Genomic DNA, 288358 nt, shown 5'->3' with positions numbered 1-288358 from the left:
ACACATGCAAAACGTCTCCTCAACAGTTTAATTATAAAGCAAGAACATGTGCTGTCAACAGGTGGAACACATATTTCCAAGAATCATCTCAATAAATTAGCATTTATAAATGGAGATGGGAATAGAGTTCAGAGAGAGAAGGGGGAAGGATGAATTTCACGTGGGCAGACTAACTGCTATGGACACAAACTGCCTAATAGTTACTTCTTGAGTTTATTTTTCTAAGGACATATATATTGGGATACTTAATTGATTCACTCATTTCCACCTTTTCAATGATGCAAGACACACAAATAAATTTATGAGAAAGATATTTTAAAAATTTGCTTATATCTGAGTCTGTCTATTCTCACTGACCATTGTTTACAGTCTGACCACACTTTACTCTCATCCCTTGTTAGTCTTCACAGTTTTTAGGGGCAATAATTTAGAGGGGAATACTAATCACTTTTTCAAATTTTTTATGTAACTAAATGGTTAAGATGTGAACAGGAGAGACAGATAGAGAAACTTACTGAGTCAGAATTGTTCTCAGTGGTGGTGATGGGAATCAGATATCTGAAGAGTTAAATGCCTCTAAAAGCTCCCTCACAGAAAGTTATTATATACCCTGCTTATAGATACATTGCCTGACGCATGAGAAATTGTTTTAAAATTTTGAGATGGCAGATTGAGGTGTCTGAACTAAATTATATATTTTAAAAATAAGCAAGGCATTATAAAATGAAGTAGCATCCAAAGAAAGTGTAATTTTGCAGATGTTCTTCTATGTTACTATAATAACCATTACATATAAAAACTCAGAAGGATAGTAAATAAAATGGCTATATTTGGGTTGTGCACATCAAGACCCCTGGTTCCTATCATTGTCATTGTAAAGAAATCCAAATAAATGTTTCTTTACAAGGTATGCAGTGATTTTCATCAAAACACCCTGGATGACTTTGTTTATATCCCAGCCATTGAAATATGCCAAACTTCTGAAAAATCATTTGAATTCCACTTTAATATTCAAAGCGTTTATGGCAGAAATCAGTCATCAATGTATCAATCAGCTCAAACTGTACTTGTCTTACTTGATTCAAATGTATTTGAAAAATAAATTTGATAAATATATATCTTAGCTAAGTCCTCTGTTGTATTTGCCTAAATATAAACAGATGTGTTAAATGCAAATAAAGAAAGTCTTATTGCAAATGAAGTCTTACTATAGTTACATGTAATTCCTAACAGCTTTTACAGAGACATACTGAGCTGATATCATGTGTTGTACATGCTTTGTAGATGGTTAGTTGTTTTTTTTAATAACATATATTCAAGTAAATGTCTGTTGTCTATTACCATAAAGTTTCCCTAATCCTAAAGCTAATCCTGTAAATCAGCTGTTTCATCAGATAGAACCTTTTTGAAAAGGGTTATATAGCACCAAAAAAGGGTCTGCTATTTTTATGATGTCAAGCTTGTAACAATAGAAGTGTAATGTAAATGTAAATGTAAATTTTAATTGTGAAAAAAAATCTGTCACTGTGAGTTTTTTGCAAATTTAATACTTACAATGCTCTTTTTCTTCAAACGCTGAAATGGACTAATGTCAAATATCTAACTATCTATCTTCTGCATCGAGTCATTACAGGTGAGACATAAATGAACCATAAATACGTTCCATTCCTGCTGTCAGAATATGCTTTTGCTTCGATGATTAGGTTAAGGTTTTAAGGCCTGCTGTGTTATATTTCCTCATTTTGGCACATTTTAGCTGTCTGATTTTAACGGTCAAGTCTTATTTACACTATATTGCGAAAAGTATTCGCCCGTCTGCCCATCACGCGTATGAACTTTAGTGACATCCCATTCTTAATCCATAAGGTTTAATATGATGTTGGCCCACCCTTTGCAGCTATAACAGCTTCAACTCTTCTGGCTTACCACAAGGTTTAGGAGTGTGTTTATGGGAATTTTTGACCATTCTTCCAGAAGTGCATTTGTGAGGTCAGACACTGATGTTGGATGAGAAGGTCTGGCTCGCAGTCTCCGCTTTAATTCATCCCAATCAGGTTGAGGTCAGGACTCTGTGCAGGCCAGTCAAGTTCTTCCACACCAAACTCGCTCATCCATGTCTTTATGGACCTCGCTTTGTGCACTGGTGCGCAGTCATGTTGGAACAGGAAGGGGCCGTCCCCAAACTGTTCCCACAAAGTTGGGAGCATGAAATTCTCCAAAATCTCTTGGTCTGCTGAAGCATTAGGAATTCCTTTCACTGGAACTAAGGGGCCGAGCCCAACTCCTGAAAAACAACCCCACACCATAATCCCCCCTCCACCAAACTTTACACTTGGCACAATGGAGTCAGACAAGTACCGTTCTCCTGGCAACTGCCAAACCCAGACTCGTCCATCGGATTGCCAGACAGAGAAGTGTGACTCGTCACTCCAGAGAACATGTCTCCACTGCTCTAGAGTGCAGTGGCGGCGCTTTACACCATTGCATTCAACGCTTTGCATTGCGCTTGGTGATATAAGGTTTGGATGCAGCTGCTCGGCCATGGAAACCCATTCCATAAAGCTCTCTATGTACTGTTCTTGAGCTAATCTGAAGGCCACATGAAGTTTGGAGGTCTGCAGCGATTGACTCTGCAGAAAGTTGGTGACCTCTGCACACTATGCGCCTCAGCATCCGCTGACCCTGCTCTGTCATTTTACGTGGCCCACCACTTCGTGGCTGAGTTGCTGTCGTTCCCGATCACTTCCACTTTGTTATAATACCACTGACAGTTGACTGTGGAATACTTAGTAGCGAGGAAATTTCACGACTGGACTTGTTGCACAGGTGGCATCCTATCACGGTACCACACTGGAATTCACTGAGCTCCTGAGAGCGACACATTCTTTAACAACTGTTTGTAGAAGCAGTCTGCAGGCCTAGGTGCTTGGTTTTATACACCTGTGGCCATGGAAGTGATTGGAACACCTGAATTCAATAATTTGGATGGGTGAGTGAAAACTTTTGGCAATATGGTGTATGTGCGCCCGCTGGGGCAGTAAACTGTTTTTGGCTTTGATGATTAGGTGTAGGTATTAAAGTTCATATTTTTTCTTGTCTTTGTACATCTCAGCTATACAGAGTCTGTCTCTGGGCATAAGTGTCTGTGGTGAGCAGACACATAATTTATAGTAAAGGGTGCTGCAGTGTTTGTTGGGTTTCTCTAACCCCAACCAGTAAGTACCTGGTAGTACGTCCATTTAATTTCTGCATATGACAGGTAGTTACTTTGTAATTACTATGTGCAAAGTTACACTTAATTTTACCATCCTATTACAGAGGAATTGCCGGCAAACTTTAGTACTATGGAACAATTATTATACTGGAATAAAGGTACTTAATCTATCTTACTCTGTACTTCTCTATCATATATGCGCGTATTTACTGAAATGCCAAATCATTCAAATCTAAAATATACCTGGAAATTCTCACATTAGTTACTCTGTACTTACATATTGTGCACTAAGTGCTGCTGTATATACTGATACTTTTATATTTAAGTTTGTACAAAGTACGTACCAGAAAATTACTTGTAAGCACTACAAATTTTCCTATTAGTACTACTTACTTATTGTAGGGTGAAAAAAGTGCTGCTGAAATTTCAGTTGATATGTGCCTTGTTATTGTCATGCCAACTGAGTGAGCCAGCCTTTCCTCCCATTTTGATTTTCAGCCTTGCATCATAAAAAATGGTCTGTATTCCAAACATGATGTGAGCGTACAGTGACAGTGAGGTGATTAAAGGGAAGTGACATGCTGCTTTGATGGCGGGGCATCCTGCCAGCGGTGAGGAGGGAATGGGGGCACGCAGAGCTGTGCTGAGAGCAGGTAGATCCCTCAGGGCATCATTTGTGTGCTTCAAAGTAAACACTGGAAGCACTATCTCTGGCAGGCCATGCGTCGTACACCGTTACGGGCGGCCATTGTTCCTCCAAAGCCTTAGCACCAATTATTCAAGTGTGTCACCGCCAATGAAATCACTCAGTCCTGTCTGGGACATGTGCTACGTAAATGTTCACAACACGGCCTGAATCTGACTAGCAATTTAGTGCATGTTTTATCACTTTGGCAGATCTGCTGCTTTTATTACAGTTCAAAAAAACTTAAAACACAAAGATCAGGACGTGCAGAATCTGAACTAAGGTGTTAGAGAGAAAAAGGTAAGTCTTTTGTGCTATTTTTGCGCTTTATCACAGTTCTCTTAAACCAGAGATGCCCAACTAGAACTCACAAAGAATTCATTAAGTTTATGTTTATTATTGACCTGTACTAAACTGAAAATGGTACAAGAACATGATGGACTTGTTTTTTTGTAAACATATGTGTAGCATGTTCCAAAAAATAGGACAGGACAGGAGCATGTTTACCACTGTTTTACATCACCTTTCTTATTAGCATCACTTAATAATCGTTTAGGGACTGAAGACACAAACTGATTAAATTTTTACATTTTTTTTTCTTTTGCCATTTTTCAGTTATATACAAGTATTCTGCTGAGCTGCCATATAGGGCCTTCGTTGTCATATTTCACATTTCATAATATGCTACATATTTTTAAAAGGAGACAGGCAGGCCTGTCTAGCACCCACACTCTCTGATTATGTAGCCCTGCTGTTATAACACATGCAGAATGCTTATTGGTGATGTCATGTTAAAATAAACATAGACAGCCCTGAAAAATACAGTGTCTAAAAGGCAGCATATGTTGCTCCAAAATTTGTTTATATATTTTTTATTATTTCATATTTTTCTATGTTGTTTATATATTTCAGCATTAATGATGTATTCACAGATGTGCAAGTCACCCACTAATACCCTATATACAATAATAGATCTTGGCTTTTGAACTTTATACTGGTAACAATCCAGATGGTCCTTTTATTCTTTGGCCCAGTAAATGAAACATCTAACATTCCTATAAACAGCCTAAAAGGCTGACTCATCATACCACTATACCAAACGTTTCCACTGTGTATCAGTCCATTTCATGAGCTTGAGCCCAGAGAAGTCGGCAGTGTTTCTAGAAATTGTTGACATATGGCTTCCACTGTGCAAAATACAGTCTTAACTTGCACTTGTGGATGCAGTGATGAACAGTGTTTACTGACAATGGTTTGTCAAAGTATTCCTGAGCCCATGTGGTGATATCCATCACAGAAGTATGCCAGTTTTTAATGCAGATTGCAATCTGAACTCCTACAAATCTGTGTGTGATGTAATGCTTACAGCATCTCCAGTCATGGACAGCCACAGCACATTCATTAAGTCTGACATACAGGACCAACAGTTTAAGGAAAAGTTCAAGTTAAAGTTCAAGTTAAAGTTCAAGTTAAAGTATAAAGTAATTTATAATGTATGTCTACATCTGTTATTAAGGTCTTGCTACTTCTTATACAGTCAGATGCAAAAGTGTAATACCCCTTGTAAAATTAAGCACATTTCAAGGCACATTTACAGTTTATTTGCTAAATTAAACACAAAATGTAATCTGTGCAAAAGTTATGGGACATGTTTTTTTTCTTACAATATGTTAAACTCAGAAAATAAATAAACTGCACACTAAAATTTGCAAAAAAAAATCTCATATTCAAGTTTGTTCTCTGTAGAGGATGTTTTAACGTATTTTCACTTCGAGAATCAATATACCACATCATTTGTGACCAGGACTGTTCAAACTTTTGTATATGGAAATATGGCTTTTATAGTTACATGTTTTTATTGTTTTACATTGTTGTTCTTTCTATACAATTATAGATTAGAAATATAGTTATATTCTTTTTAATAGCAATATTTATCTGTATATCTACAACCCCAATTCCAAAAAAGTTGGGACACTGTGTAAAATGTAAATAAATGTGGAGGAGGAGACCAATTGCTGGAGTTTCGGGAGAGGACTGTTGTCCCATTCTTGTCTATTGTAGGATTCTAGCTGCTCAACAGTCCTGGGTCTTCTTTGCTGGATTTTTCATTTCATGATGCAGCAAATGTTTTCTATTGGTGAAAGGTCTGGACTGCAGGCAGACAAGTTCAGCACCTGGACTGTTCTTCTGTGAAGCCATGCTGTTGTGATGGATGCAGTATGTGGTTTAGCATTGTCTTGCTGAAATATGCAAGGCTTCCCTGAAAGAGATGTTGACTGGATGGGAGGATATGTTGTTCTAAAACCTCTATACACTGTTCAGCATTGATAGCGCCTTTGCAGATGTGTAAGCTGCCCACGCCACAGGCACTAATGCAACCCCATACCATTGGAGATGCAGGCTTTTGAACTGTGCACTGATAACAATCTAGATGGTCCCTCTCCTCTTGAGTCCGCAGGACATGGCATCCGTGGTTTCCAAAAAGAATTTTCAATTTTGATTCATCTGACCACAGAACAGTTTTACATTTTGCCTCAGTCCATTTTAAATGAGCTTTGGCCCAGAGAAGACGGTGGTGTTTTTGGATTGTGTTGACATATGGCTTCTTCTTTGCATGATACAGCTTTAACTTGCATTTCTGGATTGCACAGTGAACTGTGTTCACAGCCAATGATTTCTGGAAGTGTTCCTGAGCCCATGCAGTGATTTCCAGTACAGAATCATGCCTGTTTTCAATGCAGTGCCACCTGAGGGCCCGAAGATCACAAGCATCCAATATTGACCGTCGGCCTTGTCCTTTGCGTACAGGAATTTCTCCAGATTCTCAGAATCTTTTGATGATATTATGTACTATAGATGGTGGGATATCCAAGGTCTTCGCAATTTTACATTGAGGAACATTTTTCGGAAGGTAACAATGTGCTTTAAATGAGGAGATTAAACAGTGTAATATCTGCAGCTCCAGTGTTTCACTGTGTTTAAACTAGCCGCCTGTTGTCAAAAAAATGGCCACGTAAAATGTGTGCATGTGGCCAGAGATGGTTTTCTCCCACTTGCTGTAAGTGACATGCTGCCAAAAGCATGTATTAAATATACTTCTGCAACGAAAACATTTTGCTTTACCATCCATGTGCGCTATTTCTGCAACAGAAGCACTAGCATGTTCAAAGGTGAGAGAAAGGGGCAGCGACTGTGAGTGCATTAGAGCAAAATAACATTGAAGCATATTCACCACCTTAGAAGGTGGTTATTTCACATAAGTAGTTCAAATGACGCAGTTCAGAGTGTAAAATACTATTCATATAATGAAAAATGAAGTGATTTAAAGTAACTGTTGGTCAAATCATCAGATTGGTCAATCAGATTTGCTTATAAGCCAGTACCAAACACACTATAAAATGGTCATGTTGAAAAAGAAGGTTGTCACATTATGCTTGCGCTAAAATAAACTGAATTCACTGTAGTATTAACTAGACTTGGTATCGGCTCATATGGCTTGTTTTAACAACAAAATGAATCAGAACATCCCTAATTAAGTAGCAAAATGAAGCCTAAAGTTGAAAATGTGTAAAATGTTTTGAAAACTGAGTCATCTTGTGTTTTAAACTAACCCAGGACAGTCCACCTCCAAAAATATGCAACTGACAGTGGCCCTGGTGTCAAAACTGACCACAGACAAAGGACTAGAGGACAGTAGAACTGATAAAGTCAAGCACACTGAAAAGACCATATAAGGATTCTGCAGTCTAAAAGCATATATCTGCGTTTTTTCAATCAGTGGGTTCAAGTAAAAGAGATACTTAATACAAGAAATGGATAATAGGACAGATCATTTAAAATAACTGAATAAGTGTGTGAAAAGGATCACACAGAACAAAAACTGAATAGCAAGATTGATTGTAATGATTTTAATGACCATTTCCACTGATGAGCTTCTCCCACCGTCGCTGCAGCCGTTTGAAGCTTGTTGATGTCAAGAGAAAAAGCGATGCTACCACTAAAAGCTGAATGTTGATCTTTTACACAGTTAAATCTATCTGCATACGCTTCCAGTGTGCCATCGCATCATCGCCAGCGCAATTTAAGAGGGAAGTTGCCGCCGCAGCCTGCGGCTGTTGTTGCTCATCGCAGTCTGCTTCACTTCATGAACAAACTTGGTCACGTAATGGCGTTCCGACTGCAAAACGACTTATCTTTGATACAGGAAACATGCGTTGCATCAGAGTAATGATAAAATACAAGCCAAGCGTGAAGTCTACGCCTGTGACTCACATTTTTGGGCTTGTCAGATCATGTTCTTTTCATATCACAATCAGCGCAATGATAACATTGTGCTACTTAGAGAGGAGTAGTTGAATAAAAAAAAAGAGACATTTTCTGTTTTCTGCATGCGGCCTCTAAAACTTGCTTTAAAATTTGGAGTTCATTGAACTTCTGATAGTAAATTAACAGGACAATAATTAGTGTTTTTATGTTCTGTTAACTTATTATTTGAAGCTTAATAAAATCTACATTTTATAGAAGCCAGTTAAAGCATCAGATCATTTTTTATAACGTAAAGCAGTTGGAAGTGCAAAAAAAAACGACCTCCCTCATCTCAGTAAATGATGACCTAATTTTAATACCTGTGTGAAACCTTCCCTGGTGGTGATGACAGAGGGGTATAAGGGTAAAATTACCAAGGCACCATTATCCAAGGTTAGGAGGACAGATTTATTTCAGTTCACCTTGTAGCTTGATAATTGATCGTATTCATAGAACAATCTTAGCATATAAGGAGTAAAATTAGAGATAAAGAAGATAGTTGAGAATGTCATCACTGAACAAAGTGATTGAGCATTTTCAGCCTTTAATTAGTGTTGGTTTTATATTGCAGTTGAACATAATAGTGTAATGTATGTGGTGGCATTAGAATAATGCACTCCTCTATGGCTCCTGTTGGCGAATAAAGGAGAGAAATGGAAGAAAGGGAGCGAGCAAATTGAATCGTAAAGTTCCAGCTCTGCTGGGAGAGTTTGGATTGTGAATCATCCATGAATATATAATGTGGATATCTCTAAATATAGATTTGACGGCGCTCCCCACAGAGCCTGTCTGACAGGGACAGCCAGTGATCCAACACTGCAGAAAAGAATTAAAGCGCACCAGGCTGTCAGCTCACTCCTCTCAGCAGCCAGGCTCCCTCTGAGCCAGAGGTGATATGACTGGCCAGAAGCCCCGTGTTCAGCGCTTAAAGCGCCAAAGCCCATTTCTATATGACTGAAGCATTTCAGCAGGTGCACTAGCTGGGGATTTGGGTCAAAGAAATCAGTATTTAATTCCCCCATGCATGTGGCACTATACATCACAGTACACCTCTTTGTTGTGTTTTGATGTTTTGATGTTTTGATGAATGTCTGCATCTGTTAGGTTCAGAACAGTGAATTTCAGTGGGATGAGAAAACAAGGCAAACACCCATATCCTTTACAACTTCTCAGTGTCCACCACTCACATACCCCGCTGCCTGTTTTACTGGCAGAACCACACACACACACACACATATACACACACACTTGTTTTTATACCCTGTCAGACCAGGATGATGGTTCATACATATGTCCCATATATATTATTATACTGTCACTGTCCAAAGAAAAACATGTGACTCCAAAATGGGAACTATACAGGAGAAGGTAAAGAGTAGCTGGTGTACTCAAATGATGTCGAAAATAAAAAAATCGAAGAAAAATGGAGATGGAGTATTTATTCTTCCTTGTTTTTTGTATGGCTACATTATTTATCTCTTTGTAATAATAGAAAAGATCTGTTGTGAAAGCGTACGTCCACATTGCAATACATCATGAATACAGGATTCATAGGACGTGTTACCCATTGATAATCCATTTTTACAGTTTTCAAATCGCTGTCTTAGAATTACTAAGGAACTTTCACCAAAATTTCTGCATAACTCAGTGGTTGAGATGTAAACAAAGTCATTCAGAGTGGTTTGATGTAAAAAGCTTCATTGTAGAGAAACTTGCCAATTTATTTACAGTGGTGGTGACAGAAACCAGGGGTTACGATGTCTACAGCACAAATAGAGCCATTTTATGTACTATCCAAAGCCACCAGTGAACCTACACATCTTCTGAGTTTTTATATCTAATGTAGATAATGATGAAATACTAATAAATCTGAAGATTTCTTTTTTTTCCACTGTAAGTTGAATAGGCAGTTATATGGAAATGTGTTGGTTTGGACTGGAGAGTGAATGGCATGTTTTTGTTTATATAATACATAAGACATACATAATTTAAAAAATGTAAGCAGTTTCAGTTTTTCATGATATGAACCCTTCAAGAATGAAACGTAACTTTTCTTAAAAAGCTCTTTAAAGTCAAACCCATTTTACCCTTTTTCTCTGGATTTTCTACAAAGGTGTGACATTTTTGTCCAGAACATGTACAAAAACAAATAGAAACACACACACACACTCTTACTCTGTTAATTATTGGATCCTGTCCAGTGACCACCGAAGCTCCCCCCCGGGCACTGTCACCTCTACTGGTTTCCCCTCCGCCCCGTATTGACCCTGCTCGGAGAGACAGGGCCTCCTGTGGGAGGTGGGCCAGAGACAGACTTCTCCTCCACCATAAATCATTCATTCCCCCCCAGAGTGTTTAAGTTAAGTGCTCGGGTGAGGTCTCTTGTGGTTTCTTCTGGCACAAAAATCCTGATGAATTGTCATTGCAGCTTCTTTGCCTAACGCCGATGAGCAAGAGGAGTGTATGAGAGCTGCCAGTGATATTAATTTGAAGCCTGAATTGATGCGCATGCAGCAGGCAGCAGTTATTGGCATGTTCACTGGTAGGAAAATAAGCAGAGGAAAGGCCGTGGGATCAGGGCGACTGAGATTTATGACAAAGTGCCAGAGCCAGACAGTCAGCGAGTTCTCTCGTTATCGGCCATCAGGATGCAGCCCAGTCAGGACGTGTTGGCCTATTAGTAACGAGGTCATTCATGATTGATCCACATCTATGGTGTTATCCATCCCTGGCTGGGTGGAAAAATGGGAGGATTTCTCTGATCCTTTTAGGGCATTCCTCCCCACTACACACAATTAAATATGGCCAGATTAAGCGTGAGGACAAAGCCACAAGCGGCCATCAGTGAATTAATCTCGTTCACTCTCCTGTTTCCACCTTTCACTCTCCGATACTCCTGATTCACTGCCTCTCCGTAGGACCCGAGTAATCAAAAACAATCCCACACTGATAGTCCTAATTAATCACCGCTGGCTGATTAAAGTGTAAGAGTGGGTGTCTGTGTGTGTGCGTGGGCTGGGGGGGAGGTCACTCTATGGGATATAATGGTGAATTCATCCTTCTGAAGTGTCCTATGCAAAACATGGAGGTCTATTTCAGACAAGATTAAACATCAGGCTCTCTAAGTGTAATTACAGTGCTTCAGTGTTCAGCCCCAGAGAACTGTGTTGCAGTGTGCAGGAACACCAAGAGACACAGCAAGGTCATTTCCATTAACCATGTTTTAAACCAATATGCAGAGATTAAGGAACAATTAAACACACAGAAGGAACTAGCTGTGCTATGTCTTATTACATATCTGCATCTTAAACGATTACTATGGACCTCTGGATCCTGTGGTCAGCAGCATGTGCAGATAAGAAAGTCTTGGTCTGATTTTTTTTTTCTATAGGGAAAATAAAAGGGCTCTCTGTGGTAAACAAAGATATTCCAAAGCCAATATATTTTGTCCTTTGTTTTTTTTTTCCCCTCAATGATACTGAGTTCTTTGAATTACAAGGTCATTAAGTGGTGGACATACAAATATTTATGCACACATGCTACAAGCAAGCTAGCACTAAAATGACATGGCATGAGGGTCAGTCTCCTCTGTTCTAAAACAACACCAGCTACCCAATGTATAAACTATTCCTGCCAGAACAACTTAACTATCGCATTTGGCCATTTGGCAAAGCTTGCTGGTTTACTTGCAGTGTTCTGGTGAGGAGTGCACAACAGGGTTAGCTTACATCCAAGGACAGAACATGACGTTGTGCAGCCCCTGGGCTGAAGAGTCTTTGGAGCCCCCCTACACTCCGATAGTAGCGCAAAAAAGCACAAAGATTTTTTTTAGCCTTATAGGGGGATAGCATGTTGTGCCTACTGTTTGTGGTTTTGTATTCAATTTGAAGTTTTTAATGTAAAATTTGAATCAGGATTTCTTCTCTTATTCATTTAAGCTAAACTGAGTCATGGGAGAGAAAACGCTATGGTCACCATGACATACCATCTACCATCCAACACATCCCATTTCAATGGCAACAACGAACTACCATGATTCAATAATAATATTAAACTTGAGAGGGCCAGAAGAACAGATAACATCATTCTTCATTTATTTAATTTCTTTCATCATTTGTGCATATTCAATAACATACTCTTTTTCTAATGTTTACATCTGCAGTGGATGGTCCCAGATATTTTGGCTGTCTGGAGCCTTGTGGTCTAAGGCCCCCCAGGGCCCTGGCCCCAGTGGCTGGGCAGTAATCCATATCTTGTTGCTTCTAGGAATGTTCATATATATTTCTACAGCTTTAAGCCTGTGGGGTCGAAAATGCACTGGTGTGTCAAACTAGATGTTTTTCTGTGTTTCTATCAATATCTTTGTGATAATATGATTCAAACAATACAGTTCCTTAATCTGTAGATTCTGCATATCGGAAGACATCCAGAGTTATGAGTCAATAAAGACAAGTTGAGGCACACACCTCCTGCCTCTCACTGTGTGTAACTGGTGGATGTGTGTGTCCTTCATCTGCCTTTCATATTCATATTTCTACATATTGTGACTGCAGTATGCCTTGCAATATGTTAAAAGTGCTTTGTTGAATCAATAATCTGACATGATTAAAAACTGGCCTGCATTATTTTGACCAAAATAATTTGCTCTGATTCTTCAGGAAACCAACAAAAACATTCATCTGAATTTGTGGCTGGTCAAGATGCTCATTTTTAGATATCACAAGTAACAGTCCTAGTTCATATAAGCTCATTGGCCACATTATTAGAAACACCTACCTTGTAACTCCACCTTGCTGGTGTACAGTTTGAGACTGGAGCCCATCTGTTCATTTATAATTTGTGTTAATCTTCCGCTATCCCCTTATCAATGGTCAGTTTCTGACCACAGACCCGCACTTAACTGAATATTTATGGCAGGTGGGCCACTTAACCTGATGTGTGTAAAAACTCCAACAACACCGTTGTGCCTGATACACTCGTACCAGCACCACACACACTATCATGTCAGTGTTACTGCTGTGCTGAGAATGATCCAGCACACAACCAGTCTGTTCAACAGTGGTTCCTGTGGTTAGAAACTGTCCAATGATGAATAGAGCATGCAGGAAAACAGAATGACTACAGTCTGGAATTGTATAGTGACCTATAAGTGATTGGAAGTACAAGGTAGGGGTTTTGAAAAAAGTGGCCAGTGTGTACATGTACAAAATATATGAAAGTGAGGGGAAACAAATAATCTATTGATCATCTTAATCTTTTGCACTTTGACAGTTCAGAGGCACAGTGCCTTTGAATGTTTTACAATGTGAATATTATTGGAAATATACTCTGAACACTGTCTGGTCATGGCCTTCAATACTGTGTTCAAAGGTCTGCCCAGTGAGTTTTCTTAATAATAATGAAGGCAACTTTTGAAAAGCTGACATTATAGAATGATAGGATGCATGGCGCAGAATGACAGTTCTATTAGGTGGACATATTTAAGTGAAGTGCTCCAAAAAAAGTATTGGTCCAGAATTACTATCTACTTGTGCTCAAGATTTCAGTATTGTTAATGGTCTTGAGGAAAAGTGGTATTGTTCCATGTCAAGCGGGCAGTACAGTCAGAATATAACAAGTGCAAATGTGACAACTGTTGCTAAATGGAATTCATATCTGTGATATATTATTACTAAACTCTCTACGGAGTGACCTATGGTAGAGTGTAGTAGTGCTCTTATGTGCTCTAAGAGTGAAAAAGCTACTGCAGTATGGTCCTTGCACTCTAAGGGACCACAGCACTCAACTCTACTGAGAGTGGCAGTGGAGGTGTCAAGGAGTTTAAGTGGTGGAGAAGGCCACAGGGGAGAATAGAGGAGTTCATATGGGTGCGATGACTTGGTAAATCGGAAAAAAGATGCATCCACATGCGACAGAAAATATCTGCTGACCTCTCCTGAACCTTCTGCAGAAACAGGCTGAGGCCTGCATATCAAAGTTTTAGGAAAGGTAATCCAGTCGAAACTCACTGGCTCTTTCTACTGCGGTATTTTCAATATCTTGTGACAGGGTCGATGAATGATCATTCTTCACACCTGCGTGTTCAATTTTTTTTTTCTTTTTTTCCTCCAAGATTTATCTGAGCAGGCATCATTAAGCTCATCTCTCTTTCAACTAATGGAATGAAGAAATGAGGAGATCTCCACAGAGGAAAAAAAAATGCTGGAAAAGAGACCATCAAATGACAGATGTAATATAACCATCCAGGGAATGCATTTGTCATTCTTTTTGAGACTTCAGAGAAATTTCCTGCTGCCTTTTTTGTCCTTTGTCACTGCTGAGAACCATTCATGGAACGTCTTTTGTGCCAAGTTCTTCTCGGAGGGATTGTATGGCGAGAGAATGGCATAAAAGCTCTTCAACTTTTCCCCGTTCTGAGAGCGAGAGAGCAGTTACAGAGGCAGATGCAAAGCAGAAGTCTGAAAGAATATGAAAATATGGGTGATTTTAGGTTTCAGAGAGAGCATGGTGTGGAATACGCTGCTATTGAAACCTGCTGACGTATGGCAGAATGTAGTCCTAACACTGCAATCATCACCGCCTAAGCAGAAGCTCATACTTACTTGCATCTACTTTATTGAGCTACAGTTACTGAAGTTGTTAGAGGCTCTTTCTTGCAGGTACAGCAAAGCAGCATACTTCAAAATATTTCTACTGGATGCACTTTTGTAGTTTTCATAGCATTATCAACAAACATTACGCCTGATGCTTTTGACTGTCTGATCTCTTATGCTCTGAGTCAGTGTTCTAATGTACATTCATTGTTTTGTTTTTTTTTCTTTTAAGTGAAAATAAGTTCTGTTCTACAGCAGTGGTCACCATTCCTGGTCCTGGAGAGTAGAAGTAGATCATCCTGCAACAGTCCAGTTCCAACCACACTCACATCACCACCACATCACAACCACACTCACATCATCACACAACCACCATCACATTAACTTCATCAGAAGTCCTGGGTTAGCTGGATTACATGCATTAGTGTTAGGTAAGGACTGGGAAGTGTGTTAGCCCCCTAGTTTGGAAAGCAGATCTCCAGGAGGGGGGTTGGTGACCACTGCTCTACAGGCAAGAAACTTAAACATTTTTCTGTTTATTTGTTGAGTTTAACATATTGGACAAATATGACAAAATATAAATTGTGCCATAACTTTTTCTAATATCCCAATATATATTTCAGGAAATATACAGTAGTTGTGCATTAAAATGTGCAGAAGTGTGTTCTCTGTGGAGGATGTCTTGGCTTATTTTCACTTAGAAAATCAACAGAGCATGTAATATGACCAGAAGGGCCCAAATTATTGCATTCAACTGTATAATGAGCAAATATGACAAGCCACGTCAACCTAATCAGAATTCTGACCTGCAGGCCATGAAAATATGCTGTCATTTAAGTGACATTAGATACTATTTTTTGTGTTTCCTACGTGGGAGCCAAATGCTTAGAATCAACCTTTTGCAACTCATGGCCGACACAACAGGCCACAGGAAAATGTACCTGACCTGATCATACAAAATCCAGACACATATATCACAATAGTCAATGCAGCCTATCGAATTTTGCTTGACTGCATAATCACACAACATAATAAACACCAGAAAAATCTATGAAAATTTTTGCACTCACGTAATGAGATGGCTGATGTAATTTGGCTGCTACTTAGTGCTGGATGTTAGGCTGAAGAAAGGAAAGTTGTAAACGGAGGTCTGGCTCAGTTCAATAGGTTTAGATACACACAATGTTTAGTCTAAAAGTGGTGCCATAATTTGCTCAGTTTATTAGCTTAGATTTGTCAAGACCTCTGAGCATATAACACAGAGCAGTAGTTGCATGTTAAAGATGAAGTCTAGTGCTCGGTACTCACAGATGTATTTTCTTTGTTTCAGTTTATGCTTGGTATTTTCAGTTTTCTCAGCATAAAGCCCTATTTAAGCTGGATCACCAGAGGAGGTAATGTAATTTGTGCGTGATCTGGCTTATTTGTGAGGGATAAAGGATCTGTGTAATTTCCCCAAATTACCCCAAATAACTAGGATCGAAACGTCATCATGCGGACATTTATGTTGGTGTAGCACAGGCTCAGGAAGGACGCTGGAGGCAGGAGCAACGTCTGCAAGAGCCATTTTATCTTTATTTTGAATGAAGCCAAAGCCAGTCACTTTTCAGTGGCTTCGAAGCCAGACTTTTCAGGCCTTCTCTTAAAGTTGAGCTTTTGAGCTCTTCAGTCTGCTGGTGATTTTCTTCCATTTCCTCTCTGTTCCCTCTCTGCTCTTTTTAAAGGCGCTCATGCTACGGATGCCAGATCAGCCTCAACTGGCTCTCATTAAGGGCAGAGTGAGCTCCTGAGCTGAGAGGTAAAGGAGGGCTCATTGCTGCGCCTCCCCCTCACCACCCCCCCTCCACAGCTCGGCCACCTGGATTGAACGTGAGGCAAAGTAAAGTGGCCTTGCAGCAGGAACAGAGGCAGTGCCTAGAAGGCGGGGCTCAGGACTCACGCGCTGTCCACCACTCCCTCTCAACTCTCATTCTCTCTCCGTGTCCAGCACGCACAGACCTCAGGGTCTTTCCCTTTGAAAGACCCTATTTGTAACTATCTATTAATGATAGATGAATTACAAATGATTGAAAAAAGAAAATATTGACTTGAACTAAAAATATACTTAGCGAACATTTTACCAGGTTAAATGTCTATATATTGCAACAAATATTTGTGGTTTAAAAAAAAACTGATGACCAGCAGCCTCTTAGCAGTAGCAGGCCACAGCCCACAGGCTCAAAACTACTGCTCTAAATATTAGACAGAATATGAAGAAAAGTTGCCATGCTCCACAGGACTACATGCAGAACCACTTATTCCAGTTTTAATTGTAATGTTCCCTGTAGCTATTTCAGACAATGAACTGTACAGAGGAGCCTGACCACGTCCAGATTAAATTAAATAAAACATCAGTGCAGAGCTAGAGGGCAGCTTGAAATCACCAAACAGACCTTAAAGGAAGCCTAAGTGGTGTAAACTGCATGTTACAATTTAATTACCTTCAGAGTGGGCTGTGTTTATTGATTGGCACAAATCCACAGTATCCACAATCAAGCCTGCATTCATTACAATTCAGATGGCATCTTTAGTCATGTGCAAAAATGAAGACTACTGTTGGTGTTTTTAATATTAGCAATTCAAAATGTCAAACATACAGTAGTATGCAGTAGTTTCAACACTGCTGGTCAAATTACATGTTTTGTTGATTTTCGAATGAAAACAAGATAAGACATCATCTACAAGGAGCACACTTGGCATTAGATATGGTGATTTAGTGCACAATTTCTATTTATTTCAGTTTAACATATTGGAAAAATAAAATATTAAATGTGCCATAAGTGTTACACATTTTATATTATGCTTTTTCCCCCAGTATGTTCAATTCAGCATATAAACAGTAATTCTCCACTAAAATGTGCAGGAGTGTGTTCTCTGAGGATGTGTTAACTTTCACCTAGACAATCAACAAAACGTGCAATTTAATCAGGAGTAACCAAACTTTTCATGAAAATCTGTTTTCAACATCTAAAAGTCCTTCTGGTCAGCCTAATAAAGTGTATCTTTTCACTTGCCACAGCAACATCTGGGAACGTACCACAAGTCCTTTAAATAGAGTTAAAGACAGAGAAAGAATAGCTATAGACAGGTGTCCTGCCTGGATACGCCACCACTTTAATCTGATCTTATTCACTGTGTAGTCCCACAGAAGCTGAATCAGACAGGGCTTCAGCTAGCATTGGGGCTGGTTACTGGAGTGGCCTGCACTGAGAGGACAGGTATCTCTGTTAATCCACAACTGCAGCACACAGCTGTCCACAAACGAGACAGCACAGTCACTCCACGTTCAAGTCCTATTCGTGTTCAATTTTCCATTACAAAGTACTTTTGTATCAAACTTTGCTTTGGCCATAGGGCTCTATTGTGGACGGCAGTGAAAGCAGTGCAGCCACCTGAACCCACCTGGTGACTCAGCATGACTTTGCCCGAGCTATCTGCTCACCTCACTGCTAGCAGTAACTGCTGGAGTGAGTATCCATCTGAAAGTGCCTGAAAGTCTAAAAACAGGACACAATTCACCTCACAGGACCTTGTGATTAGGCCTGGGTTTGCCTACTACATTGCTTCAGTTAGTTTTGTAACATTAATACTCTGTCCCAGCTCTAATTATCAGATATGGTCTGAATTTACTGTCAATGTCACCCACACCAATTATAAGACATTAATCCCTGATAACAGTGAGTGGGTTCAACACTCTTCTGAGTGTCTTCAGTTTCTCTAAGAGCCCAGGATCAGTGGACTGTTTGACCAATGATGCTGATAATTAATTTCATTCAATTATTTAAAAGCTCAAGGGTAAAGGTGATAGATAAAACTCTACCAGCACTCTAAGCAATGCAGCATAAAAGCTTTTAAACATTGTCACATGCTACTCATTTCTCATGTGGAGTTTACTTTGTTGAAGTAGTTTCCTAATAAAATCAACATAGTTACACACTGACACACTGACCTACCATGCAAGTCCACTTTGTTGTTGTCATGCACAATTTGTGTCAGCCGTCCCATTTTTTGTAAGCCAGCACCATGTATGATTTTTTAGTTAAAACTGAAAGAAGCAGGATTACTAAGTAAAGATGAAAACACGCTGAATTTTAGTGTGCGGGCTCTGCTGTGAGTTACCCTGTAAAGCCTGAAATAGTCATTTAAAAGTCAGAGATGTCATTTCAGATTTTGTGGGAGTTTTCCAGGCCGCTCAGTTGAACCGTTTTTATGAATTAAGGTCACACAGACTCAATGTTTGGGTCTCAACATTATACTGATGAAGATATTATAACAATAGTACATAATTCACTTACATCCTCGAAAGACACATTCCCAAAGTTCTCTTTGAATACTCTTTAAATGCACTCGCAATCCTCAGATTCATCCACTTGGGGAAGAGGTCTGAAGCACAACTGATGTTACAAAATGTTCTTCTGCACACATTTTCACCAGAGAGGTCTCCAAATGGCCAAAACACATTGCATAGCTTTAATCAGTGGTTAGTTTATGACCACAAAGCTGCTGGCTGATCATTTTCAACTTATCAGCTAATTAGCAAGGCCTTTGTGAGCTGAATTTAGATGGAAAACATTAATCTCTGCAAAGCTGTAGCTCAGAAAGACTCCAGGTGGCCATCCCTACTCTACCTAGTCCATCAATGGTCATCAAAGGCCACTTCCTGACCAGATATTGTCTGGATAGTCCATTCTGAACACAGAAATGACATTAGCATGGTAGTGGATGCAAGTGTATTATGCTCAACCTAGCAGTGCCACTGATGTGTGTAAAAACCTCAGGAACATTGCTGTACATGGTACACTTGTACCAGTGTCATATTAACATTCAAATTCCAAGTCAAGATAGGCAAGTCATGAACCTAGAGTCCTAATCAAGTCAGAATACATTACTGATTGACAAATTTAGTACAATTTCAATCTTTAACACCAACAAAATAATGCATGTTGCACCCCTCTGCTGATGCTCCTTCAGCTCCTGTTGCAGATTAGACTCTTAACTCAATTTTATGATGTTAACTATTAGTCGATTTTGTCCTCAAGATGTGGAAATATCCTGCAGTGAGTCATGCACTTGTGTGTTTATTAAAGATGTCTTCTTACAGAGATGTTAACAGGTCACAATTATCTCCCTTCTCCCTCCACAGAGCAGGAGTACACAGATTATAGTGCTATCACCCTCAGCTGGTCCAAACTGGCTCCCCCTCAATTATAAATCTATTTCAAGGTTACATACCAGTGATAGAAAGGCACAGAAAGGTGCAGATGATTTTAAGATGATCCAGGAGATTCAGGGCCTTAGAGACGTCTCATACACAGAATAAGCATATAAAAGACTCTAGAAATGAACTGCTTTCCAACAATGTTTTCTCTTTGCTCTAGTTTTGTTGCTGCCTGCATCTTTGGTGTTTTCCTTTAATTAAGACAAGTAATTTCATGCTTACCTCCACCTGCCTCCAGCCTCATCCCTGAGTGACAGGCTTATATTAAATTTACAGGTGCATATTAAATGTATTTAAATCATAAATGCTGTTTAGAATTTGAGTTTATTACTCTTCTAAATGATTAAATACATGGTTAAAAAAGCTGTATAACTAAACGGTAAGGTTGCTGGTTGATAGAAGATATGGATAAGCGGGGCTTTTGAGTCTTCCTTTCAAGTCCAAGTCCTGTTCCAAATTCATTGAAATAAAATAATTTTGTAAGAATTATACAATAATTGTTTTTAATAATTTGGGGAAAAGATTTTCGTCTTACTTTATTTGTGTCTTGTTAAACTTTTTTATTCTCAACAGTGTTGGGGGTTTGGATTTGTACTAGGGTTTAGGTTTGGGACCAGGGTTAGGTCTAGGTTTAGGTTGTAGGTTGAGGTTAATGTGAGCGTTAGGGGAAGGCTTAGGAAAAACTAAGTGACGTATAAAGGCAAGTTACATATCGACAATCTACACCTACACTCTTTCTTTGAGTGATGCCATCAAAGAACCACTCTGAGTTCCCTAAATGTCCAGGGCCCACCGGTGGGCCCAAAGTTTTAGTACACACTTCTATAACCTAAGAATACACACTTAAAACTTTTAGTTCTTCAAGGGTTCTTTAGCAAAGTAAATGTTTTATATAGAACTATGAACACTCAAAGAGCCATTTGCATGATTAAATTCTTCAGATTGATGGAGAATGTGCTGTAGACGTTTTTTGAAAAGGGTTCTATATAGCACCACAAAGCGTTCTGCTATTGTTACAATATCAAGCTTGTGACAAAAGAAGAACCCCTTTGGTGTTATATAGAACCATATACAACACATTCTCCATTAATCTGAAGAACGATTTCACCATGCAGAGACCCATTTAATCATGCAAATGGTTCTTTGAGTGTTCATAGTTCCTGTAGTTACTGAATAATAAGTAGTTTCTAATAAGCCTGGGATTTTAAGGGGTTAAAAAACATTATGTAAACAATCCATACCAACATAAAGGTTCTTCCTAAAACCGTTACATTACGTGGAGGTTCTTTATACTTTAAAAAAGGTTCTTCACACTTACACATCTCGGTACAAAAATAGCTCTTCGAAGAACCACCAGTTGAAAAGTTCTTTGAGGAACTAAACATGGCCTATCGTAAATAACCGTCTTCGGCACCTTTATTTTTCAGAATGAACAGTAGGCTAACAAACACGATGATCATAAGTGAACAATGATCTTAAAAGTGACAATGGCTTTTCATGGACTGCCAGCTCAATTCAATTCAAATTTATCTGTAGAGCTTTTTACAAAGGGTGTTTTACACAGCTTTACACAAATTCAGGTCAGGATCTCTGATGACCAAACCAAGGATGAGTGTCAGGAAATACAAGAAGAAACACTGAAAGAAACAAAGACTCAAAAAACCCATTTCACCCCGAATGACACCTGATATACACTCATTGAGCACTTGACCTGCTTTATATCTACAGTCATTGTCCATTTTATCAGCTTTATCAGATATCTGTATCTCTGCATACTTTGTTAGCCCACCTTAACCATATTCATCAATGGTCAGGACCACCACAGTGCAGGCATTATCTGGGTGGTGGATCAGTCTCAGCACTGTAGTGACACTGAGATTGTGGTGGTGCATTAGTGAATGTTGTGCTAATATGAGTAAATCAGACACAGCAGTGCTGCTGGAGTTTTTAAACACTGTGTCCACTCACTGTCCACTCTATTAGACACTCCTACCTTGTTGGTCCACCTTTGTAGATGTAAAGTCAGAGACAGTAGCTCATCTGTCACTACACAGTTTGCGTTGGTTATCCTCTCGTCCTTCATCAGTGGTCACAGGATGCTGTTGGCTGAATCAGATTACAGTTACTTTTTAAAGTGTGTGGATTAGAGATGGTAAGAAGCTAACATCAATAAATTAGTCTACTTATTCTTAATTTACTCAGTGTGTGTGTAAAATCCATAGTAACCATATCACCATGACTGATAATCATTTCTGCAGCTCATTTGGCACCAGCACCACCAAGATCATGGGGTTGATTTCCAGTGAGCACACATACTGAAAAAATGTCCCTGTACTGTATGTTGTTTTGGATCAAAGTGATTGGTAGTTAAATAAATGTAGTTAAGTGTAGTTTTGAGAGAAGGAAAGAAGAGGAAGGGGATATTAGGGCTTATTCTTTAGGTAAACAAATTATGAAACCTGATAAATCCAGTAAGATCAGAAATGGTCTAAAGATAATCCACATGTGATTTGATTTAACCTTTTAAAATAGTTTAAAAGTTGACTTTACTAATGACATTTTCAGCTGTCATTGTTATTTCATTTTTAAGTAGCCTGTCTGACACTGACAGCAAGACAGAATCATCTGACTGTACTCTCAAAGACTTAAGAGCTTTGGCTTTTGGCTGTTATTAACTTTGCTACAGTAGCAATAATGTACAGGTGTTAGCATATCTGAGCTACATGCTTGGTTTATAGCTGATGAACATATTTCTACTGAAATTAATTTTAGAAATTTGCCTTTGTTTGTATACAGACAGACTGAACTTCAGAAGTTCTTGTAAAATGAGGTAGTGTATTTGTCGTTAAATGCAAACCTGTGGTTAAAATAATACAGAGTTTATCAAATGTACTTTCCTTCCTGTCTTTATTGAGGCTGTTATTACTGAATGCAGTGAAGGGTGTAACATTGGCTGTAGGATCACAGAGAAAAGGTCTCTGATGTCATATGCATTTTTGACAATCTGGGGGCAAATTGCCCATCCCAGATGACTACAGTTAGAGGCCCATCAGAATAAATGAGAAATAAACCTATGAAAGCCAGTGACTACTGTTAAAGGCCTATCATGACAACATGTTAAATATCACATAACATACTTTCCTTTTAATGTATGTCAATGGAACCATTTTTCCAAGTCATTTTGGATCATTTCTTTTGGTCCATCATGAAATTTACACACAATGTGAAGAACAACAGAAATTATGTCAAAAACTGACAAACAAGAAAAATGGAGATAAGAGGTTTTCTTCCAACAGCAGCAATATGTGAACATACCACACAACATCCAGTACTTACACATGAAACATGAATAAGGCTTTAATGATTTTTAAGCTGTGATTACATCAAAGTTGGTAAAGACAAAAATAGGCTGCCATATCAGTAGCATATGGGCTAACCTTATGCAGTAAGCTTTAGCCCTGTCATTTATTTTATTTTAACTAGAACCAATTTCAAGTGTGACTTACTAAAGAACTAACGAACTGCTTAACCCTACCACAGTTTCTGATCAAGAACCTAAGCATGTTTATTAAGCTGGCTTCTCTTTGCTGTTACCACATTGCCTGCTATGCTGAAACAGTTATTGGTGAAAGGAGATCTGAATATGGATTATGGATAAATCAGAGTTAGGAGAAGACTCTCTTCCAATATTCTGGGTGCATTAAACTTTTGTACCTTTAATCTCAGACTGCTGACGGTCCATTAGGAAAAATAATAGTTACAAAGTCTACAAATGATGTTTGCTTGTGACAGGTCACACTGTGGTTGTAGTTTTTTGCCTGGTTATGTTCGCATGGTGGTAAATTCATTGTTGTTCCCAAATGGCCTAGTTTGGATTAACACAGTCCAGCTTCCTCAACATTTTAAGCTTTATGTAGTGACTCTAAACTCCAACCATAATTCATTAGTTTGAATGGGGTTTTCAACAATGTCATTGTTCTGTAAAGCTTGTCCAGCCTCTCAACAGCTCAACAGCTGCTCCAAATAAACGCATTTGTAGGGGGGACATGGACAGGTCAGTTGATGTTAAGTTCCAACTCATCATAAGAGCACTTCCTGCATTTAACTTTAAGCAGTGGAGTGACCGGCTTCATGGAAGGTCTGCACTGTGTAGAAACAGATTCTCAGGAGTTGTCATATCTCATCTTTCTAACTGGAAGGTGTGCTGCGCTGAGACGGGCACTTAAATATAGTTCTTCCAGCAGGTGATGGAGGAGTGAGGGGTGACGTGCTGCTCTGAGTTGTGTGTGTAACTGTTGAGAGGCACTGAAAGAGACAGATGTCCCACATACTGCATGCTGATTGGGTGGTGTTTGAATGATAATCAGAGCGAAGCACCTATCAAATGTTAACTGCATTGAAACAGCCATGTTGTAGAAAAGCAACTTTTCCTCGGAATTAATTTCACATAGTGTGTAAATACTTCAAGTTTTGAAATATACTATTCACTACCAGGTCTATACAGTACTGTGCAAAAGTCAAAGACTGTCAAACTGAGGTTCCATAGTAAAAAAAAAAATAATAATAATAATAAAAAAATAAAACAAAAATCTATTTAAAAAAACAATGATGGATTTTTTGATCTATTCAAACCCAAGATTGCAGATTACCCAAGATAGTAAAAAGCTAAATGTATACACAATCATTATTTATATAGTACTTTTTATTGGGAGGAGTCTGTTCCAAACCCTAACCCCAACATTTCAACTTGAAAATAGTACATCAATATTTTAAACTTAAATTTTATAAAGGGTTGTTTGTAAAAATATATTTTTGATCTTTTAAAGTCGAAAGATTTAATTTTTTTATGAGTTGAATTTTAGAATTAACCTTCATTACATGTTTTCACTACCGATACATGAGTTTTAGTATGTGGGTGGAGCCTTATTTTAGAGCAGGCAGTGAGACTGCATCATTGTCCCTTATGGCCACATGGTGAGCGGTTAGACCCCATTGTTTTGAAGAAAATGTGTCCCAAAATGTGTTTTTTTGTGTTTTAAAGAAGATATCATGACTTTAAGTGTGTACAACTGTTCAAAGCTGTGTTCTCTGGTAATGTAATGTCAAGAAAAAAAGCAGAAGACATAAATTTAACATTTATTAATATATTTACTCTGTTAAATATAAATGCCTCAGATCTGAGGCAAGAGTGGAGCTTGATTTTCTCCTCTCTCTCAAACATGAAAGCTTTAAGTACTGTTTATCTGATCTGGTCTACCAGCTCTTGCACAGTTTTGGAGTGTTTTTAATTACTTTTCTTTGACTTTTCCATTTGCTTATTCAAATGGATTATTTTGTATCTGATTTCCTCAGAAACATCTTAATTTTCTATTGTAGCAATTAGTGTTTCAGGTCAGCTTTTTAAATGAGACAATAAAGAACAATCAGAACAGAGGTAATTTACATATATCAAAACATCATATCTAACATCCTGTTCAGTTGTAAGGGTTAGGAAAGGTCAGGAAATGATCATGTAAACTAATTAAAGATGTTTCTGAGATAAAAACACACACAAACATCATATGTGGACCTCAGGGAAAAGCATTAAAAGAAAAAAAGTAGATTAAGGCTCCCTTTAGAAAAGTGCAGTTTTCACATACTGAAAAAAATGAAAAACTGCCGAAATGGAGATACAAGGTTTTGTTTCAACAGCAAAAAATGCTAAAGGCTTCTTTCGGTAGTTAAAAAATGGTTCCTCTTTGGCAGTGCACCAAAGAACTCTTTTGACACTTTTATTTTTAAGAGTGAATGCTAAAATAAAGGTACACAAATAGATACAAATCTGACATAGCTTGTTTTGGCGCAGTGGGAGCGCTGTTGCCTCACAGCAAGAAGGGCCTGGGTTCGATTCCCCGGCTGGGCGGCCAGGGTCCTTTCTGTGTGGAATTTTCATGTTCTCCCCGTGTCTGCTTCGGTTTCCTCTGGGTACTCCGGTTTCCTCCCACTGTCCAAAGAAATGCAGTCAGGCTAATTGGACATGCTAAATTGCCCCTAGGTGTGAGTGAGTGTGAATGTGTATGTCTGTCTGTCTGTCTGCCCTGAGATGGACTGGTGACCTGTCCAGGGTGTATCCTGCCTTCCACCCAATGACTGCTGGGATAGGTTCCAGCTCCCCCCCCAGCATACAGTGTTGTAACTAGACAGGAAAACAGATTTCCAGAAAGGAAAAGTAATATTTTTCTTTTAGTTTGTATATGTAGACTGCTCTTTCGAAATAGTCTGAAGCACAGAGCAAATGAGTTTTTGTTACCTATTGATACATTTAACACTAAGATAGTTTGTATTTACAGGTATAGAGGATATATCTCCCAGCACTAACCCCTGGGACCCCTGACTTTTCTTCCATTTCAGAGCTTTAGCAGTAGTAAATTTTTCTGGGTCCAGTGCTGCAGTGAGTGAAAACACACCACCATACACGCTCAAGTCTTTAGGGCACACAGATTTTCTTAATACACGCCTAATCTTGCCCTCATTCTTATGCACATTCTCTCGCCTCCCCTGTTGTGAGCGTGCCGTTCTATTGCTATTGGATTGTTCCATATGTGAAATTAATTGAATCTGTGAACAAAGAGCACGCAGCTTTGAGAGTCACACTGTGACTGAATTTGATGCTATTTTGTGGGATGATACTTTTATCCTCTTGACTCTGAAGAGTGCTTGAATCTTCCGTCGCTGCTTCTTTTCTCCAATTAACAGCTTTATAATTAACACTATACATTGCATGATTCATCTAATGAATTAAAAAAAAGATGTTATTCCAGGAGACACTGTGAGGAATCGTGTCAATGGAAAATTATGTAAAAAGTTGTAATTGTCTCAAAAGTTAAAGAAAAGACATTTAGTCAGTGCCAAAACTGAAAACGTCTTGGCTTTGCATGTGAGTTTCCATTGTATGTTGACATTTGCCATGCTTGCTTCCATGGAACCAAAACATTTACACACACAACGTACAGTAGTTCAGTAATTTGAACTTGCCAACTGCCATTTAAAAATTTCACGACTAATGGACCAATAGAAACAACCCAAAATAATTTCTTCCATCAACTTATGTTGCAAGTTAATGTTTCCTCCTGTTTCTTGGGCATATAATGTTTTGTTCTAACAGCAATATGAATATTTAGCAAATGAGATATGCAGGTGTGAAAAATATTTTCATAGTTGAAAGAATGTCGACATAATGTAAAGGTTTTTAACAGTTTTCCGTAGAATCGTATGTCCAAGCTGAGAACCATTTATGAACCTTTATTTTCATTTCAATTCCAAGAAAGTTAGGACAGTAGGCAAAAAGTAAATAAAAACGTAAAGCAGTGATTTATAAATCTACTTTGTAGTAACAGTAAAGTTTTACCTCATCAACTTTATTGTTTTGTTGTATGTGTATATATATATATATATATATATATATATATATATATATATATACATCTGTGAAAACACCATTAATCTCAAACACGTTTTGGAGCAACAAATGCTGCCTATTAGACGGCATCTTTTTCAGATACATTAATGTTTATTTCAACATGATAACGCCAAGAAACATTCTGCATGCTGCAACAGCATGGCTGTGTAATCAGAGTGTGGATGTTAGACTGGTCTTCATGCAGTCAAGATCTCCCATTCAAAAAACCTCAAAATACGACAACAAAGACCTTGTATGGTTGCACAGCTGGAGACTTGTACGATAGAAGAATAGTAAAAATTATGCTTTCATGTCTGGATCAGTTTGTGTCTTCAGTCCCCAAACAATTATTAAGTGCTGCTAAAAGGAAAAGTGATTAAAAGTAACACAGAGCTAAACATGCTCCTTTCCCAGCTTTTTTTAAAATGTATTGCAGGTGTCAAATTTATAATGTGCATATATTTACAGAAAAAATAATAATAACTTCATAAGGTGAAGCATACAAATATAGTGTTTTTGTACCATTTTCAATTTAATACAGCGCAAACAGAATTTACTAATTACTGCTTTCTGTCTTTATTAGCATTTTACCTACTGTCCTAACTTTTTTGAATTGGGGTTGTACAATAACTTCAACAAAGGGAACTTTTGCCTGTAACTAGAATTTGATATATTGTGTAATTTTCTGTATTGCATTGTTTTGACAGAATTAATGATTTTGTTTCTTTTTTGAGTTTCTGTCCATGAATGTGCTCAGATTACAATACCCAGGATGCATTATGCAAATATATCATATAACCATGGTGGATCCCCCTACATAAAAAAAAACAAAAAAAAAACATCCACTGATGTACCATTGGTATAGATGGTATAGAATAGTGGTCACATTTCTCCTGGAAATCTACTTTCATGCAGAGATTAGTTCTAACCTGCATCTAACATGCTGCCCCCTCCCCATACCTGACACTAATGCATTTGATGCAGCCAATCAGGGACTTCAGAAGGAGTTAATTAGCTAGAGCAGGTGTGACCACTGGTGTACCGGCTAATAAGTACAGACATGATAGTGAGCTTCCTAGCGGTAATGTTAGCTATTAGCCTTCCTTTCCCAAAATCTACCCCAAAGCAGTTGTAGCTTTTCAAAGGTTCCTTCCACCTTCAAGATACATCATCATATGGGGGGTTTCAACTAGAAAGTCTCTCCAGTAACTCCTGCAGCACCACTGTATGATTTATCAACACTGCCCACCACTACTGGTGATATAACTGCAGATTATGCATATTTTGCAGTGTTTGATTTGGTATTCCGTTCATTCTCATTCATCTCATTGCTGGCCCTTCCATCAAACTTCCAGCATTCACCACGATGCTTATTAAACCAAGCTTTGCTGCACAGCCTTTATCATATCATATGTAAAGGAGGCTATTTCAGCTTTATGTTTGTTTGGCTTCAGATTAAGCATGTTTACATAGAATGACAGCGAACTAGATAACGAACAATTTTCCATTTCCTGTGTTTGCAGGGACGCCACCTTTAGGCGGTCTAAACGCCGCTATAAGCGATGTTTAAACACGATTGTGGCACTCTTTAATGAGCCAGCCTAACTGCTGCTAGCTTGTAAATTTAAGCCGAGAGTGCGTGCCTCATAAAGGCTTATCTGCGGGGTGATACTAGATGGCATTTTCTTTGGGTAACCTTTGTGCACAGAGCAAGAGACTTTTCTGTGGAAATTGTGCAGAGCGCTGCAGTGCATGCAGGGTAATGCGGTTCTGTCAGCGCCCCTGTCTCTCATTATAAGGCCTGATTAGAAATTCATGGCCAATTTTAAATGTCACAGAAAGGGCAGGGAATTGTTATGCAAATGCTAAACGCTAAATATTTTCTCTCTCCCTTGCTATGTTTTCCTTTTCTCTAATTAGTAACCTGGAATCACGAGGATGTAGGAATTTTCGGTGTTCATTCAGCAGTACTGGGCGAAAAGAACTGCAGTAGCATTCCAACAAACATGCATTACCATCTCAGAAGATAAGACCTTAACTGTTAGTTTCCTCAGTGATTTTCCAGGCAGAAGTAGACAGTGATTTGTAATTGCGGGAGGCAGCGCGTGTGTTGTGTAATGGAGTTGTAGTGCTGTTAGGTGCTCTGTTGTGGCTGCAGTCTCATAGGAGGAACTCAAGCGCTAAGTCAACACACACACACGGCGTACAGTCTGACTGTTACGATTCAGTAACTACACTAACGAACCCTGGCCCCACTGCCAGTCACACGCTTTCTCCCAGGCTCCTCACGCACAGCCAGTCAGACCCTGCCAAACCTTTCCCTTAATATCCTCACACAAACAGGCTTGTGGAAGCACATTTTTACAAGAGCTCTTTGTTTATGTAGCACTTTTCATACATTTCAGTTGCGACTTAAAGTGCAGAGTAAATCAGAACAAACCTTTAACAAGCCATCTTCATTTAGTCAGCAAAACAATCAGATTAATTATGCCTAAGAATATAAACAGGCAGCATCTTGGGCTGCTTGTTAAAGCTGGTAAATGAAGGAAATATGTGTGAAGGTGCCTCCCTAATTTAAATTTTTTGGAATATTAAAAAGTTTGCACTACTGATTAGACACATAATATATATAATCTCAAAGACATTTTGATCTGAAGAAATAAGACTTTTGCATTACAACTTGTTGTACTAATGTTATTTGTATTTGTATTAATGATAATAAATGTTTTTTGGCACCCAAGGAAATCATTTAAAGGGCCTGTGTTTTATTTTTTGTCCTCTGGTTAGCACAAATGTTATAAATAAGTTGTCCACTTACAATGTTTGTATGGTCTTATGTACCAAATACAGCCACAATTATTTTACTGACCATTTTCTAGCCTCTTTTTATCCTTTACAATTCGACAGGCTGTTTTTGTAACTGTGCCTTTAAGACTGATTTATGTAAATGAGTTTTATTCTGATTGCAATGTATTGTGTCTCATTCAAAATTAAGTCCAGGCTGAAATACTCCTTATAACTTCTGCATGAATTAGTGGGACTAAACTGCTTCAGACTGAGTAGGCAGATAGATGTGAATGGGTTGGTTTTTGTCACATTACTTAACAGTTAACTCAAAACTGGTTGCTTTTTAGCATAATTTCTAGATTTAAACTGTATGGATTGAGGAGTGATTGGAATATTTTGAAACTTTAATAATGTTCACATAAAGCAACAAACTATTTTATTTTTTGTAAATTGAGGAAAATTTGATTTTCCATGATGTGCTCTTTAAAACTGTTTATCCTAGCAGTAAGAGTGTTTTCGTAAAAACATCATGTGTCTTCAGAAGGTTTGATTTTAGATGTCTCATTGAGCCAAACCAGGTATTACATGATAACTATGAATAATACTAATACTGAGAAGACGACAGTTTGATTTCTTGAACACTTTTTGGTCTCGACATAATTTAATAAGTGTTATTTCATAGTTTTGATGTCTTTACTAAAATGTGGCAAATTGTTGACTTTTTGATAAAAAACAATAAGCTGTTCCAAGAATAACAAAATAAGCTCTTTTGTTGAATATGCTATCTTAAAACCATTGCAAAACAATCTTTACCATGTGTTTAGTTCAAAGCCTGTTACTTTAGTCCTTTTCGAAGCCATACATTTTTTTCAAAGCAGCTGTAGCAGGTCACAGTGCAACACTACTGAGGGAATTTGGGGACAAGTGGCTTGATCAGCAGCATTGGTCAGAGCAAGGGCAGCTACATTATAACCAGCAGCCCTTTGGTACCACCTCAAAATCCCTGAGGGCCAGGACATTGAACGAGGAGCGCTACAGTTTCTGGTGTGCAGTCCTCTATCCTTTGAACCACAGCTGTCAAACATATCACCATAGGAAGACGTGCTGAGAAGTTAAACAATCCATTTAGGCATTGTGCAGTGCAGGAGGAAGAACATGTTAAACTGTAACAGTTAGTGTGAACCGTATGAATAAATAAAAGGAGAATGGAACTCTGGGGATTATAACATTGCTGCTTGGGGAACTGATATAGGCCTCTTCTTCCTTTTTCCCTCCATCAATATTTGCATTGGCATGCATTTTGTGCACACAGCATGCATTTGATATGCAATTATTCCATTATTAAATACCTGAACATTTTCACTTTTAATAAATTATAAGCCCATTGACCCAGTTTGATTGCACTATATGGAGTTTAGCCCAAAGTTGTTGTCACACAATAGAGAGCAGATGTAGAAATGCTTAGCCTAAATAGTTCAATAAAATATAAACAAGTCATGACACAATGGCTTAGCCTCTTTCTGCAGGCCCGCTAGTTGCCATTTGAACAGCAGAATGGAAATCGACTTGGATATTTTGAACTAACACACACAACTTCTGGGTCACTAGGGGTGCTGGAGCCTATCCCAGCGGTCACTGGGCGGAAGGCAGAAAACCAGTCCATCATGAAGCTTGAACTAACATGGTATAATATAATATAAAGTAAAATATTTTGTTAGCTGATTAACTAAAACGTTGTTAGCTCTCTATGTGTGAAATTCTGAAATACTCAATGTGTTGGGCCATTAGCAACCTATGAGTGGTGAGACCCCCCGATATGAAATCTATTCACATCTCTCCACAAAGATGGCCGTGCTGAGACTAAACAGGCAGCACAAATGTAGCTTTCTTCAGATCAAAAAATAATGTACAACTCAAGCGAGATCATTATTAAATACAATAAAAACACTTTTATAAATGTTTACTTGCTTCTTCACCTACAAAGATTAAATCCAATTCAGTTTAGTAAATCATACACATTTCCATCAATGTTATTGAAAAAAAAAATCAGCAGTTCAACTGATGTACCTCCGTCGAAACAGATGGAAAGTTGCATTTTATGGCTAAGGAGTTAACCTGGAATGGAAAGAAGCTAAAGTCTGGGCAGCAGCAATGCGGAACAGTAACTGTTGGGAATGGATGAGAATGGTGGTGGTGGGGAAGGTGTTGGAATTAGGTGGAGTGATGTGCAGGAGCTGCTTAAGACATGGCTGTGGCAGGAATCACAGCTATCACTAGCAAGTAAACACTAGCCAAAGTAGTTCCTCAGTAAAGACAATAAAAGGTGAACCTTACAAAGAAAAAAACATAGAAGATGTGTTTGCCTCCCATTTCTTTCATGTCTGTAGAATATGTTCTACCTGGCTTTGTGAGGGATGAGAGAAGCTGTTGTACTTGACACAAAAAGTACTGTGCTTTAGACTGTAATTGACATATTTCAGGCCATCTGTCCACCATTAGAATGATCAGAAAATTCCTCAAGAGCACATCATCACGTCTAACATAACCTCCAGTAATCACTGTTTTTCTAAGGGAAAGAGGAATAGGTCTTTAAAGCTTTTAGGAGATAATCTGATGATGGTTACAAGGTATATTTTATAGTGTGCTTAGAGGGAAATGTATTCATAGATTTGCCTTTTTGCATATATTACGGCATATACTGTCAGAGGCTGGTACAGCAGCCAACAGTATTGTTTTAAAGGTAGTCTCAAATAGAAGTAAAATTAGTGTTCTTAGTAGTTATAATGACAATTTTATTCATAATAATACAATAATAATTAATAATAATGTTTTGGAGGACCATCAGTTGTTGTCTGTTTTGCAAAATAAGTGAAATGATACATCTTCTTAGGTGAGCAAGCAAGTCAACATTTATAAAACTGTTTTATTGTGTTTAAATGCTATTTTTGTGGTAGTTGTACAAGTTTTTTGATATCTAGAAAGCTGCAGTTGTGCTGTCTGTTTCATCTCAGCCATCTTTGTGAACAGCTGTGAATACACTCTTTAAAAAGATGATTCTTTAAGGGTTCTTTAATAAAGAATATAGAACAAAACTGAACTACCCAATCAGAGTGCAGAAAGAAAAAATCAATTATGAATCAAAGTGAAAAAAAAAGTTATTTTACCATTAGTATGTTGTATGTATGTGACTTATATCTGAGATTGATGAAATAAAGTCATGTAAAAAGTGACCTTATTACAACTTGACAGAGATTTAGGGGTGTGGTTGGTGCTGTGGTTGATGCTGAATTCTCTGGAGAATTAAAATGAACATAATGTGCACTGAATAAAAACATTTTTTAAAAGGAAATGAGAAGAATGCAATTTTCGTCCTTTTTAAATGAAATCAACTGAGTGTGTGAGGCATCGACCATTAAAATGACTCTTACAAGAACATTTGATTTAAAAGGTTGTTCAAGTACCTGTAAAGGAGTAAATGTAGTGTGTTACTACCCACCTCCGCCAAGCACACAAGACACCATTAACTGATCCATTACATTTAGACTCTTAATATCACAGGAAAATAACTATTTTGCGAACAAGAAGCTCATTCTCTGTATCTAATGTTAAGCATTTGCTAATCTAACCCTCTGTCCAAGGCCACAAAGAGGATTACAGTGATGAGACAATAAGGCCTGCTCCCCTGGAACATCTGTAATTGTGCACGTCGCTTTTTCCGTGCCCTCCGTTAGTCATAAGCGCCGCTTTATTCTCCAATTATGAGGCCAGGCCTGTTCTCAGAGCACACGCTGGAACAAATCCTGCACTCAGAGAGAAGAGAGGAGCGAGGAGAAGGCGAGGGTTATGAGAGCAAAGTTGTGCTAACTGATCCCCCTGACATGCTGGTAATGAGGTGTGACATTTAGTACTGCTGATTGCTCTGGCAGTTTGATTAGCCTGTACTCAGAGCTGTTGCAGGTGCGAGGCCTATGGCTCCTTCAGCTGCCGGGGCATCAGAGAGAAGACCTCTATGCAGTTGTGATAATGAGTGTTGCAGCTTGTCGTGTGAGCATAAATCAGCAGGCCAGCCAAAAGACAGCAGGGTCATTTCTTAGGAGCACTGGTCAAGGGAATAGCACTAAGAAACTCATCTCATTTGCACATAGTATTAAAAAGGGAATGTGTAAGGGTCTAGTGTTATGCAGGACTCATGCCCAGACCTCAAGTAGTGTCACTATAAAGATGGATTTGCAGTAGTGTTACTATGAACATGGATTTATAGTAGTGTTACTATAAAGATCTGCAAGGCGTGAAAGCTGTGCTGGTGGTTCTAGCGCGAATTGTATGGTGTGCCATCTTGTCATAGCATTGTCTTTTTGTATTAGGGGCTGCAGGGCTATTCGTTTTTACTAGTCGGCTAGTCATTCAAAAAATAGTCATCTAGTCATCATTACCAAGTAATTTCTTAGCAGCTTGCTAGTAGAGGCTGTGGTGTGAGATGTGCACTACAGAAGAGTTTTTTGGTTGTGTTTCAGTAAGTTTCAGCCTCAGGCACTCCACCCACAGCAGTACACAGACTGTCTGATGTAAACTGCACACTAAAATCATCACAGCTTTCAGAATCTCGACTCTCGCAGAGAATTTCAAGTGGTCCGTGCACTGTCTGATGGGAAATAAACATTTGTTCTTTAAGTTAAACGCTAATAAACAGTTGCATCACTACTCACCAATAAGCCTTACAGAGTGAGATATAGTCACTATGGTATAAAACCAGGAAACATTCATGACATCCCATTTTAAGAAGTTATTCCTGAATTGTATTTGAAACCATTGGTAGCAAGTTAATGTGATATTCATGTGTGTTTGCAGACATATACTCCAAGTTTGCATGAGTACAATGATTATAGCTTAAGTATCTGGATACTGGATATATATAAGTCTGGGTAAACAGAGGAAATTGCTAGCCACCCTCATAAAATGAGCTAACCGTGGTTGTGTTTGTCAGGTTTTGTGAGGCTGAAGTCAGGAACCCTGTATATGTAGAACGCATTTCGTGATCCAGGCCCCAGGAGCAGCTATGGAAAACAAATAAACAAATTCATACATGAATACAGCATGTAAGGAGAATATGTCATGGCCCAGCACGCTCCATGGCTCATCATGAATGGCTCATGATTTCCAAATGTCCAAACATACAGTAATGCTAATAACGCAGAAGGCACGCTCATGCATCTCGAATGCCCTGCGCAGCAGTACTTGAGTCATACTTGAGGACAGTTTGAGTAATTTGTATTCACTTACTTATTTATTGACTTATTTACTTATTTATTTATTTTTAGCACTTTTATTTTCTTACTAAACACAGACAATAAGACAGCTTCATATAATCCAACTTTAAAGAATGTGGTGTTTAGATATTCAGTGGAAAGGCACATTAAAAAACATCTGTCATGTACAATACTGTACAAAAGTCAGAGATCACACTTCATTTTAATAATTTACAGTCAGAACGGCCATTAAGTAAGGGAGAAAATGCCCCCCTATGAGCTAAATCATATCTGTGAATGAGTTTAGCATGTACAGATGATGACACATAAACCTACACACAATTAAACTAGAACATCAGACAGTCTCGTTTTTATAACACAAAAAAAAACAAAAAAACTTTGAATCCATAATTTTGAAGCCATTCTTCCTGGAAAGTGCAGTAGTGCTTCTATTAAAAATGCTTCCTTGGCCATTTTTTGCACTTTTTCATTTTAATCAGATGCTGTAACTTGTAGTAGCTTCCTTTATGTTTGGCCACCGCATTAAAAAACTCTGATTTTACTAAATGACATAATTAGCTTTAAATTGTCAGTGGGAGGAGGAAAGTGGTGAGTGACAAACAAAATGACCAGCATGATTTTACTGCTTTTTTTTCCCCCAGATGATTTGGAAGAACAATGCCAAAACTGGACAGCTTACAGTCAAAACTGGACACCTGAATACACAGCCTAAAAACCTGTCTCTCCGTGTAAAAACTGGATGGGAAGCAAACCTTACTGAGCGTCAGACTGACACTACAGTATACTGCAAGTGCGTAAGCAAGTAAACAGTGTTAGTATACTGGAATATGCAGTGGTGCATGTAAGAGATTGTTTCCGTTTTGCCTGAGCTTGATGTGTCCTGGGTGTTATCTTCACAAAACCTTTGCCTCTAACGCTTTTGTTCAATGTGACAGTTTCATTGTGCTCTGAACAGCCCCAAAACACAGCACTGCAGACTGCAACATACAGTAAGAGGTAGCCTGCAGTCAACCAGTCATAACTGGGAGTCTTTTAATATTAATAACAGTACCCCTACAGAAGAGGAGTTAACGCCCAAAGTTCTTCAAGTCTTAATTTAGAACACAGCTTATACGATCACTAAAACAAAGACACATGTACATAATATCTCTCAATGCACCACAGGTCAAGAATATAGACTGCCAAAACATAATTTAGTTCACAAGGTTTATTAAATGAGCATGAAGAATGTGAGTGCTTTGGCTCGGAGATCTAGATGTTGCCTTGATGTAGCTTGCTAGCCAAAACCTTCTCGAGGCCCAAAAGTAAACAGAAAACAGGGAGGAAAAAGAATGACCAGTAGACAGATTTAAAAAAGTTAATGGCAAATGTGCATGTATGTAGTCTCATATACTTATATATTTACATCTGTATTATCTGAACATTTATACAAGTAACATATACAGTAAGAGTATTTCAAGCATTCGGGTGTCTCCTTTATTTAAATACCACAAACCCTCCACTTTCAATAAACAAAAGTGCATCATAAAATGCCTCATTGTTCCATCTACAAAGGTTACTTAAATTTCAGCCAAAAGCAATCAATGATTATCACAATTCACACTCAGGTCTCCAGCCTGCTCAGTCTTTGGAACAATACTAAGTCTTATAGGCTTGTTCATTCATAATCAGCCAAGTGTTCAAGACTAATAGTCTGTTAAAAAAATGTTATGGTCAGCCTCACTTCTTGTACAGCTGTTTTAAAACCTAAAACTGACCACCAACCATGCATATCCTAGCTAATTAATCTAAGCTTCCCTGCATATCATATCTCAATACAGTGACAACTAGCCTATCATGTGACCACTTTTCACTCCCTTCTTTGCTTTCAAGAGATTTGGGGGAAGATCACAAACACCTTTTTGGTGTTAAAAAGTGACTGTCGGGATTTATCCAGGATCAACTCATAACAGCTGAGAATGATCCACCGCCCAAATAATAGCAGCTCTGTGATGGTCCTGTGGGGGTCCTGACCTTTGAGGAACAGGGTCAGAAACAGATGGACTACAATCTGTACTTGTAAAACTACAAAGTGCTCCAGAGTGAATTAATGTCTAATTAACTTGAACTAAAAAAAATAAATAATGTCTAATTTTATCAAAGTACTTTCTTATGTTTAAATAAGCATGTACTTACTTGATGAACTAATTTAGTCTCTTTTTTAATTTACTAAATTAAAGCCCCAAGAAAATGTCATTCTTTTGACCTAATTAGTTCTTATAAAATCATGTCAGCAAAACGGGTAGTTATATTGCACAGGGCATATGTTAAAAAATAGTGCTTGTTCTCAGTACATCTCAGTGTCACTAGAGTAAGGGCAGGGACAGGCTCAGTTTACAGGTCAGCCCCAGATGGTAAGCTCTGCTGCTTACCTATTATACAGTGGGGTTCTGAGAGCTGGAAATGACAAGTGGAGTCTTGGTTCCAACATGTTCCGGTGTGCTGGCTGGAGACAATTCTGAACCTTCTGCTGTCTCAAGTTTGGTAAAGGATTACTGTTTGTGCACGTGTGTAATTCCCCAATTTCCTTAAAATAAATTGATCTGCTTGTCATACTGACCAAGCTGGCCAAAGGTCTACCTTTGTTTGCGACCTTTGCAGGTTAGCTGATAGCTCTCTTGATGGGCCAACATAGCTCAATGTACAGTGCACACACATATCTATTTTTGGTGTTTACTCACATAGATTAGGGTTATTGGTGAGGGCTAAGGTCTAAGTTTATTTACAGTGAGTCAGGTCATCCTACCTTTGGCGTCTTTACAATCAGAGTTTGAAATTGTTACACCGCCACACCACCTGCTTTAAAGACAAACATGTGATTAAGAGCAAGACTCAAGCCAAGAGTACAATTTCAGAGCTTAGTCTGTCAGTCAGTACATCTGGAGGTATCAAATATATTGAACATCCGACAACATATCATGAGAAAGAAGAAATTCTTGGTGGTCTACACTGTTTTGAATATGTAACCTTTTGATGTCACTGTCCAATACATATGCAGAACACATTAGTCAGACTTAATTTTTCAAATGTGTTCAGAGAAGAGGCCTGAAGAACACCAGAAACATAATAGAAATATGTGATTTTATAGAGTAATTATGTGCTCAAATGTATTATTTGACACTCTTATGCAGCTTTACAGAGGCCAGTATTGAGAGAACACTTCACAGATAATGTACTGTGCTGCGCTGCCGTGGCTGAGCTGCTTTATATGGATTTTTTGGGCAGAAGACGTTGATTGGCAGTACCTGTCAAATAAGAATCTCAGACAGTCTGAGAGCTGTAGATGTTGCATCATGAGAAATGTACTACTATGATGTGTTCTCAGTTCAACTTGGACAACTTGAACAGGGTACGGAGAGGAGAGAGTGACTTACACGAGTGTGAGCCTGAGCTTGAGTTTGGTAAGGACGTTCTGACTTCTGGAGTTTACAGTGAGGAAAAAAGTACATAAAAGTATGAAATACTAACATCAGAAATTTGTGAAGTCGTAAAACAAGTATGTCATTAAGTATGAAATACATGCCTGACCTTGCTGCTTTGAAGTGCTTAGGCTGATGGTGATGGTGGCCCTGTTGGGCAATCATTTTAATTTCCCTTTTTGAAAAGAAAAAAAATAAATTGTAGTAATACAACGATTTTTGTACTGTTGTATAATCCTTTATAATTACTATGTTTCCACCTCCTATCACATCCCTGTATAATTATGTGATTCCTGTAGTAATGTCTTATAATTATCTGTAATATTTGAGTGATACTGTTTTGTAACTTCAGTAATTTCAATTATAGCAAAGCTGTAGTGATTGTCTTGTCTAGATTCCTATAGGAATGCTATAAAAAATCTTGCAGCACAACTATAGATCTTTTTTATTATTGTCATAAAATGGACCAAAACACTTGATTTGCAATGCGAGATTTGTTTGTCCGCTTGATGTGAAACTCCACCCTCAACACTCAGCAAATATGACATAATGCATCTGTCCAAGTGCTGTGTTTTCCCCTTATTTTAGTCTGTTCCGTGAGCTTTATTGCATAACAATAACTGGAGCTTGATAGAATATGAAGTGAGAAACAGCAGCAGAATGTCTCACTGTGCTAAGAACTCCAGATTTCTCTGGGAAGGATGTGTGAAAATTAGCATGTATCTGCTGCAGTTCCTCCTGTGGGTGGCCAATTATGACACTGATTCTCCAACATCCTCTTCAACAAGAGTGCAAGTGTATGTCCTCACTGATCAGAATTCTGCATATGAAGAAGGGTTTGATGCCTATTACAACCATGATGTGATCTAAATCACACACTAATTATGGTAATGACAGTTCTGTGAGCAGTTTTGTAGCTGTTTTGGTCAGGTGTGGAATGATAGGCTCAAATATATATATATGAGAGAGAGAGAGAAAGAGAGATAGAACAAATTATGAAATTATGTACTGGTATATCCACTGCCTCATGTTAGAAACACATACTTTGCAAGGCACGAGGCCAAGGAGTAAGTAAGGGAGTATATGCAGGGGTGGTAATCAGTCTTAGGAATAAGTCATTGGTGTGTGTAATAATCAAGGGGTGGAGCCGGGGGGAGCCGGAGCTGGAATGAGGCAGACTGGGCAAGTCCATCTACACTCTCCCCTCAATAGTAAAACATTTGCACTCGAATGATTTTGCACTGAAGAGCTCAGTGACTTTCAGTTTGCCACTGCCATAAGTTGCCATTTTTCCAACAAGTCATCAACTTTCTGCCTTGCTAGAACTGCCCCAGTCTAGTGCCATTACTGTGAAATAGAAACGTCTAGAGGAAGCATCATCTGAGGCATGAAGCACAAAGAATGAAAAGCCTGAAGTGCGTAGAATGTGAAAGTCTTCTGCCCTCAGTTCCAACACTCACTACTGAGTTCCAAAGTGCCTGAAGCAACATCAGCACAAAAGCTGTTCCACAGGTTTAGGTTTCCATGGCTGAGCAGCCATGCACAAACCTGAGATCACCATGAACAGTTCCAAGTGGCTACTGGAGAGGTGTAAAGCATGCAGCCATTGGACTCTGGAGCAGTGGAAATGTGCTCTCTGGAGTGATGAATCAGGCTTCACCACTTGGCAGTCCAACAGGCAAATCTGGGTTAGGCCGCTACCTGCCTGAATATATAATACCAACTGTAAAGTTTGGTGGAGGAGGAATATTGGTCTGTTTTTATGGTTTGTGGTCTGTAGTTCCAGTGAAGGGAAATGTTAATGCCACAGCATTCTGTGATATTATACAGAATTTTGTGCTTCTAATTTTTTCTAATTCAGTATGGGAATAGTCTGGTTTAGCATGACTATGTACACATCCAAGTGACATTCATAAAGAAATGCTCACTAATGCTTTTACGACTGGAAGCAAATTAACGCAGTTTATATTTGGAAGTATAAAGATAACCAGTGCAAAATGTTCATTTCTTGTTTGTGCTCTATCAATTTGGAATAACTTTTTGTGTTGTGTCTGCCTTTTTAAAGGAGCACTACAACACACGAAGCTGTACCCAACATCAAAAATAAAATAATAAAAATAAATAAATAAATACAATTAAGTATCTCCAACATGGCAACTTCTATCTCTTTACATTAACTTTCCAAGCAGTTTTACACATTTCTATTGGTCTATTCATCATGAAATGTTCACATAATCAAATGATGCAGAAAAAAAGGACATACTTGGAAAATATATAAACACTTGGACAGCGAAGATGAGCTATGAAGTACTGAGGTGAATCTGTAAAACTCTCAACCAGACGAGGGAGGATGAAATGAAGATAAATCTGTAAAAATAAAAATCAAAGTTGTTGTGTACCCAAGCAGTAATAACTAAAAAGAAAAGACTAATATGAGGCAAAATAAACAATGCCACCTTTTATTATGGGCTTTTTCAGCCATGTGCATGTTATTGTTTTGGAACATTGGCACTTTTCATTTTCAAGCCCCTCACCATTTAAAGGGAGAAAGTATTGGGACAAATGAACTTAATATAAACACACACGCACACGCTCACACACACACAGTTAATGAGTTCAGTTGTATTAGCTTCAGCTTCTTCCCATTTCCCTGTGTGCCCGGGCTGGCCTGGTTTGGTCTGCTGCATGAATAATGCATATGGAGACAAGAGCCAGGACTGAGACACATTACAGCCAGCATCCAACACATTTTCCCTAAAATGGCAGTGTATTTTACTTTTCAACATGCAAAATTACATCTGAGGACATCTTTAATTGGCTTGTCCTAAAGCCTGATTTGGTAAACACTTTTCACTTGATATTTCTTTGGAGCTGTTTTACATATAACTACTTTTAAAGTACTTTTCAGAATGAACCCATGGCTTCCTTAGTTACTGTTATAAAGAAAGAAAAAATCCCTGCAAGGCTTAAATCTAGTGAATGTGGTGGAAAATATGAAAATGTTTACCCGTGCTAATGCTTTTTATAAATTTAATGAGATTTAAAGTTCCTCCACTGTTATTGGGTGTTGTAAGTGGAAAAAACTGGTGAGAATAGTTTGCCGGTTAGTATTTGAAAGTGCAGTAAAACATTTAAAAATGACCAGGCTTTTAAAGGTAAAAGTAAGTTAAGTAGTGAATTCATTTAATCTGTAGTTGAAACTATTCGTTGCTGGAGTATTCGTCTCTTTCCCTGTTTATATGAGCCAGCTACTGTGAATTAGGGAATTACTTGGCCATGTTAGAAACAAATGAAAACATACATGGGTATAGTAAATATATACTACAGTTGAACTGAAAATAGTTACATGTGACGGAAAATATGTGTGTATCTCCAGCTAATATACTAAGATTTGGATTATTAGCCCTACCGTTAATGCATAAACCTACTTCAAATGTATATACTAAAATAAACTGAAGACTTTGAGGACTAGCTGTCCAGATAACTTATTTGATGCTTTAATCAGGTTGTAAACATCTAAATTCATTTTGGAGATTCAGTAGTTTGGAAGATATTAATCTAAAGTAAAATGATTTACAAGCATTTCTTATTGTAGTATTGTAGAAACTATTTCTGGATTTGTTCAATTACTGTCTTATTAACTGTGATGCAATACCTGAATCTAAGGGTGTTTAGGCTCGTGATGGAATCTATAATCTATCTAACCCCTTAAAAGGTCGCGGCCCGCTGGCAGGCCCAACGTTTTATTGCACACTTCTGTAATCTAAGAATAGCTCATCCAGTTTGCAATGCAGTCCCTGCAGGTACTGAATCATAAGTCTTAGTATGTAATAAGCCTGGCATTTTAAGGGGTTAAGCTAAATATCTGATCCTGAAGCGTGGCTCACAGAGGGGCTGGGGGATGGTCACTTGAAAGTTTGTGCAAATAAAAGCTCTCCCCCACATACTCACAAAGCTATCACCATGGCAGTGTTCACATGGGTATATCGCTGGTCTGTTGGTCATCACCATCTAAACACAGCATCTTGCTCCACTGTTTCTCTTGAGAAATTAGCTGAGCTAATTTAGTTATTTATTATAGGTTGCTTGAAAGCCAGCCAGCGTGTGTGTCTTACTTAACTGTGGTAAAGAAAACAAATTCTCTGAAAAAATGATGAGAAAATTTTCAACTATTTGCCCTAAACATCTACTTCTACCACTGTAAAAGGTGGCACTCTGGTAAATTAGCCAATACCAGCCATTTTATTCTGTCAGTTAGCCAGTTAAATATAAGGAAAGCAACTGTGTGTTGTGATTAATGTTCAGAAAGCTTTTTATGGTAATTGGTAGGTAATTTTCTAATGATTTATGTATAATGAAGTTGGCTAGTTGGTTTCTTAGTGATGTTTCTGGAATATAATGCTTGATAGCCAGTCCCCTAAACCTATAACCCTGACCCCTGCCTACCCAAAATGAAGTATCACCTGTTTGCTTAGTGCATGAAAATGGTTGAATCTCCTTGCCTAGCTCCTCCAATTTCTTTGAACCACTCTGTGACCTTTCCAACCAATTAAATATATTTTGAGTGAACTATATGAGGTTGTGAAGAATATACAGAGCTCAAGCTCTTTTTGGAGGCTGACATTTAATGCCAGCTCTACTTAATAAGTGACATAAGTGGCTGCTTAGTGCTCTGTGGCCGCCAGGGGCCCCTAACGACTTTGGGGTTATTACTGAACCATTATGGTGTCTAAGATGCTTGAATGAAGGAAAAAAGAAACTGATTAATCATGTCTCAAAAAAGAAAACTTGAATCGGGATCTGAAAAATAGAAATGAGAAAGAGAGGATGAGGAGAAAAAGCTAAAGCAACAATAAAGCTAATGTTCTGCCATTTGTTTTGGCTTGTAGTTGGACAACAACACGTTGTGAATCTGAGATCTGTCTAACAAAGCAGGTTCTACTAATGCCTGGCCCACACTATAGGATAATTGGGCCAATTCTGAGGCAGATTCGCTCCTCCTGACAATCACAAAAGGTCTCCCAATATCAGGGTGAATTTAAACAATGATCTTCACAGATTATCCTGTGGTGTGGTGTGTCTCTAATCTAATCTATACTCCTCCAATCTAGTCCAGTTGAGGCCGCCCCGATTGTGAATAGTAAATAATGAACATTAATCCATGTTTAGATACTCAGGCTGTGAATAATCCAGGTTTGGATACTCAGGCTGTGATTAATCCAGGTTCAACATCTCAGTCTGTGATTAATCCAGGTTCAACATCTCAGTCTGTGATTAATCCAGGTTCAACATCTCAGGCTGTGATTTATCCAGGTTCAACAGGTTTAGATATTCATGCTGTGATAAATCCAGGTTTAGATACTCAGGCCATGATTAAACCAAGTTTAGATACTCAGGCTGTGATTAATCCAGGTTTAGATTTTCATGCTGTGGTTAATCCAAGTTTAGATACTCAGGCTATGAAAGGTTCAAATGCACAGAGACACTGATAGTTCTTAATATTTCCTTCTGCTTTCACATAATCAAGTGATGTAGAAAAAAAATGAGATATTCTAGGTTTTAACCAGATGAGGGAGGATGAAATGAAGATGAATCTACATTAATGAAAATCACATTTGTTGTGTACTAAGGTAGTTTAGAGCTAAAAATGAGAGAAAAATAGGTAAAATAAACAATGCCACTTTTTATTGTTGGCATTTTCAGCCGTGTGCGCAGTATTGTTTTGCAGACATAGGGTTTTTTGTAGTTTTTTTATCTGTCGCTTGGATTGATCTTCTTGAGTTAGCATTCTTCTACAAAGGCGGCGAGGCTGCTGGACTGTTGTCTTGCCCTATGACTGATCTGTTCAGACCACGTCAGGATGGCGCTTGTTACGTGCTGTATCTGAGCGGTGAGGCATAAAACCATGTAGTGCAGTCCATCCTGTTTACAGAGAGAGAGAGAAAGAGAGACAGAGAGAGAGAGAGAGAGAGTACATCCTGTACCTCTGGTTTTCCCTCTATTTTCTGTAAATACCTGCCTGTCTTTTATTGCTGTTCCAGGAAGTCTGAATAAATGTAAAATACAGGAGATAAAACACTCGCCCTATGTGATTACTTTGAGTACATTTCCGCCTTTATCACATTTCTTTAAAGGGAGAAAATAGAAAAAGCAAGTGTTTTTTGTCTGTTTGTTTTTTTCTCAGGCTAAATGAAATAGCAGAACGGCATCAGTGAACACAGCCAGAAGTGCTGTGCAGTCAGTTTTCCTGCAGAGCAACAGTGACATTTAGATTTGGGCTGCTGATGGTGCGGACATTAGCAAAGGCAATAATTAGGATCTGGCTCTGCACTTAAAGCGCAAGGCATTTCAACGTTAAATGTCAGTTATCATTGAAGCTCCATTCTATGGCTAACCTCCCATTATCATTAAAGTGGGATCTTTAAGAGTAAGCTCACTTTATCCATCTAACAGCGGTAAGCATTACCAACTGACAGCAGCGGAAAGTAATGGATTATATATACTTTAGCTACAGTATTTTCCCCCAGGATTTTCAACTTTTCAATGTATTGTAGGGTTCTGCTACTGGCTGGCACTGGTGCTTGGCAGATAACCACAGGCAAAGGCTCATGGTAGCGTACGCCCTCCAACAAAGGGACTTGTATATGTTGTTTAATCTTATTGTCTGAAAGTTTAAGTTATGTATACATTCTGTTTGTGTTATTTAGTGTCGAGGGTTGTGGGTTATGTGTGTGTGTTGTAGGGTAGTCATCGTCAGGGTGAGACCAGTGACTAGAGGTGACTTTCCCCTTGAGTTTGGTGTCTCATGCCAGTGTGTTTAATATAGAGTACATGTTATAGCACAATCATGGCTACCCCTGTGTTTCTTCTTCTGCAGGCACTGCAGTATTTTTAAATCTGCCTGTTTTACTAAACTACTTTTCTTCAAGTTTTATCCACTGACAAATGTTCATGGGGTGCTCTGTCTTGCACAACAATCTCAGTGACAGTGGAGACAATGCAAATGCAAAGACAAGACCTCACACCTAATCAACTCTCAAACCAGGGGTGGGTAGCTGAGGGCCAGAGTTCAGCACAGTTTGGTGATTTCCCTGCTTTAGCACACCAACTAAACCTGGTAATTAGCTGATGAGTTGAAACAGGTGCGCCTGAGTAGGAAAATCACCAAATTGTGTAGGAATCTGGGAGCTCCCCACCTCTGCCCTAAACCCTTCAACTACTGCCAAGTGTAGCTACTTGGCCGCTAATTAACTTTAACCCAGATACTGTTTCATCTGTAGAAAAAAAAAGTTTCTGTGCTCTTCCTCAACTTTGCCAAAAGGAAGCAGACCTTGAGGTTCAGCAACAAAGGGCCAGATATAAACAGTTTGTAATAGCTTTTATACCTAACTGTATAAGTTAGCATGTCCAGATCACTATTCCATTTATCGTTTGGGAGTTTGCATGGATCCAGACCGTCACTAAGGCTAGTTTTATCATTATAAAGTTGTTTGACATCCCTCTGGAGTTGGTTAAAATTCATTTACATTTAATATGAAGCATGGCAACCCTGACCAAACAGCAATTTCTCACAGTCTGAGCACATTTGCAGCATGTAAACAAAGAACGAACCCTGCCAATATGGTGGAACGATCTCATAAAGCAGCACAATGTTACATTCATTCCCAAGGCCTATATGACTGAGACTGTGTTCCATTTGTCAAGGCACCTTAAAAGTTCAATACATTATAGCATGTGACTTTTAAATCCTTGAGTGTCCTCTTGCCCTTTTTAACCTGCTATGGTTGGTAATATATACCTCCTGATTTAAATACCTCTGATTTAAGAGACCAAGCCTAGCTTTCATTATTTTATTAACTACTAAGTTTTGTTCTAGTACCTCCAGTTTCTCTTTAATCTGAGCCAGCAAAATATTTTGGTCATTTAACGCAGCAAGTTGGGTTAATCATTCATCCCATAATTTCATATCGACTAGAATGCTGGGTTAATTTTACCCCCTGAATGAGTTATGATTATCACACTGCTTCTTTACAGTACTACCTGTAAAAATGCTAATGAATTAATGCATGTTTAGGCTAATATATACTACTGTAAATCTTGAAATGTGCTTTAGTATGAAGAATTGACTGTGTGCTGTACATGCAAATGGACCTTTAACTCATTCTACAACTATTTGTTTGTTTGTTTATTTGTTGCTCATACATGATTCTATGTTTATCTGTAAGCTGATATAAACTTTGCTGTGTTGACAGCATCCACTGGAAAACTGAAATTATTCAAATTGAAATGAAAATCTTTTTTTCAGTATTTGTAGAATAGCACGGCTACATTTGTGACTGAATGAGTTCATTAATATCTAAAGGCACATTTCCACAAAAACGCTCTGTGCCAAAAATATGTGCCATCAAGATCATGTTCTGCTTTCCAATGTGGTGCTCCAAGATCTGTGACTGATGGTGCTGAGCCCCAGCCATTTGGCACAGAATTGCCCATTAGCTTATTAGAATTACCATATACATGCTAGTAACACTGAAACACATTTTATTGGAGGGTTTTCTTAGCTATCGCATTACAGTCTACTTCATTCACAGTGTAGCCTGATATATTTGGCTTGAAAACAAATGCTCGGCAGTACTCATGCAAAAGCATGTCAGACACAAGGTGTTTGTAGTATAGTATGCCATGTTAAACAAGACAACTAGAGAAACAGTTTCCCAAAATGGAGAATCAGACACTCACTAGAACATGAAATCATTTAAAACTAAGGGAAACAAAGCTACACCATAATGGAAAATGCTAGTAATACTTGGAAATGAAACACCTGCCATGCCCTGATAATAGATGGGGATCCATTTAAGCTTCATCTACTGTAAGGTGATAGTTTATGTATGCATGTATGTATTTCTCTATGTGTATGTGTGTGTTTGTGTGTGTGTGTGTGTGTGTGTGTGTGTGTGTGTGCGCTATTCTTAGGATACAGAAGTGTATAATAAAATGTTTGGCCTGCTGGCATGCCCACGGCTTGTTAAGGGGTTAATACATTTAAGCGCTTTCTTAGGGCATATTCATGATTCTTATGTCTCATTCTTTCATTAATGATGAAATTATTGCAGGGACAGTATAAAAACTGATCACTATTGAATTGATAAAGCTATAGGACAGATATAAGAATTTTTACTCACTTGCCCATCAGGAAGAACAGGTAGATCATGAGGAAAAATCTCAAATATCTCAATAACAAAACTGTAACACCAGTGACAGAAATGTCCAGCATAAACTGATGTGCAGATTAGTCAGTCTATCATGTGCATATTCATTAATGGAGTTAACCAAATGTTAATATCTGTGTAACCCCATGTCACTGGTGTTACAGACAGAGAGTGTGACACCAGTGACCATGACACTAATGTCATTTTGATTAATTTAAAATGGCTGACACATGCAGGAAAAGTGACCTTGCTCAAGAGTGTTAAATTAGTAGTCAGTTTTGTTTCTCTAATTATTTTGAATACATATTACATATTGAGGTTTTAGGAAACATAACACCAGTGACAAGCAGACGTTATTGCAGTAAATGTGTTCCTGCAAGTAAAGCTCTGTAAAAGTAATTTAGACTGCAAATGTCAACAGTTAATTCACTTCCATTTAAATTATGAGACTAAGCTAACTAGCTAATTCATAAGCTAACTAGCTAAGTTTTCCTAGATGCTTACATTGTTCTTCACAGTGAATGAGTGTGAAAGAATCAAGTTTCAGGCAGTTTAAACAGTATCAATAAATGCGATGGTGCACCATAAGGGTGTCTAAAACTTTTTACTAGTTTTACTGTTAAATTATTCAGGACATGGAATTTTTAAGAACCTCCTGAACTTTTGATTTTACTTCCTTTGTGGTGATTAAAGTCTTAATTAGGGGGGCAGACCCCCCTAAACTTAACTGTGAGTAGTGATAGCTGTAAGTACCCACATGTAATACTTTTGGAATTAAAAGAAAATGGACAATTTGCATATTTAAGTGCATACATTTCTTAATACTTCTCTTTCAACTAAATACAGCTGAATCCGACTCTCCTCTTTCCACCTGAAAAATGTCAGTACTGTTGAAAAGTTCATTGTGATATTTTTCTGATGTACTGTGAGGAAGCGGCTGGGAGTGTCACAGCCCACCCTCCAGCATCAATGCCATTCACAAGCATCATGCTTTTGTGCCCATGAGACACATACTGAGTAGGTTCTAAAGTCCTTCTGATGCTGGACATGCGGCATGATTTATAGAAACATGACCCGAGTGGGGCTGATGCAACACTGCGGCAATGCGAGTGTTATGACCATGAGGGCCACACTCAACTCGTCTTACCACTGATGGAGGCATCTGCCCCTCTGATGATAAAACCCCATTTCACACCTTCCCTTTATTGCACTTGTAAAATATTGAAATGATTGAAATAACAAAATCTGCCCCATAGTGTAAAATGACTCCCCGAGGAGCCAGTGATGTTGAAAAGAGAGAAATTCCACATTCGACACACGTTTGAATTCTCTTTCACAACTCATTGATTTGATTAGGACTATGAAGCCATTCAAATGAATCAAAGTCACAACCAGAGATTTGAAAAGCTGGTTTTGTTTACATCATATTCTTACAATGTTCCTACTGATTCTAAAAGATCAAATCTCTTAGAAGCCTTGTGTAACAAAAACAAGTATTCTACCCCACTGAGAACCAGAATAAGTTATTTAGACTGTTTTAAAATGGTTCTTTATGCCACTGACTTTTGACTCTGCAGAGCAGAGCTTTGTGTTAGACTGCAGAAGGTTGACCTAGTCTTGACCAGTTCCTTTGACTAAGGATTAGGTTGGTGGGGGGTGGGGGGGTTATACCACACACATGGTAACATCAGCGTGGGCACTTTAAAATAGACAGAAATTTCCAAAATGTGCAACCACCATCACATTATTGCTTAAATAATGAACTAGAAGACTAGAACTCTACTTAAAATAGATCTTCATCTTTCTTTTTTTAGTAAAGAAACTGGATCTATATAGAACAATGAAGACTCAAAGAACCATTTGCATGATTAATGGGTTCTTTACATCGTGATACATTGATGGAGAATGTGGTGTATGTGGTTCTACATACCACTTTTTTAAAAGGGTTTTTTATATAGAGCACCAAAAAGGGTTCTGCCGGTGTTTCGATGTCAAGCTCAAAACAATAGAAGAACCTTTTTTGGTGCTATATAGCAACCTTTTCAAAAAGGTTCTACATAAAACCATCTACAGCACATTCTTCATCAATCTGAAGAACGCTTTCATGATACAAAGAACATTTGAGTTTTTTTGAGTGTTCATGTTTCTGTAGACCGCCATTTTCTTTAATAAAGAACCTTTGAAGGACCATCTTTTTAAAGCATGTACTACATTTCACTGTAGCTTTAAGGCTACTATCTACAAAGTCATATTTTTCTCTCAGCAGATGGGTCTGGATTTTTACCGAGGTTGCTCCAGTTAGGAGTCATTTGGGGAAAAAGGAGCATTTAGCACTCATTGTGTTCTCCGTCTGAGAGGTAATTAATTTCAGCCGGATCACTCGTCTCGCTGGCTGACATTTTAAGCAGCGACAGTGATGCCAGACGCATATGGATTAACACGGAGCTGAAACTCCAACTATTTGTTGGTGCTGCCTTATTATCCAGTGAAAACACAGCAGCCTACCTGAATATCAGTGCCGCATTATTATTCCGCGCCTCAAATTTATCGGAGCAAAACAGGGCAGACCTGAATAATATTGCAGGCGTTTCATCTCATTAATCGAGCTTGCCTCATTGCGTGAGAGGTAATATCCAATATTTACCTGCTTCTCATAGGCAATGTCTCTGTAACCATCGTAGGCAATGCTAAACAGTAGATCACCGTATTTATATACGTGTGTGTGTGTGTGTATGTGTGTGTGTGTGTGTGTATTATATATTATATATATATATATATATATATATATATATATATATATATAACACTGTTTCATTGGCACAAACACTCTTCAAAAATAAAAAAAAAGATGAGTGATGCCATATAAGAACCACATTTGGCTCCATAAACACATTTTCAATGGTTGCATCTTCGAAGTAATACTCCAGTCATGTACAACATAATCTCTTTGCCTTGTGTCTATATTGTGCGGTTACCATGAACAATGATTTCAATGCTTTTCCTTGCAGTTAGGAAAGAGAAGAAAACCCATTGACTGAAAATGCACTTATAATAGAAGTCAATGGTGAGTTACTTCAATGCCTTTTCTGTTCTTTTAAAAAGGAAAGATCTAGGGAAACAGCTAAATTATTGTCTATGGTAGGATGATCGAAAGGAAGCTGCATCGATATGTTTCCCGTGAGTGCAGAGATAAAGAGCGTGTTTTATCTGAAGCAGGAGCTACTTTGTTCTTGCACCACTAAAGGTCACAAACGCTCTGATGCTGTATCATTGGTGTAGAGTCTTCTACAGGCCATGTGCAGCAAGAACAGTTAAGCACAAGTATAGTAATTGAATGTGGCGTTTAGAGTTTATGGTTTGTTTGCGTCCGCCATCAATTACATGCCACTAAAAGAATGTACAAATTACTCAAAATTCTCCTTTGCTGCTTTCCATGTTAGTTTTGGCATTATACAAGTTTGCTTTAGCTTAATTAATCAACAGTGATTAGATTACAGAGCTGGCTAGCCTCTTAAGCTATCTTACAGCATAGATGAGAACATGTAATATCCCATTAAATTTTAATTATGCATTAATGTATTGAATGGCCTATACCTAGATTTCCTACACTTTTTTATATCAAGGTGTTTGAAGTAATATGTTAACACTGTAAAATTTTCAAAGCATATTGTTCACTACTCACCTCGAGGAAAAAATAAATATCCTCCCTCAATTCATACTGAAGGTAAGAGCCCAATGGTTTGCATCAAAATACAGAACAAACAAGTGTTGTCCTTGCTTTATTATTTATTTGATCCTCGGTGACAGTAAGTAGGTAATAGTGTTTCATTTATTTATTTATTTATTTATCTATTTTTTAATGAGTAAAAGTGGGCTGAAAGCTTAAAGACCTTTTTTGGCGAGTTTATGTGTTATTTAACAAAACATTTGGTGGGTCGTGAGACATACAAGGCCTATTTGTGCCATAGTGGTGTTATATGTTAGCTTATATCATGTGTGCTGCATACCCGAACATCTCAAGAAGTTACTCTGGTACTCAGGGTCAGTGTAGCATCTCATACAGAGATAAACAGTTCAGTCTAGGGCCGAACCACAGCTGTTCTGAGGTCAGCTGAGAACCTCTCACTGTGTAGTTTCATTGCTTTTTCCACACGAAATCTCATAAAACCCTTCAGAAACTTATGAGGACTGCAGAGTTACTGAACAGAGTTACAGAGTAACCCACTGAAGCTATTGCAGATATTAACAGTTGCTAAGCAGTAATTAGAGGCTTTAGAAAATAATTGCAGATTTTAATTGGCCATAATACAGTGACAGTGCTCACAGAAAACAAATCAAATTTCATCATCCCAGAAATGTGCCATAATAAATATTCTGCCCCCATTTAATTGGGTGGCCTGTGATACTGTGGCTGCGCCCCTGAGTACACTGTGTTATCGTAATAGTGCTGTTTCTTCATTTAATCTCATGAATGGCGGAAAGTGAAAAAAAACCCTTCTAAACTACCAAGATCTGGACCTCGGTGTCCTCATAGCTAGTTACGGCCATGGAGACATACAATATCTGTATATGTTAGTCATGGTCTATAATAAGCGACTGTATTTTACTAATGCTGCATATGTACATTAGAGTGTTCCTTTACAGAACCATCCATTGCAAAGTTTAACAAAGTATATGACACTGCTCCAACTAACCTTTTTGACACCTTTATTTATAGGAGTGTGTGTGGGGAAATGAGTCTTAAGTGTCCTTCCAATGTTTAAAAGCGCTAAAAGAAATAGGACAGTATGAGAGCAAGGTTGAAGAGGGAAAAGAATGACGACGTGGAGGCCATGTCTTGCAGTCTTGGCTTGGGCGTATTGTGTTGTAGAGTCTCGGAGCAGAACGTGTTTATCCTTTCAGCAGCCAGCCCTTGTCGGACTGTCCAAGGTCTGCGGGCGTGAATAGAGATGCTCTTTTGGTATGTGGGCGAGCAGAGAGAGTGTGTGGGCCAAACTTTTTCATGTGCCCAAAGCCCTCTCAGCATGGAGAGCCTCTCTTACTACTGTCAAACAAAGCCTCCATCAGCCAGCAGCACTCTCCAAACAAAATATCACGCCACTCTGAGCATGATGCACCGTGCGTGCATTTATCTATGGCTTCATTGTGCTTGGTCTTCCACACAAAAAAGCCTCTGGCTCTCTAATCACAATATGATCAACAATAGGCAGTTTACTACCAAACATACATGCACTCCAAGCTCAGGCTTTGATACAGCATGTATAGCTGCTATTAAACCGCTGCTGACTATGGAATTCTAGGTAAAAATCATACGTTTCTCAGAAGATCAGAAGAGGCCCTGTGAATCCCTTTCATTTGAGGCACACCCTTCATTTGAGGCGCAGAGAAGCCTAGTGTGGCTTTCAGAGGAGCTTCTCTGTCACATATTATTATAATTTCGGCTGCACAGTCAGTGCGCTCTGGCACTCTGCTCCATTCTGGGGATTCAATCAGTATGTGGATGAAAAACATGCTCTCAAAGGAAACACAGCAGATCTCTCTTTCTGCCGGGGAGGGCAGCGGCATAAACAACATGTGCTGCAAGTGCATGCTATTGTGAACACAGTGTCTTGGAAATGTTAATGTGGACAGAGGTAATGAATAAGAACAGGGCTGGTGTGAATGAATCAGGCAGTGTTTCCCTAGGAGCTAAATGCTCTATTCCATTCCCAATAAATCATTCCAGAGCACTGTGTTGCTCACATAAATTAGTCTTGTCCTGTATTGTGAAATGTCAATCATTTTTCCACTTAGGCCTCCTCCTGGAAATATGCAATGTAGTGCAAAACTAACTGATTAGGCCTGTGCCACTATCACAAGCCTAAGGGGGGGGTTGGGAATGTCATGTCAAGTCAAAGTTTATTTATATAGTGCTTTTACAGGCATTGTCACAAAGCAGCTTTACAGAAAACTCTGTGGCCAAGCCCTCATGAGCAAGCCAATGGTAAAGATGGCAAAGAAAAACTGCCTAAGAGCAAGAGAACAAAACCTTCAGAGGGGAAGGGGGACCCATCCTCCTCTGGTTGACACCGGATAGCACAACAATAACACAAGCAATATGGTGTATTCTTCCTTTGCTTTATGTTTTATCTGAAGCTTCAACTCATCCACTATTACTGTACAAAGTTGTGTTCACTTCAGATTTAGGGACCATCTCAAAATTACAACAAGAAAAAGTATTGCTCTTATTACTATTTCTTTTATTGTTAATATCTCTGTTAGTATATCTGCTGATGCTTCCAGGAGCATCACTGATGAAGTGTCCAGGAGCATTAGCAGATGTACTAAGAGAGATATTACTACTACTGCTACTACTAGTGATAATAATAATGATAGCAGCATATGAGTTGCAGCTTAATGTTTGTCAAATAAAAGAACACAATAAAAGCACAATTCAGTAACAGCTGTGGTTCTGATATGAGGTCTTTAATTTGGCCATGACACTATAATAAATCTGTTAAGAGAAAACACAGTTGTGAATGTCAAACACTTTATAATAACAGTAGTTTAGAAGACATCTAATAACTCTTACTTCATAATAGCTAATACCATAATAACTAATGAGGTAGTAAGAGTAATTCATCATTAATATATTCACATTACTTTATAACTGACATATAAGCTGTTTTGCCACAATGAAGTAATGAGGTTCCACTTAATTTAAAAAAAAATCATATACTAATTATGAATTTTATAATTTTTACTTTATAAAATAACAAAAAGTCAGAAATTAAGTCAGAATTTAGATGATATCCACTGTTAGTGAATATATATTATGTGAGTGTTTACAAAAGACATAAAAAAATAATAATAATCCTGGACACTAATGCAATGTGTGTTTAGTAAACCCCAATAAAATGAATGTGAAAAACTTTAGCCTTGCAAATGATTGGGTAAACATTAGCAAACAGCAGTGGTTTTCTTGGTCATGTTGGTGCAGGTGGAGCCTGTAATTTAAAGTGAAAATAATTCAGTTTATATATATATAAGTCAATTACAAACTGTTTTACACTAGGAGACCAACTTCCTTGACACGTTTATTTGTGGCAGAAGACCACAACTACAATTAAGGATGTAGGTGTGAGTTGACAGGTTTTATTTAACTTAAGGCAAAAGCAAGCATTGCAAACAAATCATGATGACACCAGACACAGGCTGACTGAAATATGAAAGCTACTTCTACCAAAGACAAGAATAGAAACCACCTGGGAAGGGGGGGTAGCATGGTTGACATGTATAGCATGTCATCCCAATGATAAGGCGAGGCTACATTGGATGAAACAGGAGAGCCAGGAAGAGGACACTCTGACATCACTTTAGATAAAGGACAGCAAAAATAACTAAAGTCATAAGTAACTCATGATCAAGTAACAAAGTAACATTAATGTATTAATTAATGATGAATAACTCTAAATACCTGTTTAGTTCATGAATAGTCAGTTATAAGGTAACAGCTTATAGATGTCTTATAAATCGTTATCATTATAAAGTGTTATCAAAAATTCAGTTATGTTATGTATTAGTGTCTTGCTTTGGTTTGCATGAAAAAAAAATCCATAAATGCCACTGGGGGTCACTGGGGGTTGTTACTGCAGTACCTAGGTTAACCATCACTGTGCAAAGGCCTTCTTCTGACATGCTCACTTTTGAGGTGCTTTCATTGGTCAGTCAGGATATACAAATTTGAATATGAGTTCACTTTTTGCAAGGACTAAGAAAGATGTCATGCTGCAAGTGCAAATATGACTCATAGTAAAAGCTAGAGAAGTCCTAAAGGCAGATGAGGTTCCAGACAGTAATTAACATCTATCTCAGTTCATTTTCAACAGACTTTCACATTAGGCAAAAAAAACAACAAAACAAGACAAAAAAAAAACTGAAAAATGTGATGAACTTCATTACAGACCTAAAGGTATTATATGGTGTTTGTTGTTTGTAAGAATAATTATTGAGCAGCATTATTGCCTTTGAATCTGTTAAGTACAATTCAAGAAATTCAGCCTAAATGTATATTACTTTAACACATACACACATAACAAAAATGCTATATAATGCTATATAAATCACTGCTGCTTTAGGTGACATGTAAAATGCAGAAAGCTCTTTCCAAATGAAAGGACTTCAAAAGTACTATGAGAAAAAGGCACTCCCATTTGTGTTATGTGCTCATCACAGTGCTGTGCCAAAACTGCAGGATAATGGGCCCCCTGATAATGATTAGTGTGAGTGATGGCATAATGAGAGCAGTATAAATATGCGCAGGTCAGTGAAGAGAAGGCATATTGTGGATTATTAAAGCACAGGGGTATGAGGTCAGCTTAAAGAGGAGAGATGTGGGGGGTGGTGAAACTGATACATTAGTGACAGTCCATACAGTCACTGACTGATTCAGCCAGCAAACTCCACCAGACTAAACCAGAGACACAACATTGTTTACACAAGATATGATCTTACTAATTTTAGTCTAATCCTGCTGTTTTTAGGACTTTTTTTAGGGGAAGCCATAAGAGGACCACAATTCCTGTTCTCAATCAAGGCCATTCTAAACACATTGCTTATCATTTGTGTTCTATCTGCAAACCAGCCTATACTGACAGCATAAGGCGAGTAGTGCTTGGACCCCTATGATCGCAACTTGCATTGTAATTTGTAGACAATTGTCTGAGATGATGTCTCAGCAGCTATGACAGTCCACATAAATCAACATGTTCTACATCAGTTTCAGGCAAAAACAAAGTGGTAGCTGCATGTCTTGGTAAACAATCATAATGTAATGTTTTTGCATATGCTGTTTGAAAGCTATGAAACAAAGAAATGATATGTCACTGCTGTCCAAAGAAAAAAAAATAAAAGTGTTTGCTTTTTTTGTGTTTTTTCTACATCATTTGATCACAGCAGCTGCCCTTTACATTGACAAAAAAATGTTATGATAGAAATGCTCCAAAATTGCCTGGAATAAAATCTATTTACATTAACTTACATTAAAAGTAAAGAATGCTTTTGCCTTCTCCTGTAGCTCTACCATTTTGGAGATACTTGTTTTTTCTTTAAACAGCAATGAAAATCAAAATTAAACTAACTTCACTGTTGTCAAAGCTTTTTCATGTGTCTAAAAATACTATATACAATGCTGTGAAAAAGTATGTGGTGTCTTCCATTTTTGCTAATTTGTCACATTTAAATGTTTCAGATCATCAAACTAATTTTAATACAAGATAAAACAAAACAGTAAACAAAAAAATCAGTTTTTAAATGATCATTCCATTTATTGAAGATAAAGATTTATTTAAAACCTGCATCACGCATGTGAAAAAGTAATTGCCTCCTAAACCTAATAACAGGTTGTGACGCTCTTGGCAGAAACAACTGCAATCAAACATTTGCGATAACTTGCATTGAGTCTTTTACATCTCTGTGGAGGAATTTTGGCCCACTCTTCTTTGCAGAATTGTTTTAATTCAGTTACATTGGAGTGTTTTTGAGCATGAACTGCCCATTTAAAGTCTTGCCACAGCATCACAATGGGATTCAAATCAGGACTTTGACTCTCCACTCTAACACCTTAATCTAAACCTTTGGTTTGCATATCACTCAGTGATGTGCTTGGAGGGGGTGATTGCTGGCACAGGGGTACTTAAGGAGCAAATCAGATTTTGACTGGAGCCAGTGCCCCTGTGTCCCCTCTCCTGGATCCTTAATCCTTACCTGCCCACTAATTATAACTGTGACTGTTTTGAGTTTGTAAAGCTTTAAAATAGTTGTTAATGTGTTTCCTACTTAGTTTTTATATATATATATATATATATATATATATATATATATATATATATATATATATATATATAAATTAAATCATAGGTTGCCTTGATTTAATATGAATATTTTTATGTGGGTGGTGTAATTGACCATCTGAGAAAGGTTATGTCGGCATCAGAGCTCTACAAAAAGGAAGTTATAAAAAATATATTGTAATAAAGATGCAATTACCATGTTTATTTAAAGAGTCTATTATTTATTTTCTAACAAGATTGTCCTGCCACATTAATATCAGTAATTTTTTATTTACTGTGTATTTGAAGGCTTCCCACATAGAGACTTAAAATTGAACTGAATTGAAAAACATACTTGAGTATTTCTGAAAAGCTTAAGTCAGCATTCACAGAATGACATGAAATGTTTTATTAAGTTTACTGACATATGGGAAAATATGTATGGAAAGCCTGACTGTTTGATTTAATTGTGTTTTCATATGATTGATTACATTACATCAGAAGTTATATTATGACAAATGACAAACAGGAACTCAAATTTTCTGAAGCCAAAATTGCTTGGACCCCATAGATTGCCACTAGCAGATATGTCATATGACTTTGTGTTCTTGTTAAATTGTATGTTCATCTGTTTCATGGAAGAATTGGATAAAATAAAGTGTTATAAATGGAAAATGTGTTACCACTTCAGTTTGGGGCTGTCAGAAACATTCAGAGAGCAGACATATGTGGTTCTTAACAAGGTGTCTCATAAGCTACACATTACTCTGTAATTATGTTCACTGTGTTAGCATGAGAGCATCACACTTCATAAAACATCCCATTTTAAGAATACTGACATGAGTACTGCTTTTTTTCAATCAGTGCTTATGCATGTGTTATGTAATCCCTGTGTGTGAAAAGTAATGTATTGAAATGTATTATAGTATATTCTGTTTATGTTTTGGAATATTGTGACAACATAAACAATAACCAATGATTGAAATACATGTCTGTAATTTTAATTAATTTCTTTGAATCTTTCTTGTATTTAAGCATGCAAGTATTACAGTACTTGTTTCATTGTTAGGTTTTGGATGGAAGCAAAGGGGTTAAATTCATTATATGTAGCGGGAAAATTGGCTGATTGTTTTTCTTTGTGGTATTTAGGTAGATATAGTTAAGCACATTCTCCTATTGCATAGGAGCAGAAAAGAAGGCCTAACACATTAGGTTAACCATCAGCATTACTATAAAGTGACAGTGGAGGCCACCAATCATGTTTTGATTTCCAATTTGTGGGACCAATTTTGTGAGAAAAAGAGTCACTCTAGGCTGTCACTTACTGTGAATATGAGCGGCAGCCTAATCAGTGGTTTGTTAGAAATGGAAAACAGCAGCAGGTTTATACCAGGCCCTTTTATTGACAGCATCACTGTGAAACTGCCACAAGGTGAAATATGTGCTAATATGTTTGTCTCCAGTCAAAAAATGTTAATGCGAATTGCCATTAGCGTTGAGCTAACACACTACTAAAATCCCATAGATGTTAGCAGAAGTTAGCATTATCATAGATGTGGTTTTTTTCCTCATGTTTTGACCGGGTTTATACATTCATGGCCCTAAATGAAAGTCCAGCTCTAATAATCGCGGTTCACCACTGACTATAACAATATATTTTATCTTCATAGGGAGGTAGCTTTCAAATAAAGTAACATCGTTTTAATGGAAGTGCAGCTATCAAGCTGTGCTTGTTCTCATCTAACAGATAGCCATGCCTCACTGATGGTGTGGTAACAGCGGTGTAGTGTGTGTGAAGAAAGTGGTACATCTCTTCTCCAGGAGCTTGATGTGATGGCCTGGAGAGGATGTTTGGTGAGGGACTGATGTTTACTTTAAGACTAAAAGCTTCAGTTCCCCCGTGAGAGTTTGTTGCCTGTCCATCAGTTTGTGCTTTCAGAGCCCGCAGAGAGACAGATCACCAGAAAATAATTTCATCTACTTACATGCGCGCTATCTACAGAGGGGTTAGAGCAATTGAACGTCCAATTCGCATCCATTCGCGTCCATTTCGCGGCGTGTCCCAGACAAGCCAGCCAGGTGCATTTTGCAGCCTGGCCAGCGTCTCCTGGGAATCGTGTGAGAGAGAGAGAGCGCCGCAGCTTTCAGGGGTCACCGTGCTGAGTGTGGCAAACACACAACTCTACAGCCCTCTCACACACACTCTCGCCCATATTACCCAGGGAAACAAGCAGCAAATGCTAAATTAGGACACAGAAAGCCTCAATACCAATAAAGCCTGAGTCTCCTGAGTCGACGGACAAAAAGATCAGGGTTTGCTGGAGGTGGTGTTAAATTATTCATGGCTTTATACGATTTGCTCGGAGCGATTCTCTCTCTCTCGCTCTCTCTCTCTCTCCCTCTCTGTCTCTTTCTGCCGGCACCCAGAGCAGATGTTTTCTGTGGGAAAAGCAGCAGCATGTGTTTCCTTCCATCCAGATACACATCTCCTCTTTCACACCACACCAACCAAGCTCTTCATGCCAATAGACTGACATTCATGTAAAATATCAAAGTGAAATCGATAAAGTTACACGTTCTGCCAGCTGTGGCCTGTCATATCGCCGAGGAAAACAATGCCATAACATGCATGCCCAAGAGATTTAATCAATACGAATGTTAATCAGACACTTACTTTCAAGACAGGCACATTCATAACATCACAGCCCACAGACCTTCATCAAGGAGAAGACCATGATTGTGTGGAGGAATTGTATATGAACTACTGTTTCACATGCTGCTAAGTTTTGAAGCTTCTACTTTGATTACCTAACGATACTTCATAGAGGGAAGCTGATAACTGACCCAGTACTTTTGAGTTCTGGTCACTCATTTTAAAAAATCTCTCCCCCGAAATGCACATACCACTGACCTATAGACAGATGAAACCAATTAAAATCTCCATTTCAGCTGGACATATCCCAAAAGTGAAATCTGTAGTATCTAGTGTTTAGTGAGAGAACTGCCTCTAATCTGATACTGAGATTCACAATAATATTTGTGTATTTGTCAGTCACAGTTTATGTTACCTCAATGTGTGAAATGTACGACAGGTGCAGTAGTTCTAAGTGCTACCTCACTAAGCAAGAGAGATGTTAGCTAGCAATGTTAATTATGTGAGCAGATCCCTGTGAACCCCACAGTGTCAAAATAGCAAAGGTTTGTTGTGACATGTTATTACATTATAATAATGCTTTTTTTTTAGTTAGTTTTAGTTAGACAGGCCCAGTTCACACCTGGTATCAGCAGATGTCTGGAGTGATCTGATCATAAGTGGACAAAAACACATAAAGCTGCTTAGACCTGCCATTTCAAAAGTGTCTCAGGTGAGCACTTGTGATCATTTTTCATGACTAGAAGAAAGATACCATGCACATTTCCTACTTAAGGCTGTCCACATGTAATCAGAGTGAACCAGGTGTGAGGGGGACCCCTGCTGTGTATATATATTGTATACACAGTATACACATGTATTTGCAAATGTCAATCCATGGGGTCCAAGCACAATACAAATTTGTGTCCTTGTTTGTGTTTTGCTGTAATTTCCCTTTGAGATCAATAAAGTTCATCATTTGTCATTATATACCTTTTGATATAATGTAATCAATCAGGTGAAAACAATATTAAATCAAAGTCAAACAGCCTCTTTTCGTCCATATGTCAGTAAACATCTCGTCATCCTGTGAATGCTGACTTAAGCTTACAGAAATACTCAAGTATGATTTTTATGCAGTTTTTCAATTCAGTGCTTATATCTTTGAAGTCCCTATGTAGACTGCCTTCAAATACACAGTAAAAAAATAACTGATATTAATGTGGCAGTACAGTCTTGTTAAAATTAATTCATTTTAATGAATTGATTAGCCTAACTTAGCTATCTTGTTTCCTAGTGCAGTTACAGCCCATGCTCAAACAAACAAATATTACTCACCAGTGCCATCTAAAGGTGTCATAGCACCAGCCAGAACTTTTATTGTTTGCATAAAACGCCCTACATTTCTCATTGAACGAGTTTCTGCCTTCTTTTATTTGCATGAATTTGCATTAATCCAACTGATGAAACCACATCCATATTCACATTCTATTTGTTGTGGCATAAACATATAATTATGAAAGCTAACAATGGTGGAAAAAAAATAGTTGTGATCAGCTCAAGAAACTGCAGCCAGGTAATTATGTAATAATTGAAACAGGCCTAGGTATGACCCTACTGTATCAACATTGAATAAATAAATAAATAAATAAATAAATAAATAAACTTATAGGTGTTTTACTGATGTTCCAACTACTAATAAAAAGCAATTATTTTGAACATGCGAAAATAACCAGAGATAAACTTCACTGTTTTGATAGTCCTACATTATGTCAAAAATTGTTACATATTTTTTATACCTGCATATTTAATGACATCTAAGCATATGTTAATCCATGATGATTTGTTTATGCTTTACTTAGTTTAAAATGCAAGCAATCATTTTGCTGTTTATTCTGAATATCATGCAGTTAACGGTAACAGTGTAGCCTTCCAGTTCAACTTGAGCTCAGACTATTTAGATGTCACACAGTATGTTGAGACTGAGACTTGGCCATTGGAGCAGACATTCCAGTTGTCTCACACAGGCATGCTCTGATAGATTCCTAGCACTTCCACATAGATTTACTGAAATGTAAACAGACTTTTTGGACCCAGTCATAGTTTTCATGGAGAATGTGCACTTATTCTGTTACAATATACAAATTAGGATGCCACAGATCAGATGTAGCCGTGTCCTGTCTTACTCTATCTTGCTTATCCATTCATTAAGGTCTCTAGTTCTCTCTGTCTGGTGTTCATGCTCTGTTTCCTGTGCTATAACGCTGCATTTCTCTAGTCTTCTCTCAGTCTCAGTGTCCTATATCGCTCAGGCCATTAGGTCCAACTGCTCTCCTCTTACCTGTTTCTGCTGATGCTGAGATACGTTTTATTGACCTTGACAATTGTTTGCAGTGCAAGGACTTCCCCACTAGTTTTCATTCACTATTGTTTCCCATGCAAGGACATGCCTGTTAGGTTTAATGATGTTTTACATGATGTGTTTTTTTTTTGGTGTGTATCTGTGGGGGGTTGGCATGACATATGTAGCACAATTATGGGAAGAAAAAATCTTGCAAGCCATTTCTGTTCTGCTCGTTTCTTTCTTTCACATACTGATTTCTTCCTATAAGTAATATAAGCAGTCACTTCCAAAGACAGCCTGCAAGCATTTTTTACATGATTTAAAAATGTCAGCAGCCCTTAAATATTTCATGATGAATAGACCAATGGAAATAATTAAAAAATGACTCACTACATTGATTTACATTAAAGTTATGAATGTTTTCCTAATCCTATAAAGTTTCTTTCTGACAGTGACAGTGAGAACATGTGATACAGTACTACATTACAGTGCAATAATGGATAAGGAAAGAGATTGTCAAAAGAAAATTAAATTAAAAACTGTTTCAAAACATCAGACTCCTAACAACCATGTAAGATCTGGTAAACCAACAAAACTGTTACCATGAGATAAACAGCACTTAAAGCCTTCATCTCTGAGAGAGAGGAGAAAATCAAGCTCCACTCTTACTTCAGATCTGAAAAAATCCACAGGTGTTTCTGTCCATCTTTCTACTGTGAGAAGACACCTCAACACTATGAGTCTGAAAGGATGTGTAGCTGTCAAGAAGCCCTTACTGAGAAAAGAAAACAGACAGAAAAGAAGTAAAAATGCAGATCAAACAATGAAGCTGCTGATGTTCTCAGAACAATGGACTGACCACCCCGGAGTCCAGACCTCAACATCACTGAATGTGTTTGAGAAGCAGAAAATACAACCAACTTCTAAGACTGAACTTTGGAGGTGTGAAAAAAACAGCCCTGCAGATTTCTATGAAAAACTGAAAGTAAGTGAAAAGAATGGATGCTGTAATAAAGCAAAGAGTGGACAAACAATAAATACTGATTATATTGAGGCTTCTGTGTAATTGTTTCTTAAATATATGCTTTCTGCTTTTTTATTGTTAATAACTGATTTGACTGGAAATTATGTAAATGATGGGTGGTCTCTGATTTTAGCATAGTACTGTATATCATATATGATACAGTTAGACACATATTTTAAGAAGATATTATTGATCCGTTATAAATCCCTTTATACGGTTATTTTATTGGTCTGTTTACCTCATTACCTTATTTACTTTTTCACAGCTAGTTATTTTATTTTATTCTTGTATACAAAATAATAGTATTGAGGGAGGCGGGGGTCTCATGTAGGATGTGGCTCAAGGTCCCCAAATGGCCTTGCTGGCACCATCTGAACAGAGAACATTTGTTCTCAAGTCTTGCCAAACTCCTTTCAGAGGCAGAGCAAAAATATTTTCATTAAGCAAACCCTTCAAAACAAACACTTGCTGTTTTTATTTTTCATTTTTTTAATTCAATCAGATTGTTTTTAACGGATAATGTAGCAGCACTGGGGGCATCACAAGAGCTTCATCCACTGTTCAGTTCTTTGATTTCAGTGTCCTCTTTTTCAAATATTGCCAATTAAAGCGCCTCTCTAGCACTTCAGAACACTCTGTTTGGTCTGGCTAAAAACACGGCCGGAGAAAAGACTCACTGTTTGTTTGGTACTAGACTGAATGTGTGAAGGAGAAGGAGATGGAGAGGGAGAAAGAGCGAGAGAGCGAGAAAGAAGAGGAATGAAGATCAGAGGCTGGTTTGGGTTCTGTGTTCGGCTGCCAAAGCTTTTCCCTGCTGTGCTCTGGCTCTGATGAAAATGTGGGAATTGGATTTCGTTAGTTGCGATTTTTGTGTGTTAGTGCAGATCATGCTGCAGCTTTCTGCCTCTCTCTCTCACTCTCTCTCACTCTCTCTCTTTCTCTCTCTCTTCCTCTCTTCCTCTGTCATTCGCCCAGATACCCCCTCCCTTCTCTTTTACTCCCTCCCACCCTCTCCATCTCTTTCTGACTACAGCTCCTCCTTCCACCTTGCACTGTCCTGACACCCCCCTTCTCTCTCTCCCTCTCTCTCTCTCTCTCTCTCTCTCTCTCTCTCTCTCTCTCTCTGTACTGGCTGTTTGCTGTCTGTGTGCGTGTGTGTGTGTGTGTGAGCAGAGCCTGTCTGTACGGTCTATGCTCGCTCGCCCCAAATGGACGGCTTCCGAAGTGTGTGGACACGGATAACGGGCACATCACTTGACTTTCTCCCTTGATCTCTTTATCAACGATTTTGGCTGCTTTTTCATCTGCTGCGAGGGCTCTAGTGATGTCCTAGCAGTTTCTCTCTGATGGCATCTCCTGTCTCCTCACTGCGTGCTGGATTTAATAACTAGCCCTTCTGGATACACCACGTTAATGTAAACAACTCTACGTTAGTTACTGATCCGGTAAGACCCTTTTTCATATGATTCTCTTGAAAGCTGCTGGGTGGGAGCCTTTAGAAGCTTTTACTGATGCCAAAAGAAGGCTGATGTGCTTTAGCAAGGTAAGATGAGTCAGATGGGCAAAGCTGTGCAGTGAAACAGCATCACTGTATCACACTGATTAGAATTATGTATAATTAATCATGTAGAATTATGGTAATTGCCGTGTTCCTGTTTTCTAAGTGAACATCAGCTGTGTGTGTACACGGGAGCAGTAAGCAGTATATGATCTAGAACATATGAGTATGCATGTAGGGGGCTGGCAGAAGGTCTTGGGTTCTAAATCTTTGGCGCATGTTCTGAGCTGAAAGGTCCCTCTGAGACTCAGTAAGGACCAGATGTCCGGCACAGTCCTCGCCGTGCCAGACACAACTCTGGACAGGTGGAGGGAGCCTGATAGAGCTACTTTTATCACTGCTCGCGCACACACATGCAGGCTTGTATTCCTACCTTTGTTGGGTTTTGCCATTGACTCCCTCAATGAATTGCCATTGTGTTACTGTACAGGTGAATAGGGTCATTTTTTAAAATAACCCATATCACAATGAATCTTTGACAGTTGATTACTCGTATCTCATAACTATTTTTTGTATTGGAAGTTTTTCAAGAGATTACATTTAGATATGCAAATGAGACTGCTTAATGAGACTATCTACTTAAATGTGTATATATTTGCGTGTTTAAAAGCCTTTGGATAAAGTCAGAATTATTATTATTATTATCTTTTTTTGAAAACTCCAGAAAAATGGTTTTACAGAACAGGTTTTGAATTCTTATTATTTATTTATAAAACATTATTAGAAAACTTTTTCAATTCATTTTGTAGAACAAAATGCTCCAACTATTAGCAATATATTAAGAAATCCTTTTGTAACAGCCTTTAGAATAGTATTAAGAATTAGTGTTGCTGTTAGCATAAAGGAATCAGACTTTTTTTAGACATTTTATTTAGATTCTACAAGAAACAAACTTTTCTGTGATATATGGCACAACAAAGTTATGTGACAGAGCTAAGACTACATCTAATTTGCTAACCTTTGGAACATGCAGTTAAATGTGAGTGAACATACTGGTTTAACACACAGAATTAAGCAATGTTGTTGAATTTTGAATTTCTATGATTACAGCTTATGAGATGTCATGTTATAAATGCAGTTCATTCAGAAAAAAACTAAAAAAATAATTTCTGCCTTTGACACAAATGTTTCATTGACCGACCACTTTTGGTTCTCTAAAAGAACCATGTTTAAAAAAGAGATTTGTGAGTATAAAGAATCAGAACCTTCACGTTTTAAGCGTTCTTCCTGGATCCTTTACATTATATGGAAGTTCTGTAATCTTTGAAAAGGGAATTCACACTCATGTATCTTATTTGCAAAAAATGATACTATAAAGAACCACCCATCCAAAGGTTCTTTAAGTGGTTATTCTATGGCATTTTCTAGAACCCTTTTTGACACCTTCATTTTTAAAAAATGTAGCTAAATACTTACAATGAAACAATCATAAATATCATCTCAATAACCAAAAGAGTTCTTTGGATGCAAAAATGAATAAGTAAAAAGAATGTTCCTCAGGGGAATCTGCCAAATGTCATCACAATATCAAAAACACCAATGAATTCATGTTTTCTGTCATCCTGGGGACACTTGACATTTGGTCCCCACAAAGACCTGAACACACATACACACACTTGTGGAAGTATTTGGATCATTTTCGGGAGCTGCATGTTGTCATGCTGTGGCGCAGTTCTCTGGACTCATGCAAATAACATGATGCTGAACATAGCTAATGTAATATTTCAGAGCTGAAATCTTGAGATGTGTGCTATATTTAGTCCTGTGGCTAGCACAGCCGGAGAGAAAGCTAGAAGTCATCTCCACGTTCAGGTGCACGATTTCCTCCACTCGTTCCTCTAGATGGGTTGTTCACTTAAGCGAAGGCGGGTAGGGAACGAGAAAGAGAAAGAGACAAGCAATGTTAATGGCTTTTAGACGGGCAATTACATTATGGCTTTCGGAGGCGTTTGGAAAATATGGGTCAGCTAACATACATTTAGATGAAAAAAAAAGTGAATAAATAAATAAAAAGAAAAAAACTTTATTGATAGGGCACTATGCAGAGTGCAGTCTCACCTGCTATTACTGTAAGGAACATCAATATTTATCACATTTCCTCTTTCAGAGGGGAAAGCAGAATAAGACACTGTAGGCAGGGAAAAATAATAAAAGATAAATCAGATTAGTGGCCATGGGCAGAGTTTCCACCTCTCTTCCTCCACCCATTTTTCATCTCTACACCTTCGTAGTGGCTTACAAAGCAGAGCTGGGGGAGATTGGGAAAATAGCTGTTCATTTAAATAAAAATGATTTCAGATACCCAATTTTTTACAAGTGAAACCTGTCATTGATTTTTGCTTAAACTTGTCATTTCTTTGTATTCTGAATCCAGAGATCTAGCAGTTAGCAATGATATTTACATTCACTATGGGTTAATTTTACCAGGAATACACAGTCATTTTGGTCCCGGCTCAATAGCACTCTAAATTTATAATACTGGTAGGACTAGAGTCTACACTATATCCACTTTCTTTAGTAGTATCATGAGTCGTATCAGTTACCCAGTCCCGTCTCCTCCTCGAGGAACATGAAGCGATTATAATACAGCATGACCCCATTATCACTACTGCAGTCGTGGTCATGGGGCCATGTTTTCCTGGCAGACAGCACATGATCAGTCTCATAACAGCTCATAGGAAGATTTGGAAAGAAATTTGACTGCCAAAACTGCCAAACCTGCTCTGACTTTGTTTTGGATTGAGCTTTGCTGATAATCCTACCTTGACTTGTGCTTTGAAATGGAATTTTGCAGCAGCCTGTGTTGTGAATAAGGAATGGGTGGGAATTTGGTCCACTTGGGAACCTCCCCTGAGTGTACTCAGCTTAAAATATTGTGCTGTGAAGCTCCTAATGTGCAGTTCTGTTGCTGATGTTGCTTCCAGAGGCAATTTGGAACTCTTTAGTGAGTAATTCAACAGAGGATAGGCACTGTGCGCTTCAGCACTCGGTGGTCCCACTTTGTGGTCTACTGCTTTGTGGCTAAGCTGTTGTTGCTCCTAGGCGCTTCCATTTCACAATAATAGCATTTACGCTCGGCTGGGGCAGATCTAGCAGGACAGACATTTCACAACCTGACTTGTGGCAGAGCTGTCATCCTATGATAGTGCCATGTTTAAAGTCACTGAGCCCATCAGTATGACCCATTCTACTGCCAGTGTTTGTCTATTGAGACTACAAGGCTATGTGCTTAATTTGATCTTCCTGTTAGCAACGAGTGTGGCTGAAACACCTGAGCTCAATAATTAGGAGAGGTGTCCCAGTACTGTTGTCTATATAGTGCATATAGTTCCAATGCTAGATTGTTTTTTCAGCAAACTGAACTGCTGATTTGTGCTTGTTAACATCTGGTTAGTACTGTTAAATGTTAATTGATTGTTGAAATTAATTTTCCTCACTTTTCTGAAATATAATAGTTTGTTGTAGTATGTAAACACTGTTAAAGTTTCTAAACCTACCATTCAGGACCAGTTTATACAGTATATATATGAAGACTAAACTGCAAAACCTGTTTTGAATTCATTGTTTTTGTCACATCAAAACAACACATATCAGCCTACAGCAGTTAAACCAGTCATGTCGAAGTTATAAGTGTTTCAGCCCAGAGCAGAGTGTTTTTTGAGTGAACAGGGTGGCCAATCACAACAGAGTACATTTACTCATCACTCTTAAAGGCACAGGAATAAAACAGCCTGTTTAACTGTAAATGATAAAGAGTGGTTGAAAAATGCAAAAATTAATTTCAACTGTTTTTGATACATAAACTACACAGAAGTTATAAGTGGACTTAAAACTGCATTTAGTGCATTTTCTTGAATCAAATCAACAGTTATTTCTAAAAGTAATTGAACTGAAAGACAAAATTAAAGAAATGTATTTCATTCCTCTCTACATTTGGATGAAGTACATTTAATGCATTACATTTTAAGTGTAGTTATAATTTAACATTGGATAAAATAAATGAGACCAATGCAGTCCACCCCGAGAAGTCTCAAATATATACAGCAACAACATATAGTAGTGTATTTACATGAACAAGATCATTTTATTGACCATCAAAACCAAGTACTTGGTTGCTTATATATACAAATCAAGCAGGTAGCCTACATACACTACAACTGTATTCCTGTTTATATTCGCTTGCAAATAATTCCCCAGTGGCTCCTTCCATGAACGTCGTTGTTAGCTTGCTGTCTAGCTATGCAGCATGAATTAATAAATAACACCATAATACCCTGAAGTCTTATTCTGCTCTTTAAGAATGGGATTTCGTCCCACTTGAACACCGAGATAATAGAGATAATCAACAGTTCAGTGGCAGTTCAGACATATACAGCAGATCATGTGTGTGTATGCTGTATGTAAGTGACAGTACATTAAGTATAGCTTAAGATCTGCTGTATGCAAACGGAAACTGCTGTGCCAAATTGGCTTTCAGAAGGTGGAGAGTGGAAGCAGACTGTGAGAAAAACAATACAGCCGATATTGATCAGTCTGAGTGCTGCTGAGGAATGCCTCAATCCCTCTCGAGCGTCAGAGAAAGAACGTCAGCAGACTGCTGGAGTGTGACCGCCACTGAATGACCCTGTGTTTCACTCAGACAGTCCACACTTTTCTTTGCACAGGTTGGAGACATGCCATAAACAATATTAAATTGTAGTTAAATGAAGCCATAAAGCACACCACAGTGCTAAAGTCTGTCTAATACAAACTAATATACGCTGCCTGTCAAAAACTGGACACTTTGCCTTTTTTTAAAATTGGACTTTTCTCACTGATACTTTTCAATTTAGCAAGCATCTAACACAGCATATACAGCACGGTGCAAAGGTCTTAAGTACCCAAACAGATTGTTTAAGCAGTTTATCTGGACAGTGAGGCCCAGAAATGGTTTAAGCATAGTTTTAGACTGAACCAAAACATAGTGAATCACCACCGGAAACTCCAATAGTCGTAGGCTTAAGCTCAGTCTAGGTGTGGGACACTGACTACATATAAAAACACCATGTAGCAATAGATCAAATACAAATAAATATTAACGTTCCTGTTTTCAAAAAAGTAGTTCTTATCATTTGACCCAGACCTCACTTTCCATCAGCAACACACTTGATTAAATGTAATGAAGAATTGATTAACTGAAGTTGGTATTAAATGAGAGCTAATAAATACCCAATACCAGGCTGCCAATAGGAAAGGATTGAAAATGGTCAAACAAAAGCACTGACAAACATAAAATCATTACTTTTGTATCAATGTTATTTGTATTTATTCTAGTATTAGTGTTTCTTTGAGCAACAGTGAGGCCCAGTATTAATCATATTTATGATCCAGTTCTTGGTTTGGCTAATCAATATTTCATTAAATTGAAACAGGTGTGCTGCAGATGGAATTTAACAAATCTATGAGATGGCTTGGGGCATTGAGGAGAAATCCAGAACCAAATTTGTGTTCTTCTATCCAGCTTGTAAGACATCAACTGCTTTTTTGAAACTATATTATTCTTATTGTTTGTATTGCATTGTTTGGTTAAATTTTTTTCTCAGTGTTATTGCAAGCTATATACACTAACTGAGCACTTTATTAGGCCCCTACCTTGTATCTACACTCATTGTCCATTTTATCAGCTCCACTTACCATATAGGAGCACTTCGTAGTTCTACAGTTACAGACTGTAGTCAATCTGTCCGGATTTTGTTATACCACCTTTACCCCATTTATCATCAGTCAGGACCCCCACAGGACCACCACAGAGCAGATATTATTTGAGTGGTGCATCATTCTCAGCACCGCAGTGGTGGTGGTGTGTTAGTGTGTGTTGTGCTGGTATGAGTGCCTCAGACACAGCAGTGGATTAGACACCCCTACCTTGTTTGTATATCTTGTAGATAAAAAGTCAGAGACAGTAGCTCATCTGCTGCTCCACAGTTTGTGTTGGTCATCCTCTAGTCCATCAGTAGTCACAGGACGCTGCCCACTGGACTGGACCGTTGGCTGGATATTTTTGGTGGTCTATTTTCAGTCCATCAGGGACACTGAGGTGTTTAAAAACTCCAGCAGCAACACACACTAACATACCACCACCACGTCAGTGTCACTGCAGTGCTGAGAATGATCCACCATCCAATAGTACCTGCTCTGCGGGGGTCCTGATCATTGAAGAACAGGGTGAAAGGGGGCTAACAAAGTATGCAGAGAAACAGATGGACTACATCTGTAATTGTAGAACTACGAAGTGCACCTATGTAGTAAGCGGTTTTCTTAGGTAGGTCTTACAGTAAAGTGTTCAGTGAATGTGTATATATATATATATATATATATATATATATACAGGGTGATTCAAAAAGATCCATCCAATTTCAAAGCGCAATATTTTTTCAAGCGCGAGGTGCCTAGGAACCAATCACATACCAAACTGAAAAAGAGGGTCATAGAGTTTGTGACTGTCACCGGAAAATGGCTCCCTTCAGTTTGCGAGGAGATGGCAACTCCTGAGCAGAAAAGGTATTGTGTTCTCCACTTCAATAAGAGTGAGTCCGTCATAACAGTGCAACATGATTTTCATCAAAAATATTTACACATTTTATATTGTTTTCTTAAAAATACACCCGAAACTGACAAAAACATGTTCTTTTTTATTGAAAACACACACAAAAAAGTTCTCAAACTTTTTACAGGCAGTGTAATTCCTATTAATTTGTTGATTGAACAACACAAGCTGCTTCATTTTGACCTGATATTAGTGTGCTTTGATAGTAAGGGGTTCAATTTCAATCAGTTTGTAACACTGGGTTAGGCGTGTTTGAAAAGCAGATGAAAGCAGCTTTGACCCAGTGATATTGAGTGAGCTAATCAGTGCTAATGGAGCTAAAGGCACCTGCTGTTTGTAGCCCAGCAAAATGTAGACCACAGTACCTGCTTAAGTTATATATTCAGGCCTATCTGGCAGGTGAAATGCTTCACCTTTTTTATTAACTCCATTCATTACATCCATCAGAATTCATCCATCTACTCATTAGTTCATAATAATGACTGTTAGAGTGATGAATCAGACAAAACTAATGCAATGTGTGACATACTGCTTTCTATAAAAATGAATGAAAGAATGTATAGCTAAAAACACTAGTAGCAGCCATTTGAAGCCTGAATTTTGTCTGTGTTTGTCCATTTTGATAACAGTATGTCACACAGTGTCAGAAATGACATAAGTTTATTTGAGATTGCTGAACATCATGATATGAGGTAACTGTTTGGTGATTTAGGTGTGCAGTTTTCACAGTGCTAATTGGTGGCTATAAGCTTACTTATTTTACTTTTCAGCTACATTAACCTTGTAGCTCCACTGCAAAACTAAAAAGGTAAACTTCAGACATTAAACATGTTTTGGGTGATCACATCAGTTCAGGTGAGGAGAAAACTGATGAATTCAAAGATGACTGAATGGCTTTGAAAGGAGCCGTTCAACCAACATTGTATTCATATTCTGAACTAAATATGTGTAAAATATGTGTTAATTGAGTTGCTCAGAGACATTATATGACCTGTTGCCAGTCTGCTTGTGTTTCACATTCATCCAAATGGCTACCGTGCATTTTCCCCATTAAATTATCACTTCATTATACCAATCTGTGTATAGTAATGGTGAGATGAAATTGATCTATGCTTTGCCCAGAGGTTATGGATAGAAGATCATGCAAAATCATGCATGCAAAATAAGTAGCGTGTGTGGAAAAAGTACAACAGCAGTGGACTGAAATATGCTTGTACTTCTGATTTCCACTCATGAGATATGAGCAGAGATGTATTGCTGCTGCTTTACACGCTCGCTTGAGTGTTTGTTTTCAGTGTGTAAGATCCAAAATGAGCATGTCTGCTCCCGCTGCTTTAAACCATAAAATTCCCACTTCACTCACTTGACTTTTCTTTCAATTTTTGCAAAGGTCAGACAGGATTATCAGAAAGAAGAGAAAGAAAGTAAATGAGAGAGAGAGAGGAAGCAAAAGAGAGAGAGAGAGAGAGAGAGAGAGAGAGAGAGTGTGTGTGTTATAGTAGAGAAAGAGAAGGAAGCAGATTGAGGTGGCTATGGCCTAAGCCAAACTGGAAACGATTTAAAGGAAACCAAGTGGTGCTTGTTATCTGTGGGTTCAGGGATCAGAGAGAGAGAGAGAGAGAGAGAGAGAGAGAGGAAGAGAGAGAAAGAGAGAGAATGAAAGTAAAATGGTAACAAAAGGATCTGAATTTGAATGTATCTGCATTAATCATACTGATCATAACAAAAATATTCTGACCCAAGATTGCCAGAAAAGTTCATAGCAGTAAGTTCATATAGAGCAAGAATCTTTTGAGATGTGTCAGATTATACAGCCTTATTTAGTACACTGAAAAATAATGTTTTCTGACTTTATTGTGCCAAGTGGTTACACACAAAGTAAAACTGTTACATTAACACAATTGCTTTCTTAAAATTCACTTGTTTTGGCAATTATTGTGTTCTTGTAATACATTTTATTCATGTGCAAACACTTGACACTTTTCAATTAATTTTTTCAGCATAAGTGAAGAGGCAATTACACAGTAAGCGGATATTAATAACGCAAGTGAGCTTTATTTGTTTTTCATGAACACCATGAAAGCTTTACCTCTGGCCTAATTTCTGGGTGCTTTCATATTGGTACTCGAATTTGTGCTTGGGAAATTTTCACTTGACCATATCAAAAACATTGAATTTTCAAACAAGAGTTTGATGTGCTTTATAAAATCTACTGCAAAGTAAATACAACCCATTTACAGAAACTACGCTGTAAAAACAGCCTACAGCAATTTAGTCCAGCCCATTCACACTGTTGAACTGAGTGTTTCAGCCCGGACTGCTTTTTAATCGAGGCACAATACAGGGTAGCCAATCAGAACAGAGCTCATTCACATGTATCAGTCTTAAAGGCACAATAACAAATCTGCATGGTTAATAAGGAATAAAGATATGTTGGAAAATGTTCATTTAATAGGTAAGGGGACCTTCTCAGATGTCTGAAACACCTCTTTGGAATTCCAGCCCTTTTTAATTGTTATAAGATGACATCATCTTGTAACTCACTCCTTATTGCCTTTCTACTGGCAAGCTTGGTGCACCCTCAGCAACTACTGGAGGCCAGGAAGAGGTCTTCTCAATCTTTCTTAAATCAGATTGGACTCAAAACTGATACGGCAGAACCGGCACCATTATAAGAACAGCCACCGCAGTGTTTACAGCTGCTCAGGAGAGAAGGCTCTGTGTGCATTATATAGACTGCAAGACAGGGGCAGAACATCTAGTGGTGGATGCTGCTATCACTTCAGAACAAAGTGGGTGAGCTGACCAATCAGAGCACACTTGGCTCATTGGGAGGCAGGGCTTAAAGACACAGGAACTCTAACAGAGCGTTTCAGACAAAGGGTGAATAGAGATGTACAGTATGAGAAAAATAATGTGTTTTTGGAACACTGAAGCATGTAAATCTATTATAGTAGAGCCCAAAAATAAAATGATAAACATATGAGCATAAGAGATCCTCTTTGATTATGGTACATTAACCACACAAACATCATAATGAAAACATATGGAAATGTAGGATATGGATGCTTTAACATACTGAGAACCTGACCTGTAAAGCCTTTAAAACCTATAAAAAGCCTTTAAATTCTGTAACATTCTATGTTGGTTTTCTGGATTTTGTCATACATATTGTCACTGTCCAATGAAAAGCATGTATCTCCACTTTTGTCATTTTTTATTGTTCTCCATCATTTGAACTTGAGCAGTCCTTCAGGTTGATGGACCCACAGAAATGCTCCAAAATGGCTTGGCATAAAATCCCTTTACATTAACTTACTTTAAACATAAAGAACATATTTGCCCTCTCCTGTAAAGTTAGCATTGTGTAGATACGTGTTTTTCTTTGGACAGTGACTGTATGATTCACATGTAATTAACTGAAATGAACTTTTCCGGTCTCTCCATAGAAGTGAAACCTATTTTAAGTCCCACATATTTGCCAGCTTGGCCACCAATTGTATTTAGTATATTATTATTATTATTATTATTATTATTATTATTATTATTATTATTTTATGAATATGACTGTAATTCAATCAGCAGACCACATAGGATCTATGACAGAAGTAACATGATGTGAAGTTTGTTCCAGGCTGAATTCACCATTACTCTTTTTTGCCATATGATGTATCTGCACCTTGGAGAGACACTTTTAGTATCATCTTTAGTTTTATCACGTTTATATTTAGTTTCACCTTCAAGGAATGAAATTCATTATTTATATGCCTGTGCAATAATAGGTTCAGAAAAAAAACAAGCAATTTGGATGAAAGCCCAATTGATATCAAAGGAGTTTTACCTTGTCAGGATTTTAATCCAGCCTCTGACATTTAATTTGGAGGCAAATTGGGGTGAAGAGCGTGTGCTGGGTGACTCTGTGTCGGTGGTGAGGAAACAGCTCCATTCCAGATCCAGCAGACTCTGATTACGGCTTTCTCCTCTTTTCACTTGTACCACTTTTATACTCCTGCCGTTATTCAACAGGAATGACAATGCAAAAGCCTTCCGTCCACCTTCACACAAAAGCCTTAGAGAAATGATGAATGCTAAGGCACAGTGTGCTTTATGAAGGATGGACAGATGTGACTTAGAGGTGAATCTTTTAGTGCTCATGTATGAGTTCTGGGGTTTTTTTTTGTCTGAGTCTGGTGAAAGGCCTAATTGGATTCATTGTAACTGCATTTGGTCATGAACGATTGGATTTGAGAGCTAATAAAAGACTAATAAAAGGCATTGAGATTTAAACTTAACACAGCATAAAGACCGATGGTGTCTCCTTCTCTCTGCCTTGCTTTTCCACTAGCCCTCATTCACTATGTTTCCATGGAGTATTTTCCAAGTGTGCTGCCTACCATTCACGGTTCCATTAGAGCTCACGTATCTCCTCCGGTTGCTCCATAATTGTGAGGGCTCTTTTGCTTCTTTATTGTGGCATGCATTATTCAGAGCAGGAATTGCTCTATTCGTTCATTTACCCATTTCAGTAATCAGGATGCTTCCATTTTGTCCCTTAAGGACTGCTGCCTGTCTTATTGTTCTCTCATCTTCCTCAGCATTGACTCTCATCTTCATCTGCCAGTAACTGTTTTAGCTTCACCCTTTAGCACCGAATGAGACATGATGATAATCTGGACGTGTTGTTTGTTCTTTCTACGCCCACTTCGTCCTTCTACACCCACGTGTATAGCACCGAAAAAGGTGAGAAATAACACAGTGTGCCCTTTTTAATTTGAGAGAGTGTCTCCTCTCACCTCCAGCCATGTTCATTCAAGATTAGACATGGCTGCATTCTAGTCATTAATTCAAGCTGAGAGGAGCAGTGGGCCTCTAACATGCTATGAAAGGTCTTACATCGACACTTACATGCAAATCCTGCTTTCACCCTTATACCTCATATCAGTGATAGATATGCTCCATCTTATTCTACAGTGGGCTCCTGTCAGTGTTAACCATAAGTTATCCAGAGATGCAGACTTATTATACACTCAATTCACACTACTTATATATTTATTTATATGTAATTACATAATAATTACATTGTTCCAAACTGTATTACATTTTCATTGGATTTCCATACTGTATCGACTGTTTTGAGTCTGCATTTCTGACCTTTCTCTGTTTGTTTTCGTGTCAAAAATATCACAAAAACATTGCAAAAGTATTCATGCCACAATAACTTCTCATCACATTCTCATCATACTCATCTCTTCTCTATTGAGAAAGTGTAAAAGGCCTGAATTTACTTCATTCAAATGAAATGTGTACATGAATTCCACATTAATGGAGTAAGTCTCATTTTATTAAGATAGCCCCCAGTAGACATTGATGTTTAAATTATTGAGAAAATATCCATTGAAGTTAGGATTGGTACCAGGCATAAGGACCAGACTTAGGATTAACATTAGGTTTTGAGTTGAGGTTAAAGTTAGGGTTAGGGTTAGATTTAGGAAAAAATAAGGTTAATTTCATAGATATTAGTTGAATGTCAGTTAAATTTTATATAAGCATCTACAACACATCTCCAGTAGGCTGTGCAAATAAACTGTTACTTAAAATGTATTACATCAACACAGTTTTCTAAAAAAACATAGTGCTCTGATGTTATGTATGTGGAACATATGTACGCATTTAATCAGGTAAATTTATTGTATCACTTTCCCCACTGCACTTTTACTGCAACTTCTACTTATGTCAATCAAACAAAATAATCAAAATGGAAAAAGAGGGTACAAGGCATAAGACATAGCAGTTTAGGAAGGTTATTCCTATGTGTTATAATTAATGTTGTCAAAGTGGTAATGCCACAACAAACATTTATTTTTTTTGTTTTGTTTTATTTATTTATTTATTTATTTTACTCTGTTTACACATTTTCCTTGTTCCCTTCAAAACATCCATACTTGGTCAGGACATGAAGCCTGGCTGCATGCATGCTGCATGTGAGTCTGTGACTGTAGTCCTCCTAATCAAAACCTTTTAAATGCTGCAAAGTTATACTGATGGCTCTCCAAAGTTATTTCCGCTACTACAATACTGTGACTTTGTTTATTACCAAAGTACACCATGTCTGAAGCATCATTTACAAGCAAAATACACCAATGATGCTGAAAATATTGGTAATTCAGCAGACTATACTGGACAGAGCTCACAGAGGATCTATAAAAACAACCACAAGCAGCAAACTAGCTAAAGCAACAGCAAAGTGGAAATCTCTGGTTCACCTTCAAACAAGACATAATGTAACGATTTGAGCTTGAGAGACTAGAGTCGTGGAGAACCAATGACTGTAGATATTTTAGATATGTAATATATACACTCTTTGGTTGGAACATGCAACCATTTTGCTCCCACTGGACACCGATGAAAATTGGAAACAGAGTTCCCCCTGTGGAAATCACATGTAGCTGGATTTTACTTCCTGACCAACTATGGGTACTTTGAAGGGTCAAACCATGCATCTACATGATGAAGATGATGTTTACTGAAATATTGAAAGTAACATGTTACCTTCTGATTAAACTTATTTTATCTATTCTTATAGCTACAGTCATGTATAAACGTTTGAAAACCTCTGGTCAAATGACATGTTTTAGTCATTTTCTAAGTGAAAATAACATTCATTTATAACATGGCATTTTTCTACATATTTTAGTGTACAATCTTTAACACATTAGAAAAATATGTGCAATAACTTTTGCAGAGGCCACATTTTGGCTTGTTTTAAATTTCAGCAAATAAACAGTAATTGTATATGAAAATGTGCAGAAATATATACAAGATGTGTTAACTTATCAACAAATCAACAAAACATGTCATTTGACCAGGAGTGCTCAAACTTTAGCACATGACTGTATAACAATATGCACTGCTTTTTAAATGCTTTTAGCTTGAAATTTATGCCAGACAAATATGATTAATTGTGATTAGCTGCACAAAATAAAGTGATTAATCAATAAGTGTAATTGTTTGTTAATTATAATAATAGAATTCTAATTATAGAATAATAGAACACATTTTTGTAATGTGATTTTAACCAGTTATCTCCTAAATGTTGACTGTCACCAGTTTCTTATTATATCTCATATTTTTGACATGATGGAATAATGTATCTATTTTTCACAGACAGGATCCATCAGGGTTGCACTGTTGCTGAGATTATTTTGGCTTTTTACTGCCCTTTATTAGAGTTACATTATATTGTCTCATCTTTTGCCATTGTTCATTCACACATTGTCCAGAGTGTGAGACTCTCTCTGTGTGTGTGTGTGCGTTTTACCTCATGCTGCATTGTTGCTGCATGTCATCCTAACCCCTCTACCATAACTCATCACGTCCCTGTAGCGGATAAACTATTAGTATTCACCAGGCTACAACTCACACTCACACGTGTGTGTGTATGTGTGTGTGTGTGGGTGTGTGTGTGTGTGTGTGTCAGAGAGAGAGAAAGAGAGAGAGATAGAGAGAGAGAGAGAGAAGGCCGTTCCTGATTCTGCTGAGTGTGAGCTCTTCAGGGTTAGAGAGAAAATCAGCTCTCAGATCATATGATCTATGTCTCAACAAAGTCCTCTCCCTGAGAAAACAGCCTCCATCCTGCACTATTAATCAGCCCAGAGATTACAGCTCAAGAGCAATTTTCTAATTAGTGTCACTGTTCAATATTAATTAAAAACTGGTGAAATTAATCAAAACAGCACTTCACTAATGCTTCTATAAAATACTCATGTACCCCAGTGAGGCAGCCCGTCTCTATGTAAACTACCTTTTTTACATGTTAACTCGCTACCTTTGTAAGTTGTTTGTAAGTTGTTTGATGTTGTGATGTTTTCATGTACTTTGCCAGTTTTGTAACTTCTTGTGCTTCTTCAGTGTAAGGAAAATGCAACCATCTGGTTGAATACTGGGGCTTAAAATCGTAATTTTGGTGCCTACCACATCTCTCTTCAGGCCATGAGCTGGTATTTGAACATTTTCTTAAAAAGACAGTTTCTGCTGGGTCTTGAAATATTTAACCAGCCTCTCCATATTGAGTTTGGTTGACTTTAGATGTCTGTAAGAATGATAGCTGTTAGATGTCTGGTCACAGCTCACCAGCTCAGACATGACAGGGACTCAGACACTCCCCATACCTGAACTCTATCATTTGCAGCACCTCGGGTTTCTCTTCTGGAGCTCAAAGGTTCTGGTCCTCTCCCACGAGGACCAAAGACTGATGCTTGCTGCCAAACCTGGTTTCCTCTCTACTCTTGGCATGATTGTTTGCCTTGAGATGCTTTACCTGTCTAGAATGCTAAAATGAGGATAAAAAAAGGTCCATAAGTTTATCATTCTTGTATGCAATCTTCCATGATGTGTTAACTAATTTAGTTACATATACATTTCTTAGATTTCTCATAGTAACTAAGAAAAGGACTAAATATGAGTGATTAAATTTAGGGTTAACCATCAAGTGTACTTCATACAAAGACTATTTTGAACCCTACTTTTTAGACTTTATTATTATTTACAATAATTTCTAATTTCTGTTTTCTAACTTGGAATACATGAATAATTACTACTCCTACACTCCAATTCTTAAATATTTGCTAGGTTCAGATTTCAATTCAGATTTCTGATAGCCTGTCTCTCACCTTTTAAAAAAAAATTGGCCTCCATGTAACTACACCTTCTTGTATCTACACTCTTTGTCCACAGCACTGCTGTGTCTGATCACTCATACCAGCACAACACACTAACACACCACCACCACATCTGTGTCACTGCAGTGCTGAGGATGATCCACCACCCAAATAATACCTGCTCTGTAACAAGCTAACTGACCACTGAAGAACAAGGTAAAAGGGGGTAACAAAGTATACAGAGAAACAGATGGACTACAGTGCTCCTCTACGGTAACTTGAGCTGAGAAACCGGACAAACACTGTACATACAAAGAGGTGTTCCTAATAAAGTGCTTGGTGAGTGTATATAATCATAAGATCATTGTTGCTATAAGATCAGGGTCAGGTTCCAGATTACGTTCAGGTTCAGGTTCAGGTTTCAATCCAAAAAGGCTCAGACAGAATTTTCAGGTTAGGAGGAAATTAAAGGTCTAGTTTCAGCTGTTGAGAAAGTCAGAGTCACTGAGACTTCTAGTTGTTCTTTTCTGCAGGCCCCCCAGTGGCCATTCTGCTGGCAGAATGGAAATTGACTCAGATATTTTGAATTATTATAATCAAATAAAATATTTTCCTTGTAACTCTGTTATTAGATTAAATAGGACACTGTAGGCTCTGTGTGTGTGATATGACTGATGAGCTGCTAGTGAGCAATGAGGAGTGAAGGGGAGGGTGAGAACCCCCTATTGAGAAAACAATTGACACCTCTCCACAAAGACAGACATGCTGGGATAAAATAGACAGCATAACTGCAGCTTTCTTCATATACAAAAATCACGTACAGCTGCCGCAATGAAAGAAGCATTTCACCACAATAAAAAACACATTAATAAATGTTGACCTACTCATATGCAGAGACCTCCAAAACAGATGGAAATTGTATGGCTGCTGTGAAAAGGGGTTAGTTTCTCTAATGCAAAAACAGTACCAATCATGAATAACAACTATGGAGAATGTTCAGAAAAGCTCTTCTAGTTTCTGACATCATTGACTATCTTTGGCTGTCATGTAAAATATCAAATGTGCTATTGCTGTATTCTTCTAGCAATTTCATGGTAACAACTGTAAACACACATTTTCTTCCCAAACTGTACAGCTGCTATTCAAGCCTACAAAATAAGCGTGTGTGTGTTTGTGTAATATTGAGAGTTCTCAATGTACCTGTGTGCTCCTGATCGCAGGTCTACTTTCTTTGGGGAAAGCTAATTAGTCACGCTTCATTCTCTCTAACAGTCAAGGTTACTGTTATGCTTAGGTATGCCTGTTTATAGAAACACATGCACCCCAGTGTCGGGTTTTTTAGTAACGCACAAAGGTCTTTGTTTTCTTTTCCACACGCTAATGACACTAAGCATAGGAGTCTCACTAGGTAATGGGATAGAAACATAAACAATAAGCCAGACATAATTAACAAAAGTGGAAAAAGCCATTTCCGCAGGTCATTAGAGGCCATTGTGTGGAACAGCTGACACATAGGAAGCCAAACCTAATGTGCCAAACAATGCATAATTACGTTTCACATCTGAACAAAACAGAACGGTATCGTCTCCTACTATGTAGATATTACTGTGTACTTTCCTCTGTATTTTCAAATGATAATGGTTTTACTTCTGCTTAAGTATATTTGTGAGGAAGGCATCTACTCTATACTGCTTTGTGCTTGACTTTATTATTTTATTTTAGACCAGTACAGCAAAACATGGGAATTGCTTCTAACGAAGTCCATTTCCTGTGCTAGATGCTGGATGACGTTCCATTGCAGTTTTATAAGTTACACAGTACTGAAGTGGACCTGCTACTTTTGTACTTCTACTGATGTTGTTATGTGAAAAGGGACTTTTACTTGAGTCATTATTTCTCCAAAGTAATAGTAGTTTTACTTGAGAATGGGTTTAGCTAGTCCTGTAGGGTCAGATATGATCCCATAATGAGAACATTTGGGGACAACCATGAAAAAATTGGCTAAATATGGGTGGGAACATAGACTTATGAGGGTGAGTGACTGAGAGTGAAATTTCTAAACCAATCAAAGTAGGGGGCAATGCTGTGCTTGTCAACATTGTCCAATGGACAGCTAGCCTGTTTTTAGCCCAAGTATGTAAGTTAGCATGGATGAAAAGTCCCCCGAAAACCTCTTATGCTTATAGATTTGTAATATGTGTACAGAGAACATACTGCATGTAGTAAAAATAAACATTAACTCTTGCAAAGGAAAAACAGTTCCATTAGCTACTAATGGCTAGCTTGTTTTGCTTTTGTTATTGATTGTATTGATTGTAATAAGTAAACAGGTTTAAGGACTTCAGGGGCTGGTTTAAGAGGGAGCATATTTTTGTTAGCACCAAAAGTTTAACACATTGTCCCCAGACATGTACTCTCATTGGGAAAAACACATCTGGCCTTATGAGGCCCGGGTTTAGACTACTCTACCCACCTTCACTGATACTGTATGACGAGAAAATTTTAATCTCTTATGAACAGAGATGTGTCTCTCTTTGGAGAAAAGTGGCACTATATTGAATGAATATGATCCTCAAGGTGATCTTGTTTGTGTTGTTTGTATTGCCCTGTGTCAGTAATTAAAGCTTTATGTAAAAAAGCTTTATCTGTATGTGTGTGTATGTATGTGTGTGTGTGTGTGTGTGTGTGTGTGTGTGTGTGTGTGTGTGTTTATATGAAGGAGCGCAGCAGCCCTCAATACAGTCTCTCAGAGGTAATTAACACTTCTCTGATTATCAGACAAAAGAAGCTGAATGACTGAGCAGCTCTGCCAATGTCATTACAATGTCATCACAATTATTCCTCCAGAGAAACAGATCTGCCCTTTCTCCTGAAGCAGCCGCAGAGGAAGCTTTAGTAAACATTACAGCTCCTGGGAGCAACCCTGCTAATGCCACGACCCTGACCTGTGACCAATGAAATGCGGGAAGTTATTTATTTAGAAGTTATTCATCTACTTATTTATTCATTACTCACGGCCCTTGTGTGAAAAAATAAATGTGCCAAAACTTTCCTTGAAAATGATCACAAATTTACTGAATTCTCTGCTTATTTTGAATGTAATTGATCAGTCAAGACTTGTTTGGTGTCTGACGTTGGCTTCTTAAGTTTTGCACTGGAGCTATTAATGAAGCTAACATATCTAACGAGTAATAGAAGTCAGTGTTGTACAAACTGCATGCATGAATTATCACAAACCTCAAACTGCATCAATTTGAAGGAATTTTAAATAGACGTATGTGGTTTTTGACACTGACATAAAAACTGGCAAAAGTACATTACATAGCTGAAAACAGTGATAGCAGCTATGTTGAAGTCTGAATTTTGACACAGGCTAAACTGTGACATGGATGTTTGATGTAGTTAAGCAGATTCAAGTGCAACATGCTTTTAGTCATCTTTAGTCATATCCTCAAAGCAAACTCTGAAACATATAAACAACTCACGCTAGTCAGGCTAATGGCTAAACACAGTGCTACCACTAAGCCTCATAATGTTAGCCCCTTAGAATCCCAGGCTTATTATTAGCTAAGACTTGATTATTATTCAGTAACTACAGGGACTTCAATGCAAAATGGTTGAGCTGTTCATAGGTTATAGAAGTGTGTAATAAAACGTTGGGTCTGCCGATGGCCCTGGCTATTTAAGAGACTAATTTTTTGTACATTTTATACACATGTATCGAAAAGATATTTCACATGTCAGGTCATTAAAATCTATTTCAGTTCATCATGCTGATATTTGCTGTTTTACTTTGTGGTCAAAAATAAGCATGTCTGACACTCTCTTTTCAGATGCAGATATTTTTTATATGTATAGGTTGAAAGCTGGTCTGGTTCAAACAACATACAGCTGTATCAAATGAACTGTTTTGCATTGATTTATTTTTCTCAAATTTTAATTCTAAATTGTTTAGCAAAAACCAAAAGATGTTAGGTTGTGCCCCATTCTCCTCATCGTACAGAATCAGAAACCACATAAGCAAGACTATTTGAGACGACTTAACGATCCAAAACAGTTTGAGGCAAGTATAATGGATTAGCCATGCAGTGTCAGTGTACATAAGCTTCCATTAGTTACTAGCCACATTAGCCTCATAGCTCCAGTACAAAAGTGAAGAAGTAAACCTCAGATGCCAAACATGTCTCGCTTGATCAACTACATTAAAGATAAGGGGGGGGCATTCTGTAAATTTGATATTATGTCAAACTCTTTCTTTCATATGCAGCAGATCAGACACTATATTTGTTGCTGACCTTAACCAGAATGCCTCAATTAATCACTACACAGTAACCTTATTTAACTGGAACACAAGCTCAGCACATGAGTATAAGGCCAGCTATCCTCTTAGACTCCCTGTAATATCTGCCTCTTTCAGATGGTGGTATCTTTACTTTGCTAACACCTTTTGGACTGTTGTCTTTAATGTCTTCCCTGAGGATGACTTTGCACTTTTCTGTGGAGCATAAACACAGCTCCTCAGGCTCTTAATTAAAGACAAAGCCTGCAGAGAGGGACGGCCAACCAGTCCAAGCCATCAATTATTAATTTAGTCAGTCTATGCAAGGATCAGACCCACCACTCAGGGGCTTTCAGAGAGAGAGAGAGGTGGGGAAGGGGGGTGATTGTATGTGTGTGTGTGTGGGCGTACAGTGTAGTGTAGTACAGTGATGTCTTAGTCACGCTCTCCAGGGGGATCAGTGGGTGTCAAGACACATAGTGTGATGCAATAGAAAACATATTTGAGTTAGTCATTACTGGTGTCTTAGTAGAGCAGCTCACTCACTAGAGATGATAACAGGCACCTCTTAGCTTGTCTCTCACCACTTCATTAGTGAGCCTATTTCAGCATAGATTTGCAGTTTCAACTGGTGAAAATGCATATCTGCACTGCTCCCAACAGGGTAGTAAAAAGAGGATGAACCCGTTAACTCCAGCTCCATTGAAATATACAAATCATTTGCATTGACGTCAACCTCCAAAGACAGTAAACAGCTTTTAAACTGTATTAATTCACTGATGCCTGTGTTGTACATTTCAGCCATTTAAATCATTAGCAACGAAGGGTATAATGACACATTCGGCCCACGGCACTGGGTTCATGATGAAATATTCTCACAAAATGATTCTGTATCTGTGTTATGGCCTATTTTACTAATGAACATGCTTGAGTAAGTTCATGCTAGTTGTTTGAGAACTTTAGTGTCCAAACAGTACAACTGCACTCAATGGCATCAGTATCAGAATGTCCATTGTCATCAATGCACTGTCACATTTCCATGATGAACCCTGTCACATTTTGTGTTACATTATCAGAAGGTCACGATGCATGGTTACATGTGTTGGCAACGACAACAGTTTGTCCAGTTTTGATTTTGTAATTTGGTTATCATAAACTGTAAACTTAAATTAGGTAACTTAAAAAAATCACGCAAACTTGTTGCCTTGAAAAATAACATTATTTAAAAGCTTTAAAAATAAATAATGTTCTATATCAGTTGTAGTTACTTCCTGATTTTCAGTGATCCACACTGAAAGCAAGTAAGATTAACTCAAACAGCCCAATCATTTTAAATGGTTTCCATTCAGCAGGCAGAACTCTACTTTTTCAAGAACTGCTCACTCTTGAATTGGTTTGGTCAAGTTGAATCAAATACTCTTCCTTGTGTAATGTATTAGCATCAGTTATAACAACTCCAATACAATAAAGGGATTGTTTTGTACAGTAATGAATAAATGGCTTAGATTAGACTAGAATCACTCATTTCTGAGGACTCTAATAGCTGATAATAGGCTGAACACAAAACACCATCACAGTGAGAATAACGATACATGTAAAACAGATCCAAACTTCATATTTAACATTTAGAGTACACTATAGCACAAAAATAACATTTTGTAAAGAGAATTATATTTAGATTTTAACAGAAACCAACAAACTGTCAGGAAGCTTTTTGAACAAAAGACTCCAAATGAACTGATGAACAGGATTATACCAGAAATGGTACGTTTGTACTAGTAATTTTAACAAATACATAAAGTAAACAAATTAAAGTGCAATTGTTTTACTGTGTACTACTTTATCCATAATTAGATTTTTTTTTACTTTATTTGACTGGTAAACAGCAAAACAATCTCTCTTACACAGTTAAATATACAAACAAATGCAATAGAAGTCTGTAAAATGAGACTGAGGAGCAAATATGTCTTTGCTAATGCAATTTCTATGAGGGACACAGAAACTGTAATCTCTTTAAGGATGATCTGATTTATTCAGCATGACACTATTTTATATTCTTTTTAAAGTGTTGTTTCTAATGTGAGGTGATATGTTTTGTCTATTTTAGGCTGGTATGTCTAATTAAATAGAAATTGAAAAGCAAATCTGAGCACAACAGAATTATTGAATGGTATTTGGTCAGAGTTTGTGGGGAAAAATGTATTAGACTAGATTCCACGCATTTCAGCCTCATACAGTCAGGCATGGGGACACGGGAAGGTAAGAGTGCTGAAACTTTCACGAGCAGGCACTATCAGAAAAAAGCACTAAGCTCTCTCTAGGGTGGTACCCCTTTAGTCAGTGGGGTGGTACCCTCAAGGGTACATCTTCAGGACCTTTAGTCAGGGAATGTAATTGTGCCATATTCCACTGAATTTATACATTTTGAAGCTGTATTGACTCCAGCCACCCTATCCTGACTCCAGCCTTATTGTATTCTTCTGTTTTAAAACATTACATTATAAAAAGACACAAATATGTATCATTTCACATGGAAAAGCTTATTTAAGGTACACATGTGGACCTTAAAACCACTCTAGTACCTTTGTAGGTACATTTGCATTATTTGTACCTTAATGAATAAAAATTGTACCAGCTCAGTACCTTTTTCTGACAGTGTGTATCAAAATTTGTAGCAGCAAAATACTACTTTTTCATTTGAATTGTTTGGATAGTTTACATTAAAACAGAATGTATCATGTATCCATTCTCTTTCTGCAGGAACTTTATGCAAACTAAATGAGTGTCAACCAATCAGATTGTCAGTATGAAGCACAGACACCACTTGTATCACACCCATAGTCAGGCTATGTGCATGTGTCCTGGGAGATTACTTCTGTGGTTGAGGAAAAATGGATGAGACAGGGAGGTCATTATGTTGGCTGAAAATGTTACATTTTAAACAATATCAGGTCATGTCGGGCCTCATAAATAGCGTACAACTCCTGCTTGTGTTTCAGCAACATGCCCCCAAAGCAGCCAACTGGGACAGTTGGGAGGGAAGCAATTCACTTTTATTCACTTCACTGTAAAAGGCAGCATTAACTCAAAACACTAAACTTTTGAACATGTATAAATAAAACAAAATAAAATTGTATGTGTACATAAAAGCACATATTACTAGGCTCAACATATTTTCAAGTTCCAATTTTTATTTTTTTTTTTGCTATTTTTGTTTTTATTTTTAGAATTTGCAGTCAACAATCCTGAAATCCAGGGATGCTGCAGCCCCCTCAGTACCCCTATTTCCTGAATGCCTGACTGTATACCTCCAAAATTGCTAAAAAGCATAGACATATTTTACATAGGTAGATTGTATAGGTTGACACATATGAAGTAAGCGAATCATTGTGTCGAACTGCAGGTGGTTTTAAAATCATGAAATGTGTGCTGTGTCTTTAAGAGTGGGAGGTGAAATGGAAAAGGTAGGTGTGGATTTGTTAGCATGGTGATTAATGCAAATCAATCTTCAACATCTAAAAGAGAGGAATCCTAAAGAGAGTGGGCACTGTACTGACCCCAGGGCTTATCTCCACATTTCTCATAAGAACTTCTGTGAAGCAGGAGAGAGGCGACGGTTACGCTAGGCAATTTACAGCTACATTTTACGGTGTGCTACCATGAGTATATAGGGTCCTCATTCTCAACATTTCATCTCCAAATTGTCTAATCTCCTAAAATTAGCTGACCATAACTTTTCTCTTCATAAAGTCTATCAACAACCAACATTATTGGCTCCGACCAAAAGTATGAGCATTCATATCAGCATGGTTCAGTCATTAATGATGTCAGCAAGGAAATAATAATAAAAATATATATATATATATATATATATATATATATATATATATATATATATATATTAGTTAACATCAGCTAGCTAGAACCTATTGCAATGTCTGTCCAGTCAATTTGTCCAACTATGCCCACTAGCTCAATTGTAACCTGCATCTAGCTTACTTATGCAGTTTAAACTTCAGTATCAGTCCAGTCAGTAAATATTTGGCAAGAACATGCATGACAGTGAAGTGACTTCACAGCACAGATGGTAAGGTGACTTGATGACCCCAACACATTACATCTACAAGTACTTAGAGACACAAATTCCCCCAGAATTTCATTAGACCATGCTCCTGTGAAGGGTTCTCCAGGCCTCACTGTCCCATATGGCATCAGCTCTTCAGTTTTCTGTCCCCAACTGATAGTATGTGGTGAATTTATTCATGTTTTTCACTGTGTAGAAAGTGAGATTAGAGTGTTTAAGGAGGTTGTTTTAGAATTGTTTTAGAATTGCATTATCAATGCATTAAAATGGGATAATAATATTCTTCAGTGAGGATTCACTGCCATCAAAGACATTACATATAATTGCACTTCACTCTATCTGCTTCATCTATCACATTAGCCATTGCCGTAAATACAGCGGCTCTATTGGAAAAGAATAACTGGAGCAATCTTTGGAAAAACAATAGCATGTTTAAATACAGAATACTTTAAAGAGTGTAAAATAATGGTCGCTTAATTAAGATGGGCATCAGGCATTAAATTAACACCCATTATTTATCCTGGTGAGCTCATTTTTATTTTATTTTTGTTTTTTTTATTTTTTCACTTCATTTCAGTTCATTATTGTATTACGCTTTACAAATTGTATAGTCCAGTGGGGAAATTTAAACAAGCGATCATCATCTTATTGCAAAATGAGTGCAAACCTAAAGCCAGACCCAGCTTAGTCTCACTCAGCCAGACATTGTGCCTCTTGTTCCAAGCTTTCCGGTGACTGGGATTTTATGACCTCTATCTCAATCTGTTCTGCAGGATGCAGTCCAAACACATCTATGAAGCTTTCTACAAGCATGTTTTTTTAAAATTAATATTATTATTAATTATAAAAGTTTAAAAGCAGTGTTTTCAATAAAACAAAAGCAATTTTGTTGCAGAAAACATTTAAAATTATGATATAAAATGATTCTAGAATGTTGGTCCTGTGCAACTTCACGTGTCAGATGATTAGTAGGAAGGTACAACATTGCAATAAAAAATGTTTTAGAATAATAAACACACAAGTTCACAATGAAAGCTGTATTGCATCAATAATGAACTTATAATCAATTTCACACCTTTGTTTTTAAAAGCGGTGATCAAATCTTGAATATATTTGACCGAAATTATGGTAAGCCGAGAATTACAGTATGTGACTTATTATTTAATAAATTCTTGTTGTTGATCCTGAATTACTTCAAATATTGAATGCAGCATGTGAAAATACCTTTTGGTGTCTGGTTTATTATTTATAATATTAAAAGGACCCATATCCTACACTTTTCTTGTATTTTATCTTCTCCCCTGAGGTCCGCTTATTACATTTAAGGTTTTATTTATCAAAAACCTCAAATTTTTATTCGGCAGAAACAGTCCTAATTCATTTTTACGTGACCATTTTCCATGGTTTGGGTAGTGAACACTATAGTATGAAACTTTAACAATGTTTCCAAACCACATAAACTCTTTTATTTAAAAAAATGAGAAAGTCTGCATTATATAAGTTAATTATTCTATATAAAATAGAAACACTTGGCACACCAAGAGTATCCACTCTGCTGTAATGCAACTCCAAAAAATCGTTTCAATGCTCTCTATATCAGAGCACCACATAAAGCATGTTCAAGCAGGCTCAGCAGCAGAGTGCTGGAGAGGGTAAATGCACACTGAACACCCTTCGTTGTATTTCTGATGTCTATAGTGGTGTGTAGGTGTAAGGTGATGGAAGTAGGAGTGCTCTTAATTTAGATATCCTCTCGAGAAATCAACTCAAGATCATTACCCTGAGAAAATTATTTTGAGATTATTATCATGAGAATTTCTTGTTGAGATAATTAAGAAACCTCAAGATATTTTATCATGAGAAAAGATCTGGAAAAAAAACCAGCAAAGCAAAGCAAACAAAAATCAGATTTTTTGGAGTTTTTTAAAATTATTGTGCTTTTACATGCCCAACATTACCTCCCACAGCCTCTGTAGTATCACGAAAAAAAGAAATAAGTAAACAACAACAAAAAAACATGCCAGTTAGGCTTGATTATCAAATGTGATTATCACCATATGTAGAATTCTTTCTCCATGCCTGAATAATGAAATAAGCTCCTGCTTATTTTTCTTGTAACAGGCTTTGTCCAGGAGAGCTCTATTCCAATGAATAAACAAAGAATAATGAAATATTTATTGCAACACTCCACTTTACATCTTGGAAAGAAAGCATGCTATTTTTAACTTAACATTCTACACACATACGTTCTCGCCTGTCTCACATGGGTTTAAGGTAACAGATTTCCATTTCCATTTTTTCTGCTTTTGGCAGATTCTCTCATTAACAGCAGCTTACAGAAGTGCTTTAGTGTCAATGTTTGAGAACTAGTGCCAGAGTCTCCATAAAGCAGGCATCATATACAATGGCCCCAAATATATTTGGAAATTTTGTGCCATTCTTAAAAAATGTGTTGAAATGATTGTGTTAAGGAAGAAAATGTCCAAGTAAATGACATTTATTTAGAACAGACTATTGCACGACCTTTATAAATATCATTTCAAAAGAAAACTGTGCTTTCCCTTAGTGCAGTATGGTTGTAATTGTCCACACAGTGCCTACCATCAGTTTGATGCTATTTATGAACATCATTAAAGTTTAAGTTTGGTTAAAGGGTTAAATTGTCCAAAAACTTTTGGGACCACTATATGAATACGTGTGATACATGTTATTCTGTGACTGTTTAGTGCATTAATGTACATTTTTACTGAAGAGATGAGTCTGTAGTCCAGGTTTGAAGACATGAAGAGACTCAATTACTTGGACAGCCAGGGGACATTCATTTCAGATAACAGTCTCTGACTCACGGCATTAAATCACACAAAAAAATTCAATCTATTGTTTTTAATGACATTCGGCGTTGAGTTGCTCCTCCGCTGGGCCACTCCCAGCACTGTTTCATTTCTCACTCAGCATTTTATCCTGATTACATTAAATTAAAGCCAAATCAAGACTGCAGAAAACTATACTACACACCTAAAAAGATGCTTCTTCAAGGGTTCTTGAGTAAGGCAATGGTTATCTAGAACCATGAGTTCTATAGAGAACTATTTACATGCTTAAGTGGTTCTTCAGATTGATGCAGAATATGTTGTTCTATATGGAACCTTTCCATATGGTTTCTTCTATTGTTACAAGCTTGACATTGTAGCAATAGCAGAACTCTTTTTGGTTCTATATAGAACCATATACAACACATTCTTTATCAATCAGAAGAACCATTTCACCATGCAAAACCATTTAAACATAAAATGATTCTACATGGAACTCATGGTTCTAAAAAGGACTGCTGCCTTTACTAAAGAACCCTTGAAGAACCATCTTTTTTAAGTGTGTAGATGACATGAAGCTTTAAATTTAGAGAGAGAAAGGCACCCAGTCTCTTAGATCAGGGGTGGCAAGCTCCAGTCCTGGAGGCCCGGAGTCCTGCGCAGTTTGGTGGTTTTCCTGCAAACACACCTGATTCAACTCTCAGCTAATTGCCAGGTGTAGATGGTGTGTTAAGAGCAGGAAAATCACCAAATTGTGCTGGTCACAGGCCCGCCAGGACCACAGTTCACCACCCTGTTTTAGATAAACAGACACCTGCTATATAACCTGGAATGTTACCTTAGCTAACAGTACTGTTCTAGTGATTTTTTTCACCTCATCTTTTAGCTCAAGGTCATGAGCTGATGGCAAGTGTCATAAATTATGTTTTATTAAATCTATGCAGGTAGAGGGTAAAAATGAACTTGAACCTCAACCTTATTGGTGAACTCACTGCAGCACATTCTATGTAGTATAGCAACACTCAGCTATGTGATGTTTTGTGATGCTGCGCAGCATCTAGTGTTACAAGTGATGCTGCTGGATTAGTTTCACGGACCTAATGGTGTGCACAGGAAGACATCAGTTGCAGTAGAAAAGTCTCAAGTTGGCAAGGGACTCTTTGGAGAGATATGACTAAATTCTTCTGCTGTTGTACAATGAAAAACCTGCATGACTGAGTCTTCAACAACTGACTGTCCAACGCTGCACTGAGGCTCATTCATTTTTAGATGAAGTGATAAGGGACACAAACATGACAGCGACATTTCTCTGGATTTATAGCAACGTAGTCTTGCTGAGATTTAACTTTGGATGCCATTCTAGATGTTTGAATTGGAGTTGAAATTTGAGAATCTAGTGGTGGTAAGGAGAGCATGAGTCATCAGCATCATCATAACTAATGTAGACGAAGCAAGGAATGAAAATATTACATCAGCAAGAGAGAGGTGACTGAAAGAAAAGAGGCCAAAGCACTGAGCCTGGAGGAGCACCAATGGAGAGTCTGTGCAGAATGGGTTAATTAACAGTAGCACGTAACAGATAACATTCATAACTCATTAATATAGCATGCAAAATACTACTAGAATGTTCCTTGTTAAACGATAAATAGATGAGGGGAGCTGCACACAAACAAAGGATGGATGAGAAGGGATGTCTCAGGGCAGAGGCCATATGTTGATGTCTATCAGTGCACTGTGATAACAACTGTCCATTTTTGGTCAGGGTAGAGCAAGCTTTAGGGCAAGTATCTTACAGGCCATGAACTCACAGACCAGTTTTTAGAACACAATATTTGCAGTTAACAATTATCCTATTGCTTTCTGGAGAGCACAAAGGAAGCCTGTAGATGTGTTTCTCTGCTGCTAGAAATGAGAAAATTAGTCATTTGTAATGCATGTCTGACACATCTCATAAGCAGAGCCATATCAAGAAACAGTGAGTTCTGTGGGTGAAACAGAGAAATTACTTAGACATTCAGTCAGGGTTGATTTGTTCTGGATAAAATTATATTGTTTTAGAACTTCAATTTTGTCTGACATGGTTAATTTGGCTGGAAATCTCTCGTACATCCCCTCTAAACTTGTACTTATGTTCTTCATAGTTTCTTTATGGAGCTTCTTTCATTACATGACAGGCAATAATTAGTAAGATGATCTTAGTCCCTGCTCATATCTAGTATTAACACCTATCATGAGTGATGTGATCACAAGTGGACAGCGAGACATAAAGCTGTTTACACCTAGCATTTCCATGGGTCTCAAACGCGTCTCCATGGATCACTTACGATCAGATTTTGTGACTGCAGGAAGGATCCTGCACATATTTACTATGTCGGTCTCTTGCTGAATTTGTTGTCGGACAAATTTGTGCTGCTTGCCCTTGTTAACGTACATCATGTACAGGCTGTTACAGTTGTATAGACCACATGGATTGCTAACACAACTTGTAAACAAACAGGAGAGATGAGGAAGAAGAAAGCTGTGAAGCTGCTTTTGTTACTGCTGAGATAATGCAGTTAATTAGGCGGTGCTTCTTTGCTGCTCAGGGTGCCTTAGGACACTTCAGCATTCATGCTGCAAATGCTGTCATATACATCCGCGACCACCTCCAAGGTTTGAGTGATCAGATCACGATGCATCTTTGAGGGCCTCTTCCGCATGTATCTAGATATTTTTGAAAGCAGTTTTTCTTTCATCCACACCAATGGCATTTTTAAAAATCTATTTGTCCACCTAAGAATGTAAAAAAGACAAAGTGACAATGGTGTGTTAAAACCAAAATAGGCTTGTTCAACTTATTTATTTACTTAATATATATTGCTGTTATGGGGTATCTAACACAATTTAAATTATGAGGTTGTGATTTTTTCTTTGAATCTAACTGCTTAATGATCATAAAGCCACATCTTAAACATTTATTCGTATTTTTAATATTTGCAACTGAGTTGCTTTAAAAATTTAAAAGAAATGATCACAGTAGATTCTAATGCTTCTGCACTGCAGTGTAGTGAAAAAGTAAAGCCTAAATTCAGCATGTTGTCAACCACCAAGCACACAGACATCCAGTTGTCAGCTGTATCTCAGACAGAGTTCTGCATGCTCAATAAATGAAAACAGCAACAACCAAGATAACAGGGTGGTGTCAGTGCTTTCAAAAAGTTGTGTTTTACCTGTCAACACGACACAGCAAGAAGCGTATTTGAAAATCTCCTTCTTGGTCAGCATTTTCATAAACCTCCAATTTCAGTGGCCTAAAAAATGTTATTTTAGTGTGGACAGGAAGCCACAACACAAAGAAAAAGGCTACATTTTCAAAAATATCTGGATACTATTGGCCCTGTCATCAGGTGTTTGATCCCTGGCTACAGCCATCTATGGCTGGGAGTCCATGAGATCACAAAGGGCCTCGCTCTTCCTGGGTGGGCACAATGGACCTTCTTCTCTCCCATCATTCACTGCAATGCTAGCTAGCAAAGGTGTCTGTTAGTAACTGGCAGTTATTTTTCTCCTCCAAGCATGTCGAGCTGTCTAATGACATTACGTTAGCTGCAGTTCGAAGGCGTTTCACAGGGCTCAGAGGAAGCTTTTGCAAGCCTAGCACTAGAACTGGTAGTAGTATTGTGTGTCTGAGAGACTAAATTTGGGAGAAAATTGGGGGAAAAAACATATACACACATTTTGGATGTCTGGATATTTGGTCAGGGCCTGAGACACCTTGGACCCCATTCATACCTGTACTTAGTGCTGTCCACTTGTTATTGGATCATGCACGACTTATGTTAATGCCAGGTGTGAATGGGGCCTTACTTGCATTGTTGTGTATTTTGGATTCAAAGTATTTTGATATGACCACAGCTGTCCAAATGATGGCTGTGCTGCAGAACCCTGGAAAAACACCACATCTGTTTGGTGGTGTAAGTTATTGGTGTAAAGAGACACTAATTATTCACACTAACCCTGAAGGACCTCACTCTACACAAAGATGAGAAACCTGGCCTAGGTTGGTCTTACTCATCCAGGAAAGTATTGACGCCTCATGTCAGATCAATATCTCAAAGCAAGAGCTCTCAGAAACCCTCAGAAGGACTGTTGATGTTAATGTATCCATGGAGGCTTACAAAGGACTTCCAGAGGATATTCAGGTTCACAATACAACAGATTTAGCTTCAAAGAGGGCATTGTCAGCATGGGACAACACTTCAGCATCCTTTAAAACTGGTGGTACACTAGAAGATTATGCTTGCCACTTGCTTCTGAAACACCGCATCACGCTGCTTTTGAAACTTGATGGATTTTTCTCAGTCTGCAAGTTGACAGGTCATGTGATCTAATTTTGTGCTAGTTTTCCAGAGCCTATATTGTGTGACATCATGTTTTCCAGCTGACCTGCCATGCCCATTATTGCAATAGTTTAAGTTTGCTGTGATATTTGATACACTAAGAAGAGATCAGTCAGAGATCCTGAGGCTGGGAAATATAAAGTCCTTTCCCACATTCCCTTTCTGCTCCTGCCCTGTTTCCATGGCAACAAGAGAGGGAGATGAAGGACAGTCTGTTTGCTCTGAAGTCTCCAAATGCACTAATAAAAATGCTTCAGGAAGTGCACACACACACATACGAACTCAAAGTTGAGGATCTTGCTGAGAACAAGAAGAGCAGATCTTTAGAAACAATTTAGCAGACCTTCAGTCACACATATGGTCACTCATGAGAGGAGAGTTTGGTTTCTGTAATGATGACTGCTAGATTGAGAAGCTTTTGCTGAAAAAAGAGCAATTTTGTGCCTGGCAGTAAAGGAGATGTTTTGCTGACTCTTGTTCTGACTGTTCTTCTGGATTGCCTGAAAACAGAGAGCACAGATATTCCCTGATGGCCTGAGGAAACCCACAGACTTTCTAGGTTTAAATAGTTGAGTCCATAGAAGGAGAGCAGTGAAACACTGGGAGTAAACTAATACTAGATGAAACCATCTCCACAATGTAGAGCAGTGCAGATTGTCAAGCAATGTATGTCCTTTCCTGTACTCACCTAAACCTGATTATGCATTAGTAATTCAACCTCTTGGGCTGCTTTGTATGTCCACATCCTCAGGATTTTGATGTTACATGAGTGATAAATGGAAGTATGGATGAATCTGTAAACATTAAAGATTAAAACTACCATGTGTAGCATTTTTGTTCTTAGCTAGTATTTAGAGCTCATAAAAATAGAAATCAATATGTAGGAGTTATCAATCGGCATTTATTATCAAAGTATCTTCTGTCTCACTTTATTTGGATAGTGCTTAATAGGTTATCTATAGATGTACAAACTATTACCAAACTGTTGGATAAAACTTGCTTGATTGCAGGCCTGGACTGGGAGACAAATCCAGTCCTGGACTTTATTTAGACCAGCCTACTACAGTCACAAGTCCAAATGGCTCCCTAAGCCCTGCGATCCTCCTCAAAGTCCACATTTTGGTGATGTCCAGAAAGTGCAAGACATATAGAGCAGGAGACCTTGAGGGTGCTTGGTTTACACATGCACATGGGATAGACTCTGCATTTGCCATTTGTATTGTATTGTCTATTCTTTTTTAAAAATGAGGTAATTTGCTTATCTACATCTGAATTTAGATTATTGGTTCAATGCAGTTTAGTGACAAGTTGATTAATAAACAAATGCATTTTTACTCACATCTGAATCTCTTCCTCTCTGCCATCTTGGACAGGCGGCTGTAAACAAAACCATCCACCCTGACTGGTTCTTGCCTGTATTTCATTTTGGGCTGCTGCTGAGTCCACATGCTCTTTATCTTGTCCACACTAAAGACCACAGTAAGGGCACAAAAATGGTGCTCTCAGACACCTATTTGACCACCAAAATGAGAAATTGGACACCCTATGACCTTGCGGTCCTCATGTGCAAGCGCAGTTGTGGACTGCAGGGCTGTGAGTGTGCCATTTGGGACTGCACTACAGTGACTCCACTGCTACTAGTAGTTAGCAACAAGTAAACTCAATGAACTGGCTAACTAATATATCTCTTCTGCATTTTAAATCTGCGGTTCCTTACTCTGATATCCAAACAAATTGTGTAGGTTCACGCTTTTCTCTGTATCTTGTTCATATATTGTCCTTGAATACCCCTCCACCCTTTATGTTTTTGGCAGTTTGTCCATCACTGTCCCTAGCTGGCCTTTCCTGGTAGTTGTCATTACGGCAGCATTTGCATTCATGGTAGCAGTTTGCCATGCTTTGAGGAAACAATGGACCACTAACATTTCTAAATATGCACACTCCAGTATTTGCCCAGCACATGCCATTTTTCCCAGGTGGTCTCCATTCATTTCTAAGTGGCACTATGTTAGATGCAACAATACAGCTGGGCAAGTACTTTAATGCAGTTTCTTTTCTAGCTGTCTAAGTACCCCCTACACATCAGGCTCACCAGGAATTGTTCCAGTCCTTCTGATGACCTGTTCGACCACCCTTCATTTCTTTGATTAATCTGTCAAAATAGTCATTAAGTTATTCATTTTCAGGATAGTTACTGAGGAGATTAGATATGAAATAATCCACTTGGGTAAAGGAAAATTGGAGACACTGGAGAAAAAATGATTAAAATATATACAAAATGTGGGACACCTAACAACCATGCAAGGCCTGGTAGTCTATCAAAACTGTCCCCATAAGATACACAGTAATTACAACTGATCTTTGAGAGAGAGGAAAAAAATCCATCATTCAACTCAATGCTGAGAGCCTGAAAGAGTGAGAAAAGAAATTAGACAGAAAAGAAGAACATTTGTAAATCAAATAAAGAAGCTGCTGGTGTTCTCAACACAATGGACTGGCCATCCCAGAGTCCAGACCTCAACATCAGTGAATGTGTTTGGGATTACTTGGATCTTGAGAAGCAGAAAATGCAACAAACTTCTAAGACTGAACTTTGGAGTTGTGAAAAAATATCCCTGAAGGTTTCTTTGAAAAACTGAAAACAAGACTTCTGAAGAGAGTGGAAGCTGTAATAAATGCAAACAGTGGACACAACAAATACTGAAAAATGTAATATTAATTTTAGTTGTTAAAGCTTCTGTGGAATTGTCTGTTGAGTATGTTTTCTGCCTTTTTTTCTGATACCGAACAATGAATACTTGTACTTAATGGCCATTTTGAGTGGAAGTGAAATAAATAAAGGGTGGTCCCTGACTTTTGTACAGTACTGTAAATTTAGGTTTAGAGTGAACATTATGTTCAGAGTTAGGGAAAAATTATGGTGAATTAAGAAACATTTAATTGAATATAAGTTAAAGACAAGGTAAGTGTCTACAAAGCCTGTCCTCTCTTAATAAACTGTCACCAATTCAGTGGCACTACTGAACATGAAATGTCCCACACTTTCTGAACACTTTCCCATCACAACCTCACCCTGCAAAAATAGTATCAAAAGCAGCTCTGCCTCGTGTCTGCCTCAGGAGGATAACCTCGTCAACGCTATGCTTTTTTGTAGAAGTGATGAGATAATAAAACATTACAGTGCGAGTGAAAATATAAGTCAACCTGTGCAAATGTAATCTTTAAAAAATGACCAGAACTTGCATTTTGAAATACACATGTTAAACATTTGTTGTGTTCCTCTCCTCAGACTATCCCAGTCATATGACAGGCTAAAGCAGCACCAAAAATCAATACAGTCCTGGATAATTAATGCATTTAATCAGCATCAAGGTCATATTCCAGTCTTCATAATACATGGTCAGCACACAAATGCAGCCATACAGGACACACCCAGCCATATCGCCCATTAGATATTGTTCCTTTCAGTGGAACTTGTTTCTTTTTATAGAGATATAGGATTTCAGTGTAGCGGTAATCCTCATGCAACAAGCATGTCTATCTCAGCAGTAAATATGCCACTAAAAAACAGTAAATAACGTTAGATTAAATACAAATAATCTTAAACAAATTCAAAAGTAAGAAGACTGTGTTGGGTGGTAACTGTAAACACTGGACTTCCTCAGCTTTGGAAATGGTTAAGCTAACACATGTATATGAAATCATTATTGCTTATTTGTGTATATATATATATCCTAATGTTAGTGTTTTTCAAACAAATATATGCTCACTGCCCAGATACATGTATATATCATAATGTCAGATGACCAAATACAGTAGTTAGTAGATCCACTGCATACCATGCCCCTAAAGCCCCTTCTGATATTCAGAGCCTGTGGCAGATACCACAGTATTGTAGGTACCACTGTAAATGAGACTACTCTTATAAAAGGTTTATGTATGGTTTAAAATTAGTTTATAAATGGTTATTAATAAGGTCATAACTACTTTAAAAATCATCAATCAGTAGTTATAACAAAGAAATAAAAAGGGCAGCAGTGACCTTGACAAATAGTGAGCCCACATTCATCTAATAACCATTAACAAAATAGTTTTAAACCATTCATAACCATTCTTGTGGTGTACGTACATTCAAATACTGTTTAGTAAACAAGCAAACATCGATGTCTTCTGTTATTTAAAAAAAAATACAATGATTCAAAAGTAGCTTTAGTTTCCTCTCCATTCACCTTAGCCATGTTTAAAGGAAATTTTAATACAGTTGGAGACCAGACCATCTATTTCTGCATGTTAGATTTATGAAAATGGCCAGCATTCCAGGGGACTGGTGGCTGCTCCAGGAGGACACACATTAAGTTTGAAGTGTGTGTGGGTTTCCCTGCCTCGGGGCCTAATTTAGAGCCTCCTCCAGTTTTCCCACTTCATTCTGGGGTCCAGAGAATGAATGATAGATGAGGTTAGTTATTTCTGTCCAGGCTATTTTAAATAGAGAATTGAAGGGCAAATGAAGAAAACCCACAGTTCAGACACAGAGTGGTGCAATACATATTGCACTTGGTGGAAAACCATATTCTGCTGTTAATAATTGCTCTGAATGTAGCCAGTTACCTTGAATATTGCAATATGTGATTATCATGTAGGCTAAATATGCTGAAGGTTGTTTCATGGGTTCAACTAAATAGAAGCTATTAACATATGTGTTCAACAGTTGAACCAATATGCAGTGCACTGTCCAAATACTGGACAGTATAATCTGCCTATTTTTGGCAGAGCTAATTGTCTGTCCAACATATCTATAAAAAGTGAGTAGATAAGTTAAAATAATATGAAAGCATGATCAGTTCAGTATTCCTGAAGTGAGGAGTTGATCAGTTGCAGTGTAATTAAACCATAGCATCTAATTATGGATTATACCTATATATAATGTATGTATATTAGAGCTTCCTTTATGGTAGTATTGATACTCTGTTACACTAAATGTTTGCATTGACAAAGTTATTAAATGGCTTACAATAAATTATTTCACAAACCTTGCACAAATATATGAGATACATTGTATGCATAAAGGTATCAAGTGTATACTGTGTAGATACAGCTTGTTTGCTTTGGGTTCTATTTTGTCTTAGAGCACCCTGTTTGTAACTCTGCATCATAAATGGAATCTTAAAAATACATTTAGGCAAAAACACTGATGTAAAATAATCATCTCAAGCATCATGTAATGTATTAATAACCTTTTCATATAATATCTTTCTGTGAGGGACTTTAGAGGCATTAACCCCTTAAAATCCCAGGATTATTACATACTAAGGCTTATTATTCAGTAACTACAGAGACTTCAGTACAAACTATTTGAGCTATTCTTAGGTAATAGAAGTGTGTAATAAAACTTTGGGCCCACAAGTGGCCATTTAAGGGGTTAAACTTTTTAGATGTCTGGTTTCTATCACCACCACTGTGAACAACTCCAACTGTTTCTCTGGAATAGAGCATTTCACATCAAATATCAAGCCACTATGGATGACTTTGTTTACATCTTGAAGATTGAATTATGAAATTTTGAAAATCTGGTGGAATTCCCCTTTTATCAACAAGTACACTGAAAAAAGTACTGCAGAGATTTCTTTGACTTAAATCTTCAATCTTTTCCACATCAATGAAATACATCAACGCATTTTTTTTATTATTTTGCTTTTAATTACAGTGTTAATGTATTTTTGTGTTAATGATGTACTAATGTGAATCAAGTAATGAATCACTTTTTCCACTGTGTGAGTGAAATCAATGAAGAGAGTGATTAATATGCAGCAGGAGAGGTTAGTATCACTAAAGTAGCGCACACAAGCAGAAGGGCCCCCAGGTGACATAGACGACTTTGCCCCAGCTCTTCACAAACGCCGTCATCAGCTGTGTGTGTGTGCGTGCATGTGCGCGAGTGTGTAAGTGTGTGTGATCTCTGATCCTGCCAGAGATGGACTCTTACAGAAGAATGGTTTTGCATATAAAGAACCTAATTACTCAGAAGATGGTAAAATTATTCATTCCACGCTGTGTGAAGTTGATGAGCCTCTTGTAAGTCAATTTGAAACGTGTATCTCCTCTATTCACTGCTGCTCCATAATCCTTTCAAATAGGTTATTCCTTTGTGCTCACATGAGATGTGTGTTAAAGTAGCCTAAGAAAAGAAACATTCTATTATGAGACACCGACAGAAAAAGTTTGTATCTGCTGTGACCTTTCATGCTTTATATTGAAGACATTTTATTATTGATTTGTGATGTTCTGTTGCTCCTCTGCGGCTTTGTGCTGTGGGCGTGAAAGTGTTTTTTATGAGGGTGAGTGTGCACTGACGACAATGCGCGGAATGTGCTTAGTTTAAATGAATGAAATTATGAATTATGTATGAAATTACATCAGCATTTTTTTTTTGTTTGCAAAAGTAAGTAAACTGAAAGACAAATTTGTACTGATGTAACATATTTTATTGAGTGGGGAACCCTGAGGGCCTTCTAGACCTTCGGAGAAGGACTAATGATTTCTGGGAACTAAAAAATACATGTTTTTACTTTTTAGTTTATTTTTATTTAATAGAATCATGCTAGTTGTATTTAAACTCTGCAAGTACTACTCTCATTTCATTGTTGAATTTCAGGTGAAAGCAAAAGTTACGTTAAAGTCTTGAAATGCTCACAAGAAAATTGTTCAATCAGAGTTTTTTCCTCTGTGGTGCCTAGGTAGATACAAGCACTCGCACTGGTTTGGACATCAGGAGCTAAACAGAAGAACTAATGTGTTATATTAACTATGGAATCAACCAATCACATTGTGATTATCAATGAGTGGGAGTAATTTTGTGAAAGAAGATGATACACAGTCACACACTCACACCTAGGACTGTGGGAGGAAACCGGAGTACCCGGAGGAAACCCACGCAGACACGGGGAGAACATTAATATATGTATATATATTAATAACATATATATATATATATATATATATATATATATGTATATATATATATATGTATATATGTTTAATTTAAAGTGTTTTAGCTTAGTGCCAACATACTATTAGAAATCCACTAGGGAGGCTAGAAGAAATTAGCCTTGATTTTTCTCTTTTTTTGACATTGAAGCCTGAACTCATGCCTAGCTCTAATATTTATGGTTTTATTCATGTGGAAATGATGTATACATTTGAATAAAGTCAATTCAATTAACTATTTTTCTAGTAATTGTGTTGATGTAATATATTTTATTTATCAAACAAGTAAATCATCGTGAAAAACAAAGTTCAGTGGGGGGCCTTCAGGGCCTTCTAGGTCTTCAGAGAAGTCATTTTGATTTGGGAACATGTCTGTATATTAAACAGAATCATGTTTGAACTGCAAATACATTGTTGTATTACTGTTATTTCATTACTAAGATCTTGAAACACTCCAGTCAGGTTTTTTGTTTCTTCATGATATCTAGGTAGATACAGTCAAGCCTGCTCTCCCATTGGTTAGAACTTCAGAAGCTGAACTTAAGGCCTAAGGTTTAATCATCTTATTCCCACGTACCATGTTGGCCACAACTTAATCATCATGGCTTCATTTTCTTGTTTCCACTGTCATGGCCACATATTAGCATCACATTCTAGCAGTAGGTTTCTATCAGATGTTACAAATGGCAAACAGTGCCAACTCTTTGCCAGGGCTTTTCACTGAGTCAGTGTGAAACTGCTACATACAAGGCAAAATATATATTCATGTCTGTTAGCTTCAAATAAAAATATGGCATGTCTTTTACAAGCTTCTACTGTCTGTGTTTAACATTGACCAAAAAATGTTCATGTGTACTAGTGCCAGCTTAGTGCTAACATACTATTAGAAATTCCATAGAGGGCTATAAGAAATGATCATAGAGATGGATTTTTTCTTGTTTTTGGACAAGTTTTGTTTTGGATAAGCTTTCTTATTATTTAGTTTATTGATATTTACGGCCTGAACTGAGGAGCTCTAATAGTCACAGTTCTCCACTGATTTTATTCATATGGAAATGATGTTCACATTTGTATCAAGCAAATTCTATACATAACTTTTGTCAATAATTGTTTTGATGTAATATATTTTATTCATCAAGTGTTTTATTCAGCAATCAAGTAAATTATTGTGAGAAGTAAGTAAACCATAAGACAAAATGTGAAGCTGATGTGCTTTTTCTTTATTTGTGTGCAGTGTACACATTTGCATTAGGTATATTTGATGCACTACTTCTTTCAGTATGAATACATGTGTGTATGTTTGCACATTTCAATGATACACGATCTCTTTAGCTCTGTATGTTCCATTATGACGTAAACACCGTGTGTCTCTTCCTGCCTTTGAAATACAACACGATGCACGATGAGTGTGTATGTACCACTGAAACATCCAGGGTAATTATTTATGGGAGGAATTTGTGAAACTTGCTAAAAATATTCCTTTTTCCTCCCCACCAGGTCTCCCTGGAGACTTGGCGCAGATAAAGAGAAGGAGAGGGAGAGAAAGAGAGAGAGAGAGAGAGAGAGAGAGAGAGAGAGAAGCTGCTGAGCTATGCCTCTCTCTCTCTCCTCTCTCGCTTCCCTCTGTTCTTTCCTCCTCTCTCTTTCCCTCTGTTATTGATGTTCTCTCTGTTTTGCTAGCTGCCAGCTGAAAGCAGCAGCATCAGTGAGAGCGAGCAGAGCAGCGAGTCTGGAGAGTGGAAAATGGGGGGAAATGCACAGTGCAGATGAGTGACACTTACACTCCTCTGAACCTCTCTTCAAACTGCATCTAAATGCGCCCCATGCCAACTCAGCCTGGGACGAACTGGATTTCTGTTTGACACTGCATTAGTGAGCGTGATCAAGTATATGGAGCACAGATGCACAGGCTGTTCGGCATCTTTTGGCTCATTTACGCACGATGTTTAAGAGGAAATTTCCACTTCTGAACAGTCTTGATTGAGTGCTCCTCAGGTGCCTCTCATGCATTTACCCTTTGCATTAAAACATTAAAAGTTGTCAGTAACACTTTAAAGAGCATTTACATTGGCCCTTCACATAGCCACAGCTCATACTTGACTGTCTTGGGAAGTGATCTGGCAAATCAGATCATTACTGCATGAACATATATCTTTAAGGTGTTCGCATCCTTAAAAAACTGATTTCTGTGGATTGCTTTCTTCTTTTGAATTTCTTGGTAAGTGATCCTGCTCTGCTAGATGGTACTGGAGGCCAAAATCAGCTATATCCAGAGCTACATCCTCTGTATGCAAAACAGTAATAGAAAATGCACAAAGAGAATAAAGAATGAATGTATACACACGTGAGTTGTGTATGTGAGTTGCCAGCTTATTAGATTCATCTATTTTGTACCTACCATTTTATCATAAAGACCTACCATATACAATACTGTGCAAAATTCAGAGACCACCCATAATTTCTTTCATTCCAGTCAAAGTCTCTAGTCAAAATAGAAGATTATACAGAAGTCTCAACATTGTCAATTAATAAATATGTCATTTTTTTCTGTAATTAGTGTCACTCTTTGCATTTATTGTAGCCTCCATTCTTCAGGAGACTTGTTTTCAATTTTTCAAAGAAATCTGCAGGAATATGTTTCCATTCTTTCACAGGTCAGTCTTAGACGTTGGTTGTATTTTCGGCATTTACCATCCAAGTACTCCCAAACACATTCAGTGATGTTGAGGTCTGGACTGTTCAGTCCATTGTTCTGAAGACACCAGCAGCATCTAAATCTGATCTGATTTGCAATATTTTTTTCTTTTTTATCTATTTCTTTTTCTCAGTAACAGCTTCTTGACAGCTATACATCCTTTCAGACCCAGAGCATTGAGTTGTGTGGAAGGATGGACAGAAACACCTGTGGATTTTTTCAGATCTAAGTCAAGAGTGGAGCTTGTTTTTCTCCTCTCTCTCAAAAATGAAAGCTTTAAGTACTGTTTATCTGATGATGTCAGTTTTGATGATATACCAGGTCTTGCATGGTTATTAGGAGTCCCATTTTATCTGTATCTTTAATTATTTTTGAACTCCAATTTTGGAAAGTCCTGTTTTTTCACTTATTTTCTTTGACTTTCTTCTTCCTTATGCAAGTGGATTAGCTTATATCTAATCTCCTCACAAATATCTGCAGAAAAATGAAAAACATGCATTTAATGGCCGTTTTGACTGGTAATTAAATAAGTGAAGGGTGGTCTTTGGCCTTTGCACAGTACTGTAAGAACACTTTATGGGTTTACAATTACTGACTGTACACCATGCACAGTTTTAGCCACCTTTTACCATGTCCATCACAGGAAAAGGACCACCATATTGCACTGACTGGTGGTGAAGCATTCTCAGAACAGCAGTGACACTGACATGGTAGTGTCATGTTAGCATTTTGCTCTTGTATGAGTGCTTCAGTCAGAGCAATGTTGCTGGAGTTTTTCAACACTGTTTATAAATTTACATCAGTTTTTCATCACTGGTCAGTGTCTAACTGCAGGACACTGCTGGCTAAATCTGACTGGTTGGTCGACTATTCAACCCAGTAGCCACTTTAAGAGGTGTTGAAACCCCAGCAACAACACTGCACCTGTAACAGCACAACACAAACTACCCTGGCACTGGCAGTCAGCATTACTACTGTACTGCAAATGACCCCCCACCCTGTCTTGTTGTTGGTGGTCATATAGTGGTCTCATTAAATTAATGGAGGTGGTAGAAGGGGTGGCTGATAAATTATGCAGCAGTATATGGGCTACAGTCAGTAATTTTAAACTGACAGAGTGCAGATAGATGATGTACCTCATGAACTGACAATGTCATGCATTTAAAAGGTAGAAATAAACTAATGAGTATGTGAATCATTTATGACCTATATTCATGCTAACTACGCTCTGGGCCAATGAATTATTTATAAAAGAAAATATCAACTGATGTATCTTTATTATCCTTAGCCCCTAGTCAAAATGAATATGCATTTCTAGATGTGACTTATTATTGTATTCCCTCTAAGATTTCTTTGAAAGACTCTCCCGCTGCTGTGAGCACAGCCCCTGAGGTAACTTTCCACTCCCGACAATGCAACTGGTACTGCATCTCCAAGCTTTCCCCACCACTGATCACTGGCTCGCTGAGCTGCAGGTATTTGGTTCTGCTATTGTGGTATATGCTGGAACTAATTTGTGGATTTGTTTCTTTAAGTGAGGTGTGGAGATTGTGAGCGATGTGGAGAGAGCTGGGGCTCTGCACTGAGGGCTGCAGTAGCATATTTGCTGCCTTGTAACTGCTCCGCATGATATGTGATACACATCAGAGAAGGGACAGGCTGTCTCTTCTATCAGACAAAAGAGTCACTAGAGCCACTTCATTTGAAGATGCCACCGGCTTCAGGAAACGCTGAAGACACATGAAATGTGGTTTTGTGGATTAAGGCTGGTGTGTAGCCACAGGCTTTTTGTTTTTTGGGTCTGAACACACTGTTTCACAGTGAAGATAGGTTTGCTCGCTTTATGTCTTCATGCAATAGCCCAAATTGTCCCCTTCTGCCTTCTGAAATAAGGAACGCTATATCAGTGTTATTTCCACAGCTAAGTCAAGCCCCTGTAATGAACAGTGTTACTCCAGCGGAATACCAATGTTCCAATGTTGAAAAGTTCTGAATATATGGCCATGATAGTTCAGTGTGGCGCACTGTATGCATGATTTTACACGCAGATGCATATTGCTATGTAGCAATCAGGCCTACTCTTATTTCTGTTGAAAAAACATTACATACCCTTGAGCAAACTGTAGAGAATAACATCTGTATCAGTAGAGGCCTGTGTAAAGAAAACACCTAGGATAAGTACTCAGTGATGAATAAAAAAAATGGTTTGAATTTGTTTTTAAAATAGATGGTTGAAAATAGTATTGAATTTGAAGTACACTGTAAAAAAAAATTAATAAAATAAATAATAAATAAATAAAAACTAAAAATGAAATGATAAAAAATAAAAAATAAGCATTATACAGTATCTTAACACCAGCAGTGTTAAAATACAGTATATGTATGGTTTATTTATATGCAGTTGACCCTTTTTTATACAAAAAAAGGGTCAACTTTTTTATTGTTTTATTGTAGAATTTGGGACATTTAATTCAAAACAATGGAATCTAACTGCTCACCATGTGGCCATGAGGGACAGGGATGCAGTCTCTCTTCCTGCTCCAAAATTCAGAGGCGTGGCTAAAATAAGGCCACACTCTCAGTCACTGCTACATCAGTCACTGCTGCTGTAATTAAGAATCGTTCACCACCCAAAATCCTTCATTAGCTGTGCAAACAAAGTGCTATAAAATCATACTAACTTTACTAAATTACTCACTTTTTAACTTGTAGATGTAACTTAGTAACTAGAACCCGTGTTGGCATGTAGAGGATGTTGTTACCTTTCAGTACGTGTGGTAGGAGCGACTCTAAATTGGGTCTATTTGATGAACACGTGCATGTGTTCATGTTCAGTATTCTGTGAGACGGCAGGTAAAAATGGCCATTGTTCAGGTTTTGGTTAAACAGTAGCTGTTAGGCCTTTGGATAGTGTGCTAAAAACACTGTCTCTCCAAATAAGGGGTGAAAATGATTAGTTACAAAGGCTATTCTGCCCTTATCTCTGCATTTAACTGTGGAGAGCAAGATTTCTCTCAGCGAGAGAGTGGCTGTTAAGAGTGTTCTGATAAGTAAGCTTCAATTTGCGAAGGTTTGAAATGTGGAGGTAGTATGATGGGGACTGTAAAAGCGCTCAGCCAGTCAGTAATGATGATCCATGTGAATCTAAAGCCAGAAACACTAAAATGACTGAAATCCATTTCTTCTGAGCAGCTAAGTCAGCTGTGAAATGGTTGAAAGTGCCTTTCTTGTGCATATATTGACTGACATTACATGTGCTGATATCATTTGTAATAGTGCATGGAAAAACTTTAACAGGCAGAAAATCATATTCATTTATTCATTTTTCATCATAAAGTCTTGAGAAATTCTACCACAGGTTGGCTTATCTAGTGGAGCCTGCACAGCCTTTGTGCATGTATGTGTGTGGATGTGGACAGTGTGATTTCTCTTTTATGGCAATAGAACTGGGAAAAGTCAGCTGCTTGTCTTGGCAGTGGCAGAGCTGGAAGCCTCTGGTCATCCTGGCTTGGTCACATTGTTATTATTACTTTAAAATGTCACTGGCTGGTTTAATGATTAGGATTGCTGTCATTACACTGGCTAGCTCTGAGAGCATGTCATCACTGTCGCTCAACGCTCACTACTCAAAAACGGTAGTTTTACAAAATAAGTCATACTGGGCCAAGTCAGAGACCACCCTTCACTCATTTAATTCTACAACTATCATTAAATACAGCACAGAACACCAGCATCTTCCTTGTTAGATTTGCCTGTTTTTCTTCTTTTTTTCTCTACTTCCTAGTAAGGCCTTCGTGACAACTAAACATCCTTTCAGACTCATAGTATTGAGCCATTCTTTTGACAGTGGAAGGATGGACATAAACACCTGTGGATTTTTTCAGATCTAAGGGAAGAATGGAGCTTGATTTTCTCCTCTCACTTAAAGATAAAAGATAAACATTACTTAAAGCTGACAGTGACAGTCTTGGTGTCTACCAGGTCTTGCATAGTTGTTAGGAGTCGTATTTTGTTCTATATCTTTTACTCAGTTTTTTTAAAACTTCTATTTTTCTCTTATTTTTCTTTGACTTTTTGTTTCCTTATGTAAGTGAATCCTATAACTACCTCCTCAGAAACAGCTCCTGAAAAATAAACTTGATGAATGACCATTTAATCTAGAAATTAACCTTTAAAATTCCAGTCTTATTACATACTAAGGCTTAATAATTAGTAACTGCAGGGACTTCGATGCAAACTGGTTTGAGCTCTTCTTAGGTTATAGAAGTGTTAAATGAATGAAGAGTGGTCTAATTCTGGACTACTTCTATTTGTCATAAAATGTTCGGACAATGTGAAGGTCAGCTAGTGTTTTTAAATGTTGTAAATAAACATAGTTTTTGATATAAATTTTACATAGCATCTTTGCAAACACAGAGCAGGGCTACCTTATTAGTACGTTCAGATGTAACAACATGCTGTAGAGCAAGGCTGTACAATGTGACAATACTGGTGCAGAAAGACAATACTACAAGTGTTACAAGAAATATTGACCATAATTTACTGATTATCCAAGCCATCTAGTCTATGTACTCATGCATGCAAGCTAAGATGTCCAGTTCTTCATCAGCCAAAAACACCTTAGATGCAGAAGTGAAGGCATCCCCCTCTGTGCTTACTGTCTTTGCTCTTATTTTATTTTTTTTATTCAGAAAGAACTGATTAGATTAAAGGTCACATATTAAATAAAGCTGAGCCTTGCCTTTAGGTAAAACTGCTGTAGGTCCTGTTTGGAAATCTGTAACAACAGCCAAATGTGAACTCCCGCTGGTGTGGATTTATGCATGAATGCGATGCACAAATATGATACTTAAGCGTTTGTAGTGCCAGTTTGTGGGGACACTGAATTACTGTGGAGAAAAATTAGTGTGTATATATTTCACAAAGTGAACATTAAAATTCAAACATTTACATGCTGCCTTGCATTTTAACACAGTTCAATCATTGGGATTATTATTTTTTTTACACTTGCGACTTTTTCAGTACCAGTGCTACATGCTCAAAAAGGAATATGTACAGCCCAGACTAGTATAAAGATCAAGAACTTCATAACTACTTTGAATTTTATTTTGAATTGGGGTCTGCTACTGAATAAGTCTGAGTCATATTAAAGGCTTGTGCTGGCTTGTTCAGCTCCCTCTTGTGCTGAGTAGCAGAGATTGAGTATGCAATATATATATATATATATATATATATATATATATATATATATGTCAGTGGGAACTCCAGTGCTGTAGCAGGTCCAGTTATGATGAATGAAGGCTATGATTCTGGGCAGAATCTGCAATCACTTTCCCCCGACCGCTCCTGCAGAGTAGCCTGCTGTGCTCTGAAGGACATTCAGGTGAATGCAAAGCATTTTCCAACTGTGCTTTCCCCTCATTTTTCTCCTCTGTTGAAAGCCACAGCGTGACATTCTCCCATGTTTATGCATTTCTTTATGTATTCCAGTGCTATGGATCATGTTAATGGGTTTCTGAAATGATCATCTCTGGACTTAGGAAACAAAACTCAAAATCAAGCACACTGTTAAATTATATCCCACCATGGCGCGAGAAGTCTAAAAAGTCCATTGAAGATAGAGCACTTATTCTAACACTTACATACTTACCAATCAGCAAAATATGCCTTAGAGAGGCCCATCATTACCGGACTGAAAAAATAGGCCTCTTTCAGTCCCTTGTTGACTGAGACAAAATAATTGTGGTCTCTGCAAGCATACCGGAATCAAGCTGAGGGTTGTTTAGCAAAAAACATTTCTCTATGTCAAGTCTCTCTCTTTCTCTCTCTCCCCTTCACACTCTTGATCTCGCTCTGTCTCTCTCGCACACAAACCCTCTCTCTCTCTCTCTCTTCCACTAATGTTTTGAGTAATTTAGTGTGTTTTATTGAATTGAGCCGTCCTGAGGCCGTTTTTTCCTAACTAACTGTAGTGGTTAAGCACAAGTGTTTATCCAGGCAGGAAATACAACGTCCACCCATGGAACACACACTTCCTCTTTCACTCTGACATTTCTCTATTGGCAGTGTGTGCTCTGGTTAAACTGTGGTTATCAGTGGAGCTAGAATGTGTCCACCAGACTGGATAAGATAAGATGCAGGCGGAGGTAGATAGATATAATAATTTGCACTGGCTGCCCCCCACACCAAGCCAGTTAATCTTGAGGTCAGAATAATTGAAACATGTTTATCATATATACATTGTACTGGGCTGTATGTACAATTTTAAGCATACAGAGCTGGTGCTATATAGTGTTGTAGCATGAATAAACATTTATAGAGATAAAAACTACAAAAATATTTCTGAAAAGTAGAAATCTCAATTTAGTGGAACAAATAGTCATTTTAATCGTGAAAAAACAGAAGTATCATGTAAATGTATGGAGAATTCATTTTCTTTCGAATAATTCAGTTTCTCCACAAAGAGATGATATTTTCTTTTCTACATCTCTGAGCATGAGGAAACCCACAACAATAGTAATATGCATATGATTGGAGTCATAAATGCTTCACATTTATGACTCCAAGTAAATGATAAGACTCATTTTTATGTAATTATGTGCGATTTTTAATGTTTTCATCTTAAGAAACAGGCTAATGATAGTATATAGGCTAAAGATAATAAAGGCAGATGCCTCATTTTATCTGCAGGCAAACTGTATAAAATTATTGCTTTCTTGACCAATTAAGCCCCACATGAAACTACTTCTAAGTATTTTGTACATCTTTTTTCTGTACTGTTTGAATTACCTGATGGACTACAACTACCATAAACTCCAGAACTGAACCTGTGCCACAGCTCGCATGACAATGCTGAGCAAATGGCTTGGGGGGGTGCAAGTTGACATTGAAGCTGTCAAGTACCCTACGTTATGAGTGTTTTTCTCTGCTGAACAGTCAGATTACAGGTAAGGCAGGCCTTTACAGTTTCAATGGAGGAGCAATCAGGGGCTGCAGTCCTTTACAGATCTAAGGTGCATATATACTTGTAGCTTAGTTCCCTTGGTCTAGACCAAAGCAGAAAATAATACATTGTTGCATTTTAGTTCTAGTTTGCTTAGAATTCACGCTGGCATATTTAACATCAAACTAAAAGATGTAAACAAAAGTCAAATGAGTAAAAGGTCACAACTGATTGAGCAGATTTTATGATGTACAGTAACTGTGATAATGTCAAAATCTGATTTGATGCAATGAGTTCCATGTCCCACCAACCAGTTTGTTAGAAGTGAAAAACAATGCAAAAAATCTCAAAGGCAAGAACCACAGGCTCTGCAGTTTTAGAGACCAAAGTTTGAAATTTGAACCAGGCAATAGGCAGTGTCTATCACTGGATGCCAGTTATATTTTGAAGCAGCTGGAGCTTAACCATCTCTAACCCTCTAGGTTTTTCCTTGACTCCTTAGAACTCTGTGGTTAATACCATAAACCTGCTGTGCTATTTAAATGTAACTACACAATTATACGGTTCATTACACAGCTATATAAGGAATTCAATTTATTTATTATTTATTTCTGTATTGACAAGTTCAAGTCTGCACTTCTGATTTTTCCCATTGTTTTTTTCTTTTTTCACATTTGTTTAGATATCTAGTAATGATCAAAACTTGAAAAAGGATGGTTTTTCTTTCCACAAATCAAGACTGTATGCGGAACAATAACTTTTTTTCTTAATAAAATATCTTCTTTTCTGCTTAAGAACACAAATAACATATAACATATTTTCATATTTAGAATCCTCATTTCTGATTGGATTTCTCTGCTTGCCTAAATGAGCTATGAGTGAGAAATTTCTTTGTAACATTTTAAGCATTATTTAGCCGTCATTGGCGATAACTTGAACTTTTATTTTGAATCTATTTCCTGTACTGTCTACTATGATACTGTGAAATGTCAGGTATCCAGCACTGCTCTTTGTGATCTTGACTGAGGCTTCCTGCAGAAAAGAACAGCCTATTGTTCTGCTCATTCTTTACAGACTACACAGACTTGCTTAATTGTTTGTGATTGCTGTGTTTCTGACTCTATGATTAAGGCCTGACTGTGAAAGAGCTTCAGGCAGTATCATCATCTTCGCCCCTGCAGGTCGTTTACATGGCCACGGTTAACGAAGATGAATGAGGAATTCTTTTGTGGAGCTTAGACCACGACAATGGCTGGACTCAGTGACTTTGGTGTGTCAGTCACTTTGAATGACGGCTCTTATCGCCGGGGGCGACAGCTGGACTGGGCCCCCATTCGCTGACTGTCAGCTGAGCCAGCCCTGTAGAGCCATGGGCTCTTTTGGTTGCTCATCAGTGGTTCATCAGTGATAAGGTCATTCAGACAGCAGGGATCAAAGCCCTGACACACTGCTCTCATATGTGCTCTGAATGGGAATATCTTACCCTTTATGAGAGATCACAGATCACATAACTTTGCATTGATCTAATGGAGTGGACATGGATTTCATGCTCTTTTAATATGGGAAAATCTCTGGAATATCACTTAAATATACATTCCTTATACAGATTGAACCATAGAAGAGCACAGTTTGAAGTTAGGATTGAGAAAAGTAATTCATCCTCCACACTAGGATCATACAGCATTAAGCATTTTGTCATTTTTTACTTTTTGACATAATTTAAAAAGGCCAGTTGCCCTTTAAAATGTGTCAAAATTTCACGTTAAATGGACCAACAGAAATGGCCCAAAATTACTTGGAAAAAAATATTTATTTACATCCACTAAAACTATTTTCCTAGAAAGCAGCAATAACTTCTGTTCTTTATTACTATGCTCTCTTTACTTATACTACAAAGTAGTTTTGTTCTTGAATGGTCATAATTGTTCAGTAAATGTTTAATAATTACAATATTACATCTATTTCTTTTAGCATCTAATAGAAATCATGTATGCATGCAAATATGTAATGGCTCATATCTTTAAATAGCTCAAATATATTCATTGTACATTCATGTTGCTCTATACTGAGAAGTTAAAATGAAAAATATCTACTATAAGTCAAGGCTAGTTACATCTGCAGTACTGTGAAAACATCAAGGACCACCTTTTTTTCATTTAATAGCCAGTCAAAATGGCCTTTAAGTACAAGTTATTCATTTTTCAGTATAGGCAGAAAACATAGATTTAACAGAAAGTCATACAGCAGCCTCCACAAAGAAATATAATATCATTTGTTTCGGTATTTAGTGTCACACTTTGCCTTTATCACAGCCTCCATTCTTCATGAGACTTGCTTTCAGTTTTTCAGGGAAATTTGCAGGGATATTTTTCCACACCTCCAAAGTTCAGTCTTAGAAGTTGGTTGCATTTCACAATCCAAATAATTCCAAACACAAATACAGGCTGATCATTCCAGGAAAACTACTTTACTGTCCACACTCCACATGTAGAAGTCTATGTTTGTTGTTCCAATACAAATCTTCTTTTTGCTATTTTCTTTTTTCAGTAATGGCTTCTTGACAGCTACACATTCTTTCAGACTCATAGTGTTGAGTTGTTCTTCTCACGGTGGAAGGATGCACAAAAACTTCTCTGGATTTTTTCAGAACTGAAGCAAGACTGGAACTTGATTTTCTCCTCTCTCTCAAAGATGAAAGCTTTAAGTGCTGTGTATCTGATGGGGACAGTTTTGTTGGTCTACAAGGTCTTGCATGGTTGCTTGGAGTCCCATTGTCTCAGTATCTTTTACAACTTTTAGAGCTCCAGTTTTGAAAACATATGTTTTTCATTTTGTTTTTTTATTTTTTATAGAAGTGGAATATTTTAAATCTCCTCTAATCTCATAAGAAATATCTCCAAAATGAATAATTTGTACTTAATGGCCATTTTGACTGGACATTTAATAAATAAAAGGTGGTCTCTGATTTTGCACAGTACTGTATAGCACATGAGAAACATAGTAGAATTAAATCCCTTTTTATACATGATTGGACAGTTGGCTGCTCGGTGGTTTCCTGACCAGGTGTGTGTGATTGCATCATTAGCTCAGGACACGCCTGGCCAAGATATGGCATAAAATTTAGAGTCTGTTGCTGTTGTCTTTCAGACCAAAGAAGTCTCAGTGCCAGTAAGGCAGACCATCATCAGGCTGATAAATCAAACATAATCGTGTCAGATCCAACCAAATGCCTTAAAACCAAGGTGGAGGGCCTTGAACCTTGCAGCAGGATGATAAGACGATTACACAAAGCACATTGCTAAAGCAATAATGGAGATTTTAAGGGCCAGAAAGTGGAATGTTCTTAACTGACCCGAACCCCACAGAACATGCAATTCACCTATCCATAAGTCTGAGAGACTGAGGGCAAACAACCTCCAAAACAAGCTGCAACTAAAAATGGCTGTACTAAAAGCCTTCCAAAGAGTCACAACATCAGATATTCAGCTTCTGCTGATGTATGTGGGTCACAGACTTCAGACAGTCATCTTAAAATAACTGTTATGAAATTTTTAAATTTGTCTAATTACTAATGGTCTCCTGAAATTGGAGGGGACTGTATATTGCACATTAGGAAGAAAACTGAAAAAGATGTGTGATGGAGGTAGTTTTGGAGTCGTCTATTCTGCTTTCGAATCTATATCTCATCCCTGGCCAAGTACAATGAGCTGTCACATTCTATCTGCTCCCACTATTAATCTGGAGACTAAAGAAAAGTGCCATTCTGCTGCACTCTCTTTCTTTTCTGCTTATGAGTTGGTCTGAACTCCCTCAGCCAGCACTTTTATTCTTTAGATTTATGCAGAAAACCTAAAACCAACTCAGACCATCTGCTGCTGCAGAGCACTTTTAGAGCTGTGCACTCTTTTTTTTTTTTGTCCCAGGACTGCATAGCTCCCAGATTGTGTCTTAAAGTCCCTGGATGTAATTTGGACAAAACATTATGCGTCCAATAATTCACAATTAATGTGGTGCTGGTTCCTGGGCTCCTAATAAATCACCTCAAAGAGTGTGTATGTAATGTATAATAAGAAAGTTGAGACTCAGCACAGTCAGTAAGTACATTACATGCACACCAACGGTTTCATATTGATTCAAATAAGACTGCTATTTTAATATAGATGTGATCATGTAAACAGCATGGTTCAACTGTCATGGTCTGACTACAGTCTTAATAGGCCAATATTTAGCACAACTACATGTGGTTCAGGCCACTATTGGCCAGACTGTTTGAGACAGATTTCATCATGTCAGATTAGATTGCTGAGGGCGTTTTTCCACTAAACAATGTACTGAAATCTTTGGCACTGGAAAACTGGAACTGTGGTCCAGCTCCGTTGCCATCAGTCTAATACGGAAGGTAAAAATTTATGTTTTTTGGTACCTGTTCAAGATTGGTAGCAACAAGACCTAATGGTACTCAAAAGTGTTCCCTTCTGTGTTTGGTAACACTTGCAGCTAAATTTAACAGCAATTTAGCAATTCTTTACTCTTCCAGGTGAAGATAAAGTCTCTAAGCACTATTATATCACCAACAAGTGCACCTGAGAGTTAACTAGAAAGTTTTGATGTGTGGAGTGTTATTTCAGAGCTCTTACTTTGTAAAGAGTTTGCTAAGGTGACAGAAGCTAATTAGAAAGCTAATGCTAACATTAGCATGTATGCTAGCGTCCAAAGAATGTGTTTTTTTTTATACTTTCTTACTCGTCAGAGGAAACTACAAGCTTTACTTGATTCTACACATAAAACTGAGCAATTGCAGACATTTATTTGAGTGTGTGCACACAGAACAATGCAGTAATGTTATACCAGCCATATCAGCCAATAAGTTAAGCTAACTAGCAAGCAAGGTAGCTAATTAGATGGTTCCAGCTATCTCAAACAGGTGGAAAATGCACTAAACCTTGAAATATAAGTTCCCTTGGTTCTAGTTTGGTAGTTTGGGTTGTTTTATTATGTACAGTGGAAACGCTGTTCATAAGTTTCATGACAATTTTATTATAATTACACCGAAATACTAAACAGGTTCTAGATATTAACTGAGTATATGTGGGGAGCTGTCTCCAAAGTGCTGTGTAGAATTAAAATACAGAAATTAAATTACACTGAAGTTTTTAATAGATTCTAGCTATTAAGCTGATAAAATACATGCAAAATATCTCATAGTTATTTGAAGTGACAAGGTGGTGAGTGCAAACATACAGTACATTTCAATGTAATGTTGCATGTTTATGCAGAAAAGTAACTTGGAAACACCTCCAACTACCAGGCATGTTATCTGGCGCATTCTTATGTCATATAACTACTTGTTACTTTTTACCTAAAATAATCGTGTAATGTCGAGCTTGTACCACATAGTGATCCTATGCCTAGCATTAATACCTAGAACCTATTTGGCATTTCAGTACAATTTAGTTAGATTGATTTGGAACTTACAATCATGTTACCCAAAATAATTACCTAGTACTTTGGAGTTTGTACATCACGTTTACCTGGTTAATAGCTAGAACTTAAAAGACTGTAAAAGAAAGTGTTAACGTTAAAACTTTGAAAGGAACTTCACGCCAAGGTACGAAATACAGGGGGTCTTGGACCCTCTAATTAATCCCTTGGACCCCTGAATGATGAAAAATCTAAATTCTGGGGGGTTTCTGAAAATAAGGTTATTTTGAAGTTATGCTGTCCATTGGAAAAAATAAACACCTAAATACAAATTCAGGGAAAGCTCACTGTTTATCCTACTTCACAATCAGCGAGCATATGTCTTTATTATTCTTAACTAACTATGCAGCACTGGTCTGCCTCAGGGTGGCGCTGTAGCAAATTAGTTCACCCTGTTGGTCCTTCATAGCCTAGCCACTGTAACTATTCCCAGGATATGTCTGAAAAACTTTACAATATAGTTTCATAATAGATTGCTGGAAAGACTGAACTTTTGCTTATTTCTGAAACCAAAGACAAAATAGTAGATGTGTGAGATCTCATTTATTATGAGGAAGGCTGCATTACAGACGAGTAACTTAGCAGTGAGCCAATGGTGGAGTAGCCATCCAACATGGGGCCGCCCAATATTAGGGAATTAGGGAATTTTGTAGACTGTTTCACACTGATTCATTTATAAAAATCTTTCTTTAAGGAAACATTTATTGAGAGGTTATTAAGGGAAAACACTGGTTGGCAGAATTTCTTTTTTGGCACCTTTATTTTTAAGAGTGCAGAATAAGAACCAGGCAGGAAATAGAGGCTTTGGTGCTGTGTAAGTGGTCAATCTTCTGCTGTGAACTGCAGTAAAGCATGTTCCTCACAGCCTGAACTCAAACAAATCTAGCCTGAACTGACTGTGACTTGGCAAGCCCTGATGTGAGGACCAAAACTGTGAGTATGGCTGTGTGCTTACAGTGTTCAGTACCACTGTAGGTGTCTGTGCTCTATCACAGATAGGATCAGGTTTGCAGTTATCCCTGACCAGCAGAAACTGCTCTGTTCTATGGTGGGCAAGAATCAAGAGCACACAACACCATACACACATATATATATATACACACACACACACACACACACAAAGACATGAAGATTGCAAGATGATACAGTACCGGAGGACAGGTGAAAGTTACTGATAACTTTCTGCTCTCTGGATTATCTTTAACACCGTTCTTTGGGGAATTTTTAAATTAGCAACAGCCGTCACACAGGCCTGAGGCAGATAACGGTTACAAAAAATCCTTTCCTATGAGGAATTACGTCCTGACTACATGGAATATCACTATCAACAAAGTGATATGCTTCATTTATTTCTTTTATGTCCCTCTCCTTTGAGCAGCCCACTCTCTGAATACAGCTGTGACAGTGATACGGCGATGAGTGACAAATTGCTGAGTTTCCATGAACAAACACACAATATACAGCTGAAAATTAAGGATGCTCCAATATAAAAATTCTGAGTTAAAGCCAGCAATCAAAGTCAGCAATCTGCCAATACGGATCTTGTAGGTTTATCACATTCTGGCAAGCATGAATCATCACGCCTGCCAAAAGAGAAAATATACATTATGTGGCCTTTCTGCAATTTGCCTCAAGTTTAGTAGTAGGAACTGCATTCTGTGCAGAGCCACTACTGCAGCTTACTCATTCTGAACACGGGCCAACTGACCTATCCATGCTCCAACTACAAATGTGTTCTTTTGAAGCAACCGTCACGAAAGTTGGATAAGCTTTACAGAATACTAGCCAACTTCACAGTTAACATAATGAGAAACTGGAGTGCAACTCAGTTGTTGTCAAAATACATCTCGAATGCATTATTAATTCCAAATGATATTTATTTTGTATGCATGTGAAATGACACTTGCATATGCATATATCAATCAGCCATAATATGAAAACCACCTCCTTGTATCTACACTCATTGCCCTTTGTATCAGCTCCACTTACCATATAGGTGCACATTGTAGTTCTACAATTACAGACTGTAGTCCATCTGTTTCTCTGCATACTTTTTTAGCCCCTTTTTCACCCTGTCCTTTAATGGTCAGGGCCCTCACAGGACCACCACAGAGCAGGTACTATTTGGGTGGTGGATGATTCTCAGCACTGCAGTGACACTGACATGGTGGTGATGTGTTAGTCTGTGTTGTGCAGGTATGAGTGCCTCAGACACAGCAGTGCTGCTGGAGTTTTTAACACCTCAGTGTCACTGCTGGACTGAGAATAGTCCACCAACCAAAAATACATCCTGTGGGCCATGTCCTGTGACCACTGATGAAGGACTAGAGGAGGAGTAACACAAACTGTGCAGCAAGAGATGAGCTATCATCTCAGACTACAACTATAAGGGGAATCCAACAAGGTAGGTGTATCTAACAGAGTGGACAGTGAGTGAACAGTGAACTGTAATTGTTGTCTGATCCACTCGTCCCAACGCAACACACAATAACACACCACTGTGGTGCTAAGAATGATCCACCACCCAAATAATGCCTGCTCTGTGGTGGTCCTCTGGGGGTCCTGACCGTTAAAGAACAGGGTGACAGGGGGCTAACAAAGTATGCAGAGAAACAGGTGGTCTACAGTCTGTAATTGTGGAACTACAATGTGCTCCTAAAGGGTAAGTGGAGCTGATACAATGGGCAATTAGTGGAGAAACAAGGAGACGGTTTTAATGCAATGGCTGATCAGTGTGTGGGTAATCAAGCTAATGTTAGCATTATGTTAGTGAAAACACATTGCTATGCCAAATTAGCAAATTAGCTCAAACCTCTTTACAAATCATATCATTCTCACTGTATAAGGTCAACTGTGAGGTGCAATTTAGCATCATCATCTTCATCATCATTTTATTTTAGCAACCATTATTTTCTGTTTTTTTTCTATATCTCTTTATATGCCCTTTATTTATCTGTCTGTTGTATGTATGTTAGCTTTTGAAATGTTCAATTAGCCACTCCTCACTTAACCTACTTGATGTCTCACTCATCCTGTCCTAGAAGCACAACAAGGGGTTCATCGAGGAGTGCAATACTTTCCATGCTTTGGATCCCAAATGAATTTGAGCTCTGTGTAAAATTAAAAAAATATATAAAAGAAGATAAAATGAAAATGTAAATCACATTAACTGCAGGCTAACAAAGAAGAGTAAATGCTGCACAAATAGCTGCTTAAACAGCTGTTAGCATTAGCTGGCTAGTTCACACAGAAACCATGTTGTCGTGGATCAGAAAACTGACAAAATAAAAAATGACCTGGACTCAGCTGGAGGCTGGCTTACAACTGTTGCAGCTAGGTTTCAACAGAGTTGCAGGACACCACTTCACATTATGTAACTCAAGTACAGCTAAAAGTTGCATAAGAGTTGCATGAAAGTTTCACCGTGTAAAGCCAGGCTAACACTATACTCAGCCCACAATTAGATTCAATTCTGGATACTAGGTTCACAATTCTCTGTTTGCAATACAATATTTTGAACAAAATTAGAATGAAGCAACATCATGACTGTATCCATGTCGTTGCACAGCTTATTAGTGAACATGCTGGAGTGCTCAAATGAAGCAATTGCATTCAATGCCATAATTTATAGAACACCCATTTTTCAAGATGCACATTGTCACAGTTTTGCATTGCAATTTGCAAAAAAAATGCATTGTTGCTACAAAAGAACCCATTTGTGAAGCATGAATAGGCCAATTAACCTATAACAGGCCTTCAAATCTAGACTTTAAATGTAATTTCGGGTCCTGGCATTCAAAATTACTTATAGGAATGACACTTGGTGGTCAATTAGTTACATCAGCACTTCAGTTCAACTACAAATGATAAAAAAAACAGGACCAGGACCTGGCCATAGGGTCCAGGTTTGTGTACTTCAGCTATATCATACCATAAGCAATATTTGTCAGTCAAATGTTGAAAAGATACGTGTAGTGATTTTAAGCAGTAATGAGCTGGTCTGGTTATGGCACCCCTCCCGAAACAGCCCACACTAAACGTTTTGTAATCGCTGTAGGTGTTGTGGTTTTGTTGTTCCTGTGCTGAACATATGGCATCTTCTCAAAGCCTGTCACTGTTTATTAAATAAGCAAAGGAATGACGCATGAGGTCCTTCTGGAAAGTTCCCCACAGGGACAAAAGTGTCCTCATTGTTTCACATTTCAGAAACTATACAAAATTTTGGAACTGAATATCTACCTTACTAATTGAGGACTAATGTAGATTTTAGATTTGACAACATAAAGAACACTTTGTACAACTTTTGTGTCAGCCATTAGTTATGATGTTCTAATTTACATGAACGCTGCCACAAGAGCAAGAACCTTATTATGTATAATGTCTCTTAAAGCAACTGCCTTTTTATGAGACCTCTTCACTCAGGTGCACTGTGGTCATCACCTCCAATTAACTCTTCAAAATTTTCTTTTTTCTAGCATTTGTCCTTTATCTTGTAAAAAAACATCCTCTGTCCTCTGATCAACTGCAGCTATTTTAGAAATGATGTTGTCTTTCACAGAATTTCTCTTTAAGCAATTTCTTTTAATGATCCATCTATTTAGAATGATTTTCAGCAACATTCTGGACTGCAGTTTATTACTCATAAGTCAGTTCTGATCTATTTTAGATGCCCGCTTCACTGTAAACTGCGCAGATTTTGTCAGAATGCCAGAATGCCTCTATGTCTCTATGCCCAGTGTTGCCTGTTTTCATTTGTTCTTCATTTTTAAACATGGTATATCTATTAGCAGGATCCTATTAAGGATTTAAAGCAGTAAAAGACCAACATGAGCAAAAAAACAGCATATTTCATACTTCAGAAAATCCTAAAATGTCACATAAAGTCAATCGTGTCTACATGGCTGACTCTCAATAAGAGAGATGTATAATCAATCCATGCAGCAACTATTGCTGCTAAAATTGATGAGGTGATTTGAAGGAGAGTTCCATCCTTTTTAGCATTTCTGCATAATTACTGGTTAAGATGTAAACAAAGTCATTCAGAGTGTTTTGATGTGCACCCTTCATTTGCTGATTTATTTGCAGTCTTCTTTAAAATCAGTAGTTATTATAAATCCCAAAGCACTGCTGAGACTGGGCTACGACGAGCAGCTTAATTATACCTTGAACATAATTCAGCAGTGCTCCTCACCTCTCTGTCAATGGTATATACCCTATAAAGAAAAAACAGGTGATGCTAATTTCATTGTTTCTGAAAAGCACTGCACTGCCACTTCATCAACTCTACAACATTTACTGTTTGGATTAAACTGACATGTTGCTGCAATATAGGAAATACACTGTAAATAGACACAGAAAACATTGTGTGCACAGACGAATGCTATTTTATTTCAAAAAGGCAGCAAGCAATGCCCAGCCCATTGCTCCCCGGCGTGTAACACAGAAAGGGAGCTAATGTGGGAGGACACAACGTATGAGCAAGATGGAAACTTCTCACCACTAGTTACACTACAGAGCCCACCCTACTTGGCCACTAATAAAAGCAACAACATTAGCAACAACAGCAGCAATGAGTGTTCTTCTTACCCAGGAGTGGTGTGCTCCAAGAGCCACTTTGCATGGCCACACTCCTTGAGCTCCTCACAGCAGTGTGGCCCATGGTGTACACCACATTATGCTTTGTGCATTGGAAATGAAATCCACTCCTGACGTCCACTCCTCCATCTAAACATTGTGTTAAAATGTGTGTTTTGTGCCATTTAACCTCATGGTGACTACAGTACCCAAACAACTGCTTAAGCATGGGCCTATATATCAACGTATTATAAAGCATCTTTCCATTTCTGAGCATATTTAGTTCTTTTTTCTTGCAGAAGAATCTTCATAGCAAAATGTAATTTTGTACATTGCATTTCAGAGCAAATGAAATGATAAAGAGCAAATAAAGAGATATGGACAAATATCATTTTAAAATTAGTTTTATGGATCAAATGGTGGTATTGCAGTAGTGCTGTAGTCAGGATTTCAATTTGTGGAGGCGGAAGCAATTGGTCACAGGTTGGGGGGCAATCAGCAAGCATTCTGTCCCAGAAACATCATTACATCATTAGGATAACAACCACTAACTAACTTCATTATAGTCAAACAGCCCGGATGAAGTCCTTAGCCCCGCCTCCAGGGCAGTGTCTCCAGTCCCACACGGCCGAGATGCGGAGCGGGGACGGTGCCTCACACATTTGCAGACTTCAGGCCTGGCTCTCGCAGCCGTCATTGGGGCCCAGGGAACAGGCACATGCCACAGTTACAAAATGTATCCCCCCATTGTCGTAATCGACAAACAAAACCCCTTTAACAGTGTTAGGGGTATAGATGTTCTCATTGCTTGTTTTCTTTACCAATGGTAATGCAATACTGACCATTAGCTACTGTAGGTAAGTAGCCAAAAGGAACTTCCCAGAACTTAGCTAAGTTATCACCATTAGCAGAAACAGTGGAGCCAGATAATGCTGTGTTTACATCTTGGTCTTTTTGTGCAAATAGTGGTGGCACGGAGCTGTGTGAACATTGTCATGCTGACAGCATCCACTGAAAATTTGTGATGATCAAAGAACAGCTTTGTCAATCTTGTATTTATTTAAGCATAAAAACTATAAAAGTCCTTGGAAATCACACAAACATGCATTGTTTGTGTGATTTCTATCTGTAATTAAGATTAAGAGTGGTAAGTAGTGTCCCCACTTTAAGCAGACCCAACGATACTGAGTTTCATCACCTGTTTACAACAGACCCTGCTGATATATTTAGCTGTGAACATCGAAAATGTTATGTTGTGATGATGCTATAATGCTGCCTCTATGAGAGTGCACAAACAAGCCATCTAGATTAGGTTATGACCATTTTAGTCTTTCCTTTAATACACTTTGTCATCTTACAGTATTTATTTTACGTAAGAAACATTACAACAGTGTCTACCTTTGGCTTTTTGTTTTTGTTTTCATGTTATAAATTTTACACACAGGTCAAAGCTCTTAGTCTTGGTTATATGCTGTTTGAAATCAGCACTGACAATGGTACTGTAAATTAGATGGATAGTAACTGCTAAAGCACTAACAGAGCAGAGACATGACAGGAGCGTGTCATGCTTAATATAGGTTCATAGTGAGTCACTTTTTTTTTTCCTGTCCACAAAGGATCTGAAAACATTAGTGGTTATGTATTAAAAATTGTCATTCATTTAACATCAACATTCCTTTAACCTCATCGCTGTCCATTTTCTGTTTGTTTTTTATAAGGCCAAATGTATGTGGACACCCTTCTAGTTATTATGTTGAGGTGTTTCAGCCACAGCCATTGCTAACAGGTTTAAAAATCAAGCAGAGACCAATGTTGGCAGTGGAACGGGTCATACTGTTTAGCTCAGTGCCTTTAAATGTGACACTGTCATAGGATTATCAGTGAAATTTCTGCCCTGCTAGATCTGCCCTGGTCAACTGTAAGTGCTGTTATTGAAATTGAAGCATTTAAGAACAACAGCTCAGCCTGGAAGTGGTAGACCTTTGCAAAATGTACTTTTTTTGGACAGCGATGATATGTGCATCATTTCCACATGAATAAAGCACAGAACATAAATTGATCTTTCATCTTGGCAGTGACTGTGTTGATGTAGTATGTTTTATTCATGTGGAAATGATGTACAAATTTGGATCAAGCAAAGTCAATGCTTTATTTTTTCAGTGTGACATCGTTTTCTTTCTAAACACAATGTCAACAGCGGCTGATGTAACGGTCCAAAAACTTTCTCTGAATGATCACAGGAGAAACAGCTCAGAAAATAGTTCAACAAGTTGCAAATGGACTGTGTGTTAGGACATCACACAAGCACACGGTTGCAAAAACAGCAGCAGAAGTATAATGATTGCGTCATATCGAGTGTCACTCAAAATGCCTAGAAATTCCCAGGCTAAATTGAGAAGTACAGGGCAATATTCAGGCTTTCCACAGCAAATGGGATCCTGTTAAAATAGTGCAGAGAATTTAATTCCCCGTCATTCCAGTTAATGGCTGCTGGCATTTTGCAGTAGGACTGGATATGAGAATTACTCCATTCTTCTCCTGCAGCTACGGCCATCTATCAGTCTGGCCGTAATTATTCCTGAGGCGCCGTCACAGTGACAGCCTCTGCTGCTGCTTTCTCCCCTCTGGAAGTTAAAATGGTAAAACTGGCTAATCTTGCCAGGGCTGAGGGTGGAGAGTGAAAGGGTGGGGGGGCTACTCAGATGGAGGCGGCAGGGTGGGATAGATGGCTGAGGTCGGGCGGAAGGAAGGGTGTGTGCTGTCTCATGAGGGGGGCTGTTTAGAGACAAATGCACACCTGTTCCTGGGGGAACAGGACAACACAAAAACAAAATTAGAGAAGCAGCGAAAAATATTTTCCCGGCTGTCTGTATCATTTTAAAGGTTTTAAAAAATCAGCTATTTCTGCTTGACTGAAAAATATGATGCAGTGAATTTACTTTAATCAAGTGTGTGCTTGTAACCAACTCCTCCCTTTTACTAATGTGACTTTTCAATACGGTTGCTGCATGTATAGCTGTATGCAAAAGTTTAGGCACCCTGGTCAATTGACAGTTGATTTTCTAAGACAGTATCGACACATCCTCTACAGAGTGCACACCTCTGCACATTTTAATGCACAATTACTGTTTATTTACTGAATTTAACATTAAAAAACATCAAATGTTCACTGTAAAAAAGTATATTGTATTTTTTTTAACTTGTTATACAAACGAATACAATCTGTGAACTGAAATGTTTAGTAAATTGCCATATTGAAGGTCTCTGTAGAGGACGTGTAGAGGACGTGTTAACTAATTTTTACTTAGAAAATCCACAAAACTTGTCATTTGACCAGGAGTATTCAAACATTTGCATATAACTCTATGTTGAACGTAGTTGGAGTGCATTGTTAATTTGTGCTGATGTTGGTTCTCCACAATGCATCATCACATCATGATTCACAAACATTATGTTTTACACTGTGATATCATCATGTCATAATTTTCCACATGACTTGGTCCACAAAACAGTGGCTTTTAGAGTGAATCTCAAGGCCAAGACCTGATAAAAGCCACCGATTAAATTACAGGTTAAAAAACATTCAAACTTTTACAAAGACCCCCCATGTTAGGAGGCACAAATTGTTTCCCCTGAGCAGCAGCCTTCACTTCCAGAAGACTTGTCCTCCTCTCCTGGTGCCTGTGACAAGATTAGGCTATCTCATTCTGCACATGGATGGCTGGCTCCTTGGGCCCCTCGTATCATCTCTGCCCCACTTCCTCTCTCAATCCAGCAGTGGAAAACATGTCTATTCTCAACTGGATTAGCTTCCCCCTGAGCCACCTGCCTGCAAAAAGCCATATTCAGGTCATACAAGCAAACAGAGGAGCAGAGGAACATGACACTTCCTCCGCAACTATCAGGCAAACAGTGCAATCTTTCATTTCTCACTCGGGCCTGCTGTGCTATCTGAGACCCCCCTCCCATTCCTCCCGCTGCCATCCTGCTTCGTTTGAAGTTTTCCATTCAAAATTTTTTTGATAATAAACACGAGATAATATATCGCGTCTGACACCTTTCAAACGACTCGGTCATGAATAATGCAACAATTGGTTTCCCACAGTGCACTTTCAGCTTTATCTCCTGTGTTCCTTATTGCTCTGAATCACCTGAGGTGACCTTGTTGACTGTTTTTGTGCCACAAAAGTTGATTTCCTTAGATCTTCCTCTTTTGAACTGCCTTGTTTCAGTACTTTTTGACCAGCCTCTGAACTGTTAGGTCCTGTCTATTACAAAAACTCTAAAGGAGAGAAATTCATGGATCACGTGAAACTCATGGGTGGCAATCTTTAAGATTTGTTTGCTATATTTAATGAAAAGGAAAAGTAACTGAGGGTCATTCTTGATTTTTGAAATGTTTTCTTTGAAGTCGCATTCTTATGAAAAAAAGAGTTCTATATATGACTTAAAGAGGGTTCTTTGGCTTGTGACAACAGTGGAACCCTTTTTGGTGCTACGTAGAATCCATTCTGAGGAAGGGTTCTATATAGCACCAAAAAGGGTTCCACTAAGTCACATCCACTAAGTCACACTCTTAAAAAAGGGCTCTGTATAGTACCCAAAAGGGTTCTTTGGCTTATAACAACAGTGGAACCCCTTTTGGTGCATATAAAGAACACTTTCTGAAAAAGGGTTCTATATAAGACCAAAAAGGGTTCCACTATTTTGAAGTCACACTTTAAAAAAAAAAGGGGTTCTATATAGTACCCAAAAAGGGTTCTTTGGCTTGTAACGATAGTGGAACCATTTTTGGTGCTATCAACAACACATTATCCATCAATTTGAAGAACCACTTCACAATGCAAAGAACCCTTTAATCATGCAAAGGGTTCTTTGAGTGTTCATGGTTCTATATAGAACCTTTTTCTTTACTAAAGAACCCTTGAAGAACTATCTTTTTTAGAGTGCAGACAAACTTTTAAGGTATGGGTTCCTAAAAATCCTAAGAATCATTACATCATGTGGAGGTTCTTTAAACTTAAAAAAAAAGTCTGATTCACACAAATACACACACACACATTTTCTAAACTGCTTAACCCTCTGGGGGGCTGCTGGAGCCCATCCCAGCAGTCATTGGGCAGAAGGCAGGATACACCCCGGACAGATAACCAGTCCATCGAAGGGCAGATTCACATAAATAGTTCTTCAAATTTATTTTTAAAGAGCGTAGGTCGCATTATACTATTTTCAAAGTAATATAAAAACTGACAGATCTAATTGCTGCCATGGAAACATTACAAAATGTGCCACTAACCGTCTATATGCTCATTAATTTAAACTCTTGTGTGCACTGTTTAACTTTCTGAAATGATTAGGTTTCATTATCTCTAACAGTGTTTAAAAATCTTGGGTACTGGATGTATTGCAAAGTTGAGAGGCTGCTACATTGAAAGTGCAACACTGTGACTAGTTCTACTGCAAAGGTAAACATGACAAACACAATATTCCACTTTTAACACCAGATCAGGGACATGCAAATGTTCCTTGGCTGTGTGATTTTAAAGTCGCAGCAGCTCCAGCCTGTAATCTCAGGCAGAGATAAACCCCATGCTGTCATCAAACTGAGCATCATACCACCACTTTCCCCAAACATAAAGCCAGTAATCCACCCCCCGAATTCCTCAACACCATGCATCTTAGAGAGAGAGAGAGAGAGAGAGCGAGAGAGAGAGAGAGAGAGAGAGAGAGAAGCTCTGACAGCATATTTGACAAATATCTAAAATAAGTAGGGCATTTGCAAATCCTACCAGCATTATGTACAAGCTGAAGTTCCTGGATATTTGCCAAATTTCCACTTATCCGAAAGGGCCGAGCAGGTGCTTACCAGTCTTTATCTCTTCTGTAGCTCTTTTTACAACACAAACTATTCATGTACTACACGCACACAGAGTCTGTGGGCTTCCCTTTTTAAGCGCAGTATCATTTTTATCCACAACTGATATTGATCCAAATAAACCACTGAACAGAAACCAACAGTGTCTGTCAGGTCAGCGCAATACATTGTTTATTAGTCAACATAGTGATACTGGTCTTTGAAAGATTTCAGAGAAGACTGAAATATGCAAATAAGCCCTCTGACCATTTTTATTGATCAAATATGGCTGGTTTAATTATAATATAGCATTTTTTACTATTTAAGTAATTTTGTACTGCTTCCACTTGTCTATTCATCTGTTGATCATGAAATTTTAACACAATGTAAAGGGTCTCTGGAGTTTTCAAATTATGTAAAAAAATGTATATACAATTTTTTGTTCAACATTGACAATATATAAATGTCTATAGAGGGGAAATGTGAAGAGAGAGGAGAGTAATAGGTACTGAAAAAAGACAGAATAGACCAATGTTTTAATCAATTTATTTATTTTTACTATGTGCTGTAAGCATCCAGATCAATAAGAGTCCCAGCTGAGTGTTTCTGTGAGTATTTGGATGAGTCAGGGTATTCAGAGGAACTAACACAGGCCAGGATTTAACCATTACATTATTGATTCACTGATGTGTTCATAACATATTGCATGGCATATCACAATCACAGTATGTAGTTATAAAACTGCAATACAGAGGTACAGCTAAGCAAGGAAAGCCAGGAAGGCCTAGATTTCATCATGGTTCCTTGTATCCATTGTTCCATGTGCCAGTGAAGAAGTTGATACATATTTTGACTGACTAAGATTAAGTTAACTGACTGATTTGCTCACAGCTTCAGGATGCACTTTAAAATTGGAGTTAAGCTTAACACATAAAGACCTCCTTAGCTGTTATTAGTGCTCTTGCATGCATCTGCTATTGAAAACAGATGGCAAATATTGAATAATTGTTACTGCAGCAACCATGTGGGTAAATAATGGAAAGCTTTGCTTGACTTTGTCATTAAGCATTAGGGAATTTATTTATTTATTTATTTATTTTAATCAGAATCTGTTATTTTTTCCCCTTCAAGTATATTGTACATACACTATAAGGCCAAAAGTATGTGGACACCGGACTATGACGCCTATATAAGCTTTGTGGACGTGCCATTCCAAAAACATGGGCCTTTATATAGAGTTGCCCCCCCCTTTGTGGCTATAATGGCCTTCACTCTTCTGGGAAGGCTTTTCACAAGAAATTTGTGAGTGTGTCTGTAACACTTGGACTCAATAATTAGGAATATATATATATATATATATATATATATATATATATATATATATATATATATATATATATATATATAGTGTATATGAGGCCTTTGTCTTGGTGAGTGCTTATGTGTATGGCATGTAACATACTCAACAGACCAGACAAGTGTGTAAGACTATTAATTAGCATGTTTTAATAAAAAAAACACATATAAAAGAGCCAAATAATTAAAAGCGTCAAAAAAGATATTTGAGTATGTAAATATGGCCATATGAGCAGAGTCTAAAAGACAAATGATCCAGTGTTATTTACAATATATTCCAGAGTGATATGAATATGCAGGGATATGATGTTAAATCATGGTGCAGATTGCTGTCAAGGGCCACAGTAAGGGGGAACTACAGTAAGATATGATGTAATTTTTACCTCCTTAAGGCTTCCATGGGGTATAGATTGCGGCAATAAAATTGCCACTAGAAACTCTAATATACTGCTAATGCAACAGCGCAATATTCTCTAGCTATTATTTTCCTCTTAAGGTGAGACTTGAATAAGAACCGAATGCATGTAACCTCATAACTCACTGGAGCTATTTAACTGCCCTGCACTCTTCTCAGTGTTGGGGTTGTGGTGTTATTATACACCATCACATCCCACCTCTCTGCCTCTCAGGTGGAGATAACTGAAGCTAGTATGGCTGAAGCTCTAGCCATCCAGCCAGTAGATTGTGTTATGCTAAAAGTTCTATACTAAGGAAAATCTGCCTTATTTACTTTCCTGGGCTTTTGAGTGACAGATTTAATTCAGTAATTCACTCTGCATTGCTGTTAATTGATTTGCCCAACGAGTGAAAATTTGATCCTTTCCCCAAAAACAAGTTATGTCAGGATGGTCTGTAATTGCCACTGTTCATTTAAATAGTTTTATTGATTGTTTTATTGATGTTGCATCACTTTTGTAGTTCAAGAGTAGCTATTGCAGTAAGAATGACTTTGTAGGTGTACATAGTGTTTCTCCTGATCAATAAAACAACAAAAGCTGATGGTTTGCCTTAGTCTCAAACCCACACTCTCACCTTTCCTTTAAAGAAAATCAAAGAGAAAGTTCTTTTGATTTAATACTGCTTCACCAAGGAAATATACTTGGTCAGAAGTTTTCAATTTTGTGTTGCATTGTATTCTTGTTTGCTGATGTGTTTTTTTTTCTTTGAAGACTAGTGAACTTACTTTCACTCTGCTTTTTATTGAGTTTCCTTGTCTAAAACTCTGCCATTTTTTATTTTAGTATGACTTTTCCTTTGACATTGGAGTTCGTTATTGCAAAAGAAGAGGATCTCAGATGTCAGATGTGAAATAGAGACTAGTGTCTGGTCCAGAATTGCTTTGGCTCTTCTTAAAAATGAACAGAGAAACTATAGTAAAAAAAAAGTTGTACACAAAATGTGTGTGTGTATACACTGATCAGGCATAACATTATGACCACTTCCTTGTTTCTACGCTCATTGTCCATTTTATCAGCTCCACTTACTATATAGGTTCACTTTGTAGTTCTACAATTACAGACTGTAGTCCATCTGTTTCTCTGCATACTTTGTGAGCCCCCTTTTACCCTGTTCTTGAGTGGTCAGGACCCCCATGGACCCTCATAGAGCAGGTACTATTTGGGTGGTGGATCATTCTCAGCACTGCAGTAACACTGACGTGGTAGTGGTGTGTTAGTGTGTGTTGCGCTGGTCTGAGTGGATCAGACACAGCAGTGCTGCTGGAGTTTTAAACACTGTGTCCACTCACTGTCCACTCTATTAAACACTCCTACCTTATCAGTCCACCTTGTAGATGTAAAGTCAGAGACAGTAGCTCATCTCTTGCTGCACAGTTTGTGTTGGTCATCCTCTAGTCCTTCATCAGTGGTCACAGGACACTGCCCACAGGATGCTTTTGGCTGGATATTTCTGGTTGGTGGACTATTCTCAGTCCAGCAGTGACACTGAGGTGTTTGAAAACTCCAGCAACACTTTTGTGTCTGATCCACTCAGACCAGCGCAACACAAACTAATACACCACCACCACATCAGTGTTACTGCAGTGCTGAGAATGATCCACCACATATGTATACACACACACACACACATATATATATATATATATATATATATATATCTTCCTTCTTTCTGAGCACTTTTCTTAGTCTTATTTCTGAGGCCTACAGATCTGTGCTTTTAGAATATTTGTGACATTGAGACCAAATGTCTCTAACTGCATTTAAAACCATAGACTGAGATGAACGTGGTGTCATTTGGGGGTTGTTTTCAGTCAGTATTTGTTTGTTTTATTCTATGCTGTGCTCAAGACAAGGTTTTTTTGAGTATGTCCTGATACTAATATCCTGACAGTACAGCTCAATATGGCATTGATCTTAACGGCCCCAAAACGTCAACACCTTGTTCTATAGTGCATGATATCCTTTTCTTTATATAAATTCCACTTCTCTTGTGAAAAGGTACCTTCTGGTGTATAAGTTCAGTTTTGCAGATCCATTATATATATTTTAGTGTGTTTGTTGCCTTCAAAAGACTCAACGTGGCACCAAACTGTTCAGTTGAAGAGTTGTGACCTCAATATTCAACAAAACACTACAGCTCCCCTACTGTGGACTGGTTTATTTTTTGTCTGTTTCGATCAACATCTTTATCTCTGACAAGATGCAGGTCAAGATAACCTATTTTATCAGTGTTGGATATCTTCCTTAATAGTGCCTGGTGCTTTAAGCTTGTGCTTGACTCTGTGTATGTTGTAGTGTCCATTGTCTGCTAAATCTGTTCATCTGTTTATTTATAACATATTTACTGTAATGTATTTTGTTTCAGGTTGCTTGTATTTTCAATAGTTGTATTAGTTGTTGTAGTAGTAATAAAAATGATAGATAATGTAAAAAGAAATGCTTGATCTACACATACTGGAAAAATGATCTGAGCCCAGTTTCACAAAAGCATCTTAGTGTTGAGATTATCTTAACTGGAAGAGAGAGAATTTAAGAATATTTTTTGTGCTAAGAGGCTTTTGGGAAACCCAGCTCTGGTCTTTTAACCTCAATAAGTGACTTACTTCACTACTTTACAATTTACATTATACTGAACCTGAAATAATTAAGAGAATTAGTACATTCGTTATTGTGCTAACCAGGACTGAAAGATTAATCCTCTTTATAATGAAATTGCAATTTGAGATTTTAATAACTGCCATTTTAATTATTGCCTATATTAACACCAGCATTATCTTATACACCGATGAGTCACAACATTATGACCACTCACAGATGAAGCAAATAATGTTGAATGTCTCGAAACAACAGCACGTCAAGATCTGGGATATATTAGATGGTAAACAAACAGTCGGTTCTTGTAATCAACATGTTGGATGTGGGAGAAATGAGCAGACGTGAAGATCTGAGTGACTTTGACAAGGGACAAATCCTTATGGTCAGACAACTGGGTCGCAGCACCTCCGAAACAGCAAGGCTTGTGGGGGCTCCCAGTCTGCAGTGGTGAGCATGTACTGATAATGGTCCAAGGAAGGACGGGCGGGACCCTGCAACATTGCACACATTGTTCAGGATGGTTTCAGGAACATGACACACAGTTCAGTGTGTTTCTATGGACTCCAGAGAATTCCCTGTATCTCCAGATCCCAATCCGATAGAGCATCTGTGAGATGTGCTGGAACAACAAGTCTGATCTACGGCGGCTCCACCTCACAACTTACAGGACCTACTGCTAAAAGCTTAGTCCCACATACCACAGGACACATTCAGAGGTCTTGTTGCATCCGTACCTCGACAGGTCGTAGCTGATTTGGGAGCACGGGGAAGACCAACAGCATATTAGGCAGATGGTCATGATCTTTTGGCTCATCTGTGTATCTTAATTGGGGAAATTTAACCTAAAATGAATCTTGTGATCTGCCTGTAGATGAGTTAGATCAATGTGTTTGGTTGCTTGACAACATGATAGCACAACCAAAACTAACTGGCAGTCTGGCACAGCACATCAAGTGCTCAAGCTTCAAGCCAGAAAAAGTGGATATTCTGGTATTCTTGACCAAACTAAGAGGCCTGGACCTTAATTTATAAAAAAAGAAATAATTGCAGTTTAAATCGCAGTTACAATATTGCAAAAAAAATCACATTTACATATTTCCTCCAAAATGTTCAGCTCTTCAGATAACTTACTATTAGATGTACAATTTTAAGGAAAACTGTCTTTTTTTCAGTGTAATCTGAATTACAGGTATTTTGGCCATATAACCTCTGCCTCGATAATAAGTAATGCATAATAAGAAGAAATTGTGTGGCCATATTTTCTTCTTAATCTTTCTCCTTTAAGTGCTTGTTACAGGATATGTCTATTAGAACAAATGCATGTATTTTTCCTTATGTTCAAGCATAACATATGGCTCATTATCATGTTCTAAATAGCCTTTTTTGCCATCTTTATATTATGGATTTTTGCTCTTTATTTTATTTGTTCATGATAGGCTTTTAAAGCCTGTCTTCATAGAGGCTGAAAGAATAACAGCTGTTCCCTGTGCTGTCCTGAAGGACATGCTTCTACTTCTGTTTCTGGGTTAACCAATCAGGCTGACCCTCAGACCCTCACTCTATCACTCTGTCTAGCTTAAAAAAGTATTGGCTCTGTTCTTCACAGCTGTAATTAAGGACAGGAAGAAGATCTTCTTTTTGTTGGATAAAGAACAAATGTAACCATTAAACTTATATAAAATATCAGTGGTATAGTCTGGTATGGATCATACAAGTACCAAATATCATTGCACTGATATATTGTACATTGAAGGTTTTACAATAGGTATATACTAGTGTCTAAACTAGGGCTCATCAATTTCGAAGCCCTGCTCAGTTTGGTGATTTCCCTGTTCAAACTCAGCAGCTTTAGTAGATGTTTTTGAGAAAGAAAATGATCAAACTGTGGTGATCTTCTATGAATATAAGTGGTGGAGATGAAGCTGGAGGACATGGTTGAGATGAGGCTGAAAGAAGTGGTAAAGATGAGGCTGAAGAATATGGTTGAAATGAGGTTGAATGCAGTTGAGATGAGGTTAATGGAGAGCTGAGGGTGAGGAAGATGGTTGAGATATGGGTGAAAGGCATGGTTGAGGCCTAAGGGTATGGAGGGTGTAGATGAGACTCACAGGCATGTGAACCAATGTCTAATCAGTTTATGTCTTTGAGTTCATTTCTAAGTAAACATCATTGCTGCATGATTAATTTTGCTCATGTGTATGTAAGGAACCATATTTAAACGTGGAGGAATTTGTGTTTGTCAAGAAGTATATAAATGTGTGAATTTTGTCACTAAAAGAGCAATGCCAGTAAATGTGAAGACCACAAAATCAGAGTCTCTACATTTTTAACGCAAACTTATGTTTCTTTTATTTTTGTCCATCTAATTTTGCCAGGTAACAACAAAAAGAACTGTTTTTATTAAACTAAATAAAGTTAAACTACTGTAGTACAGTAAAGTACAGTATAAATTCCATACATGTGTCAGAATGTTCATATCAAATTGTTGAATAAACCACTCAACCAAAGTTACTTGAAATAACCATCACTGTACTTGAATCTCAGTCCCAGACTCCCCTTTCCCCTTGTGTTAGTCTCATAGTACTGAAAGTAGTTGCTAAACAGTACATTTATAGGGTTTAAGGGCTTGACATACATTTAATGTATCAGATTAAAGTCTTTAAACCTGGCGATTGCATGTCTTGCATTGCATGTGAGGTGGTGTTTTGTATTTGTGTCTATTGCACTTGAGCCTGTTTTGACTGTTACAATAGTTGAAAGGCGCACCAGACCAAATATATTGGCCGTGATTTACAGGTGAGCCACAGGCCCTTCTGAAAAAACAAGGTTATCCACTGTTATTGTTATGTCCTGTTGTGTTGCAGGAGTGCACAAGCTGGTGGATAGGGTATTGAGGACGGAGGAAGCAGAGGGCATGTGGACTCAGGAGCTAAAGATTCTCTCTCACCTGGCCTGCACTGTGTAAACTAAACTCCAGCCTCTACTGCAGACCAGCAGCCCCTGTCTGTGAGTATTCCTGCTCATCTTTTTCGAATGCAAATTGCATATTAGAAGCACGTGCAGAGTTTACTCGAACAGTTATGAATTCTGGTTGGCTCAGGTTGTTTGTTCATGTGCATTTACAAAGCATAAGAGTACACATTACCCACTGCCATTACACACTAAGACAAAATGTTATACAATTACAAAATAGCACATGTATATACTAGTAAACTGCACCAGACATCCTGTATTTACTAAGGCAGTGTCATATTTCAGCTTTGTTTTTTGGTGTCCCAACTTATTCTCAGCAGTTGTTCATGCCATAATTGCAACTTTTCTTTATTACTGGGTCACTGGGCAGAATATGCATTCATGCGCAATATACTATTAGTCTAAACACCAATCAGACCAAGGTTTTGAGTCAGAGTTTTTTTAGACCACATCATCTGTATTTACGTCACATTAACGTCACATGCGAGGTCCGGCTGGATGTTTAGGTCTCAAACACAACATTATACTGATGATGATGTGTTGACAATTGTAGATCATTCCCTTACATCCTCAGAGGACACTTGGAAGACAAGTTCTCCTTGAATACTCTTTCAACATGCTCCCAATCAGCTTTTGATTAGGAAGGGGTGGGAAGCACATTGTGTGCCATTACACATATCCACCAGTGAAATTTACACAGTGCATCTTTAAACTTATGTTTACAGTGGGTAAGACGGCACCTAAGCTCGCTAATTTAGCATTTTTAAGAAGAAATCATAGACCAAGTTCAAAATGACACATATTCATTTAAATAAGATAGAATGAGTTTATAGGTATGTATCCTACCTCACCAGTGTAAAGAATGGTGTCAGATGTGGGCATGTATCAGTTTAAAAATGTAAAATTATGATGATAATTTAACCTTTTTTCACAGCTATGATATCATGACAATGTCATTTTTTATCATATAAAAATATAATAAGATAATATATGTGCAATACTGTACAAAAGTCAAGGCAAAATTAAAACCTAAGCAAATTTTAAAGTATTTATCCATACACTAGAAATAAATGTGCTGTGCAGATACATTTCTTGTTTATCAAGGTACATACAATATAAATGTACCCTCAGAGGTACAGCAGTGGTTTTAAGGTCCAGTTGTGCACCTTAAATATGTTTTTTCCAGGTGAAAAGTACATATTTGTACCTTTTCATAACCTAATGTTTTAAAACAGCACAGTAAAATGAAAAGCCTGGAGACGAGACGGTGTGTGTGGAGTCAATACAACTTAAATAAATATATGATTTAAATGGATTATAGAACAATTATGTTCCCTGACTAAAGGTACTGAGATGTACCCTTGAGGGTACCACCCCAGTGACAAGAGGGGTACTGCCCCAGTGACCGTTTTTTTTCTGAGAGTGTAAGAATACAGGTTTGGTTCCAGATTTCTCCTTGATTCATTTACCCATGGCATGTATTTGTTAAATTTCATTTCAGCAGCACTCCTGATTTCGTTTGATGAAGCATTGGTCAACCAAACCAGGTATTGAATGGTAACTGCAAATAATATTGGGGTGCTATGAGGAGAGGTGAGGAGAGATGTTAAGAGAACATGCTGACATACATTCATATAGACATACAGTTACCATTACTGTATGACTGTTAGTGGTAGTGGTCCACTTACTATATAGGTGCACTTTGTGGTTCTTCAATTACAGACTGTAGTCCATTTCTCTGCACACTTTGTTAGCCCCCTTCTACCCTGTTCTTCAGTGGTCAGGACCCCCATGGACCCTCACAGAGCAGGTACTATTTGGGTGGTGGATCATTCTCAGCACTGCAGTAACACTGACGTGGTGGTGTGTTAGTGTGTGTTGCGCTGGTCTGAGTGGATCAGACACAGCAGTGCTGCTGGAGTTTTTAAACACCTCAGTGTCAATGCTGGACTGAGAATAGTCCACCAACTCAAAAAATCCAGCCAAAAGCGTCCTGTGGGCAGCGTCCTGTGGGCAGCGTCCTGTGGGCAGCGTCCTGTGGGCAGCGTCCTGTGACCACTGATGAAGGACTAGAGGATGACCAACACAAACTGTGCAGCAGCAGATGAGCTATCATCTCTGACTTTACATCTACAAGGTGGACTGACAAGGTAGGAGTGTCTAATAGATTGGACAGTGAGTGGACACAGTGTTTAAAAACTCCAGCAGCACTGCTGTGTCTGATGGACCACGTCAGTGTTACTGCAGTGCTGAGAATGATCCACCACCCAAAAAGTACCTGCACTGTGAGAGTCCATGGGGGTCCAGACCACTGAAGAACAGGGTAAAAGGGGGCTAACAAAGTATGCAGAGAAACAGATGGACTACAGTCTGTAACTGTAGAACTACAGAGTGAACCTATATAGTAAGTGGAGCTGATAAAATGGACAATGAGCATAGAAACAAGGAGGTGCTCATAATGTTAAGTGCAGAATCACAATGTGACAGTGTGGAGAGGCCACGTGAAGCTGGAGTTACTTTGCATATCTAAAAATTCAGTGGTGAAACAGCAACTTGACAGTATCTCAGAGCATCCACAATAACATGATTGTTTGTTGAATATCATGGTAAACCTTATTATTTAATAATATCGCCCATGTCTAGTCAGACAAAAAAAAATCTATAATGTAATCTAACAAAAATGTCATCTACGCTCTCAGAAATAAAGGTGGTAAACTGTCACTGGGGCAGTACTCCTCTTGTCACTGGGGTGGTACCCTCAAGGGTACATCTCAGTACCTTTAGTCAGGGAACATAAGTGTACCATAATCCAATGAAATCATACTTTCAAAGTTGTACTGACTCCACACACCCCGTCTCATCTCCAGGCTTTCTATTTTATTGTTCTGTTATAAAACATTAGGTTATGAAAGGTACAAATATGTACTTTTCACCTGGGAAAAACTTATTTAAGTTATTTATTTAATTTACATTGTTTGTACCTTGATGAACAAAAATGTACCTGCACAGAACCTTTATTTCTAACAGTGTAGTCTTATAAATGGAGTTATGTTTGTTCTCTCTTAACACCTATTGGATCATAAAGGATCTGGTCACCCTAATTATACTGTAAAGTACATTGCTTATGCTCTGTCTGGTGTTCTGTAGTTCAGTGGAGATATATCATTCCTACAGTTTCTGTTCTAAATGATGTGATTAATATGCTGCGAGGTAGTCAGTAGTTAAGTGTGGTGAGTGATGTCAGGGTGTCTGACAGATGGCAGCCTCTGTAGGTGTGTGAAACAGCCTCTTTAATCGCCGCAGCACCTGTAAGGTTAACCAGCCAACCTCAATAACGTGTTAACACCCACGTGAGCAGCCTGAACACATCAGCACACCCACTACACCATCTCCCTAATACTGCACTACCTTATCATTATATACCACAATCACCTCTCTGTAATATCCTTGTAGTAATAGCTGTTTGCACGTAATAAAAGTGGCTAGAGACAAGGCCAGGGTGATGAGACAGAGCAAACCATCCAGAATAACCAAATATGAGGCATGTTATGTTTAATTTGGGATTCTGAACACTGTTGAACACAACATATCGACCAAAATCTCCGACCAGATTCCGCTGCATCCAGATGAGCCCCTGTCCTGTGTGGGGAGAAGGGGTGGGGTCAGTGTTGTTTTTCTTCTCCCGAGGCGTACTCATCACTCATCCTCACTGTTCCATGCTGCAGTAAAAGTGATGGACAGCATTCCGCATGACTTGGGACAAATGGCCGCAACGATGCAGCGTGTACGTCTCTGTGAGAGGGTGAAGAGCTCCGTGTTTATAGCCCGGAAAGGTGACCAGACCTGACGCTAATAATGGAATAATGCCTCAAGCTGTTAGTGTGCGGAAACATTAAGAGCCTGTTTTTGACTGAATTACAGTCAGCTGGGTGTAAATCACAGATGTAGATGTGTGTGTGGGAGGGGGGAGGGTGTATCAACATTAGAGCACTCCAACCTATAATTGCTGAGTATTTATCAGGTCGTTAGACACAGTCATTAGTGACAAAGCGAATGTATTCTCAATTAACCCCTTCATCTGCAGCCTCATTATTCAGTTATTAATCTTACACTTATTATTCATATGTTACTGCAAATTATTCAGTAGCTAATATTCTAAGTACATAAAGGTAAAGAGTGAATGTAGATAAATAAAGGCAATGAATGAATAAATGAATTAACAATGAATTATAAGGTACAATAATTGAATAAATGAATAAATGAATGAATGATTGGGAAAATGATATGAATGAGTGAATGAATGAATGAATGAATGAATGGAAAAAGACAAATGAATGAACGAATGAATGAGAAAATGCAGTGAATGAATGACTAGGAAAATACTATGAATGAATGAATGAATGAATGGGGAAAATAATGAATGAATGAAAGAATGGAAAAACACAATGAATGAATAAATGGAAAAAAGACAATGAATAAATGAACGGGAAAATGCAGTGAATGAATGAGTGAATAGCAAAATATGAATGAATGAATGAATGAATGAATGAATGAATGAACGAATGAACGAATGAACGAATGATTGAATGAGAAAACATTGAACGAAATAATTACTTAATGAAAAAAATACAATACATTAATGGAAACATGCAGTGAATAAATGAATTGATGAATGAGCGAATGAATGTGGAAACGGTGAGTGAATGAATGAATGATAAAATGTAGTCGATGGATGAATGAATAGGAAAATACTATGAATGAATGAATGAATAAATACAATGAGTTAAGGAATTAATGAGAAAATACAGTCAATGAATAAATAGAGAAGTACAATGACTGGGTGATTGAGTGAGTAAATGAGTGAGTGAGTGAGTGAGTGAGTGAGTGAGTGAGTGAGTGAATGAGTGAATGAGTGAGTGAGTGAGTGAATGGGCAAATACACCATGGACAAATTTAATGAATGAACAAACCCGAAATTACAATGAATGAATGATTAAGTAAATGGAAATATACAATGTATGAATAAACAAATAAGAAAATACAATGATGAATGAAGGAAGAAAGGAATGAAAATACAATGATTGAATAACACAATAAAATAATGAATGAAAGAAAACAGAACAAATGAAAAAATGAATGAATTTGTAGAAAAAAATCTGAATTCTACCGGTCTGTAAAATGTCCCATCTTGTAATCTTTCAGATTAATACTGTTTTATGTTCTGTATGGATCTGAATCCCACACTCGTCAACATAAATGTAAAAGTCTGTCTTAAACAGACTGAAATATGAGATGTGGCTACATTTTCTGTGAATGGTTCTTTTTTATGCCTTTACACAAACCCCTTAACCTTGGTAAAGTCATCATTCGTGGCAGGCAGTGGTCATTAATATTAAAGACGCTGATACGCTGAGAGGAATCCTGTTGGCTTTCCGGCTGTGACCTGGGTCAAGAACTCACTTAGTCCAAATAAAATCATTAGCCTGTGCATAAGAGAAGGCCAGAATAGGCACCACATCACATCCAGACTCAACCCTACCAATGAGTCACATCACACTGTTTCACATCCTCTCCACCCGCTCTGCTGGTCAAACCCATTCAATCAGCATAGAACATCAGAGTAAAAATCAGAAAAATAGCCGCTCTGCTTCACTGGCACGGATCGGGGGGCAAAGAGTATTTCCACTCTCTGGATGAAATGACGGTATTAATTTAATCTCATGTGACTTACAATGACCTGTCACAGAGAGTCTGAATTTTCTCTGATACTCTACAATCATTGCGCAGTCCTCAGCGGAGGATAGAGTGGAGTGTTTGCTTTGGGAGCCCTCAGTGTGGCCCTCTGAGCCCACCTCTGTTATTGGCATGGCCTATTTGGCCTCATTGTTGTTGGTGTGTTTCTCTACATTGCAGTAACCACACAGCTCTTTAGATAAAGCACATAAAGTCCTTGCTGCTGGGTTATGGGCTTTTAGTCAGCAGCACCAGTGACTGAATTCTGAAAGAGCACGAAACCCTACTGTTTCCCCACAGTCAGTGAGTAGAGGGAGCCATCAGCATCTGCAGGAGGCTAAACAAAGCTACGAAAGCACAGTTAGATCCTGGCTGATGTGCCTCTTTTGAACCAATATTGATACAGTCATTAAAGTAGAGAATACCACTGGTTGGCGAGGTACACATCTTCGTCTACATGGATTATATCAAAATTTTGTGATTTCTGTGTTACTAACACTATACCTGTCTTCTCAGTGCTGCAAAATGAATAAATAAAGCTGATCATTCAATCGATCAGAGAAATAAAGCTATAAAATATTAACGTTGATCCAAAAAGTAGTCTGTACACAAGACAGTACTTTAAACTATTCGTGTGTACGTGGTCGGCATGTGGATTAGAAAATGTAGTTCTTTTTGTTATGCTTTGCCATCAGACCCACGAGTTTTTATCTATTTATCCCCAAATCATATCAAATGTCAATATTTATCTGTTAGGCTTTGAATAGCTTGCCATGCTGTCAGATAAACCAAGAAAATAAGCTGATATCAAAATTAGAGAGATATTGTGCTGTCATACTATAAGCTAGTGACGGGCCTCAGACCAGCAGGCAGTTCCAGGAGGGATAATGTTCTCTTTGACCAAGAAAGATATGTTGTTTTGCTTTGTTTATCTTCTGTTGATACATGAAACAGAATTGGACAGTCATTGATATACGGATTATTTTACCAAATTGGTTCTAGGTCAAAGCTAAAAACACATTTCAGATTTTTAACTGACTTGGATTTAAACTAAAACTCTTTTCCTTTGAGTGACACTGTATCTTAACTATGTGTATATTATTAAAATAAACGACTGAACATTCCATTTTGTCAACAACAAAACAATCATAATACTACCAACCCTTTACCAAATGTTTCGGTAGTGACTCTTTTGGTAGTGACAATTTTAGCTCATTTTGAGCAGAACTCAGTGGCCACTACATGATAAAAACTGAAAAAAACCTTCTCTTGGAAAATGGAGAAAATGAGGCTTTATGTTTATTTTAACAACCTGACATTAGGCAGAAAAACAGTACATGAGGTCATTATGACAATAATTGAAGCTTCCAATTGGCAAAATCAACACAAAATCAGGCTTGGGCAGAGTACTTTTTTTAAAAAAAGGAAGTGATGGCTAAATACATTGTCTTAAATGCATTCAGTAACATATTTCATTACGATACATACAAAGTATAAAGTAATAATATTCAGAATACATTTAGAATGCATTTTGATTAGCCACATGAGAAAACCTTCACGTAATTCTTCTTTTAATGTTTCATGTAAAAATTTTCTTATCACTTAAATGCAGTTCTGAAATCCTCAATAATTATTTCCCTCTCACATTGCCTGCTTCAGTCCACTGCTGCCCCATAATCCCCTGAGCATAAGTGCAGTGCAATAGCAATGCTAAGCTTGTTACTCATGAACATGTTCACTATTGAGAAGATTTTTGTTTGATCGTCTCTCAAAAGAGTTCAGTAACACCAAGATTAATAACTGATCATCACATTGATTTATCAGTCTACTCAGGCTTTAGTAGAGCTCAGTAACACTGAGATTAATAACTGATCATCACATTGATTTATCAGTCTACTCAGAGTGAGTCTACTCACTCTAATTAAAATAGTTCATAAACAACTTTTATTTAGTTAATAAGTCTTTAAAAAGTATACTAAAAATATATACTTATATATCGCTGCTGTTGGAGCAAAACCTTGTATCTTCGAAATCATAACTTTAGGAGAACGAAAAAATATACTTTTAATGTTAGTCTAAGTAAGCAGACTTTTTCCCACATAATTTTGGGCCACTGGGCAACAGAAACTTTGAAATTATGCCAAATCTGAAAGAAATGACAAAAATTGAGATGCAAGGTTTTGCTCTGACAGTAGCGATACAGATAATTTCTGTATTCTGAATACATATTCCCAATACTTGTATTCCATTACATCCCAGTCCTGGACAAAATGAACAGTGCAAAATCGTTTTATCTTTTTTTATATAAACAGCAGCTAAAAACCTCTCAGTTTCCATCTTCTTTCATTATTCACAGATTTGTGTTCCAGTGAAAGCTGGTATCTCTGCAGTTCTCATAAATGGCCTATTGCAAAGAACTACATGAAACCACCCTAAATTGCAAAGTGCAAAGCCTGATAAATTATTCAGTCTGATGGCAGAAAACCTCAACCAGACGGCATTCTCCTGGTGGTCTCCTTTCTGCCGCTTGTGAGTGGTGACTTGTGCTGAAATGAAATGAAGGAGGGTTTTCAGGGACTTGACTGCCACCATATGAATATTCAAAACCATGAATCAGAATCGATGCACAGTGGGTGAAATGAAGCGCAGATTAAACACTTTCTGCCCTACACGTTTCAGTGCCCTCTTCCCTTGGATCACTGCTAGTTAAGATATAAAACCACTAAAAGTGGAAAAATTGGATTTTGGCGAGTGGAATGTGTGTTTGAAAAAGATTTGCTGTAATCTGAGCCTTAGAGCGGAGAGTGTGGAGTCAAGGTCAGCTTTGGCTTCCAGAGAGGACGCTTAAGCAGGCAGTGTGAAGGATTGGAGAGTGGGGACGTTCCTGTGGCGTGTAGAGGGAAGATTGGAGAGAGGAGGTGTTGGGGCAGAGGACTAGAGGACTGCAGAGATGGGGAAGGGTTTGAGATTAACCCACACACGCATGTCCATGGAGAGCAGGCATTGCAGAGCCAGCCGCCTGAACTATGCAGAGCGAAGAGCTTGCATGAGTTCCACCTCGAGTCACGTAATGCAGATGTCACAGTGAGCCCAGTCACAGCGGCCCACCCCCTCAGCACAACAGGGCAACATGATGGCAAGCCTGCATCATCTTCCTGTCAGAAAGCACTGTATCAGGCCTGCTTCACGTATAGTGCAGCTCTGTATATTTCAGCTTTGTGTTTAGCTGTTTAAAGGGGAATGCTACCAGCTTTTCGAAATTTCTGTATAGATTAATGGTTGCGATATGAACAAAGTCATTCAGAGTGGTGTGATGTAAAATGCACCATTCTAGAGAAAACATACAGAGTCAGAATTGTTCACAGTGGTGCTGATAGGAACCAGACGTCTGAAGAGTTTAATGCCTCTAAAAGCTCCCTGCATTGCCTTAAAATTTTGAGTTAAACTTCTAAGAGGTCAAAAATTGCTAAAAGTTAACAGAACAAAAAGCTGCTTCTTATATTCGATTAACACATTTTTTGAAGTTCAACAAACTCAAAGTGTTAAGGCAGCCTGGTTATTAACCTCTTCCTGAGATCCTAGCAATCGCTTGTGTGGAATGTTATTTTTAAACTGTGGGACTTTCTGCTGATGTGTTTTTGGCCGAGTTGCAAGCCTCAACCCATCCTTGCTAATAAAGGATTCGGCCTTTCCTGGAGGCTCTTTTAGTTTCCAAGCATGGTTGCTTCACCTGTCACAATGTTCCTAGTCTGAAACTGCCCCTGTCCCAACTTTTGGAATGTGTTGCACATTACATATTTGTCTTTGTACTATTTTTGTTTAAGTATAGGTCAAAGTGAATTCATAATTCACTGCTTTATGTTTTATATGCATGTTGCCCACTGTCTTTTTTTTGGAATTGGGTTTCCAAACTAATTACTGAATAATTTAAAGACAAGTCTTTTTATTTCAGATGTAAATTTACAGTCAATTGCTGGCTACTGAGTTGCAATACTTTTACAGTTGTTATGTAAAAACACAGGAAAAGTACTGTATTTTAACACAGCTTATTACTGTAAGTCAGGGGTGTCCAATCTTATCAGGAGAGGGCCAATGTGGCTGCAGGTTTTCACTCCAAGAGCAGGAACTCACATGATCAGTAGTTTGAAGACGGGAGCACTTGGTTAAACAAGTGGAATCAGGTGGGCTCGAGCTTGTTTGGAATGAAAACCCGCAGCCACACCGGCCCTTTGCGGATAAGATCGGACAGCCCTGCTGTAAGTGAACAGCAGAATACAGCTACATCGCAGTAATCTTGAGGTGCAGGTGACTGGTTAGCCACTAAGATTTTCACTCTTTGTGCTGATCAGCAATATCCTCAATCCAAAAATATATAACAGAGCTCATACAGAGTGATATGATTGTAAGTTGAGATCTTAATCATACCTCATATAAGCCAAAAACAAAATCCCAACCCTTTAAAAAGCATTACTTAAATAAACAGATTTATGCATGTTTATTTTCCCCCAACTGCACGCAAGCAAACATCCGTGTATGCACCCATTTGCTTTAATTGGTCGTAAATACCTGCGCTGCTGCGCCAGGATGAACTTATGCAGACACAGCTCCCTGGCTGATCTTACTGGCCACAAGGGAACTTTTAGTCTGTTTCTCAGAAAATAAATAAATATCACTAAAAATGATGATGCTAATAATAGCATCGCTTTCAGACAGGGCAATTTGTGCTCTGACGTCTCGCTGTAGAGTAAGAATGAGGGTAAATAACCCATGCCCTCAGAGTGGCACAAGGACGTCATTACATTTAGAAAACGCAGCCATGCCATTTTAATCACGTTTGGATTGCATAAGGCTCTGCAGCAGCCCTACACTCCTCCTAATTATGAACCACTGCCTTTAGCTTCTGTCGGTCTAAAGGGGATGCACAGGAGCCACTGAAAGTAGATAAATGGGTTGCAGATTTTGCAGGTTTATCTATTGAAAGTGGGGTGTTGAGGGCTTCCATAATCACTTTGCACACAGGGATGCTTTCCCAGTCAGGCATATGTGTGTGTGTGTGTGTGTGTGTGTGTGTGGGTGGGCTGACCCAGTGCAGCAGGTGGGAGGATGTAACAGCCATTGCTAAAATAGATGCAGGGAAATCCTCTTGCTGTCATTTCCAAAAAGTTTGTGCCATAATTGTCAGTTCACTCATCAATGCCTGCTTTTTTGGAAGCACATTTGGTTTAGGTGTTTGTGATAATGGCATCTACACAGAGTTTGCAGTTTATTAGCTTGTATCTGCCTCGTATCTACACTCATTGGCCATTTTATCAGAAACACCTACCATATAGGTGCACTCTGTACGTTTACAATCACTGACTGTAGACCATCTGCTGCTACAATTTATCAGTCCCCCCCACCCCCTCAATCAATGTAAATGGACCACCACAGGACCACTGGGTAGTGGATCATTCTAAGCTCTGCAATGACAATGACATAGTAGCATGGTGGTGTGTGTTGTGCTGGTATGAGTGGATCAGTGCTGATGGTCTTTTTAATTATCTGTTGCCATTGCTGGGTTGAGAACCAAAAGTATCCACCAAATAGTGGTCTTGTGGTCAGAAACTGACCGCTGATGAAGGGCTAGACCAGTGGTCACCAACTCTCCTCAAGCCAAGTTTAGTTCCAACCTGCATCTAATATGCATCTGATCCAGCCAATCAAAGGCTGCTGAAGAAGTTAATTAGCTGGAACAGGTCTGGCAGGTTGGATTTGGACCCAGACTCTGCAGGAAGGTAGATCTCCAGGACCAGGGTTGGTGACCACTAGGCTAGAGGATGACAAACAGAAACTGTGCATGGAAAAAAGGTGAGCTGTAGTCTCTGAGTGTACACACACAAGGAGTCTCAACACTATTACAGTATTGTGCAAAAGTCAGAGACCACCATGCAAAGTACAGTAAGTACAAGTTATTCATTTATCAGTGTTTAGAAAACTTCAGAACACAAAATATTGCTTTGCTTTTATTACAGCCTTCATTGTTTTCAGAAGACTGGCTTTCAGTTTTTCAATGAAAACTGCAAATCTGCAATTTTCCAACGTCTCGGAAGTTCAGACTTAAAAGTTGGTTGCATTTTCTGCTTCTCACAATTCAAGTAATCCCAAACACATTCAGTGATGTTGATGTCTGGGCTCAGGGGTGGTCAGTCTATTGTTCTACAGCTTCTTTGTATGATTTGCAAATTTTCTCTTTTACTTTTTTCTTTTTTGCCTGTTTCCTTTTCTCAGTAACATCTTCTTGACAGCTCACATCCTTTCAGACTCATAGTGTTAAGTTGTCTTCTCACAGTGGAAGGATGGACAGAAACACCTGTGGATTGTTTTTAGATCTGAAGCAGGAGTGGAGCTTGATTCCTCCACTATTTTAAAGACGGACGCTTCAAGTATTTCTTTAACTAGTTTCATCTGATTACTAGTTTATCTGATTGGGGCAGTTTTGGTGGTCTACCTGGTCTTGCATAGTTGTTGGGAGTCCCATTTTCTCTGTATCTATTAATCATTTTATGAACTTTTGGAAACTTTAGCTTTTTTACCGTGGATTTCTTTGTATATAATATCCCCAAAATAAATATCTTGTATTTAGTGGCAGTTTTGACTGGAAATTAAATAAACAATGAAGTGGACAGTTAAGTGTGTAAGTCTTGCCTGCATCCTGCACTGTTTAAAGATTTAACAAAAAAACAATACTGCATTTTCTATTCTTCTGTTTGCAATATGATCTATGCGTGTCGGATTGCGTCGTAATGTCTGGCCTTGTCAGAGAGCCAAGAAATATGTTTGGTGTCTGGGTGACATGCTGCCAAGAGTTATTCGGAGCATCCGCGCTGTTTGTTATTCTCTTTAAAAGCTATTTCTTTCTGTTCCTCTCTCTCCGCAAATGTTATTTCTGCCTCTGTGGTTTGGTACTTTACACGTGATGTAAAAGAACGACCGATGAACACACAGGCATGCTCACACATACAGGAGTGCGGCGGCTCCCAGGCCTGGTTATTCCTCCTGCTTAGTGCGGTTTGACAGGTGAGGTTGGGGTGGGGATGGAGACGGGGGTGGGGAAATCGCTTCAGCAGGAGAGAGAGGAGCATGGATGAGCGAGATATTTTTCAAGGTCATTCCATACAGAGAGAGAAAGATGAGGGAGGGGAGGCGGTTGAATTGACGAATGCAAGAGGAGCATCGTTCTGATGCTCTTTCTGTGACATGAAAGAATGTTTCTGCTCTCTGCTGCCTGTCATGCAGCATCTTTACTGTGTGCTTCTGTAAAAGTGAGAGCACAGTATTGTCGGCTGCTTCTTCTGAAACATGTAGTTAGACAACTTTAATTAAATTCAGTCTCCAAAGGGCATATCGTTTCTATTGCTTCAGTTTCAGTGCGTATTGCATGTAATGTTTTATGGGTAACGGTGAGTCTTTTCATTTCATTATTCTGATGGTACTGCACTCCAGATACTGTTCTGAGAGGATTATGAATATTGTGGATGGACATTTGGCTTAGCAAGGATGAGGTTTTCCAAGAAATCTGCTGTAAGTAAATCCATGTATCTTTTACCTCTCGTTCCAAAATGAACCCCTCACCGATCTTAAATCTCTGGCAGAAGAGAGACGCGTTGGCTAAGCTGTGTCAGCTGAAGCACCTGATATTGCTTTTTTTACTGAATTCTCTGGTATAATACATAACCATGCTTGTGTGAGATCTATTATTGACATAATAGCAGTTTAAATCTCTGATTTCACCACAGGGCTGGACTGGGAACTAAATTCAGCCCACTACAGTCACAGTGACTCCACTGCAACCCCCTCACCCCCTACATTAGCCTCATGCCAGTTTCATGCTAGAATAAGTACATCATAAGGAACAAAAAAAGCAACAAAATTCCCACCAGTGTGCCTCACACAGACACCACATTAGAAGCATAATGCACTATTATAAACATGAAATAAATAAATAGATAACAAATAAGCATGCCATCATGGTTACAGTGAACTGGACACATATTTCTGAGTGACAATAAGCACGGTTAAAATACATAAGTATGAACTCATCAAAGATGCTGTAGCTTGATTGAGAACTGGAGTGACTGCTAGTTAGCTCGCTAGTTAATTAGCCAGATTAAGTCCCATCTGAATGCACTGTGTCAATCATTTTTATGGACTGTGCACTCCTGGATCTGTAAAAACAGATTATATTAATCCCATGCGAATTGACATTTCTGTAAAAATGATATCATATTCTGTGCAAAAGGAGTTTCTTAAGTACGAATGCACTCGAAGAAATGTTTAATTGTGCTCTCTGGGGCTAAAATCAAGCAGATATGCACTTTCCTACCTCAAGAGTACAACTCAGAACATTAAAATGTAAAAATAGCAGAAAAAAGTTTGATTTTATGCTGTGATGTTGACTTTTGTGTGTGAATTCCTAAGCTAGTGATAATACTAATGACACACTGCATTCATTTAAAGCAGAAACCATAGATGGTTAAGGTAAATGGAATAATGGCTAAATTAAATGTTTTGATGTTTTCTACTCTTTTCTAGAGTTAGGCAGTGCATAAATCAAGTAACCACTTCAAGCTCTGCTATTATCAAGATTTCTAGTCCTGTGAAAATTGGTCATAAACATTGCAGACTTTGAGTGGTAAATTTGCATTGCCCCACCTCCCAATGGAAAATGAATCCCACATTAAGCTAGTCATGTGTAACTTCAGTTTACAACTAGACTGAATAAACTTAACTAGCTAGCTAGTTTGCTAACTAAGCAAAGGTCTCACAGGCTCTGAACTATATTATCAGCCATATTGCACTTTGGCCCTGCACTTTTTCACACTAATATTAAAACAAGACATTTATTTTCATGCATTTCTTGGCCTCTTGTTCGAGCATCTTTCTGTGTTTTTCATGCACCTTTCTACGCCGCATTAAGTGAAACAGGGAAACACTTAAAAAGGTGAATAATTTAGTTATAAGGTATTATGCAAGACTTTATTTGACATTATCATAGACTTAAATAAATCGTTCGTTAGTGCTTAGTTTTCACTGTCCCAATTGCTGAGTCACAATAAGTCACACATCAATAAACTACTTAATAAAATCTAAGATAATATGCATTCATCATTTCTATCGTTATGAATTATTCATTGAGGTATTACTTAGCCATTATAAACTACTTACAAAATCCAAAATGATGTTAGTTCTTATTTCTATCATTAGTTGTGAAATTACTTAACTGTTTATGACTCTCTTAAGTACCGTTAATTGATGTACTCTTACTGTAAAATGTTACCAATAATTGATTCTAGCATTACAATATCGGTGTGATCAAACTGCCACCTGCTGATCAATGTGTCATGCTGCACTAATGCTTTTGTACAGGCGTGTGCCCACGTGTCTGCGTGTAATCCATTATCGGTGGCATGGCGCTGACATGCAGGTGAGGTCCTCCATCATGCTGTAGTGCGGCTGCTGCTCAGAAAGCGATGGAGTGTGTGAGTGTGACGGTAAGCAGAGCTGTTATAGATTCTGCCAATTACCGCTGCTATGTGTCCAGCCAGGGTGATTGGTCACAGTGGGACGAGCAGAATGGGCCGAGTGTGGAGCGGGGTGGGCGGCTCTGAGCGCAGGGCTGATGGGCTCTGCACCTGTAATGGCTTCCATGACTCAGTGAGTGGAACATCCAACACCAAGACCAATGATGTGGCTCTATCTGTCTACCACTCTCTCTGTCTTACTGTAAGACTGTCTTTCTCTCGGACTGACAAGCTGGAGGACTTCACCAGTGGCACAGTTATTAGCAATATCGGTGGGGCAATCATACTAGTGTGTTTATGCAATTTTATGTAAGTAGCAATGTGAGGGGCTCAAGAGGCCTCATAGAAAGCATTGTAGCTTATGGGTATCTTTGATAACAAAGAAGTGGCTCAGTGAAAAATCAAATGTGCACAGTTTTTCATAGATGTAATTGATTGGCCAAGACATATTCGGAGAGCAAATTTTGTTTTTGGTTCTTTAGTTTAGCGCTGGAGCTGTGAGGCTGCTGTCGCTAACAAACAATAGAAGTCAATAGTCACCCAAGTCTTTTCGGGTAAATGCATTCCCAATACTTCTTTTAACCCACTCAAACCACATCCAGGTCTTCATTAAATGTAGGCTTGTCTGTATAGTTTAGGCCTCAGTATGATGTACTGTGAACTATAAATATGAACAAAACTTTACTGCATAGCTAAATGCTGTGGGCAGATGCTTTAGACTCCCCTTCACACACCAGACAGGCAGGTGGACGATACATTTTATTATTTCTATTTCTAAACATATCTGTTCAGTTCTAAAATTCAAGATGAACAGCTATTTATTAATAGAAACAACAGAAGTCATGAACATAAGCTGCAGTGTCCATATGCCTGCATAATTTGTGTGCATGTGAAGAAGACTCAGTTTTCAGCACTTGTTATCTTAAATGGACATGAAATTCTGCATTTTTATAGAAATGTAAGTCATATCACAGTAAGTCATACTGTGTCCTGAACATAATCCTTAATGTAGACCTGGATGGATTTTGAGTGCTCTGAAAGAAGGTTGTGGGATGTATTTATGAAAGATTTGGGTGGCTAGTGGCTTCTAATGTTTGTTGGCAACATTAGTCTTAGAGCTGCAGCACTCAAACAAGAAGCAAAATTGGACATTAAACATGTCTTGGCTGATCAACTACATCTGTGGTAAGTGGACAATAGATAGTGCAAAATAGATTTTTTTCCAGAATCTGGGTCCCATGGTTTAATAATACTTCTTAATACTAATATTAAAAGTCAATAATCCTTGGACACTGGGTTATATGTATACTAAATAATAACCCTTTAAATGTGGACAGCCAGTGAAGGTTAAAGGGGTTAATGTAACCGGAACTTTATTCTAACATATCCACACCATCACAAAAGCCATTTGCAGATGTTATTTTGAAGTATTCTGCCATGCCTCCTATGCAGGAACCTGCTTTGTTAACAGAGTATGCAAAAAACAGGTTTTGATTCGTTTGCTGGTTTGTAGGTTGTGTGACAGTGACAATCTGAAGAGAAACAGCACTGATTCCAAATGCACGATTCTCCGCTCGAAGAGCAAATTTGTTTTCGCTGCTCCTAATGAAGAGTTTGAGGGATCGTTCGCCAGTACAGAAAGAGTGGACTATTATCTGTATGAGAGTGAGGATCAGGACCATTGTGTTAATGATCTCTAAAGACGGGCTTCACTGATTAATCATTACCGAGATGTATCAGCAGGAGTTTAGGTCTCAAAGCTGGCTCTTATTCAGTTCTGAATTCCTGTCATGTCGCTTCTGTGTAAACAGTGCTGAGATGCTGAACTAAGAGTTATTTATTTTCCTCAGAGAAATGCTTGCAGATGCCAACATGGTCTAGATAGCTACTCCATGCATATTCATTTCTAGGCCTGAATCTGATCCTAGTAAGGCACCCATCATGTAGATATCTTATTCACTTCATATATATATATGTCTGAATATTCTTTTTGGTTCTACACTCTTAAAAATTATGATGTTGTCCATAAAGTGATGCCATAGAAAAAACACATTTTGTTCCCTAAAAACCTCTTAATGGATGATTCTTTTAAAGAGATGTTTTTATGAACCTTTCAAAGTTTAAAGAACCTTCATGTAATTAATGTAAAGTTCTTAAATGTAAAGGATTCTCCTAGAACCATAGAAAAATGATCCTAAGAATCATTTCGGAACCTTTATTTTTAAGAGTATATCAGAGGCCGTTTCTGACTTTTGTTAAATTCACATTGATTAATTCCTCCAAGATGACCCAAATGAGCGATTGTCTTGTCCAGTCCCTACTTTTCTGAAGTAGTTTGTTAGTTGGGCACATTTAGGGCAGGCTGGGTTTTGAGGGAGGAAAATGATCCACAGTTGCACTGATATTTCACTGCTGTTGGTCAGGTACCTGAAATGTGTCACAGAGCCCATTTTCCAGATTATGTGTCACTATCCTGCTTAACTGCACATTCGTTCATGTTAACAGCTACACTCATTATATTATATTAGATTTATTGTCTTATTTAATCTGTTATATATGTTGGCCATTTGACCAAATTAGTTCAAATTGCAGTCGCACCGTAAGACGAAAGATTACGCTACATATAAGCTAAATATAAGCTAATTAGACACAAAATCATCATCTTCATCTTTTCAAACCCTAATCCCTAAATTTCAGCTTGTGAAAATAATACTGCAGCAATGGCCAGGGTTAAAAAGGTACTGTTTGTGTTGATTATGTTGCTACTTGTTAGTTGGAGTGGGTTTACTTGGGTTTCAGTGTGCCTATTTCTGCCTGGTTGCTCAGTAAAGAGCTGTTGTCAGTTCATAGTCATGGTTACACTCGACTCTTCTTGTGATTTTATTAAAAAAAATACTGCCCCACATTTTCCTTTCACTACTGAAACACAAAGAGTTTTAGTTCATAAATAGGAGCCTTATTTTAGCCACACCCCTGCATTTTAGCACAGGAAGTGAGACTACATCCCAGTCCATCATGACCACATGGTGAGCAGTTAGATCTCACTGTTTAAAGGTGTTCAAAGTATTTGTATAATTTACTACAATACTGACAATATTTAAGTGTTAAAGATTATAATTTTAGACAGTATTATACACTTTCAGAAATAAAGATATGAAACTGGGGCAGTACTCATCTTGTCACTGGGGTCATTCTCAGTACCTTTAGTCAGGGAACATAATTGTAGCATATTCCATTGAAATTATATTTTCTAAATTGTACTGACTCCACACCCCGTCTCGTCTCCAGGCTCTTTATTTTATTGTTCTGTTTTAAAACATTAGGTTATGAAAAGGTACAAATATGTACTTTTTCACTTGGAAAAGCTTATTTAAGGGGCACAACTGGACCTTAAAACCACTGTTGTACCTTTGAGGGCATATTTACATTGTTTGTACCTTGATTAACGAAAAATGTACCAGCACAGAACCTTTATTTCTAACAGTGCAAGGATATTATATGGAGGTGAAAAAGTTACAGAGTTTCATAGAAGTATTATACAAATGTTATAGTTTCTTTTTTTTTACTCTCTTGGTTTTGCGTAAATCTATACTTAGGTTTGTGCATAAAGTCTTTACTAAGTCCGTAATAAACAGTAGATAGTTTTAAACTCTCCTTTTACTGAATTTAGAAGCGCCATGAGTTCTTAAGTGTGTCGGAACTGGTAACAACTAACTAATGCATGCTTTGCTTTAACATGATGATAACATGTTCAGAGCCAATGTATAAAACTGCTGCCATGGAAACGCAGCAGCAGGTTGTGCTGACCTTTTCCATGAAAGAATATTCAGTGTAGAACAGAACAATGTTGAACTGAATAAAACTAAATACCTGCAGCCATCGTCTGTTTATTCTATAATATTTCCTTGCAACAACCAAATATGCGGCTTTTAACCAACGCCTTCTGTCTTAACCAACACAACAGCAGCATCAGTTTAAATGTTCAGTCAGATTTTGCTGTGCTTTTTACCACCGAAGTGTCTTCAGTCCAGAGGCACTATTAATGCATATTAATGTGAATTGATCTGGGTTGTTCAGTGTAACTCTTCAGTTAATAAAATGGATGACTTGATTAATCTGAACATCAATATTTCATTAAGTTAAGACACTGTCTTGTGTTCGAATCAAATCATATATCCAAAAATATGTTTAATGTAAAAATCTTTACTGTCCTACTGTAGATTCCACCTTTGATCTCTGTAAAGCTGAAGTATCAATAAGGCAGTTCATGCTCAGGGGTCAATGATGACTGATACTGTCTGCACTGAGATGGTCACGATTCAGAGTAGAACTGAATGTTAGTTCAGGCGTGAGATGAAGATACAGCTCATGAATTATTTATCTGATAGAAGCTTGCGAAATGATCAATCTTTCAGATGATTGTAACGTTTAACCAGTATTAGTTCAATAATTGTGCAGTGTTGTAAAGTGTTTCATTACAGCCAGGCTGCTCTTCATAATGGTGGCTTTGCTCCCCTGAGACACGGCTGCATTTGAACCTCAGGCAGATAGAGGTAAATCCATAAATCAAGGTGAAACACATTCGGTGATGGAGACCGAGGCTGAATTAATCAGGATCTGCCATCATATAAGCTTTATAGCATAAAATCCTTTTAATATGGCAGCATGAGGATCATTTTAAGCACATTTTTAAATCCATGATCATTGATCTTAATGGTGCTGCACACCTAGACAAGAGACAATCCATAGCATATCAATGGCAATGGGTTAAACTAGACACGAGGCAATCTATAGCAAATTGGATTGTTTAATTGGAAAGGTTACTATTTAAAGTAGCAGTGAAAGCAATCATTAGAAACAGCTTTGTACAGACAAGAGAGATGCCACACTAACTGTGTAATACAGAATGCATACTTTCAAGACTACACAACATACAGTCATGTAAAAAGGTTTGGGCACTCCTGGTCAAATGGCATGTTGATTTTTTTGATTAAGTGAAAGCTAACACATCCTCCACAGAGAACACACCTCTGCATATTTTAATATACAGTTATTTAATATTACTGCTTATTTACTAAATTTAACATGTTAGGGAAAAGAGAAGTGTAAAATGTGACCTGTGCAAATGTTATGGCACAATTTATATCTTATGTTTCCTTTTTTTCACAATACATAAAACTCTATTTCTGCAAATAAACAGAAATTGTGATTTAAAATTTGCAGAACAATCTCTGTAGAGGATTCATTAACTTATTTTCTCTTAGAAAATCAACAAAATGCAACAAAAAGATTGACAAAAAACTCAATAAAACAAGTAATTTGACTGGGGCTGTTACACTAGTCCTATTACTGAGACACTGAAAGTAATATAACCGTATTCAAATTCTAGTGGATTTTCAACAGGCTTGGTTAATGCTGAAAGCTGCTGACCGCTGCTAGATGCCTTTGACTTACTAAACAGCACAAAATGTTCTTAAAAATTAATATTTAACATGATTTCAGTGAATGACTAATGCAAAGTTACTGATCACCTTCTAAAGTCCCATATCAAAATGTGAAAAAATAGCACCGTTAAGTGGTGTAACTATAAAGCAGGTCTCAGAAATGGAATAAAAAAAGCAATCTATTTACTTTAAGCAGACCCAATATTGTAACACCCTTCAATTTTTTTTATTCATTCTTTAAAGCCAGGTCCGGTTAACATTATGTAAACATTCATGATGAGTGGACATGGCTGGGATGTAATGGAATACAAGTATTGGAAATATGTATTCAGAGTACATAAAGTGAGTATCTGTATTCAGTCCAATTCACATTTTGTAAAGGCAGATTTCAGAATACAGTTACCTTTAACATTTTAGGAGAATACTTTTAGAAAACTGATACTTGTTTATTAATTACTTGAACAGCAAAAAACATCTATTACACGAACTCAGCACTTGCTAAAGCCTGAGTAGACTGATAAATCAGTGTGATGATCAGTTATTAATCTCAGTGTTACTGAACTGTTTTGAGGGATGATGAAACAAAACAGCCTACTCTGGAGTGGACATGTTCATGAGTCATAAGGTTAGCATTGGTGTTGTACTGGACTCACGTTCGTGGCCTTATGCTACACACATAAACTGAAATTAGATCACATACAGCTTGTTTTAAATAAAAAGGACAAGAGCAAAGTTTTTAAATATGCTGTATAAGGATATATTATAAACGTATTGTTCATGTATTGTAATGGAACATGTTACTGAATACATTTTAGACAGTGTATTCAGCCATCACTACTTTTTCAAACTATTTTGCCCAATCATGTGAATGGGCCAATAGACAAAAATTTCATTACAGTAATGTACATTTCTTCTTCTACATTTCTGAAGTCGCCATTCTGTAGTCGGTGTCATCTCGTGTTAGCAACTCCGGCAACTCAATTTGGATTTCTCAATGATAAAATAAATGGGAGTTTCAAAAATCAACATTATTGCACCCTGTGCTAAGCAAAAAGATTCCAAACTCAATCATTTTTGTCCTACATTTACTTTTCCACTGAATGGTAATGGGTCCTCTGAATTATGAGATCATTAAAGAGTTGAAATATGAACATTACTACATCCATCCATGCTAACAATAAGCAAGCACTGTGCATGAAAGGTAGTCTACTATTAAACTCTGTCTACATTACTGTTACAGGGCAACATCAGCTACTCCAACTGAACTCAACTTTTGCTGAAGGAATTTAACTACTACACTGACAGTGCGTGCTGGTTTGTTTGGGTTTTTTTGGTGAGGTTGCCAGTTTTATGATGTCAGTTCAATATGCAGCAGTGTTAGCTTGCATGTAGGAATATTCATTTTAGTCTCCTTAATGACATCATAATTTAGAGAAAGCAGTGACATTCAGTGGAAAAATGTATGTAGGACAAAAGTTCAAATTTGGAACCTTTTTGTTTAGCACAGGGCATGATGGTGTTGATTTTTGAAAACGCTATTCATTTTTGTGGTAGAGAAATCCAGCTTAGACCCGGAGTTCTTTTTACTATCAGATGTCTGCTAAAAAGTTGGTATTCACTAGAAAACCTAGGTGTTTACATTTCATAACAATTAGTATTCACACAGTGGAGTAGGAAGGCATTCCGAGAGAAGTAGAAGGGCAGTTATTCAGGAAGTCTCTGACCTGCGGGAAAATATCTTTACTCTCAGAATCTCTGTCATGTAGATTTTATGAGACTGTAATTGACTTACTGGTTTGTGGTCGAACACAACCGCCATTGTTTCTGCTTCTTTAGCTGCTTTCCGTGTCATTTATTATATTCCCTTGAAAGTAGAATGACCGAGTTTATGGTTAATTGTAAAAAGTTTTCCTGCGGTAAATGAAAGTGCTGCCCTCCACAGACTGCTTATTTTGGATGAAAGCAACATCTGTTTTTCCGCAACTACAACAGTCTGATTCTAGAAATCTTTGGCAAGCCCATCAGTGATGTGGAGATGAAAACAGAGGAGATCTTCTCTCCTTCATAAAACACACACACACACACACACACACAGCGCTCTCTGGATGAGAAGTGTTTTAAGTTCCAATCTCACTCAAATCTCCCAGCTCCACCATACTGGGCTGATTAAATATCCTGTCCACTGCAGAGCAACACAAGCTTCAGTGTTGTTTAATTGGTACAGCTCAAGAGCAAAAGTTTGGCACAGTCTCACTCGAGGAATGAATAACGAGCTTCTAAAAACAGCCTTCTCCAAGTTCAGTTAAGTATACCTACTTGAAGCTTGGTGCTCAATTGGAGCTTTGGGTGAGGCTTGAAGGTCAGCAGAGGAAGAAGATGAAGGAAGTATTAACCCTTAGAAGCTGCATTTATCACCAGCGGTAACAAAGGAAAGCTGTCGTTTTCTCCCTCACTGACACGAGCAGAGAAATTCTATCAAAAATGCAGAAAATGAACATTCATTCAAAAAACCACATTTACACTTGTAAAAAGAAGATTTTTTTAATATTATTATTCAATGACAGTATTATTATTAAGGTTTTCATAATATATTATATGATTGTAATATTGAACATAATTGCGTTATATAAGACATTATTATGTGTAATTACTATATTACTATTCGATTCATGTTTGGCAATTCCAGGCTGTTTAGGTTTTCTTCTGTCACAGCTGCCGACTGAAAAGCTTGCTCAGTGGTAATGACAGTTTCGGAATTTAGTGTAGTCTCATCTTCAGAGTCTGACCAAATCGGCTATTGGTCATATGTGATCTTAAAAGTATCCATTTTCTGTTTGTGCAAAGGAAGAAATAAAAACGTTCAAATGGCTCGAGCGTCTCCTACAGCTGTCAAAGTCGTTGCTTAGCAATGGCGTCTCAGTGGAGTGATACAGCGTTTGTGAAAAAAAAACGTGTTAGAAAAAACGGGTTAGAATGCTTCTCAACCAATCAGGTTGTGTGGCTGGAACTAACTGTTGTATAAAGGCAGATATAGAAATATGTAGATTTTTGTGACATCACAAAAACAATGAATTCCAAACTTACTGTTTTGCCAGCTTAGTTTCTGTATATGTACTGTAGGAACCAGATACTGAATGGTATGTTTTCACCCTGTAACAATTCTCACACACGGTTGTGTACAAAAGTTTGAGCACCCCCGGTCAAATGACACTTTGTTGATTTTTTTTAAAGTGAAAATAAGTTCAGAGAACACACTTCTGCACACTTTAATACACAATACTGTTTATTTGCTGAATTGAACATGGGAGGATAATATAAGGAGTGTGGAAAAGTTATGGCACATTTTATATTAATGTTTGTTTTTTCCCATTATGTTAAACTAAAACTTGTTTTTTGTAAAGGATGTGTTACTTATTTTTACTTAGGAAAAAGAGCAAAAAGTCATTTGACCAGGGTTTTGTATACTTGTATATACCAGCTTTTGTATACGACTGTATTAAATCAAACGCTTTATTTGAAAAAAGGGGAATATTTGCTTTTCTGATAAGTGGACCCTGTAAATATTAATATAATGTAAATGTAGATAGTAATGTATATCAACGTAACTGTTGACTTCTAAGAATTCAAAAGCAATGACTGATCAACATGATCTGGTCTGTGTCTGAGAGAACAAGCCTGCTACCATGTAGTAACATCTCTCTCCCCCCTCCTGACGTCTCTGTTTAAAGGAGTGGCAGAGAGAGCCAGGAGGGGTTAAAGCATGGACGGCTGTCTGTGTACTCATAACAAAAGCCTGCCAAACAAACAAATGACTTTATGAAGGGAGGTACACCGCAGGAAAAGCTTTTTATGACCAAAAGCGAAAATGATCTTTTGTCATAACAATGGATCTCTCTGATTGTGGACCAATAAAATAATCAGAGACAGGAGCCAACAGACGAGAGCAGAAGTATGAGATAATGAATGCAATTTGTCTGTTGCGAATGACACAGTGTCAGTGTCTGTGTGTGTGCTGTGTACTGCATGTGAGTGAAATGCATTAATGAATGACTATGTAATGTGATGCGAGTGCACGCGTGGAGGGAATACTGTATGTGTTCTATATTGGTACGCTGGTGGAATATGTAATATGAGTGAGTTGTGGTGAGGTTTCGGTTCAGAGGGTTGTATTGATTTCTAAGCAGAAGTCAGGCTGTGTCCATGCAGAGTGTAACATATTCCAAAAATAAGAAAACTTGAAACATGCTTTTGTTGTCTTACAATTCTTGTCAGATGAAAAATAGGACACTGAAAACTTAAAAAATATGTGGTGTTTTTTGCAACTCTGACAGCTGAAGTGTTGGGCTCCACCACCTTTACGAGGCGAGGGGACACTGCCAAGTGGATTCAAAATGAGTGCATTGAAGATAAAACCTTCGCTGACTGGATATCGCCCACATTTCCCTGCAAAGCGGGCGCCTGCCTATGTGAGCAAATCTAGTGTGAGCTGAGTTAAAGCAAATAATTGGATGAAAATATCACCCAGAAAACAACAAAAAAAGAGAAGACATCGAAGCACTAAGACAGTGCTTTCATTATCGTCCTCTTCATCGTACAGGTTATAGAGCCCAGCACCTGCTTGTCAAAAGTAAAAGCAAACTGTCAGTGTTGTATTTTATTTTCATGACAAAAGGAAAAAATAGAAAACTGGATCATGTAGACCAATTCTTCAGTTCTAAACTTAAAGAACTTTGGAGTTATTATTGTTGTTTTGCTATACTTTTCAAATGTAATTACATAGTCATTACATAATAAATAACATTTGTAACTGTACATTTCTGGCACTTCTGATTTTTTGTTTGATTTGTTGTTAAAGGATCAATAAAATGGCAAAGATATTAAAAAAAAAACAAGGACACAGTATCACTGATGTGAAGTACTGCTCTTAAGACAAAATCTATTTTTAAGTGCCAATAGTCCCCTTGTGGAGAAACTTTAGCCTGCTAAACATGAGTCTGTGAGTAAGTGAGTGAGTTATGGTCAATGAGATGCTTCACATCTAATGAAATGAAGCTTATAAACAAAAATGTGGTATGTATTAAGAGTTTTTTTTAATTTGAACACTCAACTGACATAATTTGACATTTGACCTACAGGTAAAAATAATGAAAACATGATTTTGCCATCAGTGGCAAAAACTGCAATTTCTAATTGTTATGAGGCCTATAATTTCCCTGATGTCCACTTAAGAACTTTTAATTATTAACTTTAATTATTAACTAATTTTACTTCTTTTGTGTGGTGTTATGCACCAAAAACATTCAGAATTTATTCTTACATGACGCTTTTCCAACCCTCCTGTATTTCTTAGAACTGAACAGGCTGTTTTTTGTTACTCTGCCTTTGAGACTGACAAATAAAAAATACAACAGAACTCTGCGAAGAGGTAGTGAACTGATGCCAAGTGTGATAAGTGATGCTGAACACTTTATTTCATTCAATTTATTCGAGTAGAGTGTAAAAATGAACTTGAACCTTGGTTTTATTGGCTCTTCCTGCCAGCATTCTAGAGCAGCATTCTGCTACCCAGTTAGCAAATTTTATCCGGCCCACTTGTGGGCCACATTCTTGGTTTGTTCTGGCCCAATATACGACTTGGTCCTCAGCCCAAATCTGGCCCCAATCTGGCCCAACTACATTGTTGGTTCGCAACATTCACTCCAGAATTGTCCCACAAATGTAGACAAGAGGCAAAACTATATGAAGCTGTCCAAGATCTGGCCCTATCCTGGCCCACATGCTCTTCATTTACCCAGTAGCCAACCAACACTCACATAGGAAAGTCAGAATCAGCCCAAAACTGTCTGCTATCTGGGTACTTGATGCTACTTGATGTTACATGATTCTGTGTGTGGTGGCCTTTAATAGGCAAACATATGGCATTACAACAACAGTGAATTCAAAACAAGGTGTTTCGGCAGCTTCATTTCCATATATGGACTGCATGGATTGGGGAGTGAATGGTACATTTTTTAAAATTTTGGCAACGATTACATACCACATGAAACTCTTTTATTTCCAGATAGTGGGGTAAATTTGGTTTTCCATGATAGAGGCTCCAGTTTTCTATTTTCTTGTTCTGGGCAAAAAAATGAAACTGCAGTGCATCACATGGACCAATCACACAGCAGTGGTGAGTGTAGAGTTCATAGCAGTTGTGCTAACAAACATGCTGGGCTGAGATTTATGCCTGCATGTCTTTCTCTGTAGGAGTTCAGCATGTACTGTAAGTATGTTAAATACTGTATGGCAAACATCCAGAGAAATGCTTACAAGAGCAATACTTTACAAGTTATCATAAATCCATGCAAATAGAGATTTTATAGCAGCATTCTTAGGAGAGTCCTCCACCCCCACCTCGCTCGCCCTGCTCTCGTGCTCCGCATTTCAAAGTGTGCTGGAAATTGGATTTGGAGAGAGTATGGCGGTGCATGCAACACCCCATTTCAGTTTTACCACAGCCTGTCTACTGTGCTCCTTTCCTCATCCAGAGTTCAATATATCTAACACAGGTCAAGATACAAAACAAAGTTGCCCCTCTGCATCAATGTGCATCTGTGTAATTGTACAGTACTTATTATTTATTATTAGATTCTATACTCTCAAATCACTTTCGGTTCCCTAAAGAACAGTTTTAGGGTACTTACTCAAAAAGTAATCCAATGGGTAATTACTTCTCTCAAACTGTAATGGGATTATTTTACTCATTAATTGCTAGGAAAGGTAATCTTAATACTCATTACTTAGGTATTAATCCCATAAAAACCTGTACCAGTTGGAAAGCACAGGGGAATTCAATAGTCTTTTTAGGTAATGTGTTTGGAAACTCCTGGCTTTACTTTAAAGAAGATACATTCCATTAAAACTATGAATGGATGATTTGGTTTGCACCAGTAGAATACTCCCAAGTCAAAGGTAGGGTACATGCATACTTGCATACAAGGAGAGACATATAATATATAGAGATGAAATGTGCTTTAAATGCATCACACAAAATGAAAGGACCCACATCCTACATTTTTCTGGTATTTTATTTATTTTCTTGAGGTCCACTTAGAACATTTGTGTGGATTTATGTTCCAAAACTGGTCATAATTAATCTGTGACCATTTTACAACCTCCACAATCCAACAATATTCTCTTTGTTACTGTGCCTTTAAGACATATGATATGGACTGTGTAAATGGCTGGTTTTGAAACATTTAATAATGTTTACATATTACCTGAGATATAAGAGTAACTCAAGTAACATGGTTCCTGTTAAGTAAGTAACTGTAATGTGACTACAAGATTTTAACCTGTAATACTTCATTTCTTAGAGGAAAAAGTCATTACATCACTGCAATGTGTTACTTTGTACCACGTTGCCCCAACATTGCTAAAGACCCCTTCAATGGATGGTTCTTTAAAGAGGTACTCTAATTTGGTTTCAGCCAAATCTCTATCTGTCATGTCAGTAGAGTACAATCAGTTAACACAGTAAATAATTTAGACATTTTATTGTACTTAGTAAAAGAACAGGGCAGCCCTAGACTCTTACTGAAGCAACTGCCCAATGGCTTCTATTATAAGTGTGTTGTGAGTCAGTGGGTTATCTGTTCTTTCTAAGTAGAAATTATTGTACATGGCAATTGACTGTATTCTATAGACATGGCAGATAGAGCTCTGGTTGGGTATTCCTATACAGAACCATCCATTAAAAGATTCTATAAGAGGCCAAAGGCGGTCCTCCTATGGAAATGCTCTAAAAAGCAAGTGCATAATTAACATAAGCTCTGATTTTATGTATAGAGCTTCTCAGTTATAGCCATGCCATGTGACCTGACTTCCATTTATAGGCCTTGCTCTACTACTGCAGCCTGCTTTAAAAGATGCCCATAATCCTGGCTGCCCTTGAAGTCGTGTGTACAAATTTGCATTTACCAGAAAACCTCTAAAAGCCTCTGAATGAGTGATCCCTGCTGCGGTGCTTAATGCGAGTGTCACCCAGCCTCCCCTGGGTGTGCCTGAGAAATGAGGGGATGAGATTCGATTGGCTCCAGATTAGATGAGTGCCGTGCTGAGATTGGCCGGAAACATCTTTTATAGCAGCTTCTGGCATCATCGGCCTATTGTCTCTGCAAAAAGGCGAAGGCCGGTGAGACGCGATAAATTGCGGTCTTGTGGAGGGAGGAAATAGCTGTGTGCAGGGCATTGTTCGAGCCTGGCGGGGAGAGAAGTGTCTGGCAGCTCTGAGGCTCTGAGGTGAAGGTGATGGAAGCTCACAGAGGGAACACATTAGTCAGCTGCTCCTGCAGGAGAGAGAGAGAGAGGGAGAGAGAGAGAGAGAGAGAGAGAGAGAGAGAGAGGATCTCAGCAGTGCAGGTAAACATGTCAATAAAAAGCAGAGTCAGGGTGGCATGGCAAAATAATAATCTGTCTGAGTCCTTCTAGGCTATGCGTTACACTCTTAAAAGAAAAAAGCTCTCTCTGCAGTGGGGTTCTCTAAGATATTTTGATACCTAGAGCATAAATAAACATCAAGGGATGTGGCAGTATAGGGTTCTCTAAACTCTAACTCAAAGGTTTCTCACCATTTCACTTCTGTGGCATTTATTTCATCACAATTTGATGGCATGCCGTCATGACAAATGAATTCATCTATTCATGCTGTGACCACAAATGCCATCACAGCAACTGTTTACTACAAGCCCATTATAAATAAGAACTGTAGCAATCTTCCATTAGGTTGCCACATAACTTTGAGTTTCCAGTAGAAGCAGACTATGTTGCTGTAGCTGATCTTAACTAGGTTAATGTATAAATTATACGAAAAAAAAAAAAATTACTTTCATAAATACACCACATAAATATCATTTAAAATGAATCATTAAAATCTTAGTTTTGCCTAAGGCTGAATGAGATCTTTGCCAAAATCAAGCTTGTCTAGTCAAGTCCAGGTCCAAGCCCCCATGAGCAAGACAACAAGACAATGGCGACAGTGGCAAGGAAAAACTCCCTAAGAGCAAGAGGAAGAAACCTTGAGAGGAACCAAGACTCAAAAGGGGAACCCATCCTCCTGGTCGACACCAGATAGCAAACAGCATTAGTATAAAATATTAGAATACAAAACGGGGAAAACAGGCGGAGCAATGGTTAATTAGATAGTTTGAGTTTATGCAGCAGCAGCATCATCAGGAGAGTCAGTTCATGATGGTGAGGATTGCACAGCGTTGTAAAACGTGAAGCTCAATGGTGGTCAAAATGGTCCGGAAGGCTAAGACGGTCCAGAACTCAACTCGGCAAAGAAAAGGAAAACACAGAGAGTTAGTTCTGTAAAGAGTGACTGATCACAGATTAGTCTAGTCTAGTCTAGCAACAGTTGCTATGAAAGAAGCATTTGTTGGTGGAGCATGGATAGGTACTATTACGGCTCATAGTCAGCCATGTTGTAGCACTGTTCAAATTTTGATCTACAAATCTTTAGGTCATACCGAGGTTATCGCCCAGTCAGTTCACTATTTTGTCATCCATTCCGAACACAGTGCATGTGTACCATCTCCATAGCTTGTTGTATAACTTCAAGAATTCCCCTCTGACTGTAAAGAACCCAAATGACCCACTCATGAGGCAACCGGCTGTATTCAGAACCACAGAAACCCACAAAGAACTTTTTTTTAAATGTTTTATTTATCAACTTAAGATGAAAAAGTACAACAAATAAAAGGCAGACTAGCCTAGAGTAGATTTGCATAGTTACCAAATTAGTTGTACATACATTTACTAAGCAGGAGGCAATAGTCTAAGGCAAAAATAACAGAAGAAATTTACTTTAAAAGAAATCCTTTTAAGAAATCTCTTTAGAGCATATATCCTCACAATGTCCTGTTCTTTCCTCTCCTCTCTTCTCCTCTTTTCCTCTGCCAATGTAGGCACTCTGCCTCTACCACCCCCTCCTCCAAAAAAGGTCTAATTTGCGGCTAAGTCAAGCACTGAGCCCTGAACTACATATTACAGGTCACGCTGACCTTCTTTGCACTGAGTAGAGCAAAAGAGCATGACTTTGGAGTGAGAATAGCTGATACAATTCAGTGTGTAAACCTTCACAGCACTCATGGCCTATAGCTGCTATTAGAGCTGCTGGTTGCAAAGTGAACGAAAGCTTAATGTCACTCTGGGGTAGATAGAGAGATATAAACAGTCAGTCAGAGTAGCTTGATGTACAATTGTACATTTCAGAAGAACTTACAGTCTTAGATTTCTTTACAGTGGGGGTGATAGGAACCAGGCGTCAAGATGTGTACAGTGCAATATAGCCATTTTATCTACTATCTAAAGCCACCAGTGAACCTACATATGCCTTCTGAGTATGTTTTACAACACCCACCATGATGGATTAAAAAATACATTCTTAATACTCTCCATACTCCAAAAGCGTTTGTCAAAACTACTGTAAAACAACGACTGAGACATTAGGCAGCATATTCATAATCATTTAATGTAAAAACTTTTCAGAACAAATCGCTCTAAATGACTGAATAACAGTTGTACTATACAAAAAGAAAAAAATAGAAGTCTTCTTTAAGTTGTGATTACCTGATCTTTATAGAACAAGTAAAAGAAAATGTCACAACTCAAATATGCTGTAAATGTGCTGTAACTGTTCCGTCTGATATAGAGGGGTAAAACCATGGACATTCTGCTTTTTGATTTCTATTTTCTGTTGTTAGTCTCCTTGTGGGGTCTGGTCTGTTCCCCTGTGCCTGACACATTAATTCTAATCAGTGGGCCTTCGATTACCTTGGACAGTTGTGCTCCTTGTGCTACCGTTATTTCGAAAGAAGTAATGAAAAACAATCGAATGAGGTGGCAAAGGCCCGGAACCAGCTCTGTACAGAGATCATACCGGCCATATGCCCTCCCTAGAGCTTTCATTGCGAAATCCCTCTCTCTCTTTCTCTCTGGTTAGTGCTCAGTGTAGCTGAGAGAGCTGTTGACTTGACTGTGCAATTAAGTTCAGTCAGTGTACTGCAGAGAAAGCTGGGGCATATTTCCCCGGTGGAGTGGTTTTGTCGTCCAGGCCACTGCTGCCAGCTCTTGAGCAAATAGCTTTAAAAGCAACCTTTCCTCAAAACAATGGACTATGGCCATCTTGCATGCTTTTCACCATGCCTCCACTATAAATGCACCGCATATGACAGAAATAGGCACAGACGCACACACCCCCACATAGCAGGTGACTGCTTTGCATATCCAGACATGATGCTATGTGCGCATAAGTGGGTTAAGGGTTTGTAGTAATCCATAATCACCTCATCTGTTAATGCACACACGGCTGAAGCGATGGCTTTGATCCAGACATGTCTGTGGGCACAATTTCCTGAATGAGTCCTTAATCTGATTTACACCTATAAGGAGTGAAAAATCCCTCTGTGTGAGTACCCACTGCATGAACAAGCGAGTGTGTGCGGATGGAGGACTGGTGACCTCTATCAGAACAGACAGCTGTTATTTTATTTGAGACTGCCTGTTTATGCGGCATGCTGCTATTGTTTTTTCCAGAGAGCTCTCTTGAGCAGATGCTTGAGAGCTTCCTGTGAGTGTTTTTAAGACATGGGTTTTCTGAAAGAATTCTCCTTCTTTGAGTCCAACAGTGCCATCAGGTCCTCAGAAGCAGTACTGCAGCCCTGACTGAAGCCACTGTCCCATGCCTCTCACAAACACTGCACAGGTTCACAATATGACAGAGCCAGTCCATTTAGCTCTGTTACACTAATATAAAGACGGGTAATATGTGTAGCCAAGTGGATTTGTTCACATAGGTGACATAGGTGATGCTCCCTCTCTAAGCCTTTTAATTGAATAGATTTTTTTCCATTACTATACATTTCACTAATTTATAACACTTGCAGACTTCGTATTAATCCCGCTAAATGAACACTATAAGAGTGAATTCAACACTGTAGGTGTTAATTCAACCCCCAGGCCTAGCCCTGTTAATAGTGTTGTCAAATCATGGAGTACATTAGCTAGCTCTCTCTCTTGTGACTTCATTTGTTTTTCCAAATCATCTAAATGATCTACTTCTTTGGCCATTTTGGCAGATGAGCAGCTTGTTTAGGGTGTCATTGTGTGTCATTGTTTACCTGACTGCGTTTGAACATTGTCCTATCTAGTATAGTTTTTCCTGTGTCTGCATGAAAAGAGAATTCTATCGAGGTTTCTGCGCAAAAACAGTCATTGATGTGAAAAGCTGTGTTCTAGAGAGGGACTGTTCACAGTGGTGGTGATAGGAACCATACGTCTGAAGGGTTTAATGTCTCTAAAAGCTCTAAAAATCTCTAAAAATTGCATGATATAGTTATGAATAGCTGCCTTGTGCCTAAGTCACTGTTTTACAATAATTTTGAGAAGGTTTGGGCTTGAAACATTTTTAAAATAAAAATAGTAAAAACTCCATTCATTGCGGAGAGATACATGTAGGGCGTTGCGAGGCAAAATAGTTCCAAAAAAGTCTCCAGATTTAGGACTGTTTTACCATCATCAACATCACATACAAAATATCAGAAGACTGAGTTAGATTCACTGGTCCTTTCAGATAGTAAATAAAATGGCTACTTTTGTGTTGAAGACAATCACGACCTCTTTTCACACGGATGTCTTCGTTTTCCTCTCAACGATTAAATAACGCAATATAAAAAGCTGTGAAATTTTAAATAATACAAAAAATACAAACGTTTTGAGGGTAGAACATTAACAGATGTGAGCTTGCCAAACAGTGCGTGGGAATCTCTCTCTCTCTCTCTCTCTCTCTCTCTCTCTCTCTCTCTCTCTCTCTCTCTCTCTCTCTCTCATCCACTCCCTTTTTCGCTCCGGCGCTAGCAGGCGCTTTGAGAAGCCTTGCCTGAGTGGAAGAAAACCCGCCACCAACGAACAGCGATGAGTCCGCGGTCGCTGCTGTCCGTTCACTCTCAGTAGCGGGGTGTCTCTGTTTCTGTTACCGGTAGCTGAAGTGAGAGGGTGCGGTACAGAGCGGGTCTGTGTCCGGCATGGCTCTGAGCTAGGGCGCTCGATCCGGTACAGCTCGGGGAGTCGCCTCTGTGACAGAGAGGAGAGAGAGAGAGGAGAGGAGAGAGAGAGAGGATGCTTACAGACGGCGGGAGGTGAGTAGACTACAGACGCCCTCTCAGGGCGGGAAACTCACTCTCGACAAAGAAACATTAGTGAGACTTTAACGTCTTTCGTGCCGTCGAGGCGGGAGCGGAGCCGCCGGTATGAGCTAACGGAGCCGCTCAGGTAGCTAAACGGTCGTCGAAGAGTGTCTGAGGGTCTGAGGAGTCGCTGCTCGGGTTTGCGGCGCTCCGGTGAAATAGGACGCTTTGAATGTCGAGGGGGGGCTCAGCGTTTTCATGTGTAAGACACGTTTTTCCTTCATTTGTGTTGATGTGTGAGAAGAATTCGCCGTGTGGTTTCCGTTTCTCTGTCAGAAATGGAGGTGAGACGGTTCTGCAGTGGAGCGCCACACAAACGCTGCAAGTTTAGAAATCATTCATCGCGAGCAACGCCTCAGTGAGTGAGAGAGAGAGAGAGAGAGGGAGATGGAGAGAGAGAGAGAGAGAGAGAGAGAGAGAGAGAGAGGCCACCATTAAGTGAAGGAGAAAATGAAGAATACGAGATGTGCTCTTCTCTTTCACACAACAAAGTGTAGCTTAAAAGCTGAGCAGGTTGGTGTCGAATGAATGTTGCTGTAACGTTACCAAGAGTGTCTTTCAGTCCGGCTGGTGTCTCTTTAAAACCTCCGCAGACTGTGTATGTGTTCAGAAAACACAACCGAGGAGAAAACGGCTAATTCTGTTAAGCCTGTTCTGCACTGTGGTTCAGTTCTTCCCGAGTCCTTGACATTGTCATTTGGTTTGAGGTAAACCGGGCGGCCGTGGTTGACCGTGGTTTATGGGTTTATGGAGGCGGCTTGTCCTGTGGTGATGAGTGGCAGTGCTGGACATCTTCAGCCTGCTTTATGGAAGCGGCAGCATGGTGAAATAGACGATAGATGCTTGAGTTTTTGTTCAGATAGTCACTATAGTATCAGTGCTGCTTGGATTGTCATTGTTACCCCCCAAAAAGATGACAAATTCCCTCCCGGATGGGTGAAATCAGTTTGACTTCATGTTTTGTAGTTGTCTCCATGGCTGGAGCACAGCAGTGTTCTCCACTCTTCTCACAGTATTGCAAATGTATTGCTTATATTATGTTCTTATAAAACATGCATGATATCGATTTGTGAAATAAGATATGTCTGTCTGTTTGTTGGTCTCCCTGTCTTTGTGTGAGTCTTTGTGTACTGAATGAAACTTAACTGCTTAACTAGCTTGCTGAGTAAATCACTTTTGTTCCTGCTGCTGTCTGAGATCTGCCACATGCTGTTCCCATGAACAATCAATACAAAGGAACTCCATCTGATGCTAATAGCTCAATGGAGTGCTTCTATGTAAATATCATAATTGGTTTCCAGTTAACTGTTTTCAGTACCTGCAATAGTGTCTGAGTACTCATTGTGGTGCTTTTTGCTCATTAAAGGGAGGTGTTTTCTGATTGGCTAATGACAGTGGACGTCTTTGGCATTGAAGTTCATACTGCACTCTTGAGGGGATGGGAAAAGGTAGACAAAAAGTATCCAGGATGATGGCAGATGCTGCACATGGCTGCTCAGGATACTAATTCGAAGTGTGGAGATCTCTGAATGTAGGCTGTTGTAAGCCAACAGTGTATTGGATTGACCACCTGCTCGTATTTGTTGAGGAATATGAGGAAGCCAACATGGCTAAGTGGCAGCTGCATACAAAGCATGTTCACATGATGTCCCTGCATTCTAGTTCCATTCAGTGGTGGTGGGAATCCAGCTATTTCTTTACAGGTGGGCTTAATTCAGTTGTAAATTAACAGGGCCTGAGACAAAGCAGCCTGCTGGCGTCAGCAGCTAGTCCAATACCCTATCTGTCTGCTTCTGTTAAAGGAAACCAATTATTAAAACATTTTAAAATGTAGACGGCTAAAATGTTCATTATTATACATCATCATTTTTAAAATTAGTGCTTAGATATGTTTTATGACCCTATTAATGTTTTAATATTTGCTATAATGTTATGAATATTGTGTTATTAAAGGGCCTGTGGAAAACTGGAAAATCATGGAAAACTGAATTTTTCTCACTTAATTTTAAACAAAATATTTTTATGTATCTAAAGGCTGTTAAAATGTCAAAGTGTAGCATTCACTCCCTAGTCCATACCTTCCATATGTGGAAGCTATCATTTTCAATTTTCAATTTGTCAGTAAAACCACTGCATTTACATTAGGGATGCACAAATGTGGGAATTGTGGGCCAATTCCAAAATCCATTTTTTACAAAGCAGCCAATGACGATACATAAACATTAACAATATGTAAGAACTGGGGACTAAATCTGCCTGGATTAGCATTACAGTGAAATGTAACACTTATTTTTATTTGCAGTAAAATGAATAAAATGACAGTTTAGCACAGTAATACAGCATTACCTGAACCTTCTGCTTTTCCATAGTACAATAAATACATCATCAGATATCAGTTTGAAATACGTCAAATCTAAACTTACGTCCGATGCCGGTATTTGTTTTTTAGGAAATTTCTGTTGATACGGATATGATTCTGATACCATCGTGCATCCCTAATATACATCATATCCGCCTATTCAGTCTCCAGCACTTTATCCCCATCCGTACACACTGAAGTTACAAAGAGTGTTTTCGCCTATGCTGCTTCTTGAATGAGGTGCATTACATGACAGCCAACCTGAGCAGAGATTATATCAGTCCTAAAGGCACAGTGTAAAAAAAACAGCCTGTTTCGTTGTAAGGGATAAGCAGAAGTTGGAAAATTGTCATGAATAACTGAATGAAGACTGCTTTTAACACATAAACCCACACAAAAGTCACACATGGTCATCAGGAAAAAAAATTCAGAACAAGTAAGATGTAGGATAGAGGCCTTTGCTTTTAAAGTAGAGTCTTGGCTGATTGCATGTGAACCAGGCATAGCACAAGCTGACACAGACCGAGCACACAAAATCAAAGCAGATATTGTGCTTGAATGTTTCACCAGCATCTCTATAAGCTCTATAAGGGGGCACAGGGGATTGGTGTGTGGCACGTGGCCTGGTCTGCTGTCTTATGATCATGGGTGGCATACAATATGGTGCAGTAATCCCAAACGTGTGAGTCAAAGAGCCTTATCCTGCGTGCGCTTCTTGCTAGGTAGTTCCCATGTGTGCGTGCCTAATGTTTGTCATGCAGTGGCTTCGTTACAGCTGCGCAGAGCTATGAAGTTCTGAGTGATATAAATTCCTTATTCTATAAACATCGACGCCAGCCGCTTTGTTGTGAAGCCCTCAGGCAAAATATGGTAAAGAGACTCGTGCTCCTGAAGTCATTGTGTTAGGTAGAGTGGGGAAGGGGGTCTTTTAACTCCACTCGAAGCTGCATGCACCCCATAGCTTTGTTTATCCTCGGTGGCCCTCTTTAAATCACAGCAACAGCAGGCGCCCCGCACTGCATCCGAAAGCAGACACGCACTGCAGCCAGAGGCCTGGAGAGCGAGCGGGGCGAGACGCTGAGAGGAGGCTAATTTCAGGATGTTGAGTTTTTCATGGCAGGCGCTGCTGGAGTCCTGCAGAGCCACGCCGCTCCCAGAGATCTCCCAGCATCCCCCGGCCCTCGAGCTCAAAGCCCGGACCTGATGGGAGATGGGTGTGTTTTCTTCTGAGCTGGGAGTTTTATCTCCCCTCTTCCCTCGGCTGTTGGCGTTTTAACTGTTTGCTTCGCTCGGCTTGGAGAAAAAAAAGAAAGAAAGGAAAAAAAAGAAATACAGCCTGGACAAGAAAAGGGGGAGCTGTTGAGCAGGCATGCATGTCGCAAACATGACATTAATGCTTAATTTTAGGGCTGGTGAAAAGGTCTCTTAATACAAAGATCCTTATCTGTGTCTGCATTGATTTTCAGTCTGACCATATTACTGTGTTGCAAAAGGTCACTCCCACTCGCTCCTCGTCCCTTCAAAGCCAAATCACTTACAGTCACATTCTCACAGAGAGAGAGAGAGAGAGGGGAAAATAGAGCAGCTTACCGCTAATCTTTAAATGAAATGCATTTCACCCGCCAGAGGAGCCCTGCTGAATAACTATTATTTTATCCATTAGTTTTGCTTAGTTGCCTGAAATTTAAATTGCTGTCTGTAGAGGGAACAGGCCAGCTTCAAATGCCTAAATTAAATTATTAAAATCATAGCTTTTGCAGTGCATTCTCAAAATAGGGCTCCCTGTGCACTATGTCTTGGTTTCTGTGAAGACTAAAGACCTGCACAGGCTTTTTTTACATCATACATCACACATTTGGTTATTATGTTGGATTGTGTGGCTGTTAATCTACTTTCATTACTTGATGTTCAGCTCATGCTTGTGGACAGAAGCACAGATCTTGGTGGGATCTGACATGGAGACTTGGGCAGCAATGATTAGTCAAGAAAGTCAGCAGCGTCAATTATAAAAAAAAATGTTGACATGTATTTCTGTTGTTGCCATTGTTTACTTCAAAAATATCTATATCTCCTATAAAAAAGTTATTTTTTATGATCAATATGGTCATTCAGACATATTGCATTAGACTGTGGGAAGCACTGGGTCGATACGGCAAACTTTGATTTCAATACTAAGTGTAGTATCACAGTGCGCAATACCAGAAAGATACTATGATAAACGTACTTCCGCTCATTGTCAGAGCAGAAAATGTTTATTGGAATGAACACGAAAAAATAAGTTTTTATAGCTCAATTAACATGTCTGACTTTTTAAATCAGTCTTTTTATCAATACAAAACCCTTCTGATGTTACAGGTTAACAACTATTATGTGGAGGTTCTTTAACTGCAAAAAGGTTACTCACACTCACATTAAAAAAAAAAAAGAAAATTTTAAAAGAACCTTTCATTCAAAGGTTCATTAAGCAAGCAAAAGGACCGCATCTATGGTATTGCTCCAAAAATCTCTTGCCAGCCTGGTGCTAGCTTGTTTAAACAAAGTACTGAAGTATTGAAAATTGTTTGTAGTATGGTAGATTTTATATATTTTATATATTTTTTGTTGCAAACTATATTTAAAAGACATTTTGCGTGACATGATACAAGTTACAGTATTTTGACACTGTACAAGTTACAGTATTTTGACAAAAAATGGCAGTAATGTCACTTTGATTAGAAGACCATGAATATGTTGATGATTGACATTTCATGCTTTGTACTGCACTAAATCCAATTAAGCATGACTAATTATGTTATCCTTTTAATGAAACATGGAGCTGATCAGTGTTTTTAAGTGTTGATGATATGTACGATATACTCAAAAATAGGGATGGGTATCGAGAACTGGTTCCTGACTGGTCAATACCAAAATATCAGTAAGCTTCTAGACAAACAGTGCTTCTATTGGTATTTGTGTAGCTTTAATTCATTCTACATAGCTTGCATTTTTAAATGGTTGGTACTAGATTGGATCAGCAGTAGGGGTGCTCTGCTCCATGTGCGAAAGCATTCTCTCTGACTACCTTAACCATTTCAAATGCAGAGCGAAGTAAGACATTCAAAAGTGTGGGCTTACTATGCTAAATTTAATGATAATGCAGCTGATTGCAATATATGGAATATATATGATGTTTGGATCAACTGGGTCATTTATGAAGCTTGTTAACTCTGCAAATCAGCACATACAGCCAGGAGAACGAACAGCCTACTGTGGCTACAGGCTGAAAAGAAAAAGTGAAACTAAGGCAGCCAAAATGAAACATTTCTTTTCCCAATGCACTACTTACACCACGGCATGGCTTTGTCACAAGAAGTAAAGTGGTAGTTGCGTGTAAAGGGGGTAACACGAGCAACCTCATGGGATACTTACAAATACTACACTCTGAGGCCATGCAGCATGTTTGCTTTAGCAAAGTAGCTGCTGCACCTATGTCTTCAGTGAAGCCTCCTAGTGTTATGACAAATTGTGCTACCTTGTTAGAATGTCCTACCGTATTTATATATAGTTTCCTACATAAAACTCTAGGTAGGATATTTTGATAGCTTAAATCACCTTATCAAAAATGCCACCAGCATATTATGAAGCTGAATCAGCTTCCCCTCCACCAGCTTTTTGTTCAGTTTTTTCCATTTTACCTTAAATGATGCAACAGTTTCATGGTGGCACCTCAGGTGTTGTAATAATAACTGTTACACCATTTACGATGGAAAAGGAAAATTTGAAGAAGCTGGCGGATAGGAAGCCATCTTCAGCCTTGCGTTAAAACTACAGGTAGGATAGTTTGATAGTCTAAATTTCTTTATCAGAATATGTTTCAAGCGTTAAAAGAAGAGTTAGGATATTGTGATCAAAATCTAAATCAGCTTATCATGGGGGAAGTAGTAATATTAAGCTGAGTCTGTACTGAATAAAAATTCAGCTAGCTAGCATAGAATAAATTGCTAACTGCTAGGTAGAAGTATGAACTTGGTTTGAGCCATCCTGACAACCAGAGGTAACTAATTTTGTTTTGCTTATAGTTGTTAAAGCAACATGATGTAAGAATTTTACCTTAAAATATCAGCTTTAAAATCATTCTGATGCTGCACTGCCTTATAATAGGGAGAATGGCGTCTCTCTCATTGCCACTCTGGGTGCAGAATGCCTGCTATAGCGCTTTGTAACTTTAGAGGAGCGGGCACAAAACCTCACGTGAGAACTATGTAACACTTTACGGTACCACGTCACACACAGCTACGGTTTCAGCTACCTAGAAGTATGGATGGACATCATGGCAGAGGCTGCAAAGAGACCAAAGAAGACATTGTTGGAGCAAGAGGAAAAAGAGAGGGTGACCAGACAAGAGACTGGACAAGAGTAAATCTTGGACTGGCTTCTACTCATTGCTAAAAGTTCTTTCTCTTTTAATGGGGGGTGTTGTGCTAAATTCCATCTCTCCGGCAGAATCTGACTCCCATTCGCATGTACGCACGTCACACATGTATATTGATGCTACAGATTACACTCGCGATTTCTGTTACTTACACATGGAGAAAAATGTGTAAAGGTAAGGGGATGTAAGGGGAGTCAGATTCTGTATCCTTCAACAGCTGTCCATGATGAGGGCCTCAAAGCACAATTCGTATTGTCGACAGTGGAGTCAAGGTGCAGTACACTCTGTAGCTGTAGGGGGTGCCCAAGAGCAAAAATACCAATTCTCGCATAATGCTGCTTTAATATTTTCAGCTGTGGGGAGGTGACCACAGCCTTTTCATTTGGAATATTTTCTTGTCTTTTCATGTCATGTCTTTGTTTTTTGCACCAGAGTAGTATCCATAAGAGGAGTGCTTAATTCCGGTATTAATAATAGTATCATGATAACAATAAAATATCATCATATTGCCCACCACTCATATATGTGTGTGTGGAAAACACTGCTACTTGTCATACAGACTTGATGGGTTGATGGCAAACTGAGAGGAAATGAAGAAGGCAGGACCCAGAATGTCTAATGTGTGGGAGTTTCTCACCTGCAAAACTAACAGTACGATACAATGCAGCAACTCTGAAAGTGAAGATGATGCTTAGAAGACATTCAAAAGAAAGTTACCTGTGTTATAACATGTCTTCTCCTAGTTGGATTGGTTGATTAATCGAAGGAATTGTTAATAGGTTAGCGTATCAGCCTATTATGGTTATTATGGTTAGTTGCAGTCATAATGTAGACATTAGCATTCATGCTATATGTGCAGTGGAACATGAGGGAGTCTCTATGCTTTTGCCTTGAGTGACACCAGAGGTTCTGAAACGACCACTTAAGCCCCTCAAGCCCTTCTGTGCTCTTTCTGGAACATGTGCGGTTCTTGCCCAGCCCCACTGTGGTAAATGTTAATTAAGATAGAAGGCTTGATGGAATGGGTTTGAAATGTCAGACAGCAGCGTGGACAAGGGCAAGGGCCCGATAATGCGGAGTGATCGGTTGTCATGTTGACCTGGAGGGCAGTCGACCTCAGACACAGCGGGGTCCAGAGGAGCTCAGACAGGCCGGAGCGAGCTAGGCTAATTGCTTTCTACATGTGGGATTGTTATGGGAAAATGCACCCAGCCAATCTAACCGAGTCGTTCAGAAATGTTTCCGTTCCAAAAGTGCGCGCCTGCCATGGCTCGGGGCCCTGAAGGCGAGGAACAATGGATACACTTTTCAAATGGCAAAACACACACGATGATGATGCCTGGCGATGTGTTTCACTGTGGTATTTCCAGTAGCTGCGCTCGTCTGTGTGTGTGTGTGTGTGTGTGCCGCAGTAAGAATGATAAAACTCCGTGTGATCTCTTGCCATTTCTAAAGCTCACTCCTCTCTGTACTGTCAGGCTCCATTATACTGTTACTACTGCATCAGGGAGAAAAACCCATATGAAAAATCCCTTTCATTTGAATAGTTAAGACTTCGCCTCACAGAAAAAATACTCAAGATCATTTCACTCACCTTCAAACCTGCACTTCTTAAGAATATTCCTTTATTCTAGTCCTGTATTCTTTGTCTCTCTCACTGCTCTCTCTCTCTCTCTCTCTCTCTCTGTCTGTCTTTTTTTCCCTCTCTTTCTCTCTGTCCTTACCCCATCTCTATCTCTGCTGCCCCGCTCTCTTTCTTTCTCTCTCACTCTCTTTCTTTCTCTCTGTTTTTCACTATTCGTCTCTCTATCTCTTTTTGTATCTCTTTCTGTCTCTCTTTTCTTTCTCTCTCTCTCTCTCTCTCTCCTCTCTTTTTCTCTGTCTTTGTCTTGCCTGCCCCCCCTTCCCCCCACTCTCTGTTCTCTCTTTTTGTATCTCTATCTATCTCTCTTTCTTTCTGTTTTTCTCTCTTTCTTCTCTCTCTCACTCTCACTCACTCTCTCTCTCTCTCTCTCTCTCTCTTTATCTGTCTATCTATGTATGTATCTGTCTATCTATCTACCCCTCTCTTTTTGTATCTTTCTCAATCTATCGATCTATCTATCTATCTATCTATCTATTGTGCTGTCTTTTTTCTTTATTTTTCTCTCTGTCTTTGCTTCGTCTCTGTCTCCCCCCCAACATGTATAGGGTTAGGGTTTGGGGTTAAGAGAGTAATAGTGCTTAGGAGGAATCCTGTAGAGTGTGTCTGAGTGAAGGGGGCCGGTGTGATCAGTATTCTTCTCAGGGCAGCAGATCGATGGTTGCTCTGCTGCTGCTGTAGCTGAGAGAATGAAGAGGCAACACCCATCATTTTAGGACAGAGTGATTGACATGTGCATGTGCAGTAGATCACAGAAGTTATAAATTACTGAGGGTTGTGCGTGGTTTCGTAGTCAGCATGAGGCCAGTGGGGGGTCCGGTTGCAGTTCAGATCAGTGCAAGTGCATGTGTGTGTGAGTATGTGGAGAGGAAAGGAGCTGAGGTAAGCACAGCCTTGCTAACGTGCTCTTTAATTGAATTTGTTTATTTATCTACAGCAGCCATGTTGATTTACGCTGCGTCCTAAATATGTCACCATGACAGCATCAATATTCATTATGTATCAACATCAGATTGGAATAAACATGAGGGGGATGGGGGGGAGCCCAAAGTGTAATTTGGTCATTCATGCTCCTCGTGCAGGCTCAGCTGGAGATCAGGGTGAGTTCAGCTGACGGAGATGGGTGAAGCTGAAACTCCTCACCCTAGGACTGTGCTCGATGACAGTTCACTGAGTTACCGTGGTAACAGCCTCCAGTGACGGTGCAAGCTCATTTAATGCTGAAAACATCTTTCATTTATTGAGTTATTTCATGCAAATCATAGCAAGGCTTTAAGATTCCCACATGTGAACATAACTGAGCTTTTAAACATGTAGGGTGATGTGAATGCACTCTATGCACTCTACTGCCTATACAAAAAGCCTTCCATCTGTGGTATGTTGTTCATCCTCAGACCGCATTGTTATATTTCAGATGTTTGAGAAAACAGCTTCAGTTCTCATTAAATAACACAAGTAAAATCGTCTCAGCTCTCCTACATTAGTTTCTTTATTACTAGATTAATTACAGTTTTGTGGCCAAAATACAGATAACATCATACTACAGCCACAGCTTCTGAGCTGCGCTGTTATCATATTCCATTTCTTTTACAAAGATCAAGCTTCAACTCGCATGCTAGCCCGTGTCTACTTCAGTAACAGTGACCAGACATATTTTAATGTAATTGCCAACTCCGCCCCTCCTGACACAGTTGAGTTAAAAGGAAAAAAAAAAACTAAGAATCTAAGTGAATTCTGACTTAGGGGCTGTTTGTAAGTAGGGATGCACCGAAACTACTTTTTTGCTTCCGATACCGATACCTGATCCTTAAATATCGTCTGATACCGAGTACTGATACTAATATTGTAGATACTACATATATGTATATGCATGTGTAAAACCATTTTCAGATGCTTAAGATGAACTCATTTTTATGTATTTATCATATATGTTTAATATATACTGTTGTATAATTAGTAACGAGAACTATATTTACGACAAGTAAATGTAAAAATCTTTTATATTATTATATTTATATTATTTATACACAGAACTGAACAAAATATAGATAAACCTATGACCCACATAAGCACAAAGGAACTTCTCTGGCTCAGCAAAAAAGGTCCTGGATGATGTTCAGCATCCTAATTTCTCAGGTCATTTTCTTCCCGTTCACTCACACATACATCTCTGAGCATCAGACTCTGCTGGAGTACATACTACAGTCACTCGCGTTGGCAGTAGCAGCAATTTAGTAGAAGCAACGGGTTGCAAGACCACGCTGCCGCATGATATAGCTGACGGATGGAAGCGCACCACAGGCGAGGCTACAGGACACACAGGCCTGGCTTGCGGGCTGCTGTGCAAGAGGCTAAACCGAACATAAAGGCGTAAAGACTGGCGGTTCCTTCCGAACTGTCTCTCTAACATTCACTACCTCAGTAATAACCTATACCACCATTAAAGGTCCACAGATATTTCAAAATTGCTGAATAATGAAATGGTTAAGGTGTAAACAAAGTCAGTTACAGTGGTGTGAAATGCTTCGTTCTAGAGAAACAAGCCAGTTGTAGTGACAGAAAACAGATGTCTGAAGAGCTTAGTACCTCCAAAAGTTTCTGCATAGAAAGTTATTACATATAAGGGTTATGAATACATTTCCTGATGTCTGGGACATTGTTTTATAGTAGTTTTGTGACAAGATTTTGGTCTGAAATGTTTTTATCAGTTTAGTTTAATCCTTGCATGGTGTAAGGATACAAGAAGAGTGTTCTAAGGCAAAATAGTCCCCAAAGAATTTTTTTTTTATTTTCCCATCATCAGCATTACATATAAAGTTGTGACAAATTTTGCTATCTTGTTGAACGGTCCTACCATAGCGGATATTGAAAGGTAGATCCATATTTAAAACTCCAGGTAAGATTGGTTGACAACTTAAAGCACCCTAATCAGTAAAGCCTACCAGCATAAAAACTACAAAGCTGAAGGCAGCTTCTTATTCGCCAGCTCCTCGTTCAAATTTTCCCTTTCCACCTTAAATTTTCCCTGCACCATTTAAGATAGGGCGAGAAAATTTTAACAAGAAGCTGGCGAATAGGAAGCCAACTTCAGCCTCGTATTAAAATTGCAGGTAAGATAGTTTGAAAGTCTAAATGTCTTTATCAGAAAATGTTAGCAACATTAAAAGAATAATTAGGATATTTTGCCTAAATCAGCTTATTGTGGATAAGTAGTAGTGAAAACACTACTGAAATGAAACACATTTGAACGCTCTCATGTTTGAAACGTTTGAACTTCTCATGGCCACATAGTGCCATCTTTAATGTTATTGCACATTTGATATAGTTTTCTTAGTGCATAGTGTTGCTAATTTTATTTGTGATTTTCAGTATAAAAAATGGTGAAATTATTTCAGTTTGTGTGTAGTTTTTGAACATTTGGAGCACATTTTAACAATACTGTGATAATACTGATAACCTTGATAATTACTATAATTTACTGGTGTAAATTGGGGTTTAAAAGTCTGAGACCATTTTGAAAATCTAGGATTGTTTTCACTTAATCCTGCAAACGAATAACAAAGTTTTAGAATTTTTAAAAATGTAAAACAAAGAAAGACATGACAAATAAAATGGAAAAAATAAGATTTTGCACAAAGTATAAGTCAAAGCAAATTTGTGTCACAGACCATGTTAAAGCTTTTGTACAAAAAGGTCAGATTTTAGTTAGACTTGTGTTCAGAGGGCTCTCAGGTGGATTTTATCTACTCATCAGAGACTTGTGTCGCTGTTAGAGATCAGAGTCCATGCCAGCTCAAGTGCATGCCGTCATTAAAGCACAAGATGGACAAACACTAAGAAATTCTGGAATTCATGTCAGAATTTCAGAGATTGTAATGTTCACTCAGATTGTTATGCAGATAATAGAATTTGTAATGAAAATCTCTGTATTGAATTAAAAAACAATGCAGAATAGATGCATTTTCAAAAGTTTGGTACCCACTGTATCTGCCAATGCTGATGCATAAATTGTAGAAATTGAGACTAGGTCCACCTGCATTGGCTGTATGGAGAAATATATAATTTAATTGTATCAGGTTATAAATGCAGTAAAATGAATAAAATGCAGATGTCTTAGCACAGGAGTCCAGCGCTGTCTAGACATCCTGCTCTTCTGCAGTAAAATAAATATGTAATCAAATATTGGAATAAAATATTGGTCAAATCTGATAAAAAATCTGAACAGCTTTTTGATGTTGATATTTTTTAAGCAAATCTATATCAGTGTGAAGCTTATATACAACTAATCTACATATTGAAAGAAAACACTCTGCATGCTACAAGAAAAAGTGTATATGGCATGATGTACTGCATCTTAAATCCGCATATTATTCTGTCATATAAATCCTCCAACTTGATTGGCAGTCGCGTTAGATGACATATATTGAAGATTTAGGATAGTGCCATCAGTCTGCTCAAACCTACCGTTTACCGCAGTTATTTTTCACATTGTTGCCCGAATAAAAGGACTCTGTTGACGGCCCAGGCCCAATTCACCCCCTGCTGGGTTTGTGACAGCACCATGTTGTGGTAGCCCCAGTGTATGCCTCTTCCTCCAAAAATAATGGCTGTCTGAAGTCTCAACAGAGTCAGAAGAGTGTAGCTTTTTTCAGCAGCCCTTCAAATACCCATTTCCCTGTCATATGATGACCCCTCAGTCCACTGTCAGAGAGAAGGCCACAATGTGCTAATAGCACTCACACTCACACAGAGACACACAAATTCCCTCTGTCAGTGAGACCTGAATGACTGATAAGAAATTACAGATAATATCCAGGTCCTCTCTAATGGCCACATGCACTTTGCTTTTATTTCAGAGAGCTTTAATGGGCCTTTTCAAACGCGTCTCTGTTCTTTGATTCTTTGCTTTTCACCTGTCCCTAATGTAGACGCTCACACTGAACACATTTCACATATGCAGGCCTCTTTTTTATGAAAAAACTCTGTTTGGATGCCGGTTATTAAAAAAAAACACCCATTGTGACCATTAATCACATTAAAAGACATTAAGGATTTGAGCTTTCTCTCATCCACGTGACCAGCACAGAGACGGGTCCCACCCTGACACCCGAACTGCGGCTTCTCTGCTAATTCGCTCTGTTTTAATGCTTTTACAAGGCTCTTTCTCTCGCCATTCAGAAGTCCAGTGTGTGTTGCTTTTAATCTGCTTGTTAACAGACATACCCCAGATATTCGCATTCGCCCATTATATGCGGGCCCTTTTTTTTTTTTGAAGGAACAATGTAGTGGGCTTTTAATACAGTCTTACTGCTCATTTTGAGTGACCCTGGGAGGCCGTTCAAGCATTAGCCTTTAATTAGAGCCTCTGATGCCCAGGCAGGGCTTGAAGGATTAGCCAAGCATGAATATAGGCTTGAACCCCAACCAAACCCCGCCGCTGTATAGAATCACATCACGCCCCAGTGGCCCAGCAGATGTGGTCGGATTGCGCTGCGCTGAACTGAATTCTGTTTTCTGTCGTCCCACTCAAAAACCGCAGGTGTATGGTATGGCTGTATGTGTGTACGGGCTCGAGTTTCTGTTGTTGTAGTTGTTTCCGGATTTCCGCAAGCACCCTGTATGACACATTCCTGAGCCTAGGAGCCTCAAGCCGCGGATCCAGCTCTGTCAGGTGTCCTTTAAGAAAAAATCAATCACATGGGCTTAGAATAGAAGCCTGACAGAGCTTTGTCTAACGGAGAGAGTTGGGGAGAAAGGCGGAGAGCGCATCTGAGTAATGCAGGGGGAAGCATGAGGTCAGGTTACTAGCCAGGAGAGAGAGCCTTGCAAGCGAAGAGGGGTTCATGAGGAGGAGATGTCCCCGAAAAACACAGAAAGAGCAGAGGAGACGTGTAGAATAGAGAGATGTGATGACACACTAACAGATGTTAGAGCTCCACCGGGGAACAGATGCCTAGAGTTCCAGTGGGGATTATTGGTGAAAATTGAGCCAAGAGTAAGTGTGTGCACATGCGTACGTGTGCGCACGTGTGTGTGCGTGTGTGCGTGTGTGTGTGTGTGTGTGTGTGTGTGTGTGTGTGTGTGTGTGTGTGTCCCTAAAGGCCTCTGTAACTTCGAAGAAGTAGTTAAAGATGTGATGGACTTGTTCCATTTACGGTTCCTTCAAGGAGGAGAACGAGGGAGAGAGAGAGACAGTGAAAGACAAGACAGTGCTACTGTATCAGAAGCTACCTGGAGAGAATTACACAGGGCAGGACAGAGATTAGCAATATGACAGTAAATAATTGTTATCGTCAGGGATGCAACAAAATTTTACTTTCGGTTTTTGGCCGAAACATTGAGCCAGAAAAATCCGAAATATTTAATAGAGCTACGGAGAATAATTAGACATGAACAAATCATTTGAATGATAACGAAAACAAACAGTGATTAAAATTGCTGTTTTTGTTTCCTCTCCCACACTGGTCAGCAGAGACGCATTCAAACATGTTGAACAGCAGCAGATTTACAGTGGGGAAAAAATCAGCCACATGGAACTGTTGTATAGTTTCTATGAAGGACATTAGACAAGTGATTTATAATCACTGTTCACACTGCATATCAAGAGGGGAATCAAATTACACATAAAGTAAATGTATGATTTTATTATAAACCATAAATAAAACAACTAAACAGTTTTCTTTCAGTTTTTGGTGTTGGTTTTCGTCCAGGTGTGACTTGAATATCGGTTTCGGCCAGGAATTTTCATTTCGGTGATTCACTAGTTATTGTCAACACTAACTAACTGCATGGTTCAGAGCCTTAAAATAGGCTTGTTTAATTGGATGTAGAGCAACTCAGTAAGAGAAATAGTTTTTGATGGTATTGTTTAAATATGGCACTACTGGTGCGCTCTGTCCAACTTATCTAAGCCCAGAAGACATTGTGATATGTATCGTGCATCGTGAATGTTATATTTTCTCCATATCGCCCACCCATGGGGAAGAGTAATAAAGATGAACGTTCAGATTGGTGTTATTTCTCTCAAAATGCCACGTATTGAGCGGTAGGGTTATGAATCCTGTGTTATTGAAGGAAAAACGGCATAGTTGTGTACTGGCCCATAGGGATGTGAATGAAATTGTGGACATTTTTATTGTTCTGACAGAGAGGGCATAAGTAGTCAGGGCACTCGAGCACCTTTTCTTTGAGTTATCAACTGTGGCTTTTAAAGTAATGAATACAACTGTTTCATCAGCGTTATCAGCCGGGAAAATGCAAGACTCATTCACTGTGGAAATTCAGTTAGCCAATTCCCAGCCATTCTGCTTCAAATTGCATTCTATTAGATAACCATGCTCATTGGACTAATCTCTGTAAATTATTTGAGGACATGGAAGCATTGCAATATAAATACTGCAAATGGGCTTTTTACTGTAAGTAAAATTACAGTGTTCTTTCGCTTTTGGGGAGGGGGGTTGTTATCCTTAATTATACGTTAGCAGTGAAATTGAAATGGCATAATCAGAGAATGCCTGCTCTACATGGTGGAATTCTATGTTTATACTCAGGCATATTTTCCTCTCTGTTTTCTCTGCCTTTTTAGTCGATTCTGTGTTCCCCGTACTGTCATGGGTGCAGAGTGTGGTTTTAAATAAATGCATTGCTGGGAGGGAGATGGAGAGAGAGGGGGTATTGATGAGAGTGCTGGAGGGATTAAAAGAGAAAATGAAATGGCGTTTGACCTTGTCCCTTGCCTGTCTGAGAGATTGCGTTTGCCGTAGCAGAAGTGTGCAGTGGTGCTGATGCTGGGATGTTTGGTGGGGAGAGGGGAGAGACGTGCTGTTGAGGTCTGTATTATGCAGCCTGTCTGCTGGAATCCAGACTCAGATGAAACCCTAGACTCCTCAGTTTGATTAAGGGGAATTGTAGACCTCAAAATGACTTATGACTGCATGCATCTAGTCTGTCCACCCACAGACATTTTCAGTCTTTAGAGAAATTCTGCAGCTGAAAATAATCAGAGAAACAGAGAAAGAGGAGGACAGAGAGAGAAAGAGGTGAGAGAGGTAGAGGCCCTGTTAGAGGCAATGGCAATCCATCTCAGGCTTCCTCCATTTTGCTCATATATAAAAGTAATAAGCCTACACTTCCTTTCTAGGCATTTCATTTTTACTTAAAATAACATGCAATGGACTCAGTAAATCGGTGAGGCCAGCGTCAGCCATAAAAGAGAAACGACTGAATTAATCACTCCTCCTAATACAATTTCCCCCTGGGCCAAGCCCTTGGCAGATATGCAAATGCAGAATAAATAATTCTGCTCTTTTGCATTTCTCTCAGCTGTTTTTTTTGATTGGTGCTTAATAAGGTGCAAAGCGACTTTGCACAGTAGAGACGCCAGCGTTCACTTTGGTCTCCTTTTGGAGTACCACCGGCCTGAGCCAGACCACCACACTTAAACATATTAGAACAGGCATCTCCAGCATCCATGAACTGCCACCAGCTTCTGTCATCATGGTTTAGTCTGGGTACTTAAATACTTTCCTGGTATCGGCCAAATTACTTCAATACTACAGAGTATTGAACATTTCAGTAGCTAAGGAGTTAGTCTTAGCATCCTGAGCCAACAGGCATGTTGAGGCTGCTGATATGATGTCTAAATGGCATTCTGTATGCATTATCCACAGCATTTTAGGATGTCCAGCCCTAATCATGATCTACTGATGCTGTACTCCTGGTTCACAGATTATGACAGTTTGGACTTAGCCTGATGATGAGCATTTTCTATGAAGGAACATTTGCTAGGTCTCATGAAAGAAGAAGCAAAACCATCAGGGGCATTTAGAAAACAAATGAATGGACAAAAACTTCAAAATGATTTATAGAATAAACATTATCTACTGTTGTAACAGAGGTTTTGTTGTTCTTTCAAAAGTGATACTAGTCTTGTATATGGAAATACATATAACAGTCTATTCTGCAGAAACCAGATAAAAGGAGCTGGATGGCCACCAAAATATCACAGAGAACAAGCGTACATCTGCACAGCTTTCTACCTGTTCCTTTCACCATAGTGCTAGTTCAAAGCCATATCCTGCTTTTGATGAAGTAAAGGCCATGTAGGACTATAGTTGTTTATTTACTGTCGTGACTCTTCAGCACTAATGGCAGATTTGCTGTGCGCAGGCTAAGCTGAACTGCACCCACCGTGGGTCACCTTGCCTCTAGTGCTCATGAAAAGAGCCAGATCAATTTCCTAAGCGAAAGCCAGAGTTGTGCTGCTGGAGAGAGCCAGGGATTATCACAGACCACTCTCTTCTTTCGGCTCTCAGCGTAACAGGGATGGAGGCGGAGCCTAGGAAAAGGAGTGCGGGAGGACGCAAGGACAGCTTAGACGAGTAATTTTGTCTTTAATTACTCGTAATTCCCCCGCGTTTAACGCCTGGCAAATTGTTGTTGCGTTGTTGTTGTTTTCCTCCAGCTCATAATCTTTGATATTGTGAGGGTCAGCATTCCCTCTTAAGCCTCTTAGCTGAAGGACGCATGAAAAGGTTGTCGAGGAGGCTCTCAGAGGAGACGAAAGAGGAGAATGACCTGCTTTTTGAACATGCAGCCTCAGCTCCCTGAACCCCTCTCCTTCACTTGCTTTCTGCCTAGTCTTCAGTTAGAGCTCAGCGTCTGGTATCAATAACCCCTTCCAGAGCGGTTTATTGGACTAATTAAGGCCTCATCTCTCCCCACCATCCCTCAGAGGGGAAGGATTAGACGCCGCTGACGGAGAGAGTAGACGCCGCTGGCCTCGCCCTGGTCCTGCCAGCCCTGTGAGATGAGAGGAGGAGAGAGATGGATGAAGCCCGGGCCTGGGAAAGCAAATGGACTGCAGTGATCGATAGCAGTAGGCAGCATTAGAGAAGAACACACACAGGCTTCTGAAGCACATTGAACCGGCCACTGTCAGACTAAAGCTGGAGCTGGTCCTGTGCACATAAAAAGAGCATCTTTTCTCAGGATGCATGCTCATTTAGAGGATTCTGCATGCAGTGGGGAAGACTAGCCTGAAGTATTGGGTGTACTGTGACTAGCCCCGTTCCACTGCCCCCTGCTCCCACATTACACAGATACATACTTAACCACAAGTTTGACCACTAATTGTTGCACTCACTTGCCAGCAATTACTAAAACACTTAGCTAGTAGCATAAGTACTTATGTACTTATACATTTGTAGAACGCCTGAACATTTTGTTTTCACTTTGTCAAACAGTTTCAGAAGTAGTGAGAGTTTATATGGTTATTCAGAATGTTCTTTGCTTTAGTTTGTTACTTAAAGAGGAGTTTCACTTTTTTGTTGTTTCTAATCTGCATAATTCAGTCGGTAAGGTGTAAACAGTGTCATTCAGAGTGTTTTGGCCTTAAACAATGCATTATAGAGAAACTTACTGACTCAGATTTCTTTACTGAAATAGGTGGTGATAGGAACCAGGGGTCACGTATCTACAATGCAAATATAACCATTTTATTTATTATCTAAGATTACGAGTGAAATGTAAGGGTCTTTGTCTTACAACACCCTGCATGAACCTCTCCACCATAAATAAATATATTTTAGACCAAAATTTATTGTTACACACTGTCTCAGACATCAGGCAGCGTATTTGTAACCTTTTCATGACTTAGCATTCTGTAAGGACGCCTTTAGAGGTATCTAACTCTTCAGATGTCTGGTTCCCATCACCACTACTGTGAACAATTTTGGTTCTGTAAGTTTCTTTAGAATGGCACATTTCACATCTTTTTACTATTTAGCGATACTAAAAGTTCGAAAAATCCGTGTAATTGCTCTTTAGTTTCACATATTGCTGTATTTATGACCAAGTATGTGAATCACTTATGTATCATTGTGCATTTTAAGTGGGTATAAACAAAGTCTAGTGATCTCCTAGAGGGTACTTGCTTATCATACAGCGTCTGCATGTGTTTTTGCACTTAACTACTTTATCCAAAGTCCCTCGCCTCACCGTAATCTATAAAGGTCTCTTAATTGCTTGTGGTGCGTCTGTGTCATTGTTTTTATGCCCATCACCCTCTTTCCCAGGTCATCAACTGAAACAGCACAAAACTGTCTGCAGTCAGCTCAAACTGAGTTACTGATGGAGGCAGCGCAGTGCGTTTGTGGGCCTGACCATACACCATTTTTCAGTGATAGTTGTCAGAGCATTTCTGACTCAGGCTCGAGTCCAAACACAGCAGGAATCTAAAACAGCTCCTCCCTCAATGACTCTTTGATGCCATACTTGGCTCAGTCAGAAGGAAACAGAGAGAGCATTCAGTGAAAGGCCACAAAAGGAAGTGTAAATAAAGTTTCAAAAGATTGAAAGAGGCTTCAGTATAGCTGTGTGTTCAGCTTGTTCTTTGTATGTGTAGGTATGAAATCTAGCACTGTGTATCAGCCATCAGCTCAGGAAGGTGAGATTAAGATCAGTATAGCCTCATTCTGTCTGTCTGTCTGTCTCTCTCTCTCTCTCTCTCTCTCTCTCTCTCTCTCTCTCTCTCTCTGTGTGTGTGCTTTATTCTGTGCCTGTCTCTCATGCCCATCTCAGCATGTGGTCTTTTATGGGCTCATATTATAATTCCTCCCCTTTTTCTTTTTTAGAGGGAACGCTTACGAAAAATTGTTTTTCAACTGACTGCATCACAGAGGATAAATTTTAAATGAGTAAACAGAAGGAACTTTGCCGAGGCAGTTTTATATATATCATTCAAGAGCCACTGAATTCTCCAGCCATGAATCAAAAACTGGTTTGCAAATTGGCAGTGTTATTTATATCATTTTTTCCCTCTTTTTCCCTCCCTTCTGCTGCTTTGGTGAAGAAGTGAATTTTTTTGTCTGTGTGTCCCCTCTCCAGAGGTGAAGAGAAAGATAGCTGAAAGCCCTTCTCTCTGGGAATGCAGTCGTTCCGTCAGTGAAAATGATAAGCACATGATGAGCTGCACGCTGTATCCTGTTTGAATAGTGAATGGGTCATCGAGTTGCCGTAGGAGCTTTCCTTTCTAACAAGATTGGAACTGTAGATCCTACTCTGTCCTGCTGACCACTGTGGGATTTAGTCTCTGGAGGTGTGCCATATGTAATGCTTGTGTCATTTAGGAGTCTGTGCGCTTCAAAGCTTTAAAACTCCAACGGCTCAGAATCACTCCAGCACCCCAGCTCTCCTCCACTGTTCAGTAATTCACACTCATTCTCTCCTGTCATCTTCTCGCCACTCTGACTTCCTCACACACATAGCGCTTATGGACTATGTGACAGGCGTTGCTGAGTTGAAGGTGTGTAATATGAGAAGTTCAGAGTGTGCATGCTTATATATTAAAGCATACAAGTGTGTATGGTTAGGGATGGGCTATATGGCAAAAATGTACGTCGTGATACTTAAAGATACTTTTATAATACATGACGGGCCTGTGCCAGTGATGGTTAACCATGTAAATGTTGATACAGCCCTCAAAAAAAGTAGTATAGGTGAAATTGTTCTAGAAATATGGCTGCTGAGCTGCACTGGTTGAACATGCTCGGGAGGGGGGCCCTGTATGCCTTTGTGGCAGGCAGATTTCATGCTTGTACATAAAGCCGATTATGTGAAGGTGTACATTTCACGGTGTACTGCTGCAAAAAATTCACTGAAGTGCACTACTATTATGTCATTTTATTTCACAAACATTAAGCTTCAGGTCACATGCTATCACTTTGTTTGCTCGTGCATTCATTTCAGTGTTAGGAACCGTCTCAAAATTACCATAGAAGAAGAAACTCTCCCAACCACTCACCCCCAGCCGAGAAGAAGGCCTGGGTTGTCTGCTACCACAGTTATTTTCCACACGCTGCCCAAAGAAGATGATTTTGTAGCCGACACAGGCCTAATACAAGACATGCGTCATGAGATTTAATTTTTCTGAGATTTGATAAGTTGGAACAGACAAAAAAGAACCAGTAGAGCCAGATACTGAAAATTAAATGAAACATGGTGTATTTAAAGATTTTCATTCAACATTTCACAATTGTTTTCTCTTTTTAATGAAACATGGATCTGGTCACTGTTCTTTAAGTTATTGTGACATAATGCAACATGATTTATGACAATAAATGTTGGTAAGTATTGCCCACTTTACCTATGTGTGTGTGTGTGTGTGTGTGTGTGTGTGGTCTGAATAACAGTCCAGCCAAACTCATGACTCACTGCCACCCCTCAGCACAGCACCTTTTTATTCATTTATTCAGATAGCATTTGAGAAAGAGAGTGAACAATGAACTTATGAAAGAGCAATATGTGGTATTTAGGGAAAAGAAAAATCTTCACCCACTTCATCTCCTCTGTTTTACAGACAATTTGGCTTAGACTTAATCTGAGCAGGTATTTACCAAAAGTGCAAGAATTGAATGTTTCACAATGTGATAATCTCTTTCCACACTAATAATATGCCTTTGCTTGACAACATCATTGTTGCATGCCTTGTTTATGTTGGTTTTTTAAAACAGTTTGTATAAAGGTTTGTATAAAGGTATTCCAAAGTATATAATAAATTGTTAGATTTATCTCATATAAACCTGCTGTTAATAAAGTGCAAGATGTAGAGAAGTGCAATCAATGGATGACAATCTATTTGGAGAAAGGATGTATAGTAACACCTTTCTTACTCCAGAAGATTCACATATTCATTTCAGACGTACACACGGATCATAGAGCTATCTAAGGGTGCTTTTACACCCATTGACTACATTTTCTTTAGTTCAGTTCAGTTTGAATCCACTCAGACTCAGGTGTACACAAATCAATTGATCCTTGGATCCAGACTGCTTCCAAGTGATTCCGTTTGCTGCTGGTGGGAACACATTTTTATGACCTGCACCAAACAAGGACGTTCTACATCAAAGCATGCTTTTTTTCAGTGCACGTCAACACTGTACCGTCCTCATAATCTGCCTGTTTAAACATTTGACTGTTTTATAGCAGCATGAGCTGCTGGACTACAGAATGTGCTTGTGGTAAGTTGCGGTCAGTCATCATCAATGGGTTAAATTCACATAAATAAACTCATCAGTCACAAAAAAGTGACTTTATTTTTATTGCTTTAATTGTGGTACATGCAAACATTTCATGCAACACAAAGGGTAAGATTATAGATTTTATCAAGAATATTTTTGAGGGATAGCCCATCAAATTCCTGACCATTCCTGACTTCTGTGATCTGCAACGTGAAACAAACTGAACCAAAAAAAAAAGCCCAAATTCTGGCAATAATTCACTGTTCTGTTGGCATGGTTACAACATATAACTAGTCAGCACCAACTTGGATACACAATGTTAAAGTTTGAGTGAGGACGGTGCCCCTGCTTCAATAAAACGGCATGCACTGAGGGGCCTGGGGAGAGATAACATTTCTTCATTTATTTCACATTGTGCCTACAGTCACAGTGGTTCATATTAAAGTACTATCTGTCTATCTGTATAAATTGTATAGTCACAATAGATTGTTCCCAGACCTTGAGCTGACTTGGGCCTTTTGGCACCCCCTATGCCCTTAGCAATCAGGAGCCTGCAGTGCATAATCCATCCCACACCAGTTTTGCAGGATGTCTTAGGTTTGTTATGCAGCTTTGTCCATTCTCTTTCTTTTTGGTGATTGGGTTCTGTAGCTGCTCGTGGTGCATCATCGAATTGTTCTTACGAGTGCTTACAGAGGCAAAGAAGATCAGAAGGGTTTAGGGGGAAAATTGCAAAACAATCAGGGTGTTTTTGCTTGATAAATAAATGTAGTGTTTTGATAGTTCTCAAAATTGGCTCCCGGTCTTATAATTGTGAATCAAAATAACAGTGTCTTGTACCAGGTAAAGGGAGTTGTAGTTTTCTGAAGCACTGTCATAATGTAAAGCCAAGAAACAATGTTGATTTGCAAAGCTTAGTTTAATGCTAAGTGACTTCATTGTTGACCTTGCTAATGGATCCTGTGCAGAATGAGGTGTTTAACAGTGTGAATAATGCTACTCATAATGGTTTTACCATGAATGACATTGTGTACATATTGGGAGTCACAGCCCCTGCCACGCCACAATGCTTTCCATCCCCTCTTGTGCCACTTTTCTTGAATCCACACTAGATAGAAGCAGGGCGATGATGGCTTTGCTTTAGTAATTAAAGGAGCAGTCAAAATTGTGGCACTCATAACAGGCTAAGACTAGTTTGTCAGGTTGCTTCTTGTGTAATGCAGCCATATAATTTAGTTTTTATATTCAAGCACACATTTGGTGGTGATTAACAGTGAATTGTTTGACAGTGAATAAATTCAGCATTCATCTGGTTTGTGTAAAACATATGCAAATGTTTCTGATCTTGCTTAGATTGTATGAAAAACTCACAGCTCCATGGAAGACAAAATACTAGAGACGTGCTTTATAAGGACATGGAGTGTTTGGATCAGCGATGCATATGACTAATAAAGCATATAATTCCAATATGTTGATATTTTAGCTATTGTGTGTATACGTTTTTGCTTTGTGTATATTAGACTCCATTAATAATGATAGAAATAGTCGTCCTTGATATACAGTACTGTGTAAGAGTCATAGGTACCCAAGCGCATTGCACAACTTTACAGGAAAAGGAAAAAAAAAAAACATTTCTTTTGGTCCATTCTTCATGAAATTTACAAACAATATGAAAGAAAATAGGCACTTCTGTCAAAAACTGAAAAACAACAAAAATGGAGATACAAGGTTTTCTTCCGACAGCAGCGATATGAGGAATGAACATCGTATGATGGCAGAAAATTTTGTTGCACATATATTTCCATGCATTATCTAAACCTCTTATCCTTCTGGGTCTCGGGGAGCTGGAGCCTATCCCAGTGCTCATTGGGCGGAAGGCAGGAAACACCCTGGTCAGGTCGCCAGGCCATCTCAGGGCAGAGACACAAACACACACACTCACTCACACCTAAGGGCAATTTAGTAACTCCAGTTGGCCTGACTGCATGTCTTTGGACTGTGGGAGGAAACTGGAGCACCACATATGTGTGTTATAGAATCTTAGCACGATCAGAAATGTTTTCACATGTTTTACACATAGAAAGACTCCATCCCACAATAACTCACAAAGATCCTATGTCCCACTAAGGGTAGGTTGAGGATGTATGATATAGGACTTCCTCATCCTGCTCTGTGCTGTAACTAATTCTGGGATGCTCAATAAATGCAGAGCCAGAATATTGCCCTTTTCTGTGTAATATGGTAGTTTTTCTCTTGGGGCTTCATCTATACAAATCATTGGGTTTTTGCATGTGAATTATCTTTGCATTATTTATGCCCTGTTGAGTGGAAAACATGTTCTGTGTCTGTTTGCTTCAGGAAACACAGATCATTGTCCTTTTTCCTCTGTGAATGCCTAAGCAAGCTGGTATGTAGTATGTGTGTGTGTGTGTGTGTGTGTGTGTGTGCACTTGTGTGCGGCACCAATGGACCCTGTTATTCCTCAGGCCTCTGGCACAAATGAGGCGTGTTACATGCATTCATGGCCAGTCTGCCAGCCTGTGGACCAGAGCACAGTCAGGGTCATCAGCTGTGAGAAGAACGAGTCGAGGTGACCTTTGAGGCAATTATTCTCTTATTTGCCTCACCCTTCATGGCTATTCTGCTTTCACATGTGCCAATTTGCCATTTGTGCCAGTTCGCCACGAGGAGGAGAGAGATTGAAGGTCAAAAGCTTGGGAGTCATGGAACAGGAGAGAGAGAAAGAGAGAAAGATGAGGGGGAGAAAGATGTAGATCGTTAATAGTCCTCAGGCATGTGTGTGTGTGTGTGTGTGTGCGCGCGAGTGTGGGGAACAGGCAGGCTTGACTGAGTTTTATTGATTATACTGTACATATAAGGTTCGGGTACAGCCAGAAACTTACATATTATATACAATATACAGTTCTTTAACAAATGCAATACAGACATTTTTGGCCCAGTTTGTACCTTCAGTACAAAACCTAGAGTAATAATGATAAATAAATGACTTTCAGGAGAATGATAATGACTTTTTTTTATTTTTATTTTTTTTATTATTATGATAACTGTATGTCCTTGTGAACTGTAAGATGATCCAAAATTATCATGAGATAAAATTGCAAAACATATTTTGCAAAATATCTATATTATAATAATTAGCTTTAAAATGCTTAGTCCAACAGAAGTGTACAGATTGTGACATTGTGTGGAAAAAAAAACAAAAAAAAACATTATTTACAGGTTTATCTTTAAACCTAACTGTGTTGCAGTAATGAGAATTTGGTCACATAATTTGGAAAATTTTATTAGAAATCAATTAAAAATCAATGAAATCATTTGGGTTTGTTTTGAATTATTCAACCAGGCATCATTGTTTGTATATCCAAGAAAAAATACACTTTTTTTTAGTAATTTTAATTTTCCCATGTTGGGTCTTAGCATTTATCTGTTTGTGAGGATAACCTAGATGTGTGTGAGAGTGTCTGTGGCTGTTAAACTATCAGTGAACAAGAAAATCTTCAGCTAACATGGGCCACAGATGAGATCTGCCAACTGCCAGCCATTTAGTTTTCAACAGCACTACAACACGAAAGAGTTCTACAGACAAATATCCAAAATACTAGTGGCCGAGCGCTAATCACAACAAGCTACAAATGAATAACTCACTACAACCATAAACTAAACCATGTATGTGAAAGTAAACTAACTGAAAGGCTCATACATGCCTTAGCAACAGTTAGTAAAGGATAAGGAAAGATATTAACACAGCAGTACATGATAGACTGATGAATGCAGCCCTAAACTCTCCTGAACTCACAAGAATGAAGAATGGACTGGAGTCTGACGCCTTCTGTTCCAGCGCAGCCTTAATTAGGAGGCAAAACACCTAAACACAAGAGCACATTTGCCGTATGCTGCATGTTGTAAATGTCTCTCCAATTTGAATGCAGTATCCATTTCACTTGCACATACAGGCAGTAGATTAATAAATATCAATACAGCAATCACTGACTGTTTCCTGGGCCTGTCATTTTCTGGACCTTCATTTGGTAAAGTGCAGGAATTGATCACATTCTGTCACACTTCAGTGCTTATCCATGATATATTACAGCGATATTTTCAACACAGCCCTAATGGTGCTGCAAGTTGCTGGATCTGTTCTTCTAGAGTTATTGGAAGCTTTAGGGCTGTGCAGTAATGTAGCTACAGGAGGCTTAAATGGGCCTGTAAAAACTCTGTCATGAGCAGTTTGCATTTTGAGGGCCGTTTTTGCTGTTAGCCTCCACTGTAGCGAGTTGATTTGCTTTATTAGTTTAATCTGTAAACATGCCCCACAGGCTAGAATGTTTAACTCCATTTCCCCTGACTGACTAGTGAGCCAAATCCACACTCCTGCTACTCCACTGACAGGAGACAAAAGCTGTAAGCATTGCTGTAGATCAGATTCTATTTTGGTTTTGAGCTTCATTGTGATAAAATACGTTTATTTTTCAGTTTTGGGTTCAGAAAAAGAGCTTACAGTTTCAGATTTTTTTTATTCTGTGATGGAAAACACACCGCGAAATACAGCCCACCATCCTATCCAGTCTTGAATAACATGGAGGATGCATTGTATTTACTATTAATGGTGGTTAGTATAATGGTTGTGAACCCACATGCTACTAAAAATCCATTGTATAGATTTCACATTTACACCATCGGCATATGTGTTTACAAAATTATTGAAATACTTAGATTAAATGGATTGATGCATAATTTATGTAGTCACAAGGCTACTAACTGGTAAAGGCTAATTAGCGTTGAGAGATTCAGAGGCTGCAAATATTTGCTTGCTTGCAGTGATTTGCTGGACCTCTATTAGGCAACATGCAGGAATTGATTATATTCTATCAAACCTTATTCGTAAGTGGAAAAAGTTGTGGATATTTATCTTGGATGTATCCTTTGAAGAATCTTCGTTGAATTTTCTATGATATTCAAATGTGAATTGAAGTGTATTTTTTATTATTATTTTAAAGAGGAATTCTATCAAGTTCAGTATAATTCAGTCATTAAGATGTAAACAAAATAATTCAGAGTGGTTTGTTGTGCTTTATTCTAGAGAAACCTACCAACTTATACATATTCAAAGTGGTGATGATAGAAACCAGACATCTGAAGCTTTTAATGCCTCTGAAAGCTACCATACAAATATATATTACGTGAAGTGTTTGTGAGTGTATTGTCCAGTGCTTGAGACAATAAATAACATATATTAAAATCCATTTACAGCAGAGAGTTACATTCAGTGCAAAATAGTCCCAAAAAAAAAACTTTTTTTTTTTTTTGTTTTGGATTTACCAATATTTTACCATCATCAACATAACACCTAACAACTTAAAATATATGTGTAGTTTCACTAGTGTGTTTAGATAGTAAATAAAATGGCTATATTTGTATTTTGATATTGTGACCCCTGGTACTTGAAAAAAATCTGATGTTAGTAGGTTTAGCTGCAATGCACAATTTCTCATCAAAACACTCTAAAAGTGCAATCAAGCACAATACATGTTTCTTTAGGGATGCATCAGGATGCAGTTGTAGGTTGATGCTGGTATTTGTTATTTTCCATGCACATATCTGGTGATTTTATAAACATTTATAAAATATAGAAAAACAGCATTCAGTCTTCCTGGATTAGCGCTAGAAATGTAACATTTATTTGTAGAGGGTTACAAATGCAGGAAAATGGATAAAATGCAGACATTTGAGCACAGTAGTTCAGTGCTGCTGAAACATTCTGCTCCTCCGGGGTACGTTGTGAAACAACAGTTTGAAATATTGGTCATCTACACTGGACCCCAACTACACATCTGTCTAATGCAGTTATCTGTTGATGCCAATATGATTTCGCATCTCTAGGTACAATCCTGCATCACTAGGTACCAGCCAAACATCTGAACTCTTTTTTCAGTATATTTCCATCTCAAAAATAGTACTGATACTAATCTTGTCATTCTGCTCAAGAGTGCAATATCTAAAAAATTCTGAGCATTTATCAGGTGGTTTAACCTTTGCCTGTGTGTGTGTGTGTGTGTGTGTGTGTGTGTGTGTGTGTGTGTGTATTTATAATTAGCTGTAAATCCTGGGCAGGCCCACAGACTGGGCTCCTGCTAGATTTTAGAGAGCTCTACTACACTGCAGGGCTTTTCTGCTGGTCTAATTAGACTACTCTCTCTTCCTTAAATATTAGAATTTTGTATGTTGTATTAGAATATAAACGGCCCGGAGTACATGAAAACATACTTCTCTGAGGCCACACTTCTGATGTTATTTTTACAGTGTTGGATCAAGTTTGTACACAGCTAAAGGTTTGTATGTATTCAGTTTACACAGATTTACACTTTCCTTCTAAGTGTGCGTGTGTGTGTGTGTTTAATGGGCTTACCGATGGCTAAGTGTGTGTTTAATAAGCGTTAGTGCATTGAGGTGTAAGTGTACTGGTTTGACCTGTGAGGAGGGAGCTCTGTGGTCTGTTTGTGTGCATAGAGTTCAGGTTGTATATGAAGCAGCTGGTCTTTGTTGGAACTCCACACCTTGTTGCACGGAGCGGCGCCAGTCTGTGGATTAAAGTCTGTCCCATCTGTCCAGCGTCAGCTACGATTTAAACTGCTTCACATCATGCTCTGCTAGCCCAGCCCACTAGGCCCAGATCTCAATCACAGTGACACCTGCGGTCACCTTTATGCCTGCTTCAGCAGGTACTGAACACGGGTATCGCAAGAGTTTAACGTGCCAGTGTGAGCCTGACTGAACTTCACAGACAACCGCAAGAAGAACAATAATATTACTTTATTTATGAAGTGCCTTTCTGATGTAACTGATGCTCCAGAGTGCTTTATTAAACAGTATAGGATGAAGGAGTCATTAGTTTTTTGTTCGCAAGAAGTCATTAAGATATTAAAACATGCCAGCTGATCTAATTTTAATGGATGAGTTTCCTCCATTTGGAAAGAGACCCATATCCTACACTTGTCTTGTAACAAAACAGACATGATTCATTTTTATACGACCATTTCCATCCTCTCTTCATCCAGTATGCTGGATTTACATGTCACATTGAAAAAGATGAAGTACGCGACCGACAGCAGCAAAAAGCAATGTAAATGCTGGCATGGTGACATGGATGATTATCAGAGGAGATCTTTAGCAGTGTATACTGTTTATTTCAGGTGAAAGACTGCAGGAAGACACTTATTTTTTGGTTTAATACTTGCTTTGTTTGGAATTCAGACATTTGGCATCCATAGTTCAGTAAAAAAAAACTACGTTCGGTTTACTTCACTGCAGAAGTTGGGAAAATTGAGCTCTTGTGAGAACGTTCTGCTCACCGCTGTGGTCTGTGGAACGTTGCAGCTGGCAGAATTTTCTGTCATAGCTCCATTGAAAACAATGGAATATCCGATTTGCCATTGTCTTCTGCCAAAATGTGAATGCTGCAATAAAACGAAACAGGCTGTTTAAGGCTGATATATGTAAATGACCTCTGTTCTGATTGGTTGTCCTGTAATGTGCCTCATTGAAAAAGCAACCCTGGCTGAAACACTCCTTATAACTTACAACAGTGTAAATGGGATGAGCTAAACTGCTATAGGTTGAATAGAGCATTTAAATGCATTGGGCCTCACTCACCAATATCTTCCTGAGTTTTTTTCTCAAATTTGTTCTTGAGAAAGGGCCTAAGAACATGTCTTATGTCAGATTGATGATGTGTTCTTAAACCACAGAATTATTCACACCTTTATGCTCTTGAGTGTGTAGATTCAGTTCTTACTTTAGAACAAATTCCAAATAAGAAAAGGTGAATGACAGAATCGTGGTGAAAAGTGCATAAGTGGGTTTTAAGAAGAAATTTCTTCTTAAGAACAGTTGGTAAATGAGGCCCATTGTTTTTGTGTCACCACAAAAATAGTGAATTCAAAAAGAATTCAATGTTTATGCTGCCTAGTTTCTAAATATGGACCGTATGTACTGGAAAGTAAACGGTACATTTTGAAAACTTTCACAATGTTTATATACTACATTAAACTATTTTAATTCCTAGAAGTGAGGAAAATACGGTTTTATGTAATATGGGCCCTTTTAAACTGGAGGCTGCTGTAAAACAACTGATCCAACTCATAAGGGGTTTGATAATTAGCTGATGAGTTCAGTCTGGTTAAAGCAGGGTAATTTTCCAGTGCTGGGGTCCTCAAGGCTTGCGCTCAATACTCCTGCTCTGTGCTATTTTTATGCTTTAAAGGTTAGTATTAGACAGTCTCAAGCCCTGTCTGAAGTAGAATAGAACAGCACTAATTGATGTAGGCAGGTGTTAGACCATATTGAGATTTGGAGATGATTAAAACCTTAGAATCACTCAAATGCATGAGCAACTGGTGCCTTTGGAAAGACGAGAATGGACTTCTCTCATGCATTAACTTTAATCCATCATTTGTCACTTTATGCTCAAAGAAACTTCACTGTTCCCCTGTTTTTTCTACTTCTTCAAGTAAAATGAGAATGGATTCTCCCTTATGTGTTGAGTCCCAAAGCAAGAAAGGTGCAGGAGTTAAATAACATTTGGTGATGAAATGAAGGAGAGATAATGGAGGGTGGGTGTTAAAATTAATTTGTCAGTCTTGCTCTCACTGCACATGAGTGCTGCATATGATTATGAAATGGAGTTTCAAAGCGATGCAAATGGAGAAGGACGTGAAACAGGAGCAGGATTAGGCCGTGTGAGCAGTGCTGGTGAGACTGCCATGGCTTACGTTCTTAACTCTCAGCTCTAATAGCAGTGACAGCAGTCTTAGAGGGATTCCTCTACAGATCACAGGTATTTAGCTACAGTGTTTAAGAGGGATTGTGACTTGTGTATTCTGACAGGTGGTGCATTTTTTTGTTTTCTTTGGATTGCCACAAACAACATGCTTTGCTACTGAAGTTCTCATCTGTCCTTTTTGGGGCTGAATGTTGTTGTGAATATACCAGCCAACAGTTTTTTTTGGCATCATTGAATTTATATTTACTGCATGCCAGTACATTTCAGCTGTATTGAGTGTAGAGGTGGACAATATGACAAAAATGTAACATCACAATACTTCAAGACATATTACACAATATGTGTCACGATATTTCATTTTTCTGAGGTTTGGTCAGTTGGAACAGGCAAAAAAGCGACAGTGGCGCCACGTTAAAAGGCACAATTCCATGGAAAACTGAATTTTCCTCTTTTTTTCATTAACAAGTCTGAGTAGTATGTAAACACTGTTAAACATTAAAAAAAGCTAAAGTTGACTCTTTAGTCTATATGGTCTATACACAGAAACCAGGTGCAAAAACAGATCGTTTTGAATTCATTGTTTCTGTAATGCCACGAAAACCACCAAATTTACATATATTCACCTATTCAGCCCACAGCAGTTTAGTCATGCCCAATCACACTGAAGTCATAAGAAGTGTTTCAGCCCAGGCTGCTTTTTGAATGAGGTACAATACAGGGCAGCCAGTCAGAACTGAACATAGTTTACATCCTTTCAAATGTGAAAAGTGGACCTCAGAGAGAAAAATTAGAATAGAAAAAGATATAGACCTTTCAAAAATGTCATCAAAACATTAAATACAGTGATTTTTATTCAAGGTTTCACACGCACTGAACTCAATTCAAAAGGAGTAAATATGCTGTCTTTCTAATGCAACATGCCAGTCTCCTAAACTACTGACAATATCCAAGATATGAAATATGATCAGAAAACAAGAACATGGTGTGACACATTTTGTCAAGATGATGATAAATATTGTCATATTGCTAATTAAGAACTAATTGATAATTAAAAGTTCAAGTGCTTTCTGGCCATTGCCCTCAGCTAGTCTCACCTCAACCAAACCTTGACTAAACTCAGTCTACCTCTACTTAAAAATGCCAGGAAAATTACATTTCTGTTTTTGGCATATTGAAGGGACTCTTTCTGTGAGTGTATGTGATCACTCACTCTATAAGCAGCTCAGTAATGCATTCTGTAGCAAGCTTACAGGTTTTGTTATGAGAAGTTGCAGCATTGGTAGGAGACAGAAAATTGATGAGGGGACCTTTTAATTTGCTCTTGGGGATTTTTGGACAAGTGGCCCACAGTTATCTTCAAAAGACAGAGCCTCCACTAGGAGGCATATATAAGTGGGAGGCGTAGCTTGTGCAAGTTTATGTGAGGTTATTGTGCACACCAGTGACTGCAGTCACCTCCTCACACTCTCTGAGATGATCTGTATTCTTCAAAACATGGTTTTTGTGATGCGATCTACACGTACTGGGCCGTTAAGGCAATGTGAGCTGAATTCAGTTAGATGAATCCCCACAGTCTCCTCCACGGTCAGCTGACTGCAGTAGTAGGAGCTTTCTTCTGCTAACAGTGACATATTTTTCACCACTAGCACTGTTTGTCTTTAATTATTCAAATCCACCCTTTCCCTTTTCCAGGTCCTCTCCCTCTCTGTTATTCTCCTCCTCTTCTTTTTCTCCTGTCTGAGCTGAGTTGATGCAGATGGTCTGTGCCAGAGCTGTTAGTCCATACCTGCAGCCTGACACCGCATGAATTGGATTACTCTCTGAGCAATGCTGATAATACCACCGGCACCTGCCCTGTTCTACAATGCCGTCATTTCATATTAGCAAATGTGCATCCAGTGATTAGTGCGGAGCAGTGCTGTGGTTTTAGAGATAGAGCTGCATGGTGAGGACACAAGTGTAATCATGGAATACGGTGCTAGTAACGTCTATAACACACTGCTCAGCTCTTCATCTACATTTCAGCTTTAGAGCATGTCATGAATATGCTGCCTTGGTGATGCAATGCACTCATTCCTGCTAAAATCTCCACTCCATCCACAAATAGGAGCCTCTGCGTGCAGAAGGCCTTTGAAGTTAAGCTTGGGAGGGACGCAAGGCAGAATCCAAATATGTCAGCTCTCGCTATTATGCAAGCACACACACATACCTTTCTGTGGCAGCTCCCCTCTTGTTCTTGTCTGCTCAGTCTTCATGAATATTGCAGTGAAATACGTGTAGTTGTATCTTGGTCAAGAATGTAATTTCATGAATCTTATATCTGACATTTTGTTGTTTCTGAGTAGTAGGATATTATTGAACTGACTGTTCAGCGTCTATTTTTCCTGACCAATAATGTGACTGTGATTTAAATGGCAATAGTTTTTATTATTTTTTTTTAATAAAGTAAGGTCTAGGCCTGTTATTTTGGCAATGAAGACTAGAAAATCTTTTTTTTCTGGCTTGAGGCATTATAGCTGAGATTTCCGGCCAGGTAGTTGTGGCTGTGTTGTCACATAGATAGCACATGGGTGTTTGGTTGCTTTTTACTTGTCTAAATAATCTTTAGGCAGCTCACAAGCTCCATATTATCAGGTCAGATTTCCCCACTTAAACCTTTAGACAACAGTGGTGATAATGTGGACTGTAATTAAAATAGGAGCTTTTGCAGTTTGAAAATCACATTTTTTTAAATTGCTATTTTGATATAAAAACAATAAATCTTTCTGCCTTATGTGCTATTCTGCTGTTTAATAAATAGGAGATAGGAAACAATATATTTTCAAAACTCTTAAGTATGATTTCACAAAATGAAGATTTAATAAAATGAGTCAGAAGACTATTACTAGTTACAATACACAATTAATGACCATTAAAAACATAGTAACAACATTGAAAATGAACAGTATATTTACCTAGATTAAACTGAATACCCCTATAAAATTCGCTCTCTCTTTCTCTCTCTCTTTCTCTGTGCAGGTAACCGGTAGGATGGTGGCAGGGGAAGCAAGTGGGCACAGCTACCTGGTGGCGTGCTGGCAGCCCATCCTAATTTTGATGCTGGGCACTGTACTGTCTGGCTCGACCACTGGCTGCCCGTCCCGCTGCGAGTGTAATGCCCAGGAGCGCTCCGTTGTGTGCCACCGTAAAAAGCTGATGTCGGTTCCCGAGGGGATCCCATCCGAGACACGGTTTCTAGACCTCAGCAAGAACCGCATCAAAACTATCAACCCTGAGGAATTCTCTGGCTTTCCCAACTTGGAAGAGCTGGAACTGAATGAAAACACCATCTCCACCATTGAGCCTGGAGCCTTTAACAACCTGTATGGCCTACGGACTCTTGGGCTGCGCAGCAACAAGCTGAAGCTTATCCAGCTGGGCGTATTCACAGGCCTCAGTAACCTCACTAGGCTGGACATCAGTGAGAATAAGATAGTTATTCTGTTGGACTACATGTTCCAGGATCTGTATAACCTGCGCTCTCTGGAAGTGGGTGATAATGACCTGGTGTTTATATCCCACCGAGCATTCCATGGCCTCAGCAGCCTGGAACACCTGACTCTGGAGAAGTGCAACCTGACCTCTGTTCCAACGGAGGCCTTTACTCACCTGCACAGCCTCAACACTCTGCGTCTGCGCAACCTCAACATCAACAGCATCAGAGACTACTCCTTCAAACGCCTCTACCGACTCAAAGTTCTGGAGATTGCCAATTGGCCATATCTGGATACTATGACCACCAACTGCTTGTATGGGTTGAATCTTACATCCCTAACCATCGCCAGCTCGAATCTGACTGCGATTCCCTATGTGGCCCTTCGGCATCTGGTTTACCTACGATTTCTGAACATGTCCTACAACCCCATCGTCATCATTGAGGGCAACAAGCTCCACGACCTGCTCAGACTTCAAGAGTTTCACCTGGTGGGCGGTAGGCTGACGATGATTGAGCCGTACTCTTTTAGAGGACTCAACTATCTGAAGGTCCTGAATGTGTCTGGGAATTCCTTGACCACTCTGGAGGAATCGGTCTTCCACTCAGTGGGGAACCTGGAGACCCTTGTGCTGTACGATAACCCTCTGGCATGCGACTGTAGGCTTCTCTGGATCTTCCGCCGCCGCTGGAGGCTCAATTTCAACCGGCAGCAGCCCACGTGTGCCTCACCTGAGTTCGTACAGGGTAAGGAGTTCAAAGATTTCCCAGACATCTTGCAACCAAATTACTTTACGTGTCGCAAGTCCAGGATCCGGGAACGCAAGGCACAGCAGAGGTTTGTGGACGAGGGAACTACGGTCCAGTTCGTGTGCCAGGCTGATGGAGATCCAGCCCCGGTCATCATGTGGCTTTCTCCACAGAAACAGTTCATCACTACGAAAACGATAGGAAGGCTTACTGTGTTTCCTGATGGTACTCTAGAGGTGCGCTACGCTCAGATCCAGGACAACGGCACCTACGTGTGCATTGCAAGTAATGCAGGTGGAAATGACACTGCTCTTGCTCATCTCCACGTCCACAGCTACTCTCCCGACTGGCCCAACCAACCCAACAAAACCTTTGCTTTCATCTCCAACCAGCCCAATGACAGTGGAGCTAATGGGACAAAAGAAACAGTCCCATTCCCCTTCGATATCAAGACCCTTATCATTGCCACCACCATGGGCTTCATCTCCTTCCTTGGTGTGGTATTATTCTGCCTGGTGCTGCTGTTTTTGTGGAGCAGGGGTAAAGGTAACACCAAACACAACATCGAGATTGAGTATGTACCGCGGAAATCAGACGCAGGGATAAGCAGCAGTACTGCTGATGCTCCTCGCAAGTTTAACATGAAAATGATTTAATCCAGCCAGGCAGTTCAAAAGACACTGTAAACACAGAACGATAGTAAAAATAAGAGATCCCCTCCCTGACTAGCCTCTGGATCCTGGGACTTTCTCGCAGAGGAAGTGCGCGTGTTTCATTCCTCTCTGTTCTAAAGATGGATATGTGGCACAAAAGTTCTTCGTTTTTGTTTGATGTTGAAAATAAGAGGGGAGAAAAGATACCACACTCTTCTGTGATGGCATTTTCTGCTTGGCCTTCAGGGACCATTTCTTTGAAAGAGAATTTTGTTGTAAAACATTCAAGTTCCAGTGGATTTTTATGGGCAAAAGGATACCTATAAAAGACTAAAACTGAACCCTTCTCAATGTTTGTGTCAAAATACAAAAGACAGACCATCGTCCTCCTTCGCTGTCCTTTTGCCTGCATTATCTGTTTTTGTATGATTTCTTTTTAATATCCAAACTGAAATAGTTTTATGAAACAGCAAAAGAAGACATTTCTGGGTTGATAAGCACATTAACCGGTGCAGTGCTGTATGAAATATACCATATGTTGCGGACCATTCCTGCCATATAGTTCACCTGTCCATGGCCACACACTGTTGCTGATGCTAGGTATATCAAACACTGGCTTCTCAAATTGGATGACATGGTAGTTAGACTTTATACTCAGCTCTTTTTTTACTACAGCAACTTACTGTTGAGAATTTGTTGTTGTTCTCATTCCCCTTCATTTACATTCTGACTAGCATTGGTGCTTGAATTATGAAGTAGAAACTAAATTAAGTTTGACATTCGCAGCCTTTAATTTTCATTTTTTTGTGCAAAAACACAAATATCTAGTCCTTTGGCTCCACATATACATTATCTTCTTTTCCTTCAGTGTGTTTTTCCTTGTACTCTGTAAGGTTCTGGTTGTGGATAGGCCAATTCAGCATAAGGATTTGACAGTGTTCACATTAGATTTGTCTTATTGTATATCTGGAAGTGTCTAGAAACTAATCCTTCAATGCTGATTCTGAATATTCAGCTATTTGTGGGTCTAACAGAAAGCAAAGAGCTGCTCAAGAGAGCCACATTGTAATAGTTATTTTGTTACTGCTGTTTAATTCCTTTGAGCTTTGACTTTTGACACATTAGCCAGAAAGTAACTCTGATGTAGACTAATATGGTGTGTATGACTAATGTCAATTCGTAAGGGCGTAGAGTGCTTTAGTGCTGTTATCTCAATGTGAACAGAATATGGAAGCGTAAGGAATGCAGTAATTGCAGCTGTATTTGTTAATGCCACTATATGTTTGTGTAACACATCACCCCCTGCTTCATACCTATGGATTAAAAGCTTTATAGTTTTATAATATCATTGTACATCATTGACTAATCCATGTAGCAGTGAATGAGTGGTGATTCCTCACAAACTCAAGAAAAAAAAAAAGAAAATGTTAATGTGCTTAACAACCCTGACATGTTTAAATGCTGCCTCTAACAATTAAAAAAAAATCTAATGGTCCAGAAAGAAAGTTTTTTTTTTTTCTTTTTTTGAAGAAATCTCCCTCTAACATTATCCAAATAAACATTCCTAAAACAGTCCCAAACAAGTTCATTTAATCTGACTGAGAAACAGTGAAAACACTGACTATATTAACGTGAGTAGCACAGTTGGTTAAAGATAATGATGTTGTTGCTGGCTTTCCAGGACAGTGTATGTGTGAGATCCTTACCCTAGTAAAGCCCTTCGTGTGTGGGTATAGGAGCTTTGAGGATGTGAGGGGGATACAGCCAGGCTCTTTATAAAGATTGACTGTGAGCTGGGTGTTGGTTTATGGGTTAAGTGGGTTATGCTGGAGTAATTGTTTTGTAGTGCTGATGGGGTCTACAGATGGTGGAGGAGGACAGATGGTTTCAGCCATAGTGATCTGCTTTAGAGCAAATCCCCCTTACACACAGGAGTGCGGCGCTCACGCTCTCCTCCTAATGCTCATTGCTGATGCTCTTTCTGTTTTACACCTCCAAACCCGCTACCACGCTCGTCCCGCAGCCGCTCCTTCAGTTCTGAGAAGACGAGAAAGACTATGTCGAATAATGTGGTCCATGACATTCTATTTTATTGGAGATCTAAAACGATGAAAAAAAAAATATGTTCAAATTGTTCTGTGCAATAAAGGTAATATGCAGATTTCTTTTTCATTTTTTTTCTTTTTTTTAATTAACACAATTTTATTGATGTTGAATTGTTGAAAATATGGTATGTTGTATTAAACAATCTATGGAGTTTTTCTAAAATATCACAAGGTGTATCTTGATTGAACTTCTCAGCTAATGAGTACTGAGATCATCACTTTTTGACAGACATATTGGATGTTAGATTGTCATTCAAATTACATTTTAAGGTGTAGATAAAACTTGTCCTTCCTGGTGATCTTCTGTTAAGTGAACAGATCTCAAATGACATCTTAAAGCAGCGGTCACCATCCCTGGTCCTGGAAATCTACCTTCCTTCAGAGTCAAGTTCCAGCCACTATCTGCCACACCTGCTCCAGATGGTTAACATCTTTATAATTAAGTCCTTGACTGGCTGGATCAGATACTTGAGTATTAAGTAAGAAGATGAGGCAGCATTTCACATGGAACTGAACTCTGCAGGAAGGTAGATCTCCAGGAGGAGATCTAGGAGGAGAGTTTGATGACCACTGCCTTAAAGGAATATTCCAGTTTTTCACCTTGATCACCATGTGTGACATCAGCAGCATACAGCATGGACAGTAATTCCAACATTTCCTTGTACTTAGCAAAAAAAGAGCAGAAAACCCAGATACTCAAAACTCACTACTAATGGAAGCCAATGGGAAGCTTCTGAACTTTGTGAAATACATGACTATATAACACAAAATCAAAACTTTATTTTTATTAATTACTTAATTACACTCTAAGTCTTAGGAAATTCGTCCGTTTGGAAAACCAGTCACGTGTCTGAAAGAACGCAAGTTACTGACAAACATTTATTCACAAAATTCAGCAGCTTCTAGTATGATTCTTGGGCCCAATCCCATTTGTTATTTTTACCCCTACCCCTTGTTTTTGAGTGTCACCTTGCCCCTTGGAACTGAGTTACAAGGGGTAGTGGTTGAAGCCCTCACCTACGAAATGGTACAACCATCCATCCATCCATCATCTAAACCGCTTATCCTTCTGGGTCACGGTGGGGTGCTGGAGCCTATCCCAGCTGTCATTGGGCGGAAGGCAGGATACACCCTGGACAGGTCGCCAGTCTTTCGCAGGGCGAAATGGTACAACCCTCAAATGAAAAAAGAACACAATTAACTGGCTGCTACCGGTGCTCTGTAGGCGACCCTGCCAATCTGCAGTGATAGCAGAGGAGGGTAAAGTTCAGCGAACTCGCTGCTGGGCTTTAGTTAAATTTAGGGCATCATATGCTTTCAAAGAGGGGGGATGCCACAATTATTTATGATCTCCCACCCCTAATTCTTCGGTGATATGAAGCTGTCAGCTGTTTGCCAGCTTCAAGTTCGAATTTTTTCCGTTCGACCTTAAATGGAGCAGCAGTTACATTCTGGCGCTTCAGGCGTCAACACTGCTGGACTATTTAAGGTGGAACAGGAAATTTAGCTAGTTAGCTCCTGAGACATCAGCATCTATTTAGCAATTTTTATGCCTGTTATAAAGAAAAGGACAGTAATACATTGAAATGACATTAAACTAAGCTAATACAATGGTTATAATGATATCTAACTAAGAAAATACTCACATCTGTGGGTTTCTTTGGTCGCTCGCGCTGCCATCTTGTCAGTTTTTCTTTTTTTCTCATAACACTCTGTTTGGAGTGAGACTCTGAAAAACCTCCGTTTGGAGGGCCATGTAACCCTAACACTTCGCCCTACGCTTCTATCTCAACAAAAATCAGGACACCCTACCCCTAGACCTGAACGCACAAAATGGAGGGCTAAGGGCTAAGTGGTTGGGGCAAGGGGTGAAATGGGATTGGGCCTTAATGTGTTTTATCAAACTCAAATTTATCATTGCATTGGTAATAAGTGGGGCAACAAACAAAGACTATGGTAAAGAAAGAAATCAGGTTGAAAAACACTGAAGTGTTCTTTAAAACCGACCTTTCAATGTTTCTGCATAATTAAACGGTTAAGATGTGAGCAAAGTCATTGAGAGTGGTTTGGTGTGAAACGCTCCATTCTGGAGAAACTTACAGAGTCAAAACTGTTCACAGTGGTGGTGATGGGAACCAGACGTCTAAAGAGTTTAATGCCCCTAAAAGCTCCCTCACAAAAAGTTATTCCATGAAATGGTCACATATGTGCTGCCTGATGCCTGAAACATTGCTTTATGCTAGTCGTAAGATAAGACTTAAAAAAAACATTTAAAAAGTGTTTTTATGGTCTTTAAAAAACATATTTTTAAAAATCCATTCATGGCAATACAAGCAGGGCATTGTAAGGAATTTACCACTATTTTACCCTTATCAGTATTGCATATAAAACTCAGTAGACATGTAAAGGTTTATTGATCATTTTGTATTTTGAAAATAAAATGGCTATGTTTGTGACCCCTGGTTCCCATGGCCACCACTGTTAAGAAATCTGAGTGGGTAAGTTTCTCTACTATGCACCATTTTGCATCAAACCACTTTGTTTACATCTCAATGGTTGAATTACAGTTGAAAAAATTGGTGAAATTCCCCCTTAATTATGAAAATCTGGTGCGGTTGATGTTCACAGAGTTCACTGAAGTGAGATTTGGCAAAACAAAAACTGCATAAACACCAGAAGGTGAAGTCAACTCATCCTCTAGTTTCATAAAACATTTATGGTTGTCTCTGACCCTCCAAACATCCTCATCTCAAAGCGTTTGAGGGAGTAAATTTCAGAGTGCTCTTCATTCTGAGCATTAGTGTTTCAGTGAACAAGCCCAGGGACGCTGCCACGTCTACTCTTCAAGATCCTTCAAGATACAGATCCTCCAGCCTCAATCTTTCCCCCATTCTGATAAAGAAGGTGACAGGATCGTACCTCATCACTGATTCGAAAGCTTGTCACATTTGGTCAGAGGAAAGAATTTTATTTGTACCCATTTCCTTCTGCTGTTGCCATGTGTTTGATTCAACAGGTTGTGGGCAGGCAGTGCAGTTACACAACATGGCTCCCTGCAGGGTGGCGAGCACACTGCGCTTTCACATGGCTGCGCTCCGCACCTTTAGCTTTTTGTGAGAAGGAGAGAGATGCGGTAACATTGCACACCCACCAAATTCCTCATCACGACGGAGCGTCACGATAAAACTAAAATGTCACGCTTCAGCCGTCTTATGACCTCATCTAATCGTGTGGATCCAGACTCAATTCTTGCACCTACAATTCAGCACACCATTCAGCACAAAACCAAGGCCAGGCAGCATTAGTCAGAGCTGAGATATATTCTCTCATATTAAATAGAGGCAGAGGATGTTTCATGTTTCACTTCCTTCGAGGCTAAGACTGATCCGTTTAGAAGTGCTTCTTTGGTGTCTAAGTGCTTTTATATTAATCTTCCTTTCTGTCTGATTTTTGCCTGATATCAGCTAAACTGTAACTAAGGGTGTAGCGATTTAAATAAGTTGAATCAAATCGAAACACTGAATTTGAATCAGAGTACTCAAAATTAATGCTGCTTTGCCCCCATTTCTTCCCTCATTTCTTATAAATGAGAGTCCCTCATTTAGCAACTTTCTTGGAAGCTGTCAATGACAAAAACTAGGCACTGTTGCATTATATCAGAATGAAGTGGGGGATGGGGGGGCAGGGCATGCAACCATGCTCAAATGACCAAGCTTTTTTGTAAATCAATTATAAATGCTAGAGGTTGTGATTTTTAGGATTTTTTATGTTAGCAGGCAGGCATTGAAAAAGCTGTACTGGAGAACTTTTATACATCTGAGCCAAACCAAACTCTGTATAAAACAATTAGAGCTCTATAGAAGTTTTAACATGCAAAATATCAAAAGTCAAATTTAATCTTGACCTCAGAATTGAACATCATACAGAGCCTGAAAATCTGTACATTGTTACGCCCCAGGTGCATGCAGGCATGCAAACATCAACATGTGAACTTAAGAACTACTTATTTTTGTGTCAGCAATGTATCGTATCGAGACAACACCCGAATCAAATTACTCATCAAATTAATTTTTGAAATTTGTTTGTTAGATCGTTACATCTCTAAACATTAACAGTATAATATGCCATTTTATTCATTTTCAACAGGTGAAATCAATGACAGTATATGTAATATTACATCTAGACGCACAGTTCAGAGAAAAGAGTGCATTTCATTACCAACAGAACAAATTTGGTTCATGCTGCATTCTGGTGCTCATCAAAAGGTTGTATGTACCTTAATATATACAACTTTAACTAGTTAGTACGACTAGTAAATACGTTCGGGTGCTTGTCTGTAGATCCACCACACAGGAAAAAAGCATGAATGCATATCCTACCTTCTCTTTGCTGGGTTAAGAAGCACATGGTTTTAATAGAAGCACATCAGGTGTATATATTTTTTTTTTCGATTCATTGCAAGTTTAGCATTTTTCACTCAAGTAAAAGGTGAATGGTTGCATTATAGGTTACATTTCACAAACTCACATATCATCTAGAATCCCGAGTTTATCAGTTTAAAATATGACTTTGTCAGCTGGTATTTCCCAATTTCTGGCTCAAACTCGAACGCAGCATTAGTTCCAACCTGCATCTAACATGATGCCCCTCCCCTTTACCTGATAGTAAAGCATCTGATCCAGCCAATCAGAGGCTTCTGAAGAAGCTAATTAGCTGGAGAAGGTGTGGCAGTTTGGTTGAAACTAAATTCTGCAGGAAGGTAGATCTGCAGGACCTACCTGGGTCCACAGGGTTAGTGACCGCTGCTGTATACAGTTATTTTGAAATGAAACAATGGCTGTCAGCTGTAATATGAGGACATCACTGTTGGAATTACAGCTCTTCTTATACAAAGCCCTTAAATTTGAAAAGACTATAAGCATTTGGACAATTAGCTGCTCAGTTCTTACATGACACATTGTTGTTAGCTGATTCATAAACAGAATGGAGCTAACAAAAGGTCTAGAGTTTATCTAAATTGTCAGAAAAAAGGTACTGTAGATGAACATTTTTGCTCATAAATGTGCAATATGCATGTTCAAAGGTGCAAACAACTGAGCCCCTCTAATGAAAAAACATTAACCATTCCACCTTTTTTGGGGGAATTATCAGTTATTTTCTATTTTTTTATATGAAAAAGCCGATCTATTTACATTTTAGTAGCCCCTTAACCATGCTAAAGAGTTAATAACCCAGAAGTTGTTACGAGGACCCAAGCAGCTCATGCTGCTTATTAGGTAGAGCCAGTGCTGCCAGAAATACACTAACAGGCCATTAACAGGCCAAAACCGCAGAAGAATCAAGTCAAGAATGCTGTAGGATGTAGTACAGTTTCGTCAAAAGACATCCTTAAAGAGAAAACAGTACACATATGAAAATAATGGTTCTTCAAGGGTTCTTTAGTAAAGAAAATGGTTCTATATAAAACCATGAATTCCATGATTAAATGGTTCTTTGCATCGTGAAAGCGTTCTTGAGACTGATGAAGAATATGTTGTAGATAGTTCTATAGAACCTTTTTGAAAAGGGTTCTTCTATTGTTACAGTGTCAGGCTTGTTACAATAGAAGAGCTCTTTTTGGTGCTATATAGAGCCCTTTTCAAAGCACAAAGCACATCTACAGCACATTCTCCATCAATCTGAAGAACCCTTTCACGATGCAAAGAACACTTTAATCATGCTAAAGGTTCTTTGAATGTTTATGGCTCTATATAGAACCATTTTCTTTACTAAAGAACCCTTGAAGAACCATCATTTGTAAGTGTGTAGCACAAGCTCAGAGGGTGCACACCATATGCACACCACTCACTAGGTGTCAAGAACAGAAAGGCCAGATTTGCTAAAATGTACATGATAAAACTGTTGAGAGCTTAAGGACAGCTGAGAAGGTTATTTTTACCAGAGTGATGAAAAAAAGGAAAGTATGGAGCTGTTGGTCTGAAGCAGACCACATCTACATGAGCGTGTGGACTCAGACCATTTGTAGACCAGTAGACTGAGCTCATTTGTCTCTATTGACAGGAGACAGCAGCAGCAGGATGTATTCTAAAGTGTAGAGAAGCATCTTTACTGCTCAGAACCAACAATCTGCCTCTAAACACAATGGATGGTGTCTGACCTTGCAGCAGGGCCATGACCTGAGGAGTACTGCTAAAGGAACTACAGAGCTTTTCAAGGCCAAAGTGGACTTAAAGTGGAATGTTCTTGACTGGCCAGTTTAGTCACCCAGCCTGAACTCCACTGAGTGTACGACTCACTTACTGACAATAAGACAGACCGGAAAGAAAAACCTGAAACAAGCAGAACCTGCTGGTGGCTGCATTACAAGCCTAGTAGAGGATCACCAGGGAAGAGGCAGAGCGTCCTCTATAGAACAGGCTTCATGCAGCCATCAAACCAAGCCTTCCAACCAAGTACTAAACATGACAGTTTTATTTAAGATGTTAATTTATCTTCTCTAATAATTAATTTACCTATGCATAAAAAGGCTGAGGGTCACCCAGTATAAATATAAACACCAATGCACTGGAGTAGAAAGAAAAAAAAGCTGAGTCACTGCTTAATCACTGTAGACAGGAGACAAGGCTCTTTTTCATTAAACGTCTGAGTTTAGAAGGGATTGTATGTGGATCAACCCCTTGAGACTGCACAGACAGGGGGATTCTGATCCTGCATCAGCATCCCACTGATAATACATGCCCAGAATTTAATGACTGCTGATTCACTCTCTGTGGAATGTTCTCAGACTGCCTGTACTCATGTTATACACAGAAACTGAACTAAAACAACCCAAAGCAAAATGTCAAACCTGTATTAATGAAATGAAAATGAATTCTTTTTTTTTTCAGATAACTTTATTCCTCATCTTGCTTGGAATATATAATGAGTTATCTAATGATATTAGGTTACACCACAGGTGTAGGTTTACTTTGTTAAAACTACACTTAAACTGTAAAAACAGAACTTGTAACAAGCCCAGCAGCAGGGATGGCAGACAAAAAAACAGTAATTAATAGTGAAAGGGGGTTTTCTCAATGATGGTAAAAATCTGTAAAATTACAGTCATTGCACTTTTTAGAAATACTGCCTTTTACTGTAATTAAACAGATTTACTAGTTCAAGTAGTTATTCTTACATACAGTATTTTACCACAATAACAACCATTCAAACAAATGCAAATGTCTGTGAGAAAAAGATAATTGTTTTTGTGAATTTACATTGTATTTCTGTAAATTAACAGCAGCAGTGTTAAAATACAGAATATACGTGTTTTATTTGTTTTATTTACATGCATTTAACCTGTTTTTTAAGAAACGGGTATTGACCATCAATTTTACAGTACTTTGAAAATAAAGTTTCTATATGTAAAGATATATTTCTGTGTCTATGTGACACCTACATATGTCTAACTATGGTTGCCAGGCAGTTTTGGACTGAGGAGTCAGGTTGGTAATGCCGATGTGTTAAAATGTTCGGCTGAGTCTCGCTCAAGTGCCATTTTAGTCCTGTTACTGCGCTGTCAACACCTCTCTAACTGATACACTGACCTGTATCAGGAGGACCAGAGATCAGTATGTGTAAATGGAAATGAAAACTCCATGTAAATATATAATGGTCAGGTGGTATGGAACCTACTCCACTTGGTTATGCTGCATGCATCCATTCTGTGCAAGTTTTAAATTATTTTCTCTCTTTTATCAGTTAAATCAAACATACAGCTTTGATTATTTTATGAATGTTTTATTTCTCAGTATTTATAAGCAGTTAATTGAGTGAATCTTTTGCAGATAACTCACATTAATCTCCTTTTCAAAAATGGGATAATCGTAGGTTTTGTGTTTATGCAGAACATGCCTTGAATAAGAATAATCACATTTATGTTTGGGCAAAAATAAGTAGTCGCTTCCTGCTTCTGGTGTGGACGTGTTGAATGAATTTGCAGAAATTCACAACAAAGCGAATAAAATCTGATAAAAGCTGTTTTGTGGTCTGTGAAAAGGAGATTGCTTAGGGTTTTTGAAGGCTTACAAAATTGACCTATTGGGCTGTGTTTAAGCCTGATGAGAAACTGTACAGTTCTCAGTTCTAAAGCTAATGGTGAGTTTGCTTAGCAAGATTATAGATCATGTGAAAAGATCAATTTTAATGTTTTTGGATACAAAAACGTTGCTCATGTTGCAATAGGTCTCTTTTCCAAATCAATTTAAACAGGTCAAAGGTTCTAGGTCAAAATACCACAGACCTAAACTTTGATTAAATTGGCAAAAGAGGGAATATTATGTTAAAAGTTGGTTACAATCTACAAAAAAACATATACAAAAGTTATGTATACAGATGGGATGCATGCAGTGTAATCTAATAGCGTTAGACAAGCTACACTGTAAAGAAATAAAAAAAATAAATATGGAAAATACTCAATTCAATGGTACATTTTCCATAAAATTAATAGACCACTTAATTTCCCTTTAAATGGAAAATTCTACACAAATTCTGTGTATATACAGGACAATTCCTTCCCTTTTATACACTTGAACTGATTTCATGTCCAGTTTTTGGGCAAAACATCATTTCTGGGAAGAAAATAATATAATATATACATACATAAAACCTTATGCAAGCGTATTTGCTAAATTAACAGCTATTTTAACTTTAGATACTGTTTAATGCTGTAGGCACATGTCTAAGTTAATACTATACTCAACATTATCATATAGTTACAATGTTAGGCTATTAACAGCACATTTGATTTTATCATCAAGGTGAAACGTAGCTAGGCACTCTCTCATGATGAAGATGCAGCTTTCTCCTCTAATCTTCTTTGGCTGGCGCACTCTCTGCTACAGCTGTAATCAGTGGAGTAACAGGTAAACTACCCAGCATGCAACGTGTGCTTGGAAATGTGAAAAAGTTGCAGTGAAATGCAAAAATGGAAAAAAATCTGTTTAAATTATACAGAGGAATCACTGTAAAATGACGGATGTTTTTAGCAGTGATGAAATTCATTTTCATTTGGTTCCACAGCTTTGACATTTTGCTTCTAAAAAGCTTGCTGTAGGTTGTTTTAATTAATAAGTTTTAGTTTAAAAACCAGTAAATCTATTGCTCAGTTCCCAGTGTATTAATAGCTCTCTCCACCAATTTGGGAGGCCAACCAGCTCTGAGTGCAATCAGCCCTCGTCTCTTTATTAAATGCCAGCCACACAGCAACCAGATTGGGCTGGAATGAATGTCTGGAGTCTGAACATCAGCAATCACCTAAATTACCTGTGGGTTTCTGCATTCCTAAGGCATCCTCAGGCAAAGTGTTCTAGTTGATTTGATAAAGCATTTTCATGAAACTTAGCGACTCTGAAACTGCTGATTACACTTAGCAAAAAAAGTCAGTGAGGTAGTCAGTGGTGCATCACGCAGTTCAGTAATTCAGTGACTCTACAACAGTGTTTCTCTGCCCAGTCCTCAGGGCCTACATTTCTGCTCTATCTCTGCTCCCAACACACCTGAACCAAAGCATTAAGGGCAGTGAATACCTAGTGCAGGTGTACTGGGAGCTAAGTCAGAGCAAAGATGTGAACCGTGTCGAGGCACAAGGACTGGAATGAGAAACACTCTTCTACAACAGAGGAATTATCTTCATATAGTTCATCAAATTCACTAACCTCTGGAATCCTAGGCTTATTGTGTTATAATACTGTACACCTACATATAGAAGCATAAAGTCTGTCTTTGTAGTTTCACTTGTCAAAACATGACAATCCTTTTTTACAGGTACAATAGACATATATCATGCTAACAATTGCTTCATGATGGTGAGACATTTGTTATTAGTATGGTCTCTTGTAACATTTGTTTTCAGAAATCAGCCCTCACTTCCAGAAATGTTGCAATGAGGATGCACTATTTACCTAAATGTATAGTTCCATGGGTTCTTAAAGGCTTGCAACCTGAAGTTCATTAAAATAGTATTTTAGGAGTATCTTTATTTTGTCATATGTATCATTTTTTATATATTTTAAATACGTAACATTAGGCTTGGCACCAGTAGGATAGGCTGTCCAATGATTGGCTTTAAAAGAAAACTGTAACTGGGTCATTCTCCATTTGGAGTGGGAAACCATGTCACAAGTTTGTGGGGCTTAAAAAGATACTTAAAATATTAGGCACAGCTCCAAAATTGGGTATGTACATTTACACAGTTGACCTAAGGCTAAATAATGCATTTTCCGTATGATTTCTCAGATTTTTTTTATCCTGTTTCATAGACGCTCTGCATATGTAATGTCACTGGGGTCATGGTCACTGGTGTTACACCATATTCGTATAACACCAGTGACTGTAAAATATGTTTGGAATTAGGCTCTGCTTTTGCATATATGATAACAGGAGATGTTAATGGGCATGTTAAGATTATTTAGTTTTGGGATGAAAGAAATTGACTTTTTAAAAGTGTATCCACCTGAATTCTCACTCCATATGGAGAGTGACCCAACTCCATCCCCTCAGCTTCTACTATGACTGAACAATGTATCCTTGGTTGTCTTGCTGGAACAACGTCACTATGGTTATGATGTCAAAACCATGAACACATTTACAAAGGTGCCCCTTGTCAAATTACATGAATTGTTGATTTTCTAAGTGAAACTAAGTTAACACCTTCTCTACAGAGAACACACTTCTGCACATTTTAATACATAATGACTGTTTTTGCTGAATTTATCTTGTTGGGAAAACATTAACTGTAGCTTGTCCACATGTATGCCACATTTTATATTTTATGTTTTTTTTCTAGTATTTTAAACTCAGCAAATAAATGGAAATTGTTTGCTGAAATGTGTAGAAAATCCTATTTTTAAGTGTTCTCTCTAGAGCAGTGTTTCTCAACCCTGGTCCTGGAGGCCACTGCCAAGCACATTTTAGTGCTTTCTTTGCTTCAATATGCCAATATTCAATACTTCAACTGAGTAAGGGCTTCTTAATGGGCTGATTATTTGGATCAGGTGTGTTGGGAGCAGGCTAAACGCTAAAAAGTGCAGGACAGTGGCCTCCAGGACCAGGGTTGAGAAACACTGCTCTAGAGGGTGTGTTAACTAGTTTTCACTCAGAAAATCAACAAATTTTGACTTGGGTGTTCAAACTTTTGTGTGCAAGTGTATACCTCCCATCCAGCCACTAGAGTCCACTAATTCACTTAGAAGCGATAAGGAGTGTTGCTACTGTAGACAGTCTGTAGCAGAGTTCCAGGAGTGGGACAAATGATTAAACATGGTGCTGTTCCTGGCTGTCAGGAGTTAAGCGTTATGGCATTATGTGTTTCTGCATAGCCTTCAAAAGGATCAGTGAGAGCAGAGGGGATTCACAGTTAACAGCCTTGCAGGCACAGTAAGGAAACAGTTTCTATGAAATAAAGAAAGTTAGAAAATGGTCATGTTAAGATGAATTACTGCTGTTTTTTAAATATTATAAATGTACTTATTCAGAAAAATGTAGAATATGAGTCCTTTAAGGGACAGTTCATACTGGCCTGTGTTCTGCATGTTTGTTGGGATGGGGCAGTCACATTTAAGCATGAGACAGTTAAAAAGCTATAGAGAGAAAGAGGAAAACCATCTCTGCTCCTCTATTGCAGTTATTTTATGGACTTTCCAGCATTGTGTACGTCTGTGGAATAATTGAGAGCAGAATTGTTTAACCTTGGGGAATATTGCTGCTGTGTAAATGACTTGGCCGCAGTCCTCCGCACTCAAGGACAGTATGCTGCTGGAGCCACATATGGCCGACTGTGGCAGCACCGTGCTTTATTTCATGTGTGATCTATAATCACCCGTGCTTAAACAGCCTCAGCAAGCCTGCTGCATTCATCACTTTCTCTAAATATTTCCCATTTCTGCAGGCCAGTGTGTGAGTGTTGTGATATTTGCTTTTGTCATCCATTTCTAAAACTCCACAGCTGCCAAGGCATTAGAGAAATGCTGCAGGCGGTGAAGAGGAGGCCTTTCAGACATGCGCTGGTACATATGTACAGTTCCCTCCAGAATTATTGGCGCCTTTGCTGAAAAATGTCTTTGTTGTCTATCGGCTTGGTCTTAAACTAAAGATAAGAGAAATCTAAGCTTTCAGTGAGGTAAATGTGTTCAAAGAAGAAAATACTGATTGACTGGTTTTATGTATATAGTAGGTTGGGTCTGTCCATTTGCCAGAACAGAACATTTGGACTGTTTGATAAAGCTGAATGTGTATACAAACATCAGATAAACAGACACTAGCAAAAACCCCTTTGAAATGAATGAATTTAGATTGTAGTTTGGATTCAGTTTGATTCTGTTCAAAGGTCTGTTGTCACATAGCTGCAATATAGAAGCCAAGAGCGATGGTGGCAAAACTCCCTAAGAGCAAGAGGAAGACTCAAAAGAGGAACCCATCCTCCTCTGGTCAACACCAGCTAGTAAACAATAACACAACATGAGCTATATGGGTAAAAATACAGATTTGTCTGTCTGTCATTGAACAGAAGCATTTACATTAACCAATGACGTCCAGTGACAGAAGTTTATAAATTAACCAATGACTGCCGTTATTTCTCATTGTCAGAGTGACAGTCACTCCTGTTAGAAGCCTATTGGAGTAAAAGTCCATAATAAACAGTGACTATTATTAGAAGCCTATTCACAGCCTACAGACGTAACATTGAGTTTCCAGTTAAAAATGCTATGCTGATGAGTTGACCTATGAGGCCATGGACAATTGAAATTATACAGTTTAGAAATGAATTGAAAAAAGAATTTGCCACCATGCTAACATTAGGTCAAACATACACACTTTTGTCTTACATTACTAGCGGGGGCTTCCACTGATTTCCATTGATTTTTGTATTACTGTTTGTATTATTGCAACCATAACCTCAGTATCAGTAATTTAGTTTTTCTAAAAAAAAACACAATGTAATCTGTTGTGAAAACAACATGCCACGTTGTCCTATCATTGTGAGGACATATAGTCCTCACAAGGATAGCAAGACAAGCACACCCACAAATACACATATAAACAAACAAAAAAAAAAAACATAAAAAATCCCATATATTCTAACATTGTGATCTTTCACACAGATGCAAAATAAACATAAAGTGAAATTAAAACAGCCTCTAAATGTAGGTATTTATTCCTTTATTTAGGTCAATTCTAGTTATTTAGGTATTTAAGTTACTTGTTCCAATTATTTTAAATGGGATTTTTGTTCACAATCTGTAAAGCTTATTCAACCTACCAACAATTCAGTCTTTGCACAATCCAGTCCTTACTTTACTTTTATTATTGTTGCTACATCTGTCAAAGTATTCAGCTCAGGCTACCTGTTAGCATCATTTGCACTTGTTAACAGAATAAAACATCTACAGCACAAGGAAAATGTTGTAGTATACAGAGAAGTACAGTTGAAAACATTATTCATCCTCATTCAAAAGCAAATTAGATTTACACATGTTCAGTGCAGACATCAACATTTGAGAACTGGCAATATAAAAGTTGGCCAATTTAAAGCAAAAATAGGACTCTGGAAACAATGTTTACATTAATTAAACCTGAGAATTTTTAGATAGTAAAGCTGTAAGTTTTCATGTCTAATAGAAGGAGGTTTTAGTGACGGATGCTACACTTTCTGATGAGCTTATGTTAAAGCTAACACTAGAGCAAGTTGTTGCAGCATTAAATCTGAGGAGGACTCTTTCATACAGGGACTTTTAGTCCAAGTCAAAACTATATAGTAAAATTGATCATTCTGACTAATTTACCATCAAGGCTGTTCTCACTACAGGTTTGTTCTTTGGAGCTCTGTTAGAGTTTTTCCTTCATTGACTGAGGAAGTATTGCTTACAGACAACTGCGATTGGCTGAGAGGTGTGTCGGCCATTTTTTTGCAAGCGGTCAGTTGCTACAAATATATGTGACTGGAGCATGGACAGTTCAGTCTTTCACTCTCATAACTATACAACATACACATGTTTCATATTAGTTACTGAAGAATTTATAGTTGTTACTGAATAATGAGCCTTAAAATTAATAACTCAGTAATAAGCCTCAGGTTCAAGGAGTTAACAGGCATTTAGAACATAGAGGAGGTTCCATATAACAGGTATTTGTCAATAGTTTGAAACAGAAAGCCTCAGAATGGGAGTCAGGCTCTTGATAGGAGTTGGTATTATCAGCCTTTAAACTGGTGCAGCTGGAACCCTTTGGATAAATACCACAATAGCTCAACACCACACTTATACTGGTTATTACAAGCATAAGCTATGGGGGATTCCTCAACAATGGAAAATCAGGCATTCAGAGGACTTTTCTCACAGTGAGGCAGAGAGAAGCGCTCAGCTTTGGTGGGCTCTCAATTATTTAGAGAGGAGTGGAAGTGGGAGCTGCTGGGTGAGAAAATCTCTACTGTTGGAAAGAGTGTGAGAGAGAGAGACAGGCTCCAGAGAGCGCTCACTGTCTCATAGAATAATATAAAAGCCAGCAGAGATACACACACTGAGGATTCGCTTAGCTGATGAATGGAAAATGACTGTTTTGGGTTTGAGTTATTAGCAGCAGATTGACATGCGCAGGCTCAGATCGCTCCGACGCCTCTCTGTCTCACTGATTCAAGTCTATTAAAAGTCTTTTCTTTCTTCCCTCTGTTTTAATAACTCCTCTAAGAGACTTATTTCATTATTAAACTTCACAACCACAGAACAAGGCATAATTAGCATCATGCAGAGGACTGCCTTTGCTCTTCCTTTTCACAAACATTATGTACCATGAAGTTACGGCACTTACAAAAGACTTTTAATCGCATTGATTTTGCCACCACTCTGTCTGGATGTTTAAAGCACAGTGAAGGAAACATCAGTATCAGTAGATCCTCACATGCAGATAAGCGTTATAACAGCATGACTGGCAGAGAGAAAATCTGTTTGCGGGTGTGTGTGTGCGTTTGTGTGTGCGTATGTGTTGATGTAACAGGTTTAAGTCATGTTGTGGGAACCAAAACCTGTTTATACACTCACATTGTGGGGACCTTTCGTTCCCACAGCTTTCCCTTTCTTCTATGTAAATAGGTAAAAGTAGGGTTAGGATAGGCTAGTAGTTATGGCTAAGCATTGGCTACATCCTCAGGAAATGAATGAGAGTCTATTTAATGTCCCCACAATTCACAGAAACAAACATGTGTTTGTGTTCATTTATTTTCTAGACAAAATGATTCTGATTTTGTTGGAAACCCAGAGAACAATAGGACTAACCTACAATGTGGGACCAGTGAAATGAGCTGAACTTGGCTAAAGTGCTTTTTACAACATTTTAGATGATTTATTTTAACAGCTGAAAGCATAAAATGATTTTTTTTTTTACTAAGATTAAAGTTACGGCTCAGTTTAGAATTTGGGTTTTGAATTTTCTTACTGTTACTTTTCATTTAATTGTGAAGGTTTTTCTTAACATTATATATATATATATATATATATATATATATATATATATTTAAACCCTTTTAACCCAAAGGTGGTTTAAACATCTGAAAGGTTTGAGTGTTGTTGAGTTCTGACATCACAACAACAGGATAAATGTGGGGGGTTTACCAGTATTACTGTCACTTATATTTTCCTTAATATGACACAAACGATATTATTTAAATTAGGGATGCAGTGAAATTTTGGAAAATGGTTGAAAATCGTTAAAATTTCCAAAAGAGAAAAAAGGCAGAAGATTCTGGCAAAAAAGTACGAGATTACACAGATCTACAATTAAGTGTCAAAAACTTTAAACGATAATGAGAAATAGTGATTAAAATACTGTTTGCTTCCTTTGTTCAAACAGTTTAGCAGCAATGAAACACTCAGCTGTGCTCTACACAGTCTATAGCTTACTTAGCATTGACGGATTTAATGAAATTATTTAATGAGAATTAGATCATTATTTGAATACGAAACTCAATAAATGGTAGTAATAAATGTTTTTACCTTTCATTTTGAAACTTGTTACTGTAAACATGTGTGTTTGTTAGACGCTGCTGAAGTTTTTGTTTGTTTCTTCTCTAAATAATGGACATTAAAGCGACTTGCATGCTAATAGTGCCCCCTGCTGAACACACTCCAGACTGCTAGGCATGAGTTCCAAAACCATATCCACATGCTTTACATATTGAAAACTATGTGTTTTCCATCATTAATGCAGAGTTGCTTTGAAATTCAGCTTTAGATGCCTTTGGGAAACCATGAAGTATTATATTTTCATAATTTTACAACTTTTAATGTTTAATATTATTTACAAGCAGTTTAAATTGAATTGAATCAGTCCTCTAGTTCTCTGTCAGTTCTCTTTTCCAACATGACAATTATTTCCTTTGAAGCTTTGTCCACAATATTACATTACTTCAAAAGAAGAAAGCTTTCTTTCAGTTTTTGGCTGAGTGTGTCCTGAATTTCAATTTTGGTTTTAGTTTCAGTCAAGAATATTTATTTCTGTGCAACACTCATGAAAACATGCTCATTTGTATTGAAACGTTTTGAAAAGCTATTTGACCCCAAACTTTAGACTGGTAGTATATGTGTAAGAGTGGATGCATGTGTGTGTGTGGGGGTTTGGGGGGGGGGGAATGGTCAGAGGCTATATCTCGCTCACATTTATTGACCATTACATGTCCCTTATGTAGAATGTTTTCTAGTACATTCACTGATGCTCATGCCACAATGTTTACAAATGTTTACAGATGTTTCCATATAGACAATACGAGCTCAACTTGTAATTAAATTGTATTTAGTAAATTGTATTAATTTGAAAACAGTACAAAAACACAGTGTTTTATGTTTTACCTTATGAACGTCTTTATTTTTTGTGAATATATGTTCATTCCACATTTGATGCCTGCAACACATTCCAAAAGTTGGGACAGAAACATGTCTACCACTGTGTAACATCACCCTTCTGCAGACAGGCCAGTCTAGCAGCCATACTCTGAGTACTCAGTCATTCTGTTCTAACACATGCAGAATGTTTCTTGGCTTTGTTGTGGTGAAATAAGCATAGATGTCCCTGAAAAAGGCAGCAAATAGGCAATTTACCTAGTAATACCTCTCATACCATGACAGACACTGGCTTTTGAGCTTTATGCTAGTAAAAGTCTGGATGTTTCTTTCCTTCTTTGGCCACACCGTATCCATTATTTCCATAAACAGTCTGAAAGGTTGACTCGTCAGAACACAATACACGTTACCTCTGTGTATCAGTCCATTTCAAATGAGCTCAAGCTCAGAGAAGTCAGCAGCGTTTCTGGACATTGTTGATTTAAGGCTTGCACTGTGCATAGCATAGTCTTAACTTGCATCTGTGGATGCAGCGACAGTATTTATTGACAACGGTTGTCAAAGTATTCCCAAACCCATGTGGTGATGTCCATCACAGAAACATAACAGTTTATAATGTTGTGCTATTTGAGAGGTCAAAGGTCATGGACGTTGATTTGAGGTTTTCAGCCTTGCCCTTTACACATAGGTGTTTCTCCAGAGTCCTTGCAATTATTTGCTAAGAAAGGTTTTTTTTTGAAACTGTTGGATTTTGGCTGATGCATCTTGCTCATAAAGGACTAGGCCTTTCCTATATGTTCCTTTAATACCCAGTCAAGATTGCATCACCAAAATGTTTTTTGAACATTTCACAAGATTCCTGGTCTTAAATTGCTCCTGTTCCAGTTTCAGACATCAATTTCAGAATGAGCATCTATTTACAAAAAACCGTGACATTAATGAGAGAAAAAAATTATATATCTATGTCTTTGTACTGTTTTGGTTTTATTACAGTCCAAAGTAAATTTATAAATCACTGCTTTTCATTGTTATTTGCATTTCACATACTGTACCAACATTTTTGGACTTGGGTTTGTATATTTAAAAAGTAGTAGAGCTATGAAAATGCATGAAAGACGATGCATTAAACAGCATACAATTGAAGAATTGTATCAATTTCAGTAAATGTTAGTGTCTGAGGCCCAGCAAGTGTTTAGCATACCAAGATCTATGAATGAAGAAATTTAATTTGGCGAGTTTAACAACTTTGTTATATCATTACTTACACATTACAATTGCATTCTGCAGCATTTTCCTATTAGAATATGTTAATTAACCACAAAATGTAAAACCTCGCTTCTAAAAAAGAGCATAAAATGTAAATAAAAACAGAGTGCAATGATGTGCAAATCACATGACAACATATCAAATGTTGAAACTGGGAAATTTTTATTGAATTTTGAAAAATATTTGCTCATTTTGAATTTGGTGCCAGCAATATTTCAATTTGTACAGAAAATGTGGTGGTCAAATTCATAATTGGATATTGTATTGATTGTCTCAGTACACTTTCTTAGCTTCTGTACCTACGTCACTCTACAGTGTGTCTGTGTTGTGAATTCCCTTATAGCTGCACCTTTGGTCATCTTGCTCAGAATGACACTAAATTGTTCTCAGGAAAGAAGTAAATGACTGCCCCTTCTTTTAGCTACTGTTAGCTATGCTTCTTTTATATACAGTAGTTCATAGTGAGTCATACTGTCTTCTAAACCACTTTGATTTGTCTTCACAACTTGAATGAAGACCTGGATGCAGTTTGAGTGAGTTGAAAGAAGTTTTGGGGATGTATTTATGGAAACAGTTTGGGTGACTATTGACTTCCAGTGTTTGCTAGCAATGTTATCTCTGGTACTAAACTAAAGAAGCAAAATCTGACATGATCAGCTGCATTTGGATTAAGTGGAAAATCATGCATATTTGTTGTTTTTCCCCAAAATGATTAAGGTCTTTTTTACACTGGGTAAATACCGAAGACTGGGTGGATATGTGTTTTTTCTGATTCCAAAGTAAGGGGAAGCAGCAGATTCTCTAGCACAGTGAAAGGTTTTTGGGGAGTGAATTAATCAAGGAACAAATCATGGTGGTCACAATGATTTATCACCGCTACCTCCTTTCCCAGATTAGAAGTGTACTAAAGCAGCAATTACAAAGATCACTTAACAATTTAAGCAGAAATCTGAGGAAGCTGATTTTTCCATTCTAACTGCTGACAGTTCGTACCCCTACAAGAGATGGAACTCCTCTGTTAGGCTCGGTATGTCTGGCCATCTGCCAGTTGACTATTGTACCACTTTATTTGTTCTTATTTCCTCTTGGCAGTTCTTAGTGCCTATTGAGGCTTTTAGTGCCAGGTCTGTAACTTTCCCTGTCACACTTTTCCTGCCTCCTCTTTAAGTGTGAAGAGGCCTCACAGCTTCTTGATGAGGTTTACAACTGTTTACAGCTGCTGTGGTTTGCAGCACTTAGAGCTGGAATGAAGATGTTCCCACATTCAGTTTCAAAGATGTCCAACTCTCAATGCTGAACCTTAGAGTTCTTCAAATGGTGCAGTGGATCGCATGTCATCTGATTAACCAAACGGTTTGGTCAGGCCTCTTGGAGATAGGAGTGAAAAACAAGCTGTCCAGTTTTTAAGGGGCCCTGCAGGAAAGAATTACTGTTCAAAAGTTTGGAATCACTTGTCAGGTAAATAATTTTTGTTACTTTATACAATAATAGCTTAAACAATTTTTGCAATGAAATAAATTGGTCATTATTTTTTGAATGTTTATATACAGCCATATGTAAAAGTTTGAAAAACCCTTGGTCAAATTACATTTTGTTGATTTACTAAGTGAAAATAAGTACACTTGCAGAGATGGTATTTTCCTGTAAAATTTACTGGACAATTTCTAATTATTAACATAATGGAAAAAAAAGAATAAAACAAAATATAAACTAATATAGACTAAAATATAGACTAATATAGACTAATTTTAGGTTTTTTTCTTCGATGTGTGAAATTCAGCAAATAAACAGTAACTGCATATTAAAACAAACAGAAGTGAGTTCCATGTAGAGGATGTGTAGCTTATTTTCATTTACAAATTCAATAAATTGTAATTTGTGTTGTAATTTAACAAGGTGTGTCCAAATTCTTGCATTCGTCTGTAATATGTTTTAGATTCTTTCAGTCTAGCTGATAAATAATAAACTGTAATTATTTGTTTGTAAAAAAAATTGTGCAAAGTTTTCAAATTTGATTTGACAACCCCTTTTGATGTTCTGCCATTCTAGAAATTAACTTTAGTACAACATTTGTTAAATCATCTACAGCTCTATTCATCATCCTGGACGCATCCAACATTCCTTCATTTTTACAGCTCCTACACATTATTTGAAACCTATAAAGTTGTCTAATATCAGTGTCATATTAGCATAATTTACTACATAATTTACGTAATTAACAAACATGTACCTGCAGCCAACTTGGATTTATATTATTAAAAACTGTGATTGCAAACTCTCAGACAGTGATTTCAAACTTTTGAGCAGTCGTGAATATGTAAACAATATAGCCAAACAGTCATTTAGGAGTTGACCAAAACAGTCAGTTCAGTAAGCCTTGTCTAGATCACTGTACTGGTACCGGCATGCCTCTGCTGAGGCGCTCACCTCTGTTTATTAAACGTCATTTTTATGCATTAAATCATCCAGCAATATGTTGATGCAGTATACCATTAGAAAGCTTGAAATCTCAGGATTCGATTCCCTTAACCATTTTATAATCCATTATTCACAGCAGTAATGATCATCTCACTTGCAACATAAGCACTGAACGAGCGAACACTAGCAAATCTTTGGATCCTTACCTTCAAAGCTTTGCCGCTTTCAACAGAGATATTATAATTCAAAACATGCAGTCTTGATAACACAGCAAGAGTCAGTGATCAGTTTAGAGATCTATAAGGCAGAAATATATCCTCCATTCTAGCCTCTGTGTCAGTAGTTCACACAATTATTCTGACAGTTGGAAAAAAACTTAGGAGTGTTACCCTTCAAATGAGACCAAGAACATGACTGTAGACCAAAGTATGTGGGAACAGTGCTGCCTCTACTTTGGGTATGCTGTTTCAGGCAAAAATGGGGTGACAGCAGGTTCAATTCAATTCAATTCAATTCAATTCAATTCAGCTCAGCTCAGTTCAGTTCAGTTCATTTCAATTCAATTCAATTCAATTCAATTCAGTAGACTATTCTGACTATTCGTGATCAAGCCAAAAGTAACAGTAGTAGGAAAAAAATCCCTAACAGCCCAAGGAAGCAACACTAGCCACATTTACATGCATCTTGATAATCCGTTAATAATCCGACTCAGTCGGAATGGAATATATCCATGTATACACCTCGATCAGAATAGACTAGTCCGATTGAGGCCATTCAGAATACAGTTTCTATCCAATTGAACGAGGTGGGTAATCCTGTAAATAATTCATTAAATAGAAGAATAATAACCATGTAAATGCCTATATCCGATTACATTCCCAATCGGAAAGTTCAAGTACGTTCTGCGCATGTGCAGAAGCGTCATAGCGAAAGTTTATAACGCTCAACATGGCAGGAGCCTGGTCTGCAGAGGAGACGAAGTTTATGCTTTGAGCGTCCACCTTCTGTGTCTCAGAACACGACGTCTTCTTCTCGCCCTTCTTTAATACGTGCAGGTGAAGTACATTTTCCTGAGTCTGACGTCATTGTAAAGTAATTATAAACACAAGCGCATCAGTTGTAAACTCAGGCAAACACACTGCTGCTCATCTCACGCTAACTGGACTCACATGATGCTCATTGTCATGGTAACTTCTGCACTAAGTGGTGCTCTATGCTGGTGCATAATTTTGAATCTGATTACTTGTAGTGTGCTTGTAAACAGAGATTTTCCATCAGATTGTTCAGTAGAGTGAGCATATAAAAACCTCAGTCTTAATCTATAATCAGAAAGTATTCAGTCAGATTGATAAAAATCTTTGCATGTAAACTTGGAGGAACCTAAACTCAGCAGAAGAACCCATTCTTGGAGTTACAATACAGATAAAAAATGAAAGAGCCCAAGTTTGCAAGTGAGATTAACAGGAGGTCTCTGATTAAAGAGCGTAAAGATCTCTGAGATGAGCCAGTGAATAATGTTAGAAAGTTAATGAACTATCTTAGACACATACAGACTCATAGATATGAGAATGATTTTAAAATGTTTGTAACAAACATCCAACGAAATTTTTGCAATGAAATGAAGATCTTTTTCATCCTCACAAGTAAAAGCATGAAGTTGAACATGTTTTTGTTTTAGAAGTGGTTTACTGCTAAAACATGCATCATTTTGATTGTTTATTTTCTGGCTCCTGGTTTGCATACAGTTGAGTTGGCCTGTGTGCTGGCAGTAGCTGCTCAACAGTGAAACCACGTGCCTGTTTCTATGCAGCAGAGCTGTAACACATGTAACTGTTGTGCTGAATACATTTTGCATACACTCAATAATAGAAATGACCGATGTCCAGTTTTGGATGTGCAGGATATTTGATAATGCGCTTTAAAGAATCAGAGCTGAAGCTGCTGATGATTTAAATGTCAAGGTTTTCTGCAGGGCCCTATCTGGTCTGTCAGTGTTCTGCTTGTGCTGCAGAATCTTGAACTTGGACTTTGGAAGCTTGTATCTTGTGAGTGAGGAGTTAGAAGGATAAGATTTTTGGATGGGCTGTTTTCAGACGAGTCATTTGATCAGCCAGCAGCCGCTGTGCTTTCACTTGAGGGTAAATAGCTGCGTGTTTCAGCAAAAATGACAAGAGAATTGTGGTTCACAGATTAATGCTAATAGCTGCCGGTTGTCAGGGTAATGTTTTGACAGGAGAGAACATTTGTTGCACAAATTCTTGTTTACACAGAAAGAGATGCTCTGGCATCTCTTGATTTACAATGAAGAGGCAGGTGTTTACTGACTGACTGACTCACTGACTCACTTATTTCTCCATGGACAGACAGTACAGTATAGTAAAAATAAATAAAAACAAACAAACAAACAAATAAATAAACAATAGGAAGTGTCCTTTTTCAAATGATGCTTTTATACATAAGCAAGTCTGCAAATGGAGGAATGTCTGAACTGACATTTCTTCAAACTTCTTTTTTATCTTTTTTAAATATTGGAATGAAGACGCTGATATTGGCTTTGACCACACTTCAATCTTCACTATATATTATCAGCAGAGCCCGTTTTGTAATGATAATGTGATATAATCCATCCATCCATCATCTAAACCGCTTATCCTTCTGGGTCAAGGTGGGGTGCTGGAGCCTATCCCAGCTGTCATTGGGCGGAAGGCAGGATTCACCCTGGACAGGTCACCAGTCCATCGCAGGGCAGACAGACAGACATACACATTCACACACTCACTCACTAATGTGATATAATGATAAAGACAAACTTCTTACCTCTCAGAGAAAAAGCTAGAATAGTCTTGAACTAGATAATAGCAGATTTAAACTTTCTGACTTTTTTCATGTGTGTTGAAAATTAAAATGTGCAGCAGAATATCCTGTAAAGTTACAAGTTATCATTTTGGAGAGACTTGTTTTTTTAATATATAAAAACATATATGTAATATGTAATATGTAAACAAAAAACAAAAACAAAAAAAACTAACAAACAAAAAAACAGCCACTTCTCAACTAATCTATTCGAAAAGTGCCATTTTTGGCAATTACACATTTTCAGTTCATGAGGCATAAATCTCAAAATTATAGGGTAACTTGGGAGAAGAAGCCCCTCCAGGGTAAGATATCTCTTCCGTCTCCTTTATTATCTCTCCTTATCAAACAATGGGACCAAATCTAATCTCAGCACACTTACTGAATGACAGTGATCTAATAAATTCTGTAATTTCATCTGGATGATGGCATTTGTTGGATTTATTGCTCCAGTAGATTTTTCTTTAGGTCATTTGATCTGACTTTTTGACATTAGATAATGGTGATCTATGCATTTAGAAGTTGTTTAAAATATATGATTGGGCTTCTTACACCAGGTAGGGGAGCGAGCGTATTGTCATTTCCAGTTCCACTCACTTGGTAGATCTCCCCCAGATAACATGATACTACCAGTGCTAAGAGGATGAAGGCTTCCTCTGCTTCCTCTTCATCTTTTCGAACTGCTGCTAACACGATGTCATTGGACAGCTCAACAAACTTGGAGGAGGACACTGTTCTGTTACCAGCCCTCGTTACCAGAGTCTCTCGAACTGCGACTCATGGATGGCTGTGGGATCACCAGGGATTGAACTCACAATCTCCTGACAATATGGCCAATGCTTAGATGGATAGTTTTTAGCAAAATTGTCCAGTGCATTTCCTCATCATTCTGTACGCACTAAACTCACACAGAGATCAGCTTTACACAAACTGGACATTGCTACCCACTGGACATTGCTCCCATTCTGGCACACACTTGTAATTTTGAACCCATAAAAAATAAGAAAAAGGCACTAATAAGGCACAATACAGAAGTTCAAATCTGCTGTTATCCAACCTTAAAAATGTTTTTTTTGCTGAATAGCTACTCAGAGGACAGAGAAGCTCCCCTAATTGAAGAACCACCCACATATAACATGCACAATGCAGATACTGTAGATAAATCAAGAGATTAAACAAGCATTCTAGATCTTGACATGGGCTTTTGGCATGAGAGATTTATTTATTCGAATGCTTCAGGATACCACTAAGGTCTCTTATTATCTGCATTTTAAATGGTCGTATCCAAAAAGAGAGGGATAAAAGAGAGATGAAATGCTTTTTTAAGGGGGTGGGGGAATGGGAGGGCTACTGTTTCTGTAATGGACAAAGAGTTTCAGAGTGTCCTCTAGGCGGTCTGAGTTTTCTGACCCCCGCATCTCTGCTTGCACTCGTCCTCATTCACATTCCCCATGCCCCTACCTATCAACCGTGAAATGCCTTTAAGTGTGGAGGATGGCAGAGCCAGCAGGAGTTTAGTACTTTAATAAAGAGCTCATGTGCTCTCTGATTTAAACCAACAGGAAGTGGGCAGAGAGAGGCCGGCATGATGAAGAGTAAACTGTGTTTCTCCTCCCCTCCAGCCTCCTCTCCTCGCTCCTCACCCTCCTCTGCTCCACAGTGACCTCAGTCTCTCTAATGAGCGAGAGAGAGAGAGAGAGAGAGAGAGAGAACATCCCCCACATGATTCCTCCTCAGTTGAGGTTTTGACAGCAACATTCTGATTTGAATATGATTTGTAGCATTAAGCTCTTTTGCCTCTGAGGCTGAAGCCGGCATGCATCTACATCTCATCTGAATGTCAAAGACCTCACAGGAGATGGAGCTGGAGCCATAGGAGAACATCCCTATACACATTATACACACACAAAGCACACGGGATCCCAAACGTCTTAATCAGCGGGAGTCTCTAGAATAAAAGCGGTAACAAATGTTACACTGGGATGATGATACTTCTTTCAGCATGTTAAGGGATTTGCAAAGCAGTTTATGATTGAAAAAAACACCACTGAGTGTGCCCCTATAAAAATGAAATGCATTGCAATATGATGTCAGCCCATAAGAGGGGAAAAAGGCATTCAGGGGCCCTGCCACTGGGAGGGGGTGGGGTTTGACAGTGTTTTTTTTCCTCAAAGTTTTCAGAAAATATTAGGGATGCCCAAAGTGTTTACCCAAGGGTTAACTTGAAGTGGAGCTCTGTCACGCCCCCAGGTGCTTTTTAAGTTGGTTCATTTTTTTGGTGCTGCAGTTCAAGTGGTAAGTCCTCATCTTTTCATTCTTCCTGCTATTTCATACATTCTTCCTGCTATTTTATGATGTGTAATCCCTTAAATGGCCAGGGCCCACCAACGGGCCCAAAGGCCAACCAGTTTGCACTGTAGTACCTGTAGTTACTGAATAATATGCATTTGTATGTAATAAGCCTGGGATTTTAAGGGGTTAAATAAATGAACTTGACTGATTAAGGCTTATTACATACTAAGGGACTTTAAGGGGTTAAACTTGCTGAATATATGGCTTCTTTATGATTCAATATTTAAGCGGCCTAGATTATTTGCCATTGTACTGGTCAGTCATTTTTCATAGCCAGATATCACAACGAGACAGCTGTATCAAACATTTGTTGACACAGTGAGCCAATTCCATTTAAATAGCTTTTCACTAAATTTAAGAGCCCAGCATAATTATGATGCTTACTGTGGCTAAATGTAAAGGCATACATTTGAACTTAGCAAGCTAACCGACCATCAGTGTGTGTAGTGTTTGTTAATATTGCTATAGGCACTTTTTAGTTCAGTTGGTTACGTTGTTAGGTAAGAGGGTTGGGGTTTACAGTGGTTCGGGAAGCAGTTGTCCAAATCTAATAGGATGATATTGAACACTCGGCAGTGAAGTGTCAAGAAGTGAAGCACTTCACAATTTCTCTCATCGCCTGGCCTGGGCTTCCGGGACTACAGCACTGAATATTTCTAACTAGCTCTGAACCTTATAACATTAATATATCACACATTTCACCCCAGCTCATCATTCATAGTTTCACTGATAGGCACATACACCCATAAATAGAGAGAGAGAGAGAGAGCAAAAGAGAGTGTGTGCATAAGGGAGTGAGAATGCAAAAGAATGTAAAAAAAAGTTAATCTAGTACAATATAACATTACTAATTGGAAAACAAGCCCAACTCTAGCCTGATTTTGTTCATGGCAAATTAGCCTTCACTCAGTCTGAAACTTTTTCTTCTTTTTTTTTTTAGGATTTGTTTACAAGACATGACAATTATCAATTCTAAATAGCTACAAATTTTGTTGATGTGTAAATCCATACATTTTTTAACAAAGTAAAATTGCACATTCTGGTTAATGAATAAATCTGGGTGTGGACACCCCTAAACAATCCCTTAATGAAATTGGCTGAGCCCCAGATGTTCACATGCCCAACCAGCACTCCTGCTGTCTACCAGCAGCGTTTGTCTTAAATACAGTGGACAACTGAGATCAGCTGCTACAAGCATACAGCAAAAAAGAAATGAAAAGTTCTTGATGTTAGATGGGTCATTTAGAATGATTTAATTGGCTAGGTTAAAATCATAAGTGTGAAAATTTTCAGGGGCTCAGCCATGTCTTTTTATGCCCCTCAGAGAAATAAAAATGTGTTTTCCATCAAACATCACTGTTATTCTTTTTCGAAAACTCATTATATCCAATATCAGTACAAATGGACATACAGCTTTTTTGGAGTAAAACGTATCAAATTATCACTGTCATTTCAAAACCCATTTTGTATCATATACTATAACACATTTACAGTATTTAGAATGTAGTGTTACCATATAGTGTTATATTGTCACTGTATCTCCCCTATAGGTAAATCTAGGACTTGCCTAGATTGGATTGGTTGACTCCAGCTTCAGCTCCACCCATTGATCATCACTCCTGCTCTTGTTGCTAGTTCTGGACTCTCTTATGCACCCGTCAGTTTGGCTTCACTCTTTGCAAAGTCTTGTCATTTCCCTGCGTTTCTAAGCCATTATCATTGTATAGCGTTCGACCCTTGTTTTGTTCTCTGGTTTCTGGTTATTGATTTGCCTTGCAAGTACCTACCCGCCTGTGTTCTGAACCCTTTCTGTGATCACTGCAAATGAAAAAGGCTACTCTGCACATGTATCCTGCCTTACTTCCCCCTCCATTACAAATAGATTTCCGTTTTGCATGAGTGTTATCTTGTGTGTGAACACACACACACACACTATAGTATAATCAGAATAAGGCCCGAATGCTTTACAGCAAACAGAATTGAGCAGAAGTTATCATAAAACATATGCAATAAAATTCAGTGTTGAAACCTATTTAGACTTCTTGGGAGTTTCTTAACAGTTAACAGAGCTTGCAATGTCATTCCAGCTGACTTAGCTGTGAAGTTACAAGGTATCATATGCATTTTGGTGACTCTAGAGATGAAAATGTATGTTTTCAAATGAGATTTTTTCATTTGTCAAAAACCAAATAAACTTTGTCAGAAAAATTGACATCAGAAGCCTTGCAGTGGACTCGAATAGAGTTAACAGTTTTAACTGTTAGGTTAATTTATCTGTCTTTTTAAAATTTTGAAGATATAAAATTTTTTGTATCATATTAAAGTGAAGAATTTTTGAGGAATTATTCACTGCCTTAGTCCAGATGCTATCCTGTGTTTTTTTACACTCACAATCACTTCTGTAGGTGTGTGTGAGGCTGCAGTATACATGAAAGATAACAGCATCCATGATTTATGCATACACTTTTCATCCAAAAGAACAAAGAATTATTTCTTAAATTGATGTAAAATGTTAAAATGACTAAAATATTTCAGTTTAACATTTAACACCTCATTTGAGTCACCGTATCTGATGGCTAGATATGAAAGCTGAAAAACACGTTGTTTTAACAGAAAGGGAGGAAATGATTTTAGCGAGGTTTGTCCAGTTTTTACACATATCAAGTCTACTTTTTCACTCCCAGTCTTGTTAGTAGTGTTGTGACTTTGAGCAGATTAGCCCACTAGCATCGGCCTATGGCTATTTAGAAGCTTAGCTAGCGACTGTGCAGTCTTAACATTCTACTTTTTTTGTTTAATTCATTAGAAAATAGCCACAACATGTTTGAACAGAGTGCTTAAATTTTAACCCATGTACACATCTGCCACTGTGAGCTAGTAACTCCCTCACTCAGCAGGCATGGCAGGACTGTCTTAGTTTCATTAATGTCCTCAAAGCACTACAGTGCAGTGCATGTAACGATATTGTATAAACTCATATTTGTCAGGATATATGATCAATACTGTGCATATAAATGCTTTATTAACTACAATTTAAGCACATTATATATTGCTGCTGGCTAAAATTATTTATTAATCCATGCTGTTGTTCTGCTTGAATCAAGTTGTTAGAAATAGATTTTTCTCTCATGTGCAAATTATATTCTTCTTTTCTCTAGTGTTTTGCTTTCTAGGTTTTTGATCTGTGAATGGTCAACAACTCTGTGTACCCTCATTAGACACTAAAAATTAAAACAAAATTAAAAAGGGCCTAACAATGCAGAGAAACAGATGGACTACATTCTGTAATTATAGAACTACAAAGTACACATATATGGTAAGTGGAAAAAGATGTTTCTTCTTAAAACCCACTTATGTAGTTCTCACTGAGATTCTGACATTCACCAGTGTTTTCTTATTTGGGTAAGAAGTCTGTTGGTACAAGGGACCTGATGAATTGTGCTTCAATAGATGAGCTACAGTCTGTAACTATAAACCTACAGAGTGCACTGATATGGTAGGGGTTTCTGATAAAAATGGCCAATAGTAAGTGTACCCAATACACTTGGAACAGTTTTAATGGGTTAATTATCTATGTGGTTAATTAAAGCACGCAGCCGGTCAAGTGTTCATGTGGATACCTCAAGGAGGACAGAGAAAGAAAGGTCAGCCCCATTCTACATGGAGAATATCAATGCAACAGGGTATGCAAATGCTTGGCTTCAACTGGGATGAAGAAAAAGACCCTGCTCAAGACCGTGCAAATTGGAAACCGATAGCCGGAGTGGGACTCATAAGTCTAAGACATATCATGGAAAATCAGGGTTTCCTCGTTTTTTAAAAATCAATTTAAACGTAGTTTGTAAACCCTGTTAAGGTTTCAAAATGAACCATTTACTCTCTATCCCATACAGTCCATATATGAGAATGAAGCCCCAGAAACTGTTTTCCTGTGTGTGTGTGTGTTTCCCCTTTTTTAAACAGATCTTCAGTCAGTTACAGGGGAGGTAGCACTGTTGGTCCTACTGTTGGTCAGGTATGTTTTTGGTGACACTGTGCTGTCCACATTTGCTTTAAAGCTACTGATATTTACTAGTATTTATCTTCTTTTTGGGTGCTATTTTAGATGTAATTAAATGTATATTTGTGCATGTATATGTGATTGTTTATCCATCTGCTCTCTCTCTCTCTCTCTCTCTCTCTCTCTCTCTCTCTCTCTCTCTCTCTCTCTCTCTCTCTCTTTTATATTTGAATTAAGCCAAAATATCAGTGGAGATGAATCGAATAAGGTGAAGATGATGTCATGCTTTCTGTTGACATTGTCAGTGTAGGCCTGGTTATGGAAGTACAGGGAATGATATAAGACCTGCATGATTTGCCAAATGCTTTAGCCACAATGATTGAACTTCTGTATGTCGTGAATATGGACTACTCGAAAGATAGACTAAGGAGGAGTTATGACACATGTGAGTTCACATGTCTGAAAAGTTAACCTCTACCTCTACTGGACTCAGCTGGTCAGTTGCTTGTTGTGCTAAAGTTTAGGCAGACAATCTGTTTAGATAAGTGAATGCACTCATGGCAGCTGATACGTTGCTAATTTTAATGTTTGACTGAAGCATTTGAATTGCAGCAAAGTTTACAAGTTTGAAATTTTGTTTGAATGGTTTGGGTAAACCATGTCATTGCAGATTGTACAGTTTGCTGTTAGGTGCTAAAGGCCACCTTTGTACAATAGTATGGTTAAAAATAAGTTTTTCCTTAAGTAAGCATTAAGCATTGTGTTCTTATGCTTAAAACTATTTGTAAACAATATTGATTTGTTTACCTCATCATGGTACATGGAGAAATATAAAATACAAAAGGTTCAACATTGTATGACACACTTACTGTTGACTAGAAATGGCACAATAACACTTTTTCTTTTCTGATATTGATATTGAAATTTTAAATATTAGTCAATACTGATCCAGATTCTTTCTTTAATAGCCTTAAAATGTGCTCTTTTTACTTCATTCACTTTACTTAAATTGATCAGCCAACAACATGACTTCACACAGTGTGAGTGAGTGCTATTTCAGGATAGATTTGTTACAGGATTGAGTCAGATTCTTTGTTTTACTTCCTCTGATAACCCATCCAGCACTTTCTGCTGATATAGGCATCAACACTGATACCTATTAATGCCAAAATGCCAGGTCTGCAGTTGATGTGTGTGTGACTTAGCTTCACTGAAATTCTGTTTTAATCATTTAATCATTAAATGTAACCTCTATGTGTTTGTGGTTGTATTGGTTTATTACAGAGATTAAAGGAAATACCTTACAGTAATTTAACAAATGTGCTGATAATTCTTGTTCCTTGTTTGTTAGATTTTGCTACGTAGTCAAACATCATGCCAGAATAACAAAGTATAATGTGTCCCTTGAATTAGTGTAGCAGCTAATATAACTGAATTAAATTTTGATGAGATTGATAATTGTGCCAGTGTGATGTTGAGTAAACTAAGAAAGATCTGTTTCAACTTAATATTTGCAGTAATTTTCTAATAATGAACAGCTTGATGAACGGGTTAAGAAATGGCTGTAACTTGCAATTACTAGAAGAGATTAGTTAACAAAGTATTGTTAATTAAATTGTTTTTTGATTAGTTTGATCAACTGGCAATCTTAAGTTAATAAAAAACCCAATGCAGCACAGTTATAAATATTTTTAAGTTGAAGCAAAAAAAAGCAAAAGATTTGAGACTGATAGACAGACTGAAGAACTGACATGGGCTTTTGTTTCTAGCCATATCTGAGCTCAGGACTAGTTTTCTCTAAAACCTATTTGTAACCAGCAAAGATACCTTCTCTGACTAGACAACAAAGTACTTTTGTAAGTCACTCTGGATAAGAGCATCTGCTAAATGCTGTAAATGTAAATGTTCTGACAATGTTATCAAAAGTGTAAGAATGCTACCACAAAACATTTTTGGGAAGGGAACATTGAAAAAAATTGCCACTGAAAATAATTTTAATAATGTTAGGGCATAATGTTCTTGTAACGCTGGCTTGAGGAATCAGACACTCACAGATAAACGATAAACCATAAGGTTTATTAAAAGGAGAATTAACTGAAATAATAGGATTAACACCAGACCAGGTCAGAAATCAGATCAACAAAACAAGGTCATACACAGGATAGCTATCAAATGAGAGACCGACTCAGTGCACCCTGACAAAACAGAGGCAATACTTCACGAAGACAGGGTGCAAGCAGACAGGCTAATATACATAGAAACACAGGTGATGATAATCAATACTCTGGTGACTGGGATCTGCTGGTTGGCTTGTGATTGGTTGGTGGAGTCACATGACAAACAGGGATTCTGGGAAGTGGAGTCTGCAACAAAATAAGTATCTGAATGAGAACCAGGAAGCGTGACCGGTCAAGAATGTTATTACTAAACATTCTTAGAATGTTTTTAGAAAACGTTATCCTACCTTTAAGAAAAACATTCTGGGAAAAATACTTCCTGCTGAAACATTAATAGAACATTGATTGGTAATAGTCTCAAAACGTTTTTAGAAAAAAAAAAAATCTTTAGTTTCCCAGCTAGCAGGGAACGTTCCCACAACTTTGGCTAACATAACCTACGAGATCTAAACAAGTTTTAAGGAAAATGTTTTAATCTAATGTTATTTTTTCATTAGAAATGTTAACAACTAATTAATTAGAAATTAAGTAATTACTATATAAAATCCTAATATCATAACACTAATAACTGATGTGCACACTTTCATGTCTTCTCTTCTGTATTTGTGCGCACTCTAAAAATAAACCGTTGTATAAAACTCAGTTACGCCTCACATATCCATTCAATCAAATACAGCAGAGTCAGCATATGCAGAAAATGACATTTAATGTCAATATATTTTCAGCTTGCATGTCAAAGTCAAACAGCTCTCCTAGTTCATAATTGTGAGTGTGTGTGTGTGTGTGTGTGTTTTACAGTAATACCTCCGACCAGCTCCAGATATAGAGATCATGCTCTAATCGTCTCCATGGAAACTGTTCTCACCAAGACTGCACATCCAGACAAAACAACAAGCAGATATGAACTATTCTGCAAATTAACTACACAACACACACACCAGCCCAACCTGTGTCTTCTCCCTTGGTTTATTTCACTGTTCTTAATTGATAATGGCTTCACTCTACATCAACAGTCTTGCTACAACTGCACTCTGGAAAACAGCGGCTAATTGTTGTCATGCACGTAAACATCAATCGCGGGGTTGCAGGCTCACTGCGGAAGATTCTCATTTGAAGAGGAAACTGAACAGTGTGGAGATGGATTTTTTTCACTCTTTTCCAATTCTTCTGTTTTCAAAGATGAATGGCTTAGGAGGCGCTGCCTGTTGTGCATGGCTTGATCCAAAAATGTTCTCAGATGTTGCGGTTTGGTTATGAGGTTCAGAGGTGCACTAGGTTCAGAGCATGTTTGAACACTAAATTATCATGAACTCTGCAGGGCTTTGTGGTGCTGATATACACTCCACAGACAGAAAGGACAAAATCCTGCTTCTGCTTGCTGTGAAAAAAGAGGCATCAGAGCAGCTTTGTCCTTCAGACATGGATTAGTCACTTAATGCACTCTAAGCTGTATGAAAGGATACACTCTCTTCTATTTTTGAAAAAGTATTAGCTGCTTAAAATCCCAGGCTTATTTCATCATAAGGGCTCATTATTTAGTATCTACATGGAAAACAATGCAAATTAACAGAATTATTCTTAGGTTATAGACGTCTCCTGGCCATTTAAGGGACATCTTTCTGCAGACCCTTAGTGGCCATTCTGAACATGAAAATCAATTTGGGATATTTTTAGTTAACAGAATCAAATAAAATGCTTTTCCTGGCACTGTTGGCAATCTGTGTGAATTGTTATGATTCTTGTTGAGCTGCTAGCGAGCAATAAGGGGGCTGAAAGAGGAGGGTTGAGAACAGAAGCCCCTTCTGCGAAAATAAGATAAAATGGACAGCACAACTGCAGCTTTCTTGAAATCAAAAAGTCATGTACAACTGCCACAACAAAAATAGCATTTAATCACAATAAAAACTTAAACACTGAGCGCATTTACATGCACTTAGTAATCCGATAACTGCAGAAAATCAGATTTTGTCAGTAATCCAATCAATGCTTTTACATGCACTTGGCTAATCAGATAATGGGAAACTTCGTGTCTACATGAGTCAGTCAATAATCAGATTTGTGCTTTGTAACCGGCCAATAAACTCACAGAGGATGTGACGTAAACATAACATAAAACTGAAATGTTGTGCTGCAGCTTTTTTTAAAACGTCAAGCCACTTTACCGGAAAATATTAACATACATCACATAGCAGATAGAGAATATTTAAATCCTTCATTTCATCAAGCATGTAGTTGGTTTCAGCGTCACTCCAAAAGTGTTTTGTTGCCACCTTGTGGCACTGCTGCTTGCTTATTTCAGGCACCGCAGTCTGTTTTCACACATGCGCAGAGTGAGAAATCTGAAAGAAATCAGAGTAAAAGTTTACATGCACTGAGATATCTGATTACTGAGCTAAAATCCAGCTCTCGTTATCGGATTTCTTCGTCTTAATTCTAGACCTCACTCCATTCTAAGAAATCGAAGTATGCTGTTTACATGACCACTTGAATAATAAGATAATCTGCAGAAATCCGATTATGATCGGATTATTGAGTGCATGTAAACGCACTCCCTGACTTGATTGCTGACATATGAAGACAAAAATATATTCTTAATTTCCATCCTAACATATTTTACCAAATAAAAATATATTAACATACTGCAAGAACTGAGGGACCTTCAAAACAAGCGGAAATTACTGTGCAAAAGGGTTAAATACAAAACAATTCACTGTTTTTCAGTGTAACAGAACACCTGTTCTATCTGTAAAATGTTAACTTCATTCAAGAAGAAAAAACATAACTTCAGTCTAATTTAACATATAATAAGTGATTTTAGACTATTTTTGTTCATCTGGGACAACCATGAGAAATTCTATGCAAAGTGTAGGTGGAAACTAGATTTATTAAGGTGGGAACAAACTGAGCATGAATTTGCTAAACCATTTTGGTTGGCAACCTCAAGTTCATTCATTGTTGCTGTTTGTAATGAAATAACAAAGCCACAACCGATCCAGCAAAGGCAGTAAAACATGTTTTCAAAAGACTTTTTACATTTTTAAAGCACATTAACCATAATGTATTTGAGTGTACTGACTTGATTTCATTTGATTTGTGGTTGAAGTGATGACAAACGAAAGCTAAAATCGACATGGAGATTCCCTGCTGCGTTATTATTTTCATGTTCCAAACCGCACACTAAATAGAAAGCAAATAAAGTGCATATACCATTAGAAGTGCACTCAGTAGTGCAGTAGGTGAAGTACAGAAGTGTGTGGTTTGGGACGCAGCGTTAGATCAGCCAGTGAGATAAGTGTGAACAGCTCCAGTGGCTGATTATAGCATCACTGCTGCTCATTAGCTGCTTAGTAAACATCTTTAAGTGAAAGTTTGAGGTAATTGTTGATTAACGATCATTTATTGAGATAAATTGATGCACCTATGGAGGTAAGATGATGTTAGCTTTGTTTTCACCAAATTTTGAAATTCGTTCTAGGTTTAAAGCACCTCAGTGTAACTGCAGCACCATTTAAGGTGGAACAGAAACTGGTGAATAAGAAGCTAATTTGAATTTAATATATATGTGAATAAGTTTATTGTTAAAGAGCTTTGGCAGCTTTGGTTGCCATTTTTATTCATTTTTTATAAATTTCATCCGCTGTAATGTTCTGAACTCTGGAAATGTGCAGACTTTATGGATCCAGTCCATCAATCTAGCCAAACTTCTCGTACCGTTTTCTGGAGACTGCATCTAAAGCATCTGCATGTCTTTAAATCTTTTTAGTGGGCATTCTGGTCTATTTTGCTTGTTTTTTATCCACCTGCAGGGTTGTAACTGCAGTAACGGAGACATGACAAGCTTTATCACAGCATAGTCTTAGAGATACAGCTTGCCTACCAACATGGCGACATGGTCTTTGCGAGACTATCATTCGTCATGTAATGTTTACAAAATATTTCTAGGTTTTGCATTAATTTCATGCAAGTAACAGCTGTTAACTACAGTCAAGCTTGGGCCAGTAACAGCATGTTAACATCAGGTAAGCAGGCTGGCATTAGGGGTGTTTATAATGAAGCTTGGTGCTTTCTCTTTCTGCTTGTTTTGAATTTTAACTACAGGGTGCTTTGGCCAGGTGAATAAACTGAAAGGGACATTCTGTCAAAAGTACACATGGTTTAGAGCCTCAAAATTCTCCCCCCTGTAATCTTTTGTGTGTAATTAGCAAAAAGGATTTTTTTAATGCTAATTATCTCTAAATGTCCCTGACCGGAGGCAAGCTGGTTGCATAATGGGAAAGTGTGTACCTTTGCTTACACTGCCAGCTACGTGTTCAGTGCTGGAAAATGTCAAACATGCCAGAGGTGCCATGTGAAACCATTTGAAGTCCTTAAATAAGTGAATCTCCCTCTGGTCAGCTACAACACCCACACATACACACACACACACACACACACACACACACACTTCAGTTGTGGTTTCTTGGTACTACACAGTTTTCCTGCTGGTTGACTGAGCTGTGAGGGTAGAGATATGACATTTGGGAAAATAATTCCCCATAAAACTGCTATGGAATGTTCTAGAGATACTACAGGGTAATACTGACTCTGCAGCAAAAGGCAAAGTAAAACTTCAGTCCTGAATCAATGTTGACAGTGAAGTGGCTGTGCAGTAGGAGCATAGAGGACCCAGTTGGGTTTCAGTTTAAACCACTGAGTCACAAGCTCCCTCATCAAACCAGCTACCACGTGCAGAGTCACCTCAAGTGAACCCACTCCATAGAAGGAGAACGCCACCAAACACTGCTGACCAAAGCGCTCTATTAATGCCTTTACTAACTATAATTTCATTTGCTCAGCACTTTCATACAGATGCTGAAATTCCAAGTGCTCTACAGTCATAATGAGCACTGAAATAAATAAAACCAAGCAAGAAGATGCAAATAGGCAGCAATCAACCAGTCTTTCATCAAAATGTAATGACTTTTGCTCACCTCTAAAACATCCTCTGATATTTGACTACATCAAACAAAGGCTGGGAAAAATAGTGATATAATAAAAATGAATAAAGAAGAGATGGATAGATAGATAAATATGCATTTGCTCAGCTACATTGGAAGACAGAACTCAATGTATGTTACAGTAGCCAAGCCAACTATAACACTGCATTTACCTTATAGCATAGTGAAGTGATTTTCGTTCTGGCTCCCATTTATTTCTATAGATAAATGTGGCAGTTGCCCGTGGATTGTGGGTGAGAAGCAATAGCACATTGAGCTTTTTACAGCTTTATGCATATGAGAAGTAAGTTTAGCTGAGGAGCAGCCAATCAGAGTGTGAAACTGTGTCACAGTGCATTTCATTATGCATCATATGTATATTCAAACTACATGCTGAAATCACTGTTGAGAGAAATTAGAAATTAGAAGCTCTGCACAGCTAAACTTGAATTTTAGTTACACATCCATAAAGTCATCAATAGTTGGCCCTTTTTTGCTGTAATGTAAATCAGCATATTTGTTTAGTTTAATCTAAAATCAAAATGTGTCTTTTTATGTGGTACATTCATGCCCTTGGTCATATTAAGCATAATTCATCACATCATACCTTTTAAAACACAAAATTCTTGTTTTCCCAAAATCTTCTGTCAAAATGTAATGCTTTTGCAAGCCTTTAAATTGTCTTTCGAGTTTTGATCATGTCACTGTGAACCAGTGGGCAGGAAAAAAATGTTAAACCTCATATCAAATTTTTCCAAGTCATTTTGGGCTGTTTCTTTTGGCCCATTCATCGTCAGATTTACAGACAATATAAAGGGTAACAGGCCTTTTCAAATTCTGAAAAATGTGTATGGATCACATCTTGATATATATATACATATGGAATATATTTTGAACATAAGTCTCACCAAACCTGAAATGAACTGGATTTTAAAATCAAAAGTATTTTTATTGTGTTGAAATGCTTTTTTTACATTGTGCAGTTGTACATGATTTGTTGATATCAACAGAGCTGCATCTGCATTATATCTTGTTTTCCCAGCAGGGGGTTCTGTTCTCGACTCTCTTCTATCACCTCTCATTGTTCACTAGCAGCTCAACAAGAGTCATAACACTTCACACAGAGATCCAACAGTGTCCTGCCTAATCTGAGAACAGAGTTAAGGGGAAAAAATATTTCATATAATAATACTTTTAAATAATATCCAAGTTGATTTTGATTTCTAGAATCACTAGGGGGCTTGCAGAAAGAGGCTATGTCAAACATAATTGGTCTGCTTAAAACTTATATTTTTTTTTCCCTTAATAATAATGATTTTTTCCCCCTCAAGAAGTTATTTTTAATGCTACAAACTGCAGCTCTTTGAAACACATATGGCATCAGCATTATCTGGTGCTGCAGATTCATCTATGCATCATCAGCAAAGCTGACAGAGAAAGTCGCCTCCAAAAATGTCCCACTAAGGGAAAAGACATAAGAGAAAAATTAAAACCAGACCAGAAAAGAGAGACACCCTCATTAAATCAGGAAGGACTTTAGGCATCACAAGGGGAACCACACGTCCAGTCATACTTAGTTTCAAAGGTCATTTTTTCATGGTTTTTAGATTTTCTTAGCCATTTCTGAATGTGTGCACAGCATGTGAATCCACATGCCTCAAACAGATCCTTTCAAATCAGAGGCATTCTCTTTTATCCATCAGCGTGATTTATCACCCCTATGTGTGTGTGTGTGTGTGTGTGTGTGTGTGTGTGTGTGTGTGTGTGTGTGTGTGTAAGACGGATGAGGAGTAGGTCGAGCGTGTGAAAAGCAGAGCGTGAGCGTGGAATATGTGTTAGGGTGGAAGGTGAGAAGCAGTGAGAGAAAAAGGGGACAGGTGAAAAAAGATGAAAGAGAGAAGTATGAAGGGGGGAGAGGGCAATAAAGCAGGAGGAGAATGGAGTTGACAGAGGGCTAAGATAACAGAAGAGAAATGAGAGATGTCTGTGCTGTGCTAGCGCGTGTGAGTTGTTCATTAGCTTGCTGCAGAGTGCCGGGGCACGCTGAGCTTTAATGCAATCAGGCAACATTGATCTGCAAACACAGCACACATACACACACAATGAGAAGATCACCACGAATATCACCATCACCTTAGTACACACGCTGACTGCTACATACAGACGCTGTCCTGACAAAATCTCATATCTCCAAACCTGGACTCTTCAGCCATGGATCTCAGACATATGAGCCAACAGAAAACAAGAGGATGCACTGTGATGTCTTTTTTCTAAAAAAAAACACTTGAGGTCCTGCTCCTCAGTCAACATAATAATAACGCTTGTGACTCAAAGTTGCAAAAAAAACAAACTATTTAATATTAACACTTTATATTACAGATCACAAATTAATTGTTAGTTATATGTTAATAGTTACTTATTACTAATTAGTGATTATTAACATATAATTACTGTAGTATAATTAATCAAATAATAATTATAATTATATATATATATATATATATATATAATTATTCATATAATATAATGATAAATATACTCATTATTTATATATTAGTTTGTTTTTAATAATTACTTCAAGTAGTTAGTAAATGGTAATTGTTAATTGGTTAGTTATATAGTCATTATTTTATAGCTTTTTTACTATAAACCAATGTTACCTTTTATTAATCCCAGAACAGGGAAATTCACCTGGACATTTAACCCATCTGTGCAGTGAAAACACCCACATGCACACTAGTGAAAACACACACACTAGGAGGCAGTGAGCACACTTGCCCAGAGCTGTGGGCAGCTATCCACAGCGCCCAGGGAGCAGTTGGGGGTTAGGTGCCTTGCTCAAGGGCACTTTAGTCACGTACTGTCAGCTCAGGGGATCAAACCGGCTGGTTCCCTATCCTCCAGCCCATGACTGCCCCCAAAAAAAGAAGGTTGGAGTTGGCAGGACATGAACCTGTGCAGAGAGACCCCAATGGATTTCTAATTTTATCACCTTAACCACTCGGCCACGCCTACAAAACTGAACTGTGCACTAACTGCTGATTTTTACACTGATAACAAACTGATAAGTGTGTTTACTCATATAAAGAAGAAACATGAAATCTAATGTGTACTTATGTATTGGTGCCATTAATTATTTGTTAATGAATCTACTTATTTATTGTTATTAATTAATTACTTTGTGTCAAAGTGCTAATTGTCACTACTAATTATGCTACTAACTCATAAATAAGACTTGATCAGTTACTGATTAATTAAAGTTCAGTTGCACAGTTCTTGTTTTTGGGTTCTTATGTTATCAATGAATGTTTATTCTAAATGCTTCTACAAAGTAAACCAAACAGAAATCAAGAACAATTCCGGTTTTATTAGACTAAAAGTCCTTCAGACTTGCACATCTCATCCAATGAAAGTTTCTTAGGGATGCAAGAGTGAGTTTACTATTAGCACTGCCCAAAAAGACCTTTAAAAAGACCTTAAAACTTAAGATAATAAGACAGTAGTGTAACAGATATTGTCAGTATGCATATTTTGTTATGTTGCTCATTACTGGAACTGTCTACATTTGTCTCTGAATAAGCAGCCTGTGTCCATTTAATGAAGATTTGAAAAGAGCATCACACCTGTATTTCTCCCAAATGCCATATTTGGCTGTTATATTTCTCCCATGCACAAGAACTGATCCATACAGGACTGTACAATGGAGGGAAATGTAATGATGAATCAGTAGATTAATAACAGGTAATTAATAAGTAAATAAGCAATAAACTGATGATAAACTAACCAGTGAACAATTACTATTTACGAAGTATGTGATCAGCTGATAAAAATAATTAATTGTTAACAGGTAATACATAATTAACACAAATTGTAAATAATGAATACTTAGTAATTATGTTAATCAACATGTGACATTATTAGCAATTAGTAATTATTAACATATAATTGATTATTAATTTGTGACCTCTAATGTAAAGTGTTATATTTTATCAACTTTGAGTGACAAGCATTATTATAATGTTCCTTCATTTTTTTTTCAGAAAAAAAAGACTCCATACTGGACCTTCTTGTTTGCTTTTGACTCATGCTTCCAAGATTCATGGTTTAACAGTACAGACACTGCCTGTACTCCTGTACCCAAGTAAGTAAATACACTTATCAGCTCATTAGCAGTGCAATAAGCATCAGTTAGTGCACAGTTAATGAGCACATAAATGATGAGCTAATAACACACTAAACTATCAGTTAACTGTGTGCTCAATTACTAAGTAATAATGCATAATGTACATTTATTCATGTATAATATGAGTAATTAATAACTTATTGATGACATAATTAGTTTTTAATTTGCAAATTGAATGTAAAGCTGTCCAAACTGTTTATACTGTATTAAACACCTGTATGGCTTATTGATACTACAATGTAGTACTGTAATAATACATCAGAACATAGTTTTATAAGCTTTACTGTAAAGCAAGGCAACGAAAGTACTTTTCTGAAGCAAGAATGGACCATCATCTTCACAACAACTTTATTCTGTTTTTTTCAGCTTTTCTTCATTGAAATGTAATAGAGCTAGGTGAGCTGCATCAATATCTATGAACCAGGAGTAAAAGCAACACATTTAAACTTAACTACAGGTAAAGTTACCCAAAAGCATGCTAGCATACCTAAAACATCCTGTACCATCATAAAATAAGGCATGGGACATTCAAGTTAGTTCACAAAGATTTTTTTGGTCATATATGCCATTCACTAGCAGACTTTAATGTAGAAACTTTCACTTTATTGACATCCCTTTGTTTGTAAGTATGCGATTATCAGTGCTATGGTAATGTTAATTTCAGTTAGCCATGAGATTCAGCCTCTAAAGCATTTGCAGCATCCTTAGTGCCATGTATAAGTGCATAACACAGTACAATACTATACTATACTATATACCACCATACTATACTATACAGCTCTAGCTTAACCCCTTAACCTCCTAAATGTCCAGGCCCTGCCAGTGGGCCCAAAGCTGTATTACACACCTAAGAATAGCTTGATCAGTTTGCACTGATGTCCCTGTAGTTATTGAATAATAAACCTTAGTATGTAATAAGGGGTTAATACTTCAACAAGTCTAACTGTGAGTTTTGTAAGAGGAGCCTTAGCCTGTTGGCCTGTTAGAATAGCTGTTTAAATTTTTGAAAACTGAAATAGAATTAGGATTTTTGACTATTTAAAATGTGTTTAAGATGCCTTATATGTATTCCTAATATGTAAGATTTTCTAATATTTATTTGTGTATACATGTAACATTTAGAAACAATACTGTGATTACATTAAGATACATCACAATTTGTATTATATACAAAAATCATAGTATGAGTGCTGTAAATATTATTTGCAGTAACTACCTGGCAACTCTGCTGGTAATTAGTTCATGTAAGAAGTGTACAATATATATACTTAAGTTATTAATAGAGCACCAGCAGTAGCCACTGCATACAGTATCACTTTGCAGCCATATCACCTGTTTGTTTGAATTAAGAATTAAAGTATTATATCATTAAGTTGAGTGATGCTCTGTACCAACAACTGAAAGCACTTGACAAAGTTGAATAAAAGAATAAAATAAAATAATAATTAAGAAATAACAATAGTAACTGAATCACAGTGAAGAAGTGCAGAATGGAATGAAACAGTTGTACTTTTTTTCTCTGGGATACATTTCCATTCTGGGAGTCATCTCCAAAGCCTCTCCATTTCAGCCCAGTCAGAACTGCTAATGAGTCTTTTATTGTGTTGTATGCTAATCTCAGAGATTAGGCTCAGCTCTTTGTGTTTGCTGAGAGAGGGAACGAAACGGGAGGAAAGAAAAGAAATCCTCTCAAGAATTGAAAAGTTAATACCGCATAGGCTGTTTTAATGATTGTATTTAAATTAAGCAGCGAGCACCAAACTCTGCAAATTTTAGGAGGATATTACTAAAGCTGGGCTCACTTTGTGCGCTCCCAGTTGAGTGTTTCCTCTAGGATCCATGAGCTGCACATTAAAATGATCAGTCATGAAAATATATTTTGTTTGTAAAACATGAAAAACAAGATTAAATCAAAGGGAGCAAAAGTCCTATGGTGATCCCCAGCTATGAATCTGGGACTAGGAGTTTATCAGGTGAATGTATGGGAGGTAGAGATACTGCTCTGATAGCAGTGTTGTATTGATATTGATATTGATATCGATATTGGGCTGACATCAGCAGAAAGTGCTGGACTGAGTATCAGAAGGGAAAAAAGAATGAATCTGATTAATTCCTGGATCAACAACATATCAGTGAAGCAGCAGCAGCAGTGAAGCATCTGAATACATTGAGGTAAATATCTTGTAGATGCTCTGTTGATTCATTACTTACATTGTGTAGATGTATTGTTAAAATGTTACTTCCATTACACAGAACCTAACCTTACTCAGCCTTACCCAACACCAAACCATACTCAACCTTACCCAAAACCTAACCTTACCCAGCCTTACCCAACACCTAACCCTAACTCTGGCCCTAATCCAAACTCTAACCTTAACCTCAACACAAAACCTAATCCTAACCCTAACCCTGGCCCTAATCCTAACCCTGACCTTAACCTCAACCCAAAATCTAATCCTAAACCTCATATGTGTTTGACATGTTACTGAGAGTCTGTTGAGTGTTTGTTTCATCTAAAACGACCGCTCAAAATAAAGTGTCACCCATTCCTGTAATGAAGTTATCCTGAAGTGACACACACTCACACTGGGTGATGTGATGTTGTTAGCTGTGTTATTCCTCCTATGGGGGAGTAGAGTGTTTGAGTGGTTTAAGCATGAGGTATCTGCCGATATTTAAGCTTTCAATATGAGTATCAGTATTAGAAAAGAAAAAGTGTAATCATGCCATCTCTAATATGAGGTTTTGGTAATTAACTTAGTCTCAGTATCTCTTCAGTATTACAGAGCGATTTTTAGTTTTTGAAACCTAACCATGTGCAAAAGCCACAAGCATATAGAGAAGAGCAGTGTCATGCAACATGGCATACATTACCATTAATTATGGAAAACCATCTCTGTGAAAAGGATGCTCAGGTGGCCATATAAGTCCATATAAATCAAAGAACACTGTTAGAAATGAAGGTTCTGTGCAGAGACATTTTTCGTTCATCAAGGTACAAACAATGTAAATGTTCCCTCAAAGGTATAACAGTGGTTTTAAGGTCCAGTTGTGCACCTTAAGTAAGTTTTTCCAAGCTGAAAAGTACATATTTGTACCTTTTACATAATTTAATATTTTAAAACAGAAAAATAAAAAAGCCTGGAGACAAGACGGTGTGTGGGGTCAATACAACTTAGAAAATATAATTTCAATGGATTATAGTGCAATTAAGTTCCCTGACTAAAGGTACTGAGATGTACCCTTGAGGTCCCACCCCAGTGACAACAGGAGTACTGCCCCAGGGACAGTTTCATACCTTCATTCTGAGAGTGTGCCAGTAGCAGACAGCATCTTCTCAGTCAGTCCCAATCTCTGTGAAGACAAAGCAGAGCTCTTCCTTCCTGATTGAAAACTTCATAAGCATCAACTTAAAAAGGTGCAGGTACTTTTTCATACTATGCGTCACTGGGACCTGGTGTGGAGCCCATGGTTTCAGCACCATGGACAGCGTCCAGGCATCCTGCAGTGGCTAGAATCCACATTTCTAGCACTACACCTCCTGAGTCAAATCAGACAGCTGGGGCAAATCTAACCTTGCCAGTAGCCTGAATCTATAACAAACCTATAGCTGCCATCAGGTTTCAGCAAGAGGGCAATAAGGCAGGTCCAGGCACTGTAGGAAAGCTCCCTGTTTAAGCCTCTTGCCTACTTCTTCTTCAATAGCATGGCGGTGGGCTGCCTGACAGCCATGCCAGACGTCATGCTGGTGATGTGAGGGCAAGGTCAATATAGACTCCTCCACAAACAGACTGGTGAGCTTGTGACAATGAGCTGAGTTGCAGTCTTTTCTTCACTGGACAATGGACTGTGCTGAGTGTGACAGAACAGGTTCATGGTTCAATTTTTTTATAAGATTACAATGATGTTTTTTGAACTTTTCTTTCTACCTGGTGTTAACCTGGCTTCCTCAGGCTGTATGTTACCAAACCTCCCAAATCATTCACAGTGCATTGCCAAACTGCCAAGAATTTGCAAACTGTGGAAAGTAAGTGGACCTGCGCTGTGTCTTGAAGCTGAAATTCATGTAGCAGAGTAGGCCAGCAGAGGTGGATATAAAACAGGCTATAATTTCTCAGTTACATGTGTACTCGAGTAATATTTTGATAGATTTGTACTTTCCTTGGTATTTTCAAATGACAATACTTTTACTTAAACTCAAGGTTATTAATGAAGGAATCCACGTTTTTACTCCACAATAGATTTTAATAATTAATTAATTAGTTACTAATTACTTTTTTGTGTTTAATTTCATTATGTCATGTTAGTGACAGCATTTGTACTGCATTGTGATTGGTCGTCCCTGTCACATTTGAGGTTTCATATGATTTTATTTCAGCTCAATAGTGCACCACAGCAGCTTTTACTTGAGTCTATTTTTACTTGCATATGGGTTGAGGCTACTGTACTCACCTCTGCAAGCCCTCTTTGCTGGACACATGTTCTATAACCAGCGAAGCAAACATCCACTTGTTGCACATCTTGTTGCCGACTACTGGGACATGTTGTTCCTATGCTCTTGTATACCTTGACCAGAAGCTCCAACATATAGACCTCAACTGCACACCTGGCTTCATAGAGCAAAGAATGAGTGGAACAGAGCTGAGGGAAAAAATATTTTTGAGTACTTTTCCAGCAGGACTTTGGTTATTTGGATGAGAATGGAGGTCATTTCTCCAGCAGTTTGAGATACTCATGAAAGCATTACGATTACTTTTTATTAGTTAGTAATTAGTTTTTTTCATTTTCATGGAGAAACACTTGCGGTTGTGGCTCCCAGTCTGTCTCTGGGCAAGATAAATGTTTTTCCTTTTCATCTTTTTTCAATAATAACAAATTTATTCCTGAGTTAAAATAGGCATGTTAATTGACTGTGTTTCTGAGGAAAATTAAATCGGTAGAGTGGGCTACATTAACATATCTTATTTGTATAGCACCTTTATTTGTATAGCACTCAAACACAAGAACACAGAACATCAGCGTCAACAACCAACCATCAGTAAAAAACTGTGACATATGCCACAAAGTGGCAGAACTGTAGAGAAACTGCAGCAAATAGCACAAAATATGAGGCAGAGAATAACAATGAGACATTTTGGAGAAAGAGTGTCTGCTCTGAAGACCTACTAACAGTCCAGCACCAGAGGAAGCGAAAGCACTTGGAAGGTAGTAATGCTGAAGATGACAAAAAACAATTTGACTGTGGCCCTTAAGGAACCAGTGAAGGGTGAAATATTACAACAAGACTTCAAACAAGTTGTGAAGGCTTGACAATCACATTATCAATAATGATGCAAGTGTTTGGGGGGCCAAGAACTGATCCTTGGAGTACCCCTTAAGTAACAGGGTCAGAGGAGGATTTATGTTTTTCAATTGTGATAAAATACTATCTGCCTGTGAACTGTGATGTGAACTAAGTAAGAGCTGTGACTGCAATACTGACTGAACAAAAATGGGACACAGTTGTATTGGGATTCATAGTGTCAAAGCACTACTAAGGCCGAAAAGAAGAAAGAAAGTTGGTAATATTTTTATTTGAAGGCTACCTAAATAATTTTATAACACATGCATTAAATATTAAAGCAATGAACATCTTAAGTATTAATTGAAAGGTGGCAATGTTTTATGAAGTACTTTGAACTTGAACTTTGTACTGAAATAAGGGGGCATTTGTTTAATTTATTACACTGCTATAAAGCATCATTCCAAAGCAATGGATCTTATTAGGCAGATGCATAGTTATATACATCATATATCAGTTCTATATACCTCAGGGATGCACTGATAATATTTTCATGTACATATGCCAATAAAAATACAGATGCCGATATGTAAATATTTAAAAAATGTAGAAACTGGGACAAAATCCAGAGTCCTAGAGTTAGAAATACAGAGACGTGTGACACTAGTTTGTAGAAAATTACAGATGCAGTGAAATGAATTAAATGTAGAGATTTTAGCACAGTAACCCAATGCTGCTAAACATTCTGCTCTTCCAGAGTATAATACATATATCATCCAAAACTGGTTTCAAATCAAAACGAAATTGTGATTTTTTTTTATTCATTGCTGATACCAGTATGATTTAGAGACCATCATGCATCTCTAATACATCTCTATTTCAGTTAAAATAGACCTTAATACATGTGTATTGCTGTTCTGTAAGTTAATGTATAATCTATTAATCATCTGCTGTTAATTTACAGAAATAGAATGTAAATTTGCAAAAACAAGTCATTACTTTTACTTCACTGACATTTGCATTTGCTTTATTGGTTGATACTGTTAATATGGTAAAATACTGTATATCAGAATTACTAGTTGAACTAGTCAAACTGTTGAATTACAGTAAAAGGCAGCATTTCTAAGAAATGAAATTCCTGTAATTTTACAGATCTCTACCATCATTGAGAAAGTGTTCTTTTACTGTTCATTAACATGTTTTGTTTGGCACCTCTGCTTTTTTTACTGTTTGTTACTGATTTTTTTCATTAATTTTTATTTATTTTTTACAGTGTATAAAAAGAACATTCACCAATGTTTTAATGAATGGCTTGACTGTTTGAGAGGCTGTGTGAGTGAGAAAAGGTTTGACTAGTATGTGTTCTACATGTGAAGATGTTCTCTATCAGCACCGATGTTGGAAAGTAAGAAAAAAACATTTACTCTTCTTAGAGTATCGCTCACATTTCTCTTTGAAACAGTCCTTTTTGGAGTAGAATTAAGTTGTAGTACTTGTACTTTAACTTGAGCTCATTTTAATAAAGTACTTCTGCTTCACAACTTTAATTTTTAGTAAGGTTACAGAAAAATAATAAATTATGAACATATCAGCTCATAAACCAATTAGAAGAAAGCCAATCAAAACAGAGCAAAACAGAGAAGCTCCCAGCAGCACAAACACTGTGTTGTGTTCAGAGACATCCAGTTTAGTGAAAAAAGAAACAGAAGAACATACATCTAAATGGTAACCTTTCTAATGACCCAAAGAAGCAGAATTGTTATCAGCTGCCCAACATGCCTCCCGAAACCTGCCAAGATCTCTGCTTTCCACAACTCAACTTAAGCTGCCTAAGTTGAGTGACTATTTATTAACCCCTAACATTCCCAGGCTTGTTAGGTCATAAGGCTTATTAATCGGTAACTACGGGAACTTTAGTTATAGAAGTGTGTAATAAAACTTTGGGCCCACTGCTCGGCCCTGGCCATTTAAGGGGTGGCATTTTTGCTGGTATACGGCCATAAAAGGCTGTGATACAGAAATGTTGTCTAATACAGATACAACATAAACTCTGCACAGTATTTTTGTCACCCTCAGATTTGTTTTTCACTTTCTGTTTTTTAGACTTAATGGTGTAAACAGTGATCTGAGCAGACTGCAGGTGGTGGAATATGAAGCTCTTTTGTTGCATCTCACTTAGGAGCCATCAGAGAAACCAGGCCATCACTCCAACAGAGTTTAAAAAGTGTTTCTGTAATATTCAGATCATTGTTTGGTCTGATTGAAGGAAAGACTGTGAAGTTACTGTGCCTGGAATGTCACCTCTTAAAAATATATGTGCAAAAATACATTTACTCCTCAGCCACACCTTACAGATGATACCACATCATCAGAGACTTGCGATTCGTCAGTTCATCAAAGAACACAGCCTGGATCTGCGCTCTGTCTCTCTCTGTCTCTGCCTTTATGTTTGTCTTTAATTATGTTAGAAGATAATAAGCTGTTTAATTTAACTGTCAAATAAAGTAAAAATACATTTCTGATTGTGAATTAAATAAGTGGTATGATTAGCAGAGGAATATATCACAGAAAAAAAATCTGCACTGGATAAATTGCTGTTGTTGCTGCTGATTTAGCAATGTACGTTATTTTGACTCCAAAAAACAGACTCAATTAAACAGATATACTATTAAGTCTTATATAATCATCTGTCCATGAAATGCAAATGGTTTAACGTAAACCTTGTTCCTTGTTGACAGTTCACAGAAAGCTGTGTAAATGTGCATAGCAGCAGTAGAGCATACTGTGATCAGTCTCAAAACGTTTTCCTCATGTAATATCATATCATGTTTGACTTTAGTTTTGTGTGTACAGATTATTTCCAATAATATCACCAAGTCAATTCAACAATATTTTTCAGATTGGGATTGTGGCTATCCTTTCTTTATGAATACTTTTACTTGTACTCAAGTAAATTAGCACTACGGTAACAATACTTTTACTTAAGCAGGGATTTTCCATACTCCTTCCACCCAAGCGTGTGTCTGATGGAACTTAACGAATCTATATGATGGCCCAGGACATTGGAAAGTTAGAAACCAAACTTTTTGTTCATCCAGCTTACAGGATACCAACTATGCTTTTGAAAATAATTAATTCATCTTTATTTGAACTAATTATTCTTCATATGTTTTTTTTAATTTATTCTAAGATGCGTTTATTCTAAGACACACTTAGTGCCAAGATAAATGGTTTTAACCCCCTTAAAACCCCAGGCTTATTACATACTAAGGCTTATTATTCAGTAACTACAGGGACTTCGATGCAAAATGGTTTGAGCTATTCTTAGGTTGTAGAATCGTGTAATACTGATGGGTCCTGGCCATGCAAGGGGTTAAACAATTTGCATATGTGCCTTAGACTTTTGCTCAGTACTGATGATTTGAAACATATATCAAGAGAAACCCTTCTTATGAAGAGGGTCCTTCCTACTGAAGAAGCTAGATCATCCCTTGTAAAACACTTTTTGTTAATGATTCAAAAAAAGTTTCTTTTGGCATGATGTCCATAACAAAATAGAGACATCTGGCACTAAGGATGGGCATGACAGAATGCTTGAATATCTTCAGAACAATTGTTCTCATGGTATACGTCAGAACAGTTATATATTTATGAAACTCTTCTGAAGTCTCCTCTCTGTCTGGGTAACATATGTAGAGTTAATTCCAAAATAGTGTATATCCATTAACAGTTCTGTAACAGTTCTGAATTTGCACCCTGACTTTTTTCAGCTGGACTGTGGTCAGTACTCTTTAGCCATGCAAACTTGAACTCATTGATTCATATGTCCCATGTACAGTGGTTGTCTTTAACATGACACATACCTGGTTTTGAGTCTTCTGTCGATTTGTTCCGTGAATTGTTTGCAGATGGTGTCCAGCAGTTGGGAGGTGAATTATTCTGTGGTCCTCCAACAAGTGAAGATATCCTTTAGGACATTTTGGGAATTTGTGGCATCTTTGACACGCTTGGGGGATCAACTCAATCCATTTGCTGTAATAGTCAATGGTGACATGCAGATACACAATGAATTTACTACTTTTTGGGAATGGCACCATTAAGTCCAAACCCGACAAAAATCCTGGCTCTACTGGTGTCTTCATATGGCCCAAATGTCTGCTCAAAGGATTATCATGTGCAAACTGAAGAAACTGTGATCTAAGTATTATTGGTATGATCAGCTGCCATGATTGTCCTTTGTAGCTGTTAGGAATACAAATAAATAGGTAGTCATACTTTATAGCAAACTGAATATGGTTGGAGTTGGCTGAGGTGGCTTTGTTGCATCTCACAAAGGCTGGACAGACAGATCTTGCTTTTATTTCTTCCCAGTGTTTTGGCCTTGGTAGACTGCAAAGACTCCACCATCACCTTTATCTGCCACCTTTCATGACAAAGAATCTTGCACAATATTGCACTATCCTTTGTGATATAATACTGCAAACTAAAACCTTGTATAACCCTGTTTCCAAAAAACGTTGGGACGCTGTGCAAAATGTAAATAAAAACAGAATGCAATGATGTGCAAATCATTTAAACCCTATATTTAACCCCTTAACAGGCCATGACCCACAAGCAGGCCCAAAGATTTATTACAAATTCCTATAACCTAAGAAAAGCTTAACCAGTTTGCACTGAAGTCCCTGCAGTTACTGAATAATAGGCCTTAGTATGTAGGAAGCCTGGAATTTTAAAGGGTAAATTGAAAATAGTACAAAGATAACAAATCAACTGAGAAACTGAGAATTTTTTTGTTTTTTGAAAAAAATAAATGCATTTTGAATTTGATGCCATCAACATGTTTCAACAAAGTTGGGACAGGGGCCTGTTTACCACTGTGATTCATCACCTCTTCTTTTAACAACACTCTGTAAGCATTTGGGAACTAAGGAGGACGAACTTTTGTAGGTTTGAAACTGGGATGTTTTCCTGTTCTAGCTTGATATAGGATTTCAGCTACTCAACAGGTCTCCTTTGTCATATTTGTCATTTCACATTCTGCCAAATGTTTTCAACAGATAACAGGTCTGGATTGCAGGTAGTCCAGTTAAGCATCTGGACTGTTTTACTACAGAGCCATGCTGATGTAATACATGCAGAATGTGGTTTGGCATTGCTGAAATAAACAAGGCTCCAAAATGTATATCTATTGTTTAGCATTAATCGTGCCTTCACAGATATGCAGCAATGTACTTCCATACCATCACATATGCTGGAGTTAGAATTGTGTGCTGAATGCTGGATGGTCCCTCTCCTATATAACCTGGAGGATGCAGCATCCATGATTTCCAAAAAGATTTAAAAATTTTGATTCGTGACACCACAGGACACTTTTCCACTTTACCTCAGTCCACCTTAAATGAGCTCAGGCCCAGAGAAGGCAGCGGTGTTTCTGGATCCTGTTTATATATAGCTTCTTCTTTGCTTGGTGGAGTTTTAGCTTACATTTGTGGATGCAGTGACAAACTGTGTTCACAGACAGGTTTTCAGAAGTGATGCAGAACCCATGCAGTGATCAAATGATTCCACTACAGAACTGTGTCTGTTTTTAATGCGGTGCAGCCTGAGGACCCAAAGATCACAGCCAGCCAATATTTGTTTTTGGCTTTGTCCCCTGCATACAGAGATTTCTTCAGATTCTCTGAGTCTTTTAACGATATTGTGTACCCTATATGATTAAATCCCTAAGTTCTGTGCTATTTTACATTGAGAAATGTTATTCTTGAATTGTTGCACATTTTGTCTGCACTGTCTTTCACATAGTGGTGAAACCCTCCCCATCTTTTCTTCTAAAAATGGCACAGATGCCACAGGTGCTTTAGTTGTTTGGATTTTTGTGGATGATGCCTGCAGTTCTAGTATAAAGTAATATGTACGCTCAGTTTGATGATGTGTACCTCTAACTCTCAGTAGAAAGATATTCTATTAAAAAAAATGAATTAGTGATGATTTTTAAAGAAATACTTTTTTACTTTAAGTACTTTCATAAGTATTTACTTTTATATTTCTACTTGAGTAAAAAATCTAAGTCATACTTTTACTTAACTTTTACTTAAGCATGGAACTTGTGTACTTCTGCCACCTCTGTTGAAAAGCTATCCAGAGGGGTTCTTGCACTTAGGGATGCAAAAGGAAAGGAAGGCCTTATGAAAGCTTAATAAGTACTTCGCTTAACCTTTCTCTTCATCCATGAACGTCTGTTTGTTGACAGCAAATAGGGTATGCTACGTACAGCAATGTCATCGGTTCTGATTATCTGTTTTCGCTGCAAGGTTTAAAGTTTTTCACTGCATTCTCTGAGAGTTCACAATACGTAGCTACATTTTTATTAGGAGGTTGTCCTTGAGTGAGTTTATCTTTTCCTCCTATCTTTGCCATGTTTTCTTGACCTGTACATTAACAAAAGATTTTTTTCTTCTGTAATGTCTCATTCTGTCAGCATTCCAACACACACTGTTCTCTCAGGACACTGGCTATGCTAGAATTGCAGCTCCTAAAGACGCTTAGAGTATTTCTTTCTCTGATAGTGCAGGTTTCCACCATAAGCATGAGACTCAGTACTGGAATGCAAATATTCTGATGTTCTCATGTATCCCGTTTTCTCTCATGTATCCTTCTTTCAGCATTGACTTCATAATCTTTAGAAAGAAATGAGCACAAAAGGTTGCCTTAAATTGGGCTCATGTCTTTATATACATCAGTTCTGCCAGCTACCAATTAACAGAGGTAAGATTTGCTAAAAGCTCAGTGTCACTGAGCGGCCTTACTGCCATATGCACTCTCAGAAAAAAGGTACTAAAATGTCACTGTGGCAGTATTCCCAAGCGTACGTCTTTTGTTAAGGAACATAATCGTATCACATCCCATTGCAATTATATTTTTCAAGCTGTACTGACTACACACATCCTATCACGTCTCCAGGCTTTTATATTATTGTTCTGTTTTAAAACATTAGGTTATGAAAAGGGGCAAATATGTAGATTTTTCCTGGGAAAACTTATTTAAGGTACACAGTTGGACCTTAAAATAAACCACTGTTGTAACTTTGAGGGAACATTTACATTGCTTGTACCTGCACAGAAAAATGTACCTGCACAGTACATTATTTTATGACTGTGTACTTTTCACATTGCTCAATAAAAGCTACAGCCTCTTCTCCCTCATGACTGCCGAATCTGGGAAAGTCAGGATTGATGGGTGTTTTATAATGCATTTGCTCCTTGTTTGGATTGTATTTGGGCTTTTAACTCTATATCCCTCCTCAGCAAACAATCTTTAACAAACTGTCCTAAGGCTTGTATTTGACTCTCTGTGACATGTCTGACTTGGTTACATAGACTTTCCACTTTTGTGATCACATGCTTTTCCATCTCTGCTTTGTCACGCTCACATTCTTGCATTCTTGGTCTTATAGTCAGTTGTTCAGGACTTGTAGTTGTTCTTCTGCACATTTGAGACAACATGTGACCTCTCTTTCCAGTCTCTGGTCTCTAAGGTCATCTCTGCCTTGCTTTTCTGCTAAGACAAGACTGATCAAACTCTCATCTTCTTCCTCAGGAGGTGGTGGTGGAGGCTGCTCTGGTATGCTGGGTTTATCCCCTACACTCTCTCCACTTTGTCCATCTGCTTCAGACTCTATGTACAGTTGACTAAGAGAATGGATCAAGTCTTGAATAGATCTGCATGTCAGAAACTGTCTGGCTGTAAAGTCCCATCTGTTGGGTGGGCATGAGATGATTCTATGGCTGACTACAAGTGTTAGCTCTTCCCCAGGATAAGCAAGAAGTGTCAGACCATAAACATTGAAAACCAGACAACATTTAATGTAGATATAATGGTCCCTGTTCTGGCACCACTGTAATATTTCCAGCTGATAAAGTAAGATGTTATCAAAAATAAGAGGGGGGAGGCCACCATCCAATGCTAGACCCTGAAACGCCTGCTTAAAACAAACACATACAGCTACATACACCTACAATAAAATTACAGCAAATGCATGACAGCACACTTTATCATAGATAAAGATAGATCTTGGATATAGCATGTTTTTGAAAAGACAACTGATGTCTAAGGGAAAGCACATTTTTATCATTTTTATTTCTCTAGTAAAGGTAGTATTAATCATAATATAGCACTGATATCTCTTGTATGTCTTAAGCCCACTCCTAACATATATCACAAACAAATGTAAATGTCTTCAAAGTGCTCTATAATGTGTTTTGGAATGAGACTCCTAAGTTCAAAATGTGAATATTTTCAGTAATATTATTGGTATTATAGTAAAAGCTCTATTTAATTACATGTCTGGCACTAATAACATAGCTAATGTTCTGTTGACTTTTCAGTAAGGTAAAATCAATCATAAAATGTTTAAAAATTACACAAAAAACATGTCAGAGTACTTAAGCACTTTCATGTACCTTTTCTTGGCCTAGATGATAACACTGCATCTTGCTGAATGAGGTGGCAGATCAAGTACAATGGAATCTGAGACCATTTCTCAGTTGAGAATCTCTTCAGATCCTTCAATCATTGGACATTTTGGTTCTCAGAGTACAAATTTCAAAGCCTTGCATGTTTTTCAATAGAGCATCCAGTATTCTATTGAAAATAGAGTGACAAACAGGCACATCAACCAGAATGGAACTGTGGACTGCCATAATTTAGAAAGTTTTTTTCAAGCCAGGGATGAATCTTCTGTCTGAAATATGCATTACATGGAGCAAATATAAGGCATCTTACAAGACAGTGTCCTTATAGGACGACAAATGGAACAGTTTTTGTGTCAGAATCAAAGCCTGCATATGTTACCCAAAAAGCTTCCCAACTAGACAGCTGGCTTCTAAAGGGAACACACTGTGAACACAGAAAATGTGTTTACATGAAATATCCCTTTATTCAGTGGATTCCATTTTAAGTGTATCTAAACTATTAGACTAAAAGGACACATTTTCACAAGTCATTAGATACATGCATCGCATGGCAGCTCAATGTCGACCGTTCGCGCAGACTCAGCCACAATAAATCACTGCCATGCATTTGTCTGTTTGTTGAAGCTTGAGCGAGATTTGATAAAAGGCTTGTACTTCATTGGCAGAGGATCAAGGCATCACGCTGTTCATTTTAGCGCAGATAAAACTGGACTGGGCTGAACAGCCAGAGGGCGGGTGGCCTAGCGGAGCATCCCCTGATCTGAGATGCCTTTGAAAAGCGGTTTGCCAAACAGAGGCGTAACTCTGTTCTGTTCCCAGCTCTTTCTCTGGAGGTGAGCAGCTTACGCACTGAGTTAGAACAGAGAGACAGAGAGAGAGAGAGAGAGAGAGAAGGGAGAGAGACTTTTCTCTGCTGCTAAAAGTAGGACAGAGGAAAAGAGGCCAACACCTGACCAGGCAATGGCTGTCTGCCAAACTTTGACTCAAACTACCAGAGCAGCCAGAGCAGGAAAACAGGAGGGGGAAACGGGGAGGATCACAAGGATCAGCTCTGTGTTGTTGTTGCTTGTCTTTGTGTACCACATTGTGTGTTAAGATTGCATCAGTGCACTCGCAACCCATCCAAGACAAAGGTTTCATTCTACTGAGCGTGTTTAATGTATTAGCGTGTTCTCATGCTCATTATGCCCTCTTATTTTGCTCAGCTATCAGCTTTTTCATTTCCATTGTCTCTTCGGTTTGGTCCCCTCAAAAATTCTTCTGAAAGAACACTTTGTAAATGCTCTTTGGCTGGTGCATGGTGGTTAAATGGAATAATTGCAGCTATTGTGTTAAATAGCAGTGAGCTGCAGCTCCTCAGTGGTTGAAGTCTTGGCCCTCTGAAAGCCTTTCTTGATGCTGAAATTACAGTGTTTATCATGGTGCTGCAGATGCACTCCCTCAGGCCATCGAGGCTGCACACAGGCCAGAAAATTACAAGACTTAGGTTGTGTGTTCTTGAATTTATATTCTAGCTAGTCAGTTTATTTCTCACATTGTATCTAACCCATTCACCTGTTAGTCATGTATAGATGCTAAACAACCACAGGGGATGCTGCAGGTGACAATTACAGGATAAAGGGCATCTCATCTAACACTTCAGCGCCATGGCCTGTTTATGTAATATATTCTCTTAACTCTGGGATGTCTGGACATCTGTTATTTTACTATATCAAATTACATAACTGGTCTGATCCATATCAACAGATGGGCTTTGCAGGCAATGTTGCTCTCAACTCCACTTGCTCCTGTCATTTGAGCTGGATATAAACAATCAAATTACACCCCCATTCCACTTTGATCTTTTTATGTCATTCCAGAACTCCTAGGGCCTGGGACTGTCTGAATGTTTGCTTTTTTCCATTTGAGCCTTTGCAACAAAATGCAATATATGTGGCATTTTTTGTAAAAATCATTTATGCATGGCATAGCATTGTTTATGCCCTGTGTTTAAAATAAAGAGGTCACTAAAATATAAATAAAGCATAGTTCCCAGGCTTATTATATACAAAGGCTTATTATACATTAACTACAGGGACTTCAGTGCAAACTAGTTGAGCTATTCTTAGGTTATAAAATGTGTAATAAAACGTTGGGTGCTGGCCATGTAAGAGGTTGATGTAAAAGGTTGAATGAAATAAAATAACTGATAATCCAAAAAAATGGTGGAATGGTTAATATTTGTTTTTTTGTTGGAGGGGCTTAATTACATTTACTGTAAAAAGGTGCACTGTGTAGCCCTCAAAATTATGAATACACATTACCTCATGTGAACAATATCAGATCGGTTGCTGCCCTTTTTTTTGCACATTTTAATAAACTGTCAAACACGTCATCTTTATTGTCTGATTTGTATTCTCTGTAATTAACAAAATAAACAGTCAGGTCCAAAAATATTTGGACATTGACAAAGTTATTGTTATATTAGCTGTCTACCACAGCATAATGGAGGGCAGACTTAATTTCAACTCCAATATGCTGTAGAAGACAGCTAAAAAAATACTAGCTTTGACAACATCCAAATATTTATGGCATGACTTTAAAGTGTTTAATCACTTTTTTAAAGGTGTAAAATAACATGGCAAGCCAACCAAACCAGAGGCACCCCCTATCTTTGAATTACTGCATTCTGGATATTATGCCAAAATATATTTCATTTCATAGTGATACAGTAATGCTAATAATATAACTGAAGCAGCATTAATAATTGCAGTAGCTGTTTACAAGTTGCCTACCTGATAAGAGAAGAATAGCCTAATGCAGTAGAGCAACTAAACATTCAGAACAGTGTTTATAGTTAAAATTATATGCCAGGCTCAACCAGCAAAGCCTTTCTATAATGCCTTTTCATGAGCCACAAAAGAATTTTCTGTATGTCAGTAGTCCTTGTGGCATTCAAGAGGCAATAAACAGTAGAGCCACCATTATGGTAAATCACCAACAATCTACGTATTTAGGAAATTCATCTGCTAATTTATCTTCCCATAACATTTTTAAAATGCGTCTTTTTTGCCAGACATTCTCAGTAAACAGTACAAATGCACACACAAAGCGCACTCACTTTTTTTTTTTTGCTGCTTGCTACTATTCATCTGTCTCATGTGACATATGTATGACTGTATAGTTGTGCCACCTTTTTGTGACAGAAAAATTAAAAAATATTACGTGCTTTACAGATTAAAGTTAGGACAGCCTTTAGAAAACACAAATGAAATGTTTAACTGTAATCCTGTGTAAGATAACTGATATCACAATGTTCGATTACTTCAGAGTTTGAGCTGTAACGTCACTAACATTAGCGTTTACTGTGCAAAAGACTAATTATTCTCACAATAGCTATGCATAATGGCCCGTACAGTTCACACACTTGTCTATCTAATGTTATAAAACTAAGGTAACCAGGTTTTTGAGTTTATTCATAGATAAACATCACATTTCTGTTCACAAACAGTTTTTACTTCATTAAATCCTCACCCATCCTGCACTAAGCAGCAGATATTTGTAGCCTACTTTTAACAATGTTCAGGCTTTCACAGGAGCAGACGGGTGGACAGTGTACTAAATACAACAACAAATGAGTCTGTAAACATTACATTTAGGGTTTTAGTAGACGCTCTTATCCGTTGGGATTATAATGGTAGGTGAGTGTAGCATGTCCATCTGTTTCTCTGCATACTTTGTTAGCCCCCTTTTACCCTGTTCTTCAGTGGTCAGGACCCCCTTGGACCCTCACAGAGCACGTACTATTTGGGTGGTAGATCATTCTCAGCACTGCAGTAACACTGACGTGATGGTGGTGTGTTAGTGTGTGTTGTGCTGGTACAAGTGGATCAGACACAGCAGTGCTGCTGGAGTTTTTAGACACTGTGTCCACTCACTGTCCACTTTATTAGACACACCTGCATTGTTGGTCCACCCTGTAGATGTAAAGCCAGAGAAGATAGCTCATCTCTTGCTGTACAGTATGAGCTAATCATCCTCTAGTCCTTCATCAGTGGTCACAGGACGCTGCCCACAGGACACTGTTGGCTGGATATTTTTGGTTGGTGGACTATTCTCAGTCCAGCAGTGACACTGAGGTGTTTAAAAACTCCAGCAGCCCTGCTGTGTCTGATCCACTCAGACTAGCGCAACACACACTAACACACCACCACCATGTCAGTGTTACTGCAGTGCTGAGAATGATCCACCACCCAAATAATACCTGCTCTGTAAGGGTCCATGGGGGTCCTGGCAACTGAAGAACAGGGTAAAAGGGGGCTAACAAAGTATGCAGAGAAACAGATGGACTACAGTCTGTAATTGTAGAACTACAAAGTGCACCTATATAGGAGGTGGAGCTGATAAAATGGACAATGAGCATAGAAACAAGGAGGTGGTCATAATGTTATGCCTGATCGGTGTTTATGAGCCACATCAGTTGTTAATATTTTTTGAATTGCTGTTTTTGGTATATTTTAATTCTCTACTATCGCTCCCATTGAGGCACAGCAGGATGCAGTCATTAATATGAAACAGATAAAAAGAAGCACATCCAAAGTGAATTTAGAGGGGCATGATGATTGGTTAGTTGGGCATTGCCCCATCAATTAACCCCACTGAAGTGCAGCCTGTTCTTTACACAGGGGATGTGACTTCATAGCACAGGAGGATATGACATGTCTGGGCCCGATGCAAATATAGTCTCTTTGGGGCCTCTTTTAAAAATTCTGAATTGTACAATCCAAGTCAACATTTTTCCCTCCACAGGGGTCCTGGGTAGTCTGCTGTACTCTACTCTCAGCTGTAATGCTTATGCTGTTGGCCATAAATGAACAAAACAACAACTACCTATTTTTACATGAATTAATTTACTTAGAATTTTGCATCACAGAGCTCTTAGCTTAGCTTATCTTGCTATAAGCTGAATATCAGTCTACTTGGAGTCAACACTCCATATGTGTCATTGGCTATCCACATCCTGTTGATACAGACACGTGAGCTGCTAGATTATATGATTGGCTCAGTTTATGTGCTTTCACTCAGGCAGCCACACTAAGTTTTTGCTTGTGTTAACAGTGTGCTACCTCAGATGTGGGAGATTTTATGGAAAAGCCAATTTCAAAAATATATTATCAAAGAAAAGGCTGTATAACATTTTTTTCAGCAACCATCCCACAACCCTCTAAGATTATCTCCCAACCCCCAGGTTGAGAAACACTGATTTAAAATACCTATTACTTTTAATGTTAAACCCTTTAAAGGTTACAAGTCTCAAGTCTCTGTACCCAGATAAGTGTGGTTTCGTGTGCATGTGCAGAGCCTGGGGTTACGCTGTGGGGAAGTGGGGAGGGGTAAATATTGACGTTTGGTATCATGCTCATTTCACAGGCTGTTGAGTCCTCGTCTGTGTTTGCTGGCCGTGTCAAAATTCTGTCAGCTTTGTAAGGTTCAGGCTGTAGTCCGACACTGCCAGACAGAAGCGTTTACACTGGGAATCAAACCACAGAAAAGAATCATGACTGACACGCTCTCAACAATAATATGGCACAAGGAAAATCCCATACACATATATTCCTAATATTTCCATCTGATGGACGTCCATCAGCATCTGTGTCAGCAAAGCTAGCGTTGTAAAACAGTGTGCTACTGGTCTACAGAAAACAAAGCTTATTGCTTTCTCCTGTCACATACTGTAAGAAAAACTCAAACTATCTGGGGGCCACTAGCTTGGTGGTATTCCTCTGGGAGGGCACTCGACAAATGCAGGAAAAAAATGTTCCTTTTTTTAATATTAATATGAATATTAACTACATAACATGAACACTCATTTAAGCGCATCTTAGTCAGAGATTATTAGCAATCCTTCTATCAACACAAAACAGAAATACAACTACTACTACTACTACTACTACTACTACTACTTATAATAATAATAATAATAATAATAACAATAATAATAAGAATAATTAGTTTCCACTTATAATATTAGGTTCTATTAAGTTATATACTTATATTAAGACTACCCTTATAAAGAATTTATGAATGTTTAAAAGTAATTTATTAATGGCTATTAATTAGATCATAATAACCCTAAAATGATTTAAAAGCAGTTATAACTTTTTTTTATAAAAAAAAGGGCAACAGTGAAAACTATGATAAATTTGAATATCTGATAAGGTTGACTGATGAAGATGGCAAGGTAAGATTTAGAAGATTTAACAGTATAGATGATTGTGGGCTCATTATTAGGCAAGCAATACATCATTAAATAATAATAACAAAACAACAACAACAATTAATAATAATAATAATAATAATAAATAAACACTATGTATTTATACCAATACTAATAATAATTTTTGTCTTTATTATTATTACAAGCAGTATTAGTAGTAGTATAAATACAGTGATTAAATGAAATCAAATAGACTTATGTTTAACAGTAGAATTATATGAGACTCTTATTTTGATAGCATTAGCATTTCTATTTCAGTCTATTTCTATAGCCTATGTCAGATCTACCTCCCAGATGTAAATATTTAGCTGCAGAAAAAAATAGGAAAAAAAACCAATTAGCAGGTCAGATTTAGACATGAATATATGATGGGCCGTATGAAGCTGTTGGGTCTTTAGTTTGAGACTCTTGTTTTAAGATATTTAAAATACTGTCTGCTTGATTAATTCACACTGAACTGTGTGTTAGGGTTGTAAAAGTGCATTGATGCATCATAATTTAACTGTATTGATTTTGGAATGTTTTAATTATTATAATCTATTACAACGATATTTAATAAAGCATGCAATCATTTTTGACAAAATAAAACAGACTATTTTAGATGTAAAACTCCAAAAAAGCTTGTGCATTGCTTTTATTGTCAATGTTTCTCTATTATGTAAATAGATCCCCTAGTCATATGCAATGTGTAATGTGTGCTGGGTGTAATTTTACAAATGTTTCAATCATGGTGAAATTTGAGATTTCATGATGCATTGGATTGTTTCCTAAATAAACTTATCAGAACATTGTGAGTTCAGAGATTTAACCCAATATATTTTATACCATATGTATTATTTTGGGAGATGAACAATTAAAAAAAAATGTAATAATAATGATAATAATCTTAGAGGCATTCATTATTCAAATAAATTTGTTAGGCTGTTTATTGCATATTATCCTTTGCGGAAGGCACATAAATTTATCAAAATCGAAAGAGATCTGATTTAACATGGAAAGGATGAGCAAAATAAAACAGTCTGACTGCCCATCAGAATGGCAGATTACTAGTTTCCACTTGAATCTTTCCAGCAGCTCTGGTTATAAACATGTGCTGACAGCATGTGTATGAATGTGTGTGTGTGTGTGTGTGTTTGCCTATTGATGAACAGTTCTGACAGAGTGACTCTTGCCCCCATCATTCTGAGGTCAGCAGTCTCCTCCCCTGAGATCTTTATCATTTGATCTTCAGTCACGACTGAATCTGAATGTCACTACACTGTCATTTTTCATCTTCCTCCTGCCTGACCCTTAGGCTCCAAGAAAAATCCCTCTGTGGATCCCCCACCAAACACCCTCCACATGCCTTGTTAAAGCATAGTGAGGTACATGGTTTAAATCCATAAACACATTCCTAACATCAGTTGTTCTGTTTAGTTGTCAATTAGTGATAGTGGTTGTGTAGCATAGTGGATAACACCACTGCACCCTGGTTCTAAACACACCTTGGTACTAATCCCACCACTAACCCTTATGCGAGAATCAACAAGTTTTCATTAGATAAACAGTTAATAATTTAAATATTTGTAGATAATCTATAGAGGACTAATGATACAGGAAGAACTCTTAATACTGCATTGTACTGCTGCACTCCTACCATTGTAAGTCAGTATGGAAAAGAGCATCTAATAAATACATAAATGTATTTAATAGAACTCATTTGTCTGCATTTGGCAAGAGCCAGCAGCAGAAACATATGCAGCTAGGAACACTTTCAGTTTTAATTTGTGTTGTTTTTGTTGTAGTATTGTAATGAAAACTGTGATAGTGGGTAGTTGACATACATAACTACAAAACTATGCACTATCATACATTGTATTGATGACAAGAACTCAATGCATCAAAGCGATAGATTCACACAGAGTTGTTGACATCCTCATCTCTGTGAACATCTGCATCAATACGTCTTCACACCACGAAGGCAGCATATCACAGCATGGTTGTCATTTTTTTCCTTCTAGTGTCTAATTTGGCATTGCCCCATTCCCTTTCACTATCACTGCCAACAGATACACATCTGCTTTTGTAGGAAACTGGCTGGAACTGTTTCAATGAACAGCAGATAAGGTTTGCTGTTTTAGCAATGCTACATTTTAATGGACATGATCTGTCCTTTTAATAGACATAATCTTTTAATGGACATAATCTATCATGACACCTCCTGAAAAAATAAGACATCTGCCATGCTGAGCATGAGCATATCATCCACACCATATCAACAGTGAAGTATGGCGGTGGGAGTATCATGATATGGGGCTGCTTCTCTGCAAATGGTATGTGGGACATTAGACATCATTGAAGCATGAAACATGACTGGAATTATGTACCAGAAGAAATTACAGGAGAATTTCATTGCATTAACTGGGAAAGAACTGAGAACTGAGATGTTGCAATAAGACAACAACCCCAAGCATACAGCCAAAATAACTCAAGACAGTTTTTTTGGTTTTGTTTTGTTTTGTTTTGTTTTTGTTTTTAAAGTGAAGGTACAAGCATGACCTAGCCTTGAATACCACTGAAAATTCATTGAAGATTTTAAAATTGAATGGATTAAAATTGAACCATGTGTATAAATTTGAAGTGGATACATACACTGGAAGCGTATTGAGTAACATAAAAAAGTATCTGAATACTTTGCTCACTGTATGCATGCTGATCTTACTAAAATCCAAACCTTCTCACCTTAAGCTATCCTAAAATAGGTAAACTTGACAAGAATGCATTCCATGAATGGCAAATAGCATTGCTGCTTTGTATTGCAGACTCTGTGATTGGCTAGAACTGTGGAGTGACTATCTGCAAATTCTCCTCTTGACCTTTTATTATAAATAATCCATGAATGAGAAACCTCTTCACATACATCCATTAGCATCTATTATCTATGAACTCATGCATGTATATCCTGAATCATACCATATGCTGTATGTACAGCTTTGCTATTCACATTCATGAGACAGAAACAGCATTGTGCTGGGCAGTGTGTGCATATATGTGTAATGGCAAACCATTAAATGCCCTTCTTATTGCTATTGGTAACAGGCATCAGTCAATACCACTCAGCTCTGCAACTTCCTGCCAGTGTTTCAGTTTTACTGGGCACTTTAAGGAGCGTTTTTTGGTGTTACACTCACCTATCATTCTCCTTTAGTTCAGTTCCACTGGCAGCTCTCATACAAGCTCGTAGAGAACATTAACTGATGCATGGCTTTGAGTAAGGCTGACAATACACACACGCACGACTCAAACAGCCCACGTATGCACAGGCGCATACACAGTGCTGTTCATTTGTATGCTAAACAGGGTATCATTGACTGGAGAGTATGCCAAAGGTCGTTGTGCTGTTGTATATTTTGAGTGTGTATTTGTTATGAGGCAGTTATTTCAGACAAAGGAAACTTGGTCTCTCTTGGCTTGGATTTCTAGGCAATAAAAGCAGATATGTTGTATCCCTCCTATTATGGAAGGGAAAGCATGTTTAATTTATTATATTCATCTAATAAATGTTAAGGTTTTTGTAGTTTCTTAGTTAAATACAATAGATTCCGAGGTAGTGTTCACACTTGGCAGCTTAGATTTGAACATGTTCTGCATTTTTTATTTTAAATGATTCTTATTTATTTGGGCCTTGCCTGAAATTTTGAGTGAGTTGAATATCAAACAGCAAGTTAACAAAACAATAATCTAACATTCTGTTACAATGCCCTCCACAAATATTGGCATTCCTGGTAAACATAAGCAAAACAAGCTTTGAAAAACATGTTTTTTTATTGCTTATCCTTTTACTCTTTCATTCAAAATATCAAGAAATATCTCACTTTTATTTAAAGCACATGGATTGAAAGAAAAAACCTAAATCTTAGCATTACATAAATAAATTATGAATATAATTTAAAGAATATTGGCACTCCTAGAAATTCTCCTAGAGGAAAATCTATCTGAAGTATATTTCTGTTCAAATTTTATGTTTTAAAGTTCACCTGAGTGATTAGGAACACATGTACATGTTAGCCATGACTTCCTGTTTCACTGGGGAAAAAATATGAGGTGACACACAGACCAATTGTTTTTGTCATCCATTAATATGAAAAAGACCAGAGAATACAGCAATGATGTGCTACAAAATGCACAAATCAGGAAATTACTTCAACAAAATAACTAAACAGATTGCCTTTAACATAAAGGAGTTTAATGCAACTACATTTTTTAAGAATCTGCAGGGATGAATATGTATGTCCATATTGACCTCATGTATAGGGAGGAGGGTGGGGAATTGCAGAGATTAATTAGGTCTTGGGATCAAACTACAATCAGACACCACCCACCCAGAAGAAAGTCTTTGCTGTAAAGGACCATTACACTCAAGCCACTACAATTTGACAGATGTTATTGGAACTCTTCAATGGCACAGTGTTCTATGGTAAGATGAGACCAAAATAGAGCTTTCTGGCAAGAAACATCAGTTGTGGGTTTGGCAAAAACACAAAGACAACCACGCAGAAAAGTACCTCATCCCCGCTGTGTGTCCCCACAAGTATGGTGGTGGACCTGTGATGTTGTCGAGCTGTCCCAACAGCCCTGGACAACTTGTTCAGATACATGGTATCATGGACTCCATCAGGTACTAGCAGATATTATATCAAAACCTTAAACTGGGCCATTATAGCATCTTCCAGCAGGACAATCATCCAAAGCACGCCTCGAAATCAACACAAAAATGGCTCACTGGCCACAGAATCTAGGGTTTGCCAAGGCCATCCCAGTCCAATGACCTAAACACCACAGAAAACCTGTGGGATGAGCACAGGTGAAGGGCATGGCAGGGGGTCTGTCAGCCAGTGAGGACAAATGTCTGCTGTCATCAGCCTATACTGATCCAGGCACCGATCACGCCAAATCCAAAGAGACTATTGACAAAGATTCTTTTGCAAATTTTCTTATTTTGGCATCTTTGGCACTGAACAAGTTGTTATGAAGACTAGGGGAGACATTATAAAATGTTTTTGGATACACCACTTAGATAGTAAGCGGACCCTGAAATAGATTATACAAGGTTTTTTTGTAGTTGTATTAATATATGTTCTTTGTTCTTGCGTGTAAATATTAATGATTGAATGTAGTCTTTATAAATCTTTGTGTTTAGTCCACTAAATGGGGCAAATGAGCATGTTTCAGGGAAACATCACACACTGTCGAATTTCAGGTAAATGGAGCTACTTAAAGGAAATAAGATGAGCACTCTATTAATTACAACAGCACTACACTGTTTACCATGCACACCCCATAAACAAAACAGAGCAGGTACATGCACGTACACCAGTCTTTAAGATCACAAAACTGACAGTAACACAATGTATGTTTTAATATAACACAATATGAGAATACATTCAAACAAATCTTTGTTGTAAAGGCCTGAACATCCCAGTAGTTAACAACATTTTACCAAATGTTTTGGTGGTGACTGTTTTATCTGTTATCTAATTTTGAACAGAACTCAAAAACTCTAGCCAGTACATGACTAGCAAACACAGCATTGAACAGTTAATAAAATCTTAATATTTGTCACTGAAACACAAAAAAGTTACTTAATTGCAGAAAATGTGTTTCGATAGTGACAGTTCTAATGTTACACACTGATTTACAGACTTTGAGACTCATTTACTTCAAAACAGAGGAATCTAATCACTCACCATGTGGCTATGAGGTACAGGGATGCAGTTTTACGTCCTGCTCTGAAATACAGAGGTGTGGCGAAAGTAAGTCTCCAACTACAGACTATAACTCTTTGCATTTCAGTAGTGATATGAAAACATAGGACAGCATTTTTTGAATAACATTTTTATTTAAAAAAAATAAACTTCTAATGAAATGAAATATTTCAGCTTCACTTTAAAAGAATAAAGATCTTCAAAAGAATGTAAGTGTTATTTCTACAAGTTAAAATTTAGGGTTTATGGTTTGGAACAGCCACCTTTCAATAGAAAGTACCATATAAATGATGATTCTGTATATATTTATGTTTTTACTATCTCTGTTAATGCCTTGAGTTTAGTAAGCGTCTAAGATATGAGCACATAATTATTTTAAAAATAGTTTTTAAACTGTGGTTTTTAAACAGTTTGAACTAATTCAGTAGATGGTCCATTTAGGTATATATAATAATGTCTAGTTGGATGGGGTTGTTGTTTTGGTTTACCCTCGTATGGTGTTGAACACTGACGCGCTGCGTATCGTCTTGTTTTTGTCGAGACTCCACTCTCAGATTACAGACACTGTCTACAGACACTGTTGCGCTCACATGAATATATTTTTGCTCCACGTTCGATTTTCTGGCTGCTTTCTGAAGACGCTTGGCTTAATTCCTTGCCTTCATTAAGGGCCTGAGAGAGGCATATTATTTTTCATGAATTGCAAATCAATTTGCCGAAGAAATTATGCACTGGTGTCGGCTTTTGTCGTCCGCTACCGAGAAGGGTCTGAGGTTTATTAGTGGGTGTTTCCGAAGTGATGTAGAGTTTGAGCTGTGCAGCCACCATAGCCTGCAAACTTCAATTACTCCAGCAGTATTAATTATTCCTGCTTGATTAAAATTTAGATTGAGCTCTTTTCATTGTGAAAATTCCTGAATCATTTTCCCAGCCTCTTTTACCTTCCTTTATAGCTTAGGTTGTATTTCAGTATTTGTGTGGCCTTGGAGAATTTCCAAATTAATCTGCTGACATGAAAAGAGATTCTCTTTTTCTAGTTACCTGGCTGATTTACAGAGTGGCCACATACTGATTAAAAACAACAGGAAAAGAAGTAGAAAGTCATTGATTTGTAGCTACTGACATACTGTGTCAGCTTTAACTCCTTTTAGACAGCAAAGCACTTGATACTTCAGCCTGTATGCATTTTCGTCCATAATGAATTCCTGTAAGATGGAAATGAACGGAACGCTACAATGTGTCTTCTGTTCTGCAGCCTCTTTAGTCTAAGACACTTCCTCAGTCTGCTTGTTTGTTGATTTGAACTTACAACAGAACAGCTATTCATAGCAGCTTTTCACCTTCATCTCACTTGGTGTTCACGTGAATGGGACAAGTGTCAATATTTCAGGGTTTAATTGGTTCTGTCTGAAGTAACACGTGTCAGGATGGAGATGTGTGTGCATGTGTGCCTGCAAAGATGGAAGAGGTGTGCTGTCTAATGAGGGGAGTGTGTGTAAGAGTGAGAATGAGAGTGTCGTCTCTTTTATTTTTTTTTTCGGAAAAGAGAGTGGGGTAGCAGTTTACACTGTCATTGCTGTCACAGCCTCTTACTGTGTTCCACACTAAAAATGTGTGTGCATGGGTGTGAGTCAGTGTGAAAGTGTGTGTGTGTGTGTGTGGTGTGGGGGAGGGGGTTTGTACATTTGCAGGACACAAATGTTCTGACTTTGATTATTATTTTTGCACACATGTGCTCTCATATACACACACACCAATGGAGCATTTTCATATAGAGACCTAAATAAACAGCACAGTCAGAGACCGCTGTTCAGCCAAAACTACCTTAAAGAACAAGTTTTTCATTTATCAGGATGCATTTCTGAAGAGGCAGAGGGTGAAAAACAGGAGTTTGCAAAAGTGGAGTTAAAAAAAACTAAAAGATATATGAAAAATGGGACTCCTAACAACCATGCAAGACATGATATACCACTAAAACTGTCTCTATTAGATAACCAGTAGCTCTTACCTCTGAGAGAGAGGAGAAAATCAAGCTCCACTCTTGCTTTAGATCTGAAACATCCACAGTTTTTTTTCTGTCCATCCTTCCACTGTGAGAAGACAACACAACACTATGAGTCTAAAAGGATGTGTAGCTCTCAAGAAGCTGTTACTGAGGAAAGAAAATAGACAAAAAAGGAGAAAATATGTTAATCAAACAGAAAAGCTGTTGTTGTTAGTGCTCTCAGAATAATAATAATAATGGACTGACCACCCCAGAGTCCTCAACATCACTGATTGTGTTTGGGATTACTTTGGATCATGAGAACCAGAAAATACAACCAACTCCTACAACTGAACTTTGGAGGTGTGGAAAAATATCCCTGCAGATTTCTATGAAACTGAAAGCAAGTCTCCTGAAAAGAATGCAAGATGTAATAAAGGTAAAAAGCATACACACTAACGATACTGTAGTGTACTGAAAAAAAATCATATTATATTTAGATTTTGAAGCTTTTGTGTAATTTGTCTAGTAAATATGTTTCTTTTTTCCTGATAATAAGTTGTACTTAATGGCTATTTTGACTGGAAATTACGCAAATGAAGAGTGGTCACTGACTTTGTCCTAGATATGAAAAACAAACATGCTTAATGCATATAGGTGCTTTTATATATCGCTCATTGTTCTGATATTGTATAAAAACAAACCAAATGTATGTGTGTGAAACAGATTTGTGCGAAAGACAGAAAAAAATGAAAATTCAAAGAAAATTATGCTCCATGTGTTATTTCAACTAATTTGTATGCGAATGCATGTATTTACTTGTTTGTGTGTGTGTGTGTGTGTGTGTGTGTGTGTGTGTGTGTGTGGGTGAATACGAGTGTACGCTTATAAGAGGCCTCTGTAATTACGACATCAAAGAAGCAGGGAAATTAAATATATGAAAAATGAAATTGAATGTGAAGGTCGATGGAGATGATTCAACCATTGAATGAATCCAGAATGAAATAAGTTCACCACCATCACCCCCCCACCACCACCACCCAGCCACACACACATGCACACACACAGCCCTGCTGAGAGAGAGCCATCCCGGGGGGACCCATCTGCACAGACTGATTAATTGTGCTATTAAATGCAGCAATTTGCCCTCCAATAAAACATCCCTTAAATTAAAGAAGAATATGTATCAAATTAAATAATAGTGGAGGGAAAAATGAGCTGCATTCATAACACTGAATCTCAGCTGGGCTTGTCAAGGTGTGTCAGTCTTTCAGGGGTGATTGAGTATTGTTGCCCTAAATGCCATCCATCAGACATCATTGTTCTCACCTGCTTCTTCAGAAATGCTGAGATGTGCAGAGGCTCAAAGAGACTCAATAGAATAACGTGGAGAAGCCTTTACTGTGATCTACAGCATAAACCACATTGCAAATTTAGCAAATGTCTTTCTAGTGATATATAAGGTCAGACTTTACTATGCAGCATAAAGATGGAAAAACGAGGAAAAACTTCTGAAACTTTGTGGGAACTACAGTACTGTGTAAAAGTCTTGGGCAGTCGAATTATTTAAAATGTTTTATCTCAGCAGTAATTGAGCTTTTGCCAGTAAAAAACATGTATAACAACACATTAAATGCAAATAAACATAAAATCAGGAAATGTGAGAAAGACTTTCTTTTTTCAGTAAAGTTATTAATATAATACTGTGCAAAAATCCATCCTTCATTTGTCTTATGTCCATTCAAATGGTCAAGTATAAGCTTTTCTTCAGTAGATGTTTCTAAGGAAATTTAAGATGACTCATTTGCAAGGAGGGGAAAGTCAGAAGAAAATAAGTGGAAGAAACAGAACTGGAGTTTCCAAAACTGGAGGTCAAAAAATAATAAACACATTGAGAAAAAGGAACTCTGTACAACCATGCAAGACCTGATAGACCACTAAAACTGTAAAACTTTTGAAAGACAGGAGAAAATCAAGCGATGGGTTGACGAACCAGACACTCATGGATGTAAAATAAACCATAAGGTTTATTAAAATGAGAATGATATAAAACAGTAGGGTTAACACCAGACCAGGTCAAAAACAACAACAGCCAAACACAAAACATAGGGACAGACAAAAAGAGTAGTGAGTAAACAGGTGAGGGTCTAAACCAAAAAGCAAAACAACTGGTAATCTTTGCCAAAGAGCTAAGTCTGAGAACAATGGTAGACAAAACAGGGTCATAACAACAGAACAAACAATAGACGAAAGGCTTGGCACGCGCTGGTAAACAGAAACAATACTTCATAATAAGAGAGACAGACAGGTATATATACAAGAGCAAACTCATGTGACTGGCTGATGCATCTTGGAAATTGAAGTCTGTAACTGAGAGTCCGTTTGAGAGCTGGGAAGCGTGACACCACTCTTGCTTCAGATCTGAAAAATCCACAGGTGGTCCTGACAATCCTTCCACTGTGAGAAGAGAGGAGATGTGTAGCTGTCAAGAAAAAAATGGAAAAAGAAGCTGCGGGTCACTACAGAGCACAGGCCTTAACATCACTGAATGCATTTGTCATAATTGGATTGCGAGAAGCAGAAAATGCAAGCAGAAAGTTCAGAAACAGAACTTTGAAACATATTCCTGCAGATTTTTTTGAAAAACTGCCCACAAGAAACTGTAGGAAAGGCTAAGGTTGGACACACACTAAGTACTGAAAAATGTTAGATTACTGTAGGAAGGACCGCTATAAGATGTCTGGCCACAGCTCACTGGCTCTGGTAGCAGACGGTGACCAGGCTGAGCCAGGTTATAAACTGAAAAAATTCTCCGCAAGTTTTATGGCTCTAATGGATAAAGGGGTCATGAAATTTAAAAAACATTCAAGGGCCAAGAAAGGATTAAACCAAACACTCAACAGCTATAAAACAATGCCTAGGACCATTTAAAAGGATCATTTTCCAGATTGTGTGACGTCTGTCTCTGACCTGCTGAGGATCACGACCCAGCAGTTAAAGGTGGAGACACAGGATTTAATGAGAAGAAACAAAAAGCAATTGTCTATTAACAACATTGAAAAGAGAATTTTGCAGGACTTATCCTGTTGTATCTTTTGTTGTTTATGCAACAATACCATTATTTTCCATGAATTTAATATCACAATTACAATAACACACTAGTTGCATGATTTGGGCATAATATGAACTTTGTGTCAGGTTATCACAGGACAAGGCTGGTGGGGTTGTAAATATCACCATGTATCAGGAGCTGATCCCATTTTGAACTTCACATTTTGAACTTAGACAATAATAACCAAAGTCAACACAAATGTTGTTTTTAACTACTAAATCAACCAGTTAACCAAATTCAATTGACTATTGGGTTCCATTTCACACTCAGGCATAATTTTAGACCTGTTAAATCTAAACATCACTTAAACAGAACCTGGCAATGTGAAACAGGCTAGAAGGTCTCAAAAAGCACCATATAATGCCGTGTTCTAAAGATGCAAATACAGACAAAAAAACAAAGTCACTGAAATCTATCAGTCTGCAAAGGGTTACAAAGCCATTGATAAGACCCTGGGACTCCACTGAACCACAGTGACAGTCGTTATCCAAACTTGGAACAGTGGTGAACCTTCCCAGGAGTGGCTGGCCTACCAAAATCTCACCAAGAGCGCATCATTGACTCATCCAGGAGGTCACAAAAGAACCCAGACCAACATCTAAAGAACTGCAGGCCTCATTTACCTCAGTTAAGGTTCATGTACACGATTCCACAATAAGAAAGACACTGGGCAAATATGCCATCCATTGGACAGGTGCAAGGTGCAAACCACTGCTGAACAAAAAGAGCACAAAGGCTTATCTCACATTCACCAAAAAACATCTTGATTGCCCCCCAAGACTTTTGGGATAATATTCAGTGGACAGATGAGTCAAAGGTTGGAACTTTTTGGAAGACGGGTCCAATTTCATCTGTCGTGAAGCTAATACCACATTCCACAATAAGAATATCATACTAACAGTCAAACATGATGGTGATAGTGTGATCATCTGGGGCTACTTTGCTTCTGCAGGACCTGGATGACTTGTCATAACTGATGGAACCATGAATTCTGCTCTCTATCAGACTCATCGTAAGTCATTGCAAATGTTTGCAGTTGTTACTGCCAAGGGTGGCACAACCAGTTAGGTTTAGGGGGGCAATTATTTTTTCAAATGGGTGATATAGGTTTTGAACAAATATTTACATTCAATAAATGAAATGATCCTCCAAAAGCTGCATTTTGTTTTTGCTTGTATTGTATTTATCTAATATTAAAATTTATTTGATGATCTGAAACATTTAAATGTGACCAATTAGTAAAAATAGAAGAAATCGGGTGAGGGGCAAATACTTTTTCACAGCACTGTATGTCTTAGATTTCTGATATCACCTTGTATTCTGTTCTCTTTTCCTTTTTCTACATAGGTTCTGCATTTCCCTTTTTTGGTACATGCTTGTGCACACTGTTGAGACAGAGACCAACAGACACATAGATGCTGGTGCAGTGGGAGAGAGAGAGACAGAGAGAGAGAGTGGCGTGTGGCTTGGCTTGCTTCTGTGGGGGAAGGTGGAGGTGAGTGGCAGGGCTGGTGGAGAAGCCAGGTGAGTGCATGCAGGTGGCCCAATCATGTGCCACCAGCTGTGTGTGGTGTCCTGACTCTTACCGTAAAACACGCTGCTCCTGCTGTCCAAAACAGAGATACTGAATGCTGCCCTTCATTTGGCACATATAGACTGTGTTTTAGCTGACATGGGTCCAACATAAACACACACACATGCATATCTATCTACCTATCTATCTATCTATCTATCTATCCATATATATATATATATATATATATATATATTTATAGATAGATATATAGATAGATAGATAGATAGATAGATATAGTGTGTGTGGGTGTGTGTGTGTGTGTATTTTATATGTATGAGCAAACACATACAATAGCAATGTTTTTTCATCTGTTAACTCGCATTTGTTCTACTGTTTGTTTTTTAACTTCACTTTTTTAACTTCACTTTTTAATATCACTGTGGTTCAACCATGCACATACTGTCCAGATAAATAGCTTTACACATCATTCTCAGGTAACTGAAAAGTATTCACATGTGATGAAACATTTCTGTAGCCCTTAATGGTAAAACTTGAGTGGGATTAAACTAGTGGAGAGGTGAGCGGCTGTCCATGGGCCACTGAGGGTCCAAGCATGTTTTCATCATGAAGGAAAAAAGGTAGGAATCTACTCTTCCCTGTTGCCATGCAACATACAAAATGTTTGTAAAATCATGGCCATTTTGTGAACCTGCTGACATTTTTGGTATTAATTATTCATATATTTATTTAAAAAGTTGAATGTAGTAAAGTGCTGACATGCACACTCACTGGGCACTGTCAGAAATCCCTACCATGTAAGTATATCTTAAGTCTAGGCTAGGAACTATAGACCATCTTTTATAGCAGGCATGTCAAACTGGGGACCCTCTGGGCCAAAATGCTGCAGAGATTAGCATTTATCCTCATCTAACGCTGTGAATTTAGTTCATGAAGGCCTTGCTAATTAGCTGAAGAGCTGAATCAGGTGTGTTTAAAGAGGCAGTGTGCTAAAGTCTGCAGCATTTTGGCCCACGAGGACTGGAGCCTGACACATGTGTTCTAGACCTTAATCATTGGTAAGTGTCTTTCCACAGAGCCCCTCTTGGCTGAATGTTTTTGGCTGGTGGACCACTTTCAACGAGTGTAAAAAACACCAGCAACACTGCTGTGTCTGATACACTAGTACCAGCACTATCATGTGAGTGTCACTGTTGAGTTGATGTACTTGGCTGTGGTGAGAAACTGGCCAATAGTTAGTAGAAAGAAGGGGCCTGATCAACTGTGCATGACAACAGATGAATTACAATCTTTAATTGTACACCTACAGATGACTGTACAATGTAGGTGTTTCTAATGTCTGATTAGTATAAACTTATATGATTTATATGATGTGATTAACATTTCAGTCAGTCTCAGAGTCGGTGGTCAGGATCAGATGAGCAGCTGGATAATCTGCTTTGCCTGATCAGAGCGTCCACATGTTTGAAGTGCCTCGGAGTGAGCATGCAGATGTAGCTGTCCTCATAATTATGTCCATTAGAGAAAAACTGATCATAGACCAGCACTATTACCCTGAGACATTTTGCATATATTACATGCAGGCCAGTTCTGCAACAGTTACCCAATCAAATTCTGGCTACTGGACTGAATTCAAAAATATGCCGTTTCACTGGCTGGCTCTGGGATTCATTCCAATGCTGTATCCTAAATCTGACTGATTAAGTGTTTCCATGGTCTTTGAATGACAGTTAAAAAGGGTTTTCTTATTACAGTGAGTAATACATTAGCCTGGTTTGTGGTAAATGAATTGGAGTCCCTTCCTACAGTTAAATGTTATGAAGACAAAGACTACAATATTGATTTTAGGAAGTCACTAGTGTCAGCATATTCATTCAAAATGAAGAGATGATGTAGTTGGAAATTGTCTTGATAGTATTGTTGGGAATAAAATGAGTTTTGCAGCTAATATTAAGGTTATCTGCAAAAAGAGGAGCAGTGAATATTCTTCTTTAGGAAAAAATGCTCTTAATGTCAGTAGAATGTTTAACATTTTGTATTGTAGCCTGGTTTAGTAGTATGACTACATATATATGAGTATTTATTAAAAATGGGCTCTGCCATTGTGTGTAAAATGCAGTCACTGCATTTCAGCAGGTACAGTTAACTGATAACTATGAAAAGCAAGTGGTAGGGAGGTTAATTAAACTTCAGCAGTCCTGGTGGTCCCCTCCAGATCTCTTATGAAGGTCTGCCTTCCTGACACTTTTTAAATTGCTTATAATGAACTCTAAAAGGGTGAGGCATCTGTGTGTACCCATAAGAACTGATATGATGCATGAGTTATGTGTGATGATCCTAAAACTAAAAGAAAATATATCTACTCAGTCTAAGCTTAGCATATTTTCAGTTGGCTGTTGTAGTTTAGAAATTTGATTAAATCATTGTTTTTAGTCTATATATTGAAAAAAAAATGTTTTAACCCCTTAAAATCTCAGTCTTATTACATACTAAGGCTTATTATTCAGTAACTGCAGGGATATCAGTGCAAACTGAGTGGAGCTATTTTTAGGTTATAGAAGTGTGTAATAAAGATGTAAAGCGTTCATTAAATTTCCTGTTGCGGGACAACTGATTACTTAAATTTAATGCACAGACTGTGACAGTTGTGTTAAATATGTTAAATTATACACTGAGGTGCCAGTTTATTAGCCATGCAGCTACACTAGCTAGGGCTGATAAACTGTGAGTAACACTTTCTTTTACAGTGCCTCAAGTTCTATGTTTTAACCAGGTAAATGTAAGGTACAAACTCTAAAGTACTAGGTCATAATTTGAGAAACATGACGGTAAGTTCCAAGTCAGTTAACTAAATTTCGCTGAAATACTTAACAGGTTCTAGGTACTAACTGTGTAAGTATGTGGTACGAACTTTACAGTACTGTGTATTTACTCTGGATAAAATGCACTGAGTAGTTATATGGCATACAAATATTGTACGCAAACAGATTACAAAGAGTCTTACATAGTATGTATTTGTTTATTATCTATAGACAAAACTGAATCTAGGCTGCTTTTATGTGGTCATTTTACCCAAACAACTTACAAGGTATCTGGTGGTGTTAACAATTTACTTTTTCTGCTCAAACATGCGATGTTACATTGAAATTCAGTGTTAGAATGTATGTATTGACCATGCAGTTACTCCAAATAATTATGAGGTATTCTACTATATGCTTTACCAGCTTAATAGCAAAGACCAAATTATGCAGCAACAGATGGACTACGTTTAATAAATTGGTAGCTCAGTGTTATGAGTTATGAGTATTCAGAATTTTGAGCCAAACATGAGGTGTACAGTAGTGATATAAAAAAAAACACTGTATCATAATATTCAGCATGAAACTAAACATCTTTGTACTTTGTACATAACTACATATGAACCATACCAAAAATAGAGATGTGTACTTCAAGCAGAACACCAGTATGTCAGTGAACAAAGCTCAGCAACATGTTTGCTTTCTGAGACGCCCTAAGCAATGGGGGGTTTGAAGACTGAGGCTGATTGAGCGACCGATACTGTACCACAGAACTCTGATCTTGGTATAAAAGATTACCGGCTGTGATCTACCCCCAACTGAACATCTCTGCAAAGACCACCACAATCATAAATTGCACACTGTTGCAAAAGTTTCCTCTTCTGATCACAACCTCTTTATTCTTCTGATTAGAAGTTACAAAAGCATTCATACTCTAACCAGCAGATTTCAGTTTTTACATCCATTCTAAACAAGCTGGAGTCATTTGAAGTCTTGATTCTAATAAGTCAACCCATTACAGTAATTGGTCCTGCAAAGTTCTCCTCCTTGCACACACGACTGCTGTTCCACATTTGATTACACTAGAGATGTAACTAGATGCATTCTGAGCAGACATGATTATAGATTTGAATATGCTCAGAGTCGTGTATGAACCACAGTCAAGAACTTGTACAGTAACATTACATTTCCTCATGCTTTTCTCATTTCAGTAAAAATACATAAAGGGTTGCAAAGTAATAATTAATTACATTATTAATAAGCCATTCATTACTCATTATTGATATTATAGTTAACTATTCATCAAGCATTAGTTATTACCAGTAACTAATTAAGTACTTAGTAATTCGTAATTGTGCACAAATTGCTGATTATTATGCTGAAAATGAACTGATACATGTGTTTACTAAAGAACTAATATCAGAACTAACTAGTACTTCTGTCCTAGTACCGTAAATTATCGGTAAATTTATTCATACCTCCATCTTCGCTTCTACATATCCAGCTGCCCCACTGTGCTCAGAACTGTCCTTACATTTTCACCATTAATTACTTACAGTTGTATGCCAAAGTTTGTGCACCCCTGGTCAAAAGATGTTTTGTTGATTTTCTAAGTGTAAATAAGATAACACGTCCTCTACAGAGAACACACTCCTGCACATTTTAATACAAAATACTGTTTATTTGCTGAATATAACACACTGGAAAAAATGAAACATGGCTTGTGCAAACATTTTGGCACATTTTATATTTTACTTTATTTTTTCCAGTATGTTAAACTCAGCAAATAAATAGAAACTGTGCACTAAAAATTGCAGGTAAAAATGACACTGACATTGACATTTCTTGTCTGTACAGGGTGTGTTAACTTACTTCACTTAGAAAATCAATAGAAGATGTCATTGGACCAGGAACACTTATTATATATACCTGTGTGTGTTAGTTCTGTTAATTACCAGTGCAGTTCTGTATGGAACTCAGTCCTTGAGCTTCACTGGACACTTTCCCTCACCTCCACATATTCAGCTGCCTCACTCTCCTCAGAGCAGTCTGTACATTTTCACCATTAATTACTCTTTACATCCTGTTTCCATTCATTATTACTTTATGTGTCTCTAAGTGATGATCTTCACTACTAATTATACTATGAACTCATTAATTAAGAGCAGCATATACACATTTCACTGTGAATGACAGTAGGAACTTTGCTAACACTCTCAGTGGAGGGCAAACCACTCCACTAATCCTTCTTTTGCAACCCTTAATGTGAAGTGTTACCTAAAAAATAATTGTTTTGCACTTTTTTCTTCTGAATGTTGCTGAATTTAAGTTGTCAGTAAATTTAAGGTGGCAGTGAATTTAAGGTGGAACTGCATTTAAGGTAGCACTGAATTTAAGGTGCCAGTTATTTTAAGGTGAAACTGCATTTGAGGCAGCACTGAATTAGTAGAAACAGTGGAAACTTTGCTAACCTTCTCAGTGGACTAATCCACTAATCTTTCATTTGTGACCCTTAATGTAAAGTAAATAAAAAATAATTTGTACTTAATTTTGTTTTGCATCATACATCATTCATCATTTTTCTGAATGTTGCTGTCAGTATTCATGCAAAAAGAAGCAAAATG

At 38.1% G+C, this 288358-nt stretch overlaps 1 protein-coding gene across 2 annotated transcripts; it reads left to right on the top strand.

The window, feature by feature from the left end:
• The first annotated feature begins 65186 nt into the window (after nt 1-65186).
• lingo1a (leucine rich repeat and Ig domain containing 1a) lies at nt 65187-209456 on the top strand. 2 transcript variants are annotated; one of them, XM_036576583.1, is made up of 3 exons: nt 65187-65467; nt 137180-137321; nt 205503-209456. In XM_036576583.1, the coding sequence occupies exon 3, from the start codon at nt 205515-205517 to the stop codon at nt 207360-207362; it is 1848 nt and encodes a 615-aa protein (XP_036432476.1). In that variant the 5' UTR covers nt 65187-65467; nt 137180-137321; nt 205503-205514; the 3' UTR covers nt 207363-209456. The 2 variants fall into 2 exon arrangements, with proteins under 2 accessions (XP_036432476.1, XP_036432477.1); XM_036576584.1 differs by lacking the exons at nt 65187-65467; nt 137180-137321 and adding an exon at nt 170963-171206.
• The last annotated feature ends 78902 nt before the right edge of the window (nt 209457-288358 follow it).

This window comes from Colossoma macropomum, unplaced genomic scaffold, assembly GCF_904425465.1.
Source record: "Colossoma macropomum unplaced genomic scaffold, Colossoma_macropomum, whole genome shotgun sequence".
NCBI classification, from domain to species: domain Eukaryota; kingdom Metazoa; phylum Chordata; class Actinopteri; order Characiformes; family Serrasalmidae; genus Colossoma; species Colossoma macropomum.
Note: the sequence above shows the minus strand (reverse complement) of the source record. Positions and strands in the feature narration are given on the sequence as shown.

What these genes read in the sequence shown, in the direction of transcription:
- lingo1a (XM_036576583.1), top strand. Translation starts at nt 205,515, where the DNA reads ATGGTGGCAGGGGAAGCAAGTGGGCACAGCTACCTGGTGGCGTGCTGG.